We start from the raw sequence: 255,919 nt of genomic DNA, 5'->3' as shown, positions 1-255,919 counted from the left end.
GAAGTTTCGCAATGCTTCCTTATGCTACGTGGAGAACAATGACTATCATGATCGCATGAGCGACATCGGGCAGAAAGTGCACGACCACATCAAGGACGCTCGGCAACCGCCCATCCGGCAGTCCACCTACCTCTCCTTCACGTCCTTCGAAAAGCTATGGACCCGCCTCAAGCTGTGGTCGGTCGCATCTGCCCGGCCCTCACGCCTGCGTGCGCTCTTCGGCTACCCGTCCGTGCCCGTTCCGCACCCGCCCGCGTCTTGGGGCTGGCGGAAGGCGCCCAAGAGCATGGATGATGAGACGCCCGTGGGAGTCGACTTCTCCAGTCACGACTACGCCATCGAGCGGAAGATCTTGGAGGCACCGCTTTTAGAGCTGTTGTACTATGCAGATGCCGTCGGCGTGGTGCCGTGTGATCTGCCGCGTCCAACCAACGAAGGTACTGAGGACATGGATCCCTTCGATATCGGCAACGGTGACCTGCCTCCGGAGTGGGGCATGGATTTCGTGGTTAGAGGGGGCTTCTTACGTTATGGGCCCTGGGCAGATCGTCAACGGTAAGTGATTTTATGTGGTGTATTTTACGGAGCGACTCATCTCTGTATTACTAGGGTCATTCTTCAGCAGTGTTTCTTTCCGCAGGTATTTCACGACATGGTGCCCACCACCCGCCTGAAGTCTGGTGACGACCGTATGTGGACGGCACTCAAGGTGTTCATAGAACTTCAGGATGGCGTTACATTGCACATACCGTTTCGCGAGGCTTCAAAGGTCAGTACATAGTACCAGGTAGTACATGCAATGGTTGTAGGTCATTCCGGTCGCTCACGAACGTTGACTTTGACGTCCTGCATGTAGGATTGGCAATGGGACGGCAAAGTTAATGTACTAAATCGACCGCGCAAGCGAGAGGCGGCTTCGATTCATGTCAAGGCTGGGGACAACTCGACAATCAGCTATGTTTTGCCCATGGTCGTTCAGCCTACGGGATACCAGCCCAGTCTGGAGGTACATCTGGACACTGTTACCGTCACTTCAAGTCTGAATGATATTCGGCTGGTTACGGCCGAGTCCTGTAGGGTGAGCGCCGCTCGCAATACCTCTTTCATTGTGCAAATCGGTCTGATGGTTCACTGCGTAGCTTCGCGGTCAACTCCCTGCCCCGCTGAAGTGGAATGGCGAACGACAGTGGACGTTTACCGTCTCTCTGCGACAGGCTGCTCTTTTCCTTCTCAGGGACCACATCACCATGCTCACTGACGTGGGGAAGGACTGGAGCTCCGGGCCTCCAACTGACTATCATCGTCACGTCCCCATGCTGTACGCGGTCGATTTGGATATGCAGTATTACGAAATCAACATGTACGTGAACGACCATAATATTATCGACAAGCCGCTCATCAAGGAGGACAACGGTAGGTTCATATGCTATGTCGATGTCGACGCGCTTTCGTGCGATAAATTGACTCACTGTGTCATCAGCGTTGGTGACCTTGCGTGGCATGTATTTGAAGCATGGTGTTCGCATACCACTCCTGCAGTACCGACCTGAGGCCTCAGCAGTCTCGTTCTGGATCGACGCGCCGGATGTTGCGGTGAACCTAACGTTACCCCGCTGGAATACTCACAGCCTGTATCCGAAGCCGGACCGAAATAACATCGGACGTATAGGTTTCCTTGGACTTAATGGCTCTTATCGGTACCATTCAGACGTACACGAACACAACATCGATCTGCTTAAGATGGATTTCACTGTAAGTCCTCATCCTAGTATCCCACATAAATACTGATACAAATTCTCGATCAGGCCCGCGACGTCATTTACAAGGCGTTTGGCTGGACCGTCCGGCATTTCATGGTTCTGCGAGACAACTACTTCGGATCGTTTACTCATTTCTGCACATTATTTGAATATTTGGAGAAGCGGCGGAAGGGCCAACAGGTCGGCGATCCGATCGAGTTGCAGTACAGACCTGGAAAGGTCGGTACCTTCGATGAGGCGTGTTATCTCGCGGTCTCACATCGGTCTGTCTCAGTCAAACCCGATGGAAGTTGAAGTTGGCGTTGATGTCACGCGCGGGATGCTCGTGCTACCCGCAGGACTCCCGGGCTACGAGGTGTACAGCGCAGGAGGGACAACAGCCAACCAAGCCGAGGATCTCGGCTCTTCTCTTCTTCTGACTATACCTGGCTTGCAACTACAGCTGCGTACCAACGATTACTACATGGGTAGGGCATTCATACTTGTGTTCAGTCTTGTTCTCTGACATCAAGGCAGAAATGACTCTCAACATCGACAACATCTTCGGCCGATTCGAGGAACATTGCTATGATGACGTCCTTAAATCCCGCAGGATTTCCCCTCACACTGATAGCGTCATCATTCTAGATGGTTTGTGTTGAAGTTATGGACTCTATGACTTATCGTTGACTGAGGAGCCAGGACTCGATATCACTGCGAATAGGTTATTTGGTCCTCAGCCTCGCAATTCAACCTACGTGTGCATTTGGGAAATCCATTTTGGCGGCCTGAAAGCTAGTTTGTCGCCTTATCAAACGAAGCTCCTCTCGGCTGTCAGTACTGCGTTTGGCTTCAATTTCTCTGACCCCTTGAATGCTCCTGCCAAGGACTTTGCCGTCCCATCGGATCCAGATGGTGCGCGTGTTCTAGCATTGATGAAATAGCGATTAATCCCTCATTGGACTCAGTGACTTTCCTCAAGTTGACATTGGACAGGGTGGAGTTGGTCTGGCTAGCTGGAAACTCTGCTGTAGAGATATCGTTGCCGAAGGGTCTGAGGATCGATAGCAACGATCTCGCTGGTGACTTTCATCGCAAAGTCACGAGTATTCGATTGCCGTCTGCCTTGCTCAGACTGCTGCTTACGTCGGAACAGTGCCCCGGCTCCTGGTATGAAGCTTCAAGAGTGACTATGGATGCCGATGTAGACATATATTCAGCACCGCCTGGATGGCAAGAGAGCGCACATGCACAGACAGAGTTTATATGTTCGCAGGACAAGCACACGGGTCGGGCTCAAGCCCTATATTCCACCAAAGTACCCCATGACCAAGGTCTATGTTTAGGCAAGCACCCTTGTTGTTGTTGTCCAAGAGCGACACCTCTTGCTAACAGTTATATGTAAGGTCGTGGGCTGCTCGACAGTGATGTCTACACCCCTCAGCTCAAAGTGCCATCCCGAACAACGCCGCCACCTGCTAAACACAACCCTTCTAGCAGAACCAAAATCGCACAGTTACATGCGCAAATGTTCTCTTCTGCAGTAACACTGCAATCGGAATCAGAAGGAGACGAAGGTATATCCGAAGCAGACCGGGATGCACGCTTGGCGTAAGAGTTAAGGTCTCGTCACGCAACCAAGTTGATATTGACTACACGATTCAGCAATTCGCGACCAAATGGCATGCCAAAAGACACCTTGAACAATCAGGATATCGACAACGACAGCGTAATCAGTAGTGATGAATCTGACGATGACGATCTCACGGATCCTCACGATTGGGAGAGTGAGGCTTCTGAATTTGGATCTGAAGATGGTAAACCTGATGTAGACTGGCTGTGGCTTCATACTGATTTAATCTGCAGGCACGACATCAAATTCTGCATGGTCTTTGATCTCACAGCATCGAAATCTGACTGAACACTTGAAACCAGTGTTTTTGACGCGACCTTTCATGTGGAATGAGTCACCGTTCGTCATGGTACGGCGAAATCCCAATGCTTTGTGAGCTAGGAAGTTCTCTCTTTCGTCCATGCACTTAGAGTGGGTCGTTAGTCAGGAGCAGGAGGATCAAAGTCAGAAACGGATCAACAAAGAGGGCGAAAAACATGAGCAGTCGATTGCTGACGACATCAAGTCACTCTTCCCTATGGATTATGACTTGACTGTGATACGTTTGGTCTCTGAACACGGAGTTGTAGTACAGTGTACACCCCTCGTGCTGCCGGTTGTCACTGAGTTGCTGGAGGCTCTGTCCTATACTGTAGGCTCAGCCTTCTCCTTTGATAGTTGACGCAGCTGATGTTGTTGCAGCGATTGACCCCGGAACTTCGAGTTGATGCACTTCTCGCCGAACTACCGCCGTCTTCGACTTCTGCACAATCCCAACTGCAGCAGCGAGTAACGATTGTTGACGGTGCTTTATCCTCTGTCTTCGTCAGCTCGACGCAAACTGTGTCCATTGGTCGAGGCGTCGCTTCGAGATTAGGAAACGCTCCTACAGACGACCTTCCTCCTAGCAGGACGAGCCCCACTACCATGCACTTTCGTCTCGACACCTTGCGGCTCCGCGTCAACTATTCTGAGTCGCATCAAGATGCTGATTCGTGCTCTGGAACCCTCATGGTGGAGCGAATGCTGCTCGAGTCGAAGCCTGCACGAGCCAGCCTCGCTTCCGGCCTAAACGGTAGCGAGTCTACCTCCTGTCGTCTCCGAATAGATGGTGTTGTCGCTAGTTACGTTCATCGCGAAGTCAAACTCTCTGTTGGCAGTTTCAAGATCGACCTCTGCCACACGTCACTGGATCCTCTTTTTTCGACATCACTAGTTATTCGTGATTGCGTTGAAGAGGTCATGAATGTCTGGAATGTCTCGGATCTAGAGACATCTACATTGGATCAAAAGGTCATTTTTAACGTACTGAAGTACTCACAACAAAGGACCATCATTGATCCCCTTTCGACAATTCAACCTTCCTACCTAGTGCAAAAAGGGGAGCCAGACCAGATTCGTCGAAATAGCTGCTTCAAATTTCTCATATATCTTCGTGCTTGCCTGCGCTACCTCGAGGCATCCGAGCGCCGTGCCGTTCTTGAGCTCACACCGGCGCCCGCTTCGGACACTACCTTGCAAGACATCATACCACTCTTGGAACACCAGTATCTCAGCCAGGGACTTGACGATGACATTTCAAATCTACCGCAGCAGCCTCTCCTGCGAAAACTCTTCCGCGATCACTTTGTCCCTCCTGAGCCCAGTGTACAACAAGGACCATCCGTCGATGCGGCGAGAATAGAGCTGCAGGAGCTGCAGCTCGTCATCCACCACCCGTCAGACGGGGCGCGAAGTGAGATTTCCCTTGGATCAGTCGCGCTACTTGGTCACATGCATCCCACGACGCTTCAGCCAAATTCGCTACCGACGATGGGAAAGAGCCACCACAGTTTATCCCTACGCGATCGCAGCCTTCCTGCTCTGCGCCGTGTTGCATTATCCGTTCACTTGGGCAACGTCGGCGTAGTCATTGTGCCGCAACTCATGGATTTCCTACACATCGCACTTCGTGTCACGAGGTCCCATGTCTCATCGCTATCTGGTACCAAGGTGAAGAATTCTAGACCACTTGTCCCGCCGATGTCGCAGTCAGAGACGAGACATGGCATCTACTTGGACACTGTAATATCAATTGGTTCCCTGCACTTCACGGCGGCGGCGGACAAACTGGTGGTTGCATTCGGTCTAACCAACTGTGTTTCCATTACTACCCTCCTCGCGAAAGAGTCCATGGAACCGCGAGGCTCGATCTATTCGATAAACCAATCTCTTTTACTCGAGGAAGTAGCAATTCGCCTGTCTTCCACTGTGGCTTCCAATAAGTCCGCGTCGCCCCGATTACTTGCGTCTCTGGTCGCAAGCAAGAACAAGGTGAACTGCGTGTCCTTGCAAGAGCCGGGATCACCTTCCACCATTCGCGGGACCCTGTATACGGCCGGCATTCGATTCGATGTTCCGCGCAGTGCTTTGCGCCTATATCGCTTCCTTGAAGACTGGAGGAAGGACTACCTTCCCGGACTTGAGGCAGCATTGCAAACCCTCCTATCCGAGATCCATCCTGCACGGTCCATCGCTTCAGAATCTGCAGCGTCTACGAACGCATCCTCTCTGCCAATTGTTGAACTAAATGTGTCGCTGTTGTCACTCTCCATAAACCTACAGGTCATGCTGGGGACTTGGCTTTCGTGGGATATCCGACAGATCCTCCTCTACCTGTCGTCAGATCGTGATCCACGCAGGCTTGGCGCCCATGCATTTGGACTGCAGGTTGGGCCACATACCGTGCAGATCTCCACACTGTCGCAGGAGGATGACTCGGCGATCCCTTCCAACGCCAACATCGTTTTGAGACTACCGGTCCTCACGTTCAAGGGCCATTATCAGGGCGAGTCATTGCAGTGTATCGCAATGGTGGAATTCCTTGATATTCTGGTCAAACCGTCTGATTGGGATATTTTACTCTCCGTCCGTCAGAAGTCGGGTCAGGATTACAACGACTTGCTTCATTTGATACAAGAGACACGCTCTGGCAAGACCATGCCCTCGGGGCCCGAAGCAATTTCTGGCGGGATGCCACTCAAGATCAGCGGGACCGTCAGAATGAAGGGCTTCCGTATAGGCGTTGGGGGTCGAAATTCCACTGTATATCTTGAATGCGACGATATCAGCGGCAGCATCGAGAACAACGTCGACTTAGCATGGCAAATCCAACTGTCAGACCTCGGATTATCTCTTGCGTCAGCGTCTCCAACACATGTTGCCCATGACGTGGGACATCGGTCTGCGTTCGTGATCATTGACTTCCAGGCTGACATGAAACGTCACGCAGCTGCGTCTCGAGGACATTTACTGCGCGTCTCGGTCACTCAAGTTCATGCAGTGATGAAGCCAACATCCGTCGGTGAACTGGGCGACTTTGTTGACCATTTACGGGTAAGATCTTGTCACCATGAGGTGGTCTTCGATATCTCACAAATCTCCACAGGCGGTCGTGCTGGTGCGGCAAGGTGCTCGTGAAGACGAACTTGCCCAATTCAAAGAGAAGACAAGGAGCATCATGCGTTCGTTTGACGTCAAGATTGGGGAGTCTCAGGATGTAGAAACCTCGTGGATGGACGAGTACTCTATTACCGTGTCAATCCTCAACATCGGCGTTGCATTTCCCCTGGCAGGCCACTCTGACTTGCAGATGTCTCGGTCGAGTACTCAAAACGAGACGATAGCTGTCCGCGCGTTCTTGTTTTCCATCAAGTCTCTGGTGTTTGGTACCGAGCATGGAGAAAGTGGACAGGCCGCAATGAAGGGATTTTCTTTTCAGTTTGTCCAGAGGTACATTTGACGCAGCATTGCCGTATGACGTTCACTAACGTTTGGTTTACAGGTTCAGACAATCCGTGCCCTCGGATTTTTCAGGAGACAACCATCGCACAAAGAACCGGCTCTTGTACCCAGAGATGACGGCAAACGTGCGCGTGGAGCGTATCTCCGGTTTCCGTCGCGTATGCGTTAGCGCGGACGTCAGCGGTTTCATACTGGATCTCGATTCCTCCATCCCAGACTATGTCTTCGCTCTCATGGATGTCTACCGACAAGGCAAAGAACGTATCGATCGCTTTGCTATCAATATATCGCGGCCTTCAACTCATACGGACCCGGGCACACAGAGTCCGAGAACTGTTACCGAGATGCCGCACAATGCTCTACCGACGTCGAACATTGTGCTATCGTCTACGTTTGCTAGCGGTAGGGTCCGCATGTACAGCATCCGCAGAAGAGAGAACTCCTCCAGACACCGCTCCAATCCTTCACACTACGAATTTCCCTCGACGACATATGTCGACTCTGAAGTTGAAATCTTCGACTTGCCAGTCGTAACTGTTTGGGGAGAATACCGAGCTTCACCTTCACCTAGAAGATTATCGGGACCAGCGCGTCCTCTTGAGCCGTCGATACTTATGTTCAAGAGCACAATACATTCGAGCGAGAACATCCTCAGGCCTACTCTGTTGCCCTTCATAACGGATCTCGTAGCTCGCGTTGAAGAACGCATGCGGCAGACGAGCCGTCCGAGCTCTCAAGTTTCTCCAATGCAGGCTCATGATCGCCTTCCCGTCTTACCCACAGAACAACTGTTGGAGCAGACTGCGGATCCCGTCTCTGGATTGAAGATCAGTCTGAGCCTGCGAATTGACCAATCTAAGCTTGAATTGACTTGTCAACCAGATGTCAATGTTATCGCCGGCTTGCACTGGGATAGTGGCGGGTTCATGCTGAACATTGCCCCTGGCGCTCGTCGTGTAACATTCACTGGCGCCGTAGGTGGACTTACGGTCGGACTCAGACATGGTTTTCTGAGCGATGATTGCGTGAGACTCGACGCACGCAATCTTGCTTTGAACATCACTTTCTCAAAGATGGAGTCTGACCTGGAGAAATCTATCAGCTCCATCTCCGTGGTCGTTGACACCGAATTCTCCGGCGGTGTCCGGTTCTCGCGCTTGCAAGATGTTCTGTGCTTCAAAGCCGTATGGTTGGACCGCATTCCTATATTCAGTGGCCAGCATGCCGAAGCCGCTACGCCATCGTCGCGCTCCGCCGATAAGATAGCCACTCGATCTTCTTCACAGGAACTGGCAACCGCAATCCTCTTACGATTCCGCGCTATCAAATTGAATGCAGATCTCGGGCAAAGTATTAGCATTGTAACGGTCGACATGCGTGACGTATTATTACGCTCAAGGCTAGATGACTTCGTATCAGAGCTAGCTTTCTCTATTTCCCAGCTCGCTGTCCTGGCTACTGGGAACATATCCGGTCACCTCACCCTCCCTGATTTCCTGTTCCGAACGACACGAAACCACAATGACCATGGTCATTACGTATCAGGCAGCAAGATGCTAGATGTTACATTCACCGTCGGTGTTTTCAGTTTGGAGCTGGATTCAGAATACCAAAAACTCCTACAATATCGGTGAGATCCAAGTTATTGTTGCTTGAGTGCGTCCAATGTTGAGCGAATTGAAGGGCCGAACCTGTAGAGGTGAAGATATTCGACGATTGGTCCAACATTACATCTGGCATTGCCTCAGACGAACGACAGGTAGACGTGGCGTTTACTGTGTCAGGGACAGAGGTCGTTGTCATCATGAACGTTGGCACGATTCCCAAGCTGGTTTCTTATGTGGACAAATTCAAGCTCACTCTGGACAACCAAAGGGAAGGTGCCAGTCGTGAATCGAAGGCTTTCCGGATAGCCAGCTCCCCCAAACCAGACAACCCGTTATCTGCCGTCGCTAACGCCATGATCAAGTCGACGCGTAGTCGATTGAACAGTGAAGGCAGCATAGCGTATATCATCGGCCAGCGTATGAGCCTGAAGCTCGATTGTCTTCAACTTGTCGTCTTCCCTCGCTCAATGCGGGACCCAGAGATCGCCCGATTCATTGGACGCGGTGTTCACGCTCGTCTGGATCGGCTGGTGGGGACCGACAACTCGCGTTCCACGCGCGATTTACAGCTCTTCTTCTCATCCATTACAACATCCCGACTCAGCCAGCTTAATCATACCGGTCTTGCCAAAGAGCAGGTCGAGGGCACCAAAGAATGGCTTACGCTATTGGTCAAGGATGCGCATGAGGCGATCATTTTCGGGCTTCCATCTATGGATATCCGTATGCGCAGCGAAGAGCTGGAGAACGAGGGCCGTAGACTCCTCCGATATGACTTCAGCAGTAAGTTTGCGGTCAAGCAAGGTGCAGCGAACTCGGAAGACATCTACATCACGCTGAACATGTCCTTATACTCCTGGCTCACGGCCCTGCGCAAGACGTTCGCTAGAGAAATGGAGCAGGTTCAAGCTACGGGCGACGTACGGGGGGCAATCGGGAGTTTGGTGCAGCAGACAGCCGCGGCGAAGAAGCGTTCTAACGACCCCGTTGCCAACCGCCCGGAGAGAGAGTCAGAAGACAACGTAAGAACTCGATCGGGACCTGCACATGCTAGCCGCGAGTCGGTGGTGGACGTGATGGGCGGGGAACGCGTAGCATCGCCAACCTCTCCTATATTCCCACTCAAGTCGCCGATCAGCCCAACCTCTCCATCTAGACTGTCCTTGCCTCCGCCTCTCAGTGTGGCTGTCGACAGTCAGACTGCTGCCCCTACAAGCAAACCAGTGGCCTTAACATACGAACCTCACGAACGGCACATCGAGCGTCTCACTATGCGGCAGCTGGGAGAGGCAACCCCAGATGTCATGCATCCTTTTTTCATGAAGAAGGCTGGTTTTAGCCTCGAGGACTCGTTGCCACAATATGTGCACGAGTACGCGACGATGCCCACAGAGGAGATCATGAAGGCATTGTTGGAGATATACAGCAAACAGCTTGGCGCAAAGCATCGGACAACCGAAGGTTCTATATAGTTTATATGGTTTCGCTCTTGATTTTGGCGAGGACTGGACATTCTTCTGAATTACTTAACGAGGCTCACAACATACCTTAGACATGCCCCTAGTCTAGCAACGTCTTGTCACCGGGATATATAATGCGTATGATATAGCTCACCCGAATATTTAAACTTACACCGTCAGAAAATGACATGCTGGAATTGATCACCTGGAGCCAGATCCTCCAGCGTTAAATACACTGAGCAATGCGAAACATCCGTACAACAAACCAACAGGGTATGCTACGAGGAATCGTTGATCGGACATACGAAGCACGGCAACGAAAATGCCGGAAGCGGCGTATGTGCACCACAGGATTGACAGCATAGATAGGACGTAACCCAGCGACCCACTTGCATTGCAATAGACATCAGCTCTCGGACCACGGGGATATGACTACAAACTTACTCGAGAGTGACCATGACGCTCAGCGCACCCACCACAACCATGGGTAATAGACAGTAACCAAGCACGGATACGACGCGGTATGCATCTATGCCTTTCTCAGACATCAGGTTGAGTAGCGTGTAGATGGATGCCGAGCCTAGCAGGCCGACGCCGTAGATATATCCAAATTGCGGCTTTCCGGACTATAGACCGACGTTAGAGACATTAGAAATGTACAGAGCAAGCATCTGCTCACTAGTAGAAGAAATGTGCCGAAACATAAGATGAACAGCAGGGGTCCCGCCAAGTCCGCATCGTCCATGATGCGCTCGTCCACTTTGCGGAGGGGATTAAGCACGGCAAGTGACTTGGTCCGTATGTGCCAGAAGTTAATCCCCAGCTCTGGTTCACATTTTAGCTTACATTGCTGATCCCATGCATTTAGTCACCGACCTTCTAGCAGTGGTGGCTCGCCTTCAAAGCCACCTGTTCCGAAGGCCGTCCACCAACCACCCGCGGGTTGTATGTTGCCACCATAGCCTGGTGGTACAGCCTGCTGGGATATTGCTCCTTGCGCGCCAACGTTTCCGTCGAGACTCGTTCGCGAGCCGTAGAAACTGCTGCTCACTGGACTCGGTGCGTAGAACTGGAGGGGAACGCCGTGCGGGGCAGGTGGTGCTCCGGCGTAGTACTGATTTTGCGATGAGGACGCGCCGTACGCGTTTCCACTATCTTGCCACATGCTGCAGAGACGAGCGTAAGCAGAAGAGATGCGGTGAGAGGGTGAGCAGTGAGTGTAACGTGGAAGGTCAGGCTGTACCACAACCTGCTGCGTTGCTCAACAAGCGCGCGCTTAACCTATGCCCATTATGTTCCCAATCGGGCAAGTCGTCTTTTAGCTTCTTCCACTCACCATGGTAAGTCCTCGGTCCCCTGTCTTTGCTATTCGGATGCTGATATTCAGATCTGTATCATAGCCTCAGGTACGCTTTATATCTTGCTCTTCTTGACCGGAGCTTTCTAAAAGACTGGCACAGAACGAGTACATTGAGGAGCACATCAAGAGACATGGTCGGCGGTTAGACTACTATGAGCGGAAGTACGTCTTCTTCAGCCCCGTCCTCCCTCCATTTGCTGACAGCATGCTTTCCAAAGGCGGAAACGCGAGGCTCGCTCTGCTCACCGCGACTCTGCTACCGCTCAAAAAGCCTTCGGATTGAAGGCGAAACTGCTGCATGCCAAGCGCCATGCTGAGAAGGTGCAGATGAAGAAGACCCTCAAGGCACACGACGAGCGCAACATAAAGCAGAAGGACTCTGGATCTGTACCAGACGGTGCCCTGCCGACATACCTGCTCGATCGTGAGAGCGAGAAGAATGCAAAAGCGCTTTCGACCGCAATCAAGGAGAAGCGGAAAGACAAGGCAGCGAAGTATGCCGTGCCATTGCCGAAGGTCAGGGGTATTGCGGAGGACGAGATGTTCAAGGTCATGCGAACGGGCAAGAGCAAAAAGAAGGCATGGAAGCGCATGGTGACGAAGGCGACGTTCGTTGGAGAGGGGTTCACGAGGAAACCGGTCAAGATGGAGAGATTTATCCGGCCGATGGCATTGCGATACAAGAAAGCGAATGTTACACATCGTACGTTGACCGAGCGCCGTTGTTCTCTGCAGTGTACTCACAGCCTGCAACAGCCGACCTCAAGGCGACGTTCCAGCTCCAGATTCTCGGTGTCAAGAAAAACCCTCAGTCGCCAATGTATACCCAGCTCGGTGTACTCACCAAAGGAACAGTCGTTGAGGTGAACGTTTCAGAGTTGGGTATGGTCACCGCCGGCGGAAAGGTCGTATTCGGAAAATACGCTCAGATCACCAACAACCCAGAAAACGACGGTTGCATCAACGCTGTACTCCGTATGTGTGCTCTCTCTTCGGTTTTGTGTAACTCGCTAATTATTGTATTTCAGTTGTGTAATATTTGCTCATCTGCTTATTCCACCTGTATCTTAGACGCATCTTCGGTCTTACTGCTTTTGTCATGCATTGACCGAATATTCATGTTGCATGTAGTTACTGTCATAGAATATATGCTTTCCGGATCTCTGGCTTATGCTAGCCTTGAGTAAGCTCCTCGAGAGTGCTCGTCGTATTCCTTGGGTGCAACTGGCTGCAATGGCAGTCTCAAACGTATGTAGTCCACATGAAGTCGGCCACTTGTATTGTGTCTTACTATAGTACTACTTATGAGTTCGAACGCCAAGTAATCAATCTTTTTTCGATAGCGGTATCGATTCGTGTTTACACAAGGATTATTTTGCAAGTATGATCGCCGATCGTGTCGAAGCAGTCATCGAGGGCGGTGAATGATGAGTGTTGTGGCTTGTTTGATTCCATATTCCCTACCGCCATGTCCGCTTCACCTGCCCCTGCTTCCCAGCCAGTCACAGCCCCTGCTAGCCGCCATGCCGCCGAACCCATCGACCGCCAGCGCATGCAGCTGGAGAAGCTGCTCAAGGATCCCGCCAAACCCGCCTATATTCCGCCGCCACCGAAGGAGAAGACCATTCGGCCGGCGCGAGAGATGATGAAGAATGTGCAGGGCTCGAGTGCAGGAGCTGGCAGCGGAGAGTTCCACGTCTATAAGGCTAGCAGGCGGAGAGAATACGAGCGACTCAAGTTGATGGAGGAGGAGGCGCAGCAGGTGAGTATCGATTGACCTTGCTCGACTCCCTGCGTCTTACGCCGCAATGTCATAAAGGAAGCCGTCATGGGCGAATTTGAGCGCAAAAGAAAAGAACGGGAAGAACAGGCGGAAGCCAAGACCGCGAAGAACCGCGCGAAAAGACAGAAGAAGAAGGTACGGGGAAAGGGCAAGGGCCCGGAGAAAGATGGCGGGCAGGGTGATGGCTCGTCGGCAGGGGCACCGGACGTCCCATTAAAGAAGCGTCGCTTGGTGAACGGCAAGGAGCTTGTCTTTAAGCGGCCAGGCGAGGACAGTGACGACGACGAAGACGATGAGGACGTTGGTCCTGGTCCTGCAGAGTCTGATGGTAGAAACGACACCTCTGCTCTAGATCCGACACCTGTCCGGATTATAGACACACCCAGGATCATTATCCATGAGGAGGATAATATGTGACGACGAAAATGTCACCGCGTCTGTTCTGCTGTATCGCGCCCTCTAGTATATATTGACTTCTCTTTTACTGTTGCTATCCCACTGATTCCTGACATAGCTGGATATTTTCTGTCTTCCATGGACTGATACGCCTGGACTGTATCCTATGGTCAGCTTATGGGTTCGATGCCCCGTTCCCTGTTTGGTTATGCCACTGGACGAGCAAAACCTTTACCAATAATGAACCCCAGAAGGTAAGTTCACCATTTACGGGACATGTCGCAGCTCCATAGTTGTAGCATAAGTGCAACTTCGTTTGTTCGGATGCCTATATGACGCAGTGCTCTAACAGTTTGGGAGAGCGACATTTTGGTGTATTGTTATTGACTTGAATAGGCGCGACACAGACAGGATGGGGACATTGTCACTGCAGTTTCATATGACTGCTGTACAATGAGCTGAACAGCCACATCCAACGCACAATACTTGCCTTTCGCGGACTCGAGTTTGCAACATGCCAACCACAGGCCTCCGAAATATTGGCACAGACTCTTTGTCTAGATCAAACTACCTTGGTTCCGCTTTCACGCGGAATTCATTATTTAATCATCGTAAAGCAATTAATCATCCTGCATGGGTTGCGCGCGCACTTACCTGAGTGTTGCGCATGATGTAGCCTAGACGAAGCTCAGAAGGCACAGGTGAGAGTTGTTTGAACGTTATGGCCAACGGCGCCATAATCGACTCCCCATCGGGGAAAAAATGCACAAAGGGAATACTGTCGTTCCAAGTTGCTTGTGCAAGGAGGCCCCCGGTGAGGTGGCCCATATGTTGGTGTGATGTGGATTTATCATTGCACGAACGAGCTTTGGTTTACGACGCATGTTCTGTGGGGCTCGCAATTTCCGCAGCTTTTAACACTAAAAAGAGTCAAGGAATTTCGCCAAACAGGTCCGGAATTTCAAGTTCACAACCAAAGAGATGTTGTACCAGCTGCAGAAAGACATAGCAGGCCTGGTAGATGTGGTTGTCAAATATATTGTTTAATAACATATATAAGGCTCACAGCCAAGATCCAAAATCAACGCTGTCTGGCTCCGGGTTAAAGGAGTCGGCAACTCCAAAGTACATCGTGTCGACCTGGTTTTTTTATTGCGTTTCTGCAATGACACTGACCGAGTTGCAGGCTGGGAGCCGGCAGACCTGTGGTACGGAACCGCCTGTATCTTCTCTTGACGGTTTATCTGCGAAGTAGTGCAAGTTGCTTGCAATTGCCAGCTCGACACCTGGGCTCGCTGCTCAGCCGGAAGTTTGACCCGCCTCTCGTGCTAGCGTCCTCCACAATACCTCCACCTCGATATCTTGGACGCCGGCCGATGTTTACGAGCCCAGTACATACCATATATATGGGAAGTAAAATGTAGTTAGTGTCTTAAAATCCAGACATTCCGTCCGTAAGGTACTGCGAAAAGATGCAATCAGCGTCTCTCTGTCCGTCAGGACTCCATTCTTGTGGCGAAGGGAAACCACAATACGGCCATCGGCCCTGTTGTCATGTCGATCCGTCTTGTCCGGCCCCCATCTTCAACACGATTGCTTGAAGCAATTGCTCCATTCGCGAAAGCCGCTCGTCGACCTGCCGAAGCCTCGTGTCCACCTCCTCGAACTGACCGTCGACCTTTGCAAATTTGCTCGTGACCATCGACTCCAACTTCTCCTCCGCGGGAACCTCCGCCTCCTCGACGATCTCCTCTTGACACCTCACAAGCCCATGTGTTTTCGCGTGCTTGCCCTCCGACACGCCCCCTCCGGCATCGCACTTCATGCACACGAAGACAGCATCTGTACCACTCAGATCAGCCCAATGTTTACGCCCAGAAACACGTCACGAGACACGCCGTACCTTCGCAGACGATGCAGTACCAGCATGGCTGAGTGACGCGTTCCTTGCACTTTATGCACGTCAAGTCCTCCTCAACAATCTTGGTCAAGCGATCCTCCGCCTCTCCCGTACCATCCTCCTCAGTCCGGTCATGCGCCACGTCCTGCGCGTCCTTGAAGGCCGTCCGCGCCCTCTCCAGCGCGTTGCGCGCCATGAGTACAATCGAGCGAAACTCACGCTGATGTACCAACGAGCGCAGCTTGTACAAGTCGTGTGTCGGGAGATGCGGCGCGGCCAGATCGGGCCGCTTCGTACGGTCCACCTCTGTGACGATGCAGTCCTCGCACAGGTCGATCGACTCACCGCCATCCCTGTCGCAGGTGAGGCAGACGATGCGCCCGCCCGTTATCTCCTGATCGTGCGCATCGCACGAGTCGCAGAATATCCCTCTGGATGGACAGTCAGAAATACAACGACGATGCACGAGCCGGGCCACTTTACTTGTGGATGCATATCGTGCGCTTGCGCAGTTCCATAACGTGGTGACAGATGAGTGCGTCTAGCGGGGTCAGGGCGCGCATGCATTTCCGCCCTTCTTCGTCTTCTGCTTCGTTGAGCGGGCGCCCGAGCTGTGTCCGTAACGCCAGATCCATGTAGCGATGACGGACATCTCGGCGTGTCGCCAGGAACTTCCATGTGAACCGACGCCGCGCAACCTGCTCCTGCACTGCCGTCAGCGCAAAACGCCAAAGCGCTCGAATCCTGTCGGTTTGCAGTTCCATTGGCGAGGGCCGACAAATTAACACTTCCGCAGGCATTCTCGAGAGGAAGAACGATGCATCACGAACAGCGTTAGAGCCCCATTTTCCGGACAGCATGCTACCGTCTTCGTTGAGTGTTCCATCATACTCTACCAACATTCCATGGATGGGTATGATGAGGCGGAATTGATATGTCACTTTGCCGTCTGCCTCTGGGACGATGTCCCCGGCCAGCTTGAACTCGACTTTGGAGTCTGGGACATGGACGAGGGCTTCGTATTGAGTGCTCTCCGCATTCAGCGTGTGAATGAATACGGTGAACATGACTGAGAACGGATATTCGGTGTTCGTGTAGTTGTAACCGGTCCAGCGGCCAAGACTGCTGGCGTTATGAGTATTTATCAAGCGGTATCGGGCAGATGCACAAACATATTCTTAAGATTTCCGGTGGCTTTCCGATCCTCGTCAGTCGCAGTATCTTCCATTGCGTTTGCCCCTGCGTTCAACTGAGATTGGTCATATGCATAGAAGAGCACGGTCTCCGCTGTCGGAACGTCCTTGTCCTCCTCAGTATCGTCATAGGTAACGGCTTTGTAAGGAAATGCTTGAATCGCCTTGAGCGGCACAGGAGAATCCGAGTCTTCCATCGACAAGTATATTAAATGATACTGTTGGACAGTAAAGATCCTGATTCGGGAGCTGTGGGAGCCCCCGCGACGTACCAAATCACTGTAAGCATGCTCGAAGTGATGTGCGAGGTCCAGCCTCTGGTGCTTGAGAGACGCTAAAGAACTCATCAGCGATTTGTCGCATCTGGCCAATTTCCGCCCATCACCTTTCAGGTCGTCAATACGATTACGGACAGCCTGGTTAATGGTCCATTGACTATCGAAGGCATCTATACTGTGACGATCATTGACAATTTCCTTTCGCCCTATGCAGAAGACCGCGTAGTCGTGCTTCAGTAGGAGATAAATGAGCGGGAACAAGTACTATATACGGTCTCAGTCGTCGGCAAGGGCGAGGGTATATAAGATGACGCACTTTTTCGATCCGCCCAGGACCCGTGACAAGCGCAAGAGTGGTCGAGTCGTCGATATGATATTTGATGGCCTCGAGATTCTTCTTGAGACGTTCTTCCTCCGCGTCAATGTAGCTCTGGAATCGTTCCAGCAGCTGCGGAGTTGCATAAAAGGGTTCAAGAGAGGTGGTTATGCCGCAGATGTCCGTCCAGACAGCGCTGAGATAACTGTCGACCATCAACACATTAGCTTCGTGGAGGTGTTGCCGCATCGCAAACATCTTCTCGAAGATTTCGTGTATCTTGTCCCGGTAGATTGTTGCTGAGATCTGCCAGCCTTTGAACTATCATGAGACCACGGAGGAAGCCGTCTACGACCTGTCCGTACCTATTGCCCAGTATGCCAGCCATTGAGGCAGGCTTCAGCATGATGTGAGCAACCTTCACGAGGATTGTGATAGATCTTACCTCCAATCCGCAGGTCTCGAGCTGGTAAAGTTGTTGGCCTCTGTCACGGTAATGAAGCCTGAGGCATCGTCATCTAGAGCCTCCGTAATCGCCTGCAGCCGTTTCACCGTGATCCAATCGAAAGCCCAAGCGTCAGGATCGAAAGTAGGTGCAACTTGAAATGTAGCTTCTTTCCTCATCTTCTCTTCTCTTCTCTCCTGCTCATAGTCCCTCAACGCCAACACAAAATGCCGCGCTTTGACACTTCCGCGCCACCCCTGCAGGTGCCCCATGAGATGGGTGGTACCCAAGCGAAGTACTAATGGCATACCATATCTTTCCATATCTGATGCAAATCCTGGGATGTGTGTCAGATGTTAGTGGCCATTTTACCACATGCAATCATGATCACCGTACTTTGTCCAAAATTCTGTCATGTGGGCCTGAAGTGACTGTTTCGATGACACGATCGCTCTCGCGGTGTACAATCTCGCCCACGCCTTCGAGGATCTGTCTCTGCTGCATCTCGAACTTCCTGTTGAAGAACTGGGTATTCTTCTGAATTTGGAACGCAGGATCGATCAACTGGCTCTCCAGTTCATGTTTCGCATTCCGTGCAAGCGCGGTGGCTTGATTGCTGGATCTGCTTGAGTTGGTTTCTAACCGAGTGGATACGAGTTCCTGCAACGCATCGTCGTTCTTGAGGACAGCTTCGCGACCCCCTCTGCGATCGATTTGCTTGCACACGTCCATGTGTTCTGGGGGAGTATAGTTCTTCAAGAACTCCATGATCATGTCTGTCCTGAACAAAGTTCAAAGTCAGCATATTCCGCCCCGCGCATTCGAGATACCAGAGCGCACTTTCGCTCGACGATCTGTGCTAGATCGTCCACCTTGTCATGCAGCCCGTCAACTTTACCAGCGATATGGATGGACAACGCAAATTCAATGTCATCCCGCCGCTGCGAGAACTTGGAGACGAAGCTTGCAAATGTTCCCTCCCAGAGAGGTCCTTTGAGCACTTTCGCAAGCAGCGACATCTTCGAGTACGCATCACACACGTTCCCGCAGGACCGGATATCGCTCGCTGTCTGTTTCATGAGCCCTTGCAACCTGGCCTCAATGGTAACGCCTTTAGGCCCAGTGATCGCTTCATCTTTGATGTTTTTGAGCCTAGCACAGCTAGCAATTAGAGATACTTGACGGAAGAAGCAAGGACGCCATACTGAAGTAGCACCCCGATCATGTCCCGCATCTCCACAAACAGAGCGATGACCTTCGCGTCATTGTTCCGTCGTTTCGTTTCGAGAGTGTAGACAGCCTTAAAGGCAAGTACAGCAACTGACCATACAGTCAGCGCACCCACCCGATGCTTCATGGGCGAGAATCGAACCTTGAATAACAGGATGAATTTTGCCAATATCGTCCAAGGCTTTCATGAGCACAGGAAGAGTCTCGGCAAACCCGCTAACAGCATTCTTTATCGCCGTGGTCGCGCCACTCTCATCCATGATTGCCTTCGTAGGAGCAGTGAGGGTTGTGATTAGGCTCTCCTGACTTGCCACGGCGGAACCCATATCCTCTGGTACATGCTCAATCAGGGCTTACGATCTCGGAACTTATGGCAATGGCACTCGCCTAACTTGCTCAATCGTTTCGGTAACTTGTGATCCGGCACTCGTTGCTGCAGCTCAACAAAAGCTGCCCCTAGGGCCACCGAGATTTCCCTGTCATCGTTATCTTCAGAGCTTGACACAGTAGGCTTTGCAACTATGTGCGGATTTGGAGGCGTATCTTGCGGGCCAGAGGCGTCAGGCCCATGCAGATCTTTGACATCACGAGTAGGCGGTGAAGAGTCAGACTCGAACGTCGCGCTCGAGTTAGCTCGCTGAAGAGGGAGTGGTGGCACAGATTCCGTATGGGTAGAGTTCGACATTTTTAAGCTCTTGTGACTGTGCCTTCTGAATATGCGTGGCAAAGTGGGCATCGTAGAGCACAAGACCGACAGCGGCGAGAGTAGCTCGAGGGAGGGCGTAAGTATTTGGAGGACACTTGTCCATTCATCTCATACATATTATATGGCCTGAGACTGGACCCTCGAAGCGTTCTCGGGATTTCAGCAGCCTGGCGACACCAGTTCATCGCCATCAATATGAACGCCCGTTGTCAGATCTGCCTGTGAACTAACACAATATGACAGCGCCAAACAGCGTCAATCAAACCACAATGTCGATGGCAATCCATGAAAAAGCAAAGGCGCATCAGAACAGTGCAAAGAATGACGCCAAACGACCGCAAGGGACAAACGTTTTACGTGGTGTCGTGATGGTCTCCTTATACAGCAATACAGTACACGTCAGTTGCCCACGACACTGCCACCAGTACACATCAAAAACCTTGCAAGAGGTTTCACTCGTGAGTATACGTTGCAGAGCCTGTTGAGCAAAAGTTGCGGCTGACCATGACTCCGGTGAGCACGACGCCCGCGGTCCAGTGTCATATTATTGAAGGGATCATAGACATGAATGCGATTTATTGTCTGAGAAGGCAGCAATACATGCAGGTCTGGTGGCTGTCCTAGAGAGGGACGAGTTGATAACTTTGTACATATGATCCGAGCAACTGGCGCTCTCTGTCCGCAGATGTCATGTCGATCGCGTCATCCACGTGATCGTGATGTATCTGAACCGACTTTGTTTTTTGATCTTCCAAGTCCGTGATCCGTCTCCTACTAAGCACCGTCTGTGTTCTTCTGTTCCGTGCTGAGGATGGTGTTTTCGCCGGCCCCCGATGTCTTAGACGAAGACGTAGAAGTGGAGGCGCTGGTGGGCCTCGGAGAAGCCTTGATCAGTGCCATCCTAGAGCGCGCCCCGCTCGAGGCAATCAAGAGCATGATCGCGGACGGCGCACCGCTCTGGTACCAGGACGAGGAGGGCACCTCGCCTCTGCATGCGGCGGCGTATGTCGAAAACGAGGAGCTGATCAGGCTACTGATCGAGGGTGGTGCGGTGTGGAATGCAGGTAGGCAGTCAAAGACTACCCTTTCTGCATCGTATTCACGCGCCATCCGTTTCGCAGTGGACAACACGCATAACACCGCGGGGGATATAGCACTGTCGTTCAACAACGAGGCGTGCTATAATCTCGTCCGCGATGCCGGCATCCGCTCAGGTAGGCTAGCGGGATCCTGCCTCGGCGTCCGATTCTGACGTAGTGAACGTGATGTTCAGAGCTGCTCCTGGCTCTGCTTTCGTCGCGGTCCCTGCCTGCAGACTCTCCACTCTCTCTTGTTTTCAAGGCGACAGATACAACCGCCGCCGGCTCCACTGACGCGTTCATGTCCTCGCGTCTGCGCTTCACGACGGACGAGCACGGACAAGAGGTCTGCCTCGTCAAAGTGAACGAAAAAGAGGAAGTCGGGGTCATGATGGGCTGGGAGCGCGGCATAAGTGAGTGGTGGGCGTTTCCTGTTACGCAGAATCCCAAACCAAGTACGCTAGTCTGAAGTGCAGGCAACGGTCGAGAAGCTGTGCGCTGGTCACGAACAGCTGCAGGAGGGATTGAAGGTGCTGAACATCGGCTTCGGACTTGGCATCGTGAGGCGTTCTGCGTCCGCTTCTCGTCCGGGCTTCCGATGTTCACAAGGATCTTTAGATTGACAGCATGTTCCAGGCGCTTTCGACGCCGCCAGCGCTGCACGTCATCGTTGAGCCGCATCCGGACGTACGACAGCACATGCGAGAACGCGGCTGGTACGACAAGCCAGGTGTGAGGATTCTGGAAGGGAAGTGGCAAGACTTTGTCGAGAACGAGCTCCTGGCCGTGGGGGGATTCGACGCGATATACACAGACACGTTCTCTGAGGAGTACAAAGGTTGGTCTCCGGACGTCTATTCTGTCAGGCATCCCAAACTCATATGTGCGCCTGGCAGATCTGCAGCAGTTCTTCGAACATTTACCTGACTTGCTTGCTGGCCCGGAATCCCGGTTTGGGTTTTTCAACGGTCTGGGCGCAACCAGTGCGAAGTTTCCGGTCCTATATGATTGCCGTTACTCATTTTACCTACAGACGCGCTATTTTACGACGTGTACACCCGCGTCTCGGACCTGCATCTATCTGAGGTCGGCATAGATGTTGAGTGGAGTGATGTGGATGTCTTCGCGGAAGACGATGCACGGTGGGGTCGAACACGGCAGTACTTCACGCAGAGGCTGTATCGGTTGCCAGTGGGACGGATGAGAGCCATTGGATAGCCTTCCACGCCATGATTGGCCGAAATTGAATTTGATGTGGGCTGTATTGACGACCGTGCGTGCGGTCTTCCTTTGATGTATCAATCTGTTGTGTTGTGTGCCATACGACTATAGCACTTGTAAAATGCGAACGACTGCCTTGCAGCTGAGCTGCGGCACTGACTGGAGGCGGTCGACTGTGCCCAGACCGCCGTGTGCGCTTGATCGAGGACGTTCCTAGAGACCTTCCTAAAAGAGCGCGGGGGAAGAACCCGATCACAATAAGGTAATTGATCAGATCTCCGTCGCGACGATGTCAAGACGACCGAGACGGGCAGTGCTCCTCTTACGCTCTCTCCCTCCCTCCTCCATATAACGCCTTTCTCTTCTCCCCTTACCGACATCAGGCAGGACCGTTGTCAATTCTTTCCAAAGCGTCGACCGGTTCGACCTATTTCTCTTATTTCTTCACTACTGTCCAACTCAGTCACCACACTTCGGCTCGCGAGACGAGATTCATTTTGCTTCGGACACGATGGCCGCTGACTTGCTCGAACTGGTGAGTCGACCATGTGGTTACGAGGGGCCGAGACTCGATATTGAGGACATGTGCAGCGTCTTCCCGTCGACCTTGCTCCGCCAGAGCAGGTTCCGCACCAGCTGCAGAACTACGTGAGTACCCCGTCTGTCCATGCCCTGGCTGGGTCTCAACCAGTCCACACCGTCAGATTTCTCCCGAAGCATGGCAGGCCCGCGTACGAGCTGTGATACGCAAAGGCGGTCGCTACATCAAGCCAGGCTTCGATATGGTCTGGGGGATCATTGCCTTCATGTACGTCCCCCCATGGTGCTACTGCTACTCGACATGACCCGCTCAACGCGCGCACTAGAATGGTCCTAGCTTTGCCTATCGCGATGTACTTCGTTGCCCTCCGCGTCCTGCCCCACGAGGCCGACGACAACGTCACGTTCGAAGTTGGGCCAAACTTCGTCGTGACAGACGACGCGAACAGAATCTGGAAGGCGCGCGGTATCAGCATAGGCACGTTCTTCGGTGTCATCCTCCTCATGTGGGGTCCCCTCTTCCTGTGGAAGCTCCATGTCAGTCAACTCATAATGCCCCCCCCCCCCCCCCCCCCCTGAGCAATACTCATACTTGAGCTGCAGGGGAAATCGCAAGTCAACAAGATGCTCGAGCGGTTCGAAAACGAGGACCGCGCTGTCAGGCCTGGTGCCCCCGTCCCCATTTATAGGATATCCAGGCCCACGATCGGTGCCACCGCGCTTGTACGTATTCCCTGCACTGCATGTGTCATGGAGCATCTACTCATTCCCTGTCTGCAGCAACTGAACATCAGCGTTCCCGGGACGTCCGCGCCTACCTCATTCCAAACTGGCTCGCAGCCGCCCTCTGTAAGCAGTGCTCCCTTCTCCTTCTTCCTCCCGCTCACAACATGCTGAAATGACCACAGTACATCGTCAACGCCCCGCCTGACCCCGCCACCGCCTATGGGACTAGGTTCGGCCAGGCACCCCTTGTTTCAGGCCAGGGGGTGCCGCTCTACAACCAGTACGATGAAAAGGTCCCTGACTACAGCGGCCCGCCGCCGGGTGTCTACATGCCTTACGACGAGAAGCGCGAGTTCGAAAGCTTGCCCGTTTGAGTGCCATTGCCGTTATATGCCTGCCTGCCTGCCGTCGTGCTTTGTGTCCAAGAGACTTTTGCGTCGTCCGCTCTGTATCCTAGCTGGACTGCTTTCTGCTGGCGACTTGTGGTGCCCAAGCTCGAGATGGACAGCATTCATTTTTCTTTTGCTTCCCTTTTCTTCGACTTGTACTGTACCCCGTTGTAGAATCGCACACAAACTAGCTTTGGCTTGTTCCTCCTCTGGCAGAGGCATGTCATCCTGTATTCTAGCAATGCAGTCAGTCTCAACGGACCCGCCCTCGACATTCTTGATGCGTGCCGGTTGTGATCGAGCGATTGGTGAGATCTGATCACCAAGTCCATCAAGCGAGCATGTATTATATAGATCCTGCTCACAGCGTCCCCGCGCCTGGTGATTGCCCTTGCGTTCAGACCAGGCCAGAGTCAATACAGTTTGCCGGAACGACGACTTTATCCTGGTGATCTCAGCATCTGTGCCAGACCTCAGCCTGCACCATGACGATCTTCAGCCTGTACATATACGACCGGTACGACCGCATCCCTCACATAGCGCGCCCCCCGCATTCTTAACAGACCGCCTGCCCCAGACACTGCAACTGCGTGTACTACCAGGACTGGCACCGCACCAAACGGCCCCGCATCGCGGTCGAGGGCGGGCTGCTCCCCGCCGTGTCCGCCGCCGTGTACCCCCGCCCCGAGGAGGACACCACCGACGGCACCCTCAGCATCAGCACCCCGCGGAACACGCTCTCGTCCGCCTCTGGCGTGCTGATCGCCGTGAACGACGATGCGCCGCGCACGCCGCTGCCCCCCGCGCGCTCGCAGTCGCCGACCCCGCAGCACCCGCAGCAGCTCGCCAGCGCGGCCCTGACGTTCGACGAGGAGGCGAAGCTGGTGTACGGCGTCGTGCTGTCGCTGCGCAACCTGGTCAAGAAGCTGTCTGGACGGTGAGTCACCCGGGGACGCTGCTGCCGCACTTCAGCCTTGAAGACTTGACCTTGACTTGACCCATGATGGGTTCCTCCCGCGTTTGCAGGGACGAGCAGTTCGTGAACTACAAGACGTCGACGTACAAGCTCCACTTCTACGAGACGCCCTCGGGCTACAAGTTCGTGATGCTGAGCGACCCAAGCGTCGATTCGTTACGATTCGTTCTGCGCCAGATATATTCGGGCCCGTTCGTAGAGTACGTCGTACGGAATCCCTTGGCCCAAATGGACTCGAGGGAGCGTGGCATAGACAACGAGTACTTCCGCACCAGCACAGACAGAATGGTTCGAGGTCTCACTGTATTCGAATGACAACACGGCAGATGATGGCTTCGTGTTTGCTACTACAACTGGACAAGACGACAGCAAATGCAAGCGAGAAAACAAATACTCCATCCGGGGCACTGTGGTAATAAGATAGCGATTATAGATACAGCGGCTTGCGTTAGTGAATAAGTGTATGCTCGGATGTCCACCTCGTGCTGTACTCCGTTAGTTATCGTCCAAATCGCTCAAAGGACTGCCGGGATCGATTGCAGCTCCCGCATCGGCGGCAGGGACCGCATCCTCCGGCTTTTCCTCCAGCTTCTTGCGCACAACATTCATCAAGGATGTCTTGATCTCTCTCTCTACTCTCTCATCCCCTTCCTCACCCGCGACGGCTTCGTCTAGTGCCAATTTCGTCTGGCCCAGCGCGAGCATATCTTCCTCGATAGATCCTTTCGTGATGAGCTTGACAACATCAACGTCTTGTTTTTGACCTATCCGATAGGCCCGGTCCTGCGCCTGCTTGTCATTATGAGGGTTGAAATCCTGGTCGAACCTGACAACATATGTGTTAGAGGAACCAAGGCATAGTAGGACAAAGACATACATGATGACGACACTGGCTGCCGTGAGATTGATGCCCATACCGCCTGCCTTGGTAGAGAGGAGGAAGACAGAAATGCTCTCGTCATCAGTAAACTCGTCGACTAGAGATTGCCTTGCATCGACAGGAGTGGCCCCAGTGAGTAGTGAAAACCGGATACCCTCCTTCTCTAGCACCTTCTGCAGGATATCCAGGATTTGGGTGAACTGTGGTATGGCGATGACATTAGTTGAGAAAACACGTCACGAGCTTAGTAGTAGTACATACCTGCGAGAAGATGAGGACTCGTCGGCCCTCCGCATGATAGCGTTCTAGCAACTGCAAGAGTACTTTGACCTTGCCGGCTTGAAGGTAGCAATCGTCGGGTTGCAAGTACTTCCTAGTAGACTGTAGCCGAATGAGAGCGGATCTGAGAGCGTTGAAATGACTGTCACATACCTTGTACGTCGCACAGAACAATTGCAACTCCGCGTCCGTCATAACTTCCATGTCTTCTTTGACGAAGCGGAACACGGCACCTCTCCTCTTGAAGTCCGGTTCCTTCAGCAGCAACTTCGTGATCGAGGCGAGCGTGTCGTCGGTGAAGCGTCGCCTGAAGAGCATAGGATGTGAAGCCGCCTTACGGAGGTCCATCAGAACATTGGAACTATTCTCAAGGTACACCTTGTCCTTCTGTTTTCCGTTAGCACGGCCTTTCTTCGGGGCCTTGCCATTGGCGATCGTCTCTCCTGTTGCTTGAGCTTCTGCCTCGGCGTCAAAGATGGTTTTGCGAGACCGCTGCAGTGTCTCATTGTAGATAGTTTTCTGCAGTGGTGTCATTTCACACCATTCGATACGTTCACTCTTCTTTGGCAAGTCTTTGAGGACCTGGAAATTATGTAAGGCCAATGTGAAGGATTGTATGCTATAGTCTCACCTGATCCTTCCGCCTTCGAAGGACGAACGGTGTCATCATCTTTTTCGCTCGCGAGACACGTTCTTGAGCCAGTAAGGTGACCTTGGAATCACCCTTGGTCTTGAAGACCGCACGCAATGAGTCAAGGTCGTCTTGAAATTTCTCCGGAAGGATAAAGTTCATTAGGGACTGCGAACAAAATGACATTAGCGGTGGAACGGAAACTGTCATGATAACTAGACCCATACCACTAATTCCTGCAGGTTGTTCTGCAGAGGCGTTCCTGTCAACAGAAGGCGCCATTTCGACTCATAGCGCAGCAACGTTTGGTAACGCTGAGATTGGAAGTTCTTCAGGACGTGTCCTTCGTCAAACACAGAGACCTGTCGGTCGACCATTAGCGGCTGCTCGGTATAATGATGACCTGTGCTCACATCCCACTGAATGCGTCTGAAGAATTTACGATCCTTATCGTCGCCTTGTGCAAGATTGTAGGTCGTGATGAGGACCTCCCACCCGTCCTCTTGCCGACTTCGCTGAGTGTCCAACAGAGTCTGTCGGAGTTCCACTCGCTCCTCCTTGCCAGCGTAATAGCTCGTGACAGAAATGCTCGGTGCAAAGCGGTCGAATTCACGGAGCCAATTCTCTAAGGTCGATGATCTAGTAGTTGCTGTGAGCGCGAGACCAAATGTCCTGCAGAATTGAGCTCGCTTACGGTACGACGATGAGATGGGGGCCCTGGCTGCCCTGCTCCTTGAGATGCGCCAAGAAGCTGATGACCTGGCAAGTCTTTCCAAGACCTACCTCGCCAGTGAGCAGAACCCTACCGGCAGAAGTTCAAGTCGCCACTCACCCATCTCGTCGGCGAGGATACAACTCAGCCCCTTGTTGTACAAGAGATTCAGCCAGTTGATCCCCACCATCTGGTACTCTTTCAGCTGAACCTCAGGCGATACCAACGCTGGCTGTGACGTGAAGTAATAGCTTGGCCTGTTGTCCACTACAAGTGCCTGTGACCGCAAGGTCAACGCCCCGTCGGCGGCGAATTCATCGTCGGACGGTGTGCCTCGAGGCGACACGACACTGCCTCTGCTGTTCGACTTGTGACGTGCACTCTCCGTCCAACTCGCTATTTCGGCCTTGAGTTCTGCTCCGGTCTGCTCACAATCTTCAAGGATGCTATCGACCCTACCGTACCCCTCGAAGATGGTGGCACAATCATCGAACATGCGGGAACTTATACCTGCGGGTCCTGCCTTCTTCTTGCCTTGACCGAGCTTGGTCCGCAACTCGTCGACGTCCGAGAAGGGCCGCAATTCAATTATTTTCCGCGCCTGCGGTGCCGTGCAACCTGCAGAAGCCATGGTCAATGATTGACAGTATACTACTTAAGACACCCATGACTCACCAGTAAGTTCTTGGAGAGCCTCTGCCGCAGCCGAATTCATGTATTTCAAGGCACGAGTTTCATGGTTGGACTCTTCTTTCAGTCTTTTAGCTAGAGATGCATCATCTCGCCCACCCACAAACTCGTCCTCCGAATCAGAATCAATGATCTTCCTCTTGACACGCTTCGTGCGAGGCTGTGTTACCACAGGACTAGCTGGAGTGTGCGCGAATGGTGGCAATGCTGCTTTCTGTGTGACAGAAGCAGGCTTCGACGGAGGCTTGCCCTCCCCTGCCGGTCGCGCCATGTAGATCATAGACTTCTTACCCTTCTCACGAATTGCCATCCGCTCCGCTTGCTTCGCATCGTCAATCTCCTTGACACGACCAACCTCCTGGGACCGCGACTTCTGCGCCGCATGGCTCGATGGGCTCGACGAAGGTGGCTTCCAGTTGGGATCGTTCAGCAAGTCGGAGGCCTTGCGAACATCCCCACCCGCCTGGGTCCATGCAGCACGCACTTCTTCCGTAGTGAACTGTGGCTGTGTGAACCTGAAATGTGTATACTTCGCGTCATCCGTTTCAGATTGAGATTGCTCGGGAGTCGTCTGCGGCGGTGGCGGCGAGCGCGTGCCGCGGAGGATGCGCGGCTTCGAGGGACCAGCGATCCCGTTCTTCAGGTCCGAGGCCGAGTCATCAGAAGGAACGGGCGAGCCTGCGGCGGCACCGTTAAACATCCGCCGCTGGCCGGGCCGTTGGACGTCTGGGGAGTCGGGAACGGAGAAGAGATCGAGTGGGTCCTTGGAGGACTCTCCACGATTGATCCGCTTCCGGGGAGGTTCACCGTCCCGCTCTTCACTCTCTGACCTCCTTCTACTACTGGAACCGGAAGGACGCGTAATTGACGCGTGAGGAACGCCATTATTCGTCATGAACCCGCTCGGAGCGGTGAGAGGGTCGTATCGTGTTGGTGCAGTGTTGAGACGAGGGTTGGAATGGATGAGTCCCGGGATGCCATCACCAACGGTGTCGTTCTCCCAAGGGGTGGTTTGTAAACGGATTGCTTGATCTTGCCTTGGAGGGCTTGAGCTGGGAACCAGGATGTTGCCCGGTGAGGTCGGGGTGGCTGGAAAGAACCGCGATGGCATTGTCGCGTCGCGCGACTGTGTTGGTGGCGACGCAACGTACTGAGGCACTGAGGTACTCGACGCTAAGGTTTCTGTCGTAGTCGTGGGCTTAGGAGACATTTTATCCCGGTTCTTCTTGAATTTAAGTTGTTCTAAGGCTGCCTTCTGGAGTGAGGAAGATGCGTGCGGCGCAACCACAATGAGGACGCGCCCGAACAAAATACAGATATATGAAAATACTAACTCTATTGGCAGCAGGATCCTGTCCTGGGGACATAATGCAAAATGCAGGTATAGGTTGTGCAGAATTGCCGATTGAGGGGGGCAGGATCGACGACCGACCTGGGGGTGTGATACGACACGGACAAGCCAGGAGAAACTCTAATCGGTGGCCGTGGGCGGAGAATCAAACAACTGTGGCTGCTAAGGCTGGGTAGCCTTGTTTTACATATATAACAGTGAATATGCGCCTCTACATGGCGATGGAGATGAAGGTATATACTATAATACAGGTCGAGGAGCAGGGAAGTAGTGTATCGTTGTCTCGTCAGACTGCTGGTGGCATAACAGACTCAGACACGCAGGACATAGAGTGCAAGATGACATATTTATTATTTGAAGAACGGTGAGTAAAATACATAGCATCAATGTATAGTAGCAAGTACTGCACAACGCATGAGCTAATGTTTGACCAGCCCACCACCAGCACAAATTGTATGAGCCTTCTTCGTCAGACGGAGTACGGACATATGCAGACACGAGCATCAAGTCTGCCGGAAACAACTAGGATCACACTCTTCAGTCGAATAGACAAGGTGCGATACACAGTGAAGACTTACGTATTCGATGACCTCTCCGGTGAACTTCTATGCTAATGGTCGGCGTCCAAATGGAAACGTACAACGCCGTACGATGAACTAGACATATGGACTGCACTATGACAACACTCACCGACAGCGCCAGCGGGTAGCCAAAAACAAATAGACCAGCGTGTGTAAGGCCTTGCCTGCGTTTGGCTTCTTGCACTCCATGTCTAGTGACTTGGTAGTAATCTCAGCCGACGGCATAGCATGACGGTCGTTTCTTGCAGACTTGCGACACGAAAACTGTACACAACAATCCTTTCAAAGTGGAATGTGGACAACCCCAAGCGATTGGTGGACTAACATACTTCCTGCTTTGAGCGAGAGATAGGCTTGCGCATCCAAGATACACTGAGTGGATTCCCATGGTGCACTGGGGAAGCGCAAGCCGCAGTTCGTTTTGATACTGTGTCTCCACCACACGATGAAGCTCGCAAAGGCAATGACAATGATAATGGACCACGGAGGACATGATTGTGAATCCTCATTGTAGCGCGTGATTGAGGTCTGAGAGCTGTAATCGCACGGGTTGTCCGCAGGAGCAGGTATTGTTGGTTCGTGCTAACCTTAAAAGCGCTCTGCATATTATTCTATGCAGCGTGCATACAAGCTCTGATACGCACTGAGACCTGCGAAAGAGTCAGTTGCCATTCGGTTGGAGATGAAATAATCGCGCACCCATTTTACAGTTTGCGTTACTAACTGAGGATCAATCGATAACAATTTTCTCGTACATTTAGTTCTCGAGAACATCGAAAAACCGTTGCCGTACTTTCAAGCACCGTAAGGCCTCACCTATTGCGGGAGACATCGCTGCCAAAAGAAAAAGGAGGACTAAAACGGAGGAACCAGATTGCGGATGGATGTGCCAACACGTCCAGGGGACGTCGCGAGCGCCACGACATATCCCGATGGCCTCGTCGAAGTATTGCGATAGCTATTCGTCATCTCATAACGACTGAAAGGAATCGCAAACGACGACACGAGGAGGGAGGAGGTGATTGAGGAGAGGGAACGAGGAAAGGAGGGGGACGGAGAGACGAGGGACGATAAGGGGAGATGGTGGTTGAGAAGAGAACTGTTGAGCGCTCGCATTGTGCCGACGGCGCAGCCTCACGCATAGTCACGCACCGCCGCAGCTGTGGCGCTGCTCCGCTTAGGGAGGCTCTCAGCTCGTCCTTGCTCTCCACCTCCCATTCCATCCTACTCAGCAGTTCGCTCGACGACATCATGGGTGACCTTAATGTCTTCGCGTTGTTTGCAATCGTAGGCTTTTCTATGGCCGTTTCTATTCTCATCACGGTTCCGTTGACTGGGGCCCTTGTGCGATTGCGCGGTGAGTGCGTCTCCGCCGACCGGTGGTATTGCACGACTAACAAGCACTCATATTCAGCGAATTACAACCCGCGTGGCTTACGCCTGGACCCGGAGGGCAACTTTGAGCCGCACACTGGGCCTGTGGTCACTTCGTTCTTTGGCATGTTGAAGCGAGTAAAGCGCATCGAGGTGAGAAGACGTTCTAGGCCATTCCTTGGTGATTCAATAGCTCACACAGCCTTGAAAGGGTTGGGGCGGATTGTACAAGGGGCTCAGTACGTGCAGGGTTGCCATGTTGATCCACAGAGTTATCCATACAACGCGTTTCAGTGCCCACGTTGTTGTTCAGTCTTGTATTGTCCGTGTTCGCGGTCACTGTTCTTGACGCAGACAGAGCCAGCACGCCAGGCAGGATCGACCCTCCGATTGCCGGGCCGTTCGGCACCTTGGCGTATGGTCTCCTCTCGATGCTCTTATCCCTGCCCGCTGCGGTCATCACCTATCGGTGAGTGTCCCGATTGGTTAGCACAATCTGCGCAGCAGTACTGACTGTTCCCAGTTCGATCACCACTCCATACAAGCTCCCTTACCTCCGTCCAATGTACTCTATTCGTATCCTCCTGACGCCCACGGAGCGCAAGAAGCCATGGATGTTGTACATGACGCCGGGTCTCCTTGCGGCACAGGTGCTCAACGTCGCGTATACTGCATTCTTCCTCACTGCAATCCGAGCTTTCCTGTTGCCCCGCCCTAGTGCTGATGAGCTCAGCTTGAATACCGTCAAGTTCGGCATCTATCTATTTATAGAACTGCTGAGTACAGTGGTGCTGTGCCCTCTGGAAGTTATCAGTACGAAGCTGGCGATCCAGCGTAACCACGCTGCGCCGGAATACAATTCAGTGGAGCAAGAAGCCGAAGATGACACTCTGGACGGCGAAGAATACACGGAGTATTCCGGCGCTGAAGAGGATGTCATTGGGTTAGTAGCTTGTCCCTTAGTCCGATTGTCGAATGGACGCTCATTTCCTGCTGATTCATCAATCTTGTAGGTTGCGTCATGAAAAGGACCCGTACCTGGGCCTTGTCGACTGCGCGAAGAAGATTGTTGACGAAGAGGGCTGGAAGGCTTTGTATCGTGCATGGTGGATCACGCTGCTGGCGGCCGTTGCCAGTGCGTTTGCATGGGTCGCGCCGTACTTTGCGCCGTGAGCGATGAGGAGCATGTCATCTTGGTTGTATGTGGTTGTGCGTGAAATTGTACCTATACATTGCGTCTACTCACGTATGCCATGATATATTCCTTTCAAAGGTTGATTTTTGTCAGAAATATTCGAGCATCTCAAAGTCCAATGAAAAACGTGTTTTCTTGCATAGCTCTTATCTGCTACCCCCAGCAAAGCGTCGACTTTGACGCAACTGACGGATTCATGGGTACCCATGGTGAGATAAGTCTGATTTATGTGCCACAATACCTTCTGCTTCGATAAACTCGCCAAGCAAATGATACAAAAATTCCCTGGAAGCGACAACAACCCTACATACGTAAGCAGCAATAGCGTTTCAATTAGCTCTCGCTTTGCGTTAGCTCTCACTTTGACATGACAGCACGCAGATTATTCGACTGCAACACATAACGAAAATATTGGAGGTGCATCCATAACATTCCGTCATATTTTGACATGCACGCCTGTGGATCACCGTTTGCATCGTGCTGTCATTTCTTTCTTTTCCGTGCGTCCTTTGTTCAATATCATCGTTAGTATCACGGAGTCTCTCAGCGAGGTGCAGAAGCGTATCACGCATGAAGCTTGACTTAGAGTTCGTGAAACCGGGGCGACCAGGGCATATCAGGGGTCGTATCCTTCCGCGATCCACGCACGATGCAGTCAGCTAGATTTTGTGATCGCGGCCCCTTGCCATCCCCAGACCATCCCCGAGCTCCAACAACCCTTCGCGGCCAAAACGTCCACGGCATTCGCCTGTTGTGTGCGACTGCAACCGAGTACATGCATGCCACCCGCTGCATTCGAAGGACTTTCCCCGCAACGTCTGCGCCCCAGGTGACATAATGCCAAGACATTTCGCGCACATCAGCTATATTTATCGACACTGGCGCTTTTGCAGATACGAGAGTCGGCGCCTACGTGTGACCGCACTACTTTGACCGGAACCGATGCTCTTGCCTCTTTGAGGGGGTGGGGTAGCCGTAAGATCAGCCGCGCCGCCCCTCATGATCCAATCATCGATTCCTATCAGGCGTCCGCGACGCTAACGACCTGCGCGCACTTTGTCGTTAATGTTGTGGGAAGGCAGACGCGCCGGCGTGTGGCGTCCGGGGGTCTTCACTGAATGGCGACGGGCAGTACGACACATCTGTCAATTCTCCGTGGTAGATTAATACTGTGAGAATCTAAGGTGAGGCATAACGGTCACGGTCGTCGAGTGCATCGCAGCAGCCGGAGACGTTGTCAAATTCAGGACACTGGTAGGAGTAAGACAATCCCGTTCAATGAGCTCACGCGACATTGCCAGGTCGCAGACTCCATGAACATAGCTGCGTAAAACCAACGGGGATCTAGCTTCTAGATCCTGTTAGATCCACGGTGGGTTTACCGTTGCCCTCGGATGGCAGCTTGCGAAGGACGAAAGTGCCGCACTCCTATCGCTCGTGTGGTCTATATTTAACACTAACGGCCGCCTACAACAGAATAGGTCCAATGTTTCTCTCGAGAACAAGGAGAGGCTTCGAGTAACGCCGGACGTGTCCGCCACTGACGCCATTAACCCATTAAGCATCGTGCTACTTCGGAACATACTCGTTTCTCCCAGGTGAGTAACGTTCTGACCTATATTTGCCCTAACAGCTAACGACGAGCGCGGGTCATGAGTCGGGGCGTTGGGCTGTAATGAAATGGGCGGGACGGCAAATTCCATGCGTACACGCAATATTCCGGAGGGCAGTATCACAGATCAGTCCGGAAACGAGCGTTTGCAAGCTTCGGGGACTTGAAACACATAACCGCGCCTGCAAACCCAAGCAACACACAACTTATCGAGTCTGAAATGAATGACTGTTCAGTCGCGGTGCGCTACAAATTCACTTCGGTGTTTACCTCCTGTATGTGCTGGTATGGTCGTCAGAACGGTGTTACCTCCTTATAGCAATGGCTCTGATGTGGCCCATGGAGAACGATGCGGGGCTGGCGTCACCGTCGCAGGTATTCTCGTCGGATCCAACCCTTCAAATGTATGCGGCACCCCAATTCTGCTATTCGGAACAATCTATCGTCCGATAACTATTTCGACAGTGTCCAGAGCGATGCATCGCTCGTTCTCTGCCCTACGGTCGAGATCCGCCCTATAAGGTGCGCGCGCCTCAGCTATTCGAACTGACGCTGAGAACCCGCGTCTACAATGTGCAGCAGTCGTCATGGACTGATCGAACATGGTGCGTGTCGTTTCCTTATTTGGACATTGGCCATGTTGTGGCACCATATGCGGCCGATCTCACTCATAGTCCCGCGGCCAAAGAGGCGCACTCTGTGAACGGCGGGTCGATACGGCGGAGATTCTCTTGGTATCCCGATGCCCCTCAAATGTTATACTGACCGGTGAGATCCATCTATCGCCGGCAGTCCCTCAGCTGACAGACCGATAGGACAACGCTCGCAGACGCTCGCAGTTGGCCGACGAAGTCAGCATCGCCGCTTGGACAGACTCCCCATCAAAAGCAACCTTACTTTGCGTGCCAAGACCCCGATCGCCCTTGGGCAGACATCCTTGCCAAGCCGCAGAATTTTGTGGAGCGTTGGCGACTGCCATTGGCGTGTGTCGCGGTGGCTGCTCACGCGCAGGCCTGATTACACGTTTGAGAACCGCATAGGTTGTTGGACAGGTTCATCACGCATCCATGTCGTGCAGCGTATCACAGTACAGGCCTGGGGCGGTTGCCAGCGTCACCTGTGCCAGTGATCAATATCATGTCAAGCGTGACAATGAAATCTGCGACCATGCTGTTATCCCGCCCCCACCAATCACGAGCATGGGTGCAATGCAGTTCCGGCACATCGATACCATCGGACTGGACGGTCGCTAAGATCACGAGAAGAGTCACCGAGAATGGGCTACCGGGACCGGCGGCTACGACAGTATGCACTATTTTCGGTGAATGCCTCGTTAAAAGTGCGTGCACCGTGCGCATGTGTCATTGCTGAGGAGGCGCCTCATTGTATCTAGGCGCGCACACGCACTACAGGATCGCAAAAGGAGCAAGGGTCTCACCAACGAAGATCTATTCCATGAAGGTCCAGACGGTGATTTGCCCCACGTCCTGGCGCCGCTTGTGGCTATTTATGGCGCACCCAACGTGAACGGACAAGACCCTATCAACATTGCTCTATGGCGCGCCACTCCAGCACAATAGTTGATTTGCGCTGGTACATCTCGTCCCGCGAAGAACCAACGCCTAGCCCCTGGCAGCGTTGTTTTGACACCAATGGACGGCCTTGTAAGGCAAGACGCCCGTCTGTGATTGGTTCACACTGTCAAGTAGAGACGCGTTCCATAGGATCGCGACATCCAGTCACCAACAGGCTCCCCGGTAGGTCATAGATCGCAATCGCAACGAGCATCCCCATTTGTGCAGTGGCCCTGGCTCCCAATCACCAGTAAAGCATTTTCGAACGTCCTATCTCTTCGATACCCTCCTGCACAAAGTATCTGTTCCCCAAAGGCCTGAACACAAGAGGCCAGTCAGGGTCTACCAGAGATCCGCATGCTGCCATTGCCTTCAAATCTTCCGAGCGCGTGCAGGGCCAAGCGTGGGTGACCCGGCATGCCTTCTCTCCGACTCCGTTTTCCGTTTTAAGGTCGCTCAATAGCTCATGCTTAAGTGGCGCTTGTACTGCTACCGACGTCGGTCGCATACCGTATCGATAGCAGCCCGCGCGTCCGTGTGGGCTCGGATACACGGTTCGTACGACTAGGGACAACAGCTAGTCTGTCAGGGCAGCCGCCCGGCCCAACACCATCCGCGGCACCAGGAGCACTAGGGCGCGCATTGACAGAACCTAGGGGTGAGGGGCCGAAGAGCGCAGAGGCGTCAAGGCGCGACAGCGCCGCTAGCGACGATCTCCTATTTTTGTAACTCACTTGGCTGCGAACCTTAGCATCCCTATGCTACCCCGATGCGCCGGGACGAGCTTGACGCGGCGATCTTCGCGTGAACACCACGAGAGTAAGAGAACTGGCGAACATGTCGAGCGGGCTGCGTCGAGACCGCCCGTGACCCGATGGGCGTCGGTACGCCGCTCGCTAAGACCCGAGTCGAGTGTGCGGCAATCGGCGGGGGAGTCGTGTAGAGGACCAAATCGAGGAGAGCCATTGTGCAGTTCTACTTCTGTGCCTCGAGGGCTTACGAGCGTCCGCTGTGACGGGCCGCCCAGCACTTGCCAAGGGCCAAGTGCCAAGCGGATTCATTTGATAAGGTTCGGCATCAGACCGGATATTGAAAGCCCAACTCGGGGGCAGCTCGATCGGGCGATTGGAGTCTATGTCTGGTGGACGGGCGGTCGCAGCGACGTCGCAGAGCCCCACGGGCGCACGGTGTGCGGTGGGCGAGGGAGACCCTTTGGCGTCGGTTGCGGTTTCTCCATATGTTGGGGGCTATGCGCAGGAAGACAGACGGGCTTGTGCATGTGGGGGGGGAGGATTGCCCGGCGGAGAGTGTCCTGGGTCCGGGGAAGAATGCGGAGGAGCCTCGACCGCAGCGCGAACCGACTTTCGGGCATGCCGTGAGCACGCCGAGCAGGCTCGGCTCGTGTCTTGGCGTCTAGTCTTGGCGCTCTGCGCTTCCCGTGGCATGGAGGAGGAAGTCTCCGGGCTTCTGCACGCCCATCAATTCTCGGTTTCCAGCGGCGCACCAGAACATTGGCAGCGGCCACACTGATTGTCGAGCTCTAGCGCGCGCGATCCATCACGCTCTCACGTACTGATCCTGTTCTATTCTCTGTCTTCCCACATCGCATTCATTTGTTTGGGCGCCCACTCCATCTACTGTCATAGATGACCCCGTTCCTGCAACCATCGTAATTTCCAAGATCCTCCTTCCATATTCCGCACATCCATGCTTCTTTCGACATTGCGCATGCATGCCAAGATATAAGCGGCCGTGCACATCAGCGCTCCCCGCCCTCCCGTCGCACTATATCTCTTGGCCATCCGCCCCGCACCACCACACTATACCATGTCTGACCACTCCGCCGCCGCAGTCGCCGCCTCTCCAGCGTCTGCCACTGTCACTAAGAAGAGGCGCAACACTACCGAGTCCAAGCGCGTCACCCCCGAGGACGACCACCGACGTAAGCACTACTCACATTCCATGCCCGCCATGCCCGTTACTGACGTTCCACCCTAGGCAAGCGTCGTAACCGTACAACTCAGTCATGTCTGAACTGCCATACATCTAAGCGAATGGTGGGTGCAATATTGGAGAATTCGAACCGTAACTCACCGAGCTGTTATAGTGCGACCGCAAACGTCCATGCGGCAGATGCACCCAGCTCGGTCTGGTGGGTCCCGTCCACTGTTGACTGTGCCATATAATGCTGACTGTGCCCTGCAGACCGGCCTCTGTGTCTACGAAGTAGACGACCCCAGCAGAAAGTGAGTACAATCGCAACAAATGCCTATCGCTCTACTCACCTAACTTCAGGGGCCCTAGCAATGATACCCAAGACGAGAAAGATCGTCTCCAGAAACGCGTCGCAGAGCTCGAGAGCGTCATTCGCGAGCTGAAAAACAAGCCGCACCCCCGTTGGGTCTCTGGCGCGGGCAGCACTGATGCTGTTCAACGAGCCGACCATCGCAACGCAGCGCTGACAGCTTCAATGGATATGCGCTCGGCACCACCTTCACCCCGAAACTCGCAACAAGCTAGCACACTTGCCGATTGCATCTCACCTATATCCCCAATGAGCACTACATTCAGTCTCCCGACGGCATCCTCACACACCTCCTCCCGCAACTCGCCCTTCATCGGCGCAATGTCGTCTCGTGTCCCCTCCAGTCCCTCTATCGCAGATAGCTCTCCCATGGATACACCTTCTCCAATGACGCTCTCGCCCACAGAGAGCCAGATGGCCGGGGGTTCATCCCTGCCATCGGAATACGACATCGCAGCACTACTATCTTCATATCCGCCAGAGAAGGCGGGGCTCGAAGACAATCTCTTTAACGAAATCTGGGATCGCCTTATCCGCCCAGACGGCACGTGCGAAGTCAATCGCTTAGGGGAACACTGCGGCTGTCTGCACGATCCCGCAAATTACAACGTCGTCCTTGAGCTATCTCTCCGCCTGCGCAAGGCAGCGGACGCACTCAGCCGCTCCTCACAACACGCCTCGGGCTCCTGCGCTATCAGCCAGAACATCGCCGAGCTAGATAGGTTTACATCGTGAGTCGCTGTGCCTTTCTCGGTCGATGGTGGCTTAACATTACGAATCCCCCAGAAATGCCTTGGGAAACATCAGCGCCCCTCCGGAGCTTTTTGGTGGCTACCGCGATAGGGCGACGGTGCCTGCTGTCCCGCCAACCAATCCGCCTCTGCCGTACAGCGCATATGGCGTCGCTCGTCCGAATCCGCCCGCATCAGGTCCCACGGTATCTCCGCCGTCACTGCAGACCCTCCAGCCTTGGGACGGCAAGCCCGCGGGCTCATATCCCAGCCCGCCATGGGATGACTCGTTCATGTCCTGGGTGCCGCAGCGGCGGTGAGGGGACGCTGGGGCTGACAGTAGACGCGGATGCGATTTCATCGAACTTTGGGCTAGACGCCGTATATTGGGCATTTAGAGGGGATCTTCGGACGGACACATGCCGCGATGTACACTAACGCTGTATATACCAAGAGAAGCAGCCAATTCATGCTGCCGTGCCATGATAGGGACCCGCGCGAGAGGTGGCGACGGCGCGCCCTGCCATCGAATTGCCGGCTCAGAGTTGCGAATGGACTGGCGCGATGCTGGGATTGGGATTGGGATTGTAAGATGGCGTCAGCGATGATATGAGATAAGATGGAAGCGCATCAAGATCCGTGGCCAGATGCCTCCGCTGATCTCGATAACGGACTCGACCTCAATGGTCGATCCCAGACTGTATGTTTCGTTCATCCGTCAGACACCCTGCCTAATTGCGCACGTCCGTCGTCTGCATCCTTGCAGCGCGTGCGCACCCTACTGCTGCGGCGACTGCGCATTCGAAATTGTGGTTTGTCAAGCTCAAGCCGGTGCGTGACGCGTCAGAAAGACCATCATTTCCACGCCGGATTGCTCGGGCTCGATGGGGATTTCGCTGTGCGCAAGAAATGCAATTCTGATATACATGTTCTGTGTCGAGGGATGATGAAATCTACGCGAGCAGCGCCACATCAAATTTTCGGTATTATCGTCTTCATTCAACATGTCTCAGCCAAGAAAGGGACACAGAAGGACACAGTGGTCAGCAAGAAAGGAGTGCATGCATGCGACCGGCCCGCCCCGCTGTTCAGCTGAATCCGCGGCGAACAGCATTGAATATTGCACGTGTAGAGAGGACACAAGGAGGAAATGGGACTAGCGCGTGCGGCTGCGGGGCTCACTCGGTGTGCACACGAGGTCATTACACGGCGGACCGGCGGGACGGGTACTCAGTGCCAGGGCACAGCACAAAGGCTTGTGGGCATTATGGGTCCCTCAGCAGATCGCCAAGCGCACTTGAGTTAATCAAGATCGAATGCCGGATCTGAGCTATGTATGCAATGCCCAGCGACCGCATTCATTTCACAATCAGCCAAGGCAATGCAGTATTTCTACGCGCGTCGCGACCCCGAAGCAGCATTGTGTCCAGTGTCCTGCCTTGCACGGAGGATGTGGCTTTCTAAACTCAAAAGGGGGCATTTGTAACTATAAGAAGGAGCCCTTACCAAGCTTACCGCGGCAGGAACGTGACCGGGGCGGCAAACAGAAGCTCGAGATCGGGCAGATCGAGTCCCTGTTCGCCAAGACCTGCCAAGACCTCTCGGCCCTCTGGGCATTCCTGAACAAGATCGGGCGCAAAGCTTGACTATCATATGCCGGAACTCTCTCGGCTCCGCAGACGCCTTCCTCCTGCACTCTCCGTTCTCATGAACGGAGCATTTACTCAAACCTTGACCAAATTGCTCTGACACGAGACACATTGGGTATTAATAACAATGTGTCCTAAAATACGGTGGTCGCCCACTAAGATAGCAGTGTCGACCATTCATCGAGTCGCATTAGCGAGCCGAGCAAACAGCAAGCGGTGCTTTTAGATGCGGTGAAATGCTCGACGGTGATCCGTCGTCGGCATACTCATATGTTACACACGGGTGTCTGGTTTACTGTATGAATGGAATGGAACGGGCATCCTCAGGTGCGCCACTGCACAGCCAACGGCGGCCAGTATGCTCGGCGTACTTGGCAAGAATGTCGTGAACGTTCGCCACAGAAGGACGAATTTTCGGGGAAGGACCACGGTGGCCGCTTTGCACAGGATTACGGGAACAAGCACACTAGTAAAGCCGACAGGGGCCACGGAAGATGACGCACAAGACCAAAGGGCTCAGTGCGTCCCAGCCCAAGGATGTCGCTCAATGAATTAATCACGCAGGGTCCGATTATCAAATTGTATATTCTCTAAATGCGAAGGAATGTCAGCAAGAGGACCACGGTAGCAGAGGGGGAACACCTTCGCACTGCCCAGCCTTCTCACTTACAAAGCCGGTAAGGATATAGTAGGGCGGGAGAAGCTTGGCCTTGACCTGCTGGCTGACCGAGAGAAGTAGGATGCCGCTCGGCTTAGGCAACTTCTGTTGTAGATAGCAGAGGGCGCCCAAAGCAAACTAGGCAGGATGGTAGTCTATCCCGTCCATTGATTACTATTCAGCACTGTCTCCGTGGTCATTGAAGTAGAGCGGTCTTCTCTATACTGCTGGTATGGCTGACCTGAGGTCGGCTACCACCGATAGGACGGGCAAATGATCGTCTTCTTCAGACCCTGAAGGGGCCGTCAAGCTGGGCAGCGATGCCCCATAGCTGGAGTAAATCGCGGTGACGAATGAGCACAGGCACAATATTTGAAGCAAGAATAAGCACCCTTAGGTGCCTTCTTTGTGAAGGTACAATTATTTCCAAAGAGCACATGCCAAGATTTGTAAACACAGCAGGGGATTCGAGAATCTATCCTGTGTTCTGCTTACCTGCGCTACACATTAGCCGGAGGGCCATATGGAACAGATTACTGACCCTGCATTCCCCGTGAAGATGGACTGTACCGGTGCCAACTTCATGGATGTTGTACAGCTCGCAAAGCAGTCCTAAAACATATAGGTATGAGCGCTATCACCGCGTCCATGCATGGAGCCAAGATTTACCTATCGCTAGTAAGTTGGTCAATATCTATGTCAATCTATCCGCTATAGGTCTTTTGTGAGAGTTGTCTTGCCTGACCGACACAATGGCTCTCTTCAGGGGGCTGGTTTTGTGTCGATAGCGCACTAATGTGGCTAGCACGCGTTGACTCAGCTTGCGCATCGCCCTGTGTACCCACGACATTAATTGCAATAGTGAATTTTCGCATACAGAACCGCAGACGAATGAACATTTCCAACGCTTATTCAATATGAGTCTCTTGCCAAGTCCGATCAGAATATTCCTGCTTGCTCTCATGAGGCCGGTCAGCAATTAGCTGCGATGGGTTCTTTGCTTGGCTAATGAGCACCTTACGCTTACCCATTTTTTCTCATAGGCATGTCGGCGAACGTTGGCTTGTTGCCCGGCTACTATGTTCTTGAATGCGCCGCCTCCGTGGGGGAACTGGAAGACGCGAGAATATTCCACGGAAAGTAAGTTACTAAATGCGGTGAACATCCGCACGCGTGCACATCGCTCCGACACATTAGTCAGCATTTTCAGCCACCTATATAAGCGCCGCGCGCTTCGCCCGACGACTCCCAAGTCTATCGATTTACTCGCGACCAAAACATGGCCTCTCATTTGGTGAGCCGCTCAGTGTTCTACAATGCTTACCGCAAAGGTGCTGACATGCTGTGTGTAGGCGAATATCTTCGGTACTGAGCAGGATCGTGTCAACTGCTCGTTTTATTACAAGGTATGTTGTTCGGATTCCCACTTCGCTAAAGACTTTGGACTAACGCTCTACAGATCGGTGCGTGCAGGCACGGTGACCGTTGCTCGCGAAAGCATATCAAGCCCGCCTTCTCGCAGACAATCCTCCTGCCGAATGTCTATCACAACCCCGCGCACGACCCTGTTTGCAAGCTAACCGAGAAGGAGCTGCAGGAGGGCTTTGACGCAGTCTACGAGGACTTGTATTGCGAGCTGGCGAAGTTCGGGCATCTTCTCGAGCTGCACGTAAGTGGCACACGTTCATTTGTGGCCGAGCTCTCGATTTGACCGGTATTACGTTCGACAGGTCTGCGACAATGTCGGAGATCACCTTATCGGCAACGTGTACGCGCGGTATGAGTGGGAAACTGAGGCACAGACGGCGGTGGATAATCTGAACGATCGCTGGTATGCAGGTAAGCTTGACAGGTCTCCTTATCCTTTAGCTGTTCACCCTTGACATTTTCTCAGGCCGCCCGCTCTATGCCGAGCTATCCCCCGTCACTGACTTCCGGGAGGCATGTTGCCGTCAAAACGAGAACGGTGAATGCAACCGTGGTGGCTTCTGCAACTTTATGCATCTCCGATTAGCATCAAAGGATCTTGTTTCGTCCCTCCGTCATGGTCAACGGCTAGAGAGGCGAATGCACCCTCCAAAGGTTGAAGGTGGAGGAGGATGGGAACCATCGAGAAAAGAGAGTGTCAAGGGTCGCAGCGCTAGTCCCTCGAAGCGAGGAGGACGTAACGAGGGAGAAGATCGGTGGACCCGCAAGTGAGACCGATAATCATGCTGCTTTCTTGCTGTCAGATTGTGGCTGTAGGCGATGGCGCTGTGGCGTTTTGTCATGATATGGAACCGCGATTCTGACATATACCCGATGCGTGCGATGTGTCATGGATAACAGTGTACAAAATCACGCATAGGTGTGTCGTAAGTGCACGTCCCATGTCATTTATTAAACCGAGCTATGAGGTGTGCATGCCAAACCGCCGCCAATCGCGATGGAAGCCAACTCAGCTTCTATGATGTGAGCCGGCGGCGATGAGGATACCTGTCAGCGTAACCAGGCCTTACTGAATATTAGCAATGTGCTGTGCTGGACGCCAATCTGCATCAGGTATTATTGTGATAGTGTGTGGAGCCCGTCGACAGTGATCGTACATCGCAAAGTAACATCAGACCAGCCATCCTCGATAATCGCCTCTCTTGTCCCTTTGCAGGAGAGTCTCCCACTGTACGACAAACCTAGCGAAAAGGTCCCGGATCAATGAGCTGACAGGAAGAAATCACGCGGCTCACCTATCGACAAAGGGTCTGAGAAGCTTGCCTGAGAGCGATAGCGAGCGGACACGTGCAAACGATTCAATGTAAATTAACCTAGGCGACGGAAGACCCAGTAACTGCATGGTATTATCAGGAGGGGATCATCAGCTCCAGAGGCCCGCCGATTACTAGATGACATGGAAGATGGAAGCTCACTCGGTTGAAGTACGTTGCGACACAGAGCACAAAGCAGGTACCTGGACCATTAAGGAGCAAGACCTCCGCCAAAGGCGCACTAGTCCAGATCGGACATAAGGTAACATGATAGAGGCACGCGAGGAGCGAGCAGGCGGCGGTCAGAGGAGTTGTGAGGAGTGTCTGGTGCACCCTACGCGCCCGTGGGATTGTCAAGATTCTATATGGTGCATCTGATACACGCTTCTTTCAAGAATCAGTGGAATTTCATGCAATTCAGACGGAAGATGCCATGTGAGTCAGAAGAGAAAATGTACGGACAGAATATGGAGGAGAAACCGCGGCTTTCACCCGCTCGAGCGCGGCTGCTTTGCGAGCGCTGAGTATGTCACCTTCACTAACAATATATGTCCGGGGAAAGTAGCGGGTAAAATCAAGCGACGACACCAGCGTCAAGGCCTCGCTGGTATGTCCCCCTTTGTCGCCCTGTTCAAAACGCTATCGGCGCATCAGTCTGTGATATGTGCTTACCTGACCCCAGAAATACGGCTAGACTGCATGACTGCGTCCCTGGCCGGATCCGAGCCTTATGAATTGTCCCTTTGGGCAGGAGGGAATAGAGGCGCAGAACGACACAAGCGATCAGCGCCGCGGCGCACAGCAGCCATGCAACCATTTTCGTAGAGTTCCGTTTCGTGGCTGAGCAGGGTCAGCGGCGTCACAATTGGATCCGAACAGTCGCGGGATGGAGCCGCTGGTCTGTACGCTGTGCACGAGGGTCGCAGGTATGGAAAGCAAACAATTCAAGAGCTGGTCCGGGTGGAGGGCGCTAGGGCAAGCCGTGTGAGCGGCCAAGATAATTGTCGCTCGAGCGGACATTGCTCTCGGAGCGCCTATTGTACCGCGTCATGAAGTTCAGAATTTGCCAGATTTGGATAGGCGCTGGACCGGCGGTCCAGTGGGTCGCGTCGCGCGCGTCCGTGGTCCGCCACAACGCGTCTTGTTCTTCTCCTGCTCCTTGAGACTGCCTGACTGCCCATTCGCGCCTGGGTGTTACGTTTCTTCCCCCTTGGCATCACATTCCAGCTGCACCGTGAGACTGCTCGCCAACATGGCGCTCTCGACTGTTGATGCCGAGACCGCGACCGCCCTGAGAAACGCCGTGCGCGATTGTAGCGAGAGGGGGTTGCTTTCCGCGTCCAAATGGTCAGTTTTAGGCTGCTATGATCAAAACTTGATTATGACTCGTTGTCTCGCTGGTCAGGGCATCCGAGCTACTTCTTTCCTTGCCAGCCTCCAAAAGACAGCCATCGGCCTCAACGCAGACTTCAGTACCGCATGCGGGTTCTCCTCCTCGGCCACCACCAGTCACGCATGCTGGCGCCTCTACAGTATCAGCTTCACATCCCCCAGCTCCGGTCATTCAGCCGAGACACCCCCATGCACCTCCATTGAGCCCACTTCCGGACAAGACTCGCCTGCAGGAGCTCGAGTGGGAGGCGCAGGATGCTGACCACATTGCTGCAGCCAGGGCCATGATTGATGCTAAGGATTTGGTCAGAGCTGTGCACTGGCTAAAGCCATGTAAGAGTTCCAAAGGCCGCTTTCTCAGTGTTTACAGTCAATATCTGGTAATTATCTATCGCTGTACTTCCCTCCAACTCTGTTGTGATTTTCAACTCCAAGGCTGGCGAGAAGCAAGCACTGAAGGACTGGTACAAGCTCGACAGTGAGTGATGGGTCTTCAGTCATGTAAGCTTCAGCCTTCTTGAGTCTATGTCTGCAGAGACACGATTTCAATCACCAGTACCTATCAACACGTCACTACTGGACCTCTTGGAGATGGTGAAGAATGCGACGGACCCGTTCTTGCTATTCTTGTAGGGTTCAACAACTACTCTGCTACACCCGCCGACATATAATGAAGTTGAGCATTCTACAGAAAGGCTTTATTCCTACGTCGACTATCACGGCGCGAGGAAGCCATTGAGAGCGCCCTCCTATCAATCGCCGCATATCCTTGGAACTGGTCAGCTTGGACTGTCCTTGGAGAATGCCTCGGAGACGGAGAAGAGGTAATCGCCAGCACCTTATCAGGGCATGCGCTGACATGACCTGTAGCTGTCTTCCATCTTGCCGTTGCTTCCAATCCCACCAACACATCCTTTGGTGCAGATGTTCCAAGTCAAGACTCTGAACACACTGCATAGTCCCACTGACAATGAGCTGGGTCTTTGTGACCGCTTACTGAGCGAAGACTTCTTCCCCCGAAGTCTATGGGTCATGTCACTTCGCGCCTGTGTTCTGTACCACATGCATGGTCCGTGTGGTCCGTACATACATCAGTATGTGCGGCAACTAACAATTGCATTCCAGATTTCCAGGAGGCAGCAGATCAGTTCACAAAAGTTTTAGCCATCGATCCGTACAGGATAGATGATATTGACATTTATTCTAATATCCTATATGTGACTGAGGACCATCGCGCGTTGTCAAGGATTGCCCACGAGTTCACCGTTATCGACAAGGATCGACCAGAGGTGTGCTGTCTCATCGGTACGATCTATGGCGGTGATCTCCTGCAACCAATCGCATCATAATGATGGCTCTCCCTTTGCAGGCAACTACTACTCGTTGCGCAACGAGCATGAAAAGGCCATCAAGTACTTCAAACGTGCCACTCAGCTAGATCGGACATATCTTTCCGCATGGACGCTCATGGGCCATGAATATGTGGAGACGAAAAATTCACATGCAGCTATCGAAGCCTATAGAAAAGCTGTTGGTAAGTTCAGGCACCCTATCACAAGCTCCACCCAAATTATACAGTCGCTGTCCACGTTCGTTGATTTCTGATACTTCAGACGTAAGCCGGAAGGATTACAGAGCTTGGTATGGTCTGGGTCAGGCCTATGAGCTGCTGAGTATGCATCAATACGCCCTGCACTACTATCAGCACGCCACAGCGTTACGGTATGTCCGATCATGTTCTGTGCTCCCTTATCACTTCCTCCGCTCCGTTATCGACCCTGCATGCTCATTGTTTGCATCCGACCGCTGTATTCATAGCCCTTATGATGTCCGCATTTGGCAAGCACAGGGCATATGCTACGAAGAGATGGGGCGGTAAGTGCGACCGCTCCTGGCTCGATTGTCGGACCCTGAGGCGTTAAGCCACACAAAACCTTGACAGACCTCGAGAAGCCATCGAATGTCTCAAGCGCGCGCTCATCGGCGCCGATCCACAGGAGACGGTAATCCACCTCAAGCTAGCCAAACTGCATAACGATCTCGACGAGTTCGCCGAGGCTGCGGCATACCATCACCGTGTGGCAGAGGTCTGCCGAGCTGCCAGTACGTCTCTCTTCTTACTTCACCCGCCTTGATGCCTTCTCTTTTGGCCGCATTGTACCTTTACGATTGCCGCCCGCCGCTTCTTGTGTTTTGCTGCTCCAATCTACCTTCGTATGCTGACCTGATCACTCTCGTGACTTCCGCTCCTGGATTCCCGTGTCAGATAAAGCTGTCGCCGAGTATGCCAAGTCAGGAGTCTACGTCGCGCGCTACCATCTAATCCACGGAGGAGGGGATATTGCCTTGGCGAAGGAGTACCTGGAAGCGATTGCCTCAAGCAATGCGGAGGAAGTGGGTCAGGCGACAGAGATGCTGAGGAGAGCAAAACTGTTGCAGGTCAAGTTGTTGGAGGCAGGCCTGGCCCAGGGGCAAACTCAAGCTCATACTAATGCTGCTGCGGGTTCTAGTCAGGCGGGAGGAGCATTGCCGTGACCCGGACAGCTGCTTCTGACGTACAAGCCAAATACCTTGCGGTGATTACTGGGTGTACTGTATCTTTTGCTGGAGAAAGTTCAGTTGCGGTCGTACAATACTGCTGGCGCTGCAATTTCGATACATGAACCCGACCGGGACCGTAGTCTCGTAACCAGACGTTAAGGGGGAGAAGGGATCACGTGGAGTGTTACTATATCTGGATACGGAGTTCTAAAAAACCCTGCACGACTCCCCCCCTTAACGTCTGGTGCATTTTGCAGGGAGGGAGGGGGGTATCCGTCACGCCCTGGCGCTTAACGCGCCTGTCTTGCGACGCATAGTATGGCTCCCGCTATGTCCACTCTTGCCGAGTTCTCGTAGGGTCTTTCGACGCTCTCGGCATCCATCCTCAAGAAAGCCTGTGAGGAAGCAGCAAAAACGCACCAGTACTCATCTGCAGAGACAGAAGCCCCGAGTGGTCGTCAAAGATATCGCTGCCCAAGTCCGAAGCTGGCGGGGAGTCCAGGTCGGAGTCAGAATCGTCAACGACACTGCGTAGCGAGCTCAGCCAAAGGCTCAGATGAATAGACGACATTATGATTATGTAGGTTGGCTACCGTAGCATACATGCGCATACATTGTCTAGCGACTGAGTTTTGGGGTGCGCGGCGCGTCGGACGCAGTCACGTACGCAAGCAGACGCGAGAGGTAACGGCGTCGTCACCAGTGACTTTGGTGACGCGTGATGGATACCCCCCTCCCTCCCTGCAAAATTCACCAGACCTTATAGGCGAGAGTGTGCAGGGGTTTTTAGATCTCCGCCACCCAATTGGGTAATAGCACACGTGATCCGCCTATAAGGTCTGGAAACGAGACTACCGGGACCGGTGGCGGGGCTTCATAAGCGCCTGTCCTTAAGGCGATCAAATCTGGATATGATGGGCCACCATTCACACGGTCACGCGGTCACGGGTGCACGTACAGCGGTAAACGCAACAAAACAAACAAATCCGCCACGCCTGAGATGTCGAAAATTCAGGCCACTTCACGCTCTTCATCGCCTTCAACCGCGTCTGCGCCGCTTTCGGCGACGACTAACGATATACGATCTGGCTCGTACATCAATGGGACCCAATCCGCCGTTACTACCCCGGCACCAGAGCCACAAATCCCTACGGTCGCGTCCACTTCGAATCTGGACGCAGAACACATAGTTGTAGATGACGATCCGCCCGCCGCTGCCGTCAATGGGTCGAAGAAACGAGATTCTCGTGCTCTGGACGACGATTACGGTGCCCTGAGGCGGAGATTCAAGAGGAAATTCGAAGCACACACCCCTGCAACATACGCAACACACGACGAGAAAGAGATAGGGAGAGCGACAAGGTGAGATATCCACACTCAAGCATGTCGTTTGGTACTCTTCAAGTGACCATCCGTCCTCGTAGCTTTGCGCAGTGGTTGGCGTATCACCAATACGCTGCTCTTTACCCCGATACAGAGACACCGTTCGCCGATGCACCGGACGCCGTTAACCGTCTGCTTCCCTACCACATCTTTCAGCATCCGCGAGAAGACTTGGATGGCCTGGTGACACGCCCAGTGTTCTCCAAGAAAGGCAAAGGCAAGGCCTCAAAGGCCGATCTTTTACGAGAAGAGGTTGCTGGTGGGTTTTCCCCACCATCATGTACACACTCCCACTCAGGTGGGATCATGGCACAGAGACGCGATTCGCGCTAGACTGCTGGCGCCGCAAAACGGCTCTCGAGAAGCGTTTCAGGCGCGCCCTGATACACTCTGGAGAGGTTTGTCCTCAATGTGGCTGTAAGGAAGAACAGCACCAACTGATTCTTCTGGCACGTAGCGGTCGTCTCCAGATGATCAGTCGTATTTCCTGGAGCAATCGCTCCTGGAAGATGAGCGGCAAGAAACAGTCGCTACGCAGGCGGAGCTTCGAACTGCCCGCACCGAGCTGGAGAAATTGGAACGCGAGCGCCGCGCAGCTGCTCCTCCTACTCCTGCCCCCCGACAGACCCGGCCATACTATTCAGTTTCTACAACAACGCCTTCATCTGGGTATTCTGCACAGTATCGGTACTCATATCCTTATGCACAAGGATATGGCACCTCACAGTACACATTCTCCCCTGCTTTTCAAACCGCCCCTGCATACCCGACGACACCTGTGGCTAGCGCCGGCGCTTATCGCAGCTACACCCCGGCAACGCCGACGTCGTCTGCACCATACGCATCCCCTTACTCAACTACTACTACATCCACTGCGCCACCTGCGACACCAACACCGAGTCATTATCGCACAACGACATCCGCCATCCCTGTGCAGTTGCCAGAGAGTTCGCTTGCCGCGCTCAGGGCAATTGGATTGGAACCCCTTGCCCCAGCCCCGGCAGGGCAGCCTCAGCCGGCAGCGGTCCTGAAGAGCCGGTCGGGCACGACGATGCAGTTGGAGATCAACGTCGGATCTCTGCAGCCGGCACAGATGAGCGGACTTGCGCTAATTCTAAACGCGCTGACGTCAAAGGGCGTCACTGTGGACGGCAATGCCAGCGCCAACTCGAGCGCCACCTCTGGAATGTTGTCGACCTCGACGTCGGCGTCGTCGCAGAGCGCGACGTCCTGAGCTCTGGCGTTGTTATTCAGCGTATCATTATTGGCGTATGGGTAATTTGTCGAGCATAGCACGGTCTCTGGAGCTGTAATTCGAAGGCAGAAGTAATGGAACTCTATAAAGTTTATATTGAGTTTGCACACCAGATCAAGGCACGTGTGAGCTTGGCTCACGGGCGGCGATGTGGGAGGTTTCCTTTCTCGTCTAACCGCCTCAAAGGACGGAAGTAAACCGCCAGGAAAGGCAATTGTCGGCGTTCGAGAGCCTTTCCCTCCACCGTCCAGAACGGCGAGCAGACCTCTCATCTCTGCCTCCTCGTTGCCATGCTCATCCTTGCTCGACGCGGCTCGGGTGCCCGCCCGCCTTCACATTCAAGTAAGGCCTTTCTGTCCCCCCTCTCGTCGCGCTGCCGCCCAATGCAGACTGCTCTCCGCGCCACCAGGATGGGGTGAAGATTGTCTCTGATTTTCTCGTGCCGAAGCACCCCAAAACCGTTGCGCGTTGGAGCGCGACCCGAAGGCAACGGTGGATCCGGGCCACCCCCCTCTATATAAGAGTCCACCGCATACATGGGTGAGCATCCTACACGCCCCGCGCTGCTCATTATAGCATCGACACGACTTCACACGAGCGTACAACCCTATACCACCCAAGGAGAGCACATATACCCTCACAGCAATCATACCCTTGTATATCCACAAATGGCGTCCACCGACATTGCTCCTCTCGTCTTCTCTAATCTCCCGACTGAGCTCGTTCGGGACATTTTCGAACACGCCGCCGTCTCGGACAAAGCCACGGCGCGCGCTCTGACTCTTGTCTCGTCCGCCGTGCGCCACTGGACTGAGCCCATCCTGTACCACACCGTTGTCCTTTCGACGTCTCGGGGCTTGCGCTCATTCCTCGCCTCGATATCGAACAAGCCCGCAGGATTCGTCAGCACGCGCGTCGAACACCTGGGTATATTCGCGCTTGGCCCCGTGCAGAGCATCGACCGCGTGCTCAACGCGTGTCGCGGTGTACGCAGCCTCGCCTGCGGCTTCCATATGCCCGGCTATAAACAAATGCTGGGCTGCGACGCGCTGCAGGCAATGAAGGGCTCGCGCGAGCAACATCTTCTCGGCCTCTCGTGTCGTGATGGGTGGGACACTGGTCTTGTCGCCCCGTCCGTCACCCACCTCCGCATACACCTTACCTCGTTCGATACCGGTGCCCCAAACGCGCCATTCGGGTTCGCATTCGGGACCGGCAATCCCACCGAGTCTGACTGGGAGCGACTCGCCACCCTGTCGTCGCTCACGCACCTTGCCATCGTGTACCGCTCTTCTGCCACCCCTCCGGCAGCTGTCCTCCCTGCACTGCAACGGCTGTTGTCATTAAAAGACAATGCTCCCCCCGCTATCAACCCGCCGCAACTGAAGCTCATTCTCGTTCAAGTGTTGGGCGGCGCCACAGGGGACAAACAGCCAGAAGCGCCTGTCGATGTTATCAACAGTGCGGCTGTAGAAGAGGGCGGCTCTGCACTTCGTATCGTCGCCGAGAATGCACCGTCCTCCGTCGTGCGCCAGTGGGAAAGTGCGGTGAGGGGCGGGCCAGGAATATGGGATGGCGCCGAGGATGTGGTGAGGAAGAGGCTGGCTTCTATCAAGCAGTCATTATGATACATATGATCTTCTGTGGTTACAGCGACTAGTGATTGTGATACATACGATCTTCTGTGGTCAAAGCGACTATTCTATACTATCTACGTCTCCCGCGCTATAATGTTATTTCGTTTGTTGAGCTTGTTTTTTGGGGGGGTTCAGACACACATACGGAGCCGGCGGAGATTTGAAAAGGGTCTGCTCTGCTCTTAGGAGACGCGCTATGGATTGTACTTCGGTGGTCAGCTGCTTTACCTGTATATCGAAGCATTTTCAAAGTGATAGTCTTCGTCTCTCACGTCAGCGGGTTGGTGGAAGTCGCAGTACCACAAACACATCAAGGATGTCGAAGCTGTTACGACCATCCTTATAATTACGTGCCCACTTAGATAGTCTCACTGACCCTGAGTTCCAACAAACTGAATCTGAACAGGAGCATACACTCACCAGAGATGGTCAAGATTGTGTCCTCGTGTGTGCCGTAAATTGTGGCGTCAATATAATTAGGTTCAAAGCTGAGTTGGGCGATATAATGACCACACATCAGATACGATGCGGAGAACTCCAAGTCGCGTAAGACACGCCCAAGATGCGCCGACGTTACGAAGCAGCGCTCGCGGGCACGAGGGGTAGCGGGTGCTGTGCTTGTAGCGGACGATGTCAGACCAGTGAGGAAAACGCAAAGTGACGCACTCAGCGCACGCTTGCCGAGTATCATGATGGCGCTCTTGGGATGAGCGCCGCCGCCTCAAGTGCTTCCATTCGGAAGATTGAACGTGCAGCCTCAAGAGCGCGACGCCCATAGGTCTTCGTATCTGCGGCTCAATCGTTACGGCGACACAAGTAGCGCACGCAATAAGGTAATGCGTCAATTGGAGGAACTGATGTATTGCACACAAGGTGAGTTGTAAGTAAGTCTCACAGGACGAGTGCTAACAAGGATTTACAGGTCGTCAGCTGGACCTCCCGAGTAGTCGCATACTTCGAGGCATCATCGATACGATTGCTGAGACTATCAACATAGTGTCCCTCTTTGAGCCTGAGTGTCCTAACTTGGAGCCTGAGTGTCCTAACTTCGTGGCAGACGCGTCCAATCCTGGTTCATGGTGTCCATCCGGATAGCACGGGGCTTTGGCAGCAGAGGATGTACATGTATGCTGACTTCGCTTGCATTCAAGAGCAACACGTCCGGTTCGTGACACAGCCCAGGCCCACTGTAAATCGGAGCAATTCACCATCTGCAAGCATTGAACAATCAACATCATACCACGTGCTCCCGACGCCCGCCCTGTTTCCAAACTTGGCAAACTACTTGAACATCGGTTGGCGCGGTTTCGAAAGTCACCTAGGTCACCGCGAAGAAATACGCTGAGATGTTCCCAATGCGCGCGGTCAGGCGAAGGTTATTATCACTTTTCAAGCTCAACGTGAACACTGCCGGTTTCCTCTTGAGGCTGCCTCGGCTTTCCATTTCGCCGAAAACTAGAGGTGAGCATAACACCAGTCTATAAGTGACCATTGGCCGCCTTCTTGAAGACGCTACTCTGCTTATGGTCTATCCAATCTCTGTTCACAGCGATTCAGCGACCACTTTGTCTGCTTTGTAGGAAGGTCGCCGGGAAGTCAACTTGAAGCTTGATGATACAGGATATCAATGTTGGAAGGTACCCACTTCATCTCAGACATTCCCGGGGGTATCTTCTCTAAATATAGCCACCTGGAAGCAACTCGGGTTCAAGTTGAATAGACACATGGAGAACCTTATCCAGCAAGCTGAGATGAACCCCAAGTTACGGTCCAAGGTCGGCCTGGCAATGGCCGTGGACTCTTCGGGATGTTTCCATGGTTAATACCAATAGAGATGGTCCCTGAACGCAAACCTCCGTGAGATCTTGCTCTAGTAGGCTTAGTGCGTGAGTTGATTCTGAACTCAACAGCATATCTAGAATCCAAGATTTTATCACCGAACCTCGTGCTAGCCTCGCTGGGGCCGTTATGCATTTGGAGCTACTCAGCGGCCCCTTCCTCGCCGATGCTTCTGCCTCGTATAAGGTTGATATCTGACTTTTTACTCTCAGGAACGTCTCATGCGCTCGCAAGCGCAAACCACCAACACCGAAGCGCTACGATATGATATCGCACCCGTGCCTCACATCAGAAGAGCACGGACAAGGTGATAAATTACTACGAAGAGCCTCTCATGGAGGTCTCGGCATGCGCCACATTCTTCCCCGGAAGTTGCCACCTTGGGGATCTTTCAGGTGTGTCCGCCGACGTTATGCGATGCAGACTGTATGTTGCTTCCAAATGCACGTAACGTTGTTGGCCTACCAGATCATCATGTCAGAATCCGATAGCGGTCTCTATAACGTCATTCACGCGGGTCCATGTACGCGCGGTTTGACGTACTGAACGATCTCGCGGGAGAATGAGCACAATGGGCGGCAAGCTGCCAGGTATGTCACGCAATCTCCTTCCAGTAAATTCCCCTAACGCTCAAGATGACAGCGCGTCGAGAAGGACACCTCGCGTATCTGTCGTTTGCTGGTGCGTGGCCTTCGGATGTCCTCGCATATCCGGACGTGGGTCTCGGGGCTAGATAGCCGGCCTTCTAATCTCGTGTTGGCTGTAAGATATGTATCAATGGGTGACACGCAGCGTCTTCGTCTGGTGATTGTTCTTTGACAAGATAACCGACCTTTGTTAAGTTAAACAATTAGACCTCACCGCCAGTTTCGGTTGAGTGCATGTCCGACTCGGTATAGTTCCCTCGTACCGGATCCTACATTTGCTGATAGGAGAGCGCAAACTTCTTGCCACTCACATGTCCATCGTTGCAGAAAGGACATTGGCTTGGCATTTACGGCGCCAATAGCATGTGATAGTATGGTAAGCAGTTACAGTACGTTATACAATGTGACGACACTACGATACATACTATGGCAGTATACCCGAAGGATAATATGACTGAGCAACAATGATGTCGGTGACAAACAGTATGAGTTCTATGAGAAGAGCTAAAACGTTACGAGAAGAGCTAAAGAGTGGTGTTGACGATGTAGGGAGGCTTGGACATGCCAGCCTGGATGCCCCGGAATCCTAGAGCATCCGCTTCTCAGGCAACATGGTCGCGGTTGCTAAGACCCGATAGGAACTCAAGAGCTACAAGGGCGTATCAATTATGCCAATGACCGTACCTAGGGAACATTCCCCAGGAAGGATCAGTATTCATGAGTGACCGAGGAGAACATAAGTAACACACCGGTACGTATTCACCGCATGGAGTCCTAGATCGTCCTCCTCGGTCTGGACGTTGGGTGCTGTTACAGCTGAACGATCCTCGTGAGGTATGTATGAGAATGGAGTCCCGAAATAATAACTGAGCGAGCCTTCGTCTACCCCCTCATGTTTGATGTGAGGTTGCGGTCCGGATGTGTTGGCCTTCCCAGAGCCAAGACCATCCAATGCCGAAGGCAAAGTTGGACCATTGTAGTGGGCCTGCAGTCCGTACGATTGGCTCGCAATAGGTGTATCATATGGCACGACGGCCCGCCGTCGGCGCATGGGCACTTGTGGTTCAGTGAACCATGGTTCATTGTAGAATAGAGGGTCAGCACGACTGGTAGAAAGCTCATGCTGCGCGGCCCAAGACGTTGACGGTTGAACGTATGTTTGTTCGCGACGAGCGTGGTAGTTCGATGCTGAGGACCGGGAATGGGATGATGGGGTATCAACAGGATACAGTAGATCAGGCTGACGACTCGGACCAGATGACGGGTAGTAGAACCGCGGAGCGGGAGCCGGTACATTAACGTGTGTCCTTTGTCGCTCCGCCTCATGCAGGGTTTCTTCCCTTGCGTTTAGACGATGAGATGCCGCTGGTCTTTGTTCCTCTGACAGGATAAAGGTTGGAAAGGCATCCAAAACACAGTCGCTGAGGCAATGCATGTAGTCAGATATCGTTCCCCAACGTAAGCCCAAACTCTACCTACCAAGCTTCCCTAGCCAATTCCCATCTAGGTCTCATGCTGTCAAGCATGGCTACAACCTTCAGGAGTTCGTCTATCTGTTTTCCATGTGGTTTTGGCTTATCGTCCTCATCCTCCTGGACCGATCGCTTCCAATGCGCAGCCTCTTTAGCGATCTGCGTCCAAAGACTGACGAGCATGACACCGGCATACAGGAATGCGTAATGGACTAGCACAGTATGCCGTGAGTGCCCGCGTTGAAGCAGGACCTCCAGGATTAGTGTACCCGCTTTGGCAGCGCTCGCGCATATTGACAGTGCCGTAGTGGAGATGTCAGGCTTGTCCCCTAGAGGAAGGCAAGGTGGTTGTGTGTGAGGGGCATTCGGCCCTCGCACAATGGGGATGAACGGTCGATAGACAGTGATCTGTACAATGTAGTACGACAGATGCAACATTGCTGATTGAGAGGCGAAGACATCATCAGCCATATTGGGCTTCCACCTGACTAGTAATGCTATATTCAGCCTTTCGCAAGCAAGGAGCTGTATACAACATACGATGCTGCGGCAAGCTCTCAATCCAGTGGAGCATTGCGGAATTGAGTTGTGCAACCGTGTCCTCTCGCCAACGGGGGCCAACTAGTCCTAAAGGTTGCTTTGATCTACCTATAGCGTACTGTGCAAACATTAGTGTTACGATGCAGTATTGATCTTCACCTACTCACCAAAGTCCTCAAGGCAAACGCTGCGATCCGGCTCAACTTGGCCCAGCACACGAACGCCGAAATTACGGCAGGCTTGCCAGGAGGTTGTTGAAAAGCGAGCTGTTCGTCCTCGTTCTCCCAATACTCGTCGTCGACCTCTAGGGGCAGATCAAGGTCAAAACTGTCGGCGGAATGTTATCGACGCGTCATTAGTGATTGGACAAAACAGAAGCGTACTCCTCGTCTCGAGAGCAACACGGTCGGCCGATGAGCATACTTCCGAGCCGGTCTATGGCAATCAAATGCCATATTGTCCGCTTCCACAGTTCCTCTTCTACTGTCGGCTTCCGTCCATAGACTTTCCGGCGATGTGCGCCGACATCTTGCGCTTTGCGGAGCCCGATGCTTATAAGAGTCCACGACTCGGCATGAGCGACTGTGCCGCGAAAGTACATGGCCATGAGCTACGTGCACGATGATATAAACAAATGGATGTAGGCATCGGGGTGAGACGGACTTGCCACAAGAGTCTGTACTTCAAAAAGGTTTGGCGGGAGGAACAAGCTGCGACGTCGACGATGACAATCTAATTGCGGCAAAGGTAAGTCTTACCATTCAATAGATGGAGCACATTCGAGACATACCCAACGCCACGTCTACGTATTTCCACCCCGCTAGTGCCCACACCCCATCATCTGACTCTTCTAGGGAATGATGCATCACTTCGTCAGGGAGTACCCTCGGGTCGGCGCACCATCGGCTCGCGACAGCGAACATGGCCATACAGACGCAGGCAAACCACAGGTCGCTTTCGTACAACTTATCCCGCCATTGTGTGTCGAAGGTGGGCCTATGAAGAAGCGGGAACAAGCTGTTATTGCGCTTGAAGTAGAGGTCAATCAAACTATCCGCCAGGTCCAGTGGTGGGAATTTCGCCATCACAAAAGAAGGCGTGGTCGTGGATCGATCCAGGCCCTCGAACGAAATCTCCCACTATATGCGTCATATTAGCGACCCACGGCGAATTCCACACAGAGCCAGACACACCGGAAGCGAGGACCAATACGGTTGTCTCCTAGGCGCATGCGCGACATACGATGTACTAGTAGAGGAAGAATCGGGAGAGTCGGCTCCTGTTGCCGCATCAATATGCCGCTGTTTGAGTTCTCGTGCTGTGTTGATAAGCTTGAATGAGCTGCTTTTGCCGTGGAACCTCCACTGCCCGTCGGTGGCGTGCTTGGTGGGCAGGTGAGCAGGACGTAGACCGCGCAAAGTCAGATGCGTCATCCCCTGTACCAGGCTGAGCTCAACAGCGGAGTCCTCGTTGTCAGAGCCAGACACCGAAGAGTCAGAAGAAGACTGGTCGGCGTTGTGTAAAGATTCCGTCGATGTGGTGGCTGGTATAGGGGTATCCTTTTGTCGCCGAGAGCGTTTAGGTTTCGAAATAGATGGGGAACCAACTCCAAACGTGCCGTGACGTAACGATTTGAATGCAGAGCCGGGAGGAGGGACAGTGGTAGCAAAGGGAAGCAAGGATCGACCTGTGGACGTCGAGGGGACATTGCTGTCGTTTGCAGAAGTAACAGATGGTTGTGTGATTGCATGTCCTGCAGGGGGCTCACTCTTCCAAGAGTCACGGACCACTGGCGGCCCAAGTTCGACGGTGAAGTCTGCCTCGGGTCGAAGCTATGTTGGATATTGGTCAACGACGATCAATGACCGCGATATAGGACAGCGACGAATGGGTCCCCCAATGCTCCATAATCATCTACAGCAGCACTTGGCAGTCTGCCTGCAAATGCTTGCAACGTTTGGCACGTCCTCGGAGGTAATCCCACTCTAGTGAACTCACAAAACTAAATAACAAGACTCACCCTTTTCAACAACGCCTCCATCTTCTCCACGCGATCCTCTAGTGCTGTTACATACCTACGTGCGCAGACAGGTACTCAGCCCTTCTGTCAGCTAGCGAACAAGCGCACTCACGCCTTGGGCGGGCCTCTGGGCTTCGAACTCTCACTACATCACGTAAACCCATTTGAATAACCAGTCTAGCACATCGAGCCGGATAGCTGGTCTGAACGTACATGTAAGTGCACTGACGACCCGTCTGCAAACAGTTGGTGCAGACGTTGTCGAGCATTTTGGGACCATCGCATTTTGTCTTCCTCCTGCGACAAAAGTCACAGGCGCGCTCGATCTTACGTCTCTTGGACTGGTGTTCGTCCGAGGAGACGTCGATCGCGTAAGAACCTTGCGATGAATGCAAGGCGGCCGCCGGAGGACGATGCGGATCTGAAGGTGAGCGTTCCTCTAGGTCAATGATAGTCGCGGCTCTGTCGTCAGAACGTGCTTCCTGCATGAAATGGGCGAGAGCGAGTGCAGAAGAGGTCCTTGAGGCCTTGGAAGATGGAGATGGTAATGAGACGGCGATTCCAAGATGGCAGCGGCACACAGACAGCGACGAGGAGCGGTTCTACATACGTCGCCAGCTTATTTACTCCGAGACCCCATCCAAACTGCGGTACTCCCGCCGATCTCTCACCCTCGCATCTCTGGCGTGATGGCTGGTCATGAATTGACCGTCCACGAAATATAGGGGCATTCTATCTAGGCTCTTCGTTCTGCTCGGTGCAACTCATATTTGGTGAGGCTGAGAGTGCATCGAAATGTGCTTTGTACAACATGTGCAGTGCCCTCCAATGTCACCTGGCGGGGGCAATATATGACACTTTCCTCCAGATGTTTCGCTTTATGGAATGCCCAAATGAGGACTAAGAAGCAACTCTGCCCCTCAGAACATTCATGTTCCTCCGTAGTCTTGCCGAAGACATCGTATGACCATTGCGAGGTCAACGAATGGGCGAGGATACGCGCAACATCGATACAGACAAATAAGGGAGGGCGGTGTTCCGCCGGCAGTTGGCCCGCCAGGGGCCATCCCTCCGGTGAATAAGGCTGCCAAGCCAATCCACGTGCTCGAGACATTCAGCAGACCGGCATTACGTCAGCGCAGCACGTGCTGATTGAACTCCGAGGATGGCGGCTATCGCCATATTAGCAAGTCGCGGCTTTGCACTCGACCAGTGCGTCCCCGTGTTGCCCTTTTCTGGAGTGCAAACACTCACCAGTACCGAAGCCATTTCAGAATTATTTAACAGTTTCTCAAATGTCTGCCCCGATAATCTTCCGTTCTTGTCGACTGGGTATGCGCGCGACCATGCAAGTACGCCACTACTCTTCGCGCAACCCACTAGAACGACCGTCTCCCCCACCTCTTCCACGTGCCGACCAGCGCGAGTTTGAAGAGATGGTCCGGGCCGCTCAAGCTCCTTTAAGCCAGCGCAGCGCAGTTGCAGATGCAGAGGCCGAGTTGGCGCTTCATCCTGATGCTCGCGAGCCTCTGGCGCCGGAATTCGAGGGTGATACGAACCCTGCAACAGGAGAGAAGGACGGGCCGAAGAGAGAACCTGTAAGGAAGTGGGTGGAAAGCGAAGGCGACTGGAGCTTCAAGGGAAGGGTCTCTGATTTCTGACGATGTTTTACAAGCGTCAAGGTTTGTCATACGCTCACTGCTACGGCACTCCTGTCCCAACTTGCTCATCTTCCGTTTCTCATAGTCAATACCATTTCGATATTATCGGGTCTCCGTCTGCGCTCTATGCAGCTCGTCATGCTCTGTCAGCATAGGCGCTTCTTTATTCCCGTAAGGTACAACGCAATCTAGACAACATTGGACATGTTGACTGAATATAGTACGGGTGTTTTGCATCACAACTCAGCGTCAAATCCTCATCACTGCCGTCGGATCGTGGTGAGTTATTTTTGTGGTCTGGAATATTTCATCACATATGTCAACCGCAATTTCATGTCAGTATGTCCGGTCTTGTTCTGATATCGTCAGGGTCCGACCCTATAATTCTATAATCTGACGCCTGGAAGGCAGGGACAGCGGTCCTTGTTTTCAGACGCCCACGCTTGAGAGAGAGAGTCGGCCACCCTGGAGGAATGACCTGAATGACGTCATTTGCCTTGGTACCCTCGAATTTGGTGAATTTGACGAGTCCAGGCAGCTTCATATGACGACAGACCTCGATTTGTTGTTAACGGACATGATTTAGCGCCAGGGCTTAAGCCATGCATTGGTCATCGCTTCTACGCATGGACAGATATTGACCTCATTGTACATGCCGGATCAGATTCTGAGACGACGATCGACCAGCGGTGAATCGCATATCGAGAATGTACCAGAATGCTTCTACCTGTCGAACACCAGCGTGCAGGTTGGCTGTTGGTCTCTAGGTGTGTACATGCAGCGCTCTACGCAGGATTCCGCAGAAGCTCGCGTAGCGAGCGCCCCACAGGACCTGGGGCCCATGGGCAGGCCAGCACGGTCCCGTCATGCAGCTGGTAAGTCTTCTACAGCATCCCAGCATTTGCGGGCGCATCGTATGCAATATGCTGGGGAGCCAAAATAGCTCACTGGGCGTCCAGTGTACGGGGAAGCAGAAGCAGCACATTGTCCCTTCTGTGAACGCGCCAAGAGCGTTGCCCCGGATGGGCACGGAGTAGACCAGCAGGACCTGGGGCACCGCGACACAAATTACAACCCGTTGCTGTCGGTCGCAATCCTTGCCATAGACCAACTCCGTCGGATCTATCCTGTGAGCGTCTCCTCCCAGCTTACCGGTCATTAAACGCCCCGTGTGCACATACAATGTCTTCTTGTGCTATTAATGTCTCAGTAGGGCTTCGTTCGCTTAAGCTGGCATTCTCCGTATGTATGTTCGTGGGCGCTCTCAGAAGATCGTCAGGAGTGCACGACTGTCCTCATGTAGATCAGGCATCAGGACAAGATACGCCACAAACCCATCATCGCACAGGCCGAGCGCCGATGACCGACGTGCTGTTCGTTGTTCGGTATGTGTTCGGAGTTTTTTGTGCATGTCCAGAGCGCAGCTGAAATCACACAATGCGTGATAGCTGTCACGTTGATACTCCTCTTCTCATAGTGCTTGTGCGTCTATGAGTTCCTGAGTCGGGATCATGGTAAGTATGTCACAGGCAGCCGTAACTCGCTCACAAGACCCGATTGCGACTTGACTTCAGAGGCGGTCTGTGGAGTACTGCTATGTTGGACAAGCCATATTCTCTGCCGCGATTGTGTGATAGGATCCTGGTCAATCAGCTTTCTCGCTGACCGATGCCAGAAACACTGGTCATCACAATAGCTAGTCTACGTGAGTCTCTACGGAAAGTCGCGGGCTTGCTTATACATTGTAACGCAAACATGGTGTACGATGATTCAGACTACTCTTGAAGTCGTTAGCAGTTATGGATGACGCGTTGATGAGTCGTGCTGGACGGCGCAGCCGCACGACTTAGTGAGTGGTATGCATAGGCGATGACTGAGTAGCGTAATGAGGCATGCGTATTGATTTGCGCGCCTAATCCGCTCTTGAGCGCTTGAGCTCCTGAACGGCATCATGAACTTGAGTGGCAAAAGCATACTCTACTGAGCCAAGTTGCCCACTCGTTACAGATCTGGCATAGCGGCAATTGCACTGGTAAAGAATGAACCGGGCAATGTCTGTTGCACGCCAAGCTGCAAAATGGAACAGCGTAAGGCGATGCGACCAAGTCTCTGTTGTTAACTTTACTGCATGTTGATTGACGTCCTGGCTTGGTAGGTTGCCGATAATATGCGCCAATTCCACGACCATTTTAAGCTCGAGTGTACGTGTTCGTCGCACACTCTCGATTATTCTGCAGGCTCGTCATCATAGGGTTGCTCTTCAAGTCCACAATGTGTATAAGGTTAGTGACACCAGGACGCCCGAATTCGGCCCTAGAAGCAGCGTTTTGACAATCTATAGCTAGCAGATGGCTCCTTCGACAGGTCTGGGATGTCCCTTCGGATGTATCTACGAGTGGCGAATGACCTAGTAAGACGTCAGTAAGCCCTGCTGACCATAAACCCTTGTCGGTGGACTCATCACTCCTACGCCTCTTGTAGATCTGAACACACACCATACCATCGAGGAACGTTACATTTTCCCCGTGCTTGGTCGCCGGATGCCTTCCTTCCAAGAGCACGATATGCACGTGAAATCGCATGAGGCTATTCATGAAGGTCGGTCATGCGCCTTTTTCAGTAGCACGAGCTGCGTTCAGTGCAAGGGAAGGAGTGCCATTCTAAACACATCATTATCCCAGGTCTTGACAGGCTGAGTGCGCTCATCAAGAAGTGGATCGCGGAGCCATCGACATACAGTCCGACAGAGATGAGAGGGTGTCTTGACAGCTGGAGAGAGGTGCTGTTTACCCACCTCGACCAAGAGGTGATTATTTCCTTATTCGTGGATTTCGACAGGCCCGCTGAAGCCAGTGCAATGGTCAATTAGGTAGAAGATCTCTCTGGAGAGAACATGAAGAAATACTGGAAGCTGGAAGAATTGGATACGATCCCCATGTAGCTAGCGCGTATAGTAGAATATAGAAAATTATCTAGTGACGATAGAAACAGGCGTCAGATTTAAAATAAGTAGGAGTGAATTAACTCAAAGTTCAAATAGCTTGCCGCGCGAGTTGAAGTCAGCCCGGCGATGGATCGGGCATGTGTTCGATCGTGATCGACGGCCCAAGATTTTGAGGCGTCTATAGATGCGCTTGCTCAGTCGCTGCAAGCAGCAAGACCAACACCACCCTTCCTTGCACTATAGCATGGTCTCCAGCAAAAGAAAACACGTCTCGCTCTCTGATAGCGAGGAGGCAAGCGATTGGGCTGTGAACGAGCCCAACGGACAGTCCTCCGAAGATGACGACGTCGACATTTCCTCTGCATTACTTGGTCGCAGAGAGAAAGCACACCGGCCGGAAGTCGACATGGACGACGACGATGATCAACTTCAAGAGTTGATTCGAAATTCAATTGCCAAGCGGAATGTCAAAGGAGGTACTGAATTGTTGAAGAAGACAAAAGGAAAGGCGAAAATCATGAAAGGAGAAGTCGGTGGGGGCAGTTTTCAGAGCATGGGTACGTTGCGACCTCGACGCTGCATAACTATATGCCTCAGGCTTTTTGTTTTCAAGGTCTTCATCCGTGGATTCTGCGCTCCCTGACTCTTCAGGGCTTCCGCATCCCGACACCAATCCAACGTCTGGCTATACCTGCCCTGCTCAGCAACCCTCCGCGCGACCTTGTCGGTATGGCCCGGACAGGTTCAGGAAAATCACTTGCATATATGGTCCCTCTTGTACAGCGTCTCGGAGGACGGCACTCTTCTACATTCGGTGCCCGAGCACTAATCCTCCTCCCGTCGCGAGAGCTTGCCTTGCAAATCCTCAAGGTAGGGAAGGAGCTGGCTCGTGGTTGGCACGCAGGTGAAGGGGACCATGCTGGGGACGGAAGGGATGTCGACGACGGTAAGAAAGGACAGAGTCTCCGATGGAGCTTGATCGTCGGAGGTGAAGGCTTGGACGAGCAGTTCGAGATGATCACCCAAAACCCGGACATGTGCGTATTCCATACTTCATTTCTGTTGCATTGCTCACGTCTATACAGTATCATTGCCACACCTGGTCGGCTGCTGCATCTTATTGTCGAGATGAATCTCGACCTCAAGTCAATACAGTATGTCGTCTTCGACGAGGCTGATCGCCTCTTCGAGATGGGCTTCGAGACAGCCCTGACTGAAATCCTTCATCGACTCCCTGCTACCCGCCAGACTCTCCTATTTTCTGCTACTCTACCCAAGAGCCTTGTCGAGTTCGCAAAAGCTGGCCTCCAAAATCCGAAGCTCGTGCGACTAGATGCGGAGTCCAAAATCAGCCCAGATCTTAAGATGGCCTTCTTCTCTGTAAAACAAGCTGATAAGGATGCCGCTCTTCTGGTCCTTCTCCGCGACGTCATTGGTGTCCCGCTTGGCCCAAACAAGCCCAAGGAGGAGCAAGACGAAGCACAGGACAAGAAGGGCAAGGGCAAAGCGAAGGCCAAGTATCACGAGCAGATTACCGCCCCTCACCAGACTCTCGTTTTTGCAGCGACAAAACATCACGTCGAATACCTTACTAACTTGCTGGCAGGTGCCGGTTATGCCGTCTCGCACATCTACGGCTCGCTGGACCAAACCGCGCGCTCGCAGCAGATGGAGCAGTTCCGTCGCGGGCACACCAACATCCTGGTCGTGACAGACGTGGCCGCGCGGGGTATCGATATTCCAGTTCTGGAAAATGTCGTAAACTACGATTTTCCCCAGGGCGCGCGCGTTTTTGTCCACCGTGTCGGGCGTACGGCGCGTGCGGGGCGTCAAGGCTGGGCGTGGTCGTTCGTCCCGAACTCGGAACTTCCATACCTGCTCGACCTGCAGCTCTTCCTGGGGCGGCCGATTCGTAGCGACGTGTCAGAGGGCGGCGACCGAGTGTACACCGAGGCGCTTGTACTTGGCCCGTTCGACCGCGACACGCTCGACGCGGAGGTCGAGTATGTCAGGAGGCTCGATACAGAGAATCACAACCTGCCGACGATGCGCGACACCATGCGTAAAGGTCATGGTATGTATGAGCGCAGCAAGGGAAAGGCGAGCCAGGCAAGTTACAAGCGCGCAAAGGAGATGACGAAAGAGGGAAAATGGGGTCTCGTTAGTACCGATGCTGGCATACACCCGGTCTTCTTCCGGAACAAGGATGGCAGCAGCGCGGTGGCGAAGCTGGCGGAAGAGGGGAAACGCAAAGCGCTCCTTAAGGCGGTGAATTCCTTCCGGCCGGCGGAGACGGTGCTCGAGATCGGCTCAAGAGGCAACACGGAGACCGCTGCGCTGATGAATAAGAGGCGGAAGGCGCTGAGTAAAGCTGCGCAGAGGATTGCACTGGCTTCTACGTCTGCCGCCGCAGCGACGTCAGATCATTCAGATGACGAAGATGGTGCAGTATCCGAGGTTGATCATGAGGGAATGGAAATGGCAGATGAAACAGAGATTGCGGTATGTCCACCGGCGACGATGTGGTTGCTCGTGCTGACGTCTCTCACAGGCGGTCTTTGATTCGTATGACAAGAAAGGTTCAGGCGACGGCAAGAACCAATACCGAGACTCCGAATTCTACATGTCCCATTATCAGAAGGATGCCGATACGGAAAAGGGGTTAGTAAGCCCTGGTCGCAACAAGCTCGTCTGACTAACTTGCGACATAGATACTCTCTTCGCGATGGCGCTACCTTCGCCGAGCAAGCCCAGAATGTTGCGTTTGATCTGGCAGGCGATGAGGGCGTGCTGGACAAAAGACGCCGTGAGATGCATTGGGATAAGAAGAAAAAGAAATTCGTCAAGGGCATGGGCGAGGGCGCAGACAACGTTAAGATGGTGCGCACGGAGAGCGGTGTGAAGCTCCCTGCGACGTATCGCAGTGGCCGCTTCGACGAGTGGAAGGCGAAGACGCGCACCAGCCTACCCAGGGTTGGCGAGGCCGAGACTGAGGGTCCACGGCGCGCCAGAATGTCTGCTGGTGGACGAAATTTCAAGCACAAGCAAGTTGTCGAGGCAAAGCCTCTTGACAAATTCAGCACGGACTACGAGCGGAAGATGCGGCAGAAAAAGAAGAAAGTTGAGCATGGAGGGGACAGTCAAGATGCTGGGACTTCTTCCAGGCCTTCTTCCAGGCCCCCACCTGGGAAGAAAGGCAAAACCCTCGGTCGACGAGGCAAGCCTGCTGGGAAGGTCAAGAACGAACTCAAGACCGTGGACCAGATCCGGAAGCAGAGGAAGGTCACGGAGAACCGGAGGGCGAAGAATGCGCGTCCGAGCAACAGGAAGGGCAGGCGATGAGAAGATCTATCATACACTAGCGATGCCATGTAACCTGTGTAGCCTGACCCATGTCTTCATCCCGTAGTCTCATTGTGTTTCCCGTGCTCATGACACTGTTCATTTCTTTGTTTGGAATACAGTCCAAGAGCTGTGGCCTGCACACTCAGCAGCTCGAAACTTCCGTTAGGCTCTGTCTGAATACTCCCACACGGTGCCATCGCCAGAAATCACCTTTGTGTCCGGCCTGTCTTCCAGGAGGTCGACACCGACGCTTCTCAACGCATTCACACACCACTCCGGGTACCCCGCATCCCCAAAGTAGTTCGCGAAGAACGTCTTCAGGTAGTCCGGGAAATTGCCGTTCATGATCGCCTCCCGCGCACCGCCCATCACGCGCGCCTCGAAAACGATGTTGTGCTGTGTGAGCGCTGCAGGCGGCGATGCAGATCAGTCAATATTAATTTCATTGATGTGCATGTGTGCGGCACCGCATGCATACCGTGTGCGCCCGCCGTCTCCAGCGTGATGATGTGATGGAGCATCGCGCGAGAGGTGCCATCCGAGCAGGTCGGGCACGGGCATGTCCCGTCTATCGGCTGCAAATCCGCAGCGTGCTTGCCTAAGCCTGTGCGAGCGACATGTCAGAGATGTTGACCGGAATGTGAGACGTCTTACGCAGATTGATAGGTCCGCTGAACGTCAGCGCGACGCCGAAACGCGCTGTCCGGGTGGGAAACACACAGTCGGCCTGTGACAAGGACCCGTTTGGTCATACTGCGATGCGTGCTGATGGATACATACCATGTCAACGCCGAGGGCGACGCAAACAAGTAGGTCTGTAGTCAGGCATGAACTTGATTCATGCTGTCATGGTAGCTATGACGCCAACCTTCAGCAAAACCAATACCCATAGAATACCGGGGGCCTGTCGCATCCGGTCAGATGTATACATTGAGACACACAAGCCACCCATCAAAGACACTGACGGTCTGCAGGCAGTCTGTCTGCACATTGTTTGATTCTACGTGAAATGTCCTCAACAACGGATGACGCTCGGGATCTGAAAAGCCGTACATCCTCCAGAAAACATCTACCATTGGTAGGATGGTCAGACGGCGCAAAAGTGATGCTTACAGGGCACTGACCTTTCTCTTCGCCCCCGCTGAGACCGCCGATGGCATACCCGGCGACACGATCTTTCCTTTTGATCATCTCATTCAGGCACTGATCTCGCAGTACGGAGTCAATGCCTCCTTGGACGATTGCGAATAGGTTTTGGTGCGATCTGCCGGATTTCTCGTGGAACTCAATGCATCTGTCAAGCCACCTGATTGTGCGCCACATTGCTTCGCCCACTCGTGGGCCCGTCGTTAGAGTGTGTACTGCAGGTCAAAGCCGTGAGCCGACTTCGCACATAAAGAATGGGAGAACTTGCCCACGTCGTCCAACTGCATCATGATGTCAGAGCCTATAGCATGTTGGATAGAGATACTTTCCTCTGGCTGCAAAGGTCACGATTGCACGGTAAATAGCGGGACCAAACCAAGGACGAGTGTTCCAACCGTCAGCATTGTTGGCTCTCCGGTGAAGGGACTTTCAAACAGAGCGCCTTCCTCTGTGATTTTTGTGAACTTGTTGAGAGACACTAGCTGGAAGCCTCCACTGTCCTGTATCACTTACTTGATCAGATGGGATGCATACGGAAGGGGTTTTCACTCGTACAGTGAGTAGATTGCGTCTCCATCCCTGGAATTGATGGGCGCCGCCAGCTTCCTTCAGTACCTCTGTACCAGGCCGAAGATTGAGATGATATGTGTTATTCAATATGAGGGTAATGCCTAAGGCTTCGACTTGCTGCGCGGTCAATCCCTTGATTGCAGCCTGAGTAGCGACAGGCATGAATGTCGGCAACATGGTCACGCCGTCTGCATCAACATGTAAGGGAATTTTGAAATCAAAGCTAGAGTCGCTTACGGGCCAACTTCATTCTTGATACCCGTGCTCGTGTGGTATGACATCGTGCAAGCACTTCGAATTCCATTCCCAGATAGTGGGGTTGCGTTTGAAGCAGCCTGCGCGGAAGTGTGGTATTGTTATGGGGGATAGAACAATGAAATCCTGTGATAGAATGTACGCAGAACGCCCGGCACCCACTCTTGTGAAGCTGGGGAGGAAGAAAGCTTGAAGTAAGTTCGAAGAGGCTATTGGCCTCCCGATGCGGTCTTGCTCGATCCCAAACTGGTCGCCGAGTCATTCGGCGAACGATCCTTGCCACGGAATCCAGTCTCCTTCGTCTCCGTACGCCCACTCAGCGAGGCATGCTGTCTTGTCGACATGCCACTCGCCACCTCACTCATCTGAAACAAAGGCCTTTGCGCCGGCAAAAGTGTCGCCACTTTTACTTCAATGCCGAGTTGTTGGAGGACCTGCAGTCGCGAGGACTGGTCTCCGACATCACCAGGTGAGTCGTCTTCCACGTCACATTTTAACATAATACTAATTTTGCTACTTGTTTGAGACCTGATCAGTTAAAGTCAGAGCTCAGTAAAGATCGGCAGGTTGCATATGCAGGGGTCGACCCAACCGCGAAGTACCTCCACGTCGGCCATTTACTGCCGCTCCTCTGTCTCCTCCACTTCCAGTTGCGCGGTCACCAAATCATACCGCTGGTACGTGTTTTATCTTCCATACATTCGCTTGGTTATGTATGGCAGCCAGATAGGAGGCGCAACCGGTCTTATAGGAGACCCGTCGGGGCGTTCGACAGAGAGACCGCTCTCCGAGCAATCCATCGTCGAGGGCAATGTCAAGGCTCTCACCGCTGGGATACAGCAGTTCTTCTCTCGAGCCATGGAGTATGCAAAAGGTAGACTGCAGCCTTCAGACACGCCGATCACAGAGCCAGATGTCCGCAACAACTTGCATTGGCTCAAGGGCTTAGGTCTCCTTGAGTTCCTCAGGGCAGTTGGTATTCACGCGCGAATCAATACCATGATGGCAAGGGACAGGTGCGTCTTAAGGTACACATGTCATTCCATTCTCTGAATTGCATATAGTGTCCGCACACGCCTGGAAACACAGCAGGGTATCTCCTTCACAGAATTCACCTATCAACTCCTGCAGTCGTACGACTTCCTCACCCTGTACCGAACCGCAAACTGTAATATCCAAATTGGCGGCTCTGACCAGTGGGGGAACATCGTTGCCGGCATTGACCTCATCAACCGCGTGAACGCGCTTTCTAGTGGCGAGAAGTCGGAGAAGGGGTTCGGCATCGTTACTCCTTTACTCACCACGGCTTCAGGAGAGAAGTTCGGCAAGAGTACCGGAAATGCCGTTTCCCTCGACGAGAGCGTAACAAACGTCTTCGACTTCTACCAGGTGCGCACAGCAACGTACATAACTAGATACCTCGCTTATCATACAGCGCAACAGTTCTTCCTCAGGACCGCCGATACTGATGTCGGAAGATACATGAAGATGTTCACTTTGTTGCCACTCCCTGAGATTGACGCTGTATTAGAGAAGCACATTGTAAGTTTTCATCGTGCCATACGCTGCCACAGCCATCCAAATGCGTATTCTGCAGCAAAATCCAGAGAGAAGGCACGCGCAGCGGCTTCTAGCAGCAGAGGTTACCGAACTTGTCCACGGCAGTGCGTCCCAGCGCGCTGTATCTAGATATGTCAGACTAATCTCACGCTAGAAATCGGTGTCCGCCGAGCTCGCACCGCAACTTCAGTGCTGTATGACAACGACATCGCATCCGTGAAAGCCGACGAGCTCATTGACGCGGTACGCGGGCTCCCGCTTTTCCACACATGCACTGCGGACGACCTCTTCGGCGTCTCGGTCGCCAAGCTGGCTGTACGCTTCCATGTGGCATCTTCAAACAGTGAGTCTTAGTCCAGTGCTTCACACAGCTTGCAGTTACTGAGCATTGGGCATCCACTCAGGCGCTGCTCGGCAGCTTATCTCTGCGAAGGGACTATATGCCAACAATCAACCAGTCACTGAGCCGCAGCATAAACTTGTGCCGAGTGATCTCATTGAGGGCAGGGTGGCTATCATCCGTGCAGGGAAGCAGAAGAATGCTGTAGTATCACTGCAGATCCCCTGACCATCGGAACCCGTGGTCGACACGAGACTGCCGTAAAAGGAGATACGTCGATAACCTATCATGTCCCAGAAAAATGCTCTAGTCCTAGTACTTTTGGCAATGCATGAGGAAGGGAAGGAACCCACTAGTCGATTCTAATAGCGCTGTACAGCCTTCGGACAGCCCAATACGCCGCAAGAAAGCCGATGGTTCCTTCAAGTGCGCGTAATCAGCGTTTCGAACAGTGTTGATCCGCCGAGTGGTACATACCGGTAACAAGGAAATCCAGGAGGGCCAGAAGGAGCAGGTATCCCATGTATAGCACGACACTAGAGAAAGAATCCAGGGACAGGCGAGACACCCAATAGAAAATACCGTATCCCAAAAGCCAGAAGGCGCTTCCGCCTCCTGTAAGGAACGCTCGCCAGTGCCACCTGTCAAAAAAAGGGAGATAAGCGGGTGTACGGGTGTACGGCTTGCACAGAATGGAAGCTGACGTACCGGTATTCCTCTGCACAGAGGAGGAAATACGTGAATAGGATGGTCACGGTGGCCGTGGTCAGCGCGACCACCCCTGCGGTCAGCGCAAGGAAGCCGAAGGCGTAATATGCCCTAGATGCGAACAGGCTGGACAGCACGAAGTACAACTCCACAAACGCAGCACCTAGGGACCCGAATAAGCACAAATCGTGCTACGCGAGATATCATTACACGGACCAAACGGAAGAATGCCAGCGAGCAGTGTTGCAGCCTGTCCGCCTCGTCAGCACAGCCGCTATAAAGCTTTGGCACTGACGTACCCATGGCTGCAGATATCTAGGCACCTGTGGGATTTGTCGTGGGATTTGGTTCACCCTGACAGGGTTGGAGACGCCCTGTCGGTGCCGTCAGCTCACTCAAGTAGGCGTGGATCCATATAGTACAACAGCGTACCCCATGTCTGGCCCCAATGTATGATCCAATCAACGACAAAGGCGCCGAGATGCCGAACCAGAGCACAATGATGAGCAGCATAGTCCCTGTAGTCGCACGTCAGCTGCGGTGCGGTAGTGACATCTGCCTTGACATACCGAATGGCACGGCACCAGAAGAGCCGGCTGATAGCAGGAAGATGTTCAGCAGGAACACGATTGCAAACACGAGCCTAGATACACAATGATGAGCGCGTGAGTGGGTCCTCGGTGATACACTTACGCAGGGAGGGCCGTGGCTGTCAAGAAAGAGTTGCGTCTATTGTTAGTGCCGTTGAGCGACGCATATACTCGACTCGAAACATATCCGCCGATGCTACAAAATGACAGCAGCAATTAGCCGACGAGCTCGGGGAGCAAAGATGTACTGACCCCCCAAACAACGTCCAGCACACCATCATGACCGTCGCGAGCGAGCCCCGATTTGACGGAGAAAGAAACCCTAGAAGTGCAAAGACTGCGATTGACCAGGTAAGCTGCATCTAAGTGTGACATAGTGAATTCGATTTTCACCTAGAGTCACGCCAGCCATTGCGCACAACTGAGAACCGTTTCCTGAGAGGATCGACAAGATCATAGGGTTTCGTGGGGTTCGGAATACCTCGCCATGAACCAACTTCCATCCCCAATCTTCTTGGACGTCTTCCTGTGCAGACCTCGAATATAGTTACGTCAGACCCATATATAGAAGACTGGCTTACGCTGAGGTCCATTGCGTTATAGCGTGAGATCTAGACATAGGCATGATCCATGCCGGCTCGGAAGCGGACAGAAATGCATTGCTTACATCTCGAGAAACCGTGCGCAGCAAGATCATGGCTACCATGACGCAAAGGAACACACTGATGACAAGCGAGTTAATAAGACTGAACCAGTGTATGCGCTGTTGTATGTCCCATACTTAGTCAGAGTCATGCCCGACAACAATAGCACCACATACGGGATCAAAGATGTGTAGGTAGTTGTCCCAGCGTGTCGCCCAGGGGGTGTCGGATTCCTGTCAATGCTGTGTCAGGGTATAGCGATACGGCAGCGCTCTCGGAACTTGCATTCCACATCACTCGATATGTATATCGAACTAGATTCGGCTGGTCCTCTCGTAAAATGAGCGGCGTATCACTAGTCGAGCAATCTGTAGAAGGGTCCTGAGATCCACCCCGACTTCACATGGAATGTGTCAATGATCCGAAAGAGAGCAGTCTACGCTCGACATCACCTTGTGGGCCACACGAGCACTCCAACTATGCGGTGCACCCCGGGTTTGGGTGTGTGGTACCTAGAGCGTCCAGCCATTTAAGCATTCAGTCAGTGTCACCGAGTACCGTGCCGCTGACCTGAGCACGATTTCGTAGTGATTGTTGAGCGCGGGAGTCTCTGTGTACTCCGCCTCGTCGTTCCCGAGGTTGAATCCCATGTCAAAGAACAGATCTCCGGTCTTAATGTCCACTTTCATTTCAGCTGCGGGAAGTCCGTCAACCAGCCAATTAAGGGCATAGTCTTCCTTTATGCGCTCGTTGATGAATTTTGCATCTTCCGGTGGGATTGTTGTTGTGCATAGCGTTTTACAGGTTGCGTTGTCCTCGAGCATTCTGACCTGCTACACGTGAGGTTTCGGTGCGCGAGATGACAGCGCTGGCTTACATCGTACGGCGAATTGAAGATTCGGTCGCCGAAGAGGATTGATCCTAACGACTCCGGTTCTTTGTGGGGGCCCCCTTCTGGCTCACAGAAATGAAATCTCGAGTCATAGTAGTCGTCTAGCTCCGTGTGAATCAGCCAATACAAATGGCCTCGATGGGTGGAGACCCACAGTTTATGAGCGACTTCTGGACTCAGGAAGGCGCATTAAGGTGAGCGGAGCTACGTATACGGCTCGAGAACGTACGAGTTTCGCGTTGTCGCTCCCTGCGAGCATGGGCGTGAGCGCGTTGACATAGAGGTCGACGGCTTCGCCTTCGGTGTAGTCGTGAGGGGCAGCGCCAGGGAGATAGAAAGCAGATGCGGTTGACAGCAAGGAGATGGCCACAGTGCCGAGGACCCACGGCGGACGTCGGCTGTAATACATGGCGGGCGAGGGGACAACGCCGGACGAGGATGGCCGTCACCAGGGAGTTGAGGACTTTGCACGCGGTGTGTAGCAGGCGGGCGGCAGACGGTGAATGATAGAGCAAGGAGGCGGCAGACACTGTCCGAGGCGCGGTGACAGGCTGGCGCTGCGAGACACAGCAGACGACAGCCACCGCGAGTTGCGACTACCACGGCCCACAGGCGCCTCCCCGCAGCCGAGATCGGTGAACGAGCTTCCTGCCTATTCCGGCACCCGGCGTCTGTCCCGTCTCTCCTGACGGCCCACAGAGGTGCTGTGAAACATTTCGGAATCTGACTGTTTCAAGCTGTGCACTGACATATGCTGCCCCAGTGATATCCCATCGCCTGCCCGCGGCTCGTAGTCACGCACCAGAACAACCCATGTCCACCCGAACGCCCGTCTCCCGACACCCCTCACCAAGTACGTTGCTCAGAAGTCTGCATTTCTGAACTCTCCGGACTGTCGGCTGGATGTACATCTGCTGCGGCCCCGTACCGGGACATCACCCCTGTCTACTGCTACCGCGCGCGTCCGCCCATCCTTGTGCTTGCAGCGGCGCTTCGTGCTACTTGTGGCGTATTTAAGAGATGGATTGCGGTCGTATGTCGTCTTCAGCCTCTCTCTGACATATCACCCATGGCGGCCCTCGGTCCAGCTCTCCCACCCCTTCCCGTCGATATTTTGCGCAATGTTCTCAGTTATCTGGACAAACGAAAATATATCAACGCCGCAATGCTCGTACACCCCACATGGTACTCCCTCGCAGAGGCGATGCAATATCATGATCTTGTCCTTTCCGCCAGGGCGCTGAGTGGAGAGTTCAGCCCACCGTCTCTCCGGTGCTTACAGACAATACAAAGCTGCAATCCGGCCGCGAGAGCCGTACACCATCTCACAGTTGCCGGAGTTACCAGCGGTTCCGACCGCGTGACACTCCTTGAGGCATTGGCCGGCACCACCGATCTACTGTCCCTCGATCTGCGGGAAAGTGCTCTCCAGGATGACCCGCTCCTACCAGGAGATCCTGTGTTTTCCCCATCGGGTGGATTCCTTCCGAATTTGACCGCCCTATGCACGAACGACGCCAGGCTTGTCAGCAGCCTAGCAGCAGGGCGGCCCTTGTTCTCGGTCGCCATTCTGCGGCGTCTAGATATGCAGAATTACACATCGATTGTAAACTCGCTGCAACACTCTACCTCGAGAATATCGCAGCTGAGACTTCACCTCAACGTAGACAGCATGGTGTCTTCTATTGGCATCATCAAGTCGCTAGCTGAGATGTTCCCAGCCCTAGCAGTTCTTGCCCTTCAATTCGAGCTGCCCACTAACATCCCCCGCCCAGTGGCGTGGACCGATGTGGCGGTAAGGCATCATGTACGATTAACTTGGCGCATCTCATCACCTTCTGCAGGACGTCATAGGCGAAATGAGCCCATCGCTCTGCAACCTGTATTCCTTGGACATACTCAGTCTTGTGTGGGTGCCTGAGCCTCTCACCGAGGGCGGGAATCTTGAGTACGAGAGGAAAACGAGGGAGCTTAGGGATATTTTAGCATTCAATGTCCCTCATCTTCGCCACATCGAGATTCGCTGGCATGGCTGGACGAAGACGAGAGGGGCTTGGTCGCCCGTGGAGCGGCACGATCTGCTTCGGAACCCCGCGGTCTGGTACTACACAAGAACACGCCGCAAGTGCGAATTCTCGCGGTGAGTGCTGTTCCGCATAGTGTCATTGGCTGCTGAACGCGAAAGCAGGAATGCTATCAGCTGAAGAACTAGACGAGCTAGACGATAGCAAAGTGTATGGGTCTACGTAGCTGTGGACCGGTCCTTTTGGCAATGCTTCTAAATACCGTACACACAAGGCGGCATATAGTATTTGAATTCCGCGTTCAGTGTCTCCTGAGATTTGAAGTGGATACTATGTATAGCGCGAGCGACTATCGACTGAGCAGTACATATGAATGTCATATGTATGTACTCTTGCTAGATACAAGCTACCCTTATATACCTGCTAAAATGCACAGCCGCTTTGACCAAAGGCTGTAAGTAATGCTCGACGTTCTAACTTGTTATTGCACTTCTATCCAATCGATCGCGCTTGGTGATGGCGGCCATCGCCGAAGGGCGAGACACTGCGCATATATACCCGCCACCGACGGTATTTTCTGGCCCGGCTCCTTTCAAGATCGCCCCCTTCGCGCAAACCCAAAGTCCGAGACAAAATCGCAGGAGCATCGTAGCCAGTAATTTCAATCGGCAAGACTTGACTTCACACCGCCAGTAACCAGTGAGTCCTGGGATCATCACACCGGCAGTCTGTGATTGGACGTTGATCCCGCCCCTCGAGACCCAGCTTCATTTCGGACCGTATACACAATTCCCCAGACGAAGCGCAGCTCGATCTGCGCCATTCACCACGATGCTACTGAACGCTCAGAAGCAGCCTGGGACACCTTTGCACGTCCAGCCAGCGGCGGCTTCGCCGTCGCCAACAAGCCCCTTGTCTAATTTTATGTTCAACACTATAGGTCAAGAACCCGCTCTGCTCAAACGTATGAGCTCTGTGGAGGAGAGCTTACAGTATCCTCCGTCACCGTCATCCACGACTTCCGATCATCCCATACCAGATGCGGCATCCCTATCTAGACCGACACTGTACGAGCTTCTTGTGGGGAAGAATGCAGGAGGATCACTTCCCGTTGCAGCTGAAGCGACCACCGATTCCTCATCTAACTTTTTACCAACCGCTACCGAGACCATCACGCGGGTTAATCCTCTCGATGAGTCAGGATTCGTTTCCAATTTTGCGGCGAAGAATGGCCTTGGTGCTGGACCATCCGCTTCTTCGAGTAATCCTTCCGGCAGATCTATATACCCCTCAAGCTCCTCCATCGCTGGCGGCAATGCACCTGCGCCTTATGCGGCGTCGTCATCTCGGCATTCATCAATAGGGGCGTCTGTGACTCGCGCCGATTCCGTTCTTTCCTACATCGAGTCCCCCGTTTCACTTGATACCTCACACGCCGCAGTGTCTGCTCGCCCCGAGTCCAACGGAGACCGCCCCCGCGTTCCTTCGCAGCCCCACTCCAGCGCCACCCCATCTGCGTCTCCTTCAGATCTGGTCTTGATCATATCGCAAGTCGCCATCGAGCGCGCTGATTGGAATGAACTCAAAGCGATGACAGAACGCTTCCAGGAAGAACACGCTGAGTATATGCGCCGCAACGAGGAAGCTGTGCTTGCGCTTCAGCGCGAGAAGGAGCAGCTGACGAAGGTTCTTGCCACCGTTACGAGCGCCTTCGCGAAGCTGGACCCCCTGCGCGTCAAGCAGGAGAAGCGATTTGACGCAGAGCAGCAGAAGGCCGAACGCGCGTTCGCTCATCGCTTGAGCGAGGAGAAGAGGCGCGAGGAAGCTGCCGAGCTAGATCGTAGGGAAGTGGAGGCTGCAGAGTCTCGCAAACTCGCTGCTGAGAGGGCTCGCCAGCTTGAGCTGGAAGAAGCCGCGCGTCTCGCTCGTGAAGAGGAGGATAAACGTCGGGCCGCCGACGTAGAGAACAGGCGCAAGGCTGCTGAAGAGGCAAATCGCAAAGCTGATGCCGAAGAGGAGAGGCTTCAAGCTGCTGCTGCAGCCGCCGCCAAACGCGCGGAAGATGATCGCAGATCAGCTCAAGAAGCCGCAAAACGCGCTCAAGTCGAAGAGGCAGAGAGACGTCAACTTCTTGACGAGCAGCGCAAAACCGACAAACTCAAGCAGGAGCTTGCCATTGCCAAGGCCAAAGAGGAGTCACTAGCCGCTAGCGAGAAGGCTGCTAAAGATGCAGCTGACGCACGCCGTCTGGCTGAGTATGAAGCGCAGAAAGCTGCTGTGCAAGAGATGAAGCGCAAGGCCACCGAAGCCAACGCGTTCGCGGCACAAGAAGAGAAGAAGGCACGGCTGGCGAAGGAGGAGCTTCAAGCGAGACTAGAGAAGGAGCGGAAGGAGGCGCAGTCTCGCACCTTGGACGTGCCTGCTCCTAATGCGTTGAACGAAAGTCCTGCCGCCCAACCGACGACGCGTGGATCTACCTCGACCGTTCCGGCGATTCATCAGCCGTTCTCTAGTGGTGTTCGAGTACCTAGTGGTCTGCCGTCCATTCCCACTCCGCCGCCATCAATATCTCCTGAGACTCCTGAGAATGCGCGAGAGAACGCGCCTTTGATTTTCCAACCCATGCCCCCTCAGAAACCGACAGGTTCCTCTGGATCGATCCAGGCAGTCCCAGGAGTCGACAAGGCTAAAGCACAGCGGTCCAAATCCCAAGCCCAGAAGAATCGTAGTGCGCACGCCTCGGATATTCAGAAGGCGCCGATTCAAGCCGCGCTGAGTCAGATCAAGCCTGAGCCGCAGACTCCCAGATGTGTTTCTGACATCTCCGTGAAGCCCGAGAGTTTCACGCCGATTCTTCCTAAGACCCTGAAGATGGCAGATAAGCTAGGGTGGTCTAATGGACAGACTGATGACGCCGAGCCACTCATGATCAAACGGGAGGAATCTGTTGAACTCCCGATGTCTCAGAGTAGCGCATTTCCTGTGCCTTCGCAACGGAGCACAATCGGCGGCGATGACGCCCGTGTGCCTGCACAGGGCCAGTCAGTACCCCCACCCCCTGCCACAAGGAAGGGGAGGAAGCAAGCGGCGCTCCAGTCCGCAGTCGTACCTCGGCCTGGCTCCAATATCGCTTTAGCTGCAAGCCCGTCTTATGAGCAGGCAGACGCTTCGCGCATCGGCCCTTCCGACGGTCCTCAACTACTTCAGCGTGTGCCTAGGGATCAAGCTGAGAGTCACACAACCCATATTGATCCAATGACAAATGTGGGTCCTTGGACAAGTGCCCCGAGGACGTCAGAGGAGGATGAGCTGCGGGACTATGCACGAACTCCTCCTATCGATGATCTTCCGGGGCGGCCTGCTTACGATCATTATTCTCCTACTCCGCCTCCATATGCAGCGCCGGCGAGGCGGGAGTATGATTATTATTCGCCCACCCCTAACAGGCCAATGCGCAGTCGGGAGAAATCCCCGGCGCCTGGTCGCAAGCGGGTGCGAGACTACGATTCGGCCTTAGGATCAAACGAGGAGCCCTTGGTGCGTCGAGCTAGATTTTCACCACCGCGCGACTACCCGGAGTACGGTGGGACAACCCCACCGCGTGGGCGCTCGCCCATACCTCCGTACCAGCGGACATACAACGTCAGGACGCCATCGCCTGATGTGGACCAGTATCGAAACGACCCGTACCGCCGTGGGTACGCTGAGCCCATACCCCAGGTCCATTCCCATTATCAAGACCGACGCACCGCTCATGCCTATCCAAATGCTTACGACCGACACCAGGAGTCTTTTCCTCCAGTAGATTATCCCGACGATCGCCGCCGCGTTGTATCCGGCCCACCGGCGACTACCGAAGCCGCACGTCATCCTGTCCACCGGAATCGCGAACAAGCGACCCAGAATACCCCAGGTACCCAACGTACCGCAGATGATGGGCAGCAATCAACGTTGTTGTGGCGAATCAGCGACGCCCCCCAATCGCGCGGTGGTGCACCCGCTCGGGGTAACCGAAATGCCAACGCTAGCAAGGGTACGACGCAACGTGGTCGTGGTGCTGCATCCTCGGGAAGGGCGCGAGGTGGCAATGCGTCTTCCCGGGGTGGATCCAGGCAACAGCGGTCTTTAGTAGACCGCCTTGGCAACGGACTCGATCTTGGAGCCCGTTTGTCGTAGAAAGAACAAATCTGTACATCATTTCGACGTACACCTACTCAGTTTGCCGACCTCCGCTTTCGTCGGCTTGTTCAGCATTGCTCTTGCAAGCTGCAACCATTCAGCCTATGTCGTCGTTCATGCTTCGCTTGTGAGTCCATCAGCATGCTTTCGAGAAAGCCGCTGCTTATATACCATCAATCAATGTCGTAAACTATCCGTCGAATTCCAAATGGCGCATTCCGCATATCGTACGTCCTGAGAGAAAGCTGAGAACTCCACGAAAGAGTAGAACTACACAGCTTGTTATACAAGCATCTAGACTCGTTTAACTGGCTCCGCAGATTGTTAGCTCCCTCATCTCTTGGAGAACGCCCTCGACCTGATGAAATAATTTGTAAACAGCGCTCGCGATGCGCCAGTAAAGGGTACGTACTTGTGCATCCAGCTGGCCGGCTGCGTAGTCGTCTCGTACATTGTCCGCAAAGTACCTATTCGAACGGTTATCAGAGCACCATGAGCCAAGCCACAAGGCATCGAACCTCTGAACACCACTAAGTTTCTCGTATCCTTCCTCCGCGAATTTGCATTGCATGCGGATCATCGCTTCGAAACTCGGGTCAAAAAAGGGCACTCGGAGGTCGAGCAGCTGGGGAAGTTCCGCAATGAGCTGCTCGTTCAGCATGTCGAACACCTCCTTTGTGTCGTCAAATTCCTGCTGAGCCTGTCCAGGTGATGGCGGTCAGCGAGGGCTGACTACTGACTTAGATAGCCATTTTGTGCGTACCCTTGGCAGCTTTGTCGGGTCCTCGCTGGGCTTCGCAATGAGTTTGTTCATCTTGCTCCTGGCAGAGTCGTAGTCCAGTAGCTACGAAATTGCAATGGGTCCAATGTCCCACGATACAGCAGTGATGTCATACCTTCTTGTTCCGCTTGGAAATATGCTCGTTGACAACGGGGAAGTATGCACACATCTTGCCCAAGGGTTCCATGACAGTTGTACGGTAGGGCGCGTCCTACACCACCCGGGATGAGCCAAACCAAATTAGGGCCAAAGGCGCAGTTCAATTACCATTTCTCGTCCGAGACCAGAATCAAGGTCGTCTACCGCACGCTTGTATGCATGGGCTGCCATCGCACCTTCAGACGTCTTGTCGGCCGCGTCGTAGAAGACACCGATTGTGTCCGCGAGGCGGCCCTGCGCCGAAGTCATCGCTGCGCAGTCATACGTCAAGTCGACAGCCACATCGTACGAGGGACACCGCACGTACCCCGCATGGCATCCAGATATCCCTTCGCATCCTTCTGCAGCTGCTGGCACTCCTTCTCATACCTGAGAACAAGGCTTAGAAAGGGGTACTAGGAATAGGGTGATCTCATGGGCTACGACGCACGTCTTGTATTTCGCCTCCTCTTCGGCGAAGTCTCTGTCGACTGTTCGTTCAATCTGGCCCGTCTTCTGCAGGAGCTGTGGGTGAGAGTAGTATAAGAATTATGCAGAATAGAAGAGGCGATATAGTCGGGTCCGATGCGAAGATGTGAACGCACAGTGGTTCCCGCTCGGTTCACGGACTTCTTGAATCTGTATGGAGCATAGAGTTGAAAGGGGAATGTATGCACGGATGAGGGGAATCGTACCCTGCCCAGCTCATGTTGCGCTTCAGAAAAGCAATACAAGTAGTGTGTGTCAGAACAGGTAATGTAAAGAGACCGTCACAATGTGGCCAGTAGCAAGGAGCCTCTCAGAGTCAATGCGGCTTATACCCTAACGTCACGTGACTGTACATTCCGGAGTCGAGTACACAACAAACACAAGTAATTTCATTACAATGCTATCAATTAAGGTCACGTAACGCTGGCTATAGAGACCATAGCTATAGCGAAAGATCGCATCACGAGAGTGCTCTCTACGCTGACGATGGCAAAAAGGTCAGACATGATACCCAGATCCGATCTCTCAGCCGGAGTCGAAGACAAAGGTCTGCGGTCAGTATTCGTGGGCATCGACATGTCGACCGAAATTAATTCGAACTCCTACGCTCCTACGTTGATACATAGGCTCAAATCACGACCGTTTGAATATATCGTACAGCTTAGAGGTCACAGCAGCCGCTAGGCGCTAAGTGGCAAGCATGACTGGAACGAACGAAACGAGCTATTGTGAGATACACCCAAGGACATTTGTGGATTTCTACGGTATATGCCCTGGTGAGATCAGCAACATATATCGAATAGTGCATGCTTTGGAAGAGCTAACAGATCATGGGCACGCAGAGAGTGGTTCTCGCCACCGCGATCAACTGTGAAACCGATATACGATCCGCTGGCAACTGCATAGAGCGTACTGTGCCACATACAGCAACTGGCACGCGACGCGCGGCGGATTCTCGGCTGCAACATTGTAAATGACTGCTCCTGCCTTTACTGGATGCAGGTTCTTTTGTGCGGATGCCACAATAATCAAAATGCGTCTCCAGACCGATACTATGCACGGAAAAGGATCGTTCTTTGTCGGCAAGCGTGTCTTTCCGTGAGGCGCTTTAACGGGCCGGTTTGCAGCGGTGCATGCTGGTGATCGTTACACAGCAGTGGGCATGACAGCGCCTGCGGGCTGTTGCGCAGACACGCGAGCGGGACGATGACACAGTCGGTGACGGGCTGGTTGTGATTTTGGCTGATGCGGCGAAGGGGAAGCAGAGGGAAACGCAGAGGAACATGCGGAGACGCCTGCGAGATAGGCGTTTGAGATTGGCGACAGCCACCCAGCCGGGAACTTGCCAACTGCCATATCGGGCACAAGGGCGGGCCCACGTGCCTGCCGTCGCTCATACGCCTGCAGCCATTGTTCTCTTCTCATGTTTTCTTTCGCCCTCTGCGTCCCACCTCCACATCCTCCATCTGTCGCCGCCGCCCTCCATGTTTCATTTTGAACGCGACTCTCAGCCGTCCACGTCCATCTCGTCCCAGAAACCCTTCGCATCTATCGCCTACCGCCGCGACAGCGTACCCCAGATCAGCACCTACCCCGAGCCCTCCGCGTCGCTCATACTCAATTTTTCAAATATGCACCGGGCACCCCTCGCACCTCTAGACCCACAGGCAACCCACAATCTACCTAATGCCGTTGACAATCAAATGTCTATTCCCTCGTCATCACCACTCCATGGTTACGCTCCATTTGACACAGCACAGGGTCGCGACCGCCAGCACTCTGGTGATCTCCTGCGCTATAACCTAGGTCGTCCAACTATACCGGTGCGTGCAGCCTCTGATAGCACCGAGGGAGGCCTTGGCTCGGCTAGACGGAGATCAATCCCAAACCAGTGCGTGGTTGATTGCCCTCTTCTCATAGTCGTACTTGCCAATCTTTCCTCCGGCATATATCAGCGTTACGAGCACCGCGCGTTCCTCGCTCTTAAACGGTCGCCCTTTATCCCGGCGCCCTAGTCATACCGCCTCGTCCTCCGTATACTCTAGTAGGCGACCCTCTCTTCCGACGATCCTCTTACAGCCGTCCTCGTCCACGACATCTCCCTCTACAGCTGGTGGGTACCCCGCCGCTGACTCCCATGCTGACACAAATACCGGCATTGGTGCCGAAGACCTTTATTCCAACCTCTCTTCCTATACATTCGGTTCTGCACGCCCTAGTCGCACGGAATTTCTGGAAATGATCAGCCCCTTTTCGGCTCCTGGTCCTAGTAGCTCGGACCCCACTCCCCGTCCTTCAGTCTCGGGTCCGAGCTCAGATGGCAGTGCCCCACCCACGCGGCATACCAACCGATCACGAACGCCCCGTACCCGTCCTAGAGATATCGAGGATGACGGCTCGACAGCAGATCGAGAAGACGACGGCGACGAAGAGGGCCATATGCGCACCAAAATGCGCGCTATGAATGATGGCACACGCAGACCATCACTGCCGATGATCTCTTACCCTTCAGAGAGGTCTCAGTCGCCTCCAATTTCTCCTACGACTTCTCGTTCACGACCACATCCTCAGCGCAAATCCGACAGTCCAGGTGAGCGACATTCGTCCTCAGAGGCAGAGTCAGAATCCGGCACGAGCTACGTCGACGGCGATGAAGGAGACGCAGATATTGGAGATTTCGACACTGACATTGAGCTTGATTTTCATCATAACTCCGTCGCTCCTGCTACGCATGATGTTGATATGTCCGACGCGGTGTTGCAACATACATTTAGGGGAGGCTATGGTCAGTACGTGTACAAGTCCGGCTCACATTCAAACGATGGAGGTCAGGGCGATGACCACGGCGATGACGGTCATGATGGCCGAAAAGTCGCGTCGCGTATCCTCGTTACAGATGCAGATCTAGCGGCGCATGCGATCGAAAGCTCGCAAGTACGAAGAGGTAGCCTCCCTTGGAATATTACCGAGGATCCTGCTGCTGGTAGTTCTGGCATAGGGAGAGGTCGCGAAGACAGCTTGGCGACCGTGACCGCTATGCAGGTGAGCTATGATGTGCAGAGCCAGTCTGCTGGCCTCGCAGACATGTCAAACGTGCCGGCGATCAACCCTTCCGAGAACGGAACGGGTGGCACGAGCGTCCAGCCTCCTCCACGCGACCTGTTCTCTACGGCAGCTGTCGACCTTGGTGCGGGGGTGCCAGCGCAGAGCGATTCGAATGCACTTGCGGACTTCGATCTCGGCTACATTTTGGGGGGCACAGCCGAACGTGACCGCCGCAAGTCGTGGCAATCTACCGCTCCGTCATGGATGCAGGTGCCGCCGCACACCTCATCCGATCCGCAAGCAGCCGGTTTCGAGAACTTTGAGTTCCCTGGCTGGGGCGCTCCGGTCACAGGTCCTGGCGGGCGGAGACCGAGCACCATCACCGTCGGCAGTTTTGAGGATGCCTTCACGCGCCATGTTCAGCGGTTCGATCCAGTATCCAATGAGCGAGCAGTGGAGTGGAGCTTCAAGCGCGAGACTGTGGATGGGCTAGGCCCGGACATCCCAATCAACGCTCGGTGGGTGTTGACAGCGAGTTCGCGCGCCTTGGCACCTGGCCAGCAGGAACTATGGCGACATGCACACGTCGGTCGCTTCAAGATAGAAAAACTGCTCTTACGACGTGAGTGCGACATGGTATTTCCTGTTTGTCGTGCGGAAGCTCATTTGTCTGGAATGATGCAGTGGATGACCCCAATAAGCCGCCTTCACAACGTATTAACGTCCGGCACATTCCAGATCCGTACTCGAGAGGCAACACTCTTGGTGGGCCAGTGTCAGTAGTGCACAAGCACTCGCGCGCCATTGCGTTCTCGCTCTTCCGAAAGCACAACCTCTTCAACCGCTCGCGATCTGGAGCAACGTCCATGCCGACAAGCGGCAGTATCCTGCTTGCCACGCGGAGGATCCAGGAGCAATACACGAGCACACGATCGACCAACCAGCTGAAGTCACATGGCCTGCTGAAGGATGGCAAACCACGCAGTCGTGAAACCAGCGGCCAGAGCACCACTCTGAACGGCAGTGGGTTATCATCCCGTGAACGTAGTCATTCAAGGGACGCGCGGGACAAGCAAAAGGCAAAGGGCAAAGGCAAGGAATACACCACAGGCACATCCAGCCAAACAGCGAGCGCTGGCAGCGTCACCAGCCGGACCGCTGGCAGCGAGGATGAGTCTGTCGTCTTTGCTAGGCCGCATAGTACTTCGACTGCTTCCGGAGGCCGCTCAGTTCCTGTCTCGCCGACCGTCGTCGAGTCTCAGTTTGCCTATTCAACGGCATCGGCGTCAGAAAGAGCGCTCACACTTCGATCGGCGGGCGATGGTCCGTCAACGTCGAAATACGGCTCCCCTCCTTCTACCGCCTCATCAGATCGTGCATCAGCTCGTGCGGATTCTATGATCATCGACGAAGATGACGAGCAGGTTTTGCCGCGTACCTCGCATGCAGAGGCCTTCGCGACGCTCGATCAGAACAGCATCGAGTATCTCCGCGGGAGGTCAGAGCTGATCGTTCCCGACCATGACGGGACACATGCGCGGAGTATTACGGAACGGTTGCGGCGGAGGCTACTTGGGCAGAATCCTGTCAAGGCCATCTCCCGACCTCCAGCGGGCCCGCCAGTGGCTGCATTGGAGGGGCATTACACGCCGCCATGGATGACAATGGCGCCCCGGTCTCGCGTTGAGGAGCGCGATCGTGTCATTCAAAATCTAAACGAGTCCTTTAAGGATGTCGGCTTGCTACCCTCGTTCCGGACGAAAGGCAGTGGGAAGCCCAGACGCCGCAATACCGACACGGTCAACATCTTCTCGCACGTCCCCGACGACTCGCTGTACATGCTCCTCCCGCTGTGGCCCGGTGACACTAACGCGCAGTCTAAGAACGCTGTTGATGACACCAACGTGTATTCTGTACCTCTCGAGGAGCGACAGTACCTCCTCGTGTACTACGTACCCCTGGCCGAGCGCCGCGACAACAAGAAGGACGGGAACAAAAAGCGTTCGCGGTCGAACTCACGCGCGGGTTCGTCCGTATCTACCGACAAATCCAAGCTGATCCAGCTCTCGTCCTTCTCCGTCTGCGCGCGGCTGATCTCCTACCACGACCTGCTCGGCACCGGCGTCCGGCTCCCACTGGACGGGCTGTCTATCACCGGTCCCATGGCGGAGGCTATGGACACGCTCCCGTCGGCCGCTGTGCGCGAGTCACGTTTGGAAACGCCATGCGCTATCATTGGCATCTGTTACGGCCTCGAGAAAGGGATCGAATTCCTCCCGGACGGTCTAGCGAAAGTCGGGCTCGCTGTCGTGCTGCCCTCCGAAAACCCTGTTGTCTCGAAATCTGTTGAGGCGGAGGCAGAAGAGCTTAACTATGAAATGACACCAATCGGGCGCGCGGCCGTTGAAATGGCGTGGCTGGGCTGCCTGGCGATGACCAAGTTCGGACCCGAGCCGCAGTTGTCGAAGTGAATGACTCCACCACGCCTCGGCTAGTCACGATTACGACAGGGTGAAGACTTATGAATGTATTATGACCCAATATCTCTTCGTGTTTCTATAGTCCAATTACCTTTACCTAGCGTCGCACGTCTCCGTCCCATACAACTTGAGCTGTCTCATCACTCAATACCCTTGACATCTGTATTCATTGTTTACCGTCTCAACTATTGCCCTAGTGCCATGGCTTGGATAGAACCTGTATATGTATTTACTTTAAAATGATATATCTCGCTTGCGCATACCTAGCAGACCTGGACGGGGTCATTCTTGGAACGATCGAGTGCCACATAGATATGCATGCGTGATGTACTAATCCATTACAACCGGGGAGGGAAGATCTAATACATAACACAACGAGCGTATGATTTACTAATACAGTGGGCACAGATGTCTATATGAGATCCTACAATAGCAGCCATAGATCATGCGAGCATGCCCACGCAACATTGTGAATGGCACAAGGAAACGATATACACTCATCCACAGAAGCCGTCGTCCATCACCGCGCCGCAGCGTTCGCATGTCGTCCTGCGGTCCAAGAGACAGCAGCCGATACCCCAGGGAAACCAAAAGACAGCCGCGAGTATACCTGAAGCAGCAGTCAGCGCATGAATTAGCTGCGGCTGCGGATTGCCTACTCACCAAGTACACCGTAATGTGTGCGAGGTACGTGTCCTCCTTGTTGCAGACAAATCATCTGTGGGTGGTCTGGGGGCAGCAGAGACACAATCTGCTCTTGCGTGATCGGGTTGACATAATTATACACTGTGGTGGCAGGCATAGAGGGGACCTGCGGTGAGGGACCCTGTGCGGGCGTACCCTCGGGTAGTGGGACCTTGACGCTGTCGGCGGTGCTGGTGCCATTGGTGACAAAGGGGCCCGACGCTGCACATCCGGTTGAGTCAGCACGAGTATCTTTCTGAGATGGACTTTGAGGCTCACAGGTAATGTCCTTCATAGCCGCGTCGTAAGAGGGCGGTGCCTGCATGTCTTGGTTCGGAGTCTGCGTTGAAAATGAGTTCATGAGTGCAGTCCAGCGGTACTTTGCGACTTTGAGCTCACCATCTTTGTGGTGTTGGGGTCAATGATCATGGTGGACGTGTCAAGCGGTGTGGGGTGTATAAGTAGTGGCGGGTGGAGAGGGCGGTTCCCGTGTGTCGGATACTGCGGGCTCGGACTCGGAGCTGCGGGCACAGCACACTATTTGGGCGGAAGCGCCCAGCATGCTCCTGCGAGGTACACGTGATATTCAAATTCGTATCTGATCGGGCCACGTGCTCGGAGATTTTCTTTTTCGTCAAGTTGGCCTTCTGCGCCGTCCCTGCAGTCCAGGCGCCATTCCTTGCTTTCCCCTACCCTCCCTCTCACTTTTCAAAAACTAGTTCTGCTTGCACGATGGATAGCGCAGGACCATCCTCCTCTACTCCGATGCCTGATGTCTCGGCGGATAACATGACATCTAGAGACTAGTGCGTTCACTCTTCACCATTGTAGCCACTCGGCCGTAGCATATTGATCGTTTCGCTTCACCAGCTATGCCGACTCTTATGCTCACTTTGGTGTGTTTCGGCTTCCCTACGCCGCACAAGGGTTGCAGCGTGCTAACCCTACCTCAATTCCTCTCCATTCATCAGGTATTCACGAGGAGATGTTGAAAGACACTGTACGAACCGGCTCGTACCGCAACGCGATCATCAACAACCCCCACCTATTCAAGGGCAAGACAGTGCTCGATGTCGGCTGCGGAACAGGCATTCTGAGCATGTTTGCCGCGAAGGCTGGTGCTCAGCACGTCGTCGGCGTATGCACTTCTTCTATGAGCCGAGTGGCATCGTCTAAATTCGTATTGCATAGATTGACATGTCCAACATCATTGATCAAGCGGAAAAAATCGTCGAAGCCAACGGCTTCAAGGACAGTACGTATTTGCGTTCCACGCCTTGCGGCATACACGCAAACGACGCATTCCGCAGCCATCACCCTTGTCAAGGGGAAACTTGAAGACGTACCGCTCCCGATTGAACAGTTTGACATCATCATCTCTGAGTGGATGGGCTACTTCCTTCTATACGAGTCCATGCTGGACACCGTGCTGCTCGCACGCGACCGCTACTTGAAGCCCGGAGGTCTGATCTTCCCAGACAATGCGACCCTCTACCTTGCTGCAATCGAGGACTCCGAGTACAAGGAGGAAAAAATCAACTGTGCGCTCTTTCATGTCCTTTGGAACGCGTAAACTGACAGTTGCACCAGTCTGGGACAACGTGTACGGGTTTGACTATTCGTGCATCAAGGATATTGCTCTCCGCGAGCCACTGGTTGATACTGTCGACTTGAAGGCCGTCGTGACAGACCCTTGTATGATCAAGGTATGCCTATCGTCCCTGAAATCTGGTTTAGACTCAACTCACACGACTGCGCAGCATATTGATCTTCGCACCGCCAAGAAGGAGGATCTGACCTTCACTGCGCCATTCGCTCTTAAGGGCACCCGAAATGACTGTATGTGGGCCCGAGTCCTTCGCCTTTATTCATCTTGATAAATATCAACAGACGTCCATGCATTCCTTGCATGGTTCGACATTGCATTCGAGTGCACTCACACAAAAGTCAAATTCTCGACAGGTCCTCATGCCAAGTATACCCATTGGAAGTGAGTTTTGCGTGTCTCGCTTGTAGTTGTTCACCGTTCTCATCGATCTCCTAGACAAACTGTTTTCTACACACCTGATACCATCACAGTGTCTGAAGAACAGCAGATCAAGGGGCGGCTGTCCTGTGCACCCAACGCAAGAAACCCCCGCGACCTCGACATCATAATCGCTTACCAGTCGGAAGGCGAGCCTGAGGCTGAGATACACTACAAAATGTGCGTCTTTCCTTCCATTCGTCCACTTTTTTAGCCCAGATTCTGCATCAATGGAACGCTGACCGGTTGTCAGGTCCTAATTCATATACAATACCCAATCTGTATCGATTCTGCATTAATTTTGCTGTCTCTATCCACGCAATGCAGGTATTAGAATGATGTATTACGACACTGGGCCGCGGTCGGCTGTACCGCATTGCTCTACTCATATCTGTGCGCGATATGCAATAGATATGGATGTATGCTATGCTTTGGTGGACTTCAAGAGATTGATGTTGTATAACCCTTGCTGTGGTTGCGCGCATCTAGGGGTATATTCGGCGATGCTATCTGAGTTGTGCATAAGATACCGTGAGGACGCGTAGGCTACATTGCTTAACCTTGCGCTAGTGGGAAGCGACGTTACTTGATAGAGACGGCAGTTGTCGTCGATGCTTCGGATGATGATCCCGCAAGCCATTGGGCGCACCTGAACCTTGAACTCGTACCACTATGCACCATGCCCTCACTCTCCTGAACCCAGCTCACCGACTCCTCAGCTGGACGCAGCGCCCCGGAACCTCATGCCTCCATACGTTGCCGGCGGATGTGCTGCTAGAGATCGCGTCCTATCTGAACACGTTGTCTGATATCCTGCATCTAGGCTTGACAGTGAGATCCCTTTGCGGTTAGTCCGGAGCCGCTGTATTAATGCGCTGCCACAATAGTCCTATAAGGTCTATCTCAAGGTCATTCCCGCTGTCTATGCATTCGTCGAGCTCCAGGGTCCTTCACAATGCGAGGCGACACTGGCAATGCTGCAGCGACGCCCGGATGTCGCGCGGCATGTCCGCAAGCTCGTGCTTCGCCCGGAAGATCAACTCACCGGCCGCAAGCAGCAGGTGCGAGCCTGGGACAACGCGGGCATGATCTCGCGGATGGTCAGCGATGCGGCGAAGTATCTGGATGCATTACAGGAGTTTGAATGGGATGGCGAGGACATGTTGCCCGACGACCGCATGTGGTCCGGTCTGCGATCGTGGTGAGTAGTATGTCGTGCAAGTACTGTGTAACAGCAACTTCATGCGATTTCCTCTGGAGCTGTCCATACTTGCAGCGCGTTGGGATGACGTTTGGGTGCTTCCTACCGCACCCAGGCAGCAATGTAAGTGCCTATATGCGCGTATTTGATGTCCCTTTCTCAACCGCAGTGCTTCAAATTTCAGCTTTTCAAGTTCAGCGACCTTGCAGGCTTCTCCCTGACCTTCAAAGACGGTTTCTACGCCCAGCAGCTCCATGTACCTTCGCGAGGTGAGTGCGCTCCGCTTCTGGGCGGCACGTCGGCTCACATCGAACTTCAGAGAGTGAACCAGTGTTTGCGCGTCTATGGGACATGCTCGTTCGTCGCTGCCCCAATCTCGAGACCCTGTCCATCGCGGGGACCTCTACGGAGCCATCGGATGCGGCGCGTCTTGGGACCGCGTATTGGCCCAAGTTACGTGTGCTGACCATTGGTGATGTGGTATTCGGACTCTCTGTGCCGCTGGATGCGCCGCCCGCACACCCTTTCCTCGGTTTCCTCGAACGCCATCCGACTCTGACGGGTTTGCACATACTGGGTCATCCACATGTCAACCCATTGGACTTAGCTGAACTCAGCGAAGACGCTCTCCCCCAGCTCACAGAGTTCAGCGGATCGTTGGACCACCTCCGTGCATTAATGACCCGGGGCCAGCCTAATGCTGGCAACGGAAACCCGAATCTCCAATGGAACGTGCCACAGGGACAAGATGAACCATCGTCTCCGCTCTCGAAGACGTTGCGACATATATGCCTACCGGATCCCATGCAGCTTCGGGAGCTGACTCCCCTGGCGATCTCGCGCGTGCTCCTAGATCTCCACGCGTTGACTTCCCTGAAAATGACGTTCACTCTACATAGCGGATATGACTGCAATGGTGTGTTTCGCACCGTCATTGCTTCCTGTCCCCAACTCTTGCATCTTGACTTGACGTGCACTTCGAGGCCGTCTTTCTACCTTGTAAGTTTTTCCGCACGGCACGCGTCTCGTAGTGGTATCTGATTCATCCCATGATCTGTAGGAGTCGTTTTCTCGATCCCTCAAGAAACTGGTCCGACTTCGCACATTGCGGCTGTCCATAGTTCAGTTTCCAGGCGAAGAGCCAATGCATGCGGGCGCCGCTCGCATTGCACTGGCCAATCCCCGGCTTACTCAATTCTTCCTCTCGTACATACCCCCGCATACCCCCGCTCTTCCTATCCCTCGCCCGTTGGAGACCGGCTCCTTCGAACTCATCTGTGACATCCACGGTATCCCCATTAACCTCTTCGTGTCGGAATGGCGCGTGACGCTCGCTGGTGGAGGCGGCGGCGGCATGATCTGGCGCGGCATGGTCAGTCTCGCCATGATCCTCGGCATCGGCGTCGGTACGGGGTGGCGCGCTGGTCCTACCGGTTGGACGCGGCGCTGGAAGTGCGAGTTGCGCCCTAGTGGCCACCCTGACGTACCGAGGAGCGGACTTGATCAGCTGATTGTCGAACGCAGCCCGGCCGGAGAAGAGGCACGGCTACTGCTCCTCTGCATGTGCCTACTCATCTTGGCAGCGTGGGGCGTTGTCTGGAGGGCGTCGTAAAGTTCTGGGAGTTGTACGTTATACCGAGAATACCCAGATCATAGACTGTAGCTCATTGCATGGTAATCATTCGTACCAGCCGATTGTAATAGATTGCATGTATACCAGCCACTTTTCACGGCCTGTAATAAGTGTATAGTGTTTATGACTGGATAGTGTTATAATACTTTCAGAGCATGGGGAGACGCGGTCTCGTCCGGGATGGAGAAGACAAACTGTTGATGAGCCCGAATAGCCGTCGCATAACCTCCCTGACTGACCACCCCATCGGAGTACTCGCCATTCTGTCGCAAATATCAGCCATATAGAATACAGTAGTCATAGAGAAGCAACATACGTGAGTTGGGATGCCGTTGACACAATAGTTTTCGTAGGCGCTCTTACACACACTGCAACTCATGCAGCTGCCGATGTGCGCGCCGACACCGACGGGGTCTCCTACTTTAATGTCTTTGACGTTGTCCCCGACGCGCGTTACCTTCCCTACAATCTCGTGGCCTAAGATGAGGGGGAGCTTGCTCTCTCCCCACCCCTGAGTGAGTGTATGCATGTCGGCGCCACATACACCACAGTGTGTGATGGTGATCTCAACGTCATCTGACTTGAAGGCCTTCGGTTTGAGCGATATGACCTCGAGGTTGCCCCACCTCTTAGAATCTGTGCGCATCGTTCCCAGAACGCGATTCGGTTCTACAGTTGAGAAGCGTACCTGTGAGAGCGTAGCCCTTGAATTCAACTAGAGTCGACATGGCGTGGCCTGAAGTGGTGGTAGTGGAAGAGAGAATGCGCTCGTTCCGATGCCTTCAACATCTTACACCGTCTACGCTGGCAGGACGACTTCGAGGATGACGTCGATGAATGTCGGACGTCGACGAAGATGACGCGCTGCCAGCCGCCAACCGAATCAGGAAGTATCCCTTCTTTCGGACATCAGCCACAACGCCACACTTGTGAAATCTAGATTGACTCAGCTCTTCTCGGCCTGGCTGACGCACGCTATGGATGAGCACACGTGTTGAGAACAATAGCTGCTCTTGCGGGGCCTTGTGCCTCTGCAGTGGCAAGTGGCTCATTCGATCAAAGCGATCTGCTCGCCACTTGCCGGAAAGGGATTCTGCCGCCGCTTGTTTACAGAAAAGGGTGTATTGTTCAAAGCGTCAGTGCCACTTGTGTGTAAAGCCACCTTCAAAGCGCGGGCCCATCGCCTGGATACAGTGGCCCATCAGGCGTCCGGACCAAGCACTCGTACACAGCCGCAGAGGTATAAAGGCAGGTCCCCAGGCTCTGCAGTCCTTCAGCACCCTCTTCTCCCATCTCCTCTCCTCTCCGCCTTCTTCTCTCTGTAAGGGTCGCAGACTCATCAGTGGCCTCGAGTTTGCTCCGCGCACTCTCACAGGATCTCCTCGCCACCTCTACCTGACGATTGAATCAGGAAGGGACCTTCCTGATTACGTCGTCCGGAGAAGTGTGCGATGACGTCTGAGACACCAGCTCAATATATGCCAGTGAGCCGCACCGCCAGCCTTCCCTGACGATTGAATCAGGAAGGGACCTTCCTGATTACATCGTGCGGGAAAGCTATTCGGTAACGGAACATTAGTGCATGGCAAACTTGGTACCACACGCCTTTCAAAGTTACCTTGTTGTGTACAAATGGTTAGTACGCCTTATCACCGTGTTATATGCTGAAAATATCTTCGCCGGTAGTGTTCCATAAACCCGAATCGGTGGCACTTAAATCGCAATCTTGGTGAACGAGATAGAAGACATGTCGTTTGTAATTTCCGAAGATATCACACGCGTGGCCTGTCCTGACGATTGAATCAGGAAGGGAGCCTTCCTGATCAAATCGTCAGGTGAGTTCGCGCTTTTGTGGTGTATCGGAGATTCGTCCTGCGTTTAAAGACACGCAAGGTAAGTTCTTGGTGCTAGGATGACTGTATGCGCTAAGAACACACCGACTCCGTCGTATCTATGACGTGGTCGGCACCCATCTCTTTGATATCATCGATCTTGCTCTTGTCGTGAGTGAACGCGTACACCTCCGCGCCCATGGCCTTGGCGAACAAGACAGCATAGTGACCGAGGCCACCGATGCCGATAACGCCAACCTTCTTGCCTGGACCAGCCCCATGCGTCCTCAATGGCGAGTAGACTGTCAGGCCTGCACATAGCATAGATGAGGCGTGCGCGGACTCGATCCCCTTAGGAATTGGGAATACAAAACGCTCATGCGCACGGATTGCAGTTGAGTACCCGCCTTGGGTGACAACGCCATCATCATACTCGCCATTCTGTGGAATATACACGACGATCAGCTCTTGATTTGTAGCATATAGCATGGGTTGCCTACGTAGGTTTCGATGCTCTTCGGGCAGTAATTCTCATAGTCGGTCTTGCAAGCGCGGCATTGAAGGCAGGAGCCAATTTGCGCGCCAACTCCAACACGGTCTCCAGGCTTGAATTCAGTCACTTTGTCACCCACGCGGGTAACGTGGCCGACAATTTCGTGACCAGCAACGAGGGGAAACTTGGACTCGCCCCAGCCTTGAGTCAAAGTGTGCACGTCCGAGCCGCATACACCGCAGTGAGTGATAGCGATCTCAACGTCCTCTGGTTGGAATGTTTTGGGCTGGAATGATATGAGCTTCAGATCGTTCCATTCACACCGTTCTAAGGCATGGCGAATAGGTTAGAGACCCTCAAAGCGATATACTGCCACGAAGACATACCGGTGAGAGCGTAACCTTTGAATTCGATTTCGGGCGACATGGTTCAGCTGGAGGGTGTCGAAATTCGAGAGAGGGTGAAAGCTCGTAGCTGTGGGTTGGATGTCTTATATAAACGCTTTCTGTGACAGCGATGACAAGCAGGAGAGATGACCTATGACGAGGGGATTCCTGACACTCATCCAGCGAGAAGCATCCCGCTCGGTGGCCGGCACACCGTATCAAGTGGAGCAGCTCTGGGAGACAGCTCGGCCGGCATCTGGGTCTGGATATCCAGTGTCCTGGTTTGCGGGAGCAAAGAGCAATAGTGATCACGCGTCGCGCATTCCTAACGAAAGCGCATGCAAAGGGGACACTGATGATATGCGATTTGAGAGCCCTGACAATTTGGCTGTGAGTATGCCAGAGGATACGGTGTTTGGCCGAGGACGTGCAGTCAAGCCACGGTGGTAGAATGATGGGTGACGCGCTGCAAACCTGGAATAGTGGGTTTGACCACAATGGCGGGTGTACACGTGTACGAACAGCGCGCGTATGACCACAGCCCTCCCAGCTCTCCGGAAAAACGGAGATCGAGGTGTGAGCGCGAGATTGAATCGCGCCGATCGAGACGCGAAACATCACGTGCTCTCTATTCAGCACCGCGACTGTGGCACCTTGGAACTTCGGCCCTTTACCTTTCGATACTAAGTGTTTACTTGGATTCACGCTACTCTGCCTTCTCTCTCTTGCGCTTGCGCTGTTTTCTATGCCACCGCGACGAATCGAGAACATTGATGGAGACTCAGACTCAGACGTTTCCATCTTTGATGACTTTGACGATGGAGGCCGTCGCAAGGGCAAGGGAAAAGGAAAGGCCATTGACAGGCGGACAAAAGACAAAGCAAAGGCAAAGTTGAACGAGGTAGGTGAACAAGCCTTGTACTTTACGAGTCAAACAATCACAAAACATCGTAAATAGCAACCATATGCATGGGAGGCTTCGTACACGAGATCATGGGATACAGTTCAAGAGGACGAGGGGGGAAGTATACAGGGCGCAGTAGAAGAGCTCATAGCCCGCGGGCGGCGTAGACGGTGAGATATACCTGTGGCTGCTACATCCACAGCATCCTCACATATGATGACGCTTGTCAAGGCTGCTCGCCCCTGCTTCTGCAATCCGAAGAACGATCATCCGCCACCTTATATTGCTCCTGGATCTGTCATCGGCTATGATGGACCGCGACATGCGACCCACACGCTTTGACCTAATGCTGCAGTATGCGCGAGAGTTCGTTACGGAATGGTTTGACCAGAATCCACTGGGCCAGATCGGCGTCGTAGGCATGCGCGGCGGCATTGGGGAGAGAGTCGGAGAAATGACTGGTATGATGCCTTTAGTGAGAAGTGATGATTATTGATGCATCCACCGTGACAGGTAACCCTCAGGAGGTTCTCAAGGCCATATCTGAACGCCATAAATTGGAGCCAAATGGAGAACCAAGCCTACAAAATGCTATTGAGATGGCGCGAGCTAGCATGAGGTAAGAAAGAGCATGAGTTGCAAGGGACGCCCGTCTCATCTTTCCAGTCATCTTCCTACCCACTCCTCCCGCGAGATCATCATCGTATTCGGGTCACTAACGACATGCGACCCGGGCAACATCCATGACACGCTCAATGACTGCGTCAAAGACCGCATCCGCATTTCCGTTGTCGCGCTTGCCGCCGAGATGAAGATCTGCCGTGAGCTCTGTGATAAAACCGGCGGTGCGTCCTGTGTGCCCCTACCCGCACCTGTCTCACTTTGCCCCAAGACAGGTCAGTTCGGCGTAGCACTAAATGAAGGGCACTTCAAGGATTTGCTCTTCGAGCTCATCCCGCCGCCTGCGCAACGCGCCGTCGCACACACCGCAGGCGGGGCGCCTGCAAATCCGGCCGCTGACCTGATGTTGATGGGCTTCCCGACGCGCCTGCCAGATACTTCACCGCCAAGCCTGTGTGTGTGCCATTCGCAGCTAAAGAGCGAAGGCTTCCTGTGCCCGCGGTGCCTCGCGAAGGTGTGCGACGTGCCGACGGACTGCGACATCTGTGGGCTTATGATCGTGAGCTCGCCACACCTCGCGCGGAGCTACCACCATCTGTTCCCGGTCAAACCGTACCAGGCTGTGTGCGTGGTGGCCCTTCGTCCCTTGGCATACTGACTCTGACACTCTAGGCCTGTGTAGGATGTCACTCGATGATGCTGCAAGCGCAGCTCCGAGCTGCCATGGCTGTGCGACCCTTTTCAAGGAGACTCCATCGGCTACGGCTAGTGAGGGTATGAGCCCCTTAGGTCGTTATCGTTGTCCGGAGTGCCAGCATGACTTCTGTGCAGACTGCGATGTTTTCGTCCACGACGTCGTGCATTGTTGTCCTGGCTGTGGGAAGTGAATAGGACCGACCACGGGCCGCATGAATCGCCTCGAGGTTCGTCTCGTGAGAGAGCACAAGTGTGACTTCATATCTATGAAGCACGGAAGTGTCCACCACGGCGCATCGTGCACAAGACCATCAGTTTCCGAGCCCGATCATATCGCGGAGGTGTTGACGCCGGTCAAGGGAATCCCTCATGCTGCGTGTGTGTACGCCTCGAGGCCGACGATAAATCCGCTGAGATTACGCGTATCCGCTGTATCTGGTATATGGATGGTGTCCCTGGTATGGTGCATAGATACTACGTAGAGCAGAACACAGATTCGTCACACAATATCGCGAGCTGCGTCCGAGAACATGCTACACTGTAACGCTCCGATTAGCGATGTGAAAACATAATTGAAGGAGTGTCGAAAGCGTGATGTCCGATACGATGCAGATCATTCGAGCGGGTTTGTACGAGCCGCCTGCCAGGGATGCAGTCAGTACTTACAACACCGCACGAGAAACCAACGAGCGCACCTGGTGGTCGCCTCCCCGGTCTGGGCCCTCACTGCAGCCGCACAACCACTCCGTCCACCATCGCGTTTGTGCCGGCGGCTCCTCCTCTTGCTGCGGTGGAGCCACGGTGGGTGGCGGTATTGGCTCCGGGGGCCGGTTCGCGTGGGGAGTCTCAGTGCGGGGCGGAGGGGTACGCGGCCTGGGTAGGTCTAATGGCTCGGGTGGAGGCGGATGTTTCGAGGAAGAAGACGACGCCTCGAGCGTCGACCGTTTCGCCGTGGGAGTGGTTGGCGATGCATCGTCGCCATTGCCGTGGGGCTCAAAAGGGTTCATAGAGGAGGAGGCAGTCATGATGGCGGGTCGAAGATTATTGTTGAGGGAGAGGGTGGAGGCGGCAGGAGTGGCGAACGGGTTATCACCAGGTTCGGGGGATGGAGCGGGGGTAATGGCGGGGCTGCCCTCAATGTCATCTAGGGGAACGCCGTCCTCTGCTGTCCGCACTCTGTGGTGTGCACCGACGCCGCCCATGGATGCTTGTTTGGCCCGACCGGATGGCCACAAGAGGCTCGCTCTACGTGTGATATCACTGACGAGTGTGCTCCCACCGCTGGAAGTCATAGTAGACTGACGGGCTGCCTTCCGCCGTTCTCTCTCTGCGGTTTCCCATTTTTGTAGATTCTGTTAATGCAGAGGACGCCGTAGGAGAGCGGGAAGTGGGGTTAGAACAGAAGCTCAATACGGCGGGCTAAAATCAAAAGCCACTCACCTCTTCAATCCTCCGTGATTCAGCTTCCTCCTCTTTTGTTGGGGGATATCCGTCGGCCCCAGAGAACTCCTCTCCCTCCGCCTCGTCGCCCTCCTCTTCACTGTGCAATGTCTCCTGGTCGCTATCCTTCTCCTTGCCCTTTCTCAGGCCACTGCTACTCTCGCCGGACGAGCTCGCTTCGATCCATGCCCCAGTGCGAGAGAGATCTTCCTCATGCGGTGAAGAGGGTAAAGGAGGCAGAGTTGCCGTCGACCCCATAGCCCGGTAATGCGACAGACACAGTGGTTGCGGGGTTGTTGAGGCCAAGCGTGTAGATCAGACACAACTGAACAGGGCCGCGGGATCAATTCCTTGTTATAGAAATATGCTATATCTCCGATCGTATCTCGAACATGCACTTGAGATTTCGAAAGGCCCCCTTTGTATCTGCCGCCGCCTCACGGATGTGTCTCCTCGCAGCGGCCGGCCGCTGAGTGATAGTCACTTCATTATACTTTTCATTCAACGTAGCGGTAATCTATGATAACTACTTACAACGCGACAGTATTACAGGATAGGGAAAAGTTGAACCGACAAGATAATGCTGTGTGATTGGCAAGAGAAGAAAGCCAAACCTGCGCTAGTGAACACAGAGATTATCCAGAGTAGCGCTTCCCACCCCGTTGCATGACGGGAATGTCGCTACTGCCTCCCGACACATCCTCCGAGTCTATTGCGTTGAATCGCAGGGCACTAGACCTTGTCATACCGCCCCCAAGCATGGACGTTTGCGAATCGGCATACGAGGAGTACCTGAACGGCGATTGACCCGGCTGGCTTCTTGACGACCCGATTGCGAACGATGGGAGAGAATCCTGCGCAGTCTTCTGCATATCTATGAAATTTTGTCGCAGTGCGTGCTGTAGAGCAATAGTCAGGACATGGATGCCATACACGAAGACACGTAAGACAGACCTGCTCCTGCCAGTACAACATGCGCCTCTCGCGCTCTGCCTCGCGCTCCTTTTTATGGAACAAGAATAAAGCTATTAGTGTCGCGAGTATCCCTGCCACAATGTCAGCAGTTTCATCTCGGCAGAGGTGAACGCACGCACCGCCGCAGGAGCCCGCACCGACGAGAGCGTATACCCAAGTTGCAACATGAGTCGGGGTGTCTGTCCTTGGGCCACACATACCGGAAGCGAGACAATTGTACGTCGAACACCTTGTGTCATACTATTGGCTTCATATTACTAACCGTGCACTGCTTGACTTACTCTTTGTCCGCATTACAAGTCACACCAATGACCTTGGTTTGCAAGCAATGCAATTTCTGCGAGTCGCAATACAGCCCCACTTGACAATTATCACTGGACCCAGTTCTCAGTTTCCTCCTCACGCAGCCTTTACAACCTACAGACTCACCGTGACACTATATCCGCAAATTCCTTGCCATTGTGCCCAAACGCAGCGAAGGCGGTATTCTGCACAACGCATGTGTCACCTAAGGAAGCATTGGCCCACCTGAGGTTATTGTGGATTTAGTGACCCCAGCTGGCATACTGCTCAGGCATACATGCATGAGTTATTCAGGCACACGGAGCCGTTCACGTTTAGACCAAACCCGGTATGATCAGCGAGTTCTTTGTGATTCGGCGGCCCTTCGCATTGATCTGTAGGCGTTGCGTTCCCCGTCTTTCAGGTGCCGTACAGCGATAACCTAAAGATTATCTCACCATCTCTATTGAATTGACATGGGCTTCCAACAGGCGCCACAGACAGACACATGCTGCCCTCATCAGGACAGAATCTGCCAGACCCACAGAGCGGAGGGAGCGAGCTGCCAGACGCATATCCGAAAGGAAAGACGTCCTTTCTGCAGCCTTTCAGTTCGCAGATGCTGGCAGGAGAACAGTAGGTCACAGCGTCGCACTCCGAGTAGAACTGATAGGTTCCAGAGTCTAGACGTTGGTTGCTGACGGAGCAATTCCCCCCATGCTTGACTGTTCCAGCAGAAGCGGTGCTGAGACCGTACGAGAAAGCGAAGAAGAGACACGTTATCGGAAGCATCTTCGTACCACGTCTGCCGCAGGACCACAAGCCACACAACGCGGAACTCCAGAGATATGGTTCCTCAAAGTGGGGGATACCAACACAAGACTTCTGAGACGCTAGATATCTAGAACTGTGGCGAGGGTGTCGTCCATCCATGAACCAACATTGGGTGTAACAACCACGTGCGGGGGCGGCACAGTGACAAACCCTGTCAATAGGCACCCCGGCCAACGAAAGCAAGGCCCAAGTCAAGGGCTACTACATTCGACAGGAACTGCGCTACGATCGTCCGTCGATCGACACGTTGTGGTGACTTGCCGGAGCGTTCTTTGACCAGGCTGGACTTACACAGACTCAAGGAAGCTGTAGCATTTCGACGCGATGCGCGAAGAATATCTTTAATACGAGTGTATGCACGTATCATATTGTGTCTGACAGGGGCCACTGCAGGGACGTACCTCGCTCGGAAAGTTTGAAGGAAAGTGGGCATAAGGGTGAGCAGATTGCATCATATCATGAGCACAAGAGGACATGCGTAGACGGGCATGTAACAGCATCTTGGCTTGAGCATCCACGAAGCGCTATGATGAAGGCCGTGAAACCATGCGCAGTATTAGCGACGTAGGCATCTGCACTCGATGGCAAGGCAACACTTCTCTTGCAGACCTGGGAGCTACAAGAACTGCCACATGAGATCAGACCTTCCGTGGTATACCACGAGCGCTGCCAACTGATCGAGTGGAGGCCGATGATGTTGATCTTGCAGTCGTTCCTCGTACTCCTCGTGTGCCGATGGTACTCCCACTCGCAGCTGGAGCTTATGATACAGAAGGTCGACCGGGTCACATGCAACCGCGTCATTGTATAGCGAGACTCACCAGCACGAGGCACTCCCCGCATTCCGCGCATGAATGCCCTGGTACCTCTCACTCCTCTGACACCACTGCCTCTTCCCGCCTGCTTAACCGCTTCATTCCGTTCTCGCTCGAGTCGTTCGCGCTCTTCGCGCTCCTCGTGCTCTTTGCGTTCTTGCTCCTTCCGCTCTCGTTCTCGTTGCTCGGATAGTCTGCGCTCCTCCTCTTCGCGACGCGCACGCTCGATTGCCTCTTGACGTTCTTGCTCGATGATCTCCTCGTCCTTGCACTCGAATTAGCGAGACAAAAATGCCGTGCAGTATGGTGGCTCACCGCTTCTGCCCCTTGCCAACGCTCGTCCATGATCAGCCGAGTGACATCTTCCGACTTCGATAGAATCCTGACATATTTGTCCAAGAGTGAATACGTATGATCCAATTGTATCGCCACGCGCTGTGGGGTTATCTCAATCCACTCTCCGTTGTAGGGCATGCAGATCGAAACTAACCTCTGTACTGGACTTGGTCTCCCTCAAGGCTTCTTTGTACACATCAAACGCTGAATTGAGCTTCTTGAGAATAAACAGATCGTGCTGCAGTTTCTCCTCGCGCGTCCTGGATGCCAGTTTCCTCGCTTTCTCTACGTCCTCCTGAGTCATTGTCTCATCAAGCTGTTCTGTTGCATCTGGATCGTAGTCCCCATCGGCAACAGCGCTGTCGTCTGAAAGGTCGTCTTGGTGAAGCGGTTGTGCGAGGAGACTAAATTTCGGCTTGCGCGATGGGCCGGGCTGCGGTCGGTCGGAAAGCGATAGTTCGGAGAGCGAGAGGTCGTTCCCGCCTGGACCAGTACCTGATAGGCCAGAGCTGGAATCGTGAGATAAGGAGGGTTCTGATAGCAGGCGGGAGCCGCTGTGGAAGTCGTTGAGCTCGGAGATGTTAGGCGAGTCCATGCTGCAGTGATCGACGGAATACAAGTTCTGTGGTGAGGGCGAATCCGCCCCCGCGCCGCGGAGTTTGACGCGTGACCACGTGCATTCCTTCTTGAGCAATCGGAGCTTCAACAATTCGACTCCCTTGCTGACCACGCTCTGGTCTGATTCTTTCAAGTTCACCTTCACCATTGCCACATTATAAGCTGTGCAGTCCTTTGGTCTCTTATCATGTCGGAAACGAAGAAGCGACCTCATGCTGCTGACGACGACGAACAATTACGGCCGAAGAAGCGGGCTGCCAGTGATGACCACCGTTCATCCAGTCGGCCAAATGGTGTCGCTGCGCATGGTGATGAACCAACTGACAGCGACAATCTTGAGGTATGGTCGCTCGCATTTGATGGCGTGGACCGGCCAATCTGAGCGCTCGACTTTAGACATTCAGGAAAGATGCCATATTCAGGAGGATGAAGCATTATGCACGAGAATACGAGAGAAGTGAAGCGAGAGTTGCTGAGCTGGAGCGAAGACGAACTACATGCGAAGCTGGTTTGGCAGCACTTGAGGCCTCCTGGACACAGGTACATATACTAGTTTTGCTTCTATCACTATCCTGATGTCCGCAAGTTTCTTGGTACAATTCGTCTCCTGATGAAGCCGGACGACCTCAAGCCTCCTGATGTCGATACTGAAGGTTTGTACTGTCATTTCAAGCAGGCCAATCCTCCCTAACTTCACATACCTATAGATTTGATCGACTTGGTATCGCACGTCTCGGCAGACCCAGACCAACGATATGTGGACGCCCTACGAAAGAAGATGCAGGAAACTTCAGAGCTTGTAGCCGGCTTTGTACGGTTGGCTAGCGAAGTGCATATAGCGGCAGTCGATAAGGAGGCGTACAAGGGATGTCAAAAGGCGCAGACAGAGGTACGTTCTTTGATGTCTATCATGTTGCTTTCGCTCATCACCATAACATGAAGAGCGCAGCCTTGCGGTCTGAATTGTCTTTCACGCGGACCAGGCTGCGGGACGTGCAACAGGAACGCGACGAATTTCATGAAGACCTTGTTGTGGCGGAGAAGAGGTTGGATCGGTTGCAGAGCAAAATCGTAGCGGTTGTGGAACGCAAGGAGACACAAGCAGAGACGGAGGCGGAACCATCCGTCGAGTCGCCGCCCTCCCCAGCAGTGAGTGGTCCGGTCAACTGGTGGGAGTTTGAGCACTTCTGATTTCAATGCTTTCCCTGACATTGAAACGGCAACAGCCACAGCCGCAACAACCGGCTTTGAACGGTCACGCCGACGATACTGGTGAATGGCGCGCGATCGCCGAGGTTCGCGAGAAGCATATCGGGGCATTGACGAAAGAGGTGTCAGACCTCAAACGTCAAGTTCTGGACCTGAGAGCAGACGTCAGTCACCTGCCTTTGCCACATCTAGAGTAGAGTACTGAGTATTGCTTTCAGTTGCAATACCCGTCAGAGGAGGTGATCGCATCAACTGCCTACTGCAAGACCTTGCTTGTCGAGGCTGAGGTTTTGAGGAAGCGGCATCAAGCTGACGAGGGCGAACTGCAAGTCCTTCAAAAGGAATGCGATTCGTTACAGAAGAGTCGACAGGAACTGCAAGATTCTGCTGCAGTAAGTCATGTTGTTCATGCGTGCTCGTGTCGATCCGACACCGTTATAGGCAGCCTCACATCAAGGTTTGCAAGAGCTCAGGTCAATGCTATCAAAGAGGAACGACGAGAACGCACGACTACGTGAACAGCGAGATCAACAACAAGCTGAGCTCAGCGAGCGCAAGCACAGGGACCAGGTCAAGTTGAACTCGCTTCACGAGTACAAGCACCTTGCAGAATCACGCGCAGTATGTGCATAGCCTAGCTTCCGAGTTTTACATCAACATTTCATGGCATAGCGTAGGAGCGTATCAAAAGCCTCCTGTCAGAGAATACAAGGCTGAAAACGCGTCTTGCCGCAAACTCTGGCGACGAAGACGTGTTCTCATTCTTCCTGCAGCTGGATTCTCAGATTCTGTCGGTGGACGACGAACACATACCCTCATATTTCGCCGAACTGAAGCAGAGGGCTGCGTGAGTTGTCTATTCCATCACTTTACACCAAGCTAATACACAAATCATCATCTCCAGCGTCGCTGAAAGTCGAGTGGCTGCCCTGGAAGCTTCCCTGGCCCAGTTGGATCAGAAGCATCCCGATGTCGGTCGACATCTGAAGCTTGAGGCAGAAGTGCGAGAGCAGCTTGCGCAAACTCAGCAACAACTGCAAAGGTACCAAAGAGTGTACGGCGTGACATCATCAGGCCTCCCTCCTGACGCGCAAGATCTGGCTGAGCGTTTACGGACGAAGGAAGATGAGTTGAGGAGATTACAGCTATCAGAACAACAGCGCGAGAAGGTTAGTGTCAATCTGGCTAAGTCATAGTTTTTTGTTAATTCGTAGACATATAGGCCGAGTCGGCGCTATATAACGAGTTGGCACAGCTTTCTGCTGCTTGGGAAGGCCTAGATCGACAGGTCAAGAGTAAACTTCTCGACCTTAGTGGTATGGAGGAGCGATTGACAAAGAGCAACCTCGAAGTTTGTACCTCTTCTCATGCAGTCGAGTTTGCTGTGCTCATCAAGTTGCAGAAAGTGAAGTCCGACAACAAATTCTACTCGGCTATGCGGGACAAGGAGTCGGTGGAGACGGAACGCAAAAACTTGTCGCGTACCATGGAAAAACAAGCGAAGGTCATTGAACGCTCTGTTGAGATCGAGAAGGCTCTGAAAAAACAACTTGTGAGCATCCAGCGAGTGTCATCATGGCTGTGACCTGATCCCGTGTGCAGCACGCCATGACTTCGGAACGGGACAATTGGCAGAAGAGAGCCTTGCTGGAGTACAGGGAGAGTCATGCAGGAACCCGCACCATCGATGACTTGCAAAAGCAAGTGAGCACTATGCAGCAACGCTTGGAAGCTGTGAGTGATTGCCAGCCATTGTTAGTCTGCCGCACGAGTTCTGAACCAAACGATAGCTGAAGGACAATGCATGGGCCAAGGACAAGACTGTGGAGGACAGGGCTGCCGCACTACGCAAAATGGAGGAGGACGTAGCACGTTCCAAGGCAGAAACAGAGCGTTTGCAGGCGAAGTTAAAAGCGCAAGTATCATATCAGAGCGCTAGTTCGGGCACGAGAGAAGCGCAACTGCAGAGTGAGATCGATAAATGCATGGTCAGTCATTTTCTCGATTCATTCCTTACAACAACACGCGTTAACGGTCTCATGACAGAGCATTCTGAAGTGCTCTACGTGCAAGCAGAACATGCGGAATACTGTGATCACGAAGTGTATGCACTGTGCGTCCAATTTATCGAGTTTCCTTCGAGTTACTTCTAACCGGTACATCACAGCGTTCTGCAAGTCATGTGTGGAGTCGCGGATAGCCACGCGTCAACGCAAGTGTCCTGCTTGCAACTTAGCATTCTCTCAAGGAGAGGTCCAGCAACTTTATTTCCAATGATTGACTCTTGTAGATGTCCTTTTGCATATGTTATTAACTTCGTGTTTCGCTTTGGCCGATCCAGTGTACATGGATTTTGCATACATTCACTTCTCCTTCCTTCGCTGCTGAGTACTCTTCCTCCTCTGGGTTCCTTACGCTATGAGCACACTACTGTTAAGTGTACATTCAGTGATTTTGCTGGTTGTGATCTATGTGGCATTAATGTGTGGCAAGTCCTTTGGTCTTGTGGCGAGCTGGACTTGTTGATTGACCAATCACTACGCGTGAGAGACATGTTAGGCGCTCCCATCGGTCCGTATAAATTTCCGCTGAAATTCTTTCTCTTCACCATCTCCTGTTCGTCGCGTTCATTGTGTTCCTTACCTTGCTTCCCTGTAGTCTAGTCCGTTGGGGTCGTTCTACACAAGTTCCCGACCATTCATTTAGGTGAGTATCAAGCTCTTACCCATGGATTTTCGTTCTCTTCGTTCTCGCGTACCATGATGAACATCTATCACATTATCAAGCTCAACAGTCTAATGGCTTCTATAGCCAGTTGATGACCCAACTACTTCTGCAATGCTGACTTTCATATTCCACTTCACTTCCGTTTGTTAGTCCTATGTTACTGACATGTCGATTTCTGCCCAGTTCCGCCAAACTATGCAAGTCACCCGTATGGATATCAACTTACCAATGTTGCGATATTTAGTCTTTATCTTTTGTATTTTTTATGGCGTGCAGAGTATAATATCAATGTCCAACGTTCTCTTCTGTCCTACGAATATGCATCGGAGGTGTCGCTATCTCATGTGTGATCAGGGTAACACGCGTCGTAAGAGACCCGACGCGTCGTAAGGGATTCAACATGTTGTAGGAGATCCAGCGTCGGGCACTATAAATCACTGTTACTGCTGGGAACAGTCTTAACCTCAAGGTCAATGCAGAATACAGGCACTGTAGACAACATGTACACGATGGCTCCGAAGGGATCAACGCTTGACCCAAGTGTACTGTCGCGGGTGATGAATGGGTATTTCGAAAAGACGATGCGAAATACCGGACGTACCGCTTTCCGAGCCTTGGGTCTTCCAGTCTTTTTTCTCTCGACCATGCGCGGGTCGCGCCGCATGAGCTTCGCTGTGAACGGAGTTTATGGAGTAAGAAGAGACCCCACTGCGAGATTCGGTGCATTCACCTCTGCGGAGGAGAGGTTCTACCTCTGGTGCGTGTGCCGAGAGAGCCTTCGCTATGCCCAGGCTGACAGCGCCGCTCTGGCCCGAGGTACCCCCTCCGCGCACCAATGCGAAGACATTGTAAGCACCAACCAACCCAGCGATTTTGAACGGCCGTACGACACGCTCGCGGTCGGCGGGGATGGGGCTATGTGAATTGAAGGTTATTGCCGCACAGCTTGAGGAGTGAAGCATGCTTACAAGTATTGAGAGAGCGGTGTATTATTAATGAGGATATTCGTAGTTGTAACTGTTATGGGCTTGAGCGGGCTGTCACTCATTGCCGATGTAATGGTTGGCGTCAACTGTGGCAAAACATCCTCTGCTGCTGCCTTCTGCGACGTCGTGCTAGAAGTCGACACGTCCGTGGACGTCTCGGGCTTCTGCACAGGGATAACCCATACACGAGCCGCACTCTCCTTTCTCCGACCTACGGTGTAGCTGCGGCCATGTTCGTCGAACTCTACAGGCTTTCTCTTCCCGCGAGCGAGCACGGCCTCCTTGTTCTCTCGCTCGAAGACTTCGAGCACGCCGGCAACTCGATCGGCCAGCATTCCCACCCCGGCAACGTCCGCTATGCGTCGATAGCTGTCCAGTTGATTCAGAAGACCCAGTAAGCGGCGGTAGCGAGACGTGGTCAGAGGAGCGTTCAGCATCTCGGTCAGCCCGTCCTTCGTGATCCATACATGATGACCAGGCGGGATCGAGTGGCGAGCAAATGAAGGGAGAGGCAGGAGCTGAAGTTTCTGGAGCGCAGAGCGAGTGTGCTGAATAGCAGTCTCAAGACCATTGATCTGGTCGTAGTACGCAGCACGGCCGGTGTAGAAATTGGGTGACTCCGGGATAGGCTTCAGCTGTACACGGCGCCGTGGAAGGACATTTTCGAGGGAGGCGGGAGGGACATACGTAGTCGCGGTCGAGTAGGTACGAGTACGAAGAGCAGTCCTGGCGACGCTCCTGGCGACGTTCATGGCGACGAGGACAGGAGGGGCGGAATAGCGGTGGTGTCACCGCAAGGCCAGCGAGCTCTTCCAGAGGGTCGGCGACAAACTCGGTCAATTGGCGGTCGAGCACAATGGGAAACACCTTCCTATTATGGTCGGCACTGTATTGCACGCCGTCATACACGCAGCTATTCGCACTTTACAGTAACGCTCGCATTCTCGCTGGTCGACCTGTCTCCTTCCTAAGGATCCTCGAGCTTCTATTTGTAGGAGTTCCAAGAGCTTTACATACTATCTGCGTCTGCAGCACTCTTGTCGCGCTCTCTGAGCCAATAGCAAGCCGTATACCACTGCTAGCATGGCTGGAGCTGAACAGAACTTCTCTGGTGCGCTAGCGACATGGAGGGGTGAGTATTGCAGAGACACTACTGTTACACCTAGAGCTCAGCAGGTTTATTGTTATTAAGACATTAACTTGTCCGAACTTCAAAAGACGCTGGATGACCAAGGCATCGAGCTAGTTGAGAACCAGAAGGAGAGCGTGGTTGGCCGCAAGGCTCTCGCAGACCGTACGAAGGGTAAGATTATCAGCGCGAGCCTTCTCAGCGGGACTTAACCACCCTGTTTGAAGAGTTCAAGAAGACACCGGATGAGGAGAAACTCACGGTATTCAAGGGTCTGTTGAAAGGTGCGCATAATCATTACCTCGTTCCCTACTAGACATATCCATGCAGGCTTGCTTCTTGAATCCAGCCTATCAGACCGAGATTGATAGTCTCACGAAACGATCTAAATCCGCCGAGAACGCGTTCTTGAATGTCTACAAAGTCCTTGCAGAGGCCCCGGATCCATACCCCCTTCTCGAAGTGGCCGTTGTATGTTTATCAAATTGCTGTGCAGATATATATGAGCCCACGCTAAACATCGTGATCGTTCTCAACTAGGACCAAACCGTGAAGGTGGCCGAGGCTCGCGAGCTTGAGGTGGAGCTCCAGAAAACGCGGGATGAGAATGCTGAGTTGCGCAGGCGCGTTAACGAAGCCGCGTCACTGGAAACGGCCAAGAGGAAGGCTGATGCGCGGATTGAACAGCTCGAACAGAAGGTTGGCTCTACTGATGGCACTAGATGTACATACTCACGCACCCCACCGGTAGATGGAGGAGATGATTCAGGAGAAGGTCACCCAAAAAGAGAACGAGTTGAATGCCACGTACGACGAGAAAATGCGGAACTACGAGGAACGGTGGGTCATGTCGGTTGTGCACACCCGAGCAAGTCTCAGGCTGCCTTAATGGGGTCATAGGGAGCAGGACCTCCAACGACAGCTGGTTTTGACGAAGAGCCAACTTCGGGATCTCCGTATGTCTAACGAATCCAACCAAGCCAAGCTGTTTGATCACTCGCAACGACAAGGTAGGGAGCGTCGCCACGATATTGCAATTTACTTACACGTTTGCTGATCCTTTACGTAGACCAAGAGGTCGTCTCTAAACTTGCTGAGCTTGACATGATGGTTGCCGACCTCGAGCAAGCCAACAGCCGTGTTGCTACTGTTGAACGCCGGAACGTGCGTACACCCCCCCGGGCAGCGCCACCGCTAACCTGACGTCACGGATATGCAGGAGCTTCTACGAGCTGAGATTGAGGCGATCAAGAGCGGCAATGACCATGCTGATCGGTGAGTTTGTGTGGTTCTCACGTTTGTGTCTACCTGCCGACCGCCCTGTGTCGTACAGAGTCAAGGGCCTTGAGTCAAAGATCACGGACCTTGAATCAGAGACAGACCGATTATCGCGTGCATTGGAAGTGCAGAAGTCAGCCACATTGGACGCCCAGGCCGCGGCTACTCGCAAGGTCGAAGAGTCTGCACGAGAATTACAGAAGAAGGTTGGTCTTTAAATTGTATGGATCCGGCGTGAATAGCACAGCTCATGCGCATTCCCAGTCTGGCGAGATTGATCAGCTCAGACAGAAACTCAAGCAGTACAACGACTATGACGAGATCAAGCGAGAGCTCGAGATCATGAAAGTATGGAACCCTCTTATAATTAGCATCATGGTATACCGATGCTCGCTTCGTAGTATGTCGAGTTCGCCGGATTGGAGGAGGAAGATGACACTGAGGGTGCCAGCTTGAACGGCAACGGTGATGCTTTGGGCCTACAGCTCCATCTTCCAAATCCAAATGCAGACAAGGCTAATGCACAACGCGGGAAGTCTCTTGAAGTCCTCCTGGCCACGAAGAACAAGCGCATTCTGGAGGAATTGGCGAAGTTCAGGGTATGTTTCCATCTAACGGATGGGACCATATCCGCTGAGCAAAGTGTGATTAGATCTTGCATGGAGAGCTGGAAGCATCCCTCCAGGCAACACGAGCAGAGCTTGAGGCGACTCATTCAGAGCTTCAGAAGCAGAAGGCGCTCAATGATAAACTCGAGAACGATCTCCTCCAGATGGACCATCGCAAGTCCAATGGAGAACCGAACGGTATCCCAAGTACCTCCGAGTCCACGACTGCCGGCTCCGCCGATCCTCTATCTGGTCTCGAGTTGGGGAAGAAAGGCAGCGTGCGTAACATTCCGACCCTCACAGATCCCGACTGACGTATAGATTATATAGGAGACATCTGCGAGAACGACGCCAATACCTTTCGGATCCTCTGCTGATACCTCAATATTGCCCATTGTCACCAGCCAACGCGATCGATTCCGGCAACGAAATGCTGAATTGGAGGAGGTAAGACTTCCTGCGCATTGGGGTCGATGCATATACTGATGAAAGTAGGAGCTGCGCAAGCAATTTAATATCATATCCGAACTTCGTTCTGAGGTAGTGCCCGTTCTTCCGCGGTGCTATGAGCAATCTGACATGGAAGGCAAATTTGTAGATCAAGAGTCTGCAGGCAGACAATCTTAAGCTATACGAGAAAGTTCGGTATATGCAGAGCTATCGCGAAGATGCCGCTGTCAGACCGTCGACTTTGGACCCACTGCCGTCCAGTGCGACACGCCCAGACGACATGAGCAGATATCGTGCTCGATAGTCAGTGATATTTATCGACATCGTTGGTCCTTCTGATGACTAATGGACTGTCCTGCTACCAGCGAGGAAGCCATGAACCCTTTCCAAGCCTTCCGTGGAAGAGTAAGTAACACATCCGTGTACAATGATTTACGAGGAGCTCCACATAACTTACGCATGCTACAACGAGCAGGAAGCAACGCGAGCTTATGAGTCCCTCAATCCATTGGAAAGAGGTGTGCTGGTCTTGACTCGGGCCATCCTTGGCAACCGACGAACACGGACTGTCTTCATTTGCTATGCTATTGCCCTTCATGTGCTTGTAATGATCACTACCTATGAGTGCACCATGTCGTCTGGGTCACAAGCACAACGACAGCCCAGTCCATACAGTTCATGATGTGCTTCCCTGACCCATATACATCTGCCTTTATTTCGGATTCCGGACTTGTATGGCATGCTATTAGCTTGTGGGACTCCTAAATAGTGTACCGATATATGCGGTAGTCTTGGAATAGCAGCATCCGACTTCACATGTTATAGTCGTATACACTGCGTCATAGCGACTGAAAAGTACAGTAAGTCCCAAAATATCCGCAATAGAACCATCATGTATGCGTGGCCAATCCCACACGATCCGTCAAGGAATGCAACAGCAATCACTATATACCACCGTGGGACGCCGCCCAGTGGGATCGTCGTTCGCGTAGCACCGCGAGGAGTCGAGGCTTGAAGGAGGGAGGTGTTGTATTACACAGAGGAAGAGGGAAGCTTGAAGGCCATGGATTCTTGTCGATGAACGGAGGGGGTGGTTGCCATTGGCTTCCCTCCATGCATCTTCCGCATGATGTTTTCCCATCGAGGCCTGTTCTTCTCGGGGTCGCGTCTGAAGAGGAAGATGGCGGACAATAGAACCGACTGCAACGGAGACTGCGTGAGCGATGACCCACGCGTTCGGATGCATATGGGGAGCTCACGGAGAACGTCAGGAGTGCCAAGCAAGGGAGGATGCCGACAAAGTCTATGATCCGGCGTGAGCACAGCTTGTACGGAAGGCAGAACGTCTCTGGAACGTACCTATGTCTGCGCCTGGGAATGATGGAATCAAATCATCGTCAGCAGGCTGTGCGCGATCAGGCGCGGCAGGAACGCACCAAATCCAGATGGTGCTCCGGGCATTGTGCCGCGCAAGGACGTGAAAGCGAACAGAGTGGCGACCGGCACGACGAGGATGTCTGGCTTGATACCCTTTCCAAAGAAAATGACGACGATGCACGTCATGATAAATGCAAGGGTGACCATCCCTATGGGACGTTCAGTGGCGGAGTGACCCTCGGCAAAGAGTGCACACGTACAGATGGCTACAACGATGAGCACCGCATACATGCGTATCACTTGCCCTCGCGTCACTTCCAGATTCTTGATGAGCACGCCGTTGGATGCTAGACCAGAAATCGAGGTCTCAAGCGCAGCGTTGAAACCACTGCAACACGGTCAACCTAAGTTGACCCGGACGGAGAGCACAGCAGACTTACACGGCGATACCCTCGGTAAGGTCAATGCCTATGGCCACAGTGCTGTTATCCAGTGCCTCTGCGAAAAATACTAGCGTCGCCGAATATCTTCGGCGTGTCAGCACGGTGCTCATGTAAGGTGATATATATAGACGTACTTGTCGAATGGATATGACTGCGCGGAACGTCCGCCGTAGAAATTGGTAATGGCTACCTGGGTCCTGAACTCGGGGGAGCTGGTCCGAAAGTCGGAGTTGTTCCAGGTAATGTAGTCGGTGCCATTGAGGAAAAAAATAGGCGGGGGCTTCGCGTTGTTCGCGACAGAACTTAGGCTCTGAGCACGCAATAAGTTCCTGTAGCACGGGTTCAGAAGTTTTATGGCGCACGAGCTATCAGACAGTACGTACTGGTCGAAGTAGATGTTGACGTCCGGGCAGTTTTGCGGATTACAATTATATCCAATGAACCAGTCCAAAGTCATCGACTGGGAGTCTGAGTCGATAGAAATCAGGTTTGCTTGTAATATGACCTGCAACACGTCTCAGCACCCACATGGCTGCAAATTCATCAGGTATACTCACTGAGGTGCTCGCTTCAGCTATGTTCTCATCGAGGACTTGCGCGGCGTCAAAGCTACCGAGCCTCAGTGCGAAACCGACCGCGAAGCTAGTCGCCACGATGGACAGGATAAATAAGGTTGAACAAATGATCCAGTGGCTCTCGATGAACCCAAGAGTCTTCTGGCCGGCGTCGCCCAGCCAACTGCGTGCCTTCGACAGCTCCAGGTGCATGAACACGGATCTCCGGGCAGTAGCTTCCACCTGCGGCGGACCCTCGTAATCTGAGTGCTGTGCTTTGAGTAGAGATTCTCCCGGAGTAGGCAACGGGGTATCGCTTGGTAGGTAAGCAGCTAGGGAGGGCAGCTCGGCTGGTAGCGTCCTGGATCGGTTCGCGGAAACCGCCTGGAGAATCTCCTTCTCCCGGAATACATCCGGGGAGGTGGCTGCTCTGTGAGGCGGGTTGTCTGTCTTGCGAGCAGCTTGGTAGTCCAGTGTCGTCATCTGCTCCAGATTGTTCTCCGCCGGTGCCGGATTGCTGGACATCTTCGGCCGCTAGTATCGCAAAGAGGATCCTGGGGCTAGTAAGGAGAAGAACCGTCGCAGACGGCAGACGAAAACGAACGAATGTGTAGAAATGCTATCCCTTCCACTCTTTATGTATGGCGCTCATGGCATACAAAAGAGGATAGTTCTGGGTCAACAACAACGCACAGCTTTGTGCCTACGTTTGAGCACGTTTGAGGTGCGATGACAGCGGCTCCGTAGTATCGACCACACATCTGATCCCGCGTAGTACTGTTGTAGGTAGGCACGCTATCTTTGGGTTCCACAAGCGCAACATTGAGGACCAACTGATAACCAATCGTGGGCGTTTCCTTGATGGCATATAGTGCCTCTGCTGCCGTGCCACACCTACGTCAAGAAACGGGCTACGTGAAGTCCTCTGGCTACAGCGGCCTAGCCCTCCTTGGCACGGTGATCTGACATCAAGGTCCGAAGGGACATTCAGAGAATCTGGACGCGCTCGTTCGGCTTGGAGGCTTGCTTGGACACGGGACAATGCATGATGGCCAGCCGCAGAAGGGTCTCCTCGGATTGACGTGGGCGCTGATGGTTGTACGTTGAAGAGCGGTAAGACGTAAGCGCATTCAATTGACAGGGGCAGGCGATATCAATACGAGCAGCGCACATTGCGGCGGCGGGCGGGAGGCTGCAGTTACAGCAAGTTGTATGATCGCCGAGGCAAACAGACGATCATGCAAATACCGATTAGCGCCAACACGGCACGATCTCGCTTGGCAATAGTCATGCTGGATCCATCATGACATAATACCGCAACATCTTAGTATATCGCAGTGTTAACAGCGAAATTGGCCGACCTTGAGCTCGCGGAATACTGCACGGTGGATCATGACATTGTAAGTATCATATATCCCCGCTGATGTCTGGTGCTCAAAACATATTAAATCGAAGGGAACCACATGGTTCACAGCTACCGAAGTGGAGGCTGGTAAATGGCGTTACATCGGGAATCGCGATCCTTTTAAACCTCCTGACTCACAGGTACTTCTGGATCGTCCTCACAAGCAGTCGCGAAGGGAGGAACGAATGGTCTGATACAATACTCGTCACGACTTGAATCCATCTGGTGGTTGCTTATCACGTATACTGTGGCATACTGGGTAGTCGGCAGACCCCCTCCCCAAGTCGGCAGGCGTGACCTACCGCCAATCAGAGAGCAGGATTCCCCGGAATCTCTCGGGATGTTCGCAATCCGATCAATGAATTTGGCTCCTGGGCCAATCAGGCAAGAGGTGCTGACTTGGGGGGTCTGCCGACTACCCAGTATGCTACAGTACAGGAGGATCGTACAATCGGCTATCTGGGATCGTTGACGGCGGAGGACCATGGACGATCCCGCAACTCGAACACACTACGACGAAACCTATCATTAGTAACATTGGACAACGACAACTGCGATTATAAGCCAAGCATAGGATAGTAGGAAAGTAAAGTAGAATATGAGCTTGGAGTACGCTCCCGGTACAGGGCTTCATTCCCAATATGAGATGTTCACTATGTCAAACTCCTGCGGTATCCAACTCTGTTGCCTAATATTGTTGGTGATGTCGTCCGACCGCATCTCGTGATCAGCAGGTGGAGGACCAAGGTCGCCAGGAGGTCTGGATGGAGGGCCGTAGTGTGAATTGTACTCGCCGTCTTCTATAAACTGAGACGTTGACTGAAGAGACTCGTCGAAGAAGTCCCTCAACATGCTCATGGGTATATTGCCCGAATTAAGGAAGAGAGAGCTGAGCGGAAGCTGCGTAGTTAGTTACTCTCGTTACAGGAACGGGGGAGAGGCTTACGGTGTGATCTCCACATTCGTTGTGAACTGTCCGTTACGTTTGCCCGTAGAACTCATGTCGGTCAGCTCTTGACGTTCCTCCTGCCTCTCGCTGAGATCACCAGCAAGCGAGGCATCGACATCAACTAACCCTTACTTACAACAGCCAAGACCATAATGTACGTACCCGAAGTTGTCTTCCTTCAGGCTCATGAGAGATATAAAGGCTGCAGACGATACTATGACACTAAACTTTCTTAGGCTTGGCATGCATCGATAGGTCAGACAAACCGACCTGATCGTCGTGGCTGAATAGGTAGAAAGTCAGATCCGATAGGAAGAAGCTGGATGTTGCACACCTGGGATTGTAAAGAACACATCCATGATAGCTATCTCAATTGTTTAGTACCACGCGTGATGGCGAACACATTGGATACGCGGTGCACATACGATTTAGCGCAGCATGGGCAAACACCTATTCGAGGATCAGATGAACTAAGCTGTGACCGAGACTGATAGACGTACTAAGGAGGGAACGTTGACGACGACAGTCATGACTAAATACAAAATGCCCTGCCTGTGTATGATGGCCCATAATCGTTTGTTACCCAGGCGGGGTTTTGATCTTAAGCCAAAGAGCGTTGAACATAGGATGACGAAGTCAAAGAAGATAGCTGCGGTCAATGGCTTAGCTCCCAAGATATGAAAAGCGGGGGCGACACGACATACTATAGGCCACGAATATGGCAACTTCATGATGGCTATTCGAAGTCACTGCACCGCACAACGTGTCATTATCTACAGTCGGCTTGACATTCATAACACCGACTATACAGATATCTCAATTTTCATCGTACCACTGGAGCTTAAGTTTCCACTCACCGATGAAACAAATGATGATGTGGGCAATGCAGAGCACCAAGAGAGTATATTGAACCCAGTGTTTGTGCGTCCACAGTGCCCATCTTGAGTTCTTGCAAGTTAGCATCGTGAGATAAGTAAAGTGAATATAGCGTACGACCGCATCAACAAGTTGGCACTGGCGCAGGCATCCGCTATATTGCCTATCGTCTGTGCATGCGTTTCATGATGGTCAAATAACACAGTTTCCATTGTCAGTCACCTACAGAAAGGCATTTCATTCCAACTGCCAGTAGAATCAGCTGCGAGCTACTAGTCATACGAGAAGATATGCCCACTGACTGCCGCAGTCAACTTTAAAAGGCTCTGGGACTTGAGTGATGATAACTCTGATAGGAGTTGAGTTATACAATACGCATGTATGATAGGCACAGAATAACTCACAGAGCCAATAATACGGATAGCAGACAATAGCGACCTAACAGATAAGGTACCTGCCAGTCGTGGAGCGGAAATCATCATAATGCCCTAGATGCGTGATTCGCCACTTACATATACTAGCTTGAAATTCATTTTACGCGTAAGTAGCGGCCATTCGACGTAGTGGAAGGTTCGGAGAAGCTGCCAGCTAAATAGGACAAGTCAAAGCTCTGATATTGATCTATTGATCTACTGCAGTACCGCGGAATACGCACCCGTAGAGACCGAGCGTATATACCAGCATTTGGCTGAAAATGAAGGCGACAAGTAGTACAACATCGGGGTCTTGCCAATGGATCATAGCGGAAATATGCGCCAATGTCTTATGCGGGACACTCGCAGGGATGAGAAGTTAGTTGGTCTCTGTAACACGTCGCAGTGCCTACGGTCGTGTTAGCGCAGAGTTAATGAATGTCACTGAAGCCCATAGCTTGAGCGAAGGCACGGAATGTATTCATATTTCATAGTGACATCGCAATATAACCAAAAGGCCGACAGGCTGCGGGACGCGTCGCACCATCACGGAGATCAGAAGTCGCTAGTCTCGGGCGTGAGCCGAGCCCCTTTCTTGAGCGGGTCTGATACTCAGGATTCGTGAGCGTCTCAATAACCAAAACGTGCATAAGATGAATCCGATTCAGTCGAGCTTGACCAGAATCATGGAACGCGAAACCTTACATGACCACAGAGATCCTTGAAAGATTGGAAGGGCGGCATCATAACATACTCTCTCGCCGTTTCTTGCAAAGGAATGGGCTAGCCGAGACTTGCCTTATGTGGCATAAACCTGCCGGCGATGCTGCGTATTAGGGAAGGCTCTTCTCAGCAATTCCAATAATAATAGATGTCCCTTCACAGATTTCATCTTGGTTATCTCGACTAGACAAAATGCCAACATCGCTGCAAATAACCATCAGCGTACAGTGTCTAAACCGTATAGGTTGTTTTCACAGCGGCGACTGGCGGAATGGCTGTCATGTTATTCCAATCGTTCCAGTGCCATCAATGCTCGTATTCGTCAATCTTCACTTAACCGTCGTCAACTACGGAGGTGATGGTCTCACCAAGCATTCGGCCTACGAATGGAGTCCTACCATAAATACTAGCGACCGCGTGCGACAGGTGCGTTAACAGTCTTTGCGTTGCGATCCCGCCAGAACGTAAGCGCCTTGTCAACAGCGTCTAGAATGGGTTTCATCGCCTGCGAAACCAGGTCTCAGGAGCTAACGACCGCAGAATAGGTGTGGCCTTACCACCTGTACGCGTGCAGGGTCCACACCCTCTTCACGGGCAGCATGGATCAGAGCAGCTACCTTTTCGGGCGTCTTGCCTAGATATCCCACCATCTTTGCTGCCTTCGCCGCTTTCTGTGCAGACGTCGCGGAGGCCAATGTCTGCACCTCGGTCAATGGTGGGTATATCGACAGCCAGAACTGTCGCAGAAACTCGTTTGCGGCGGTCTGGCACGTAGTCATCTGTCGGAACAGCGCGTCGGGTATATCATCTACGCAGAGATCTTGAGACTAACGATCAAGAGGTTTGAGAGAAGAACCGCACTTTTTTGGGTCTTTACCTCAAGTCGCCCGGAAACGTTCCTTGTCATCTCTTGGAGAGCAGCTTCTCCGGCTTTCCGCTCGATTCTCAGCTACAGGATAACCTATCGGTGTGCTGTACTTTGCTGATCTTGTCTCAGGATACGCACCGACTTCAAATTGCCAAACCAGCCTTGCAGACTGTGCTTGACTTCATTTAACACGGCGTTCGCGTCGACAGTCTGTATTACATCGTATCAGAGCCACCTCGGGTATCATGTAGAGCCTTACTTCGCCCACTGGTGCTTGCGCTGTCGAACTCGAGGTCCCACTCTCAAAGTAGCGCTGTCGGTCTTGCATATCTAGAAGGATACCAGCCGTGGCCTGGTTGTCACGGAGGTCTTCAAGATCCAATTGTAACAGATGCTACAACACAGGTCGTGAGATCATCGAAACAACGAGGGTCAGACGTCACCGACATCTGAAGCTTCTCCATTATCTGTTCGTCTTCGTTTTGCTGCGGGTTCGCCACTAACGGCATGCCAACATGAGTACAGAGAAGCTGGTAAGATCCTTGTACGCTTACAGAGAACTCTGGAGCAGCCGTCCAGAGTGCTCGTTGAATTTCCGGATCAGTGGCAGCACCGCTCTCTGCTTTCCTGGCTGCATGGTGACATCTCTGATATTACCGGTCTGATCAAGTGACGCGTTGAGAATGTAATAGTAAGGAAGTGATGTTGAGTGTACCTCTTCGTGGTCTTCTTGAGTGGCGCCAAGGTCAATAAAAATATCAACCCCTTCCTCTCTCAGTCGTTGTGGCTCCAGCTCTTGAACCAAATTATCAAAGCACAAACCCCGCTCAATCAGCAGGACCTACCGTCGTCTTCTCTCTCTAAATATTTGTCAAGAATTGGGTCATCTTTCACGACATGTTGAGCTGCTGAGGATCGAATGGATGCACGATGGGCATTAAACAGTCTTGACTGAAAATATCGCTTCCAAAATTCGGCTTCAGAGAGCTGAGCGTTCCACATGAGTTACGATGGATCGTCGTGAAAGGCACAAGCAGGTTCGTTACCTTCCTTGGAACATTATCGCTATATGCTTTTGCGACGACAGGAAATTCCTCGAAGATGTCATGAACCAATTGAGGAGTGATGACAATTTTCACTTCCCCGTCTACGGTTTGAGGGCGAGGGTCCACGAGCTGACCAGGCTTGCCACGTCTCTGGATCTCCGCAGCAGCTTGCGCGAGGATTAAATGCTGTCACTACATGTGTGAGCAAATGACACCACGTGCAATAAAAAGCGACTACTTCACGGCCCTCCCAGAATTCATTCTCCGTGATGTGACCTCCCATGACAAGCTCGCGATGCAATGCCGCAAGCTCTGGATTGCCTAATAGCACCTTCTTACGAAGGCGGAACTCGCTCGTCGGGTCACTGACGGGCGTCGCGGACGCCCGACCGTCACCTGCAACGGAAGCAGCCCTTGAATGCGGCGTTCTCGCAGCTGTGACAGGTATCTTTGAAGAGGCTGCATTGATAGAAGTTGGCACAGTTGGTGTCCCGGGCGCGTGTAGAGTAGGTGTAGATACACCACTTCGATTCCGGCTTATGATATTGGTCAACTCAGCTTTGAACTTCTCGCGTTCTACCAGGGCGACTGGCTGCGGTGACGTGAAGGTGAAGTTGTGACCTGCGTCGTCACCAACTAATCCGAGCTTAAGTCGCACTTGGCTAGCGCCTTCTTTGCTACAGAACAACGCTGAAAACATAGTATCGCAAGTTCAAACGTCGGCATTGCAGCATGTAGAACTCTGACAGACTGACATGCAGCTTCTGCATGAGGCACTCTGACAGTAGGTGCTTTCTTTCCGTCTTGTGTCCATTGGAGATGTGTGCTGGTGAGTTCAAGAAGACCAAGAGCTTTCTTGTAAGAGACTTTGGCAGTACAGAGAGGAGGCATCTGTGGCGGACAGTCGCGTCGCGCGGAGGGGTTAGGTAAGCAATCCCTTGTCCCGACCCACGTGCCTCGCGTCAAATCTCGCGTCGCGATCACCTTGAGCGCGTCTCGAGTCAGTCTGCCATTTTGCACAACGCGTTTCTGGGGCTCTGGCTTTCCCGCTTTCTCGTGTGTTGGAATCTCACAGGTGTATATCCATGTCTGCGCCCATATCGCGACAGCTCGTCGTCTTCGACTTTGACTGGTGAGCCCTATTGATGTACCACCGATCCCTGTCATTCATACTGTGTGCAGGTCTTTAGCAGATCAGGACTCAGACCGATGGATATTCGAAGTGCTCGCTCCTGAATTGCGCAGAAAAATGAAGATTCTGAAGAAAGATGTGCAATGGACCGATCTCGTGTAGGAGGATGTTCTACGTCTGCAGTCACACGTGTGCCCAATCAGCAAATTCCAGTGCATCTACTCTGCGGGAACTCCATAAGAAGGGCGGTACACGAGAAGACATTGAAGGGGCACTGCGAAAGATGCCATTCGTCGGTATCTCCTCGCTCGTGCATTGGATTCGGCTAATCTCTCCGTTCAGCACCCGGCCATGGCCCGTGGGGTGACAGACCTCAAAGCTAGGTCTAGCCCGCAAACGACGTTTCTCTGTCTATCAAACGCGAACGTTGTTTTTATTACTACCATTCTCAAGGTGTGGCATCGTCGGATATGCCGTGAAGACATATCTCATTCCCTCGTTTCCATAGGCCCAGGGCTTGGATTCTCTCTTCGAAGAAATCATAACAAACCCCGCTGAGTGGGACCCGTCCGGTTTGCTCAAGCTACGGAGAAGGATTGATCCAGACGGTCCTCAGCACCAGTGCAAAGTGGGTTGCAGCCCTAACATGTGCAAAGGTACCGTGTGCTTTGTTTTCTGCACGGAATTCCAATCTGATATCTATCCAGGGGATGAGCTGGAAGCCTTTTTGGAAAGACATAAGCCCGCATTTGATCGCGTCATATACGTCGGAGATGGATCCAACGACTTCTGTCCGGTGTTACGTTTGAGAAGGTGCGTGCTGTCAATGTCACCCCCTTCTCACCCATTCATTAACTCAATTTTGTCCAGCCAAGACATAGTACTTTGCAGGCGGCACCGGGGCTTGGAGAAGCTCATAACCCCCTTTGAACAAGAGGGTCGGCTCAACTGCCAAGTCCGATATTGGGCCGGTGCTTGGGAAGTGGAGGAGATCTTCAAGCAATTTTGACCGACTATAGGAACGTCTCCATCTCGACCGCACACCGCTCAGTCATGCTGCTCACGGGACTTTGCGTTATCAGTCGCGCTGAGAGATGCATTGTCTGTCTGTTGCTAGGTACAGCCGATTGGAGTATACATCATGAAGGCAGAAAGTTACATGGCGAGTCGAGTCCGCAGACGACCGACGCACGAGAACACCGATAGGTGACGCGTACGGTCATGAGCAATAGTGACAACACGCCCGGTGTGGTCAGTTATAGTGCGGGACGAAATTGGATGCAAGTGGGAACAGACGTCAGTGATATCGGGGGCCCTTTTGGCTGAACGGAAAGCAAAGAACAAGGATACGAGTCAAGAACAAGATATATGCAGCGTACGCGAAGTCGCTTATTGTGGCCACAAGTCCATGCCACTCTTCCTACGACTGTCCTTTACGCTCGCTTGTCCCTGAGAGTTGGGTAGCGAGTCTGTCGCGAACGGATTGCGCTGCTGACTGTTGTTGTTGTTGGGCGGCACGGCGCCGTAGAACGACGGTGGAACGGCGTGCGCCGGAGGCGCCGGCTGACGAGTTGCGTTTCCGTGTTGTGTGGGGGCTGCTGTCTGGTTGTATGGGCCGAACTGGTCAGGTTGCATGGGGACGTAGAGGGTACCGATGTCTGTCCGCCGATCGAGTGAGTCAAATGGCGACGTAGGGGTTTGTTGCTGCTGTTGCTGCTGAGAGTACGTTGCGGCGAAGCGGTTACCCGTCGTTGTGGAGTTACTCGCGTAGGTTTGCGGTGGACTCGGAATGACGTTTGACGTCGCACTAAACAGGTTGTTTGAGGGATCTGCTCGCGCCGCGGACCGTACGTTGGACAAGATGGCCTCTCGCCTGTCCTCGTCGACAACCATGGAGTTCGACGGATAGTGTGAGTGCGCAAGGCTGGACGTTGGCTGCTGTTGCTGATAGCGCGCCGACGGACCCGAGTGTCCCCAGCTGGTATAGCCCTGCGCAGCCGCCAGCTCCGCCTGCTGTTGCAAAAATTCCAACTGAGGATAGGGTTGCGCGGCCGCCGGCTTACCCGCTTGTCGGCGCTCCCACTCTCGCATCGCGTCATCCCGCTTGAGGACAGGTGTCAGTGCCTTCCGCCCGCCGATAACGTCCTGATTCATGTGCTGCAGTCGCGCCAACGCCGGAGGTATATTGTCCATCATAGGGTTGATCGTGTTGGAACGGTTGCGGGTGCCAGAGTAGTACGAGTTAGCCGGAGCGGTGGGGCTCATGTGCGCTTGGCTGCCAAAGCCCCCGCCGCCGGCCACCGCGTACGCGACGTTGGTGTTGACATTCAGCTGCCCGTGCGAGCTTTGGTGAGTAAGGCTCCGGTGGGATGTCTGCTGCGAAGACGACGGGGCGAGCTGCTGCTGGGAGGGGAAGCTCGCATGTGCGGTCGCATTCGCGCTGGCATTCTCCGGCGGACTCGTGTAAGTCGAGTTTGTTTGCGAATTCGTGGGCGTGATGTAGGGATTACGGTACACATTCTGTGCCGCCTGTGAAGCGGCCTGGGCCTGCGCGGTATATGCCTGATGCTGTGCGAGATGCTGATTGTACGAGGCCGCATCCTGATACGCTCTGGTGCCTTTCGGCTGGGACGGTACCAGACCCCCGTACGGTCGCTTCGGATCTGGGCCTGTACTCGCCGGCGGGCTCATTTGCTGCGAGGGCTGCCCGGCAGGCTGCAGAAGATAGTGCACTGCTCAGAGCATTGGCGCGGATAATCCGAGAATCACCCACCGTCCACGGCTTTGACCATTTTTCTCCGGTGATGAACGGATGCATTCTTGCCTGCTGCGGCGACCACCTTTCGATTGGGTTCATATTGAGAAGCCCTTGGCAGAAGTCTATGAAGGAAGCTCGGTTGTTCATTTCTATCCAGCGACACTTCAGCGACCCAACCAGATGTGGTATAAATGACCGGGCTGCCCACCTTTCTCAATTTCGTGGGCTTGCCGCGGTGAAGATTTGAACGAAGGCATCGGGGCTTGCTGGATGATCTCCGGCAACGAGTTCGCCTTGAAGTATTGCTTACCCGGTTGCTCGTTCGTACTGTGCTCCCTCGAGTACTGCTCAAGACTCTTCAGCTTGTACTGCTTTTGCCCATAAACATCCACAGTGCAGTTGAAGAATTGACTCGTCTGTTTGCCCATGTCCAACATGTACTGCGGTGGATTGCTGGATAATTGTTCAGCGGGAGAAGACAAAGAAGTGAAAGCGGCGGTGATCGCACTCACCCAAGCATCTCTACTATTCGTGTGATTTGATTGTATTCGCTCGTTCCAGGGAATAGCGGCAGACCCAAGAATAACTCGACAGCGATGCAACCTAACGACCACATGTCGATGGAGGCGTTATACGGGATCCCAAGCAGAACCTCCGGTGACCGGTAGAACCGCGATTGAATGTACGTGTAGACAGTTTGCCGTTCGTGACACGCCGAGCCAAAGTCAATGACTTTGATTTGCGGAGACTGAAGCCTGTCCACGCGGCGTTAAGTGCCCGGGGGAAAGAAAATATAGATCGAAAATCCACTGACGATTTTAGGAGAATATTCTCCGGCTTCAGATCGCAATGAATAAGACGTGCATCTTTCAGGACAGTCATGGCGTCCAGCAACTGTGCGGTGAACACCTTTACCAGCTGAGTGCTGAGACCTTGGAATTGATTCTGCTTGATGAGCTCGTAGAGGTTGGAGGACAGCAGCTCGAACACCAGACATAGGTGGTTCTTGTGTATAAAAGAATCTCGCAATCGTAGGATATGGTGCTCATCGTGAGGGTCGCATTGGTTGTTGAGCTATACGGTATTTTTATATAATGCATATGGCATGCATGAAGAGGCAAATGAGAGGGATTGGTGCTCACCAGCTCAAGAATTGTAACCTCCATCATACTCTGATTGAAGTATGCTGGCTTGTTTTTGACAACCTTAACCGCAACAATTTCATGCGTTTTCATGTTCTGACACTTGACTACTTGACCGAACGTCCCTTGCCCTAGAATGTCCAGAATGAGATACCTACTACAAAGGACATTAGCTGACGACCTTCAGAAGGACGTTGTTTATGCTCACTTGTGACTATCATCCGTGCCCAGCCAGTCATTGACATAGAGGATATAGTCGTAGTCCTCATTATCGAACCCTTCATTGTGCACAGGCTTGCTCGGTTTTGTCAGGACACGCCGCGGGTTGTGGGTCGACTCGTATCTGAATTGCGGGTTGCATATGCGATACGTTTCGATAATGTTCGTCGTGAGCTGCCTGATTGGCTGTGGGAATGATACGCCACGGCCGACGACGATTAGCAATCGCACAAGCAGATGCCACGGAACTCACAGAAAGATACACGCCAGTGGCGTCCATGCGTCGCCCGGCCGGCTGCGGATCGACGTGTGGTCGCAACTCACGGTGGTCCTTGATGCGCCGGAGGCCGGAGGCACGACGCTTGGGAGGGGGCGCCTCGACCACCATCGGCTGGTGTTCCTGCGCGAAGAATTGGGGGCTCTGCGAGGTATGGCCATAAGACAATGGTGTTGCCGGCTGTGACACCGACGTTTGGCGCGCAGAGCGATGCGCCAAGAGATTCTGGGACGAGGATGGAGCAGGGCTCGTCGTGTCCATGGGGTACGGATGCGAGTACGACGACTGGGTGTTCGGCGAGTACGTCAACGGCGGGGGGGTCAACGCCTCGCTCTTCACTTGTGAATGCGAGCGCGAGTGTGTCTGGGACTGAGATTGGTAACCACCGGGGACGTATGTTCGCTGCTGCTCAGATGAGGGCGAGTACGGATAGGGCGTGCTGTTCGTGGACGAGGGGTACTGGTTCTGCTGAGGCGCGTACGGATCAAGCAGAGAATTGTTCCCTGCGGCGCCCCGGTGCGGGGACCGCTGCGCACGGGAAGACGTACTTGCATCGTGCTGAGTGTGAGCCCGTTTGGGTGTGCCGCCGGCGTTCTGGTAGTAGGAACCGCTGTACTGCTGGCCAGTCCCGGGGGAGGCGCTGTCGTCAACAGGGGTGTAAGAGCCCTGCACTGCGTGTCTAGGATTAGAGTCTCCGTCAACATGGAATGCGCCTTCCAAGTCGTCCTGGAGATGGCGCCGTCCCCGTGAAGCCGGTGTGCTGCCGCCAAGCGAGAGACTACGACCAAGCTGGCTATTGGAGGAGTACGGAAGAGAACTCATTGCGTACTGCTGCTCCTCGCCCACCAACTGTGAGATGCGTGGCTGTCTGGACGACCCGCTAGATGAATGCTGGATGGGCGGTAAACGGTTCGCGCCGGCTTGAGGTGGTCCCTGCGCATACAAATACGATGCCTGGGCAGCAGTTTGAGCGGCCTGGGCAGAAGAAGAGAGGCCGTCGTGGAGAGTCTGGGTGCTCCAGCGAGGGAGATCGAAATCGTCGTTCGTGCCGGTCATGTATGCTAGCGTCTCGGGCTCCGACATATGATATGACAAAAGCGGTGTTGCAGCGAGCTCTGGAGGGCAGAGAGCGCGAGAGACGGCGACGACGATGAGGACGAGAGGGTCGAGGGGCGTGTGGACGGAGACGTAGAAGACGTAGAGGACGAAGACGGCTGTGCGGGAGGGCCTGGTGGATGTGGCCCCCGATCATGGAAGGGGCGAACGCCGAGCTCACGCCGCGCACGAGCGCACAGTCGATTTGAGGGCAGTGGCTCCGCTATCGATATCCTACATCCATCATTTCGTTTCTGCTACCACTACTTATCGTACTCAAATCGTAGCACAGCTTGGCGACCAGCTACAACATCTACTCTGCATTGTCACTGCAAGATTATATCGCTTCCAAGCCCGTTCATCTGCGGAATGACAGACAAGCGCCGCCGTCGCGGTCATTGGGTTTGGGGTTGCTCCATCTCCTTCAGTGTTTCAAGCAGCGCCTTCTCTACCGCGAGAAGCAGCCGAGCACCCTGGCCTATAGAATCGAAAGCTGGTGGAAGGTCGAGGGACAGGTATATCTGCTTTCCAAAGCGCCTGGCTGCATGGCACGCGCGTAGCGGTGGATCAGCAGACCGGATGCATGGTTGACCAGCAGCATGGCGACAAGTTCAACAACCGCAGTCAGCGTACATCACTGACAGACGACCAAGCGAATGCATCACCCAGACGCTGCGCCATTGGCAGTGCGGCGTCAGAACTTGATGACCGGAAGAGCGACGTCGCAGCAGGTGGTATACCACTGTTCGACTTGTTTGATGAGTTAGTGCCACTGTCCGGCTAATACAAGACATGGAACAGCGGCCGAGTGCGTGTTCGACTGTGTGCACGGTGTACTCACATCTTTAGTGGGCATGGCGCAAGCCCAGTCCTTCGCAAGACGGCCCTGCAACGGTGCCTTCCGCACATCCTCGGCAGCTACGTCGGTGGTGCCTACCCAGAGCATGTAAGAGCCGACAAGGCGCGTGACCTGGACAGAAATAGCAGGCAACGAGAGATCCGATGGTGGAATATATTTCGTCTCGACTTGAATATGAGGGGCGGAAGACATGACTGGCAGAGATGTGTGATCGCTGCACCGAGCAAGGAGACCACTGCGGATCCTGCCGGGCCGCGCCTGGTTTGCCATATCAGGGCATCCCCCGACGCTTCATGCCGAAACATTAATTTATTTCACGACCACCATCCTCCGTCCCAATGCATCAACAATCCTATACGCATAACATAGACCCACGAGATCCAGATGGGAATGTGAGATGCTATGCCCACGACGTCATCGTTCCCAAGCTTGTGAGCCACACAATTTTGAATCCGAATCGGTGAGCCCAATTCTTTCTGTATAGCAGGCCATGAGCACGTACTTACCACGTTATGAGAAGAGAATTCTACCGCTGTAAAGCGCCTGGCTGCAGATTCTTCAGTTGAGTCGCAATCTCTGCTACACGCGGGCCTTCTCCTAATCGAATCGCAGAATGGGCGGACGACCCTATTTTCAGGCAACCATTGCCTCCTGCCGCTGGGTCGTCAGGCACACCATATGCCCATGTCGTGCAACCTGCGCCGGAAACGCCCAAGCGACCCTCGCAGAAGGAGCGTGCTGCTTTAGCTCGAAAACCTTCTACCCAAGCTTCGCCTGCCAAACGCCCTCGAACGATCACCCCTCCACCCACAGACGGACCTCATACATCATCCGCTCAGGGTTACTCATCCCGCACTCCGATTGGACAGCTCCGAGAGCGACTTCCGATGACACTTTCCAGCGCGTTCACTCCCTCGCAGAAGCAGCGGCGTAATGACGCCATTACAGCTGCTCTTGAGGGGCCCACTGGCAATGGTCATTGTTCCTGTCTCGCGGACAAAGACATCGCCCAAGGCACGCCGCAGAGGATCTTTCAGTCTAGCTCACAGGAACATAGCTACGTTCCTCGCGAGCGATGTCCGGGTGCTGAAACTAACACCGGCCAGGCACATCACGGAGACTTCAATTTCGCGGCAGCACACCCTCCTTTACGAAATTGCACTCGAGCGGATGACTACGATTTCAGCCCAGAGCCTGAGTCGCCACAGCCGTCCTTATACAGCACGGGCATACAGACGTCTCCCGTTGCGAGCACCTGCGACATTGCGTCACAGTATTCACAATACGATCCCGACTATCCTCCGCAGGAAGTGCTTGACGACGAGCATGAAGTTGCGCACGAGTTGCTATCCTCGCGGGCCGACGCGAGTGTTTATGGGACCCCTTCTTCCACCCCTGTTGTTCTCGAGGAAGACTTCTCACTGTCGCCGACTCCACGGACACCAGTCTTGGGCGTCGGTCGTCAGGCACATCCGCACGGCACGCAGAGTACACACAGCCACGGTCTGCCGACACCGCCGCAGAGTAGCCCGCTAGGTCTCGACATACTCCAGGCACCGTCCAATCAGCCCAGCGAATGGATGCCTATGTCGCCGGCCCGTGACAAAGGTAAGGGCAGGGATAACGGCATACCCTCGAACCAGTGGCGAATGGTCGTCGATGATCCAGTATGTGTATCTCATCGCACCTTGTAACGACGATATGAATAGGCGTGCAACAGGAGAACCCTTTTCAGGAGCATGCTCCTAATCTCCAGCCTTCACGTTGGGATTCGCAGTCCTCATCACTATCACAACAGTCTGAGAGGCCGACGGCCACTACAGCCGCCGGGTCTCCTTCGGCTGATACGGTTGCGTTGCATCTAAGGGACCTTGCAGGCGTGCCAAATGTCATGCGTAAATATGAACGGAAGCAAGCAGCTATGCAGAACAGTCTCGATATTAAGGATAAAACGATCGACGACTTGCGAACACAAGTAGCCCAGTGCGTCATCATTCCGCAAGGTTCGGCATTGTCTACTGACCTCATTCGTCCGACAGGTTGCAGGAAAAGAACAGGCGGCTGGAACTTGACCTGGAGACCTTGAGAACGAGGCGATAACATCCCCATCCCATCCCCTGTCTGAACATCGTGCTTCATTGTATGCGTTTCTTGCACCGTGTGCGCCAGTTGTTTCAAATGTTAGCATTTGTATCTTGGATCCCATGCCGTACTTCACGAGCCTGTTGCCTGTTGTTTGTATTATCTTGTACGACCCACTACCCCACTACCACCTCATGCTCGATCCTACGCCATTTCCCTAGCGAGTCACTACCGTTGCGAGTTCACGGTTCATGGTCCGTGTTATCGTCGCGCCCCCCACGCGTTCCCTCCCAATAGATGCTTCCCCCTGCTGGTCATATCACTGCATCAAGAATGCAATGAATGCCTCCCTACAACAGCCGCAAGGACAGGGAAGCAGGCCTGCCAACCAGATTGAGTAGCGGCGTCCCCTTCTGTATGCTATCGCAGAAGCATGGTTGCAGCTTCGGAGAACACATAAGCATCACAAGACGTGCTGACAGAATACTGCAGAATCGTACGGTAAACGTGGCAGATGGCCTCATTGCCGCAACAGAGAATACCTTACGTGATTGATAGAGGCAGCACTCCGACTGCCATTTGTCCTAAGTATAAAATGAGAGCGTACTAGGAGGTGTCCAGGCCTCCAGCTGCCATCCGAATTTGAACGATGGACGTCCGATGGAATGCGGTATTCGCCGTACCCTGAGGGCGTTTGTATAAGCGACTGACGTGAACCTGTACCACAAGGCCGGTCATCATCTGTGAAATGATGAGGATCAATGTACCGCTCGGCGGCACTGCGATCAAACGGGGAGTCGGACGAGCTATTTCCAGGTACGAAAAATCCCGCAAGTCAATTAGCATATGCACACAATGATGGGCAAGACCCGGATGACGATCAAACCGCATGTAGTACATGTAACAGGCAACCTCCCGCGCCACATCTGCCTTGGTCAGCGGCCACTTAACAGACAGTGCCTCGAAGTGGGACGACTCAACGAACTCTCTAGATCGAAGACAGGTCTACATTTCAACTTGCCTGTGGACGCCGTTGTGGTCCGTGCCGCATGTTGTCGCGGGTAACAGTAGTCAAGCACAGTTCGGCTACAATATGTATTTGGCACCAAGTCAGACAAATAGCGGACAATTCCAGTAAACAGGCTACATGCCGCGTGAAGTGTTTGTGCCCGACACGAGCGGTGAGCACGTATGACGTATGACTGTAGGTGAGATGGGTCAAGAAGCATTCTGCTGACGCTGCGAGAGCGGCCCTCGATACTGCCCCCCCCTCAATTATCTGTTGCACAGCAATTAGCCAGGCTCATTGTGTGCCCTTCTCGTTGCTTTCCATTTCACTACGTCGCAAACGTCATTTACGAGATGAACACCGATGTCAAATAATGGCGACGTCTGGTGGGCAGGTATGTCTGATATGGGTTGAAATTCAGGGTACAAGAACGAGCCACAACATTTACGCCACCGGAGTAAAGACATACTCTAGTCCTTTTGGCAAATTCTTCCTGGAACCAGTAGATTAGAGACCCGTGCTATGTACTGAAAATTATTTTGCACGCCGTTGAATACAAATTGTTCGGCTATCTGAAAGTTTGTTGTCTAATGGGTCAATGTCTTCCTGCGGTAGTGACGCGATGATAGAGGCTAACGGCGAACGAAACACCGATCAGTAAGCGGGCCGAGCAAGTCGGCTGGCAAGACATACCAGGGAAATGGTTCGTGCTTACTGAGCGCTCCCGCAGTGTCAATCCTAGCAACTGGTCACTGTGACGCAGTGGTGCCAAAACTGCCACAGTTGCTAAGTGCTGAATAGCGCATGTTGACGGGTTTGTCGAACTCAGCTACAAAGCTACCAATGTTGGTAGACAATCGGGCCTCATGGCATAATATAGCCACAATCAGTGCGTCATCAGACCCTGGAAGGCGCACCTCGGCGCAGTACTTGTGTTGATTTGAGTCCGCTCTCTGCCTTGCAAATGCAGACAATGCGTTGGCGGATCTGTGAATGGGCAGACCGTTACTGCCGGGAAGTACTTCTACAGTACCCAGGTATCACAGCCTTGAGTTTAGCGATTTCACGAAGCCAAGTTGGCAGCTACAGGAAAATGAGTCAGAGTGAATCGGTACTTAGTATGTTAACATATGGGATGATCACGGAAATAAGTTGCGATCTGAAAGCGAGTAATTGCATGATTGCAGTGAAGATGCCTCACATCTGGGCGGGGTTTGTAGGCATCGAACACGAAATTCGCATGTCTTTGGGCATGATTCTAGGGATGGCAAATAAAATTCTGTGGTGACTGCCTCTTACAAACGCGACAGAGTATCATTAGCACCAATACAAGGGTATGTGCCGTGTGAACGGGTGACGTTGTGCATTTGCATCACAGATATGAGTACATCGCTGTGGATTGGTGGTCAGAAGGAAGCGGCGGCGGCGCGGAGCTGTCCGTAAATTGTCCGAGCCAATGTCCGAAATAGTTCAAAATGAGCCAATTGACGGGCAAGTCGGAGTAGGACAGGAGATGCAGTGGATAGCTTCGACGTCCGACGCGCGCACCAGGGAAAGGGCGTGCTGTAGATAAGAGAGAGATGCCGTTACCAATGAGATTAAACAGCAGGCTGATCGGGTAACGCCGAACCATGAACTAGCAGAAGATTCTCTGCAGCCAGAGCTTGAGGCGTGTCCACCAGCCACCTTGCCAACCGTCCTTGCGACGCTTGGAGCTAATCCACATTGTCCCTGTACCGACCTTGATCCGTCTGTCCTCCTCTGGCAGTCCCCCTTCCTCGAGGTCGTCGGTTCGCCTGGAAGCTTCCTTCGCGGTGAATCGCGGTAGTGTGCTACGCGTAATGAATGGAGGGAAGACGGATAGCAAGGAGATGAGCTCCTGATTGGGCAGATCCGGCGCTGTCCATGTACGCATGTATTCGTCTGAGTCGGAAAATTCCATGCCGGAAGACGACAGGGCATTGAAGCGCTCACTGTTCAGCCTTGGTGTGACGGGTGTGACGGGCTCATCAGCAAGGGTGGAACCGGAAGTCGATGATTGAGCCGTGGTGTTGACGGAGGAGTATGATTTCGACAAGACCGGCGTGTCCACGAAAGGATCGCTTGGAGCTCGTGGTCGCTGCTTCTGTGTCGTGGACGTGATTGGCGGGAGTTTCTGTGAAAGTCCTGTGGATATGTCCGTAGGAAGGGGTTGGGATTGCGATCGAGAGTGGATTGTGGCGAGCGGTGAAAACGGCGCATAAGGAGCGGGGCTTGAAAGCGAGGACGATCGTTTGCTGGAGGAGACTTCCTCGAACGCAAGCACCTGCCAGATGCGACATTAGGTTAAGGCGAGCTACGCGAGAAAATATATTTCCGTACTCCTTTGAGAACGTCGATTGCTTCGAGCATGAAATCTTTCCCGCTGCGTGACGGGGAAAGCCGAGAGAGCATAAGTGTGGCTGATACGAAAGTGAATCTGTGCACTCACGCGGCTTCCTTGTACACCGCGTCATCAATTTCCCATTCGATTCTATTCCCTCCAGCTCCTCCAAGGTGTTCTGGGATCGCTTGAAGTCGCAATACCGCCCAGAGGCCTTGGAAGAAAGGCGTCGTGCCAGGCATGCCCATGGTGCACCATGTTCTGATAAAGCGCTCCAGCCTATCATAGCGCTCCTTCTTGGCCAGGTTGCCACCAGGATCGGATCGAGAATGTGGCATCAATGAGCCCCCGGGTTGCGTGGCACTGAGGTGCGCCTGGAACTCAGCGTTTCGACGCGCATTGACGCTGGCGTGATAAGCGGAGCGGATCGACGCCTGAAGTCTCGCAAATGGTGCCCTTTGCGACGGCGGAAGAGTGGCCAGCGTATGCGTCATTGCACGGCCGGCGTGATCATTCTGTTCAAAATACCTGGGGGCCAACATTAGGTCCGTACAGGACTGGTATAAGATGCACCTTACCATGCTCTGCAATGCTCCGCAAACGCCTCTAGCTCGCCTTGGACAGGGTGCGAAGGCGTCGCCGAGCGAGCGTGGCCAGAGGGGGGAGGGGTTATGCCCCTGCTTCTCGCCCTCGAGCGGCCATTGAGGGTGGGTGATTTAGGTGATGTGATTATGGATGGGGATACAGCTCGAGCCGTAGAGACCACATATGCCGAAGATCCATTGTCAAAGAGTGACTCAGTGGTTTCATTCTTACTCGAAGGAGATGAGGATCTGAGATTGTGAGTGCGGATTGGGAGAGGGGGTGGGCGCGAACGCGGCGTTTCCAGTCGGTAAGAGGGCGCTGACATAGTTTAACGGGGCTTCAGAGCATGGAGTCGCTATGCAAGAAGTACGGAATACCCAGCGATATCGTGTGGTCGTGCTCGAGGTTCACCGAAGTGGCGTATAATTTCTGCCTCTTGTGTTCGCACGTACAGCACACTTAGCAGGATGTACGCAATTCGAGTCTGCACAAACAACGTCCAGCGTTGTGAGTGTAGCGAATTTCCGGGTGTAACGAGAGCAGGTGGCGGGGAGGCAGAGGTTCTGGCTGCAGCACTCGGCAGTGTGCAGCTGAGAGGCGTCGCCAAACCACAAGCTCAATTGATGTTCACGTGATCCGTACTCCAAAAATGGTCACCGGTGGCAACTTCGTCAAGTCTCGCACTCGACGCCCGGTAGACCATCGACCTGGAGTACCTCGAGTCTACTTCAGTATACGAAATGACGACGGAAAGGCGTCCAGCACTTCTGCTCACGACTTCCCTGAGCCCTCCACTGGCCATGTGAGTTTTGTTGTCACGGTACTTGCTGACTGTAGGAGCACTTCTTGCTCCAATCGGGCCAGAGATGGGGGTGGCACCGCGGCCGCCATTCAGCTCGAGTGGGATGAACCTGCGAGCGAAATATCGAGGTAGAGCTGATCTTGGTATGCGCAAGTTCTGCCGAAGATGTCTACTCAGCCTCGGCAATTTGCGCGAGTGCTCGGTTCAGAGAATGCAGGTCAAGCATGTCAGCTGGAGCATGGCAGTAAGCGTCCCGTCTATCCCTTTTTCGAACCGAATGGGGATCTACGGCGTGAACGCTACGATGGTATGTTGCACGTTCTTTTGATATCGCCGATGACTTCCGTACACCTGGCCCTTCTGCCCGGGGAAACATGACCTCAGATTCAGCACCTATGACCTTCAATAATACTATGTGGTGTCCAAATCATGGCGAGTTTCTGTCAGACTCCCGAATTTGGTCCGTCTGAGGAATCACTTACCGCCATTCTCCCCGCCCTATTGCATACAGAAGAGCCTTCTCGGCGCTGCGGTGGAATGCAACTCTCCTCCAGTGGGACTCGTCGGCAATTTTTCGAGGCAGAGGATTTGTCTTCTAGCACCGGCATCCGCCTGCCCGAATTTTGTCCGACACCGCCTTGGGCCGTGACAGAACGCCGATAGTGTCGGCCAATGGAACCCACCTTGCCGTGGGCATACATTTACGCGCGCCTGCAAGATAGACTCCGTGTTGATATACCATATTTACGGACACCTGTAAGTATCGTACACCACTTCGGTGGATGACTTTGCGGTTTCAAGGTATCCTCTCGCGTTTGGGGGTTGCGTCGCATTAGCTGCTGCTGCTCGAACCTACATTTGGTTGGTAATGCCCCTCGTACAGCCGTAACTTTCATCAGTTTATTGTCATTATTTCTAGGTTTGCTTGTACGCTTCTACGGGTGTACGAAACTCAGCACTGTTCCCGCACATGGCAATTGTACATTCGTCCAGGGGCTCACCAACATCAGCTTATGTGACAACCGTTCAGCCGCAAGATCTCTTATATCCGACGGTAACTCTCTTTGGTAATGATTTTCTTCGAGCTGAGGGTTTCCTGTCATCACTTCGAGATTCGAATCGACCCGTGATGCGTGAGGTACGACTTTGTCATGTGCCACGCCGTTATGGTGCGGTGAAACCTAGATCACCCCTGGTCAGCCAGACCACGCCTCAAACTCTCTCGACAGCGGTGGAATCGAAGGCCATGATCACATTCTTCTATTTGATACGCAGTGGTCACCAAAACGTTCGGACGTTTTGCCGTCGCATCCCCCGTTATTGAACGCTGGTTTGCCTGCCCCATGCCTTGCAACACTATTGTGCAGAGCTCAGGAGGGAGTCGAGCCTACCACGGAAAGGTAGTTCCTCCAGTCGCGTCCGAGGTGACACGTCTAGGTAGGCCCTGTCAGCATCGTGGTGGATGCAGAGCCTATCGTACGTCTGGCTCGCCCGTCCGCACCAATCAATCTAATGCAGTGCTATCAATTGTAGATATTCGACATGTCCATTCCGGCCACTCCGTGTATGTCTACCCCTGATTTAGCGGAGCGCTAGCTGCGAATTCGCTGGACACATGAACCGCCATGATGTTACTCTCCTTTGCGCAAACCAACTGTGCCAGCCATCACTTACATTACAGCCTTTCTACAGCCAATCTGGTATACCGGCGGCACTGTCTTCCATGTCTTCACAGACGTTTCATTTCTGGTTGACAAAAATAAGTTTTCGATTTATTAATGTGTGTGGCTATATCGGGACGGTCAAACACCATATCCATGCAAGTGATTGGGTTTGGACTGTGGGTAGTCCGCCGCTAACTTTGGCAGTATGAAAACAGAACAACCATCAATCCCCTATGCGACGAGGTTGGTCAACATTATATGAGGTGGTTGGCAGGTACACCGTTGAGCTTTCTGCTCTCATCCCCGTCCACCCGACGGGCCTAGTTCTCGGAAACTCTTAATGTTCTGTGACAGCCGCCTGGTGCAGATAGTAAGCTCCTTTTGATATAAGGTTATAAAGTGCACATTTGTCCACGGTGCACGGAAGAGGATGGCGTCTTGTCTATACGAATTGTCTCTGACGGTTATACACGGAGGATGCATGGGCAGTCTTGGATGGACGGGTCACAACGGCTGTTCCTGGGCGCCTGGGCAGGCCGCATGGAGTTTGTCGTGAATCCTGTTGGAGATCTCAGGAATCCCAGCCACTGACGCCAATTGGCTCCACTATGTCCAACTCCGGATTGTCCCCCCCATGTCTTCCGTTTTTCATTTCACGTTGATCAAGCTCTAGGTTACTGCATGTTATGGTACCGTCACCCGCCGACGTCTAGATCCGACTCATCGTATGTGTTCTTCAGACGACATGCAGCCCGGCCGCAGACCTGAAGCACCCGCCTGACCAATGAGGACAAAGAAGGAAAAACGTTTCTTCCACTTTGCAGCTTCTTATGGCGGTACTTATATGGAAAATCTGATGGAACCCCGCACCCCATACCGGGAAAGATTCGCGGAAGCAAATGTGTGTGTGTAACCGCGGCGAGCACCAATCACGCTGAGTTTGAATTATACTTGCGGAATCCGGTAACCACGATTATCGTGCCTTGACTTACTCGACTAAGCGGCGCAGTACCCCATGCTGTGAGCTCATCGAGGCAAGTGTTCCTGCATCGATAGAACCACAATGGCACAAAACCGCGACAACCCTCCAAGCGCGCACGCCATACGCCACGATATGTATTGCGAAGCCCGCCTAGTGACAAGAATGGGAAGAAATCCTACCGGCACCGGCGAACCAGACGAGGACCGTGTCGACACTCGAATGTGCTCGAGGATGAGTATGGACTAGCGCGTTCGTCGGCGAGGACGAGGGTCCTAATCAGCACGCTAGCAGACAGGATCTACAGCACCTCGACTGTTCCAACGGGGCACTGACACACGCATGACCATATGTACGACATCGCACTACCTCTGTCGTCCCTCGAGCACACACTACAGCGCATGGTGTTTCGATGGAGCATAGCGGCGGCAGTAGGTCGATAGAGATTGCAGCGAGAACATTGCTGCATGCGGTCTGCTGCAGAGATAGCGACGTGAACGCTGTCCGGGGCCATATGCACGATGCCGTACCTACGATGATTTTCCTCACCTCTCGATTCCGGCAGCCTCTACTGCCCCAGGGGGCTGTCAAATAACCGCGATTGTCAAGAGCCGTGTGGACCTATCGGGCGCAGCTTCTCCAGGCACAACACTAGAAGTGTGGCGTGGTGAGTTTGCGATATGGCCTGACTGAGGTCGAGGTCGAGGTCGGACTCGGACTCGGACTCGGACTCAGACTCGAGCTCGAGCTCGAGAGGTATATGCTCGAGCTTAACTCCGACTGAGCAGCGCCAAGATCGTGGACGCTGATCTGAGTGCCGAGTCGGGGTAATAAGGTCTCGAGGACAGATTGGATGACGAAGCTGAAAGGCCGCGCACGCTCAGATTGGCCGGCTAGATCATCTCATGGGAAGGGGGCTCGGGGACTTACTGGCAACTTATTGAGCTGTCGATTTCATATATCAGGTGCCACTGAGCAATTTCATGGCTGTGAACATCTCGAACTGCACGGGTAGCGACGGGTCGTTAGACAACCACCACCCCAGGACCAGCTTATTCATCTCAAGCACCTACTGCGCAAGGCAGGAAGTGATACGCAAAATCACCGGCGAAGGACAGGGCCATATGGGTCATAGACACCGATGCCGTACGTCTTCTCGGGCGGCCACCCGGCGCCCTCCGTGGCACTCCCTGCCCTGCGAAGTATCGGTCGCTTCTGTGGGGAATATCAGGAGGAAACCCGAGCTTCGAGTTCGGAAAAACACAGGTCGCAAGAAGCTTCAGCGACCAGACCTTCGTCCGGTGGTGAGGGCCACATGTGACGACAGGGAATTCTGTAGGTTTCCAACAGGCGGACGGATCGGTCGGGCGACTGAATAGGTTGGGAAGTCGTCGATCAGGCAGAGGGCACTGACGGCCTCCTGCCGCGCGCCTGAACGGATGAAGCGGAGGCATGGCAGCGGCTGCAGTTGGCCACAATTGGTTGTGTCTACACTACAGCATAGCAGCCCACCGCATATGTCGATGTGGTTGCCTCTATTTTGGGGCCGTACTAGCCATCGGCAGGTGCCGCGCAATACGGCCGTGCAGGTGTACGCGCAAGTGGCTGTTGCAGAGCGACTGTCGGACACAGCTTGAGTTTGATTTGGTGATGCGGCACGAGATTGTAACGAGTGTGCCCCGGGGTGAATTGGAGATTCGTGGAGCGCTCCAGATGCAGCCGGTCAAATAGAAGGAGAAAGGCCGCGGATACGATAACGTCAATACGGGGGATTCTAACCAGGCGTGAGCGACCAATCGGGTCAGGCAGCTGAAAGCTCGGAGCGGAGCCAGTGAAGAGCAGAGAGAAGCAGGAATCGTGCCCAGTGGTGGAGGCGGGAAGAATCGTACCGAACGAATCTGTCAAGGGGGGCCGTGAGTAGACAGCCCGGTGATTGAGCTGCTGATGGAAAGACGCTGAGATTGAGTACGAGAAGGGACAGATGGAATCGTCGCGGGACGACAGACCTGATTGATATGTTGGCAGCACGTTCCGGGAAGCACGGCTCACATAGAGAGGTGTTGTCGGAAGTTGAAGTGAATAACCAACAAAGTCACGGCCCCATCTGTGTGATTACAGATCTGGGCAACCGAAGGGCGCCATATAAGAGGGGTATGATGAGGGTGGTCCGGGATCTAGACACTCACTCTGCCCGGCCGCTGCTTTACATTGCCCGAGACCTTGTCGGATAACCACCGACATATTTTTACATTTACATTGCACGCGACGTGATCCTCGACGGGCGCTGACTAGCTGGATCTGTCAAGTAGTGCTGTCACCGACGGTAAGCACACTGCGCCAACCGCGCGAGGTGAGCCGCAAGGATTGAATAGCACGACGCTGGCTGAGCACAAGGACGCACAGGCAGCCGACGTTTGATCTCGGCCAGTTCTTGATTGGACCCCGCGCTTCGATGGCCTCCACTGCCTGGCTGGCGATGCACTCGGCAACCCCCGACCGCCGATCAGAATTTGGTATGTAATGGAAAAATAACACAAAACCATGATCGCGTCAAGAGCGCGTCTGCTGCCCGCGACGCCGCTCTCCCTCCCCTCCTCTCCCCTCTCATCCCCGCCCACGCTGACCCCGCCGTCCTGCAGACCTACTCAAGAACCCCCCCGCCCACCACTACGCCCGCGAGCGTAAGATGTCCATGGACTTCTCGCCGTCGGGCACACCCCAGGGCATCTACGCCCAACCCGACCTCGACCATTCCTTCGGCTCTCTCCAGTCCCCCGCCGACATGTCCGCCCCGCAGCAGAATGCACACAACGGCGGGCACATGCACATGAGCGCGCACTCGCTCGATCGCGTAGATGCCCTCGACGTCCCCGACCAGTCTGCGTACGATATATTCGCCGGCTCTCCATCCGGCTCTCTGGCTAGCCAGCGGTTCCGGTCAGGTGCCTCGTCGTCCTCGTACGGCCTGCCCACAGACAATATGTACTCGCAAGGGGGCTTCCCTGACGGGCTCCCTTCATTCCAGGGCTCTAGCTCGAGTCCATACGACATGATGAATGGCATATCGTCCTCCTACAGCAGCGGTAAGCCATCCCCCCTCACCCCCAATGACGGCATGGGCGGCTTCCAGGCCCCTTCTGGTTTCTCCTTCTCCAACGGCCAGGCCAAGGACTTCCATCCTCATGCTCCGTTCCAAGACGTCGACCGTCGCCCAGGCAGCTATCAGTCGGAATTCAGCGACGACTATGGAGGCATGACTGGCATGCCAATTGGATTCTCCCCATCTCAGTTGCAATCATTCCAGGACCCCATAAGCCGCATGCAAGCTAGTGGGCGATATCCTTCCATTGTCTCCCCTCTATCTGTGCCGCCTCATGTGCACCAGAGTTCTGGTCCGGATATGCTGCGAGGAGTAAATCCTCATGCGACACACGGGTTCAGGTCGGAGGGTGGGGTGCCGTCATATGATGACATGCCGCAATTTCTGGCGCCCAACCCTCAGGTAGACTTTCCGCTTCGAATTCCGGGAATGCGCATGCCACAAACGTCCGCCTCCGCGACGGATCTACAAACTTTCATACGGTAGGCAAATGTGATCTTTCGTCCTGTCACATTGATATGGACGCGCCGTCGGTAGTCCATATTTGGATCAGTACGTGCGGTCTGGAAACCGCCTAGCGTTCGGCGAGAGAACGGTCATCGTTATGTCCAGCAAGGTTGCGCAGAAATCTTACGGTACAGAGAAGCGGTGAGCACGTCGGGCTGTTGTCTCGCCGAAATGTACCTGAACTCTAATATTAGGTTCCTCTGTCCGCCGCCAACCGCCATTATGATTGGTAACTCGTGGTGGTCAGATGTCGTGCGTCGCGGAGAAGAACCGAAACTATGTCCCCCTCGCGTCGTTGTTTCCATCTCCGGCGAGCCCGCACCACAAGAAAGTTCGATCGAATGGACTGGCGCTACGGGTAAAGCATTTGATGTCTCCGACCCGCCCACAGGCACGACCTATCTTGGCCGCTGTGTCGGTAAGCAGCTGTACATCTCCGACGTCGACGAAAAGAAGAAAAAGGTGGAGGCCCTCGTCAAGATTATGGCTCCGGCCGCAGAGGACGAGCCAGAGCGGGTGATCGGGACGTTCCCCAGCCGCCCGATCAAGGTCATCAGCAAGCCCAGTAAAAAGCGACAGAGCGCCAAGAACCTCGAACGTACGTGGGCGTTCCATGCCGCCTGGTCCGTCACGTAAGCTGGAATTTGTTCTGACGAGCGGCGTTTTACAGTGTGCATCAATCATGGTTCTACCATCTCGTTGTTCCACCGGCTGCGGTCGCAGACGGTCTCAACAAAATACCTTTGTGTATCAGGATCAGGCTCGTCATTCAAGGGTTCCGACGGGATGCCGCTCATGGGGTTGGATCAGCGCGTTCGCACCCAGACCCCATCCTTCATCGCGAGGACGGCTAGCTGGGGTACGTACGGTGTGATATGATGTGGTAATTTGAAAACCTGATTTTTGGACATTTAGATCCGTTCATCATGTACATTGTCGACGTCAACAAGCCGGCCGGCGGCGTCGATTCGCCTCCGCCTCCGCCAATCCAGCCCGACTACCCCTCTCCCCCTCCCAACGCGATCCCGTTCACAAATAACGGGTCGCAAATACCCATATATTACAACCAAACAGTTGTCCTGCAATGTTTGGTTTCTGGGGTCGTCAGCCCGGTCCTAATCATCCGTAAGGTCGATCATCAGACCATCGTAGTCGGCGGCGGTCTGCAGGAAGGTGCCAAGGGCATCGCAGACCACTACTGTGCGCCAGGAGAGGTGTGCGGGGACCCTGTATCGCAATTGCACAAAATTGCGTTCGAGGTGTACGACCCGAGCCGTGGAGTCCCAGAGCCGGGCACTCCTGGCCCAAGTGGCGCCTTTCTCTCTTGTATGGGCGAGAAGGTCAATACGTACCGCCCCGTCGACGGCCGTGTCTGGAATGCAGTGCCTGGCGCGCAATCCCGCGAGAGCAATTCGCCCATTGCGACTCCTGCTTCGCCCACGGATGATGGTACTCCGACTTCGACAACGGGCTCGGTGGACTACTTCGGCTCGGGGAGCATGAGCAGCACGCCGACATCTCCTGCTGCGGATTTCCCTTCTAACGACGGTGGCCGCGTGAAGAAGGCCAAGCGGGGCTCGTCGAGTGCGGGCACCGCGTCGAAGTCGACGTCAGCGAAGGGGCGGCGCAGGCCGACCTCCGCAGGGTCAGCTGGCTCTGGTCGCCGCGCTTCTGCGAGCGACTCGTCTGCATCGTCAGGCGCTCTATGGCAGGTGGACATCGGCGAGACGAGCGTGTGGACCATTGTCGGGACCGGTGAGCATCGATCTTCGTCCTTCTCTTCGCTTCCCTTCCGGCGCGCCGTGCTGATCCCATTCATAGATCAAGTCCGGTACAACTTCTACGTCCCGCCGGTGCTCTTCGACAATCAGAATGCACCGCAGACAGGGTCCTTCCCCATCACTTCGAAGCCTGTCACCCCCTTCCCGGGCGTGGTGAAGTACCTGCCCCCCGATCGGGCTGCTGAGGTGCCCAAACATCACGCGTCCGCACGTGCGGCCCTCACGAAGCCCAACCCGCACACGTCCAAGATGCTCACCATCTACGGCGAGAACTTCTCCAAGACGGACCCGGTCACGGTGTTCTTTGGCTCGGAGCCCTCCCCGTACGTCGAGGTGCGCTGCGCGGAGGTGCTCGGGTGCCTGCCGCCGGAGAGCCAGAGCGCGAAGCGTCGGCCAGTCGTCCTGGTGCGGTACGACGGCGTTGTGTTTCCCTCGAACGTGTACTATCCTTGATCATCGTCGTTGTCATTGTCCGCTCTATGCCTTTGCTTTCTTTTTGTGTTTGGCGTTGGATTATCTGTGCGCATCTCCTTTGCATCTCGCTATCCCATATCTATACTTTGTCTGCAGTAGAGCTTTTCTGTTACGCACTCGTTAGTTACTACCAGGAATATGGAGCCGCGGACTGGCCTGTACTTGTATTGTAGACAAACTATGGAAGCATGGCTACTTTTACTAGGCAACTTGAAGATCCTGCTTCGTCGTCTATCTACAACGAGCGTGCCTGAGCCACTGACACGGGCGACCCTTCTGTTCGGTACAGTAATATTGGCGGGTGACGGATTAAGCAGCGCTAGCATCCGCAGGGTTCCCTATTCAACGCCTTGCCTCTGAATCCCAGCACACATGCCGCCATGACCTTATTGTCTGTTCCAAGCTTTCTGTGGAACCTCTACGTTCAAAATCTCTGGTACTACCAGCGAGGATCTTGGATAGACAGCGCTGCTTATACCTTTCGGTTCCTGGCATTTGTCGTCATAGCGCCGTTTGTTCTGCTGACACTCCTAGTATGTATCTCACACGATCTACGCCGCCCTTCGCAGCTGATCCCGGTGAGCCAGGACGTAACATCCTATGTGATAGCCCGCACATTGGGTGTCATCGATGATACCAAGGCCTCCACCAGCGAGACGGGGCCGCCCACCGATGGACCGGGCACGCCATCCATAGTGATACAGAGCGAGTCTACATCAGGTTCGTCTCAGCCGGCAACGACACCCCCGTCGACATTCTTCCGCAACCCGCTCGAGGAAGAGGGCAACCTGCGGCTGTCCGGCGTGGGCATGTTCTCGCCTGCCCCTTCCCAGCCGCCCTCGCCAACCATGTCGCGTCGCGAACTCGATTCTCATATGCACAACGTGCCGGAAGAATACCGCGACGAGATGAAAAGCGGATTTGACAGTGGACGGGATCTATCGCGGGAACCTAGAAGTGGAGACTCGAGCAGTGGGGAGTCGTCGTATGCGATGTTGGAGCAGGAGTCGGGCACGGAGGATGCTCAAGTGACCTTGCGAAGGAGAATTACGAACCTCGGAAGCGAGCACAAATCATAGCGCAGACACGCTGTACTACGATGCTTGTATTTATAATGGACGACTGCTAGAACTACATCATACACAAGAGGTTATACAACAAGATATAATGTCCGGTCCAAACTCGAAGCACCCTACCACCCAAACCTGAGCTGATCCCTAGTGAATGTCGGCGGCTTCCACTGCAGACATTCCGGGTGTATGCGCCGCTTGCGCTTCTCAAGTGCCTTGCGGTACCGCTCCTGATGGGCTTCGGGAATGCAGATGACGTGCTGTCCCTTATAGTGCTTGAACAACTGCAGGGTCTGACAGCTAGGGAGATAGAGCGGAGAGATCAGTAGAGAAGTCAACACAACCCCTGACAATCAGCTAGACGTACGTGTTCATCACATCCGCGTGTGTGATGGAGGTCTTCTGTGCGATGTCGTCAATGCTGATATCGTCGGTCATGCGGAGCAAGAGGTCTATAATTGTCTCTGCCCAATACGCGCGATACCCAAGGAGTCCCAAGTCACTGAGTGGTTTCTCCGGACTACCAAGCTTCCCCTCCTTTTTGCTCAATTCGTACGAGAATTCAATCAGGAGCTTCCCGTATCCGTGCCTCTGGTGCTGGGGCAGCGTGAGAATACAGGCAACGTTGTAGTTGTCTGCAGACTCCTTCTCCTTCGAGAAGTAGCCAATAAGATGGCACCCAGAGTCATCCCGGTGACACTGAACGGAGGGAACATTTCAAAGAATAGAAGACAATAGACCCTGAGACACGTACCATGACATAGTATAGGAACGGTGTTACATCGTAGTAAAGGGTTTTACTGAAGGCGAAGCATTAGCGCGACTGCGGTGATAATGACATGCAGGGATGCGGGAACTAGACTTACTGGTCGAGGAAACATTTAGACAAGAGACTAAGATTACGACACCAGGTCAACTGTCGCTTCCCGTCTAGTTCAAAGACAGAAATATCTTCATGTCGGTATATTTCGTTCCCAGGGGGATGTAACAGGTTGCACCGCTTGCGGTGCCGCGACAACATGAAAGAAGAACCGAAGTAGCACAGACAAAATTCGCAGAGGTAGAGCACTGGGAGATGCGCGTACTCTTTGGGATACGGGCTGAAGTACCACGCATCGACTTCATGCCGTCCCATCTGCAGCCGGTTCAGATTCTTCACGCGAGCAATCTCGGAGATAGACTGGGTCATGGACCCCGATGTGCGCAGCTTTTCGATCTCCTGCTCTTTGCTGAACGCAGTGACGGGCGGGGGTTGGGGTGGTGACTCTGTTGCATCGAGGTCGAGCATTTCACCCTCTGCGTCCACATCCATCTCCCCGTCTGCATCGGCGTCGAGGTCTTCATCCTCCTCTTCCTCCTCATCATGCGGGGCCTTCCGTTTGAACGGAAAACTGGGCGCTGGGGAGGGACTGGGAGCACCAGACGGAGTAGGAGTAGTAGGCACTGGGGTCCCAACCTCAGATTTAATAGACACAGTGGCCTGGAGTGCATTTGTGGTCGCCGCCCTCTTCAAGAGAGACTGCGAACGGCCCTTGGCAGGTACCTTCTTCCCAAAAGATTTCTTGCTTGCTGGGGTTGGCTTTGGCCGGGGCCACTCGAGGTCCCGGCTGAGGACGAGACGCGAGCCGGGCACCCAATCATCTAGGCGCTTGTTGAACTGATCCCAGTGGACAAAAAATTCAAGTCTGTCTGCAGGATTTTGCGGTTCCTCCTGTTTGACGATACTCGCCCTCCCGTACTGATTTGTGGGCTTGTCACGGATAGAAAGGACCTCGGCGAGTCGTTCTTCGGTTTCGCCATCTGGATTTTGGCGGCGGATGTAGATTTTGCACCCCACGGAAACCGTCTGCGGGGACGCGTCAGCAAATGTGGCGGTGAAAACCGGCAACGTGTCGCCTCGCAATTTCGAAACATACTCACCTGGATACTGTACGTTCCTCCTGGAGAGACTGGAGCCGGCTCTTGAATGCCTTCCTCCTTCACATTCGTGTGGGGTGCCATGAAAAGTAGAGAAAGATGCTCAGAGTGCACAGGGGCGATTCCCTTTGTAGTATGTTCGAGATTTATGACACATGACTAAGCGGTCTCCGCTTGTGAGAGAAAAGGAAAGGAAATAATCCAACTACACTACAAAGCGATAGCTACATTGTGATTGCGTATGACAAAAAGCCTCATGTCCGAGCAGTTTGTACGAGCTTCTCCAAATCGTATCCTCCAGCGATTTGGAACTCGGATGCGCCAGAGCTGACCATTTTGCCGCCCTTTTTGGTCAGTCTGCCTTGTGCACGCACGACCTTCTCCATTCGCCTTTCAGCGTCGATAACACCGAGGTCATCGTCGGAATCCATGGCCTTGTTGCCTTTGCCATTGCCATTCCCTTTAGACTTTGTCCTTGTCGGCGGCGTCCTATATGACGGCGCCTTGCCTCTTTTCGAGCTGTTACCGGCGTTCCTTACAGCGGTCGGCGCGTCCCGAAGTGCGAATGCCTTCGCAAGATGTCCGAGATGGAGATGACGGATATGGAATATGTGCTTCTCATCCGAGGGATGCGTGGCGTACGCCCTCATGTGTGAGAGGTAGGCCTTGCGTGCCAACTCGGCATTCTGAGGGAACGGATGTGAGATATAGATCATCCCAGAGAATGGCCAGGCACGTACATGCTTGTCCTTGAGGACCCATCGCTCGAACGAAAGCTGCACGTCGGTTGCGCGCTCCTCATATTCACCGCCCTTGCCTCCAAAGCCCTCCCTCAACACGTCCTCCATCGATACACCCACAAGTGTGATATTCTTGCCCTTCGCTGCGCCGTCGCCCTGCATCTTTTCCGAGACCCACTTCACCCAGTTGGCTTCACTTGGCGCGAGGATACTCCATGCCTCGCCTCCCTTTCCGACACGCGCGGTACGCCCGACTCGATGCACATACTCGGTCGCGCCTCCTTCGGTCGGCAAGTCGTACTGAATGACAGCACGAACGAGGGGGAGATCCAGACCACGCGATGCAACTGACGTGCACAGCAAGACAGACGAGGATGCGGCTGCATCTTGCGACTTGCCCTTCGGAACAGCGGAGAACCCGCGCAGAGATGCTAGACGAGTCCGCAATGGGAGGGAACCATGGAGTCGGAAGATGGACGTGTCCGGGAGTAAGGCGGACTTTGCCCCTACCTTGTCAGCAGCTGACGGGATACCTGCTTTGGGTGAGTCGGACTTCTTCTCTGATTCAGACTCTTCGTCCACCGGCTCTTCATCAGTGTCTGCGGTAGGCGTGTCCTGATCTTCCCCCATGGACGTACCACCGAGAAGATGCCAATGGAAGTCTACAGAGTCTGTACAGCTGAGGAAGACGATGACTTTAGTCCCCCGCCTATTCCGAGACTGTGCCAACAAAGACCGGAGCGTGGCAACGAGCGTCACCAAGCGCAACTTGAGCGGTACAATCACGTACTTCTGCGAGAGCTGTGACGGTGGCGTGAAGTTCTGATCGCCGACTGTGCGGAGCGATGCGTCTCCCTTGGACAGTGTCGCATCGCTGTCTGTGGACGGCGTATCAATCTCCACAGCCTTGATCACAACGGGATCTTCGAGCGTGGTTCCGGCCAACTTTTGCACGTCTTCTCGGATTGTTGCAGAACAGAGCACAGTCCGCCTTCGTCGTTCCCAGTCCCATCCGCCCACCTCCATGCTCTTGCCTTCCTGTACCGCCTGCGCAGCAAGTTTCCGACGGCCATCCAGACCCTTTAGGATTCCTTGAATGGTCTCCTCAAAGCCTAGCTCCATGAGCCTATCCGCCTCGTCGAGCACGAGCCAACGGCACTTCCCAACATTGAATGAGGCAGTGTTCTGCAGGTGGTCGAGTAGACGGCCAGGCGTGGAGACAAGTATGGGCACACCCTTGCGCAGACGGGCCTTCTCGTGGGTGCGAGTAGCCCCACCTGTGAGAAGACCAGAAACGAGCCAGCGGGTCAGGCGTGGTGCTGAGTCCATAGATTCCTCGTCCGAAGGTCGCAGGCGGAGCTGGAGGAGTGCCTCTAAGACATCAGAGATCTGCTTCGCCAGTTCCCTCGTAGGTGCAATGATGATAGCCAATGTGCCAATAGTCCGATCAATGTATGATAGGGAGCTCATGGGTAGGAGGTCTTCAATGATCGGGAGGAGGAATGAAAGGGTCTTGCCTGAACCCGTCTGAGACTGGATGAATACATCCCGCAAAGACGTGTCTTCGGACGGTTTCGCGAGCAATATCGGCAGTGCTGCTTGTTGAATCGAAGTGGGCTTGGAAATGCTCATTTTTGTCGTTAGATGAGTTACAATGAGCGGGTCGAGCCCGAGGCCCAAGAATGTAGACGAGTCGACCAAGGGCGCATTGCTCGGCAATGATAGTGTCTTCAGGTGTATGGACTGCGCAGGCTGTTGCACCTTCGGGTTGGAGGTAAACAAGGAGGAAATAACGTGTGTAGGGGGACGAGCGGCGGTCGCAGTACGCTCTTCAGTATGTCTCCCTGCAGGCTGATTCGACGAAGGCTTCTCCTTACGTGGTCGCTTTGCAGGCCGTTGTTCTTCTGCACCATGCGCCTGACCCGGTGTATGATCTACTGGTCGGACTTTGCGTTTTGTGACCCGTTTTGCTTTCAATCTATGTTCCAAATGAGATAATGCGAAAATGCGAGCAAAAGGCACGCACCTGTCCGTCCATCTTCCACCCTTCTTTGCTGCCCCTGCGCTCCTGAGCGCTGTAGGCTGGTCGTCAACAGCGAGATTGAGTACGAGGCCGTCGTCCATCTCGGTGAGCACAAACCTCGAAATTTCACGGACGTGATCAGAGTCCTCTCGATCATTTCGATCACGTTGGCCGGCAAGTTCCCCGCAAGAGCCACGTCGCGTCGCTCACAGGAGCGCGTCTCACAATTCGTTACCACTCTCATTCCCTACTACCATGTTCCGCCGGCTTGTACTCGGGGTTGTCTTCGTCACGATTGCGGCATTCTTTTGCGCGCAGTCGGTCGAGGCCGCCAAGGGCCCCAAGATCACTAACAAAGTCTATTTCGACATCAAGCATGGTGACAAGGACATGGGTCGGGGTACGTGTCATATCCCCCTTCTTCTAGCGTGCCGAATCTCATGTGTGCCCGCAGTCGTAATAGGTCTCTACGGTGGTGTGAGTGCCGCTCAGCCGTGTGGTCCTGGATACGACTAAGCTTCTCTCTCCAGTCTGTCCCCAAAACCGTTGAGAACTTCCGTGCACTGTCCACCGGCGTAAGGAAGGATGGCACACCCCTCGAGCCTGGATTCGGATACAAAAGCTCTAAGTTCCACCGTGTCATCAAGAACTTCATGATCCAGGGTGGTGATTTTAGTGCGTATTCGTTATGCCGTCCGTCATCAAGGGACGCCTTCATATGAGTCCACTCCTAGCCAAGGGTGACGGCACTGGCGGCAAGGTGTGTACGCCAATTGTATTTCATCGGGTAAATTCTGATGCATGAAACTCTTCCAGTCTATCTACGGTGACAAATTCCCTGATGAGAACTTGTAAGTAATGTCATTTTACATGCATGGATGCCGTACCACCCTTCATATCAGCAAACTTCGCCACACCCGCCCCGGCATTGTCTCTATGGCCAATGCAGGGAAGAACACAAACGGTAATAATTCCCTGTCATGTGGCTGCCTGTTTATCGCTAATTCGCCGAATTGTATCCTTTCAGGCTCTCAATTTGTATGTCTTCCTGCTTCCGGTGTTCAGAACGTATGATATAACAAATGTGTGACAGTTCATCACAACTGTCAAGACGCAATGGCTTGATGGCAAGCATGTGCGTATTTGCTTGAGTTTGAGAAGCGAGTCGCGTACTTACCGATGGTCGCATCAGGTAGTCTTTGGTGAGGTATTGGAGGGTATGGACATCGTAATGGCTATCCGTGGGTTACGATTGGTTGCAATATGCCGGTATATTTTGACTGATACGCTGTTTAACAGAGGAAGTTCCGAAGGGCAAAAGCGACCGCCCTTTGGAAGATGTCGTCATCGTCGATTGTGGCGAGGTATGGCTTCCTCCTACCCGTCTTACTCATTTATCACTAACTCGAGCATGTGACTATGAACAGTTGCCAGTCGAAGCGGATGTGGACTCAGACGGGAATGAGGTGCCTCTTCGTGCTGAGCTCTAAGCCTCGGCATTATCTGTGCAGTAAAATGTGATATGAATCCATTGTGTTTGTTACCAACAGGACCTTGCAACTATCATCACGGCTGTGCAGCCGTCTCCCTTGGGTATTGCGGCTACCGGCCTTACAACCGCAGCCCCTGTCACTGTGTCTGAGCAACCCGCGAGCAAGGCATCCGCTGTCACTGGTGTCAAGCCTGTAGAGGAGGTCACTGAGCCAACGGGCTCCGCATCTACCCCCGCTACGGGCGAAGACGAGCACGGTTGGGGCTTGGCCTCGTACTTGCTCGCCCTTTTGTTCCTTGCGGTCATTGCCGGAGGCTTCTGGTGGATGGGCGGTCTTCGCTTCGCCAAGCGGCTGTTTAACAAACGAGAATGGGCGTACTACCGCAAGATGGATGTTGACCGCGATCTGGAGAAGTAGACCGGTTCATTTTCATTTCTAGGGGACATCCTTTAATTGTTGTTTGCGTTTTGGTATTTGCGATGTACAAATTCTATACGCTCGTTTCTCATAGATTCCTGTCGTTCAGATCTGATGCTTGAGGGCGCAAGACCGCCGTCTAAATCTCGTTCTTCAGTGCGGAAGCCCTCGATGTCTACTCATTCGATCACGTTCTGTGCAACTGCCCTGATCTTCCGGCACATACCTTGCTTCTGGTGTGCTCCTGCCGTGCCCCGGGCTTCTACGACTTTATGTCGGGACAGTGTGCCTATCGTTTAGTTCCTGGGGGCGTATGCATCTATCGACCCATGTGCAGATCAAATCGAGCATGCGTAAATCGTGGGCATTTTTGGACTGTGTGAATGCGCAGATACAACAAATCATGAATATGACGGCTTGTGAATTGGTTGTCAAATTCCTCCTCGTGGACCTGGGATGATCTCAACCGTGATCCTGAGGTCGATGTGATGTCCGGCTGACGGCTTCATACGATCCCTACAGGCGTATTTTACTGAATAATCCAGCATAGCATGAAGCACATAATCGTGTTGAATGATTAGCGGGCCGCAGTGTCAGACTGTTGTATTACTGGCGTGCAATCTAAAATCATGATGTCCTTTCCGCGTGCAGCTCAATAAATCAGCCAATCCTTGGTCTTTCCGATAACGTCGTCCCAGCTCTCGCCCTCGTTCCTAGCCCATGTCCCGACGCTCTCCACCTCCCCGCTTCCCAGCTTGAGGTCGTTATAGAGATGCGGGAAGAGCCCCTCGCCGCCGCGCGGTCCGCACACCTCTGCCTTGGGGTCCTCCCACCGTATCTTGGCGTCGAGCGGGTCGTAGGGGATGCGCAAGACGTACACCTGTGTTTCGTCGGTGAAGAAGAACTTGAGCGTGTTTGGGATCTGCGCCGCGGTCGAGAGATGGATGAAGCCTGATGATCGATCGAGCTCGCTTACGGGGAGGATGGGCGGGAGCGGATTGGGGGGCGGGGCGCTGGATGGGATGAGTTTGTAGATGTAGCTCGGCTTCAGTGATTCTGAGGTGGCCATTATATTGGAGCTTCCGAGAACAAGGTGCACAAGTGCGGTATGTCAGTATGTTGGCTCAAAGCTGAATGAGGGTTAGGCTGGTGGTGGGTTTGAGGTAGGGCATTGGGACATCTCGATTCAATCTACCAGATGCGGCAGCACGTCCGTGATTATCTCACCGATTCACACCTGAGTAACTTCGTGAGTAGTGTTACAATCGCATTGAGGAGCTCCAGAAACAATGCAGAACAATCTCTGAGGACCAGCCACGAGAGGTCTGTCAATAGCCGAGCCTACGTAAGAGACGATACACCTCTACCCATACAGACAACCCAGAATACTAGATAATAAATATAGCCAGTGCACAACAGCGTTCACAAAATCCAAGACAGTAGAGATCCAGCAAGTACACATGTCATAAATAGATAGGAACAGGGTATTGATAGAGCGAGCTCTGCGCCTGTATTGGTAGTATCCGGTGGAATACCGTTCGCATCAGAATACGAGGGGCAAGTCTCGTTGCCCTGGAACAACGGTGTCAGGAGTGGATACATCCGGCGCTCCTCGAAGCTTTTGACATGACTCACAAATGGGGTGGGATTGGCTGGACAGCACACGCTTCCGATATCTGCAGCGCTCCCGAGCGCATCGGATGCCTGTCCGCCCTCCCAATCTTGTAGACAGTTGACACTCTCGTAGCTCACATTCCACACGCCGAAGTCCTGTATTATGGTGAATTTTGCCGTTCACTGTAAAGCCATAATAGCTTCCGATGCTGACTTACAGTATACCCTTCAGAATCCTCAGTAAATTATTTCCTAGGTCAAGAGACACCACTTACCATATAGTGTGATGTTGGAAGGGAAGAAATCCGAAGGTATGGAGCTCGAGGGCCATGCTAGGTCAAAGTTCAAGTATGCCCCGCCTCTTCATCCTTTGTCAATAGGTCCATCTGGTGCACATAAAATGCACGACATACGCGTTTGGCTTGTTCGCCGTCGCTGAACACCAACCATTCCCGCCCAGCGGGCACAGGTCTGTGACTTTGATTATAACACTATTCTTGACTTGGGGATAGAACGGCGGATCGGACGTAAAAGTGTTGAGCAAAGTGAGATTGAAGCAGCGTCCGCAAGAAGGGCCATACGCTGTACTACTCCCATATGCCATTTGGCTCATAGCAGCTGTTGGATAGTGGGTGCTATCTGGAGTGCAGCCGCATGCTGCAACAAAGTCCTCTGGAAGAGTATAGTGTGTCATCGTCGCAAAACCATTGGTAGGATAGTCTATCCAGTCTGTAGCCAGTGCCGTATAGGCTAGGAGGAATACCAAGGAGCACAGTGTGATCATGGCTGGTATCATCAGTACAACGCAGGGTATAGCATGAGACTGTTCTCGAAGATCTATGCGCGAGGCGATAGCATAGGGTAGACAGAGGAACAACGGGAGCAAAGTGATCACAAAGAAAGGCCCGCAGGGCGCCTGAAGTTTTCGACCATGCTTCTCATGCGCGCAAACTTGGAGAACCGTTATTTATATGCCGCGTAAAGATACGTGGACCGTCAGAGAATTCACAGAGCACGCCGATTAACGCTGCTGAAGGAGCAATGCAGTAGTCATTCATGTAGAGTTTGACGATGAGACGCAGCCGGGACCAACAACGTATGTGGTCTGCAGATCATCCAAGTCAAACCATACTGCAGTGTCCGGGGGCCCTGTGCATACGCCTCATCCGCTGTGCTCTACGACGTCGAAGACATCGCGCCAGCCCGATTCTTGCTTCAACTGTGCTTTAAGATGACGAAAGTCCTATACCCTGCTTCCCATGATATACCAAGTCTGTCTGACGAGCTCTTGGCCGTCAAAATTGCGCGTTACTCGAGCTGTTCCGTGTGCTCCTCGTGTCGCGGACTCCGACCACCACCTAGCGTAGAAGTCGTACTTGACTCACAACAAGACGCGCTAGAAGACATTACCGGCGGCCCTTCAGAGTACCTTCAGGAATGCTCTTGTGGTCACTCCACTGTCGAGCATGGTGCCGATGCGGCCGCAATTGGTGCGGGGGAATTCGCGCGCAGGGGCCGTGTTGCTGTCCGGCTTGATGAATTCCTCGAGGTGAGTACTTAACTCAAATAAATCACGAGCAAATTATATTCAGTTTCACGGAACATTATAGGTACGCCACGCCACACTTCTCGTCGCTTCCTGAATCAATTGTGTTTCAAGGATGTTGACAAGCTACTTGATTTCGACTACACTGACGAGGACGTAGAAGGCCTACGCCCGCAAATGCAGCTACGGGCTTCCCCAGCAAGCTCGATATCGGACGCGTTGGGCTCATTAGGCAAGTACAACGGTTGATTGCGGAAACGCGCGATAAACAATGCGTCTTGCATAGTCCCCTCCTCGCCTGAAAAGCAACCATACTCCCCTGCTTCATCCTTCCTTAGTGACGCCGCCGACGCGACAGAGCCTCCGACAAAGAAGCGAAGAGTCTCATTCTCGTCGCTTAGTGAGAATGAGAATGATGATGATGACGATGATGAAGAGGACGAAGACCGGCCTCTTGCCGCGCGGAAGACGGGGCCTGGTGGCCCATCCACTAGTATAAAAACGCGTGACCCCGCCACAGCTATAAAGGGCCAGCAGCGTAGTGGCAAGCAGCCTGTCAACAAGAAGTCAAAAACTCAAGCGCGTACGGCTCCGACATCAGTCGCACCTCTTAACGACGCACAGTTAGCGGAGATGAACCGACCTACAGACAGTGCTCAGGATGAGCCAAAAGTCAAAGTGGAGGAGAAGATGGATGAGGGACAGCTGATGCGTCTGGCCACTGGCGTTACTGTCGATGCCGGAAGGGCAGCGCTCTCTGCAGTAAGTTGTCCACGCACCACGCCACATACTTATTAGACGAATGATTGGAATATCAGCCTCCAGGGAAACCAGAGAAAGTCGCACAAATCGAGTTGCGAAAGGGAGTCATCAGAATTGTGGCGGTTGCGAATGACCATGATCCGCGCTCGTTGGTCATTCTGACGGGCTTGAAGACGTTGTTCCAAAAGCAACTACCCAAGATGCCTCGAGAATATATCGCGCGGCTAGTATACGATTCTAATTCCAAGTGTCTCGCTATCATCAAGAGAGGCTTCAAGGTTGTTGGTGGAATTTGCTACCGGCCATTCCCTCACCGCGGCTTTGCAGAGATCGTGTTCTTTGCAACAACGTCCGTTGATCAAGTCAAGGTCGGCCGAGTGCTCAATTTCATCTGATTGTTGACTTACCACATGTTGGCGATAGGGGTATGGATCAATGTTGATGGACCATTTCAAGACGCACATTCGCGATACATACCCTGATATGTGGCACTTCCTCACATACGCCGACAATTACGCTGTTGGGTATTTTCGGAAACAGGGGTTTTCCAAGGAGATCACCCTGGATAGGTCGGTATGGGCTGGCTACATCAAGGACTACGAGGGCGGTACGATCATGCAGTGCACGATGCTCCCCAACGTCGACTATCTGAGGACTAGGGAGATCGTTGCACAGCAACGCGAGGCGATCCTCAGCAAGATTCGGGAGATGTCGAGAAGTCACATTGTGTATGAAGGATTACCACAATTCCAAGAAGGCGCGCCCGGAGGGGTTACCGTAGATCCCAAGGATGTCCCTGGCTTACGTAGGTCGTTTGTGCGATCATGATACGCACCAATTCACGTCGTTCCGCCCATGTAGGAGAGAGCGGGTGGACCCCTTCAATGGCTACCAGGCAGGTCCTTTGATTTATACATCTACTGCACTCAACTCACTCAGTCCGGATCAGCGCACCACGCCTTACAGGCAAGGGAGCGGAGCATGCCTTAATGACAAAGCTGCTATCAGACCTGCAAGGACACACGCTCGCCTGGCCGTTCCAGCAGCCAGTGAATGCTGAAGAGGTCGCGGACTATTATGAGGTCATCAAGCAGCCAATGGGTGCGTCGTAACAGTTTTGCATGAGGACAGACCGTCAACCTTTTGTGATCTTCAGACTTCAGTACGATGGAGCATAAGCTCGACACGAATCAGTATCCGAATCTCGATGCATTCCTTGCGGATGCTCAGTTGGTGTTTGACAACTGTCGAACATATAATCCTGAGGGGACGATATATTACAAGAACTCAGGGAAGCTTGAACGATTCCTGAAGGAGCAGCTAGCAATGTATCAGGTGAAAAGGGAGGAGTACTGATTCAAAGGACCTACTTGTGTCTTGTATACCTACCTGTCACCCTAGCATCTCGTACTGTAGCTCAGCGCGTCGCACTATCCCCCATCACTGTGTCACTGTATATTTATAAGCCGACATTATGAACAGGAAGCAAGACTACTCGTAGTACGCATTGCATGAGACATGGGCGTCAGTGTTTGGGTCCCAAGTACTGACACGCATCACGAGATGCGACGCGGGCGCGTCCTGCGGCGCAACTGAAACGTGCCTGCACATTAACGACTTGTACAGCTTCGACCTCAACGGCCACGTCGACAACATCATTGACGAAACTCTGGCAGGGGAAATTAGTCGACTCGTCGTCTGCTCCAGTCCCCCTCTTCTCTGGGCTTGGTAGTCGTGTCTTCTGACTGTTACAAGTGATACCAGGCCCGCCCGAGATGGCAGACATCCCCGTTGAGCTACTCTTCTCAGCAACCTTCCCTCTCCCTTACCGCGTTCTCAGTCTCGTCAGCCTGGGCATCATTGGTTGGGCGACAAACGTACATGGGCTTCATGCTGCGGGCCACGACGCTCGCGCAGCACTCGACCTTGATCATTACGACCCACGTCTTGGTCGACGCGCCATCTCCCCACTACCTCTCAATGACCGTACGGGGTCGGGCTGGAGATACCACCAGGGCCCTGCTGCTGTATACAAACCCATATACTGGCTATTCCTAGCGTACGCAGTATGGACTCTTACAAATTGGCTTGTATTCAAGCATGCAACCTACGGGGACTTGTATCGCGTGGATGTGCTCAAGTTTGTGCCCGCTGTCGCCATGCTCGTCGCCGTCATGCTCCTCATAGCACCCTTCAATGTTTTTGCAAAAACAGAGCGAGATCGCTTTCTCCAGTGCGTTGTATCTCTGTCTGCTATGAAGACCCACCAGCCGCTCACATTCTGCTTCGCGTCCTCGGGACATAGTGCGCTGCATAGATGTCTGTTTCCGCCACATCGGCGTGTTTACTTCGCGGATGTCGTATTTGCGGATGTATTCACGTCGTTCGCCAAGGTGCTCGGCGACGTATGGCTCTCTTTCTGCATGCTCATGCCTGGTGGTAGTCTCCTGACACAGCCAGCACAAGTAGGCTTAGCGCGATGGATATTGCCTACGTTGATGAGGTGCGAGACATGTCTGCAGTTTTGCAACGAATGTCAATTGAAGTCGACTTAATCCTTTAGCCTGCCATATGCCGTTCGCTTCAGGCAGTGTCTCCTAGAGTACAGAGCGACGAATGAAAGCCGGCGGCAACTATACAACGCCCTGAAATACGCGACCTCGTTCCCGGTGATCTATCTCTCGGCTGCCATCAAACCTGCCGGCACGTCCCCGTCCGGAGGATTGATAGGAGAGCGGTCACTCTTCCGGCTATGGTGAGCTCATTTTTTGAGTATATTTTTGTACTGGGCTTTGACCTTTTGTATCTATGGTGTAGGCTATTTGCCGCCGCTGTGAATTCATTGTACTCATTCTGGTGGGACGTCACTCATGATTGGGGATTTGATCTCCTCGTTCGTCGTTCGGCTGCGAACAAGCCTGTTCCCCCCGACTTACACCGCTTAACGTCGCCTCCCCGCCCGCTCGTTTTGCCGCGCTTACACTCCCGCTCCACTCTCCTTGCGGATCAATCTGGGACCAAGGAAAGTACAGATGCCTCGAAAGACGCACGGTCAGATATCGAAAATAAACCTTCGACACCCACGAATACTGCGTATCCAATATGGTATCCATTCGGCCTACGGCCAATCTTGCTCTTTCCGCTGCCTATATACCCATTTATAATCGTCGCAGACCTCGTACTGCGTCTTACGTGGAGCGCGAAGCTGTCAAGCCATTTGCATTCGTATGCAGACGGCGACATGTTGATTTTCTGCTTCGAGCTGGCGGAGGTGGTCCGTCGCTGGATGTGGGTCTTCATCCGCGTGGAATGGGAGCTAGTGAAGGAGAACGGAGAGGTCTATAAACGCAATCCGCGATCAAACAACCAGACAGTCGATTCAGGAGAGGATGAGTACGAGATGGTACCTTCAAATCATAGTGGTCGTGCGTCGCCAGGCGGGTAATCTTCATTAGGTTCTTCTTGAATCGCTTACAGAATTAGTCGTGGAGGTGAGTAACCACATGTTCAGCCTTCGCGAAGTGTTAGCTTCATCTCATACGAAAAACCAAGGTGTCCTTACTCATATCGAAGGCAACGAAGTGCAATAATAGCTCAGATTTTCCGTGGTGCCTCGCGAGTTAGCGAGTCCGGTGAAAGTACTTGTACCGCTCCGTGTGATCACGGGCCACCACTAGCCAGATGTTGTTGGAGTTGTCGGGCGCCGACGCGGATGTCCTCGGATGCGCACACTTACGAGGATAGAGCCAAGACGGAGCAACTGCTTGGTATGTGGCACATAACTCAGCTCCATGTCAACGTCCACCGAGGAGATGGTACGTGGTAATGATAAAGACCCTGAACTCATGTTAGTGTGTCAGGTGTGCGTGTTATGCAAGGCTTAGGAGGGCAGACATAACAGAGGCGTATGCGGATCCTGGCGCTCTGTGTGTGCCGTTTGATAGACTCGGGAGATATCGTGACTCTCTGCTCGGCGTGAATGCCGTCTGACAGAGCACGCGGGACGCTTGCGCGAGACGTTCTCAGAAAACCATTCAGCCGGGTCGCTCACAGTCAGCCGCTACATCGAATGTAGCAGGTGAGAGGTGCGTGTGCCTCAGCGTTCTGTTGTGAATGACAAGGCTCTGGGAGATTATCGCAATCAGATGACCAGACCAACTTGAAATGGGAGGTGAATAACGTTCATCACGAGCTGATGGGCGGGCCTCACCGATACCCACCCGGCGAGCCCGACGATAGCATCGACATTGCACGTCGTTGCGCGCGCAAGGCTTGTAAGGGACCGGAATTGAACGGGCAATTCAGCCGTCCTTGTCGGTCGTCGCTGTTAGCGCCGGGCGCAGGAAGGAGCAACTCGGCGCCGTCCTCACGTGCTATCACCATTTCAGGCCGCTGTGGCTGGGAGTTCCACATGCCCCTCGTTAGTACGCTCATGAGTTCCCTCACGAAGAATACCGTAGCGTCGCAGGATCATCAGACCGGGTACCAATTAGGCGCAGCTGACATCCCTAAATCGTCCTGAATTGTTTACTCCCACCCGCTCCAATATATAAGCTATGTGCTCGCCCCCCATGTTTCTCCATCTGGTCTCGGCCCAATCCTGCTCCTCCGCCCTCATCCCCCTCATCCGCTACCGCTCAATTCAAAATGAAGGTTAGGGCTACGTCTTGCTCACAGCACAAGCTGGATCCTGATAGTTGATTGCGTCTCAGATTTTAGCTATCCTCTACAAGGGCGGTGACGCCGCTCAAGAAGAGCCTCGTCTCTTGGGTACGATTGAGAACCAGGTAGGAAGACCATCGCTGCCTGATGCTACCAGTGCTCACACTTAGGCAGCTTGGCATACGCCCGTGGCTTGAGTCTCTCGGTCACGAGCTAGTCGTAAGTGGCCGTTTGGATTGACTTGGAGCCAAGTCTGAGGTCATGTGTCAGGTCAGTGACGATAAGGAGGGCCCCGACAGCGTTTTCCAGAAGAACATTGTCGATGTAAGCACGTCAAATTCGAGGTCCCTTTCAGCAATAGCTGACTGTTGTCTCTCAGGCTGAGGTTCTGATCACCACTCCTTTCCACCCTGGCTACTTGACCCGTGACCTGGTCGACAAGGCTAGTGTTCAGCAGTCCGTCATTGAGCCTTTAGGTCTTGATATTGACTGTGTAATCCTCTTCTTAGGCCAAGAACCTCAAGATCTGTATCACCGCTGGTGTCGGATCTGACCATGTCGACCTCAACGCTTGCGTCGAGCGCAAGATTCAGGTGCTCGAGGTATCCGGCTCAAATGTTGTCTCCGTCGCAGAGCACGTCGTCATGAGCATCCTCCTGCTCGTCCGTAACTTTGTCCCCGCCCACGAGATGATCGAGCGCGGCGACTGGGCCGTGTCTGACATCGCCCGCAATGCATTCGATCTCGAGGGCAAGGTCGTCGGCACCATTGGCTGTGGTCGCATCGGCTACCGTGTGCTCCAGCGTCTCATGCCCTTCGACTGTAAGGAGCTTTTGTACTTTGACTACGCTGATCTCCCTGAGCGTGCGTCCTACCACTTCTATTATTTGCAACATGCATTGATTATAATACTATTGAACAGAAGCTGCCAAGGCGATCAAGGCTCGCCGTGTTGCGGACCTGAAAGAGATGGTGGCGCAATGCGACATTGTCACTGTCAACGCCCCTCTTCACGAGGGTACCCGTGGACTCGTCAACGCTGAACTACTCAAGCACTTCAAGAAGGTATGCCTTAAATGATCAGAAGGAGTTGAGACAGGTGTCTGACAATGCTTCTCCCAGGGTGCTTGGCTCGTCAACACCGCCCGTGGTGCGATTTGCGACAAGGATGCCGTGGCTGCAGCGCTCGCGAGCGGTCAGCTTACCGGCTATGCTGGTGATGTATGGAATGTCCAGCCCGCACCCCGCGACCACGCCTGGCGCACAATGAAGAATCCCCTTGGTGGCGGAAACGGCATGGTTCCGCACTACTCCGGCACCACACTTGACGCGCAGGCTCGCTACGCGAACGGCACTCGCCAGATCCTCGAGAACTATCTCACTGGCAAGCCACAGGAGCCGCAGAACGTTATCGTCGGCATCGGGAAGTACGAATCGAAAGCATACGGCCAGCGCTAGGTGCCGCGTAGTGGGTTTGAGGCAAGGGATGTACAATACTGTATGTAGAATATGTTTGATATCGACATGAAGGATCACCCGTCTGTATTTATACCATTTTCGCAAATCATTGAGCCTTCTGAGGTTCAATGGGTGCCATCTGCATGGCCCCCAGTTCAACAATCTATCTGATGAATATAAGCACAAAGTCACGAACAATCGACCTGCCATATCCGGCGCAGCATTTCAATCATGATCCCGCCTTCAAGCCTTCACGTTGGTGCACTCGTCTCGCGCTCACTGGCACTCCGCGCGGAGGCCTCGACTGCGTTGGATTCCTATGGTGTCCATCGCGGAGAATAGCATTGGTAGCATATTCAATATGCATTCGTCGACGCGGGGGCCACACACACCGCAAGCAAGCGATAGATGGTAGCCATGGTATGCAGGTGTGACGAGTGGGTGCAATGCAGATCGATTCTAAGCATGTAGGTTGGGAAATGTGAATGGCGGACGTGCGTGCAGCATTCTTTGCGATGTTATGACATTGCTTTATTCACATATGTGATTAGTGCCATAAGTGGAGCGACCCATGCCATTTACGGTTACAGCCGGTTACAATATTGTGGTACGCCGTAGTTTGGGTCCGCGGCGCGACCACGTCTCAGGGCGATCTGGATTTCTTGGGATGCTGCCGCCACTAGCACCACCCACAATCACCCACCGTCAGTAGGACTCCCTGTGTCTTACCGTATCGTACTTGATGCTGTGAGCTTTTACCTTGAGATATCATGAAGGCATAGGTCGTCGCATTCTCACGGCCCTATAGAAGAACGTGCGCGGCAGCGCTATCTCAGTCAATTAATGGTAGCGAGGTCAGATGAGTGTGATCTCAGTGTCGTGGGAGGCTTCCAGCTGATTCTATCCACAGTGACCAGCGGATGACGACTTACAGAGCCAGTCCGCCAGTCAATCTATATGTCCTACCTCTTGCCGATTATCTGCGTGTCAACTTCAACCGTTTGCCGAATTGCGCGGGACCCCTTTCTGACGACTGACGACAGAGTAGCTGAGGCTTCTAGTTCTCATCTAGTTCGGACGGCCGATGTCCACTTTCCCCAAACTCGAACAATATCTTAGCTGAGCGGACAAGTTCGTGACCAGGACATGTTTTTGGGGGGCTTCTGCGCCGTTCTTGGCACAGCTACGATGGCGCAACTGACTTGAAGTAGATCGCAAATGCCTCCGTATTCTCTTCTCTCCTTCGCTTGCAAGTAGGGCCGATGAGTAGATCACGGCAAAGGCATGATAGCTATGCGTCTTTTCGGTGGAACCGGGGCCCAGCCGAGGTGCCGATTCGCGATATATACCGCGTCCTGCATGACTGGACATACCGCGTAATCCTCCCACCCGCATCCACATCTCGTCAATCCTGCAACTATCCCCAAATATGTCTGTTGCAGAGAAGGCGGCACAGCTTCGCGCTCTTGTTCGCATGATCTCCGATTCAGCGGAAGCTGTAATTCAGGAATGGGAGGCTGAAGGTCGCACACCTCACGACGTTACTTCCGTACCTCGGCTTCCGTCAAGGGAATTATTTGAGGCTCGCCGACTCTTCGTTGGCGCGTGCGGTATGGGAGTGGACCTTGTCCATGATCCTTTCACCCGCATGACGGAATTGGCTACATCGTTCTTCAACTCGGTATCGCTGCGCATTGCTGCCGACACTCGAATTGCTGACGTCCTCAGGGACGCGGATCGAGAGAAAGGTATATCGATCCAAGAGATCAGTCGGCAAGTTCGTATCGCGCCGGAAGATCTGTGTACGTGCAAATTTGCTGACCGAGACAGACCTCCTGATGTAATTGATTTTATAGCAAGGGTGCTTCGTACTCTGACGAGCCTGCACATCTTCAAAGAGGTTAAGGATGACTTCTATGCCAACACGGATACTAGCAGGCTTCTCGTCGACAACGAGCCATTAAGATGCTGGCTCCTATCTCAGTGAGTACCCACCCAGGAACGCTACATAATAGAAGTGTACTCACTAAGATCCCAGGTCTACAGAAGTCTTCACTGCTTCTAATAAGCTGCCCGATATTCTCTATGGCTCACTTGACAAGCCGAGCTCTGAACGCAAAAGCGGGTTCCAGACAGCATACGGGAACACGGGAAGCTTCTGGGAATGGATCGAAGAAACCGTAGTCAGATCGGACGGCACACTTGGTCCGAGACCGGAACTGGACATCTGGCTCAATGGGATGTGGAAATTCGGGCTGGAGCACGTCCAAGCTCCAGCTGTATGCTTCGGTATGTCTTGTCAGCATTCTCGATAAAGTCTGGCGTGCCGACTAACGCGAGACGAACAGATTTTCCTTGGGAAGCGGTGGGCTCAAAGACGATCGTTGATGTAGGGGCTGGAGTTGGTATGTCGGCTGTTGGATGTGGAATATCTGTTTCTGACTCTATGCAGGTGGGATGAGTTTCGAACTAGCAACGAGGTATCCCAAACTGCAATTTATTGTTGAAGACCGCCCTGTCATCTTGCAGCAAGCCGAGGCATTCTGGTCCTCATCACTGCCTGACGCGGTGCAGAACAATCGAGTAAGATTCGTGCCTCACGACTTCTTCTCGGAACAGCCAATTAAGGGCGCAGACATGTACATATTGCGGCACATCATGTAAGTACCCTCCCTGAGGCTCTGGTAACCACACTGCATCTTATAAAAATATTTCCACGCGTATAGGCACGATTGGGCGGACGATGAATGTGTTACCATTCTCAAGAGCCTTCGCGGAGCCATGGCGTCCGAGTCTCTGGTGCTCATCGCGGATAATGTCATGCAGACTACGGCGGGTTCGCCGCATCTCAAGGCAGCACCCCCGCCACTACCTGCCAACTACGGTCTTGCTCATTCATTCGCTAACTTGCATGATCTCTTCATGTTCGTCATGTTCAAGGGCGGCGAGCGGACTGCCGGAGAGTTCGTGGCTCTCGCAGCGCGTGCTGGATTGAAACTGACCAGGGTGTGGGAATGTCGCGGTCTCACATCGCTCACGGAGCTGAGACGAGACGACTATGTTGCGTAGTTGCGCAGGGATTACTGTAATAATTTCTCGCGAGATCACGGCTGGGAGTTCACTTGATAGAATTAATCAGCGATGACAGCTTGTCCCCTCAAGCAATGTTTCGTAGAGTTGTTATCTCATCTCTGAAGTACAACCCCGCAACGCTACAGTCAATAAATCTGTCAAAGGTTTGTGATTGAAGATCCGATTGCGTCGTGCGCGACAAGTTAAAGTGCTAGTCTAACCAGCTCAGGCTAGTCTGCATCGTGGGGCGCACAATTGATTCTGTGGCCGCATCGAACTCACATCTGCCGCACGCAAAGCAAGATCAAAACGCGCGTCTGCAGCCCAGATTAATCATCATAAGGTTCAGCCATTCCAGAAGAAGACTGCTAAAACGTCTGGCAGAGAGAGATCCGCCGTGCCGGAGCCCAGCGGCTACATGTCGCGGAATTTGTAGATGCAATGGGAGATCACTGAAATACGCGACTGTTCGTCGTCCAGCTGAGCCGCACAAACTTGAATTGAGTTTGGTGGTTGATACGCCCCCGCATCTTGACTGAAATGTCATATTCTGTGAGCGAGTTTAACTATTTCCAAATGAGGTAGGAACTGGCACCCAGATCAGCGAATGCAGATCAGTGGTGATTCCAAGGCGCTTTACCTATGCCCGTCCGAGCTCTGCGTTCCATTAACACCAAGCCGCGTACCTCGGGCTGGACCCTTGACTGCGGAAGTATAATCGGCGGCTGCACACGTCTAAACAGAACAGGAAGATACACCTTTTGATTAAGAGAGACCTCCAAATGATGTCGTTCGAGGCCATGAGGCATCTGCGGCGACACAGCAATGCGACCTGCCGGGAAGTCAGGCACACAGGAGCATAGATGGCGCTGTATCGCCGCAATTCACCGTGTATCAGATCGGCCCTCAATTTTCGTTCGTGAAACCTGCCAGGAGCAGGCGTCAGGCTGCATGTGCGTCAAATACGCATCAAGGATGTGTGTGAGCCCCACCCCACACTGGTAAGCCGGAGATTGCGCAAAGAAAGAAGGCTTGGCTGCTGAGTCATTGCCCATGCACGATGGACCACCGGTCAATGAAAGAGAAGGAGAGGATACTCCTTCCACCGGGAGATAGCCACTGAGCAACAGCAAAGATTTCTCGAGGTCGCGCGATCGAACGTATACCGAGCAGAGTAGCCCAGATACAGAAAAGTGTTCAGATACCCTAGTCTAAGCAGACATCGACGCCTCCGTTGCCAGCACAGTTTGGATTGGAGAGCCACCCAGCGCGGGAACGGAGTCACTCGCTGATGATCCTGACGTCTCGCTACCAACATTCAACGTGACACAGATGAAGCCTATGCACAGCGCGCGGTTGTTCGTCCCCCGCTGCCGTAGTGCTGCTGTTGCCAGCGGGGCTGCCGTCGGCACTGGCAACTGAGTTGGCGGTACTAGAGACAATGCCTGCGACGCCGCTGCTTGAGACCGGACTTGCGCTGGCATCATTGCCGCCGTCCGAATCGGCAGCGCCATTTTCCAGAAGCACCGTTGTCCGCGCTTGAGTGGCCAACGTCGGATGGTTGCACGAGCAAGCGCGCTGTTCCACCTCTGCGGGCGCCACGGACACAGGGGTGTCGCCAGCACCCACATCAACTGAACCGTGCTACCACCGTTGCCTTGCCTGCATCGTCGCTAGAGCCCGTTCCGTCGGCGGCAGCGTCAGAAGCATTCTGGCGACCGCTAGTCGCGGAGACGGGCCCGCTATCCGCTGTGCACGCTTGCGGTAAGTTCGCCGGTCGAACCGCCAGAAGAGTCGTTCTGAGACACTTCCTGCGCTGTTAGAACTAGCTACATCGTTGCTGTGGATAGTCCTGTCATTCGAGCCGCTCGGATATGCACTGAAGGCGACGAAAGAACCGCTTGAATATGCATTGACGGCGACAATAGAGCCACTGCACACCCCCGACGCCGCCGGAATTAGCAGACGCGGTCTCGTCGCTCGAAACGTTGCCGGCAGCAGCATGAGTATACGTGGAGAGAGCCAGACTCGTTGGCGGACCCGTCGGGAGTATTACCAGAGGTGTCGTCGTCTTCCGACGCGTTTGGCACGTCGACGCTCGCTGCGCTGCCGTCAGAGGCGTCCGTTGGAACCGCCAGAGCTTAGTACAGCAGCATAGCCGCTGTCTCCCGCATACCCGATGGAACCGCTAGGAGCTGCGTCGTTGCGCAGAGCACCGTCCGCCGCGGCCGCAGGGCTCGTATTCACCTCCACACCAGAGTGGCACCCGGACGCAGACGCATCATCGGATCCGTCGGTGCCAGGGCCGGACGCATCACAGCGGGTAGGAGAGGCGTTCCGCGCATTGACCGATATGCCCAGACAGTGTTGTCGCCATTCCCCGAAGTACCCGTGTCGTCGTTGTCCGGAAAGCCGTTTGTGTCAGGTTCAGGTTCAAGCGCAGCGGTGACCGCAATACTGAGACCAAGAGTCATAACAGGAAGGACTATCTGCCCGCACCGGCTGGATGGATTGGACGCATTATTGCCGTCGCAGCCCGCAGCCACACCGACAGGGGACGCGGATGCCGAGCGGGCCCGGGGTGTCGTACGGACGTGTGTCGCCGAGGGTGCTGCCTGAAACAGCGTTTCGCGTTGCCAGAGCCGCTGACTGCCCCGACAGCGGGTCCCGAGACAGTCCCAGCGCCAGAAGAGGGAGGGGACGGAGCCGCTACAGTCAGTCATTGCGCGGACGGTGACCGCAGAGCCGGAGCCGGAGCCAAAGTCTGCAGGAGGGGAGCCGATAGACGGAGACGCAGCCAGGATCATCGTCGACAGCAGAGCCAGAGCCAGAGCCAGAACCAGAGCCAGGAGACCCGCCCAGGCTGGCGACATTGCCCGCACCGGAAGCTCGCGCCCAAGGACGCTCCCAGAGCCCGCAGCAAGCCCTGGGTTACCTCCATAATTAATACCAGTGCCCCAGAGCCTGGGGCCACATCGGAGCCGGCAGCACCGATTACCAGGGAGGACGAGCTACCTACGTCGGCGCTCGCTACCTGAAACATCATCTGTGCTGCCGCCGTTGGCGACAGCAACACCATTCGTTCGACGGACCAACTTGTTCCTCGCTGCTGTTGCCGTTTGGAGCGACGGTGTCCGCAGTGGAGGCGGCAGTGGTGCCAACGCTCAGCGCCCGCGGGGGGACACTGCGTCGGCAGGGTAACCGCTGCAGCCCCCATAGCCGGGCCCGCTGTCGGCGGCGGTGTCCCCAGCACACGCACCAGGCTCGCCGCCCGCTACGCGACCATCGCCGCCATCGCCACCGCCCCCTGCTGCCGGCCTGCGCATTATCGGCGTCTATGGCAGCCGCGCGAGCGGGATCGGCGCGATCCAGGACGCCTGCAGTGTTGTTCAAAGTTGCTGGGTCGCCGGGGTACTTCTGGCGCAGCTGCCTCGCGCGCAGGCGGCTTATCTGCGCGGCGACCGCCCGCTGGGCGTTGTGTGGTGGCGAGCGTCGCGTCGGGGCTCGCCATCTTCCGCATGGCCGTGTCGGAGGTGATTTAGACGACGGGCTGAGACGCGCGGATGTTCGGCGAGTGCTGGCGAGGCAGTATAGAGTTGCGACTGCATATCGCTGCCGGGTAGGCCGCGCACGACGACCGCGGAGATGTCATGAGAGCCGAGGACCGCATTGTGGACGCGTCTGCGAGCTGCGTGCCGTGAAGGTGTCGTGGGCCGACAAGGACGGCGGCGGCATGCTGTGCACAGGCGAGCGGACAAACAAGGAGCGCATCAAGCAGGAGCGTGATAGAGTTAATGAGCGTATGAACGGTGTGGCGAGGGCGGCTTGGCGAGGGCGAGAGCAGGTCATATACAACGACGAGGCCGGACTAGACACGAATGCGCTCGGTACTGGCCGCATCCCGACGCGGGGGGGGGAGGCGTTGGGCCGACGCCGACGCCCGCCCGCGCTGTGAAGGGCCAATGATGACGCGAGCGCGCCAAAGACAAAAACGAAATAAAGCGGACAAATTGGCGTGGTCGGCACGATCAGGGGGCGAGATCAGGGAACAAAGCAACATCCGTTAGTCCGGCCCCAGCTGTCGACCGCGGAAGCAAAGTGTTTGAAGGTGATCAAGATGCAACAGGATCACCGCCATCAGCCAATTTGCCACCCTTCAGGCTCTGGCTGATGGGCAGCGCGAGCCCTGTGCCCTTGGCGGCAGGTGCACAGCGCTGGGCGTAGTGTAGTATGCGGAGCCGCGTGCGGCCATCCGAGCCCGAAATGAAAGCCCAGGGCGGGGCGGTGCACGGCAGGGGAAATCGCGGGTGAGGGGGGGAATTTGTCTGGAATGAAAATGAAACTGTTGTCGATTGATGGGGCGTCCGATGTCGGATCCGGGCGAGTCAACGCGGCCGGCGCAGCGCACGCGTCTGTCTGTTGTCTCTCCGCCTCCTTGTAGCGCCGCGCTTTCTCGACCCCGCCTTTATATCCCCGGCCCTCCCTGGCCCCCACAGCCACCCGCCCTCTCTCTCTCTCTCAACGCATCCACCCTGCCGTACCTCCACGCCCCCCACCACACCATGACCCGCGGCCGCAGAAAAGACCTCTCCATCCCGCCCTCCCGCGCCCTCCTCCAGCAGCGCGACTACCGCGCACGCAAGGCACGCTACGTGGCAGACCTCGAGGACCGCGCCCGCGCCGCAGAGGAGGAGAACGCCCGCCTCAAGGACGAGGTCGACGCCCTCCGCGCACGCCTCAACACCCCCGGCCATCCGGGGTACAGGCCCAGCCCGGGTCCCGAAGTAGTGCGTCCACCCCGCCTCTGCCGCGCAGCACGCGTCCTGCTCCTGCTCCCGCTTACTGACCCGCCCGCGCCGCGCGCACAGGCCGCAGCGACGAACGAGCTCATGCAGAGCCTCTCCGTCGCCGCCAGCTCCATCGCGCGCTTCCAGCGCGTCGCCTTCGACCCCGCCCCGGAGCCCGCGTCCAGCTCCATGCTCCAGCTCCCGCCGATCCACTCCCACACCCCCAGCTCGCTCGCCACGCCCGCGTTCACGCCGTCCCCGATCCCCCAGCCCCCGCGCCGCCTCCCGTCCCCGCGCGCCCGCATCGAGCTCCCCCCGCTGCACTCCCTGCACCGCGACCTCTTCCGCGGCGAGCCCGCGCCTCAGCAACCGCACTACGCGCACGCGCCGCCACACGCCCAGGGCCCGCCGCCGCCGCACGGCAAGGGCGTCGACCGCGGCCCGCCCTCGGGCTCGTACACTTCGGAGGGGGAGTGCTGTGGGGGGTACGTGGACTGCGACGGGCTGGCGGAGGACGAGGACGACGATTACGACGAGTCGATAGCGGACGAGGGCGCACACGACCCGCGCACACACCTCGCGCAGCGCATGTCGGACATGCGCTCGACGACCTCGTCCACGTCGACAGGACCGGATGAAAATCATATGCCGAGTAACAGGATACCCCGTTAACCACGTCTGCTCCGTGCTCATGCCCACATCCTATCCGATGCGCGCGACTTATTCCACAGCGTATCTCCGGATCGTCCATCGTACCGCTACCTATCCTTATATTGTCGTGTCACCTTACTTGCTATGTTGTACAGCGTCGGTGTAATGGTGTGTACTCTACCCTAATGAATAATCACGTACGTGATGACTGCACGCATTCCTCTCGCGCGGATCCCGATGCCACCGCTGAATTCCCTTTTCTTCCGCCCAACGCGGAACGCACGAATCCCAGGGAGACGCCCATGTCCGTCAAGCTTCCGGCGCAGAAGCGGTTTCAGGATGCGCCGTGGTGGCGCCGGACAATGCACAGCCCTGGGCAGCCAATCTGTTTGTCATCTTGGCAGCACCGGAGCGACATCGCAAGGGGCAAGCCGTCAGTTCGCCGGCCGCATGGCCTCCTCCATGTTCCGCACTCGCTCCTCGTAGTCCCACCGGTCCAGCCCTCCAAAATCGATGGTCATCGCCCCAGTGGCAAGGTTCACCTGCAGCTCGCAGACGTGGCTGACGCGCGCGCGCCAGCTGTCCGCCCTGGCGCAGAAGCCCGGTTAGCCACGGTAGGGACTATAAACGGCAGGCACACATGGCCCGGGATTAAAACGCCAGATGAAGGGGCACTCACGTCGCGGTGCCGTATGGGCCGCTCTGCTGGCCCACAAGCCGCACGCACTGGTCTGCGTTCGACCGGGCGTCGTATATCCAGACCGTCTTCCCCGCGTACACCTCCTGCCAGCCGTCGTGGTCCACCAGCCGGTTCGGCGGCCTAATGCGCTTCGCGCCTGGGTCCGGCCGCGGCGCGCGGCGCACGTCCACGTCGTTCAGCAGCCGCAGCGCCGCGAGGTTCGAGAGCCCCGTCCACCGGGGCCTGTCTGCGGGCGAGGGGTCGATGACGGAGAAGATAGCGGGGGGCCCTTCGTCCTCTTCGTCGTCGTCATCGTCCGCATTCATCGCGTCGTCATCGGCCGTGGGAGCGGGGGTATTCCCGCTGGCGGAGCCTGCTGCGTCTTCTTCCATGGCGTCCCCCGCGGGTGCCCGCGCGGGGGCGAACTCCGCCTCGCCCTCCTGGAGCCTGCTGCGAAACGCGTGCCACGCCTGGTCGTTCGAGAAGTCGGTGCGGACGAGGATCCCGAGACCCGGCGCGTCTGTGGAGGCGGCGTCGAGCGGGTCGTCGTCACAGACGAACTCTGCGTCCTCGTCCGCGTCGGCGGCGCCTGCCTGCTGCAGTAGAGAAATAGTGGGAATGGTGCGTTGTCAGTCGGAGCGCAGACAGCGGAGGCATCAGGGGATCCGCGCGCACCGAGAGGGAGGCGGTCTTCGCGTCAGGGGGGAGGGCCCAGAATGCGTCCGCGGCTCGCAGCCGCCACTTCCGCCTGCCCTCGCCTGGGTGTTGTGCCTTCACGGCAGGATATCTGTCCTGGACGAACCTCGGTCATCGAAGTCGAAGTATGCGGACTGAATGGCGCGGCGCGACTGACCCGAAGAAACGGAGCGAGGCCGGCGTGTTGCGCCTGTTGTGCAGGGGACGGCTCAGCCTGCATGCCTGCGCGCGACTAGACCGTTCTGCGTAAAATTTGCGAATGGCACGCAGGTTCCGAGCAGGACCTGGGTGTGTTGTGGGCTGACTTTGTCCTCGTCGGTGCGGGGAAAGTCAAATTGAGCGAGCATCACGAGATCAGTTGCGATCAAAGCACCTCCGTCCAAATCAGGCATAGATCTAAGTAGGTTCACCCCGTGAGTGCACAACCGCGCGTCTTTGGCAACACACAAACAACGTCTGGTGGTGGTCCTGCCGCCCTCTCACCACCAGGCTGTATTGGAGGCATCACAGGATCTATTCGTTATCGTTCACCCGTAATGCGGGGTCGCAGATGCGGGCTTCGCTTGAGCCCGCGGACCGTCGAGGGCATCACGCGGGGCCGTCGAGCTGTTCTCTCTTGGCCGCATCCTGCTCCGCAATAATATGGGGCCCCACACGTAACTATATATATGACGGATCGTTTGTGCGTGGGAGCTCTGCTGCCTCGCTGCCATGCCTGCCTCGACGACTGGTAAGCTCTCACAACGACAACTCGAACAGGATATTCTCTGACTGGCTTGTCGCCGCTCTGCAGGAGCCGATCTCACGCGGAGAGAATGGGTGTTCGCCTTCTCTCTGGTGACGTCGCTCTTCTTCACATGGGGTTTTGCCTACGGTGTACGCACACACGTCGATCAGCATGTCCGACTAGCGCGCAACTGACCGGCAATCTTTTGTGTAGCTCCTCGATGTCCTCAATTCCCATTTCCAGACCGTATTTGGTATCTCTAAGCTGCAGAGTACAATGCTTCAATTGGCATATTTTGTGGGTCGCTTGGGCACACTGGCGTCTGTTATGAGCTGACTTGTGTAGGGAGCGTACTTGGTCTATGCACCCATAGCGGGCATGTTCGTGAGTGACGTCTGCGCTGAACATCAAGTCTTCGTGTTGACACAATGATGTTTATAGATGCGGAAGTATGGGTACAAGGTCTGTAGCCGCTTCTGACCTGGATGAGGTATACAGGCGCTCAATCTACATTCCATGGGCAGAAAGGTATCCATATGGGCTTAACATATTACTCGCTGGGTATGGTCTTGCCTCGATCACTGGATTGTCAAAACGCACGCTGATGCATTGCCGCTAGGTGCCATATTCTTCTGGCCCTCAGCGAGATACGAAAAATACGGCGGGTTTGTAGGAAGCACGTTTGTTATTGGTACGTAGGCTCCGACCATCTCTCCATAACACACTCATCAGGCTGTGTTCAGGATGTGGACTCTCGTGCCTTGAGGTCGCCGCAAATTCTTACATTTCCGTACTTGGCTCGCCCAAGTATGCAGCCGCGCGACTGAACTTCAGTCAAGGATTCCAGGGTGTCGCTTCCTTTGCGGGGCCCATGATTGCGTCAAAGTGGTTCTTCACAGGGAAGAACGCAACATCTCTGTATACGGTTCAGTGGTGAGTCTCACGATACGTTTTCATACATCTGCTACTAGAATTCCAACGATTTTGTTACACAGGGTGTACGTCGCTGTCGCAGGGCTTGGCGTCGTCCTCAACATCCTGTTTTAGTGAGTAGAACTCATCTGCAATACGTTCATTACATAATCCGACTCTATTGCACAGCTTCTGCCCCCTACCAGAGATCTCGGAGGACGCGATATCAGAAGAAATGGAAAACTCAGGACTTACGGTCGATCAAGAACCATTCTGGAAGCAATATCATTGCATATTTGGCTGGTACGTCAGAGTTCGGTCGACTCGGGGGATCTTGAACTCATCTCGGCTATCAGGGTGGCGCAGACGACATACGTGTAGGTAGCTTCGAATTGACGCTGTCAGTTTCCACGTTGATGGCTGATTTGGTATAGCGGTGCACAAGTGGGCGTCGCCGCTATGGCGGTGAACTTTTTCGTGGGTCAGAATGTCGGAATCAGCAAACCCGAGGCCAGCCAGTTGTTTTCCTATTGTCAGATCACGTTCACCGTAGGAAGGTACGTGCATAGGCACCGTTCAGGTGGCTGAGGTGCTGAATGAATTGGATCTCTAGATTCGTCGGTGTCGCGATCCTCAACTTCATAGATCCTGCGCTGATGTTGAGCATATACGGAGTGGCGTGTGCAGCCTTCGCTCTTGCAACAGCCTACGCACCCGGTAAGGGAGGCGTAGGCTGTCTGTTCGGGCTCTTTTTCTTCGAGTCTATATGCTATCCCGTAAGCATTGTGGCCAATGCTCACCTCCTACAACGTGCTGACACTCGATCTGACAGGTGATCTTCACGTTGGCCACGAAGAATCTGGGCCGTCATACCAAGAAAGGATCCGGGTTGGTCGTCATGGTGAGTCCCTTGAGACCCGCCTCGTGGCAGAAGTATTGACAGCAAACTAGGGTGTCGGAGGCGGTGCGTGGTACCCGCCTGCCCAAGGAGCCATAGCAGATTACAACACTGCGCACTCCTACGTCGTTCCTTTCACGGGCTACGTGGCGATGACTGTCTACGCTGTGTACGTGCTTTGACCGTTCATTTCCATTGGCTGCATACTCACTCTCCTGATTTCATGCGCAGTGGTATGATGATATCCCAGGCGAAGACCGGTGGCTTCCGCTTCCGCACGGTCGACGAGATCCAGGCCACGACAAAGCCCAAGGTGACAGACTCGGAATCCTTCTGTGACAATGATCGCAAGTCGACGACACCGATTGAAGACAAGAAGGTCGTGGAGGAGTTTGTAGAGAGTATATGATGGGTGCCCGTGCTTAGCACATGTTGTGTGCTCTTGCGCCTAGACTCATATCATGAGATACATGTTTCTGGTGGCCGATGATCCTATTGTGTATTGTATCTTGTATATCAAATTCTAGTCTCTGCAGTCGATGACTCTACTTGGGCGCGTGGCGTCAGTCTCAAGCGATGGTCATCACAGCTTACCTGGCAGGTAGATTGCACGCTTAAGCTCTACATCAAGCTTCTGAATCAATACCCCATATTCTCTCCAACATGAGCTTCACTAAAGCCGCGGGACCTGGTGTCTCGTAGACACACGCTACTCCTGTAGCCTGGTCCGGGAGCGCCCGCGCCTGGCTCTGTCCTTCAACTTCAACTTGCGCGGGCAGAGCAGTGGACTCGAAGTTGCCCGCATGTGCGAACTTGTGTTTCTCGAGTTCTGCTTGGACTTCCGCGCGGTTTGATCCTGGAGCGTAGGCTCCTTCATCGTCGCGCCGATCCACCACAAGCATACCTCGCGTCAGTTCGCCAATGCTGTTCGAGATACGAATTTCAGAAAATATGCTCTAACGTTTCCGCACATGAATAATATGCCTACCGTTCAATTTGAAATACACGCTTGACGGCCTTCCATCCTCGCTGTAAAGTGGGAACTGCCACCTCCGGTTCTCCATGCACTGGCGGATTTTCGATGGCGCACCATACCGCTACAATGTCATGTAGCTCCATGGCGTCCTTCCCAAACTCGATCATGATCTCGCGGGTGCGCTCCAGGAAAGAACTCGTGAAGTGAACGAGAGGTGACTTGCCTTCCGCCTGTGATGGCTTTGCCGCTGACTCGAAGACGGGGTCAACCTTGGCCTTGTAGAGTGGAAAGGGAAGTTCGTGAGGCGTCGTGATGTCTAGGGGAAGGAGGAGGAACCTGTTCAGAGGGATGCCGAGTTGTGGAGTGCCCGGCGTGAGCAACTCTCTGACTGCAAATGGATCGGCAAAGAAGTTGACTGTGGCTGAGTCAGCAAGCAATCTGAAAACCCGAGAGGCAACTTTGGCCTACATTCTGAGACGGGGTTCGTGTTTCCGGGTACATCAAGGGCACCACCCATACAGACTACGCGGCCAATGCGAGTCCGCACGACTTCGCCATCAAGACGCATCAGCTGTGCAAGGTTCGTGAGGGGACCCAATGCCAGGTAAGTAACTGCTCGTTCAGGCTGGGAACGTATAACGTCTAGTGCGACCTCTATTCCTGGTCGGTCGGTAAGTTGTAATTGGGGATGCTCCGATCCAGGTTTGACATTCAGGTCGGGGTGTCGATGTGTTATATCCCCAAGGCCGTCTCTAAAGGTGGCACAGCGTGATCAGATAGGATTACATACCTCTGTAGGGATATATTACCGGCCGTGAAAGTATTCAGCGCTGTGCAGATCGCCTTCAAGGGGCCCATTAGCACCTTGAGCAAGTATTACTTTTGCCTCAAGACCAGGATACCGAGTTCTTGCCCCCGAAGCTGAGGTAATTTCTCGGGATAATGCATTATACAATTTGAGAATGTTCCCACTGCGTGAATGGTGAATGTGCTGCATAACAATTATATTACAGCGAACCCACTGTGAGGACTCCGCGTCCGTGTTTCCTGCGATGTGCATGAGCATCGCGCTGCGTTAGATAATGCGTAGATTACCGTAAGAGATGACGATGGCAAGGACCTCCAACTCTGGTGAGGCAAGTGCGAGCAAGCTGATATAGACTTCTAATCATCTTTGAGCATCAACGCTGATAGACATAACACGCACATTGCGAGAGTATCATCGACGCCCGGATCTGTGTCGACTGAACAAAACGAAGGAACATCGGTGGCTTATCGGAGCTTCATCATTCAACGGATTCTCACTTATGACAGGAGTCTTCGCCATCTGGATATTGTGGCAGATGCGGGACTACGCAAGCAGATACACAAGACAGATGAGAAGGAGCGATAAGGCAGGGGATTAATATTGTTGAGACGCGCGATTCCGATTGCTCGTCAGACTCGGAGACTCAGCGGATGCCCGTAACACTCAACACGTGACCGCGTCATGCGCGTTGTACGTTATCCAGTGTCGCGTCGCGCGCGGATAGCACAAATTTCGCCAAGCTTGCAAACTATGGCATGCAGAAAGTCCAGACCGACAAGACAAAGTCAAGACGCGCACGGTGGAACGCAATACGACACGCTTTAGGTCCGTGCAGGTTGATATACTCGGAGGCATCGGAAATAATTTTACTGGAATTCATGGCATTGATTGAAGCCAGATGGTATAAGGCGCAGCTAATGACTGCTATCGAAATGTCCATTCGGATATACTTATGGAGCAAGCTGGCTCACTACGCGTTCTCATCTATGTCCTATACCTGCCGTATCCCGCTTGAACGAACCGCTGAATACAAGAGTGAGGTTAGCAAGCGTCAACGATAGCGGATGGTTGAAGTCAGAGATCTTGGTGGAAATGTTGTCTCATAGGGTGTCATCCCTCTGAAGTAGCAAATATATAGTAGAAACATCACACGAACACGATCCAGGTCAGGAAGACTCAACTCACCTGACATAATCCGTACACTGTCAGAAGTAGATGTTCACCAACCGCAAGTTGACCGCTCCTGCAAAATTGAGCAAAGCTTGACACACATAGTCGTGAAAATAGTAACGTGTATAATGGACAGTCAGATAGGAGCCACCCAGTGATATAGCGCGCGCCTTACAGGCCTCATATAGCTCGGCAGATACCGCGGCTATACAGTACCAGTCACTGTGGCTGTCACGGGCGCCTCGCGTCGACCACCGAAATTCGCGACAGTGACGAGCTGCTCGAGACCGACGCCGCCATCCTTCACGAGCCTCCTCGCCCATCCTCCATCATGGAATCACTTCGTTACCTCGGCTCTATGCCCGGACACAAGGGCTGGATCACTGCCATTGCAACATCGTCGGAGAACCCGGACATGATCTTGACCGCATCTCGCGGTATGTCTACCCCCATGCATGCACCAGCACCGTCTGACCAGGTGTTGCACAGACAAGACCATCATTGTCTGGCAGCTGACCCGCGAGGAGGACCAGTACGGTTACCCCAAGCGCATCCTTCACGGGCACAACCACTTCGTCTCGGACGTTGTTATTTCTTCTGACGGCCAGTTCGCGCTCTCGTCGTCCTGGGACCACACCTTGCGGTTGTGGGATCTGAACACTGGCGTCACTACCCGCCGCTTCGTCGGCCACACCTCGGACGTCCTGTCTGTCAGCTTCAGTGCTGACAACAGGCAGATTGTCTCCGGCTCGCGCGATCGAACAATCAAGCTCTGGAACACGCTCGGAGAGTGCAAATACGACATCAAGGAGGACGGCCACACTGAGTGGTGAGTCAGGAACGTCTTTTGAGGGAGAGATGAACTCAACGAGTCGACGGAATGCAGGGTGTCATGCGTGCGTTTCAGCCCGAACGTCCTTAACCCTGTGATTGTCTCGTGCGGTTGGGACAAGGTTGTCAAGGTGAGTCTCGTCTGCTTTCTTTTAGCACTTTTCCTTGTTCGGTATGATGTCACAAAATATTTGCTACTTCAGAGGGGTGTATCACCTCAGTGAGACTACTTTAATCACCAAGATCTCTGACCATTCTTCTTTGATCCCATGTACCTCTTGACTACATGCTCATTCCATTATCCCCTAGGTTTGGGAGCTCTCGAAGTTCAAGCTGAAGACCAACCACTATGGCCACACCGGTTACATTAACACCATCTCCGTTTCGCCCGACGGCTCGCTGGCGGCCTCCGGCGGCAAAGACGGCATCACCATGTTGTGGGACCTCAACGAGGGCAAGCACCTATACTCATTGGAGGCGGGTGACATCATCAACGCACTTGTCTTCTCTCCCAACCGGTACTGGCTGTGCGCGGCGACCGCAACATGCATCAAGATCTTCGACTTGGAGAGCAAGTGCGTCCCCCCGTTATTATTCATTTGGTGTCGTTGTTCAGACACGTTTGTAGACAGATCGTGGACGAGCTCAAGCCTGACTTCGCGCAGAGCGCGAACTCGCGGGAACCCGAGTGTGTCTCCATCGCATGGTCTGCGGATGGCCAGACGTTGTTCGGTGGCTTCACGGATGACCTCGTCCGTGTCTGGTCCGTCGTCTCGTAAGAGCCTGTATCGTCACACAAAAGTGGTGTCCAGGTTTGCGGGTCCTCAGCGGGAGGAGTGTGGGCAGTTGTGTTACCTATGTCGATTATTGCTTGTAGCTTACAAAATGCATTTCTTTGCACTCAGCTCTTCCGTTCCACTAGCCCTGGCCATGATGCAAGGCGAGCGGAATAATTGTTTTCTCTTTGTACAGATGAATGATGTTGGAATCTATTTGCATGTAGGTGCTAGTTTCTACGATATGTTATACTATGTCCATGCTCTGTGTCCTATCATCTCGGTGTTGCTATCTCGGTGTGCGAAGACCTACTGCTCTGTCTCTATTACGGCTTGCTTTGGTCCCAAGGCAGCAGAGAATCTTCGCCCAACTTCTCTTTCACAATTTGCTCGCTCAGCCTCCACAAGTTTGCCCCTAGTTCTGGATCGCGAGCCATATCGCTCTCCTTGCTTGCTTCCCCGGGGTCCGTGATGTAGCGGCCGTTCCACTTGGGGCTATGTTCCTCTACCTCCGGGCATGTCGCCGCCCACAGGGCGCTCAAGCTGCCTTGGTCGGGCGAACGCATGAACGGAGTGACGACATGCTTCATGATGGTTCCTGGAACTTCGCCGTACGCCTCCTTGAATTGGTCCTGTTGTCCGGTGTGGACAGCGCCCGGGTGCGTCGCAAGCGCGAGGATTCGATCGTTTGCCGGGTCCAATACACGCTCGATGAGGCCGTATTTGACATACAGTATGTTCGCGAGCTTGCTCCGAGCGTACAGCTGCATAGACCCCAGGTCCGTGTTGATCTCGTCCACGGACTCGAAGCGCACGGAAGACGGCGCGGACGTGTGCAGCGACGACGACATGCAGATGACACGCGGTGCTGGCGCCCCCGGCAAAGTAGAGGTGTGCCGCATGAGCGGCAGGAGACGATTGGTGAGAAGAAAGTGCCCGAGATGGTTCACTGCGAAATGGCGGTCGATGCCGTCCGAGGAGACGTCGTACTTGTTGACACCAACGCCGGCGATGCAGAAAAGCTGCGAGGTATATCAGCGTGATCTATGCGCATATAGCCAGCGCTATGATCTGGCTGGCAACGTACAAGGTCGAGGCGCTCCTCCTGTTTCCGGAGCTGGTCCCCAATTTTCCGCACTTGCGTTAGGCTGCCGAGATCGCACGAGACCCAGGTGACGTCTACTAATCCTCCACTCGCGCTCTGCGACGCCTTGATATTGGAGATAGCTTCTTCTGCATTGTCTTGTCCGCGGGAGAGAAGGATGACGCGCGCTTTGGCAAAAGCAAGGGCTTTGGCAACTTCAAATCCAATACCAACGGTACCCCCAGTAACCACAGCGACCTGTTCATACGTTTCGTTTCATTTCAGGTCAGGGCTGTTCCGATTTACCGCGAACAGACTCACTCTGCCTTGCATGTCAGGCACGTCCGACTGGCTGTACTCGGACTTCCCGGCGAGCTTGTTGTAGATCGATTGCATGGCGAAAGTACGTGCTGTGACTCCGTATTGCGTTGTGCGGTAGAGAATAGAGAGATTTAAGGCCGTCCTGAAGACGAAGAACATGAACCAACAGGAAGACCCATCGACGTCATACCTGGTTGCCTTATATAGCGTCACACCGATCTACAGATTTACCTCCGTTGGGTTGCGTAAACTAGCTCAAGTACCTCCCTTGCTAGTCCCGAACTTGCAACATCGTCGAATATCTCTGTACAATATCTCGTACAGCCACAGATTTTATGGACAACATCACCGGCACTAAGGCTACATATCGTTACAAGTCCCGTGAGGGTCACAAACTCAGCAGCTGTGTTCGTGCTTCAGTCCGCTTTACTCTTCCCAGACCTCCGCATCGACAATTCCGGGAAAATGCTGCCATCATAGACGCGCCTAACATCCTCTTTTCTGACGGCGCCATCATCAGGCCAAAGTAGGATGTACAACGAAAGCCCTTCAAAGATTTGGTGAGTCGCTCTCGCAGTCGCCTCGTAACCAGGCCCTAACGCTCACATTCGAAGAATGCACCGAACCAGCCAATGGGATCGAGGAGGACACGCTGCCCCTTGAGTATGTTCCAGATTTCCCACTTGTTCAAACTTTTTCCATCAGCGGCATACTTGGAGAAGATGTCTTCAAACCTGCGTCGAACCTATTGATTAGGAACAGTCTTAAATGGAAGAGGTGCACATACTTCTGCGGGAGAAAGCGACCCTCGTTGTCGTAGGCGCCCGTGTCGCTGCCGTGCTTCGCCTTATGAATGTCAGCCACCCGCACGCGGAAGAATGGGTCTGGTAATAGACTTGGAGATGTTGGGTAGGAGAAGTTAGCGTGGATGATGAATACGGCAAGTAGGCTGAGAATGATGTTGAACCCGAGGTTGTGGAAGCCGCGGTATGTGTCAAGCGGCCAGACTACCCCGTCTCCGTCCGGATCGAAGTAATTGACATGCTGTTGCAGAACTGTTTCGCGACGATGCTTTGCGGCCCATCCGCCAGACTGAGTCCTTTGGGGCGCTTCAACTGTAGGTGCAAAATTGGCACGCGCGGTGCCTGTCACAGGACATGTTCAACATGTCAACTCCGATCGTCGGTGAAGGTATGCATACCAGGATTGACGAGCTCTTTCTCCTCGGACGAGATATATGGGATTCTTTCGCAAGTCACGGGGACTTCGCGGACGTATGTCTGGAGTGGCTTGTTGCTATCGGTCTGCAACATCTTCCTGTATTGACGCGACGCGGCTTGCGCTAGTGCAGATTATAGTGGTATCGATAGAACGCGGGTTGAGAATATGAACATCGCAACGACGACAAGAGGGTTTCTTCTAGCATTCGTCACATGACCGATGGTGATCAGGCAAAAGGTGTATCAGTGGTGTCATGGACGGCGTCATCTCCACTCCTTCACGAGCGAGCAGATCGCTTTGAACGAATAAGCCACCTTCCATTGCAATTGCAGAGGCGGAAGGCCCCGCAGAGCGACTATCGTTCTCAACACGTGTATTCATCCGCGGCATACATTATCCAGGCCTAGGAGAGCTTGGTCAATGTGGATTTCACCGCTGTGGCGTTGTGGCTGATATCCAAACGAGGAAGGAGTATTTCCTGATTCGGATAGTGGCGGCGATCGCGTTATGGCAGCGCGTCGTCTTCGTCGACGTCATCCTCGAAATCGTCCTGCCAGCGCAGACGGTATAAGATGCTTGAAGGCGTCGAAACAAGCACCTCCTCTCTTCCACTACCTCCATCTCACGCCACGCAATGTCGACTCAAGTTGAATTCAAGGGCTACGCTCTCACAGGTAGGCTACTCTACTATAGAACCGAATCGCGTCCTGTAACGATGCGCACAGACCCTAAAAGGTGGAGTGATCTCGAGGTTGTATCGTTCAAACCGAAGACCTTCAAATCAGATGACGTTGAGATCGCCATCACACACTGTGGTGTATGTGGCTCCGACGTGCATACACTCACTCAGGGATGGGGAGAGAGCAAGCTCCCCCTCGTCGTAGGCCACGAGATTGTAGGGAAGGCAACCCGCGTTGGGGACAACGTCAAAGACATCAAAGTAGGAGACCGCGTGGGTGTCGGCGCGCAAATTGGCAGCTGCATGAGCTGCAGAGAGTGTAAAAGCGACTACGAGAACTATTGTGCCAACGGCATCCCGACTTACGTATATTGCTTTTTCCTGACTACTGGATTCTATATGGCTGACATTTGCGACAGAATGGCGAGTACCCCGACGGAGTGGTCAGTCAGGGAGGCTATGCGACGGCTATTCGGGCTCATCAACAGTTTGTCTTCCCCATTCCGGACGAGATCGAATCTCGTCATGCTGCGTCGATGCTGTGTGCTGGCCTTACGGTATATTCTCCCCTGAGGACGCACGGCGCTGGACCAGGCAAGAGGGTTGGTGTTATTGGCATCGGCGGTCTCGGGCATTATGCAATCTTATGGGCCAAAGCGATGGGTGCTGAGGTCTATGCTTTCACGCATGACCACGGCAAAATGGAAGATATCAAGAAGATGGGTGCAGACCATGTCGTGAACACCGAAGACAAAGCGAGTGCGCATCGAACGTCCAGGTTTGTGCCTGCTGACGCCATTTTGGCAGGACTACCACAAGCCTCTGGCACGTACGCTGGACTTGCTCGTCTCCACCCGAGATGTTTTCAATCCCGAGATGTCTCTCGATGCCTACCTGTCGATGCTCTACGTGCATGGCAAGTTCATCACCGTCGGAATACCAGATGCCAACAATCCGCTGCCAGCTATTCACCCATTCAGCTTGGCACCCAATGGTTGCATGATCGGAGGCAGTGCCATTGGCAGTAAGAAGGAATGTCTCGAGATGTTGGAGCTTGCGAGGTCGAAGGGGGTGCAACCCTGGATTGAGGAGATACCAATGCACGACGTCAAGAAGGCGTTGGAAGGGCTGAAGCAGAACAAGGTTCGCTACCGTTACGTCCTGACGCAGGACATCAACAAGGTGTAGCCTTAGCATCGCATTATGTCTCAATTCGGCCACAAATGTGAGCCCAACTCGTACTTGGCGGCTGTTAACGTGAAATCTGCGGATGCGTGTTTTGTTCGAAATAGGAGCTCAGAATATTCGGCATAGGACTCGCTGTTTGGTGAGGGTCCAGGAAATCAGCGTTCCTTGGGGCAGAAGGAACTATACACGTAACAATGACAGGGAACGATCCCTCTGGCTAAATATAGTCGCCTGTTCAGAACGTATTGATGTGAGACCGCATACACTCATCCTTCCAATGTTCACAGCCATGAATTGTTCGATCAGTGAACTGTATCAGTCATATTCCTACAAACCTACAGCCAACTATTCAGTCTTACTTCGCGCCAATAGCCTTCATACCAATGACCCAAGACGCTCACGCCAGAGCACCCTGAATTGACCAATTTCAGAATGAATGATGTTATAATGATACAACGTGAGCCGTACCATAGGGTCCCAGAGGGGCAGAAGTGTCTTCTCGCCGCCTTCGAACACCTTGACGAGCTCCTTTGGCGCAAGACCCTTGGGCACGACCACCTGGTAGACAAACCTACAAGCGCAACATATTCAACACCATGCAAGCGGCAGACACAGAAACTGAAGTACGCACTGCTCGAACCATTCGTCGGTCATGAGGTAGTAACCCTTGTCGCCAGTCGAGTCGCCCCACGAGTTTTCGATCTTGTAGCGCAGAGGCTTGCCCGCGGGGTCGAGGTGCACGCCGGAGATGACCATCGCGTGCGTCATCGCGGACTCGCTCGTGCGCAGACGGTCTGCCTTGGAGAGGCCGAACTTGATGTCGAACGCATTCTACGGCACAGACCGAGGGTAAGAATGGTGGGCAAGCAAGACAGACGGGCCGGGCAGCGCACCTCGAAGTCAAAGAGCTTCGTGTCCATGATGCCGGCCTCGCGCTCAAGGAACTGGCCGACGTCGCAGCCGAAGAAGACGGGCTGGCCTGCCTTGATCATCTTCACGACGGCGTTCTTCAGGTTGTCGATCTCGGTGTTCACGTCTGGTAAACAAATGTGAGAATTGGACGTCAGGAGCGAGTCACACGACAGAACTGACAAAGCACGTCGCGGCCGCCCCATACGTTCCCGAGCTTCTCGACCGAGTACAGCTTGCCGTACTCGTTGCGCGGGTCGTTGATGAGCGAGAAGGACTCGGATGGCTGGAGGCCCCATAAGTCGGACGGCCCAGCGCACAATGCGGGCCTGAAGACGCACCGAATACTTGTCACTCGCGAATGTCTTGTAGAACTCGCGCGCCGTGCCCTCCCAGTGGCCCGCCTTGCCGTCCTTGTCGTAGTAGTCCCACGTGAACTTCTCGTTCGCCATCGGCGGCACGCCGAGAGTCGCGGTCATGATCGTGTACACCTCCTTCATGAGCTCCTCCTTCTTTGCGCGGAGCGCTGAGAGCACCTCCGCCTCTGTGTGCACCTGCGAGGCGCGCAGCGAGGAGGCGAGGCTGCGGAGGATGAGCGCGTGCTCGCGCAGCTTACGCTTGAGGACGGTGTTGAGAGGGCTGGAGAGGGACGAGTGGAGCGACTCGGGGTAGACGGGCTGGGGAACAATGCCGTAGTGCTCGAGGATGTTCACAACCATGTCCCATTGCCCGCCGTCGCTGATGAGATCCTGCGAGGTGTGGAAGACAATGCGGTCATCGATTGGGAGGTCGGCGTGCTGGATGGAGAGCTCGAGGTAGTAGTTGGACTTGTTCAGCTTGTCCCAGAAGAACAGATATGACTGGATGTGATCGTCAGAAGACGGGTCCTACCGATCTGTTGCCATGATGTGCACTCGCCTGGGACAGCTGGAAGTCATCGAGATTGAGCTTCTTCATGATGTTGTATCGGAGGACATTGGTTGTCGCGAACAGCCAGCAGCGGCCAGACGACTTCTGGTTCGTGACGGGGCCGGTCTTGAAGTCCAGCTGCGTGTTGAAGATGTGCGCATCTGCGATCTTCGCTGAACGCGAGAGGAAGGCGGTCTGGATGTTGTTGTGGTGCAGGACGGTGCGGGTCAGCTGCAGCTTCGAGCTGGAGGAGACCTCTTCCTCCCACGACTCGATGTTTGTCATGGGCAGAGAGCCATCCTCAGACGCTGCCGGGCGCAGGTGCAGCGAGGACAGGGACGCGGCGACCTGGTCAACGGCGGCGCGCTTCTCGTCGAGTGCGCAGACCGCAGGGCGGGCAGAGGAGGAGGCAGGCTTGGAAGGAACAGCACCCATGTCGACGAGGAGGACGGAAGTATGTCGGTGGGATTTCGCAGTGAATGCTTACATGTTATAAGAGGTCCCAGGTGATAGAGCCTGGGAAGGAACGAGATAAAGGATCGTTGCCCCATTGGCCTCTTCCATCAGCCGCAGGCCCGCAGGCGCAGAGATGTGCGAGTCAATGAGTAGTCAATGACTTGCCATAGTCATTGACTATTGATGGGAAATGACTTGCATGACCGTGACTCTACCCACGGTCCGTTGACTTTACCCACGGTCTCGTGCCTTCGCCACTTTGGGTAACGGGCAGTGACCTCAGTGTCTGTACACCGCCAATTGGCGCTCGAGTGGTGTCCCGTCGTCGGGCTGTGTTTGACCACAATACGCGATATATAGATACATTTTAGTAATTCTGCACAATCATAAGCCATAAACATGCCTGTATATGATGTTAAAGCATGTGTAAGAGGGCCTGATAGCGGCACACATTATGGACGAGATTAAGCGCTGTTAGATACTATAGTGCAGAGTGCGCGGGATATAGTTATGTATCAAGTATTGTTTCTAAAGTCTCGTCTATACTACTGAAATTAGTGTCGTCCTCCTCGCCTTCGGCATCCAGGTCTATCAGCTCATAGAACTCAAGCTCATCTTCGAGACTATGGTGTGCATTCCTCTCATACCTTTCCACCCAGCTACTCATCGTGAAGTCGAAAAGCTCTATGATACTGATTGAGATTTTACTTGGAAATCGCACCGGCTCTGCATCCTCGTCGTTACTGACCATTTGCGCGAAAGAGTTGTTGAAATGCGCTGACCCGCGTGGTCAGAAACGAGCTCGAAAGCTCGGGCGCGCGAGTAGCCGGGGGCTGGAGGCCCCTATCGTAGTATATAACGACCGCGCGCGATGTATGTACCGCACGCGATTGTCCCTTACGGGCATCGCTACGCCCATGGACAAACGCGCCCCGCGCCGTTCGCACCGTTGTTCCAACAAACCTGCTGTGCGTCGAGCCTTTTCTCTTCTTCTACTCGAATAGCATAGCATAGCACAGTTTGCACCATACCTTCGCCTTGTCAGCGACATTGTTGTTATTATATGCAGTGGGGTCTTTCTGCTATAGTGATGGGTGGTCATAAAAGAATGCGCGATACCATTTGCAATTTGCTGAGGAGCGCAACATTGGGGCAGCAAGGGGGGATTAAGGCAAATGTGGTGTATAGATTCATTGAAACAACTATAAATACACAAGGTAGCTAGGCTAGGGGCAACATTTCTTGGCACATGAGCATTGTGCGAGGCAGACAGAATATGAGATCCATGAGCTCACTGCCTGTACTAAATGAAAGCTTAAGTATCATGAGGCATGGGCACCGGGCATGCAGCATAACGATCTTCCGACAATACCACAAAAGGAAGTGTGACCTCGACCACCACTATGCCCGAGGACCCCGGGCTTACCTCGGAGTCATGACTGTCCCAGGGTCATTGACGGTCAATGGCAAGTCAACGATCAATGACTATGACCATTGACCACGGTCATTGACCGCACACCACTGCGCAGGCGTGCGCAGGAGGACAGCGGGTACCATTCGACGACCGTGCTGAGCGATCTCAGTCGTCGTGACATGTGCTGCCAACCCTATGGCGGTTTAAATCAACCATTCTTAGCACAGCTTCTTATCTTGTCCCTCAATCGCAGCCAGGTCGCAGCGCTTCACCCCGGCGCCTTTTGCACGCCTTCAATGAAACCAACGATGTTGCTTATATCATCATTTGAAACGCAGGTCCTGGAACATGTTATACTGCCCTCAAGCTAGAACTCGCCAGCAATGGATGTCACCATCTATACTTTAATTGAAAGGTCCTCTCATGCACATATTATGTGCCTTTTGTTGCGCAGAAGTGAACCTGATTTTGCATGGGGAATCTTATGAAGGACTACAAGGTTCATGTTATTACGGAGGGGCATGAGCGATTGACAGCTGTACCCAATTCTTTTTCATTTTTCGATTTTGTGCATGATAAAGTCTGTAATGCAAACACGGTTGTACTCGATCAAGCTACGGATACGCTCCGAATCCCGATGGATCGGGTCTTTATCATCGCAGCCACTTCGCTTGCTATCTGTATCATATCCCTCAGTGACGCTCGTCTCGCCGTTCACAAAACATAAGAATCGCTGGCTACTCCGCAACGACCACAGGCTGTATCCGTTAACTTAATTCAGAGCTCTCGAGGTTCACGATACTGCTGCTGTTTCCCGATACACACTTCGCTTTATCTTTACTTCCGCCGGCTCTCAGGCCGAACCACAGTAGTCCGCCGATATGTCTGAGCACCTCCATACCTATCACGAGGACGAGGAGGACGCAGCCCGCACACCAACACCCTTCACCGGTGCAGGCGCGACCTCGCCAACTCTGGACGCGCTGCTCTCACCCAAAAACCCTGAAGCCCATTTCCCCGCGCGCGCATCGGTCGCGGCGTCAGACGTGACTGATGACGAGACGCGCTTTTCGACCGTCGCGCTCAGCAGTGCCCGCCAGAGCTGGGACTCCGCGCGACTCTCCTTGGGTTCGGCGGACTCGAACTTTACCAAGGACGACCGCCGGAATACCGTCGCGTTGGATACGGCGGGGGTATCTACGCCAGTGAAGGCTCTCGGGCACAAGAAGACGCCGTCGACGTCAACCATACTCTCGGCTTCAAATGTCCCTTTCATGCTGTCTCAAATGGAGGGTGACGAGAGTTCGCGTCGGAACAGCGCGGCGAGCCAGCACAAAATTCAGGAGGAATTTGCTCGCAAGCACGTTGATTTGCAAGATTCTGGTTCTGAAAATGACGAAGAGGACTCGGTTGATTGGGGTGCATCATTTATCACTGTACACTTTGCCCAGCGGAACTGATGCTCTGCCGAATCGTTAAGACTTCTGGGGACAAGTCGTGTCTGGTGCGCTGCCTCCCCACCGGGATTATGTACTGCCATTCAAACACGTCAAAGTCGCTAGATTACCAGAAATTCGCCGCTGATCATCCTCAGGAGCTCGCGTCTGCAATTGGACGCGGCATCCCGAAGACGATACGGGGCATGATTTGGCAACTAATGTAGTGCGCCTTTCTCATCACTGCCATCGGGCTACAAGCGTTGTGGCTGATCCATGATCAGGACTGCGTCGAAAGACCCTGAGTTGGAGAGCACGTATTTACGTCTGTTGAAGGAGACAAGTCCACACGAGAAAGCTATTACCAGAGATCTCGGACGGTAAGGCCCTACATTACGCGCCGTATGTCGCCCTGACGGATAGTGTCGCATTAGGACATTCCCCCATCATGCTTTCTTCACAGACGGGCGTGGAATAGGCCAAGAGAACTTGTTTAATGTCTTGAAAGCGTATTCATTGTTCGTCGAGAATGTCTGATGTATTTACCCTCCTCCACTGACGCTTACCGCAAGGTACGACCCACAGGTTGGGTACTGTCAAGGGCTGCCATTCGTAGCCGCCGTGTTATTGCTGCATGTAAGCGCGCGGACTAAGTACATAGCAGCATGCTGATGGACTTGCAGATGCCCGACGAAGAAGCGTTTTGTCTCCTTGTCCGGCTCATGTACTCGTATGACTTGCGAGGTCATTTCTTGCCTGAGATGCCGAAGCTACAGCTACGATTAGTGAGTGTATCCTCCAAGATTTCCTTGTCCTAGCTGACCTAGATATACTTTGGCCCAGTTCCAGGTCAGAATACCAGTCAATAACCCGAATACATCCTAAGTGCCTCTTGCAGTTTGAACGCCTGATAGAGGAGCTTGCGCCTGTCATGCACGTCCACTTTCTCCGACAAGGCATCAAGTCGAGCATGTACTGCTCGCAATGGTTTCTGACAATGTTCAGCTATCGGTAAGCCGTCTCGCGTCCTCATATCAGCGTTTGATAACGTAGGGCAGATTCCCCATGGATGTAGTCTTCCGCATATTTGATAACTGCCTGGCGAGCGGCATCGAGGCGCTATTCTCATTCAGCCTTGTGCTACTTCTCAAGAACGAGCAGACGCTCCTCTCACTGAAGTTTGACCAGCTCGTATCGTTCCTCAACGTGCGAATATTCGATCTCTATCAGGTAACGACGTGCGTGCTTGCTCGCACATCATCCAATTTTGATCTTGGCCCCTTCAGGTGGACCCGCCATCAGGCGACTCGTCTTCTCAAGCGGAAGAGGGTGAGGCGCGAATAGGAGATATCAAATACAACGTCGACCAGTTTGTGCAAGACGCGTTTGCACTGGATGTCACGTCCTTCATGCTGGACTCATACGTACAGGAGTATGAGGAGATGGTCCGCACGCGGAACGCGCATGCGATCGAGATGGACGCCCTGCGTAATAGCAATCGCCAGCTATCGGCGCAGGTGTGCGTATAATTGCGACTAAGGTTTTGATGTCCATTTAGTATCTGACATTCATGCCCTCGCTTGCAGGAACAGGATGGAGTCTAGCTTATCTCAGCTGAATGTAGAACACTGCGAGCTACTAGTGCGTGTCCTGGCTTGGCTATATTTTGCCTGTCATGTGAGCTCATCTGGCGGTTGTACGACAGAACGAACTCGTGAAAGCCCGTCTCAAGCACGAAGAACTCGAGTCGGAGCTCGTGCGGTACAAACTACTGTATGAAATACCGTCCCTTTTCACTATTCGCCCTCCGCTCACTATGAACATCAGGTACGCCGAGGCGATGCATCAGAGCGAGGATGCCATGTCATCACACCGGATATCCATGGGAATGGCCAAGAGGGGCAGCTCTAGTACAGGGTGATCAAGTCATCAGCTCACTCCTGGTCGTTGTCGGAGGTTGCACTGTTCTGGCCGCTTTGATCTCGCATTGCTTCGTTCTGTCTCGCACATCGTGTAGCATCAATCAGACTTTGTATTCAGAGCGTCTTCTGTACAGGATGGAAGGATTCGTGGCAGCATACACAATTCAGTGATCGCTCAAGACATGTTTGTATAGTACTTGGACAATCCGTTTAGATACTATTTCGAAAGCTCAATGGTGGATAAATTCGTGATACGACCTATAAGGCACACAAGAGTGAGAAACGGCCTGAGATTGCAGCTGAAACCTACCTCAAGAAGAAGCTTGCACAGTGAGATTCCATGCCTCTACTATGCCTCGCACCTCATCATCGTGATTTTTTATGCGGTCTGGTGCTTGCGAAGTGAAGAACGCCTGCGTTCCTCGCATAAGTCCGACGCTTGTTGCTCCCCACCAACGCAGCACTGGGTTTGGGATGCTGAGCTCTGTGGCGCAGGTCACGGCGTCGCTCTGTCCCGCTGTGTATCTTCTTAGCGCCTCTTGACGAATATCACCGGCAAGCCAATGTTGGGCAAACTTGCGTGCGGTAGAGAATAAGACATTCTCCGTGTGCCACATGCAGTTTCGCGAGAAGACGTCGTAGCGGGGAGTTTTTGCGTACACTATTTCGAGCAGGGACGCGAATGAATCGAGGGATGGGCCCGCATGCGTGGGCTGACTTTCAGCACTCAATCTCCCCAGCCCTTTCGCACCACTGCGGAGAGTCTCGAAGTCGTCGTTGAGGAATGTGTACTGCCCTACGCCTGCGGGGGTATCACCTGCGAAGTCCATCCGGACATAGGTCCAGAATCCATTGGGATGCTGTTTGTTTTTGACGCGCACTGACGCGATCAGGAACTGGTGGCCGAAGAGCTGTAGCGTGCCTCGGACAAGCTCATTGTTAGGATCGATTATCTGGAAGCTCTCTAGGGCGACAAGGGGGGCAGAGCGGATGACGTCGTTGGCCTGGTGGACAGCGCGGGCGAAATCGGTTACGAAGCATGCGACCTCGGGGAGGCCTAGCTCTTCACGCAGTACTCAAGACATGCTCCTGGGGTGCAACCTGGGAAAATAGAAATTAGGGTATGTACTACCCTCTTATATGGAGGGAAAACTGAGATAAGGAACTTCTTTGTATTTGTCGCTGTGGGCGCATCTAAGTAGGGCTCGGTGATCAGATGCCAAATCCATCCCGATGTCAAGGGAAAATACCCAATCTGCCTCATAAGGAAGTGCCGCGTGTCAAGTCTTGCCTGTTATGAGTAATAGGTTCGTCGCGCCGAAAGTACCTCTAGGCGGACAACGGGAACGTTAAGTGATGCGCGTTTGCGAGGAGGCCGGACATCGAGCTGTCAAGAACGAGCGAACAAGAGCAAGGAGGCTGGCGAGAGTCACGAACAGAAAATGCTGATACTGGCGTTGATTCGACGAGGCCATAGGACGAGCATTGGACAGGCTTTGTACGCGAATAAGAACCGAGTATCTCCGAAATGCGGCTGTACATGTGCGAGATAGCGAACTTGGCAGGGACATCGAGCGATAAAGGGATGGTACCGTAGCGGGAAAGCCGGTGCGGCGAAACTGTCCGTTCATACCTACAATGGCCGGGTAGTGGTGTTAACCACTGCGACAGTCCAACCAATGGAAGATGCAGTCGTATCATCATCGTACGGAATGTTCGTACTAAGTTAGCAGGAAGTTGACGTAAAAAGGGCTCGTACACATAATGTAGTCCTCGTTCTCACATTTGGGGCCAGGGGCGCGAGTGTCGGATGTCCTGCAGTGCCAACCCCGGTGGCAGTTCTTAGTTGCGGTTGGAGATTGTACCACTTATGAGAAGTTGAGAATGAGGATCTGGGGTTATGCTATGCCAGCTGTGTGTAGTCTCTTGAGAACAGATGTCGACGCTTCCTTCACAATTCCACAGGCTAGCTGTGGGTTCATATGGGCGCGGAATGAGCTCACGAGCGCCTACCTCGCATGGGCGTCAGGATGTCACCGACTCCTTGCCACCGCCGCGCTCGACGTACGCCGTTTCTCTCGATGTCTGCTCATCTCGCTGCCAGTACCTGCTGGGAACTCTAATAAGCTAGATGTTTGGCCCTGGGAAACGCTTTCTGCACCGTCATGCACAACAGGTCTTTGGGTGGGAGAGAATGTATTTGAACGCCCGGGCACAAACGCGAAGTAGTCGCCTGCATACAACTCCTCCTCACGATGCGTCCTCAAAGACAGCCGTCAGGCGAAAGACATGGCTCATCCTTCCCACGACGCTAGTCCTACTGTGCGGTACTGGATATTTGACGTACCAGTATAACCAGCCTTTCCGCCATACCATGCTTGCGATCGTTCGGTGTTCTAGGGTCGCCGGTACGCTTCTATGAAGGCTAATGATGGTATTGTGGTTTTGACTGGCATTACAGAGGCGGCGATACTGGGCGCCATAGACTATAAAGTCACATTTGCAAAAAGCTACGAGTCAGACGAAGCCTTGCAGGACGCACATTCGAGATGTCATAAACGAAGTGCGGAGAGGGTTTTGACAGCTCTCTTGGCCAACGGAGGTACTGACGACTACATATCTGAGTTGTTCAGTGCTTTATCTATCTGCTCCCAGGAATATTCATCAAGATGGGCCAACATATAGCGTCTCTGTGAGTGCACATGTTCATGACATATTACAGATATTGTGACGAATGCATAGCGTAGTGCTTCCCATAGAATGGACGAGCACGATGCGTCCGTTGCAAGATAAATGCGAACCAACACTTTATGAAGATGTGGAAGATCTATTCGTGACGGACATGGCTAGACCACTCTCAGACTACTTCGACGATTTTGATCCTGTGCCCATCGGCGTAGCTAGTCTGGCGCAGGTACATGTCGCACGGTGGAAGGAAACGGGCGAAAAAGTAGCAGTGAAGGTATATAGTTTCGTTCACGTTAATACCAGAGTGACGAGTGCAGTCTGCAGCTTCAACACCCTCATCTTGCCGAGTTTTGCGAGATTGACATGGAGATGGTCGAAGTATCCCTTGGTGAGCCATCTATCACATCCTGAGCACAGCTGAATTGATCCATACTTGCAGGTTGGATAAAGCACTGGTTTCCTGAGTTTGAGTTCACTTGGCTAGGGGAAGAAATGCGGGAAAATCTGCCTAAGGAGATGGACTTCACCCATGAAGCCCGCAATGGGCAACGAGCAGCTGATGAATTCGACAATTTCCGGACTTCACTATACATCCGTGAGTTTTGCAGACTGAGATGGTATACTTATGTTCAAGCGTGATCTATAGCCAAGGTTTTGCACGCTGACAAGCGCGTGTTGGTCATGGAGTTTATACAAGGAGGCAGAGTCGACGATCGCGAGTACTTGTCGGAGCACAATATTGACAGGAACAAGGTCGCGATAGAGCTGGCACGGATCTTTGGACAAATGGTTCACTTGAATGGCTGGTTCCATGCAGTAAGGGTCTCACTTCCTCCGGATTCGGTTCCTCCAGCTCATTCATGCGTAGGACCCGCATCCAGGTATACCTAGTGTTCCACTCTGATGCTCACCTCTTGATCACTATCTGCAGGTAATTTACTGATTAGGCCCGCACCGGGGACCTCGAAGTCGCCATACAACTTTGAGATCGTCCTTCTGGACCATGGTCTTTACTTTGACCTTGACCAAGAACTGCGGATAAACTACAGCAAATTCTGGCTTGCCTTGATCGCTCCTGCAACTCCTGCGACTCTAGCCGACCGCAAGAAGTACGCGCGACTTGTGGGGAACATAGACGACGAACTCGTAAGATGCCATGTCCATTTTACTCCTCTGTGCCCCTAATATACAATTTTATACAGTACCCCGTCTTCGAGGCAGCTTTGACAGGAAGAGCTGTTCTAAAAGACTCACCAGTCGACCCTGATAAGGCGGAGAATACCACGTTCAGACGCGCTTCCAGCATGATAGACATCACTGCGCAGACAGAGCAAGAGATGGAGGCGATCCGAAAAGCTGTCGTCGAACAGGAGGGCCTTCTACTGTCCGTGTTTGATGTGTTGCGGAGAGTGCCACGGCGTGTCCTCATGGTACTAAAGCTGAATGACTTAACCAGGTTTGTGATTCCGCTGTGAACTCATGAATGTATTTGCTAACATACTACGTAAAGGAGTCTCGACCGTGCGCTTGCAACAACCCACTCAAACGTGAGTACGGTGGAGCTTTCTCGCAGACACAGGCTTAATCACATGCTGCATCTGGAAGGTCCGAGTATTCCTCGTTACAGCCAAGTACTGTACGCTAGCAGTCTGGGAAGATACACGACGACAGCTTATATCACAGATGCGCGAAAGAGGTCTCGTGTCTCTGGGTCTGCTATTCGATTACTTCTCAGCGTGGTGGTAGGTCTACACTGATGAATAATATGGCTGATACTCATGGTCGTACTTTCTCAGGCATTATCAGAAGATGTATAGATCTTTGGCTGCTGCAGAAACATGGATGGATCTGGAGGCGTATTTGGTCAAGACCAAGGCATGGGTCTGGGGGTTGTATGCAGTAGGTGGACTGCAGGGAGCTCACAAGGCTGCGGCTGGGCTGGCTTGATCGTCCAGTCGAACACAGATAGTTGTCTTCCTGCTAATATTACAATACAACATGAACATGATAGCTGGATATTCACATACTGTCCGAGAAGACGAAAGCAACGTTAACGCATGCAGATACCTTAAATCCATGCTCTTTACTTCTTCGTCTTCTTGAAGAGCGCATCAATTGCATCTTGGCCTTCTTTGAGTTTCTCCCACTACGCTATGTCAATTCGGCTGCAAAGAGGTCAACCGCGGGGAGGACTAACCTGTTCCTGATTAAGCGTGACACCCTTTTTGCCCGGCTTTTCATCCCCTTCTTGTCCGTAATACTCCCGGATATCGAGAAAGACGGTACCTGACGTCGCAAGCAGAAATATGTACCGGTACAAGACAGTTACAGTAAATACTCACCTTTGAAGGCCCGAACCGTTGCTCGACGCTTCTTGCCCAAGTCAATGTATTTGTCCCCTTCGTCGTTCGCTTTGACGGATATAATTTGTTGGTCTGCATCGTCAGCTGCGCCCTTTGACGTTGACTGGGCCCGCACCTGCATCATTATCGACCGCCCTCCAGTGGATGAACGTATCTGTGACATACCTTTGGCCTACTGACCCGTTTCTTTTTCGCACTTGGCTCCTCGCTTTCGCCCTCCTCATCGTCGTGTGCGGGTCGCTTGTTCTGTGAGCGTCGCGAAAGCATAAGTGGTGCATATTGAACAAGATTGTGTATTGCAACAGACCGACCTTCATTGACTTCACCGAGTTGGTCCGTTTAAGTGGTTGCTCGGACTGTTCGGAATCGGATTGCGCATGGTGTTCATCGGATTCTTCACTAGAGATCACTTTGGCTTTGGCTCTTGTGCCCATACTCGCAAGACGAAATGGCAGCGAAACGCGTTGTGGCGAGACGCGTCGCGCACGCGTTGGATTAAATATGATCGCGTATTCGGCGTGGGAACTTTCATCAGCTTACGCGGAGGGGGCGTAGGGCTGTCCCGATCTCACCTTGCCACTGCAGTTCGTTGCGCTCTTTCCAGTCACTCCATTCTTGCTGCCGACTGTGGTAGAGCAACCATTACGACATTGCGGACAAATATCATATTCTTCCCCGACGTTGTTGTCGCGGACCATGAGAATTTTACACAAGTCAAAGAAGCCTTTGGCTCCCGTGCGTAATCCTTCACCTCGAACCGCGTCGCTGAGATCGAGTGTGGACGCGCAGCTCCCACAGGTCACTGAGCTCATTGAAAAGCTCCTGGAGACTCCCGATGAAGACTTAGCCGAAGTATTAGGCCAGATTGATTCCTGGAAGTGGCCCAGGTCCGATCTCAATGCTTGGATCAAAATGTTGAACAAATTCGACGCCATCCTAGAGGAGGTCATCCGTGACTATGACATCGACAAGCTGCAGGTCAATGCGCTTACACCCACCACGAAAAAGACTGTCTGCGAGATTTTGCGCTTCGAGCGGCTGCTACTCGAGAACTCGACGAACAGAAAAACCTTCAATTCTTACGATGTCAGTGTTTTGTCGCTTTATACCGGACTTATGGATTGACCATCTTGCCTACTGCAGCGATTGAACAGCCTTATGTTCACGTCAGACCTGGATGTCCTGATTCTCGCCCTGAACCTGCTGTTGCGTCCAGCTCAACAATATTCTTCTCAACCCGCCGTGTTGCATGCGCTGAGTATCTCAACGCCACGTTTGACTTCTCTGGCGAAACGATGGCCCAATCTTCGCGATTACGACGTGAATCTCGCTGATCTTGTGTCGGAGAAGGGAAAGGCCCAGGTTGAGGCACTTCCGAACGAGGCGCGCGAAGTCAACTTTATCTTTTACAGACAGCCGACATCTGGCGCTTCAACTGTCAAAGCAGCTACAGCAACAGATGCTCATACACCTGATGCCGCGCCACAGACACCTGTTCGAGGACGGGTCATCTCATCATCCAATGTTGCGGCAACTCCAGGTACCTCGACCGGAGCCGTGACGATACACATCGACAGCAAGATTATCGAGTCTAGAGAACCTATGGACATACTTGCTGATACCATTGAGGCATACTCCGTGCCAGACAGCGAAAAGTTCGAGCTGCTAACCCGCATCCGCGCAGCGCGTGCTCTAACTTCTACCCATGCTGCTGATCGCGAAAAGCTGGTAACAGTCCGTCTCCTCGCCACTGCCATCTTTGGCCATACACACCAGGAGTCGCAGGCTCAGTCCCTGCTACTTCTCTATGAGCCAGACCTCATCACGCATGTTGCTGAGCTTCTGCAACTGGATCGCGGCGTGGATGTCCAGATCCAAACTGCGGCCATTGCTGCCCTGGATGCGCTTGGGCGATATCGGACCAAGATCCAGGACGTCTTGACCGCTGTCAACGCGGGAGTGAACCACGGTATTTTGATGGCTTTGCTACGCAAGACGGTGGCAGAGGTTGCACAGCCATCTTCGACGCTTCCACAATCCTTCGTGGAGGCGCTACTCTCATTTGTGACGTTCATCGCTACTCATGCATCGGGGGGCAACATGGTCGTTGGCGCAGGCCTGCTCCCCCTGCTCATTCAGGTGACCGAGAACAGGTTGTCCAATAGGCTGTACGTCGTCTCGAAGACGATGCAGCTGCTGGACAACGTGTTGTACGGCTTCAACAATGCATTTCAATTGTTCTGCAATGCCCGTGGCGTTGAGATTCTAGTAGAACGAATCAAGGTAGAGTCTTGTCGTTTACGCGATTGGTCGACTACATGCTCAATATAATGCTCCAGTATGAAGTCGATCTAGACCTCTTGGAGCATAGTGGAGATGAACCATCCCAAGAGATCATAGCGTCGTTCGGTAGGCCATAGACATTCACGGACTTAGACAGCGTGCTGACTGGTTGCTTCTGCATCAGGAAAGCTGCCGGTTGCTCGCACAGCAGTTTTGAAGCATACGCTTCGCTCGATACATAGGATGATGCAGTCTTCAGGGACGGCGGAGGGCCTCCGTGGTTTGCTTGACTCGTCACTGTTGAAATCTGTCAAGAAGATCATGGAGAATCGCAGCGTGTTCGGGCCCAGTATTCTCCCTATTGGTAAGACCGGTTGCACAACTGTAAGCATAATGTGGATCTAACCGAGCTCACGCAGCAATCAACATCATGGCAACATTCGTACACAACGAGCCGACATGTCTACCCGTTTTGCAAGAGGCGGGCCTTTCCGAGGTCTTCTACACGCTTGTTGAGTCGGGCCTGGAGCCTGTGATCGAGGTTTGAGTTTATTAATTCCGTTCGGATGCCACCGGAAATAACATATAACGACAGGTTATCCAAGCAGTTCCCAATGCCATTGGTGCGCTGTGCTTGAACCAAGCTGGTCAAGACCAGCTCACTGCTCGACCTAACATAATCCCGGGTCTATTCTCTATCTTCACGTCCGAGCGCCACCAGAGGGTCTTGCAGGAGAAAGAGAATTCGGTTCTGATTGGCACAGCTATCGAGGAACTCATTAGGCATCATCCAGCTCTGAAGCAATCTGTGTTTGACGCCATCAAGTCTACCATGGACAAGATAATCGAGCTGGGCAATAATTATATCCCTCCTAGTGATATCAAGCACTGGTACATGCTCGTTCCGTCCCATCCATCAGCCTCGTCATCTGGGGTACGTCCCGCTGATACAGACGTTTTGATGGCGCCTGCCGATATTGAAGGGGCTCAGCCTACTGCGACGAACGGCCCTGATATCGTTATCGAATCTACAACGTCTCAGCGTGACGACACTTTACATAGAGCCCACGATAACGTCATTGTTTCCTATATCGACGTTCTGGGGAAGGTGAGCTGGTATGCGACTTAGTCGAAATCTGGACTAACGATCTAGTAGTTCCTCGAAGGGTTCTTCCAGTGCATCCCTCATTGTAAGGACTTCATCGCTGACCAGGAGGCACTTTATCGCTTGGGACGCCTCACTGCTCTTCCCTGTCTGCCCTATGATTTCGCGAATAGCGTGGCGTCCGACTCTTTGGTACAAGTCATTCGCACTATGGCGGAGGCGTCGACGTTGGAGACGATAGCTTTCCTCGTCTCGCTCGTGCATCAGTCTCTCGAGGATACCAAGCAGTTCTGGGCCGAGATGGAAGAGCGCTCGCGACTGCTTCCCTTTGCAGATATAGCAGGCTCAGGTAGCGTGGATCAGCTGCACTATCTCGATTAATGTCTGACTAGTAACCACAGAAGCGGAGAATGAGCAGGCTAATGCGCAGGTTCGGCAGCTAGTGATCCTACACATCAGGACCTCCCTGCTTTCCGACATTTACGCAACGGCCGGGTATTCGCATGGTCGAGCGACTACCTCTCTGTTGCAGTCGCTGACTGGCTCGTCATCACATGATGTTCTTCCGAGATTAGGGGCCTTACATCGCGCTTGTGTATGGGAAAATATAGTCCTCAAAGCCGGTCTTGGGTCTCCAGGTACGGAATTGACTGCAGCCCGCGACATGATGTCTCCGGAATTGCAAACACCACCTACTGTCACGGCCTCCGGCACCCCCAACATGGGCCAGGCCGACACCAGCGCGGGTCCAAGTGGCGCTACCAATGGTATCCCAGGAGACTCATCTTCCATCAGCGCTCCGAAGCAAGAAGCGACGAGGAAGGAAGTCCCGAAAGAGCAGAATGTGAAGATACTCAAGCACTTGGCCAGTCAAATCCCTAGCGCTTTAGCACCTTTTTTCCAAGGTATGTGGAGAATCTGTCAATGACCCAGCTGAAGTCTGATTGATACCCTATCCATCTTAGCGGTTGTGCGGCTCTTCCAGAGTCGTCGGAACGCTGATCCCGGCCACAAGCAGAAAATTCGCGAGACATCATCCATTGTGGCTGACGTCATGGTGAAGCATCTTGCGCAGCTCTCATTCTGTAAGCGATATGTTTCTGCAAATTCTCACTCCAGTATTCATCGGACGGACAGCCGACAAGTTGTCTGTTTTTGCTTATTATACTGTAATGCTTGGCCTGACAACAATATTACTTGTGGACGGTGTGTTCCTCTCCAATCCTGTAATGTCATCTCATGGCAACTCATCCGTCGAATTCGCAGAACGCACTAGCCAGAAGACTGTATACACCGCGCTGTTGGTCGCCTTCAACCAGGCAAAGGGACTGGACACGATCCACCATGTCTCTCGCTCCTTCATTGTCACTATTCAGGCTGTCACTCTACTCGACGAAGAGGCTCGCTCGGCCGCAGCCAAGCAAGAACTGCTCCATGCTTACGGCGGCCTGAAGGTTGCTTTGCACCTGCTCCACCCTCTCATCTCCTCCAAACCTCTATTTGAGTCCGCACAGACCGCGCTTATCACGACGTCGGACAAGAAGGAGACCGAACCAGATTACTTCGAGCCCCACAATTTTTTCGTGAAGATGAGGGTAGCGGTCATACCATTGCTTCGTGACCTCTGGGAGGCTTCCTGGTTGGTAACGGCTCCTCTTGGTCTCATCAAGTCAATCGTCCTCGCAGCCATGGAGATTCTGAACGTTGAGGGCGAGGAAATAAAAGACGCGTCTCATGGAAGTTCATCTACCCTCATCTCAGGAGGTTTCACCATCAGTCGTGCGACTGGCCCAGACGAAACACGTATACGCCAATTAACAGATATGGGTTTCCCAAGGTCTGCAGCAGAGAGAGCCCTCGCTCGTACTCGCAACAACATCAATGCTGCGACAGAGTTGTTGCTGGCCCATCCGTTCCCGTATCCGCCTGACCCTGGACCTAACGAGCCTGCAGCACAAGATCCTCCGGCAGAAGACAGCGGAAACTCAGAGGTCTCGACAGGCGATTCGTCCACGCAAGCCAGTGATGATAACTCAGCGGCGTCTCCGTCCGAGGATGCGACCGACACTGTCAAGTCTGTTGAGGAGTGGCTGAAGGAACTGAACACGAGCCGGGAAGGTCTGAAGGTCGGTCTGGGCAAGCAAGCATTAAGACTAGTGGACGAACATCCTTCTCTTGTCTTCGACGTTCAGAAGATTTTCGTCGGATTCGCTGATGGGTACAGAGAGCAGGCAGTACATCAGCTCATCGACGATATCAAGGCCTTCTCGCCGTCTGCATATGATGTGCAGGAGCAACCTATGGGTGTCAGGTGTCGCCTTCTTGCCCTCGTGCTCAGTGATTCCTCGTCACCCCTATCACAAATGCCCGATGCTGAGGCTAAATCTCTCATGGACATCCTGCTTTCGTTGCTGCTCTCTAATCCGGCGGGCGCAGACGGCCATCCCAATATCCCAAAGTGGCTGGCTGCGCATCTCTTGGTTGCGGAAGCCCTTCTCGTTCTCGGAAATGATCCTCGGAGTATCAGCCTACCTAAAGAAACTGAAGCCATCCCCGATGAGCCTCTTACGACCGGTCGTCGATACCCTGAAGGCAGAGCCATTCTGTTCGATTTCTGTTTGCGACTGCTGGCATTGCCGAGCCTTCCCAAAGATGAACTGCTCTCTTCACTGAGATTGTTTGTCTTATTGACGGAGGACCACCAGATGGCCCAAGACTTCCTTCGTCGAGAGGGTGTCACCCTCTTGTTCCAATATCTGAAGATCTCTGCCGGGACCCCCAGTGCAGCAGGCATCCAGTCTCATATCGCAATCATCCTGCGGCATGTCGTAGAGGATGGTCCTACTATCCGGCATATCATGCATCAAGAGATCAGACGGTTCTTTGCCCACCCCCGTAACCGAGCAGTAGACGTTGGCAGCTACGTCGCTGGTTGTAACGCTTTAGCCCTTCGTGATCCTGCAGCCTTTGTTGAAACTACCCGCGAGATATGCCAGCTGTCGCAACCATTCTCCAGTGTCAAGAGTATCAGCCTCAGAGCGGTTTCGAAGCAAGAGGTCGCCGTGAAGCAAGACACTGATCGCTCTGGCGAAGTGGCGGGGAAAAACAATGACATGCAGATTGATGTCGACCCAATAGCTGCTCCTCGACAACTCTCCGTGGAGACAGCAGAATCTCTAATTCACTTCCTTATTGGCGAGTTGGTCAAATCCGTCAAGGAGAATGAGTTGTCTACGGCGCCATCGCCAGAAGTCTCCAAGGCGGCACCGTCAGGAGCCGCTGAACTAAGTCCTATCACATCGCTATCGGCTCCTGAGACGAGCACCCAGGGGACTGGTGCCTCAAATGATCGCGGCGAGAATATTTACGCTTGCTTCCTTATGCAGTGCTTGACCGAATTGCTGTTCTCCTATGACTCTTGCAAGTTGGCATTCCTTTCCTATTCCCCGAAAAAGCGTACACAGACGCCGTCGAAGGACACTAGCTTGAAGCATCGAACGGCTGCGATCAACTTTTTTCTCTCTGACGTTATGTCATTCGGCACAATCAACCCGCAAGCACCAGCAGAAGCCAAGAGACGCATCAGCCTGTGCAATTGGGCCATGTCGATCATTGTGGCACTCTGCGTGGATACTGCTTTTTCACAGGATATCAAGGATGTCGCACCCGAGCTTGTCTCCGTCCGCAAGTTCGTGCTCGAAGCAGTCAGCCGAGCTCTGAAGGATCTGCCGACGTCAGAGGATCCCGAAGCAAGATACAGTCGCTTACTCGCGCTGGCGGATCTTTGTCACCGCTTGCTGACGGTGCGGTTTAACACCACGGCTCGAAAACCGAGTGAGGATATGCCAACCCACATCGCGAAGGTGATGTTGGAGAAGAACTTCGTGGCTACGCTGACGAACGCTCTGGCCGATGTTGACCTCAACTATCCACACATCCGCGGTGTTGTTTCGGCAATCTTACGTCCTCTGGAGTATCTGTGCGTTCCTTTTATCTCATGTAGAGAAACGTCTACTGATTGAGGCATCTTAGGTCAAAGATCGCTATCAAGATGAGCCGCGTGTCCGACAAGGTCAAAGACTCATTTGATGAGAAAATCGAAGACAATGAAAGCATTCCGACAGACGAAGATGATACTGAGGAAGCCGAGAATGATGACACCCCTGATCTATATCGTAATTCTTCGCTTGGCCTGTGCGTACCATTTTGCGTTCTCATGTTCAATGATTGCATTGACACTTCGCATCGAATAGATTTGGCGGAGTAAGTTTTCCATCCCGTTTGATTACACGATGTTTCTGACGTACCATGAAGGAAATGGAGGATGTCAACTACGGGGCTGAAGATGGCATGGATGAGGACGAAGAGGATGAAGAAGACGATGTCGAGATGGACTTCGGTGATGAGACCGGGAGTGAAGACACCTCTGCAACCGAAGAGGATGTTGAAGATGACCTCGAAGATGACCTCGAAGATGACGGCACAGGAGAATCTGAAGAGGGGTGGCAAGATGAAGAGGAGGAAGATGAGGAAGACCTTGTAGAGAATCACGAAGTCAATGCTAATGAGGAAGGCGAAGAACAGGAAGGAGACGAAGATGAAGGAGAGGAAGTAATATGGCAGGTTTGTAGTTCCCGCATACTCTTTCGCACCTCACCACCTCACTGATGTCTTCAGGATATTGCTGCTGGCGAGGATATTGCTGAAGATGCAGCAGATGATGTGGACGAGGATGAGGAAGTTGGTGGTGAGTGTGCTCCCCTCTACGTGATGAATATATCTAAGTCGGTCATAGATTCTGTCCCTATCCTACACATGGATATGGACGAGGAAGCGGAAGTGGCGTCAGAGGAGGACGAGTGCGTATTAAATATTTCCTTGCCTGCAGATTCACTCATAATCTATATGTCTAGGTATGGGGATTCTATCGGCGTCGATGGTCAAGGTCCACCTGGTGGCAATATTTTCGACTTAGCATCTGGGTTCGCTAATGCAATAAGTGAAGGTTTCGTCAACACTGTTGGTCGGGGTGGTCATCCTATGCTGTGGGGTACGGTGCGCTCGGGCCGCCGCCGGGGTGTTGGTAAGTAGTATTGCTGTTAATGGCATAACACATCTCACGCGACGTTTCGTAGCCGACGATGACTTGGAAATATTTGGACGACCGCGTCATTCTAATGGGACATCTGGCGAAGCTGCTATCCACCCGCTCCTCATCGATCCTGCTTCTGCAACTACACGGGGATCGGCCAACACGCGAAATGTACGACGCTACCAGAGGGGCTTGACAGCACCCCGAGACCCACATGACTTGATTCAGACGATTGAGGATGCAATTGGCGAGAGTGCGATGCAATTTTTCCACCACATCATTTCTCATGGCCGCGAAGGTGGTGGGGAAACGATCCATATCGATGTCCCTTCAGGTGCTCTCGCCCCCCTCCAACGGAACGGTCGTGCGATTTCCGCCTCCATCCGACTTGAACGAGCCCCTCGATCAGGCGACGGTCGCACTGATGTGCGTGGCCTCGACCCTCTGTTGACTGTTCAACGTTGGCTTGAGGAAGTCAAGATGCTGCATGGTCGATTCGAGCAAGGTCGCCTGACCAAGCTGAGCAATCATGTCATACTCGCCCTGTTACCCGCCGCTGTAGAAGCCATCAAGCAAGCCAGGATAGCTCAGGAGCAGGAAGCGGCCCATAAACGAGAAGAAGAGGCGAAAGCAGAGGCAGAGAAGGCCGCAAAGGAGGAGGCGGACAAAGTCGCAAAGGAGAAGGAAGAGGCGGAGAGGCTCAAAATGGAAGCGGAAGAATCCCAGCAAGCCTCCAGCCTCACCGAGGGGTCTATGTCGGATGTACAGGTGACACAACCAGTATCAACCTCACCTGACGTCGACACGGAGATGGCAGACGTCTCCGAGGAAGGACCATCAGGGGAAATATCTGGTAGTGACGCAGAGCCTGCAACCGCGACGACCGCAGATGGCGAACAGCAGATGGCCTCTGGGAGCTCTGATGAGGCCGTCGAACGTGTCACCGTCATGATTCATGGAAGCCAAGTTGATATTACGGATACTGGAATCGACCCTACCTTTTTGGAGGCCCTGCCGGACGATATGCGAGAAGAGGTTTTGAATCAACATGTTCGCGACCAGCGCGCTGCGCGGGTGGAACGCCCAGCAGACTCACATATCAGCCCCGAGTTCCTTGACGCTCTTCCCCCAGAAATCCGCGCAGAAATTATTCAGCAAGAGAGTCTCGAGCGCACTCGGCAGCAAGTTGAGGCCAACCAAGGACAGGGCGGAGCCCCTGCAGAAATTGATCCCGCTAGCTTCATTGCCAGTCTCGATCCTCAGCTTCGTCAAGTTGTGCTCATGGATTCCGATGATGTTTTCATACAGAGCCTACCCTCCCACATGCTAGCGGAAGCCGGCATTCATCGCCGCGATGTACGACCACCCCGTGTTCCCCCGACAAGACCAGCTGATATTCGATCACCCTCTTCTGCGCCTCAACAAACACAGAAACCACCGACTCAGCGCGATGCTATTCAGCTTCTCGACAAGTCATCCATGGCTATCCTAGTCCGTCTACTTTTCTTCCCCCAGACGCTCAAGAAGACCCTGTTGTATAAGGTCCTTGTGAATCTTTGCGAGAACTCAAAGACACGCACGGACTTGTTCAATCTCCTTCTCAATATCTTGCAAGACGGATCCGGCGACCTTGCATCCATTGACAAGAGTTTCGCTCAGATGTCCGTCCGTCCGTCCAAGCAACCTAACCCGCAGACCCCTAAGTCTGTTGGAAAGCAACGAGCGACATCAGATTATTTCGGCTCGCTCGCACTTGCGCAGGGGCACACCGAAATTGTTCCCGAGTTGATCGTACAGCGGTGCTTGGAGGCACTGACATATATCGTCAGTTCAAACGAGCTCTCATCTCTGTTCTTCCTCACCGAGCACGAATTACCCGCTGGTCTCCGCCGACATGCCTCAAAGAAGGGTAAAGGGAAAGAGAAGCAGATACCGCAGACTCACTACCCTGTTGTCCTATTGCTGAGCTTGTTGGACCGGCCGTCTATTCTCAAGACACCCTCCATCGTCGAATCTGTGGTTACGCTACTCGCTACAGTGACTCGGCCTCTCGCAAGTCTCAAGGATTCTAGCAAATTCAAGGGCGAACAGCCTGTACCGACGTCTGCATCCACCTCCGCGGAAGTTGCTCCTCTAACGCCCGCAACACAGCCGGCACCAAGTGAGTAACGTAAACGCCGATTGATGGCCTTCGATGTCTGACTCTACATTATAGCTTCAAGCCGCACAGAGGAGTCAGATTCTAAGCCGGAGCCGTTGACGACTACAGCAAATGCCGAAGAGAAGGTCCTGCTGACTCGGCCGCCCGTGGTACCACACACTGTCATGCGCTTCATTGTGAACGTCTTGACGGCAGGCGAATGTTCAGGACGAACATTCTCACAGAGTTTGTCCCTCATCCAGCATCTGTCATTTGTCCCCGATGCTCGTGACATTATCGCAAACGAATTACGGTCTCGGGCACAAGATTTTGGCCATGCTTTGTACACTGCCCTAGACGAGCTGGCCGCCGCCCTTCGCGAATCACAAGGAGACGTCTTGACTAGCTCTATCGCCGCGAAATTCTCATCACCCTCGTCTGATCAAGCCAAGCTCCTCCGAGTCCTCAAGACTATTGACTACATGTATTCCCCCCGTTCAGCGACTTCATCTCCTGCCTCTCTTAGCGATGCCGAAGTCGAAAAGGTGCAGAGCATATATGAATCCTTCAAGTTTGCACCACTTTGGCAGCGTCTAGGCGACTGCTTGTCTATCATCGAAGAGAAACCAGAGCTGGAGCATGTAGCAACGGTCCTGCTACCTATGATCGAATCCCTCATGGTAGTCTGCAAATACGTTGGTGCCAAATCTGCCGCAGGGAACAGCACACGTCTCCTCCGTGCATCCGCCTCGCCACGGTCTCCCACAACAACCCGCGAGACAATGGAAGATCTATTCGTCACTTTCACCGATGCGCATCGCAAGGTTCTCAATTTGATGGTTCGCAACAATCCGTCATTGATGAGCGGCTCCTTCGCATTGCTAGTCCACAATGCTCGTGTGCTGGACTTCGACAATAAGAGGAACTACTTCAGTCAGCAACTGCATCGACGACCACATTCGCGAGAGCACCATACCACGTTACAGCTCAATGTCCGACGACCGCGCGTCTTCGAGGATAGTTTCCAGTATCTACAAAGGAAGACAGGAGAGCAGATCAAGTATGGGAAGCTCAGCGTCCGCTTCTACGACGAGGAAGGCGTTGATGCGGGTGGTGTCACTCGGGAATGGTTCCAGATCCTCGCTCGCCAGATGTTTGATCCCAATTACGCCCTATTCCAGCCCTGCGCTGCAGATCGACTCACATACCAGCCAAACAAGGCATCCTGGGTCAACCCGGAGCACCTGTCCTTCTTCAAGTTCGTTGGTCGCATCATCGGAAAAGCTATCTACGACGGCCGCCTCCTGGATGCATATTTCGCTCGCAGCCTGTACAGGCTGATCCTGGGCAAGCCAGTGGATTATCGAGATGTGGAATGGGTTGACCCGGAATACTACAACTCGCTTTGTTGGATTCTGGACAATGATCCTAGCGCACTTGAGCTTACCTTCAATGTGGAAGCTGACGAGGTGCGTACGACCTGTGACGTGACGGGCTCCTGCTGACCATACTCCGTTGTTTTAGTTTGGGGTGACCAAGATCGTTGATCTCAAGGAGAATGGTCGATCTATACCGGTAACGCAGGAGAGTAAGCGCGAATTCGTGCAGCTGTCCGCCCAATACCGCCTCTACTCTTCGATCAAGGATCAGATCGAGGCTCTACTGGCGGGTTTCTATGAGATCATACCTAAGGATCTCATCTCCATCGTAAGTCAATTGAACCTAACATGTTACACCGACGCTAATGGCTGTCAATAGTTCAACGAACAAGAGCTAGAACTATTGATTTCTGGCACCCCTGATATCGACGTTGATGAATGGCGTGCAGCAACTGAGTACAACGGTTACACGAGCTCAGATCCCGTCATTGTCTGGTTCTGGCGTGCCCTGAAGTCGTTCAACCGTGAGGAGCGAGCGAAGGTGTTGAGTTTTGCGACTGGCACCTCTCGAGTACCGCTTGGCGGGTTCACCGAACTCCAAGGCGTACAGGGCGTACAGAGGTTCTCTATTCATCGAGCATATGGGGACACGGACCGACTACCACAGGCGCATACATGTGAGTGATACATGAGTGCTTTTGCTTGACCGCATCTGAAAATGATTGTCATGCAGGCTTCAACCAGATCGATTTACCACAATACTCATCGTATGAAATGCTTCGGCAGCAACTCTTGCTCGCAATCAACGAGGGAGGAGAAGGGTTTGGCTTCGCGTAATGATATTTGCATACAAAGTAATCACAGTGGACACTTGTAGAAGCAACACATCTTGTACTCTATACATCTCGTTGTGCAGTTCGTCGTGCAATGCATCATTTATCAATTGTCAGATTTCTTGCAAGGGCCATAGTTATTATATCGCGGAGTTTTATATGTGGCTGGTGTCAGTTGACCAGTTGCATGACGAAGTCGCCGGTAACGCCGAGGGTTTGCTCAGCCTGTGATTCATAAATCATGTTCTTTGCACTACCTTAGGCAAATGCTCTACGGGCCGTAGTATCACAGTACGTATATGTACATGCTAGGACGCATGCGTGATGCTGACCCATCTGCCTGTTCTTCGGCTCTCAAGTCCTCGTCTAAGCTATGCGTGCTTTCCTTGTGAATGAGTATGCGCACCCAGCGCAGGTTTCACTGACCATCAACGCGCCTGAGCCTACACCAGCCAAGGACCAAGTACTGGTAGATGTATTCAGCGCTGGCCTAAACTTCTTTGACGTACGTAACGTTCCGACATTCTCAGTTCCCCTCAGTTCCCCAGGATTGAGATGTTTGCCTAGATTCTCCAATGCCAAGGAAAGTATCAAAACCAGCCACCATTTCCCTTCGTCCTAGGCACAGAGTTCGCTGGTAGGATCGCGAAAGACTCGCCTATTCCGGAGGGCTGTCCATTCAAACCAGGAGACAGAGTCTTTGGTGCTGCTCAAGGAGCGTTCGCCGAGAAGGTCCCCGCGCCATGGTCACAATTACTTCCGCTTCCGAACAACATGACATATGACCAAGGGGCAGGTATGCATCTCAGACAACTCGGCTATCAGCATCTGCTTTTGAGTTGCACCTCGCTGAACGCTGCACCTAGGGTTGTTCGTAACTTGGCCGACCAGCTACGAAGCCCTCGTTGGACGCGCAGAGCTCAAACCAGGTCTGATTCCTGCTGTTCTGGCACGTGCCTTGTTGTATTCATCATACCGAGCCATCTAGGTGAATGGGTCCTCGTAACTGCCGCTGCAGGTGGTGTAGGCATTGCCGCGGTGCAATTGGCGAAAGGTAGACATCACTTCAGTGCCGTGGTCACGCATAGCGCTCACGAGAAACTCAGCACTGGGTGCAACAGTTATAGCAGCGGCAGGCTCTCAGGAGAAGCTCGACGTAGCTACTCGTTATGGTGGAGCTGACCATGCTGTCAACTATACCAAACCCAACTGGCAGCAGGATGTCCTCAAGATTACTAACGGAAAGGGCGTCGACGTCGTGTACGACCCGGTGGGTCTCATAAGGGGTTAGAAGTTGCCTGCGTGGGGCGTCATACCGTCGCTCACGACTACATCGCTAGACTGCCTGAAGTGCATTGCTTGGAAGGGCCGTGCTCTTGTTGTTGGTTTCGCTGCGGGTCAGATCGAGAAGGTGCGCTGCCAGCTACACCACTACGTTAACGCTGAGACCGTTACCAAATAGCTACCTCTTAACCTGGTGCTGCTCAAGAACATATCTATCGTTGGTATCCATTGGGGAGCCTACTCGAGTACGTGTGGTATATACATTCCCAACTCAAATCGCTCATGCACTGCGCAGAGCTTGAACCGCAGCATCTTCCAGTAGTGCACACAGCGCTGCTCGAGTAAGAACTGATTCCGCATCTTTCAGCACGACGCCTTCTGACTGTTCCGATCCAGCCTGCTTGCGTCCGGTCGCGTAAAGCCTGTAGTGTATACTGACGTCTTCCCCCTCGAGCGGCTGGTCGACGGGCTCTTGGCTTTGGAGAAACGGAGGACATGGGGCAAAGCAATAGTGCGCATACGGGATGAACATGAGACTGAGAAGTCGAGGTTGTGATCTTAGGGTTGACCTTTTGTTCAGTCATGTTTCCCCATCAATTATTTGTTGGATGTAAGGGCTGATCGCGTGACCTGATCACCCATCATTTCCCATTTTATGGTACTCGTGATGATAACCTAGCTGTGAGCAACATGGCGCAGCTGGAAGCGCGCGGGGCTCATAACCCCGAGGTCACTCGATCGAAACGAGTTGTTGCTATGTATGCGTACTACCATTTCTTTTGCTCCCAGTAGCTCGGAACCTATGAGTAACTAGCTAATCAGGCCCACAAAACTACGTGCTACAGTAACGAAGCTTTTTGCAAATGCACACAGGAGCCTGATAAAGCCATTCGATTAAACAAGTAAATACAGAAGACACTCCGCATCAAAACCGCGGAATACCCTCGCGTAGCAGTCCCACACAAATGTTGACCCACCCGTCAGCGCCTGCCAGGCATGCACCTAACCACGCCATCTCTGCTTCTGGGGGCGCAAGGACACCTTGGATTAAGGCATATGCTAGGGGTGCCCTGTCTGCAGGGAAAAGGAGTGGCAGATGCGTGTCAAGGAAGCGGGAGAGCGTGTTGATGGAGCCTAAAATACACAGGTCAGTCGTTTGACCGCGAAGACGCCGGGAGTAGTAGTCCACAGCTTCAATACGAAACAAAGGAGAGGATACGCACCGTCCTCGAGGAGGGGCGGTACCAAATCCTGCATGACTGGTCCGTCAGGGAGGTATATCCGGACGGGCACACTGCGGACGCTATAGGCTCCGTCTCTGTCAGGCGCGCCGTTCGACCCAGGGTCGGCGGATGGCGGTCGTGTGTGCATAGACACTGAGGACGGCGGCGGCGGCGATTGCGACCGCGCCGGTGACGTGGTAGGGGTCACCTTGGACGCCACGCGCCAATATTCGTCGAAGTTGTCTGCAGGAGTACATAGGCGTTGCGTTACATTAGCGTACGTTGGGTGGACATGAGGGCCTCATTCCACTCACGTTCCTTGATGCCTTCCCATAGGCCGTCCTGCTCTGCCTTCCTGAGCCCGGTTATGCGTTTGGTGTTACCCCATCGGATGAAGTCTGCCTCCTTCAGCTGGCCCATGAATGCCTGCTTGCAGGCTTCAGAACCTGGAGAGAGCAGCAGCTTCTCGCTCGGTGGTGAGGCGAGGTGCAGGATGAGGCGCAGGGGGCCTGATGGTGCCGCTGATGTATTTGGGCGCGTCGACATTGTGATCGTGTGGTTGTCGTAAATGAGGCCTATGGGCCAGTGCCTGCAGGACGCACCAGTCAATTGACGGACGTGGCGCACAGGGAAGGGTTCCAGCACTCACCATCTGAACACGGCCCCGTCCTCGCTCTCGAACCACCAGTCTTCCTCCTTGATCCCCTGCGCCGCGGCCTCGTCAAAGACGACATCGCTCAGAAAGCGCTTGATCTCGGGCACGAGAAGAGGCAGGTAGCTAACACGCGCTGCTTGGATGTAGTAGCACTCTAGGCCGCGGTCACTGTTGGCAGGGAGCTCCGCAGAGGCGACGCGGATCTCGAGAGGCACGGTGCCCTCCCAGGTCAGACGGCGGAAGAGGGTCGTCGACGCGGGGGTAGAGAAGGCGGACGGGGCATGGCGGGGCGCGTAGGTGGACATTGTCGCGGGCAGCGAGCGGGCCTGCGCGCACTTGGGCTCCCACGTGAGCTGTGCGCTATGCCCCGCGTCGGCGGCAACTGGGAGCACGTCTGGGCGACGGATACTCCGCTTTTGGAAGTGCTGGGGCCGAATTTGAAACCTCCGCAATGACGAGCAGATCCTGTCACGCGATCCGCCTTTGACGTCACGCAGACTGCGCGCAGGCCCTGTCGCATGGCTCCCGGTACAAAAACTGGCCAGCACCGGGTGCCCCTCGTTCGCAGCTTTTTCTCCTGCACCCCCTCAACGTTGCCGCTATGCCCTCCAACAGCTCTTGGTCTGATGGTCTCTTCCTGAAGGTGAGCACTGTCGCAGTGAGATGCCGAAGACGTGTGCTTACAATGGAAGCAGATCACCAACGTCATCGTCTACTTCCTTTTCTTAGGCTCAAACATCTATACTATCGCCAGCCCTAGTGCCATATACTACGGTGGAAAGCTCACGTACATTACTCCCGCGCCATGGGCATTCCTCATCTGGTATGTGTGCGCGTGACTCGGTGACGTTATGCGCGTGCTCACAATCAGAAATTTGAAGGTCCCTCGTCCATCTCCTGCTTCTCGGAACCATCATCTATCAGTTCCTCGATGGAGGGAAGCAAGTGATCGTTGACGGCATCTCTTGGAGGCTCCCGCTCCTTGCTGTGTTGAACGCGGCATATGTCACGCTCTGGGCTCATCACTACTACATCGTCGGTATGTGGTATCACATGCTTCAATTAAATACTAGATGCTGATTATTCACTGACAGCCTTCGCCTTTGCGCTATTCGTGAGCTCTGCGGTTACGGTATGCACATCTCTAACGCTTGTATGATGCAAATTGGGTGTTGACGATCGTCCCCAGCACGTCTACTACGTCGTGAAGAAATATCACGAGCCCGCGAGCATCTCAGATGAGATCTTCGTTCATCTTCCGTTCTCACTCTGGCACGGTTGGACGACCGTCCTCGTCGTTCTGACCGCTTTTGAGGCGTTTGGTGTGGATGCTATTACCGAGCGCGCGGGCATCTGGACTGACGTCTTCGCATTCCTTGGAATGTAAGTAATGGATCGTGATGGTCTATCACCATATGTACTCAACGCCACTCGCACATAGGTTCTTCCTCGAGGCTACTGCCACAGCGTACGCATTCTCGAGCACGGAGGGTGACTTGCCGGCCGGCATAGCAATTGCCTGGTCTCTCTGGGCCATCTTCACACAACAACGCCACCCCGCATTCATTCACTGGAGTGCACTTGCGTTCTCCATCATCTCCAGTATCTGGGTTGTGAAGGCCATTGCCGGCGTATTCATCAAGCTCCGCCGGGGCCACCACGGGATTTCCCTTGACGAAGAGAGGGCGCCTTTGATTCAATAAATGGAGGCGGATTGAACGGTACCGGATCGACGTCTGTCATGAACTATCACGCGAAGGAAATCAATCCATTATTAACGGATTGAACAAAAACGACTTGTTTCGAGTAATAGTGTTACGTCGTACAATGATGATATAGGTCAATGCAATTCCACCATGTGTCCTCTCAATACACCATTTGTGCGCTTAATTTGCCACGAACCTATTGGTGTTTGATCACATCCCGCGAGCAGCTGCGAGCCTGAATGACAAGTCAATTGCGCTTCCACTTGTTTAATCGTTCGTACTAATTGCAGACCGACCTTGCTTCTATTGATGCATTTACTGCATCTATGTGGCTGTACGTCGTTCAATAGATACCCCTCGTGACACGGGATTGACAGGCTCATCAATCCTCATTCATGCAGATCCCACGCTCTCGCTGCAGCAGTCGCATCATGTCAGTATAGACATCCTCGACATCGGCTCGTCCACAATTGTGACGCCTGTCATCCCCATTCTGCTCGACTGAGGCCGGCAAGTACATCGGATAGTCAATCAAGACGTCGCCTTGCATGTTCAAAATAGTGTCACGGACTGGTCGACGGGGAGAAATGGCAAAGAAGGCCTATTCCCTCCCCCTCTCCCTACCTTTGCTTTCATTTATCATTATAGGCTGTCACGTATCCAAGTAAGACGGGTGTCATCTGCGACGTCGCTTGTTGATCGTGCCATGTTCTTGCGATGGCCATATCACAGATGAGTATCACACCCTACAGGCAATTGATCCTTGGTCTGGTTATGGGTCGCTGCCAGATCCAAGATGTCCGTTCAGTGCGCTTCGCGATGTCCGTGGTGGACATCGGTCGCCATAGGAATACACTGTGATGCCCGTGTTCCACATCCACAGGTCTTGTATGTCCTCAAATATGCCGTGATACGCTGGCTCAGCATCTTTTCGCTGTCACTTTCTCCTCACCAGTATTCGCACTGGCGGGTAATTTCCTCCTTTGTATTTGTCTGTTATGGATGCCTCGGACCTATGGGATGCAAACGCGACCCGATATCTCGAAGGTATGCCCCAAACACAACACCTTGGAATCAGGAGGTGACAAAGATATGTATGTTCACGCATTGCAGCGATCGGCCTGACCATCCTGCTCTATGACCATGTGCTGACGTTTGCAGGCGAAGTCCGTTTGATATGGTTTGCCCCAACATCTTTCGTCAAATACACCTTCCTGTTCAACCGATACCTCGTTCTGGCGACACTCATTACGGTTGCTGTCGGTAAGTTTCGCGAGTACAATTGTGTGCCATACCCATGCAAACGCACTTTATGGGTCAGAGATGTGTGGTTTTCTTGGCAAAATCTTCACTGACGATGTGAGTGCGGTTTCATGGATGAGAGCAATGTTTCGGCAATTAACACGATCACAATCAATCAACAATAGGGGTATGCCGCTTCCTGTTATCTCTGTACACCTGGTAGCATTCGTTCACCACGACAACAGCTGTAGAGCATTCTTGTTCACATGTTCCATGATCGCGGTGCTCTCGGTGGGCATCGCCAACATGCTGGTTCTATTACGTGTGGTGATTCTATGGGACCATCGAGCAGTCAGTCGTGTCTTCTCTGTCCTGCTTCGTTGGCTCACGCTTGAGACAGTTGATACTCAAGCTAATGACTTTTGCTTTCATCACGAGCCTGGCTGCTCAATTGGCCGCCATGATTTATGCGCTTGTTCATATAATACGTGAGTGTTGTCCCGTTCCCTGCAGCCCGCCTATCCGATGTTCAATTAAATATTTTCTTACAGCGAGCATAGCTTGGTCCCCGCATGCCGGCATGTGTATCGTAACTGAGAGGACGCGACTGTTGATAGCGGTGTGGGCGTCACCAGTATGTCACCTACCAAGTGTTACACAGGCTACGGACGGGTTAGCTTACATTTGGCAGATGCTCTTCGAGATATTCGTGCTGGGTTCAATTGCGCTGAATGCATTGGACAGGCCAACTGCAGCAAACACGCCATTAGTAAAGGCTTTAAACAGCGATGGCTTGGGATACTTCGTGGTACGTATCATGGTCAGACGTCGCCATTGCATGAGTACTGAAACATATGCGATTAGGCTGTGACCTGTCTTCGGATTTTGAACATCGCTCTTGCTTCTGTGGGTCGCCCGACATTCACAATCCTTGGCGTCTTGTGAGTGGCATTTATACGGTTATACGGTTTCGGCGCTTGTGCAGGTACTGATGCACATGCAGTTTCATTTGGGCGATGACGACGACAATACTCAGTCGGTCCCTACTACGCCTGCGTGCCGTGGAGATACAAGCACCAGCAGACGCGCCGTCGGCGGTGCGTTCTGCGTCTCCCTTCATGCTAGGCACCTCCCGCCAGCCGAACATGGGTATAAGAGAGAGCATGTATGACATGGAGGGCGCTGTAGAAGAGCTCGGTGAGTTCTGGGGCTCAGAGCAGAAATATGACTGTGATGATTTAGAGGCAAACATCGATGAGATTTGAGTCTAAATTCAATTACTTTCGGGAACCACAGCTACAGACGCGCGGATTGGTTCCCTCACCTTGGTATAACTACGCTGCAGTATATGTAACCGCAGTTCTTGTCAAAATCGGGTCCAATGATGACTTCGACAACGACACGGGAGCCTGAGAACCGGCTGCATGGGTATGGTTCAGCCGCTGCGGTCGGAATGATGAGTGTTTGAGTCTCCACACTCGGCATGGGCATGCATCGCCACAGGCGTTTAGCAGTCTCCGGATGGACGTTTAATATTCCACATAAGGGTGATAATATACTATATAAGGGAAGTCTCGTCACTGCCACGGAGGCGCTGCCGAATGCCGTAGCGACCAGGGACCGCCGCGAAGGCTGAAACTGCTTGAAGCTCCAACCGCTTGTCCGGATCAGCCCTGTCTGATGGTACATTTCTGTACAAAAGCAAGCTCATAGCAATATGTAGACCTTTCTTGGCGTCCTCGTCCCAGGTCTCCCATTTCGTTCTCCTTCACCTTTTCTTTTCTTTTCCTCTTTATAAGGGGCTGGCCCTCCTCTGCGTTCTTTCAGGTTTCAGGTTCACCTGAATTTACGGCTCTTCTTTTTCTGACTTTACTAAGCTCGTAATTCGCGTCGCCTTGAATTTTGATCGAACGTCATCAGGATGGCTGAAATTCAGGCGATTGCTGGTGGAATTGACTTCATGTTAGAGAAGGTTGACTATACGGGAGCAGATGCGACTGGCGTAACAGTGCGTGCCAGTGGTCTTGACTGTGAATGTGTACCTCACGTCATATACAGGTGTCGATCGTTGTGTCCTGGTTCTCAGGCACCGCGGTCTTCGGATTGTTGCTGGCTCTCGGTGTAAGCCTATTCAGTTCGGTGGGCCAACTTCCATTCATCCTTCGCAGATCTCCGCATGGAACACACGGAAATCGGTCAACCCTCACCTCTTCGTCCGGAGTCATGTCGCGGCTTATTTCATCTCACTCCTATGGTGTGACCTCATGCAAGGTGTGTTTGCACCATCAATACCTTGCGGGAAACTCCTCACCTCTTACCTAGCATTCGGTTCAATTTTGAACGTGCGATGGGTCACAATGAAGGCTGTTGAGTATGGTCACTATTGCACTTTCCAGGGTATGTGATATCGCGCTCGCACAGGGCAAATGGCTCACAGCTGCTGTAGCATTCATCAAACACAGCTCCGATGTGTCTATGGGCATCTGGTGAGCGCAAATGCATTGGACGGAGAAACAGCGTATCTGACAGGCATAATCTAGGTCATTGGTTTGTGACGTACTCTGAGTACCCACAAGTCATTATCTCACGTGTGTGAATATTAGCTCATAGCATTGCACACTTTTCTTGTCGTGTTCCTGCGCTGGAACATGCCAAAGCGCTCTCTTTATGCTTTCTTTGCGGCTGGATGGGGATTTGTACTCTTGATTATCATCATCGGTAACGCAGGTGCTCAGAAGGCTGAGGGGCCCTTCTGTAAGTATCCTCCCTCATTATTCAAGAGCTCAAATCTAAATCTGTTCCAGATGGCATTTCGGGGTATTATTGCTGGATCTCGCCCAATTACGGAGATCAACGCATAACGTGCGTTCCAGATGATTGTAGTGATGCAATCATACTGACAGTTTTGCCGTCCACAGCTTGGACTATCTTTGGGTAAGTGCGTCGTAATGGTTTTGCAACCAGCTTCCTAAACGTGTTACAGCTCTTTCTGTCTGCTGGCCTCAGTTTTGTCCTCTATACGCTCATATTCCTCAACTTGCGTGGCAACGTAACAACCAAGGGCATCCATCTGCATCGGGATTCCTCGATTAAGAAAGAAGTAGATAGCCAAAGTGTGGCAATTGCCAAACAGATGCTCATGTAAGTCTGAAACTATGCGCGTGTGACTTGATGTTGACCAAGTGCTGCAGCTATCCTGTAAGTAGTGCACTTCGCTCGTTGTTGTGGGCCGAGGCTCAAGCTTTGGTTGCAAGGTTGCATTCACTGTCCTTATTTTCCCGATGGCTGTCGTGCGATTCATTGAATGGTCTGGTCACGCCGTCCCTGAGGCTGCAAGTTCTTTCAGGTAAGTCATGTCGATGACTAAGAATTGACAATGCCTGATGTCTTGTGCTAGTGATGCTGTTTACGTATTTGCAGGTATGTATGAGATTTGGCTGCCAGGTTTACATACTAAGATGAATATTTGCAGGGCTAGTCGATGTCACGCTGTTTCTGCTGACACGTCGTGTTCTACCAGAGCACAGCGTGATTCCTAGGTCTATCAACCTAAAGATGTGCCTCCGCCGGAAGACTCCACCAAATGGTGCTGTTGTTGTCACGACAACCACAGCCTCCAGTGAGGGTGGGGATGACCTCGAGAAAGCTGACACGGAAAAGTTCGATCTAGAGGGCAACTCAATGCACGCTGAACTTGGCGAGGGTGTCTTCCAACGTGCCAGCAGCCCGGACTCGGAGCACGAGTCCGACAACCAGGTCACAATCCGCGTACAGTCCGTCGTCGTGGACCGTATCTACATGCAGCCCGATCATGCACAACAGTACCCCGCTTCCCCGCCTGGCTTGACTCCAAGCCGGCTGGACGATGTCTCGCTCAGTAGCACGAAAGGCATACGGGAGCCAGCCAGGGACAGCGATTACTACGCTCCTAAGGATCTGCCACCGGCTCCCATGTCCGCACGCAGCGCTACTGGAATTGGTCGCGGTCGCGGCAGCCCTCTGGACAGCAGCGGGAGCGGGAAAGGCTTCTATCCCCCGGAATCGGCACCACTCCCCAGCCCCAGTGCTGTCCGCAGTCCGCGCATGGACTACCAGGAGAATGTCGCTTCGGCACGAAGCGCTCGCAATGACTACTACCCTGCCAGTCCCGCACGGTCGGCGCGCGATGACTACGCTCCCGGATCCGGTGCCGTGCGCAGTGCTCGCGAAGACTCCTACCGTCCTGCTAGCCCCGCACGCAGCGCGCGTGACGACTACTACCGCACCGCCAGCCCCGCACGCAGTGTTCGTGAGGAGTACGTCCCCAGCCCAGCACGGAGCGCTCGCGAGGAGTATCGTGCACCTAGCCCAGCCCGCAGCGCACGCGACAACTACTATGCTCAGGAGGCTACGAGTCCCTTGCGCAGCGCTCGCGTAAACGACGTCATCCGCAGTCCGCGCAGGGACATGACGGAGCCTTCGTACAGAAACAGCTACTTCGAGGATGCTGACGAGGAGCCCCATGCCAGCGCTCTGCACGCCCTGCACATGGCCAACCGCGCGAGCCCTACGGAGAGCAGCCATTATACCGATGAGGGCGAGGAGCGTATCCCGAGCCCTGTGCATACGCCCCGCACGGCTCCCGTATCGACCTACCCGACCTATCTCAACACTCCCCAGAGTGCATCTTTCCCGTTCAACAGGCGTGTGCCTGCTACGGCACGCGATGCGACCTTCCCTCCCATGAGTGCCAGGCTGCCACAGGACCGCGGCCGTTGGAACTAAGCCTTTAGCTAGCATTAACTCCACGTGTTATGAGTTTCACGAATTTGACGAGCCGCATTTTGCCACCTTGATGGTGCACCACACTTTCGTTACGTTGTATCCTAAGGTCGACATGATTGTCGATGCACCTATAATAATGTTGTAATTACGCCTCATTTAATCTGAGATAATGAATGGGATATACCATGGGATGTTATCATGCCTCTATGCCTATTCCAATTGTTCAGGCTCTGTGCGCGTGCATTTTGAGGCAAACATGAGATAATATATGAACTGGAGACGGCGCATCAGTGAGGGGGCGCAACAATTGACGCGACTTGCCAAGCGGGGACAAACAATCCCAAATTGGTATGTTCGCGCTCACAAGACTGATTTGAAGGCCCTCTCAGAGAGCTGCAACTTCGCAACATATCACCCTCGGAAGATGTAAAACAATTCGAATAAAATTGAAACAATTCACACAAAAACAAGACGACGCCAGCAGGATTCGAACCTGCGCCCTCAAAGAGGAACAGATAGCGGCAGGCAAACACGCTTCAATTCTAATCTGTCGCCGTAACCACTTGGCTATAGCGCCTTCTCAAGAGCTAAGTTCACCATACTCCTGGAGTCCCTCAGAATCCAGAAGCCAACTGGCCAGCTCGCTACGTTCCAAGGAACATCCTTTTGTGTTTACCATCGGCTCAATATTGTAAATGAAAGCATCACAGGACCTTTGCTCGGGACAAATATTCCGCCGAGTCGCTGCCATATTGAATTTATCGCATGACTTCGTGAGCGTTATATATCCCGGGTTTTTTCTACCTAGCTGCTTTACATGATGTCTTCCAAGGAAAACGACACAATGAGGTAAATATTGGGTGTAGCGGGGAATGTAAAAGCACTGCAGCCCGCCTAGGATATGTTTTGATCAGATCGGGATCTCGATGATCGGAAGGAGAAGTCGACAGATTGTGGCTGTGCGTTGTACCTTCCTCTCCACGCGTGTCCTATGCTGCCCTTGCCCGTGTCTCTGTCAGGACGCCGTTCCATCTCCAGACATAGCCTACGACCATCACATAGGAGCACCAAGGATGTCCTTCTCAGTCGCGCGCGGGTCACCAACCTTGGGTTCTTGCTCCTCGCAGCTGTGACCGCACTCTCCTTACTAGCCAACTTGAGCCACTACTTTACGTCCTCCAGCAGCATTTCTCGATTCCTTGACTCTGAACAACCCTCAAGCATTCTAGCAACACTTCAGCGTGATCCGTCGCTCGCTGCAGTCAACCATCTCATCATCGTTCCTGGACATGCCGTATGGAAAGGAACAGACCCCAAACTTAGACTCTATGATGAGGAGTGGATTCTCGAACCATATCAAAGAGGTGGTGGTCGGACGTCTGCATTCTACAAGCACATAGCAACGGGGTACGCTCATTCTTTCTCAGTCAATGCAGAGTAACTTGACCGCGGTACTGCAGAGCAGATCTCGCTGAAGAAGATACGAAATCTCTCCTGGTATTCAGCGGGTAAGCCTTCTGCGCCCAAAAACGTAAGCTCTTTCCTTAGAAGTCTACGTCAGCGGGCAAACTCGCCAGACCTCCTCTACGACCGAGGCGGAGTCCTACATGCGATTAGCGCTCTCATCCGGTATTCTACCACCTGCGGCTCCGCCTGGAACACCACCCAGCCCTCCCCTTCGCGCGACGACAGAAGACCACGCGCTAGACTCATTCCAAAACCTTCTCTTCTCCATTGCCCGCTTCCATGAATACACGGGGCACTACCCAGAGCGCATCACTGTCGTCGGGTACGAGATGAAGCGACAGAGGTTCACTGAGCTACATCGAGCGGCCTTGCGCTGGCCACGCGACCGCTTCCACTATATCGGAATTGACGCAGCAGGGGAAGAATTGGCAAAGGCACAGGAAGGCGAGGTAAGCACGAAGTTACAATGTCCATTGGCCATAGCCTCATAGGCCCCAACAGAGGCTGAACGGCTACCTTCCGTACACCCTTGACGTCTACGGGTGCCATGACCTCCTTCTCTCAAAACGCCGTGCGCGGAATCCTTTCACCCGATACCATTCGTACTACACATCCGCACCAGAGCTTGTCCCGCTTTTTGAATGGTGTCCTGGCTCTGCTGACGGTGGGCAGACGATGATGTTCAAGGGTCCTCTCCCATGGGACCATTTACGGTGATCCGTTGCTATACGTACCCTATCGGACAAATGACATCACTACTACGTTGTATGAATGTCTTTCATACTCGCAGCATGAATACGTGTTGGTGGCCCTCGTGTTATATCCTATAAAGGGAGATACGTCTATCATCGCGACTTCCTCTTGAGCAAGGGGATCAAGTCCTCCAAGCCGTGGTGCAAAATGTGGCCACGCTCCCTTCGAACGTAGGCCAGATACGTCAGTGCGCCCGCAACAACGCTCACGAAAGACGCCAATGCAGCGATCTTGAACTGCGAGGGCCGCGACAAGATCATAGTCAGGACGTACTGTTGAAAGGTTCTAATTGAGTATAGGCATTCTTGCTTACGATAAACGTACTTTGAGCAGATCTGCAACGTTCTGCAGAGAATACTGGAGCGCCGAGCTAGTGCCACGGTCAGAACGGGGGGTCACCTGTCAAGGAGCTCGCCTTACATAGCGTTTCGGCGAGGATGAGTGGACAGGGCCAGTTGCAACTCCTTGAGCTGGCACAGGTCAAACGCCCAAAGACCTATTCTTGACAGCATCATTCCTAATGAAATGAGACAGACATTAGCAGCAGGGAAAAGGGTGACACGGCGATGGGAAGCACCTCCGAAGAGCAGAGCAGCATTCCAGGCAGGCGCCCGCTCGTTGATAGGAGGGGTACCAACGTAAAAAGAAATCACAACTGGAACCAGAAATATTGCCTCCCACCTGTAGCTGTATCAATCATGGTTTGATTAACGAAGAACGAAGGCTTCACACCAGATGCTCCAGTGGCCTGCGCGAATAAGACCCAGCTTGCGCTCCAAGACCGGCATGGTCAGCGTCCCAAGAAGCCCCGCGACAACATTCAGGCCACGCATGCCGGCGATGAAGGGGTCACTGTACGTTTCCGCCTTGAGGTAGCTGAGCATCGTACCGTCGAAGCTCAGGACAGTGAAGTAAAGACACGAGATAGCGAGCGACGAGAGGAAGATGGGATGGTGGAAAAATTCCTTCCAGTCTGAAAGGCTGTTCTTCATGTGGAGTTCGATTGTATTCATCAAAGCGGGTATTCTGTCTCCGCGACGAGGGGGACGATTCTCCTGTCTCGCTGCTGTCTTCGCGGCCTGCGCGGCCTTGAGCATTGGGAAGCGGCTATAGACGATGGAAATCCCTATGTCAACACATAAACGTCGACCTTAGCGTACTGAACGAAGTGTGAACCTACAGACTAGCTCAAATATCATACATACTATCTCTACTCCGCAAAGGAAGTATGCAGCGAACGTATAAGATGCAGCAGTTGTCAGAAGAGACACGAAGAGCGGTGCGAGTAGCTTGCACAGCAGATCGATACGTCGCATGTAGGTATTGATGGTCGTTAGGTGAGCAGACGAACCATCGGCAATGACAGTGACCCAGTCCCGCTCAATGGCCACGGAGATGGTCACCCCAGCCAGATTTTGTATGCAGCCACAGATAATCACGACAGCAAACATACCTGCTGCAAGCGGCGTGCGCAGATCATTCTCGAGCCCCCACCTCGGGTGATACAGCAAGACAAGCGACCCTGCGTACGCTCCACAAGCAGAGAGCTTAATGACAACGATGCATGTGCGCACTAGCTTCAAATTGTTCCTTGTGTCAACTTGGTGCCCTGCCCATCCCGAGAGAACGATAGCGGTCCCGGTCGTGAGGAATCCGAAGATGGAGGCGGGTAGCAATGTGTCGGGGAACAGGGTGACGAGGAAGAGATACAAGGCAAATTCAGCTGTCCGGGAGCCCCAGGAGCTTTGCAATTCGCACAAGGGGCGTCAACATAGGGTCTAGGAGACTGTCAAGGAGACTGATTACTTAGAGAAGTGCTGTACCAAAAGCAAATATAGCGCCTTTCTGTCAAGTGCCCCGACGACAGTGTTCGGCGCCGTGACATCCATTATTTCGGGAGGAGCGGACTGTCCGGAAAGTATCAAATGTTCTGTGACAACGGCCGCAGTTTCAGTTGCGGGCGTTGTGTCATTAGACATTTGAATATCCTGGGTGACGCTGTCCGGCACTAGGCTGGCGAACGGGGGCTCCTCCGTCTTGCATGATCCCGGATTCATCTACGCCTGCAAAAGAGCTCAGATATACGCAGACCGCGAAGCTATCTGGAAGATATCCGTCCGATGTGTGAGCAAGGCACAGGGAGAGAAGCATTCAAATGCTAGAACGGCACTGCGGGTCCCCGATCGTGATCGGGGGTGCGCATCAAACGATTCACGTACGATCCTCGATCACAGTGCAGGTCTCGGCTGAGTTTACAGACACATAGTACAGTGCATTAACAGTGCATCACCTCCAGCGGATACAAAACTGGATTTAAAAAACAAAATAAAAAACAGTGCATCAGGATTCTCAAGGGGGTGAACCTCAAGATACAATTTGTAGTTTTATATCTTAAGACGTGCAAGATATCGCAAGAGATATACAAGGCTAGTGGGATCGCGAAAATCGTACGATGAAGGCGGACCACACATAATGCAGTATATCGGCGGTTCATGAAGACGGTCAATATCTTTTGGACAATTCGCGCTCAATAGCCCACTTCACAGCTTCTTCAACGTCCCGAGCCTGGTGAGTAGGTTCATGAGCAGGAGGACCCTGTTGCGGGTCATAGACCCCGGTGTGAACTAGCACTGAGGACCATCCCGCTGCATTTGCTCCGGCTATATCTGTGGTGAGTGTCAGCAAAGAGTTGTACACTCAAGCATAAAGCCCCTCACCCGACTCAGGGTTATCTATGCTCGCGGTCATCAGCACACAAGGGACGACAAAAAGTCTTACAGAACTCCTACTTACCTCCCACCATGTATCTGAGGTAGACTCGTCAACCACCAGCCTTTACTACGCATATACCCACTCACATATTTGGCAGACGAACTGCGGCATCACCATAGAGATCCTTGAAACGGTCCTTTAACACTTGCTTCACAAATCGGTAAGTCGCTTCCGTCGGCTTGCCATATTGGACATCATAGTATTCGCTGCCCGTCAAGGTCTGGCCAACCCAGCGGTCAGATCTACCGTCAGCAGCTCAGGTTGAACATGGTCATCACGCCACGTCTACGAACCTTGTAAACGGCCTGGAAAGCAATGCGAAAGGCGCCCTGACCAAGCCTTGGTCGCGGGAAATCTGAACCCCATAGTACGTCTGGGTTGCAGAAGATCAAGTCCGGAGGTCGCCGACCGTAGTTAGATAGACGCGTCCCCTGAGGTGCTCCAATGATGCCTCGGGACAGAATCACATCGCAGATAATTTGAATATCGAGCGCCCAGTTACGAGGATCATGGAACACAAAGATGGCCGAGATCGGAGTTTTCGAGAAGTCTACCGTCTGTGGGAAAGCAGTGAACCTGTGCCAGCAGCAGCAACATAGGAGAGACGAGTACTTTCGTTGACTCGCGCTCTGAGGGCGTGAGATCGTGGAATGGCCAGACCCTGTGGTAAATCAGTGCCTGTCTATGATTTTTCTCAGTGGACGATAAGAAAACTCACGCCGGATTCCATGCCAGGACGTCGAGGGTAGTGTAAGCCTGTTTGAAGCCATATCTACGCATGGAATCAGGACCCCACAGCCCGTCAACTATGGAAGCAGCCACTACCCTTCCGCTACCTTGCGTACGTCGTCGTTCCTACCTCCTAGCACGAGCACCGGGGAGTCTGTGTACCTATGGACCACGGACTTCAGGATAGTGTGAGACTGCACGAATTGATGCAAGTCAATCTGACCGAAAAACATGACTTCTGGATCATCGGAACGAACGAGGTATACAGCGGCAAACCTTGAATCCTAGTTGGTCAGTGAGCTTCTGGCACCGAGCCTGTTCACTGGTGCCGCCGCCGTTGGTAAGCTGATGCACGAGCCATGTTTTGTATTATCATGAGTAATTGCGGGGGCGGACGCAGAACCTACCAGTATGTAAGGTATCTTTCTGCAACAGTGTGCTCTATCAGCATACCAAACGCTAGATAACTCCCATGGACCAGAGGCACACCTTCCTGTCGGATTAGCTCCTTCGAGCATTGCCAGCGCGCGCCTCGCCGCTGGTATCGTGTTCGGACCCCGAAGCAGGACTCCATCCTGTGATACGTGGCGGATGCTCCATCAACCTATAGTATAAGCAACTCCTGTGCGAGCTAGGGCGTACTATATCGAATGCGAACGCGAGAGGCGGTACATCTGCCCGTCCGTGTGTGCTTTCTGTTAATCTTTAATCAGAGACCCAGATGCCTGAGGGATCGATAGAGCTTGCTTTGGTAGCCTCGAGCTCGGAGTTCCAAGGGCGTGAAGTCTCGAGGAGAAAGTCTCGGCCCTGGGTACGCGTGGTACCGCACGGCAAATTGCCAGTTGCTCCAACTCCGAGTCGTGACTGCACGAAACATACGCTGAAAGCTTTCTGATTATTGCGAGAGAAGCGTCCAGCAGGATTTCCACTAGTTGGTACAATTAACGACCGATGTCCAGTGATAGACGCAAATGGGTCGAGACATCACGGTACGCGTCGCGCGAAGACGCGATCACGTGGAGAAATGTCACCCACTCAAATTCGAGCCTGGCGACTCCGCTTCTGTGAGTCGTGACAATAATAGATGGGCAATTGTCTCCCGAGCAAAGCGCATTTCGCCGGCCGAGCGGTACATACATTGGGCGCAACTATCTAGATATCTAGGTTATCATCAGAACCCCTTGCGGTTGGCCACGTTTGAGTGGACAGGATGAATGCACATGAACAACCGTGGGGCATGCGGAGCCATACCCGCTATGAATGGAAGGCTGTATTGGAATATCGCAGATAGCGCGGCCTGGCCAAGGCGGATTGCGGGCTACATGAGTGACTTCTTGACCATCAACGGCCAGGCTCTAAGCTAGGTATATACAGTACGTAAGTCGAGATGTCCTGTACTGCCTAGAGGGTTTACAGAGTTCACGAGACTCAAAGAGAGATCAAGATATGTGCTTTGAATAGGAGAGTTTGAACAATGTGCTCATCGTGAGAGAATATCAATGAAGAGCACAGCTTCTACTTCGGAAATACCTACTTTGATTCTTCGCATGCCGTCTGCATGCGTAGAAGAATCGCTAGGAGCAGCTATGAACCTTACGTGGTTGGACGGCGCTCGCGGAATAGGCTAGTTCCTCTTCCGTAAACGACGCCAAACTACTAACGACCTATAGTGGATCCAACGCCGAGAACACCGCCCGAGTGCACGATACGTATGGGTTTTATTGGACGCATCTTGATGCCAAGGTTGCAATCAGTCAGTGTATGTTTACCAGGGCCCTGCGCCGCGATCCAGGGGCGGGAACATGTTGCGTGGTCAACAACGTGCAGCAGCCCGGGCAGATGCGGGGCGAACGCAACGCCTTGCTGCATACTGATCGATTGTGAACTTACAGGAGGGTTGTGGATAAAAGGCCAAGGCGGTGCAAGGTGTGTGAACAGCATGTAGGCCATCGTCTGATGGTAGCTTCGCAACAAAAAGCGATGTATAGATGGAATCCGGAAAGGGGCATAGAGCGATGGCGTAGGATGCCCGCAGCAATAGCTCTGGTACAGTGTTGCGGACAAGAAATAGAACCCGGAGATGAGGCCCCTTTGCGAACATTGCTGTCGCGGTAATCCGAGGAATGGCGTGGTTGCGGAGGCAATGAATCTGATATATCTGCTATTTCTTAGCTGTTGCATGATGAGGGAGAAGAGTGACCAAAGACGCCAGCAGGCAGGGTCCGAGTCGGATTGGGGGACGAGCGCGAGAAGCTGGACTGTCTTTACAGACGGAAGCTTATGTCACCCGACAGCCGCCCGTCCTCCTCTGCCCGAGTGCCCCTCATCTCTTTCTCTCTCCCCAACCCCTGCGGCTCTCCCCGCCCCCGTCGTCCCGCACGACCCCCTTGCCCCTCTCCTGGCGGTGATCCCGCTCCTTCGCTCAGGAGTTCCTCACGTACCTCGCCCGATTGCCCTCAGCACCCGTTCCGCGCGCCTGGCATCCCGTTCCTCAAACGAGACAAATCATCCGACCCCGGTCTCATCGCATCTCCATCCTGGCGCTTGCCGGTTCAACACAATCGGTACATGTATCTGGCCCTCCACTGTGTCCCTCGTTGCCTCTCGATCCTTTGAACTATCATGCCCGTCACGACCAAGCGAGCAGAGGCCATCCAGGCCAAGTTCAATGTCACCGTTGATTGTAAGTCGAACCGGTCACATTACCAGCGTGAGACGAGACTGACCTCTCTTAGTCCCTCACCTCGGGCTGCACTCTGCCGCAGCTACAGGCAACCTGGGTCTCGTGAAGTACGCGCTTGAACACGGCCAACCTATCAACTCTGTTCTCGATGGCGTCCTACCATTACATGCGGCCTGTTCGGGCGGGAACGACCTTGTCGTGAAGTTGCTTATTGAGAAGGGAGCGGACGTGAATGCGCCGCGGTAAAGCATTCTGATTTTCCGCAAGTCAAACTTTCCCTAATTCTCATAATAGATTACCTCGGCGATACTTCAATGACAAGAATCGCGATACATCCTATCCTGTTGTTGGAAGTTCGGGATCAACGCCACTCCACTTCGCATGTGCCAATGGGCACACCGCGGTTGTTCTCACCCTACTCATGCATGGGGCGCATCCAGACCGTAGCGACAAGCATGGCACAACCCCTGAGATGCTCGCACGTCAGAACGGGTGGACGTCATGCGCAGATCTCATTCAGCAATGGTCTTTGAACAAGGACCGGGATCTGCGCGAAAAGGAGGAGCTGAGCTCTTCAGTATACACAGATGGTATTTCTGTCAAAGATGATCGACATGCGCCCTGTTCTGCTGTCGAATGTAAAATCTGCAACTTCGGCAAGAGAGTACGCGTCAAGCGGTCTATTGATCAGGCAATCAATATGCTGAGGCCCTCGCTATCCCAATCTCACATGTCATCGGCGCACTTCGACTTCTCCACATCTGGCTTGGAGACGATTGCCGCCTCGCCGTTACTGCCCTCAGACTCTATAGGTGGCGCAGTGCTACGATCCAGCCCGGATTCGACCGCAGATGGGAGTGGCCGTCGTCCCTCCCTTCCCGACATCTTCGATCAGCAGCAGACTATGCCAATACTGCGGCGATCACATGGTTCCACACATCGTTCTCGCAGACCTCGGTCAGCAGGCACAGATGCCGAACAGTCCCCTGGGATGCACAAGGTCAAAGCGAAGGTCTCATTGCTTAACATATTCAAGAAGGGCGACTCAACTGGGACGCTAGAGAGCCAGTCAGGCCATGCATCTCCAAAGTCTGTTGTCCCCTCACCAGCTCCGCATCATCGCACAGTCTCATCTGCTACGCTTCCTCCGAGTATCCCTTCCTCTCCATTGTTTACTCCTCTCGAATCCGCATCACACAGATTCCGTGGACGGTTGTTCAGCGAGAGCGAATCACGCGCCGTCCTGCATCGACCATCCGTCACGGATCTGCACCGTGCACAATCGGAGGAACGCGTCGTGTCACATCCCAAGCCTCATCATCATCTGCCTTTACCTACTGAAGGCAGTGGTGAGTCATCTCATGATGATAAGAGTATCAGACCAGGCATCCTCCGTCCTCATAATCGGTCCATCTCCTCAGGACAATCCCAATTGGATAGCTCCCCTGCAGACGGAGAAGGATCTGCGTCCCCGCGCGCCCTGCGTTTTGACTCTTCGTCTAGCTTTACGGCTCGGCGATCATCTAGTACGCACCGGAATGCAAACAACAGTCCGGCTAGGGGCGTCCCGCTCACAAAAAGTATGAGCTCACTCAGAAGTGCGGTCCTTCCCGAAGGCGCGCGATCGCCCCTGGGCAAGGCATTGGAGCTCGAACCAGAGGACGATATTCCGGTTACCGACGAGCCGGAGGACATCGCTGGCGACGAAGAGGAGGAGGAGTATGGCGAGCCGATCGCGCCGCGGTTAGGCGTGACGGAGCTGGACACGAGGTTGAGTACCCTGAAAGTGGAAGATGCTACGAAAAGACATTCGATGGTGTCATCACACACGTCCCTTTCACCCCTCCCATCTCCTGGTGTGGCCGTCGAGACGAGTGGTTTTGATTGCCCCTTCAGCATCAATGACCCGCCGTTAGATGATAGTGATTCTGCGACACGTACCGATCTCCTCGACGCACATGGCGTCGAGAACAGATTACGAGGCGATTCCATGAGCAGCATGAGCACTTCTGGGACGAGTGGGTATGTTGCTACGCCTGGCTTCACATCGTTGCAGTTGCCTTCCCCCCATATCACGTCGGCTGTGTCGACACCACCCGAATTCCCATCCATGGGCCACGGTCGGAGAACAGGGATTCAGCGCGCTCACTCGACATCTGCGGTGCCTGGAAACGAGGTTGAGATACCGATGGTTTCGAAAGCGCCTCGATCTGCTCTCGACATCGACATCCGCTCGATCTCGTCGCATGCGCAAGCCGAAGCGCTCGTACAGCGCGCGCAGCAGAGCATCCTCGATATGCAAGACCTAGAGATGGACAGGCAAGGGTCGAGCGACAGCAATGCATTTGGTCGGACACCGCTAAGTGCAAAGCTAGCCGCCTACGGGGAGAGCCTTGCGATCGAGCGGAAGTTCAAGCAGGAAGAACAGCGGCGGAATAGCTCGTCGACCACGCGGCAGTCCAGTCGGCGCACTACACCCAAGGGCTCACTAGACGAAACCGTAGGTCGCAATCCGAGTGCAAGCGCGCGAGCATTGGATAGGAAGTATAGCTTGGAAGAGAGGCCGTATCGCAACCGCACGGTGAGGCAGTCGAAGGCGCATAGACCCAATACCAGTAGTTCTTGTAAGTCCGCCTTATTTCATACGGTGGACACTCGCTTACGCTTCATCACGGAAAGCTTCGTCGGACATGTTTCAATCACCGCGACAGGACGACGGCTCCTCGTCCATCAGTCTCCATCACCATAGTGCGGCACCATCGCAGGTGATCGTGACATCTGCCTCCGCGGATGCAGAATTTCAGCACGAGCACCTGGAAATGTCGTTGACGCCGCCCCGCAACGCGCATCTGAAGGTCGGTTCGGAGACGTACGCGACAAAGCCGAGGCTACACCGATCGCGCACACCTGATCCCGAGTCGGACGCCATGTTATCCGGCAGCCCTTCCTTTGGCGTCCCGCTCTCGAGAGTTTCTACAGCACCCGCGCAGGAGTCGTACATCAAACGAAACCGAACCCTCGACCAGGAGCGGCAGGCTGCGCGGGCGACCAAACTTGTGAAGATGGGCTTCGCAGCGTCGCCCGAGCCATGGGCCAACAACACGCTACCCCCGTCGCGCAGTCAGCCAGGCGGGAAGCATCGCTTCGGTGGGTTCAAGGGGTTCGTGCAGAGCTTGCAGCTCAAGGGGAAGACGTGAGGAGTCGAACACAGGCACAGAGATGCCACATCTTGGTTTGGTTTGTATATGTGGCCGTGGATTGTGACTACCACTGTCACGCAAGTTGAGTGGGCATATCTGTTATCGTTCATTATTTTGCATCGCTTGTTTTTCGTTCTCTCTCCTTGTTGTTGTCCGACTACCACGAGTGTATGTACGACGATCGTCCGGCGCATTGTATGACTACCCACATTTGCTGTCTGTATGTTTCCATTATCGAGATTATTTGCACACATTTCCGATGTACATGCGTGTAGCAGGCTGCGCTCTACAGCCGTGTATATAAAATAACGCTTCTTGCGCCGTACACAACGCTTCGCCGATATATTGTGTAGGTCTCGATCACGTGACCATTGTGCATCCACTGGCATGACGCGTCGCGACCACCACCGTATGTCTACTGCAGCTTGATCACGAATCTACACAGTGTCTTCTTCGCCGAGGGCAATACATGCCGTTAAAGTGATAAATATTTCGCTACGAATATTCCACCGCTAACATGGCGGGTTGACGCCCTCTTTGGCGCGATTACTGCGGTGATCCTAAACGTCGAGTCCTCGGGTTGACAGCCCTTACGACATAAGGACTAGCATGCTAGTAGTCATCTCCTGGTGAGACTGTAACTGCGGCTCCGTTCTCAAGGGCTGCGCCTAAGAATCATGTTATATGGACTGCGCGCATGGAGACCCCCTGACCGACTGTGCGCAGTGGTAAGTCGCTGGGACTATGGAATTCAAATCGGAAGACATAAATATTCTCTTCGATACAGGTACCACAAAGACGCTAGTGTGGTATATAAAGGGTTTCAAGCTCAAAGGACTGCGGAATTCTGCGACTCCATTCTCACTGACACTCGGGCTGTAGAAATCAGTTACAACATGACATCTGTGATGCACTCCGCGGCCCAAGATCAACATCGTCTTCCCACGAACGTGAAGCCTGTGCACTATGACTTGACTGTGAAGACGGACTTGCTCAAGTGGTCATTCGAAGGGCTTGTCAGAGTACAGTATGTATTTGACGATCTGACCGCACATTCCAACAACTGATACTAATTCGTGTTCGATTGCAAGACTACAGGTCATACAGGAAACCTCACAAATTGTCCTGAACTCGCGTGAAATCCAGCTGGAGAATATAACCATAGTCTCAAGCACATCGGATACGGATACGGAGCAGAGACCGTCGTCAGTTGTTCTCGATGCAGCGTTGGAACGGGCTACCTTCGAGTTCCCCGTTCCCCTTCCTGCGAATTCAACCGCGGTACTATCTATCCACTTCTCAGCGCCACTAACCGATTCTTTGGCCGGTTATTACCGCTCGGCTGGTGATGAAAATACAGAGGTCTACGCCGTTACACAGTTTGAGGTGCATGCCACTCTTGTTGCATAATGTACCATTCACCCATATTTGACCCATCAGCCAACGGCAGCACGCAGAGCGTTCCCGTGCTGGGATGAGCCGCGGTTCAAGGCTACCTTTGCGGTAACGCTCATCTCGCGCATCGATACAATCAACATAAGCAATATGCCGGCTATATCGGAGACGGTCCTTGATCCTGACACCATCTCCGACACAAGTAGCATTTATTCATGGTTAACCAGTAAATTGGCGCATTTCTTCTCGCGGGACGCCGTGCGTACGGATCGGTGGAAGATCACTCGGTTTGAAACTAGTCCTCCCGTGAGTACAGGCCGTGCCAGACCTTCCTCTAGAGTCTCAAGTCTCTTTCTAGATGTCTACCTACGTTCTCGCTTACGCAAATGGGAATTTCCAATACTTGGAGAGCTCTTACACAAGCTCCCTGAGCGGCAAGACCCGTCCTCTTCGTGTTTATGGTATCAGCGAATTTCTTATGAACAGCTACCAGATTGCTCATATGAATGACCAGCTACATCTGATATTATACATCTGACGCAGTATGTACTTGACTGTACGCGATTGATGGTACCAAAGCTCGAAGAAGCATTTGGTGTCGAATTCCCCCTCCCTAAGATAGACACGCTTGTCGTGTACGACTTCGATGCCGGTGAGAAGTTTTCATGACTGTTGTATGCTCTCGGTCACGCTAAAGACGGTCTCCTCCGAGTGTAGGCGCAATGGAGAATTGGGCATGTACCAGCTGAGATATCATCTTCTCATGGATATTGATGACGTGTTACAGGGCCTTATTATTGGACGTACTTCAGCGTACCTGTGTGATCCAAAGTCGCCCGACATGCGACTCAAGAAGGACATCGCTAGCATGCAGTGCCATGAGCTAACACACCAATGGTCCTATATAAGACATCTCTCTTGCACCGCCATCCTGATACAAATTGCGCAGGTTCGGCGACATCACGACAATGGCCTGGTGGGATAACTTATACCTGAACGAAGGTCAGGCCGAGACAAGATCTTGTTGATTGCTGATTAATTCATGCATATTTACTAGGATTTGCCACCTTTGTGCGTTCCCATGCTCATCCTACGAATGCGTATCAGTTACTGAAGGTTTCCAGGTTGGAAGCATTATCTTGGGTCAGTCCTCATCCTCGTCAAGTTTCCTACTGACATTCATCGCTGTGTTCCGCAGACAAGTACGTGCTCATCACAACATGGCATGTGTCACTTACCCTCGTCTGGAATAGATTATACCCAGACTGGAACTGTGATGCACTCTTCTTGTCTAATTCCTTCGCTCGAGCTCTAGATTTAGATGCGATGCGGGCTTCTCACCCCATTGAAGTCGAGTGTCTGGATGCGAGTATGGCCTATCAGGTGCGTGAGGCTTGCACCCTAATCTTGGCGATTCACAAAGTTTCCTCAGGTTTTCGACGCACTCGCATACGAGAAAGCGGCCACAGGTAGGCTGTCGTACGCACGGACACAGATAGTGGGAAACTGAATAGACTAGTCCTACGCATGCTCTGCAGATTTGTAGGAGAAGAGGTGTTCTTCAAGGGTGTTTCTGTGTATCTCAAAAGACACTTGTATGGGAACACGGTGACGCGGGACCTCTGGGAAGGCCTAGAGTCTGCGAGTGGTATGTGTGTAGTAGCGTTAGACTCTGATGCTGAGAATATCCTCAGGCCTCAACATACCTTCAATGATGGACAACTGGGTAAAGAAGGTATTAATCACAACGTTCTTACTCGTAGATTTCAAATTGACAACTGATACGTATCGAGGTTGGATATCCGGTGCTCACGGTCACTGAGACTCAGGGGGCTATCCATATTCGTCAAGATCGGTTTCTGCAGACAGGGAAATTAGAGCCTGAGGACAACGAGACTATATGGTACGATGTATTGACCCCGCTCACACTGATATGATTGACTGGGAATAAAAGGACGGTTCCTCTCAAACTCCTTACCGTATCACAGCAAGGCGACGTGAATGTCAACGGGTCTATCCTCCTGACTGAGCGCGAAATAACCATTCCACTTGATGGTGCAATACAGTACAAGTTGAACGCAGGTAGTGCCAGCCTTTGTAAGTCACTTTAACTGGCGTTTATACGGTGCCAAATGACTAATGCCTCTAGGCCGAGTATCATATCCCCCAGAAAGACTAGCAAAATTAGCCGATGACGCAGCGAAGGCGCAATCTATCTTTTCTCTGCAAGACCGCATGGGTCTGGTGGACGATACGCTGGCATTGGCGAAAGCTGGGTATTGCACAGTCGGAGATGCTTTGTCCTTAATTGACGTGCTGAGAGACGAGAAGGACTGTAAGTCGTGTCTTGGACGCAACGCTTATTCTTCGACATATCTACTCCTTGTAGACGTTGTATGGCAAGCCATCGGCAACAATCTCTCTACCCTGCTTTCTGTCTGGTATGAAGATCCAGAAATTGTTAGCTCAGTATCACAGTTTTCTCGGGTCAGTCAGTCGTCTACTACATGCTCATGGAGACTTGCTTAATAATTACTTTTCACACAGGGTTTGTTCGTGCCCCTTGTCAAACGTCTCGGTTACGAGAATCAAAGTGATGATCCGGTCGATATTTGCGACTTGCGAACATTGGCCATTGAACAGACGGCTGTCTGCCAGGATCCGGAGTACGCTGGCTTTATGCCTCAGCACTGTTCGTATAGCTGATCGCGGTGTGCTAAGTGTGGTAAATGTACTGACCGGCCGATTCGCTCGCTACATGGAGACGGGTGACGAGTCCACAATACCTCCCGATCTGCGCTGGATTATCTACCACACCGTGCGTTCGCCATGTTCTGCCTGCGAATCGCGCTCAACTACATTTATAGGCTGTATATCATGGTGGGATTAATGAATGGGAAGCGGTCAAGAAAATAGCAGAAATATCGAAGGACCCTTCAGCCGGCCAAGCAGCCATAAGAGCCATGGGTGCTACGCAGGACCCAACGCTCATCGAAGCAACATTAAATTACGCGTTCACGGGGGCTCGTGATCCGGATGTACCTTGGTATATGGTGGGTTTGTCGCAGAATAGCAAGGCGAGGAAGCTTTTGGCGTCGGCGTTCAAAGACAATTTCGCCGCGGTACGTTTGCCATCTCGATAGGTGCCAACACACGTTTTCACAACTATTCAGCTGTACGAACGTTTTACAGACAACTTCACTTTGCAACGTATGATCAAGGTCAGTCATCCTGCGTGGACAAGCTACATGAGCAACCCTGATTGGCGATGATCCCAGCTTCCCTTTGAGCGATTGAGCAGCGAAGACGATTACGAGAAGACTACTCGGTTCTTCGAGGTCAGTATAATGTCCAATCAGGTCTTGAACCTCATGGATCAGATACCTCTGCAGGATAAGGACACTTCATCGTATGACCTCACCTTGAAACAAGTCTTGGAAGGTATAGCCTCCAGGGTCTCTTGGATTAAGGTATCCAACAGCTTCTTCCGATATGGCCCGGGAGTCTCTGACGCATTTACAGCGATCCACAGATGACATCAAGCTCTGGTTTGAAGACCGTAAGGGGGACTATTGTGCGTGATGTGACGTGTTTCTAAGGCCCCAGATATTCCCCTTTCTGGGCGCTGAGCAGTTGAAAAGAATTTGTACTACCGGGCTGCACTGCCTCCTGCTTCGCATAGTATATGCAGTTCTACAGCGCTCATAAGACTGTTCTGAGTCACGGTCAAATGTTTACCACCGACCGCCGTCCAGCTTGGATTATGAGGCCCGATGCTAATCCTGCTTTCGTCATCTCGCGCTGATATAAGAATTGGCTTGTGCACCAACGCATATCGCTCGTTGTCTACGACGCCGGCGATAATAATATCTCAGTACCAGTGTAAGCAACACCGCCGGGGACGGAGCGAAACTAAGTAGTAGCAACGGAAGCGCGGGATCAGCGCATCTTGGCAAGATCTCGGGCCGTCACCGAGGGATTCGTGCCGCTGCCGATGGCGACGCGCAAGCCGGAGCCGTGATCTGGCTTTCTGACGGTTCGCCCCGCAAACTGCAACATCAGCCCTATCTATATAACAGACACCTCACCTCATTCTATCATTGGTAGAACAGATCATGTCCAGTAGTTTCGCTCCTTCTCTCATTTCTGCCGGCGAGTCCTCGAGCAGCGTGAATCATTCCCAGGAGCCCCCCCTTGAGGTCAAGAAAGATGGAACAGCCTCGAAGATGCGCCTGCACAAGGGGAACATTCCCTCAGTCCCGCAAACAAAGCCTTGCCCTCTGTGCCCTGCCAAGTTCACCCGCACTACCCACCTCAGTCGACATTTGAGGACACGTAGGTGCAAATACCTTGGAGAGCTCCTTGTATGATAACACGATGTTGCAGATACCAGGGAAAAGCTACACGAGTGCGATGTGCGTCGAATGATCTATGAAGCGCATCGAGTCGATGCTGACGGATGGGCAACAGAAATGCCATTCGCAGTTTACTCGGAGCGATCTCCTGACCAGGCACAAACGCAGTTGCGGCGATCAGTGAGTCTTCTGTTTCTGTGCACGTCGATATGCTGTCCATTTCGAACTTTGCCGTCGATGACGGGGTACGGAAGTGGTACCTATCTCGAGACGGTGTTTAGGGGTGCATGGCAAAGCGACATGGTCACCATATTAGGGGCTGCCTTGTGGTGGGCGTCCGGTGTATGCATCGTTTCTGTTGTGCTATGCATAGATATGAGAAGCACATATTCCACAGCCATCGATTTTGTAGATTGTGTCCAGGTAGACTTTGTACTAATATGCGTACCGTATAGAGGAATGAGTCGTTCCCGACGCAAATCATGTCAAGCGTGCGCCGAGTCAAAAGTGAAATGCGATCTGCAGCATCCTTGCTCAAAGTGCCGGACACGTGGACGTGATTGCGTGTACATTGGCGGCCATAATGTCGCCTCCAGTTCAGCATCTGGCGACAACTCCTCAGCACGTCGATCGGAGGATCTAGAGGCAGAGCTGCTTGCTATGCTGGATACTGCTACAATCCCTGCAGAGGCACATGGCCCTATGGGGCCCGTTTCACTACCAGATAGCTACCTAGACATGATGCGCACCTCTGCCGTGCGCAGCGGCAGCCCCCACGTCACGGCTACATCGATATCATCGTTCTCGCCTTTTACGCCTGCCTCCGAAACGCCCGTGGCCTTCTCTATCGACAGCCTCGCAACGTTTGCCCGGATTGATCAGACCGCGCCGCCACCTGAAAGCCAGTTCGACGAAGTAATGCAGAACGGAATGTTTGGTGATTTCTTCGGCAGCATATTCACACCAGGCCGGCAGGCGCTCCCACCGACGTACAACTCCGCAGCTGCCTCCAGTAAAAAGTCGCCGATGGACGGTGGGGTGTTTGACAACGACGGCAGCATCTGGGATCCGGGCTTCCCCTTCAGTATCACGGCCCCCATGGACCTCCACAGAGACGCGCCCCTCCTGTCTCAGGATTCGCCGAGCCTGTCCTCTGCCACGAGTTTCAGCAGCCCTGCAGCTACCGATGCGGCTACAAGCACATCATCAGCGCCCGTGTCGCAAAACGCACCTTCGTCCCCTTCTCCTGCTGAACTTCAGACTTATGGTACGTCTTTGTCTTTTGAAGTACTAGTTTTGTCTGCTGACGTGACCTTTACGGAATTTATTAGTATCATTATTCTACTCTGCATTTTCGCCTAATATGCCTATTGTCCACGCTGCGACATTCGACCTGGAGGGCAAGTCTCCCCTCCTCGCTGCTGCCATGCAAGCATGCGGAGCGCTCTATGTCAAAACACGTACTGCTATGAACTTTATTGACAGCGTCCTCGCTCGTGCAAGGGACGAGCTGGTGGTTGAGCTAGTTAGTTTATCAGACACTCATCCTGGCTTCCGGTAATGCTAACAATTTTCAATAGGCGAAAGAATCAGTCAATTGGGAGCATCAAATTAACTTGGCGCTCGCTGTGTGTCTTTTCCAGACACTTGGTCTCTTTCATAGAAATCCTGAGCAGCGTGCGTTCTCAAACGTATATCATGGAATGCTTGCGATGGTATGTCATCATGTTCAAAAGCAGCCTGCATTCTTTCTCATGAGCCATGCAGATGTTTCGTCTGAACGGATTTTCACGGGCAACATTCGATTGGGTGCCTCCCACAGATATTGATCATGCATCTGCACCACGGCTCTGGCGCGAGTGGGCGCAACATGAGACTGCCAAACGGTACGAACAGCCATGTGTATCCAAGCAACGTGGTTGCTGACCATGACCCCCAGAGCACTTGCAGTGTCATATCTGCATGACTGTTGCCATTGTATTTACTTCAATCTCCGCCCCACATACGACACGACGGACTTCGATATGCGTTTGCCTTGTGAAGATGCGCTTTGGACGGCATCCACCGCGGATGAGTGGTTGCAATTACTACGGCAGCCCTCGCGTTACGGATCCATCCAAGAGCGGCTACGTGGTCCGATGTTGCGGGCAACCTACGACAAACTAGCCGAGCCCGAGAGTGTATCTGCGACACCTCTCGTGCTCAACCCATGGTCTCATAACATCTTAATCCACGTGGCCCTGCGGCAGTTCTTTGAAGAATTCCTGGAGGCCCGCCTACCTGAGATTGGGACCCCCCGCGCGTCCTCACCGAGCCGCCGCGATACCCAGTACATCAGCGACGAGCGAATCGCCGAGCTGCAGCTCATAATGCACAACTGGCTGCAGAGCTGGCTGCACTCACCGGAGTCGCCAACGTACAATGCGCGAGAGCCGCGATTCATGAACCAGGCGCTGCCGTACTACTGGTTCTCGCAGGTCGCCATCCTCGCATACCAGGAGCGCCTCCCGCCGTTCTGCACGAGCACGACGTTCGTGGTCTCCGGCGAGGCAAAGTTCCGCCTGATGAAGAAGTGGGAGCGGCACATCCGCAAATTCCTGCGTCGCGGTGGCACGGAGCCGACCGTGTTCCTCGACGACCTCATCAAGACGCGCATGCGCAAATGGGACAGCAGCGGGCTTGTGGAGGACGCGGAGGAGGATCCGGTGCATCTACTCGGGTTCTTCCCCGGCACTTGAGCTTGGGACGGCACAGTAGACCCGCTCCCTGTTGTTTGCGCCTTGTGTGCGCTGTTGGCCTGTCCCAGCACGTGGATGGTCACAGATACAGATACTTTGGCAGTGCCAGTGGCCTGCATCACAGCGCTACAGGACGGCAGGATGCGTCAGGCGGCTAGCACGATGCGACGAGTAGCATGTACACGGGCCATGGGGGGATCTGGAGACTTGTTACTCGGTGAATGACAGAAGAGGTGTGGATGTAATTGTAGACGAGCGTGGCGAACATGTGCTGATGCTGATACCAGCAATATCTTGACGTTATTCTTGCGACTGCGATCATGAACTAGAGGGATCAGTATCAAAGCACAAAGTTTTTCCATCCTTGTTCTCACGCACGTCCTTCGTCCTGGCGTCCACAGTGGGCTCTGAAGCAGGTGTGTTGCGTCTGTTATAAGTAGATCTGACCACTACTAGTCGAAGTCTAAGATGACATACAGTGTGGCAATGAAAACCACAAGCCGAACGTTGACACTTCCTCGCGGGATGCAACCCCCTGGGAATCTCATTATCTGCCAGGGCCACAGAACACGCTCAAGGCTCATCAGGTTTCCCGACTGCCCCGCAAGCTCTGGAATGAGATGCTGAGCTACCTCGAGAACGACCAGTCTGTACAGCACTTACTACATGCAGTCTGTATACAGTCTTCCGCCCTCGCGTCTTCCGACATCTCTGTCTCACCGGGCGTAACCTACCGCACATGCGACAACTCGTGCGATGTGGGTTTGACCGCCGAGGTGGCCAAGGTCTTGTCACAGCTAAGTGATGTGGCCGGTCCCCTCGGTCTGCAAGCGGTGGTCGTCGTGCCCTCCCTGTTATCTGCACTTTCTGTGCCGTCGCCGGACGTGCGCGATCTCACGCTGGGCACCGTGATAGCGGCGACATTCAGGGCATACGTCCGTCTCAGTCGCAACTTGTCTGGTCTGCGTAAAATGGTCACCGATGGACTATCGTGCATGTTTCCAGCACTCTGGGACATGTCCTTGACGCCTCTTGCCCAGCTGGTGTGCCGCCTCAGCTAGAGATGCTCTTGCAAGCAGACGTCATTTTACCGACTATGATAAAACGCTGCATGCTATCGTCCAGAAGGCCCCTGAGTCCCTGGAATGGATGTGCCTGGAATCGCGCCGCTCGTCTCTCTTTGACTCAGGCGGTCAGTAACACGGCCAGGATCAGCCGACACATTCGTCTTCTAACGACTTGTCATCAATAACCATCTTTGGGGTTCAGAGCCTCACATATAGGGGTCGAGGAGCAGCTACCTATGTTCCTTTCATTGGTATTAGGACTGCCTGGTGTGCGTGAGATCAGCTTCTCGACATTGAGGCTCGCGCGGCTACTGTCGCTTTCAGGATTTCCGCAGGTGCAAATAAGTATGTCTGTGATCGAGGCGACATCCTCAGAAGTGGTAGACCACATGGTGTACTTCGAGCTCGTCCGGGGCATCTTGCCCGCTCCTGATGTCCGGGGAGCTCTAAGAGTGTGTACATGACGCAGACTACAATTCCTACTGGGGAGGCGTATTCTTTTGCGGGAGGCGTATTTTTTGCAAGTAATCTGCAAGTAACGGCGAGATGGATGAGTGATACGATGGAAGCATGAGGAGGATTGTTGGCGGATGAATGTAAGTAGCGACTGTAATATAGAACCTGACCGCCTGCGCGCCTGTACTCAGCCACAATGCCGGATGTTTTGAGCTGTGCATGTACAGGGATCTTGCAACCGCGAGCGCATCCAGAAAACGCTTGCAATTGGAGAGTATTGCTATTACGATGGCTGAATGCGGTGGTTCAGATATCGCTTCCACGTGCAGCACCTAGAAGCTTGATAGACACGTCGGACAACACGGTGAAACACAGGTGCTTTGACTGGGCACTAGTCTGATTATGACAGATAGCATTACGACAATCGATGATGCGCCCGCAAGCAATGCGTTGTAACTTGTCAACAGCTTGCCACACGAAGGTCAATAATTGCCGTGGATGATTTGGACGGCACTGGTGTTAAATACAGTATCTCGATTTCTGTGAACTTATATGTCATAGCATGGTGGGGTTCTGATCCTGATATGGGAAGGGTGCATCCTACTTCTTGATTTCGGCCGCGAGCGGGGAAGTAGGTTATGTAGGGCAGATATACACCCTGGCCTACCTGAGACCGTCAGCGCTGTGCGAAGTCTGAAGAAATCTGGCGTCAGGTGTGCGGCCCCGATGATGACTGGATTGCCATCAAAACCGATGCCACGGTCATAGCCGTCAGAGAGCGCGCCTTGTTGCTCGAGAGCAGAGACCTAGGACAGATGTGGCGTTCGTATTCATTCCCAGACGCACGCCGTGCTCATCTGACCACGCCTGAGAAGTTCTAGTTCTAGACAAGTGCGCGATAGGAGGCAAACTCGGAGGATCCTGTGCGTTGAGGAGAGCGGGATTAGGAGCTGCGGACATGTTTGCGCGCGTCGGCAAACGAGGACCTCGTTACGGCGAGGAGAGCGAAGTGGAGCAGAGGAGGCGTCGCGGGCCAATGGCTGCCACAGACATCGAGACTCCGCCCGAAAACGGTGGCTGTCGTGCAAGGCCAAGAGATCGCATCTGCCAGACTAGCCGGCGCTCCGATCTCTAAACCTCGCGTCCTGTCGTACTTTAATGACCCCTTCCTGCACGCATTTTCTCCGTCTCCCATGCCATCCCCCTCGTCCCCCTCAGCCCTCTAGTCCTCGCCCATGGTAGCCATGCCGCGCCCCCGCGCTTTGCGCGATGCCGTCCTCATCCTCATCGGTGCGACCACCATGCACCTCGCGTCCGTATTCCTCCAGGAACCCGCCGGCTCCATCGTAGTCAACACCCAGGTCAGCTCTCATTTTATCGAGGACTACAACAACTCTGCGCCTGCCCCCCTTGATGTGGAGGAGGCTGTAAAGCCCAAAGAGCGAGAGGTGCAGCACCTGCTACAATCCGAGGTCTCATCCACCGTCGATCTCGCGTACGACTTTCCAGAAACGACCATCGTCGCCCATGCGCCTGGCTGGACCGTCTTCCGAAACCTCTACATGTCGAACGGCACTCTATACATCATCTCATCGCAGCACGCATCTTCCTTCCCCGACATACAGTACATCACCTCCACCGGCCTGTTCGCAGAGAACACGCCGGAGAACATCGCGGCACGCATGCCCACCTCCAAGGACATGGACTTCCTGACTCCCGCACAAGCCCGGCAACGGTGGGGCGGGAGCCCCGATAAGCGGGAGCGTAATCGCGTCTGGTCCGTCGCAGGGAACACCTTCCTCGTAAACGAGCCATCACAGTTCCTCGATCACTACTACCACTTCTGCGCGGAGCTCATGTTCGGTGCCTGGTCATTCTGGTCTGGCACATTCAACTCCATCGTGGATTCAAGGACAGCCGCGCTCACGACTGCGCCGTCAGTCGACCGGATGATCTTCGCACACGCGGACGCGTATGGCTGGCGCGACCGGCCAGGATTCAACTCATACTTCCTGCGTGCTGCCTTCCCCTCACTCACAGTCGAGGTGCAGGCTGACTGGGAGGACCGCATCGCGGCCACTGCATCGCGCAGCGCCCCTGCGCGGGCATGGCACCTCGACACGGTTCTGCTCACGGACCGCTCGGCGGCGTTCCGCGGGGAGGTGTGTGGTGCGCGCACGCAACGCATCGCGGGAGAGGCGCTCGAGCACATGCAGCGCGCCGGCACTCTCGCCCGCTGGTGGTGGGAGCCTCTGCGGCGCGCGACATTGCGCTTCGCGGGTGTTGACGAGCCGACGCTCGACATCGGGATACGCGCACAGGCACAGATACAGGCGCAGTCGATCGTGATCACATACATCAGCCGTCAGGGCGCGCGGCGGCACCTGATCGATGCGGACCACGAGCAGCTCGTCAGAGCCCTGACTGCGATGTGCACTTCGCATGGCTGGGAGCTGAACATCGTGCAGGCTGAGCGTCTGACGAAGGAGGAGCAGCTGGAGCTGGCGGCGCGCACGACGGTAGGGCGCGCATCGTCTGGCATACTACGTCATCCTGACATTGACTACGACTAGGTCATGATCGGCGTGCATGGCAATGGGCTGACGGTATGTGGACCTGCTCGATCCCCTTTGATTTCGACTGACTTCTGTTCGGTAGCACCTCATCATGATGCCCGTGACGCCACTCTCGACGGTCATCGAGATCTTCTATCCGGGCGGCTTCGCGCACGATTACGAGTGGACGACGCAGGCGCTGGGGATGCGCCATTTCGCGGTGTGGAACGATACGTGCGTGATAGAGACACCACTCGTGGCGGTGGTCTGACAGCTTCCATAGGTACCACACATACCCGGAACTCATGTCCCCGAACTACCCCGAGGGTTTCCAGGGCACACAGATTCCTGTGTACGCACCGACGGTCACCCAGATTGTCCAAGACCGCATCGCAGGACGTCTATCATGATTCACGACACGCCCATCAGCCATGTCGAAAACGCACAGGGCCTGCGCACTCCAGACAATTCACGTTCACTACCCTACCCTTTCATTTTCCGCTTCTATTCCTGTGTATACGGACTTGCTTTCTCCCGTACCGTATATGGGCACCCTCTTTTCGTGGGAGGTAACCGGTAATTTATACATTCCCTCCTCTGGCCCGGATTCTTTTCCTCGGTTCCGGTCCCATTCTCGTGGTGTACGATGGGGATTCGCCTTGTACCGATAGCTCGTACTTTCACTTTCTACGATTGCCGTTCCTTACGCACTTCTGGGGAGACATGGAACTCCGTGCCGTACGGTCTATTCGATATTCGATAGCAGAAGACAGAAGATCGGTCGGTGAGCACTGCCGAAATGAAATTAATGAGGCTGATCGATCGAGTTCGAGGTACAGAGAGCTTGTTAGGGTTGCGCTTAGCACTGGTAGCTCGGCCTCCTGTTTCCTCGGTCACCCCTCATCTTACATGCGTGACATAGGAGATAGGACGTGGGGCTTGACACTGTGCGATCAATCTGTATCTGTCTTTTCAGCACTCATTGGAGCGACTGTGGAGCGCGTCTACAACAGGCCCCGGCCTTCTTATGCTTGTGGTGGTACAGTATCCATTTCTTCGCATGTGACACACTAGATGAGAAGCCACCGTATGATATCACTATGAACGACATGGTGACTGAGACGTTGTGGCATTCGTGGATCCCCTCCAAGAGAGGAGTATAAGAGCTCTTGGACCTGGGTCGATCTAGAAAGCATATCTGACGTTCATCCTCTACTCCTGTCTATTTCACCAATTTCCACGACGCTGCACAATACCTATATCACGAACCAGCAAAGATCAACATCATGGTGCGCCTAGACCCCTCCCCTGCACTATGCGGAGCAATTATCTGACTGATACCCATCCCTTTGGCACGTCGTTGCGTTTCTAGGGCGTGCTTATCTCCATTCTCGTCGGCACCGTTAACGCCATTGTCGCCGCCATCGTCGGCATTTTCGAACTCATCTTTGGAGGGATTGCCTGGGTACGCCTGACCTCTCGATTGCTCGACCTGAACCCCGGCACTCAATCAGTTTGATGTGACGCCGTTTGCAGCTGATAACGGGCATCCTCTGCTGTGGCTTCTGCGAGCTCTGCTGCCGCCCGGGCGCGGGCGTGGGGACAGGGCCCGGAGTAGGCGCGGGCACCACGACGCGCACCACGACAGGAAGACGCGGGCTCTTTGGCCGCCGCAGAAGAGGACTGGGCGGCGGAGCCGGAACTGGCCTTGGAACTGGTGCTGGAGCCGGTGGGCTCGGCACTGGAGGCGGGCTTGGTACCGGAGGCGGACTGGGTACTGGCGGCGGGCTCGGCACTGGCGGCGGGCTCGGTACGGGGGGCGGCGGCATGGGCGGAGGTTATGGCACCGGAGGCGCAGGCGTCGGTACGACGGCTGGTGGTCTGGGTAGGGCCTACTGAACGCAGAAAAGGCCCGTTGAGACACTTATACCCTCATGATCTGCACCTGTGATACCTGGATCACTGCTACTTATGTACACTCCTCTACCGTTACCCTAACGAACATCGTAATTGTATACTTTAAACATACAAACATTTGCAGATGATTGTCTCTTGGAATCGCACGATATATATACTATCATGGCGTGTTAGGATTCTGGGTGTATTTACATCTGAGCAGGGAATGCGCGACGATAGGTAGAATGCACGACGGCACTGGGAGAAAGTGATGATTACCAAACTTCAAGCCTCAAGCACGAAACTTTGTACACGAAATAGTAACGACTTAGGCTTTATCTAAAAGTCGTCAGTAGCGGGTGCATCTACTGTAGGATAGGTCAACTGTGTCAGACTCTATCCGGTCACCAGCTCTCTTGAAACCACGTGCAAAGACTATGAAACCACGAGTCCAAGAACACCATATATATTTCACGGGTCAGGACAGGACGTCTGCAAGTCAGATTTCAGTAAGTCTGTGGGCGTACGGAGTGTTCGCTGCTTACCGCCAGATGCACACATTCCCCAAGTCCGATGCGCACCGGTACATTCCAATTTCGGCCGCATGGCTCGTCCAGAAGATTTATAATGGAGCTCCCGATTCGCGGGGACACACGCGCAAAACAAAAGACCCTGCGGCATGTAAATGAGGCGTGATCTCCCGGATGAGCTCGAGATCCGCCGTGTAGTCCTCAACACGGTCCGGCTGCGCAACCCCAATCACGAACACCACGGATTGCAGCTCCCAGAGTTCTGAAAGCGACAGCTTCGAGGACAGGACGCGGACCATCTGGTCGAACACCACCGGGGAGGAGAAGAGAAAGGTGATCTCGCGGATGCGGGTCACATTCAAGGCAAAGAGGAACACGGGCAGCCAGTGCTCGTTCATGAATGTCAGAACTTCGAGCTTTAACCTCTGAGAGACTGCATCCGCAGTGATCGATGACATGGTCAGACAACAAGCGAGTCGCTGATTACAGCAATTTATATTCACCTGGTGGATCCCAGAAAGACCAGGCCCGCGATGCCACGCACAGGGATCTTAAGGATCGAGGAATGTTTTGCAGTACGGCATACAGAGCCACGCGACGACCGCCGGCATTACTGCCACGGAGGCTATCTGTCGCTCTTTGCCAGCTGCGTGTGAGGCGCAGCTGGTGCATAAGCCGAGCGAGTGGTGTCGGAGACATGTACCAGCGGCCTGTGAACAGTGACAGGACCCCCTGGAGGGACAGTTTACGGAGATGAGGAAAGGCGCGAATGAACTGCGCATATGCCTCCAGTGATGGCGCTACTAGGCAACCGACTATTAGCTCCCGTACGCGGTGAGACAAGATAGAAAGTGCAGCGATCAGCGATGGTGTGACGGCCAGTGATAGTAGCTTGAGCCTGGTCACGTTAGGCAGGGTCGACAAGACCTTGGCTAGCACCGTGTGCTGTCGCAGCTGCGAGAGCATGGAAGGATCACCTTCGTAGTCGATGGTGACACGTGTTGTGTACTTCGCGAGATGTGCATTGGAGTGCAAGATCTGTTGAATGTGGGCTAGGCTACAGGCGGTGAGGCGAAGATGGTGGAAGAGGTGAGGGCGGAAGGCGGCAGCCCATGCGCGACAGGTAAGAGTACACGCAGAGAATGCAGCCTGATCATGGTCGATGTAGTCGATTATCTCGTCCCAGAGCTCCTGAGGCAGTCGGAAAATAGGATGTGAATCTGGAGGATCCTGAGCTTCTGCTACACATCGGGACTCCCGGTCAACCGTTTTGCTAGGAAGTGCCGGCGTTCCGGGTGTAGTTGAGGCTACGACTATGGTCATCTTGTATTTCTGCGATGAAACGTTATAATCTAGGCTGTGGATGCGGAAGAAACCGTCGAAGGATCCGTACCAGCAATACGAGAAAGATTGTGAAGGATAGATATGCTGAATGCTCAGGCGCCTCCATGTTCGTTACCATGTTGTACAACGTGATGGTACGAGATTACGTGATCATAATATATACTGTGCTCAGATGAGAAGAGCGGTCAACTTACAGACTTCGTAGGTTTATCCTAGCGAGAAACAGTGAGGTGGCTCCAGCGCGCATAGTATCAGGATATTCAATACTCGTTTGTTTTGTTCAGGAGGTATTCAGCTCAGGTTAAAGAGGTTGATGCATCCCGCCAAAAGGTATTGCGACAGAATGGGTATATTGGATTCTCATGCGCGCGCTGTGATACAAATGAAAGATGGGCTACAAGGGGTATGATACTACAAATCGAGACAATATGAAGCACTGCAGTCGATCGTCGCTGTTCGCCTTTTGCAGGCACCGCGTTCCCAAGCCCGATCGAAGAACTTGAGGCGCAGTTGTCGGTCGTAGCTCTTCGCCCGCACATTGCGGACACCGATTCCCCAAGCCGACCGACCAACTTGAAGAGTGGTTGTGTTCGCGGTCTCGCCTTTCGCCAGTGAAGTTTCCCCCATAGGCCCTCCAGTCCCGAGCGGCCACGAAAACCCGGAGTGAAGGTGTTGGCCGTCGCATAGAACCGCGCACCGAGGCGACCTCCCCGCCGCGCGGTGGTCTCGCTGTTTCGCCAGTGGAGTTTCCGCCATAGGCCCCGCAAGCCCGGACAACCACTCCGGACCGCAGGTGTTGGCCGTCGCATGTGACCACGTACCGAGCCGACCGACCCAGCACGCAGTAGTCTCGCTGTTTCGCCAAAGAGCTTTCGTTCAGAGGCCCCACAGCCCGGGCGACCAGTCCGGGGTGCAGGTGTTGGCCGTCGCATGTGACCGCGCAAAGAGGCGACCTCCCCATCGCGCGGTAGTCTCGCTGGTTTGCCTAGGAGCTTTCGTTCAAAGGCCCCGCGCACCCGGGCGACTNGTCCGAGCTGCAGGTGTTGGCCGTAGTGTTGTTGCCGGTGAGTCTTCTTTTGGCTCTCCAGCGCCGCCACCCTGAGGCGACCTCCAAAGGGCGCAGCTACCGACGGCCCATCTCTTGTCCCGTGGTGCCGTCGGTTTCTTGGGGTACTTGATTTTGCTTTCTACCATGCCCGGGGCTTGCGCGCCGGAGGTCCCCCCGGGGCTTGAAGCTTTGAGTCTTCTCCCCGAGTCCTTCCGCATACCGAAGTAGTCTCTTATCGAGGCATGCAACGGTGCGGGCACAAACGCAGGGCGCGGGTCACCTCGTCAGGATCGTCGCGCCCCCCACCCGTCCCATGCACCGCGAGGGAACAGATGTTGAAGCGCGCGGGATTACTGTCGCTGAAGACTGCGCTCCCGTGTCTTCATGGCTGCACGTCGTCGTCAGTCGGTGCGAGCCATTTTTTGATCGCCTGTCGCTGTTTTGTATCGACGGCGTACCGCTCGTTGAGAGTGTGAACCCGTGGTGCCACGGTCTTCGACGGAGTTGCCAGTTCCATCGGGGGGTTGAGGCGTCGTTCGTCGCGGTGTTGTAGTGGTGCGGCGAAGACGATGTGTCGACGAGTGTTGGATGTCGAACGGGTCGTGGAGTCACCTAATGATGCGGGTATCGGGCGGAGAGAAGGAGTGCATCAGGACCAGGGGAGGGGGTCCAGGTGAGTGAGTCGGAGGTAAAGAGGTAGAAGGGAGGAAAGGGAAGAAAGTTAGTGTTGCGCGGGGGAGACCAGCTAGCCCGCTACCCGGCCGGGGTGAGGAATTAGAGCGAGGAGGGCCCCCTTTTATAGGTTTGCCTTGGTGGCTGACCGCGTCGGGGGGCTTCCTTCTGGGCGCGTCTCGGTCATGTCGTCCTGTCAAGCCCTGTCACTGCATGTCATGTGCAAAAACAGCAGCGGCGGTCGCCCTCCCGCCTTCAGTGAGCGTACGGCGGCAACGCTGAGGACTTTGGCGCCCTCTGTGAATGGCCGCTGTACCATCGTGAGTTGGACAAGCTGTGAGGCGCAGCGCGCGGGGAAGACACACCAAACGACACAGGGACATGCGTCGGCGGAAATGGCACTCTCGATCACCCTTTCCAGAACATGTCTGTCATGCGCAAAAATAGCATCGTCAGCCTCGTCTCGGGACAGCCTACGGTTGAACTTGAACATGGACTCCCATGTTGGATGCGGCATCGAGGCCAAAGGCCGCTGCAGGGGGCATTATGGGTGGGGGGATGGGCGTGTGATCTCGAGCGTGCGCAAGCTTTCGACCGGAGATGGTTATAGAGAAGCACAACATCGCAGTGGCCCAGTTTGCAGCCCTGGTAGGGCCTAGCAGGGGTGCTGAACGGTGTCTGGAGAACAAAGCCCGTGAAGAACATCAGGCACGACCCACTTTCCAACCGCTCGTGATAGAAATTGTACACGAAATATTAAGACGTATGCTTTATCTAACAATCGTCAATGTCGAGTGCGTCTACTGTACCATAACGTCAACCATGTCAGACTCTATCCGGTCATTGAGCTCTTTTGAAACCGCGTGCAAGAGCTGTGTAGAAACACGAGTCCAAAAACACCATGTTGATTCACGAGACGGGACAGGACGTCTGCATCTCATATCTCAGTCAGTCTCTGGGAGTGTGTGATTGTACGAAGTGTTCGCTGCTTACCACCAGATACCGCCGTGCCCCCAAGTTCAATACGCACCGGTACATTCTAACTTCAGCTGCATGACTTTTCCGGAGGATCTAAAACAAAGCTCCCGATTCGTGGGGACACACACGCAAAACTAAAGACCCTGCGGCATGTAAATCAGGCAGGATTTCGCAGATGAGTTCGAGATTCGCCGTGTAGTCTTCAACACGGTCCGTCTGCGCAATCCAGATCACGAATGTCACAGTCTGCAGCTGCGGGAATATCAAAGGCGACAGCATCTGAGACAGGCTGCGGACCATCCCCTCGAAACTGACATCCACTGGGATGTAGAAGTGAAAGCTGATCTCGCGAATGCCGGTCATTGTGGTGTAACAGAAGAATGCGGACGACCAGTACACGCCCACGCGAGTCATAAATTTGAGCTCTAGTGAGCGCACGCTGGTGTGGTCCGTCCTGCGAGGTACTGCATTCGCGGTAATCAATGACATGGTCAGACAACAACGAAGTTGCTGATTGTAGCAATTTATATTCACCTGGTGGAGGGAAGATAGACCAGGTCCGCGATTCCACGCATAGATATTCTAGGGATGGAGGTATGTTTTGTATTATGGCATCCAGCGCCGTAGGATGATCGCCGTCGCCACGCGCACGAAGGCGATCTGTCGCTCTCTGCCAGCCGCATTTGAGGCGCCGCTGAAGCATAAGCCGGATGAGTAGTGTTGGATACACGTCCCAGTAGCCCCATAACACCGACGAGACCCCTTCGAGGGACAATGTACGGAGATGAGGAAAGGCGCGGATGAACTGTGCATACGCCTCAAGTGATGTCGCTACTAGGTGACCGAGTGTGAGCTCCCGTACGCGGGAGGACAACCCAGAGAGTGCAGATATCAGCGATGGTGTGACGGCTAATGATAGTAGCTTGAGCCTGATCACGTTAGGCAGGGTCGACAAGACTTTGGCTAGTACCGTGTGCTGTCGCAGCTGCGAGAGCACGGAAGGATCACCTTCGTAGTCGATGGTGACACGTGTTGTGTACTTCGCGAGATGTGCATTAGAGTGCAAGATCTGTTGAATGTGGGATAGGCTACGGGCGGTGATACGGAGATGGTGGAAGAGGTAAGGGCGGAAGGCAGTAGCCCATGCACGACAGGTAAGACTGCACGCAGAGAACGTGGCCCAGTCATGGTCAATGTAGCCGACTATCTCGTCCCAGAGCTCCTGCGGTAGTCGGAAAATAGGATGTGAATCTGACGGACCCTTAGACAGTGTCTTCCGCGTCCACAGCCTCGGCTTATACCTTTTCAGGATGGACGTAACCATAGCCTCAACTTACTCTGGCTCAACTTGAGGGGTCCCGACAGTAAGATGCGATTTCAGTTACGTAAGCTATTTCATCTCCGAAACGCGTCGTTAAGATCTTGCTCGACGCGACGCATCGCGCGGGCTCGCTACAATACACCTGTCCCGGGCGATATCTAAACTAGCAAATGCCATCGAATATCTTTATTTTCTTCTATATCTGTATCCAATCCCTCTGTCGCTCCTTTTCTCTCTAGCTCACCTGCCGGATACCAGTCATGCCGTGGGGACTTCGAGTTATGTAGTTCCAATTGCCGCGATCCAGATGGGGAGGTGTCACTGCCGGGACATGAAATTGGCATTGCTGTAGCAGATCGGGGTGTCAGAGAATCATGCATTACAGTGAGTGTGGATGAGACATATCAAGCTTCAATGAAAGGTGGTGGTTATCACAGGCAATGCCAGCGTGCCGCAGCTTGCAACCAACAGTATGACAAGCTCAGACGGCCGTCAGACGGCGGGGCTCAGCCATCAGTCAGCAAGTGCTAGCATGCTCGAAATGCTGCCTTGCGGTCCGTGAGGCCCATACTGAAGCAGGCCAAGGTTTAGAGTGACCATCCTCTGACCATCAAAAAGGGCGCTCTATTGTAGACTGCCTAGGGGAGTCTATCATGAGAGGTCGCACAGGCGTCGGCATTATCCATATGGCTCTTTCTGTCAGCCCCAGTCTCTCAGGTTGTTGTTAAATCATCATGTGCAGCACTCCTCTCGACCCCATATCTTTACCAAGCCATGTTCTCATAATCCCGATGCTAGTTCTTCCTGGACAAGCCGCATCAGTGAGCTGGAAAGACAGAGAGCACAGCATATGGCGTATGTGATGTAGGAAAATCGTTTATCATGAACCAAAACAATTAGACCAGCGGGCTGTATAATTGCATATGTACGCACTACAGAATTCCACGTTTGGCAAGCTTCGGTAAGCACACACTCAGGGCGTCCAGTACCCATTCTTTGTCCTGCAGGTAAATGCTGTTCACGGATATGGTGACTTTGGCCAGATTGTCAAAGACCGGCAGGGAGAGCACAGCATCGAGCTGTGGGAGTGATCTCTAGCCTCCACCCCTTGATGGATCTGTGCCAAAATCCACTGCAATTGTAGATATCTGTGTGGTTGTCACATGGGATAGGACCTCGATCACAGGAGTACATAGGCAAGATCTATTTCCGCGAGTGACGTCGACTGTGAGTGCTAGATATTTGAGACGCGTGCACTCCGAAAGATTGAGGTACGGGGCTTTACATGTGAATTGTAAATACTCGATCAGGACCATCGTATGAGACGCACCTGCACTCTTGTCTGCATGTAGCGACATATCCTTGCCATTTAGAGTGAGCCGAAGCATATCTGCATCGACAGACAGATGATGTAACGATCGCATAGCATGTTTCATGAGCCTGCAGAAAGAGTCGTAGCACTCGGTTGAAAGGGACGAGCATAGAGGAATGTCAAGGTGCCGAAGTCAATTGCTAAGGCCAGTAGTAAAGAAGAAGTCGACAAGATCAATCGCAGACCGAAAGTCGAGGTACGGAGGAGGGCCGAATGTCAACTCGACAGCCTCCAATCGTGATGGTAAACTCGAGTGCGCAGGGATGCTTCTGTGGTCGAAGCCGTGTTTCAAAGATGTACGTGACCAATCCAATTCGAGAGTTTCGAGGGAGGGAAGAGCGCACAGAAGGCGAGCCAAGGCCGCAACTGAGGGAAAGCCGTAAGTCCTGAGATTCAGTGCTCGAATGGCACTCCATACCGGACACGTCTGCGTAGGACCACGAGGAGGGACTAAGCATTGGCGGTTACCGATGGCGGCTATGACATCAACCAGTTCAACGTAGGAGGGAGTTGGCACGACAACATCCTCAGACCCGCCCAAGTACAGTCTCTTGAGCTGTGTGCGCGGCAGAAGCCGAGCATCGAAAGGTTGCCGAGTAAACCGTACATCACCAAGAATGATGTCATCGAGACGGGGGAGGGCACACACCAGCTGGCCAAGCGTCAATATTGTCGGGAACTTGACGTTAAAAAGCGTGAATTGAGTGATTGAGGGGAAGCGGGCGAGATCGTGAAACACGGTGTCCGCTTCGAGATCACGAGCCCGCCACACCGCGTCGCAGATATGCAGCGTTTTAACAGAAGTCCATCTCCCGCCAAGCCTCGACGCGAACGTTGCCAGATGTGGAATCGGCTGGTCCTCGCCAGGCGAGTCCTTGATGATCACCGTCGCCGGCCCACCCCAGCGCCGCATCTCTTCACCCGAAGTGTCCACCTTGATGCGCTCCACGTCTTCTGTACTTTCAAACGTCATGCTCTCCAATAGACACTCCTGAGCCATCGGTTGTAACCCTTTGCACACCACTCGGCATCGTTCCAGCGTGTCGTACTCGCCTTCCTTGGCCAGGCCATGGAAGATGTCCAGCCATAATTCCGCGGGGAAGGGTAGTACCATGGTATGCGGGCACTACAACGCGCCGCTCTTATCTGGTAAGAAATCTGTATGCCTAACGAGCGTACTGTCTGGTGAAGCTCGTCGGAAGGCTATCGCACAATGGGAGGCTTTCAGTGTGAGACGGTAGTGGCGGCGGATGGGACGCGCTCGAAATGCGTACATTACCGCCTTTGTACATGTACAGGCTGCTGGTATATATGTGCTGAGAGCCAGAAGCCTGCTTCTCCGAACCATATATGTGTCATCCGCCCTCGCTCACACCACGCCCTCTGTCATATATGAGCGCCTTCCGTTCATTATGAACACCAATCCCCGTTCTAGTCCTCGACCTCTCATCGGTGTCGGTGTCCTCAGCTGCCTCCGACGTCGCTGACGACTCCCAGAGTGGTCTTGGAACAACAATCTCGACCAGACGGCGACGGTCTCATGCGAGACATAAGCCGTCCTGTCTGCACTGGCAGCTCTGCGTGCCTTCCTGACCACCCGCAGTATACAGTATACTGCGGCTACATCATTGGAGCTCATCGACATACAAAGAGACAGCTATCGAGGCGCTCCCGTAACAGGCATTGCATCGATGCGCAATCTGGAACTTCGATGCACGATGCGGGATCATGCGCCTGCTTGCCCGAGGAGCGGCGGTGTATCGCGGCCCACTATTCCTCACCAGCACTCGACGTGTAGACTGCACCCGAGCAACAATTCTATCCTTCGTCCGCATTCCTGCTGAGTGATCATTGCGGACCTGAGTCTCTGAACAGCGTTGGCGGCGTTTGCTGTCTCATACATCTTGCAGCCCCGGTATTGGTATGCATTGAGGACAGTGTACCACATTGGAATAGCTCCGTGTATAGATGATGTGTATCAGGTGTCCTCGATCCTGTGCCCCGTGGCTTCTAGCAGTTTGGAGACAATGTTCATATGTTACGTGACGTCTTGCCCAAAAGATTATTGTACCCTCTTGGAATCATTCATTGGCATAGAAGTAAGGTCTCCGACGTGTAATCACGTCACAGCTAGAGAACTAAGATATGGAGCCACTCCATACCGTGCCAAGTCATCTTCGGAACATTGTTATGGCGGCGATACCACTCACCATCTTTCCTACAGGGTTATGTCAATCTATATCGTGCGCTAAATCCCTTATGAGTGACTCTTGCTACCGCTGTTGAGACGATCCCATGTCCAGCGGGGCCGCCACGGAGACAATCTGCATCGAAATTGTGGCCAAGACTCCGACCATACACGGCCTTGACCATACCACGACAAGTGAATATTCATTCGCTTGAGCCCCGCGCACAGAACACGCTCTTTCCGGCTTCGTATCGCTTGCACTATTATACATAGACATAAACATCCCAAAACGGGGCACAGCGTCCCGCCGTACAGAATCCCCACAAAGCAGCGGCTGCATGGGTACACCGACCCCCACTACTACATCATTTGACCCATTGCAAACTGAGAACCGTAGACACAAGACCTGGAGAAGAACACAAACGACAGCAATACTAGGAAACAACGATAGCACAACATTTGCAAAGAGAGCGAAAGCACAACTCAGACCTTAGTTTATCACGATACAAATACATACTCTCCAGAGGATCGACACACGCGTGCGCACGGCGTCGCACGGTGTGACAATCAAGAGGGGAGGTGGGAGGTGTTCACATGGTGGACCACTGCGTGAAAGGTCCTGCAAGCAATGCTGGATTGAAAGACTCAGCCATCCAGGGTGATGACCAGCCTCCCGGGGTTCCGTTCGTCGGGCCTATAGGCCGTGCCCCGCCTACACACACGCGCATATACTCAGCACGGCAGACGCGGCGCAACATGGGAACCTACGTCTGCAGCCACCCCTCGAGGGCAGGCTTGATCTTCGCCACGCCGTTTTCCGAGTGTTGACCTTGGCCTGCGAACACCAAGCAGACCATCACCCCGGGGATAAACGAAACGAGGGACAGTCCGAGACTCACCGACAATGAGGCTCAGCTTTGCCTGACCACTCTCGCGCGCTGCCCCGATGGCCCGTTGTGCATACTCGAGCGCCTCGGCCACATACAAGCCGTGCAGATCGACCGTGTTGCTCCTGCGCCGCTTGTTGTTCTCTATTCGAGCGCCCGTTAGCCTTCAGGACAACGGACACGGGACGGCCCGCCTCGCAGAAAAAAGAACCATGTTTATACGCACCGGCATACACCCACTTAGCCGCCCGCGCGTTGTAGCGCTTCACCTTGCGCGCGTGTGCCTTCGCAGCCTTGGTGAACTCCCTGGCCAGCCCGCGGTCCCGCCGCGCGCACGCCCGGCTTTGCTTCGCGTACACTCGCTGCTGGTCGCCCGAGGTGCGCGCAAGATCGCGCAGCGCTTGAGGATTCTCGTATTGCAGGCGAAGCTGGGTGACGGACTGCGCGGCAGCGGTGAGCGGTGCATGAGAATAGTATGCGGGAGTCATGAGGGAAAAAGGACGGGCGAGCGTACCTCTATGTCAGAGATGCTGCTGCCATCGCTGTCGTCGTCGTCGTCTTCCGAGTCTGCGTCCGCCGGCGCGCCCATGATGATATTTTGGAGGGCGGGACGTGCGGCGGGGACGCTGAACGAGGGCGGATCGCGGCGCTGGGGCTGCTGGATGACCATCTACATGTTCCGCATAGATGAGTACACACGTCATGGCCGGGCAACGTGAGTATGTATGTGGCAACGGGGTCCTAACCTGCGGTGCGTATGTCCGTTGCGTGGGCGCGTTAGCTGCAGACAACAAGGACGCTGATTCGTTCCGCCGCGGCGCCTGCTCAGCAGGTCTGGTCTGCGGAGTAGCCCATGGGCTCCGGGCAGGCTGAGGAGGCTGGGACGACCGGGGAGGCTGGACGGGGGAATGCGACTGATGTATGTACGTCGACGTCGAGGCAGACTGCGTCGCCTGAGGAGACTGCGTTGTCCGGTATGCCTGGGTCGACGGTGCCGCCTGGGATGGCTGATCTGATGGAGTTGGCGGCGCCGCTTGGCGCGGTGGAGGCGGGACCGTGGCCCGCGCCGCTGCATACGATGGAGTCGGCCGATTTGCCTGGTGCGGTTGAGGGGTTTGGTACGGCTCGCCGACTGGGGACTGGTATGAGGACTGCGATGGCTGAGGAGGGGTGCCTGGCTGCGCCGAGCGCGAAGTCTGCGTGTACTGGAACTGGGTATGCGGGTACTCAGTATGCTGATGGGCATTCGACGTTGCCCCGTACGAGGGGGGCCGGGGTCCGGGCTGCTGGTCCTCGTCAGAGTCATCTTTGCAAGCAGTGAAGAGGGCGTAGGCGACGGCGGCGGCCGCGACAACGCCGAGGGTGAAGAGGCCCATTGTTGCGGGGCCCGCCGAGGCGCAGGCAGAGGGAGAGGGAGGGGACGAGAGGCCAGTCGAGCGATCGCGATGGGCGCAGTAGATATAGAACGCATATCGCCAGGCGTGTATCACAGGCGGGCGTGTCTAGCGCCGTGTGCGCCTGCAAGGGCATGGTAGCGCAGGCCGCTGGGCCGCGGTTCCTGGGACGGGAAAGGCTGTGGCCACACACGAGGACGCGACCTGCCGTAGCATGACATCTCACAACGCAGGGCGACAGCAGAAACAGTCGGATGGAAGCACCGGTCCCGAGGCGACGCGAGATCCACAGCCATGGCGGCCATCTCGCGCCACGGCTGTCGAGGGGGCAGAGGGCGTGCACAAGACACGGCCAGCACAGTCGACGCCTAGTCGGTGTCTTGCCTTCAACATTGAGTCACGCTCGTAATCGTCCTCAGGCGCGCGATCGACTCTCAAGATCTCAACTCCGCGATATTCAAACTCGTAGAACACCGCCCATCTGGTCCCGAGGACTCAGCTTCAAATTTCAAACCAAGCACTGTGCGTGGACGTACGTCCAGTGCACACGGCACGTTTCGTACGCTTCTCGTATTCATGCCGCTCGTTCTAGCTAGTACACATAGACATGACACGCAAGAAACAAACATCCTCCGTGTGTGGAGACAGCCGTATTGCTACACCATCTGGCCGAATACAAAGCAAACGAGCGCAATACACAGGACCTGACAGCACTCGCCATGGGGCGTGATAGCATAAACCCAAACCTTACAATCCCAGACATCTCCCAGTGGGTCGGGATAATGTGTAAATCGACAGGCGGATGGCACTCCGGTAACAGGCAGCCATGCACGGCCCCTCATGACGCCATGCTCTCAAGATTCAGCGACCAGAGTCACAATCAGTAGTCCGGGATTCCCCGGTCCAGGAACATAGGCTATGTCCTGCCTGTGCATGTGCATGCACTCAGCACGACCGACGCGACGCGGGAGCGCGATATGGGAGACCTACTTTTGCAGCCACTCCTCGACGGCAGGCTTGATCCTTGCCACGCCATTCGCCGAGTGTTTGCCTTGGCCTGCAGATACCAGGTATGCCATAGGTCCCACGAGAAACGAGAGCAAGAGGATGTCCAGGACGCACCGACAATGAAGTTCAGTTGCGCCTTGCCGCTCTTACGCGCTGCAGCAATCGCCTGCTCCACGTGGTCGAGCGCCTCACGCACATGCAGTCCGTGCAGGTCGATCTCGTTGTCTGCTCGCCCCTGGTTGTTTTCTGCCCAGCCGCTCGTCAGGG

At 53.7% G+C, this 255,919-nt stretch overlaps 92 protein-coding genes and 2 non-coding genes across 94 annotated transcripts in view; 51 read left to right on the top strand and 43 right to left on the bottom strand.

Moving 5' to 3' along the window:
• POSPLADRAFT_1132901 (hypothetical protein) overlaps window positions 1-10,213 on the top strand; it is a gene marked incomplete at both ends in the record, with an annotated part of 11,250 nt that extends 1,037 nt beyond the window's left edge. The window contains 18 exons of the mRNA XM_024484268.1: window positions 1-555; window positions 610-769; window positions 857-1,078; window positions 1,140-1,413; window positions 1,481-1,752; window positions 1,806-1,979; window positions 2,035-2,227; window positions 2,277-2,390; window positions 2,442-2,654; window positions 2,708-3,079; window positions 3,146-3,350; window positions 3,405-3,556; window positions 3,606-3,744; window positions 3,817-4,003; window positions 4,054-6,726; window positions 6,779-7,122; window positions 7,175-8,764; window positions 8,818-10,213. The exon at window positions 1-555 is cut by the window's left edge and continues 41 nt beyond it. Coding sequence (XP_024343144.1) covers window positions 1-555; window positions 610-769; window positions 857-1,078; window positions 1,140-1,413; window positions 1,481-1,752; window positions 1,806-1,979; window positions 2,035-2,227; window positions 2,277-2,390; window positions 2,442-2,654; window positions 2,708-3,079; window positions 3,146-3,350; window positions 3,405-3,556; window positions 3,606-3,744; window positions 3,817-4,003; window positions 4,054-6,726; window positions 6,779-7,122; window positions 7,175-8,764; window positions 8,818-10,213 — 9,235 coding nt within the window. The remainder of the gene's footprint in view (window positions 556-609; window positions 770-856; window positions 1,079-1,139; window positions 1,414-1,480; window positions 1,753-1,805; window positions 1,980-2,034; window positions 2,228-2,276; window positions 2,391-2,441; window positions 2,655-2,707; window positions 3,080-3,145; window positions 3,351-3,404; window positions 3,557-3,605; window positions 3,745-3,816; window positions 4,004-4,053; window positions 6,727-6,778; window positions 7,123-7,174; window positions 8,765-8,817) is intronic.
• A 189-nt stretch (window positions 10,214-10,402) lies between these two features.
• POSPLADRAFT_1131276 (hypothetical protein) lies at window positions 10,403-11,366 on the bottom strand (the record flags this gene model as incomplete). Its single annotated transcript, XM_024484055.1, has 4 exons — window positions 10,403-10,589; window positions 10,646-10,827; window positions 10,881-11,026; window positions 11,078-11,366. 4 exons carry the CDS (start codon window positions 11,364-11,366, stop codon window positions 10,403-10,405), a joined length of 804 nt encoding a protein of 267 aa, XP_024343143.1.
• Window positions 11,367-11,521: 155 nt separating this feature from the next.
• Window positions 11,522-12,731, top strand: POSPLADRAFT_1166348 (hypothetical protein). The gene is made up of 5 exons (XM_024487916.1): window positions 11,522-11,541; window positions 11,656-11,723; window positions 11,780-12,264; window positions 12,318-12,536; window positions 12,590-12,731. Exons 1-5 carry the CDS (start codon window positions 11,539-11,541, stop codon window positions 12,595-12,597), a joined length of 783 nt encoding a protein of 260 aa, XP_024343142.1. The 5' UTR covers window positions 11,522-11,538; the 3' UTR covers window positions 12,598-12,731.
• Window positions 12,732-13,029: 298 nt separating this feature from the next.
• On the top strand, window positions 13,030-13,761 carry POSPLADRAFT_1131462 (hypothetical protein; the record flags this gene model as incomplete). Its single annotated transcript, XM_024484084.1, has 2 exons — window positions 13,030-13,323; window positions 13,381-13,761. The coding sequence occupies 2 exons, from the start codon at window positions 13,030-13,032 to the stop codon at window positions 13,759-13,761; spliced, it is 675 nt and encodes a 224-aa protein (XP_024343141.1).
• A 1,531-nt stretch (window positions 13,762-15,292) lies between these two features.
• Window positions 15,293-19,362, bottom strand: POSPLADRAFT_1133525 (hypothetical protein; the record flags this gene model as incomplete). Its single annotated transcript, XM_024484360.1, has 13 exons — window positions 15,293-15,582; window positions 15,644-16,071; window positions 16,124-16,762; window positions 16,813-17,051; window positions 17,106-17,167; window positions 17,219-17,375; window positions 17,428-17,741; window positions 17,793-17,824; window positions 17,873-18,129; window positions 18,183-18,209; window positions 18,269-18,653; window positions 18,713-19,024; window positions 19,214-19,362. The coding sequence occupies 13 exons, from the start codon at window positions 19,360-19,362 to the stop codon at window positions 15,293-15,295; spliced, it is 3,291 nt and encodes a 1,096-aa protein (XP_024343140.1).
• A 1,257-nt stretch (window positions 19,363-20,619) lies between these two features.
• POSPLADRAFT_1133090 (hypothetical protein) lies at window positions 20,620-22,105 on the top strand (the record flags this gene model as incomplete). The annotated part of the gene is made up of 7 exons (XM_024484301.1): window positions 20,620-20,872; window positions 20,930-21,022; window positions 21,082-21,320; window positions 21,376-21,447; window positions 21,506-21,725; window positions 21,784-21,870; window positions 21,921-22,105. The coding sequence occupies 7 exons, from the start codon at window positions 20,620-20,622 to the stop codon at window positions 22,103-22,105; spliced, it is 1,149 nt and encodes a 382-aa protein (XP_024343139.1).
• A 337-nt stretch (window positions 22,106-22,442) lies between these two features.
• Window positions 22,443-24,023, top strand: POSPLADRAFT_1064713 (hypothetical protein). The gene is made up of 7 exons (XM_024481840.1): window positions 22,443-22,643; window positions 22,700-22,756; window positions 22,813-22,916; window positions 22,975-23,185; window positions 23,252-23,371; window positions 23,429-23,497; window positions 23,557-24,023. The coding sequence occupies exons 1-7, from the start codon at window positions 22,620-22,622 to the stop codon at window positions 23,746-23,748; spliced, it is 777 nt and encodes a 258-aa protein (XP_024343138.1). The 5' UTR covers window positions 22,443-22,619; the 3' UTR covers window positions 23,749-24,023.
• Window positions 24,024-24,248: 225 nt separating this feature from the next.
• Window positions 24,249-25,054, top strand: POSPLADRAFT_1133513 (hypothetical protein; the record flags this gene model as incomplete). Its single annotated transcript, XM_024484357.1, has 4 exons — window positions 24,249-24,280; window positions 24,341-24,436; window positions 24,485-24,700; window positions 24,790-25,054. 4 exons carry the CDS (start codon window positions 24,249-24,251, stop codon window positions 25,052-25,054), a joined length of 609 nt encoding a protein of 202 aa, XP_024343137.1.
• A 180-nt stretch (window positions 25,055-25,234) lies between these two features.
• Window positions 25,235-28,631, bottom strand: POSPLADRAFT_1133342 (hypothetical protein; the record flags this gene model as incomplete). The annotated part of the gene is made up of 9 exons (XM_024484327.1): window positions 25,235-25,565; window positions 25,617-25,819; window positions 25,881-25,992; window positions 26,059-26,480; window positions 26,757-26,891; window positions 26,943-27,168; window positions 27,224-27,308; window positions 27,362-27,859; window positions 27,917-28,631. The coding sequence occupies 9 exons, from the start codon at window positions 28,629-28,631 to the stop codon at window positions 25,235-25,237; spliced, it is 2,727 nt and encodes a 908-aa protein (XP_024343136.1).
• Window positions 28,632-31,092: 2,461 nt separating this feature from the next.
• Window positions 31,093-32,579, top strand: POSPLADRAFT_1166339 (hypothetical protein). Its single transcript, XM_024487915.1, has 7 exons — window positions 31,093-31,220; window positions 31,278-31,390; window positions 31,449-31,476; window positions 31,532-31,706; window positions 31,761-32,180; window positions 32,251-32,446; window positions 32,511-32,579. The coding sequence occupies exons 1-6, from the start codon at window positions 31,115-31,117 to the stop codon at window positions 32,408-32,410; spliced, it is 1,002 nt and encodes a 333-aa protein (XP_024343135.1). The 5' UTR covers window positions 31,093-31,114; the 3' UTR covers window positions 32,411-32,446; window positions 32,511-32,579.
• Window positions 32,580-36,752: 4,173 nt separating this feature from the next.
• POSPLADRAFT_1043794 (hypothetical protein) lies at window positions 36,753-40,300 on the top strand (the record flags this gene model as incomplete). Its single annotated transcript, XM_024478388.1, has 10 exons — window positions 36,753-36,857; window positions 36,910-36,993; window positions 37,824-37,864; window positions 37,914-38,654; window positions 38,710-38,970; window positions 39,144-39,241; window positions 39,302-39,354; window positions 39,421-39,485; window positions 39,668-39,839; window positions 40,085-40,300. 10 exons carry the CDS (start codon window positions 36,753-36,755, stop codon window positions 40,298-40,300), a joined length of 1,836 nt encoding a protein of 611 aa, XP_024343134.1.
• Window positions 40,301-42,219: 1,919 nt separating this feature from the next.
• Window positions 42,220-43,348, top strand: POSPLADRAFT_1038585 (hypothetical protein). Its single transcript, XM_024477405.1, has 5 exons — window positions 42,220-42,255; window positions 42,314-42,367; window positions 42,421-42,630; window positions 42,692-42,800; window positions 42,856-43,348. The coding sequence occupies exons 1-5, from the start codon at window positions 42,241-42,243 to the stop codon at window positions 43,158-43,160; spliced, it is 693 nt and encodes a 230-aa protein (XP_024343133.1). The 5' UTR covers window positions 42,220-42,240; the 3' UTR covers window positions 43,161-43,348.
• Window positions 43,349-43,560: 212 nt separating this feature from the next.
• POSPLADRAFT_1132950 (glycosyltransferase family 1 protein) lies at window positions 43,561-44,519 on the bottom strand (the record flags this gene model as incomplete). The annotated part of the gene is made up of 5 exons (XM_024484278.1): window positions 43,561-43,630; window positions 43,685-43,785; window positions 43,865-44,076; window positions 44,161-44,319; window positions 44,375-44,519. 5 exons carry the CDS (start codon window positions 44,517-44,519, stop codon window positions 43,561-43,563), a joined length of 687 nt encoding a protein of 228 aa, XP_024343132.1.
• Window positions 44,520-44,527: 8 nt separating this feature from the next.
• Window positions 44,528-50,252, top strand: POSPLADRAFT_1133350 (hypothetical protein; the record flags this gene model as incomplete). The annotated part of the gene is made up of 18 exons (XM_024484331.1): window positions 44,528-44,686; window positions 44,773-44,819; window positions 44,930-45,049; window positions 45,108-45,399; window positions 45,530-45,572; window positions 45,651-45,723; window positions 45,786-45,918; window positions 46,019-46,163; window positions 46,220-46,399; window positions 46,464-46,628; window positions 46,708-46,816; window positions 46,913-46,969; window positions 47,037-47,197; window positions 47,361-47,488; window positions 48,651-48,997; window positions 49,060-49,277; window positions 49,334-49,416; window positions 49,476-50,252. Coding segments are annotated over 18 exons (3,237 nt in total), but the record flags the coding sequence as incomplete, so codon positions are not given.
• A 689-nt stretch (window positions 50,253-50,941) lies between these two features.
• Window positions 50,942-51,901, top strand: POSPLADRAFT_1031393 (hypothetical protein; the record flags this gene model as incomplete). The annotated part of the gene is made up of 1 exon (XM_024476788.1): window positions 50,942-51,901. One exon carries the CDS (start codon window positions 50,942-50,944, stop codon window positions 51,899-51,901), a length of 960 nt encoding a protein of 319 aa, XP_024343130.1.
• A 2,471-nt stretch (window positions 51,902-54,372) lies between these two features.
• POSPLADRAFT_1043784 (hypothetical protein) lies at window positions 54,373-59,159 on the bottom strand (the record flags this gene model as incomplete). Its single annotated transcript, XM_024478387.1, has 14 exons — window positions 54,373-54,509; window positions 54,822-54,850; window positions 55,146-55,817; window positions 55,876-56,197; window positions 56,409-56,526; window positions 56,576-56,712; window positions 56,832-56,990; window positions 57,199-57,547; window positions 57,602-58,095; window positions 58,177-58,240; window positions 58,429-58,483; window positions 58,541-58,573; window positions 58,642-58,910; window positions 59,100-59,159. 14 exons carry the CDS (start codon window positions 59,157-59,159, stop codon window positions 54,373-54,375), a joined length of 2,898 nt encoding a protein of 965 aa, XP_024343129.1.
• Window positions 59,160-59,807: 648 nt separating this feature from the next.
• POSPLADRAFT_1109155 (hypothetical protein) lies at window positions 59,808-60,089 on the top strand (the record flags this gene model as incomplete). Its single annotated transcript, XM_024483345.1, has 1 exon — window positions 59,808-60,089. A coding segment is annotated over one exon (282 nt), but the record flags the coding sequence as incomplete, so codon positions are not given.
• A 1,989-nt stretch (window positions 60,090-62,078) lies between these two features.
• POSPLADRAFT_1166328 (hypothetical protein) lies at window positions 62,079-63,070 on the top strand. The gene is made up of 5 exons (XM_024487914.1): window positions 62,079-62,371; window positions 62,431-62,506; window positions 62,571-62,687; window positions 62,771-62,895; window positions 62,959-63,070. Exons 2-5 carry the CDS (start codon window positions 62,461-62,463, stop codon window positions 63,028-63,030), a joined length of 360 nt encoding a protein of 119 aa, XP_024343127.1. The 5' UTR covers window positions 62,079-62,371; window positions 62,431-62,460; the 3' UTR covers window positions 63,031-63,070.
• Window positions 63,071-63,277: 207 nt separating this feature from the next.
• Window positions 63,278-66,538, top strand: POSPLADRAFT_1177784 (hypothetical protein; the record flags this gene model as incomplete). The annotated part of the gene is made up of 5 exons (XM_024488538.1): window positions 63,278-63,590; window positions 63,647-64,070; window positions 64,119-65,535; window positions 65,585-65,694; window positions 65,745-66,538. The coding sequence occupies 5 exons, from the start codon at window positions 63,278-63,280 to the stop codon at window positions 66,373-66,375; spliced, it is 2,895 nt and encodes a 964-aa protein (XP_024343126.1). The 3' UTR covers window positions 66,376-66,538.
• Window positions 66,539-66,540: 2 nt separating this feature from the next.
• Window positions 66,541-68,398, bottom strand: POSPLADRAFT_1131656 (hypothetical protein; the record flags this gene model as incomplete). Its single annotated transcript, XM_024484116.1, has 12 exons — window positions 66,541-66,785; window positions 66,857-66,982; window positions 67,033-67,105; window positions 67,159-67,193; window positions 67,247-67,282; window positions 67,344-67,378; window positions 67,432-67,447; window positions 67,503-67,739; window positions 67,772-67,859; window positions 67,920-68,024; window positions 68,080-68,282; window positions 68,332-68,398. 12 exons carry the CDS (start codon window positions 68,396-68,398, stop codon window positions 66,541-66,543), a joined length of 1,266 nt encoding a protein of 421 aa, XP_024343125.1.
• Window positions 68,399-68,675: 277 nt separating this feature from the next.
• On the top strand, window positions 68,676-70,615 carry POSPLADRAFT_1177780 (hypothetical protein; the record flags this gene model as incomplete). Its single annotated transcript, XM_024488537.1, has 8 exons — window positions 68,676-68,818; window positions 68,876-69,026; window positions 69,076-69,365; window positions 69,414-69,738; window positions 69,793-69,891; window positions 69,947-70,013; window positions 70,064-70,252; window positions 70,314-70,615. 8 exons carry the CDS (start codon window positions 68,676-68,678, stop codon window positions 70,475-70,477), a joined length of 1,428 nt encoding a protein of 475 aa, XP_024343124.1. The 3' UTR covers window positions 70,478-70,615.
• Window positions 70,602-73,492, bottom strand: POSPLADRAFT_1043780 (hypothetical protein; the record flags this gene model as incomplete). The annotated part of the gene is made up of 19 exons (XM_024478386.1): window positions 70,602-70,669; window positions 70,727-70,890; window positions 70,958-71,120; window positions 71,174-71,207; window positions 71,257-71,331; window positions 71,390-71,475; window positions 71,527-71,600; window positions 71,651-71,743; window positions 71,800-71,884; window positions 71,941-72,073; window positions 72,129-72,158; window positions 72,215-72,310; window positions 72,368-72,424; window positions 72,477-72,588; window positions 72,644-72,703; window positions 72,762-73,021; window positions 73,069-73,184; window positions 73,238-73,253; window positions 73,313-73,492. 19 exons carry the CDS (start codon window positions 73,490-73,492, stop codon window positions 70,602-70,604), a joined length of 1,902 nt encoding a protein of 633 aa, XP_024343123.1.
• Window positions 73,493-74,152: 660 nt separating this feature from the next.
• On the top strand, window positions 74,153-78,912 carry POSPLADRAFT_1043779 (hypothetical protein; the record flags this gene model as incomplete). Its single annotated transcript, XM_024478385.1, has 7 exons — window positions 74,153-74,857; window positions 74,987-74,990; window positions 75,102-75,223; window positions 75,244-75,315; window positions 75,507-75,561; window positions 75,808-78,805; window positions 78,828-78,912. The coding sequence occupies 7 exons, from the start codon at window positions 74,153-74,155 to the stop codon at window positions 78,910-78,912; spliced, it is 4,041 nt and encodes a 1,346-aa protein (XP_024343122.1).
• Window positions 78,913-79,416: 504 nt separating this feature from the next.
• POSPLADRAFT_1072973 (hypothetical protein) lies at window positions 79,417-80,914 on the bottom strand (the record flags this gene model as incomplete). Its single annotated transcript, XM_024482562.1, has 10 exons — window positions 79,417-79,644; window positions 79,699-79,753; window positions 79,805-79,986; window positions 80,050-80,130; window positions 80,183-80,278; window positions 80,335-80,477; window positions 80,534-80,595; window positions 80,657-80,730; window positions 80,811-80,844; window positions 80,901-80,914. The coding sequence occupies 10 exons, from the start codon at window positions 80,912-80,914 to the stop codon at window positions 79,591-79,593; spliced, it is 795 nt and encodes a 264-aa protein (XP_024343121.1). The 3' UTR covers window positions 79,417-79,590.
• A 1,511-nt stretch (window positions 80,915-82,425) lies between these two features.
• On the top strand, window positions 82,426-86,478 carry POSPLADRAFT_1064701 (hypothetical protein; the record flags this gene model as incomplete). The annotated part of the gene is made up of 5 exons (XM_024481839.1): window positions 82,426-82,476; window positions 82,528-82,585; window positions 82,805-83,721; window positions 83,755-84,361; window positions 84,424-86,478. 5 exons carry the CDS (start codon window positions 82,426-82,428, stop codon window positions 86,208-86,210), a joined length of 3,420 nt encoding a protein of 1,139 aa, XP_024343120.1. The 3' UTR covers window positions 86,211-86,478.
• Window positions 86,479-86,532: 54 nt separating this feature from the next.
• POSPLADRAFT_1177769 (hypothetical protein) lies at window positions 86,533-87,360 on the bottom strand. The gene is made up of 4 exons (XM_024488536.1): window positions 87,303-87,360; window positions 87,183-87,243; window positions 86,883-87,125; window positions 86,533-86,829 (listed from the first exon to the last, which is right to left on the bottom strand). The coding sequence occupies exons 1-4, from the start codon at window positions 87,330-87,332 to the stop codon at window positions 86,717-86,719; spliced, it is 447 nt and encodes a 148-aa protein (XP_024343119.1). The 5' UTR covers window positions 87,333-87,360; the 3' UTR covers window positions 86,533-86,716.
• A 237-nt stretch (window positions 87,361-87,597) lies between these two features.
• POSPLADRAFT_1038579 (hypothetical protein) lies at window positions 87,598-89,393 on the top strand. The gene is made up of 10 exons (XM_024477404.1): window positions 87,598-87,709; window positions 87,774-87,799; window positions 87,875-88,041; window positions 88,095-88,158; window positions 88,214-88,444; window positions 88,494-88,609; window positions 88,664-88,742; window positions 88,794-88,893; window positions 88,948-89,109; window positions 89,183-89,393. The coding sequence occupies exons 1-10, from the start codon at window positions 87,636-87,638 to the stop codon at window positions 89,187-89,189; spliced, it is 1,026 nt and encodes a 341-aa protein (XP_024343118.1). The 5' UTR covers window positions 87,598-87,635; the 3' UTR covers window positions 89,190-89,393.
• Window positions 89,394-89,601: 208 nt separating this feature from the next.
• POSPLADRAFT_1131535 (hypothetical protein) lies at window positions 89,602-91,742 on the top strand (the record flags this gene model as incomplete). Its single annotated transcript, XM_024484098.1, has 7 exons — window positions 89,602-89,760; window positions 89,874-90,130; window positions 90,190-90,253; window positions 90,315-90,399; window positions 90,450-90,800; window positions 90,879-91,129; window positions 91,191-91,742. 7 exons carry the CDS (start codon window positions 89,602-89,604, stop codon window positions 91,740-91,742), a joined length of 1,719 nt encoding a protein of 572 aa, XP_024343117.1.
• Window positions 91,743-91,900: 158 nt separating this feature from the next.
• Window positions 91,901-92,491, bottom strand: POSPLADRAFT_1052976 (hypothetical protein; the record flags this gene model as incomplete). The annotated part of the gene is made up of 5 exons (XM_024480329.1): window positions 91,901-91,957; window positions 92,003-92,026; window positions 92,080-92,274; window positions 92,308-92,399; window positions 92,452-92,491. The coding sequence occupies 5 exons, from the start codon at window positions 92,489-92,491 to the stop codon at window positions 91,901-91,903; spliced, it is 408 nt and encodes a 135-aa protein (XP_024343116.1).
• A 1,197-nt stretch (window positions 92,492-93,688) lies between these two features.
• On the bottom strand, window positions 93,689-94,514 carry POSPLADRAFT_1132476 (hypothetical protein; the record flags this gene model as incomplete). The annotated part of the gene is made up of 3 exons (XM_024484220.1): window positions 93,689-94,036; window positions 94,096-94,415; window positions 94,475-94,514. 3 exons carry the CDS (start codon window positions 94,512-94,514, stop codon window positions 93,689-93,691), a joined length of 708 nt encoding a protein of 235 aa, XP_024343115.1.
• A 918-nt stretch (window positions 94,515-95,432) lies between these two features.
• Window positions 95,433-96,886, top strand: POSPLADRAFT_1131423 (hypothetical protein; the record flags this gene model as incomplete). The annotated part of the gene is made up of 6 exons (XM_024484079.1): window positions 95,433-95,548; window positions 95,610-95,839; window positions 95,892-95,997; window positions 96,045-96,223; window positions 96,275-96,623; window positions 96,682-96,886. Coding segments are annotated over 6 exons (1,185 nt in total), but the record flags the coding sequence as incomplete, so codon positions are not given.
• A 422-nt stretch (window positions 96,887-97,308) lies between these two features.
• On the bottom strand, window positions 97,309-98,419 carry POSPLADRAFT_1072969 (hypothetical protein; the record flags this gene model as incomplete). The annotated part of the gene is made up of 3 exons (XM_024482561.1): window positions 98,136-98,419; window positions 97,391-98,047; window positions 97,309-97,335 (listed from the first exon to the last, which is right to left on the bottom strand). The coding sequence occupies exons 1-3, from the start codon at window positions 98,391-98,393 to the stop codon at window positions 97,309-97,311; spliced, it is 942 nt and encodes a 313-aa protein (XP_024343113.1). The 5' UTR covers window positions 98,394-98,419.
• Window positions 98,420-98,617: 198 nt separating this feature from the next.
• POSPLADRAFT_1177763 (hypothetical protein) lies at window positions 98,618-100,184 on the bottom strand (the record flags this gene model as incomplete). The annotated part of the gene is made up of 7 exons (XM_024488535.1): window positions 98,618-99,034; window positions 99,090-99,181; window positions 99,230-99,339; window positions 99,392-99,484; window positions 99,540-99,638; window positions 99,691-99,787; window positions 99,851-100,184. 7 exons carry the CDS (start codon window positions 100,182-100,184, stop codon window positions 98,771-98,773), a joined length of 1,089 nt encoding a protein of 362 aa, XP_024343112.1. The 3' UTR covers window positions 98,618-98,770.
• Window positions 100,185-100,864: 680 nt separating this feature from the next.
• POSPLADRAFT_1043770 (hypothetical protein) lies at window positions 100,865-101,972 on the bottom strand (the record flags this gene model as incomplete). Its single annotated transcript, XM_024478384.1, has 4 exons — window positions 100,865-100,986; window positions 101,048-101,306; window positions 101,357-101,476; window positions 101,532-101,972. The coding sequence occupies 4 exons, from the start codon at window positions 101,970-101,972 to the stop codon at window positions 100,865-100,867; spliced, it is 942 nt and encodes a 313-aa protein (XP_024343111.1).
• A 210-nt stretch (window positions 101,973-102,182) lies between these two features.
• Window positions 102,183-105,481, top strand: POSPLADRAFT_1043769 (hypothetical protein; the record flags this gene model as incomplete). The annotated part of the gene is made up of 15 exons (XM_024478383.1): window positions 102,183-102,335; window positions 102,392-102,535; window positions 102,582-102,648; window positions 102,703-102,884; window positions 102,998-103,144; window positions 103,222-103,368; window positions 103,423-103,596; window positions 103,646-103,825; window positions 103,882-104,051; window positions 104,109-104,373; window positions 104,427-104,756; window positions 104,807-104,938; window positions 104,995-105,192; window positions 105,281-105,317; window positions 105,372-105,481. 15 exons carry the CDS (start codon window positions 102,183-102,185, stop codon window positions 105,479-105,481), a joined length of 2,436 nt encoding a protein of 811 aa, XP_024343110.1.
• A 974-nt stretch (window positions 105,482-106,455) lies between these two features.
• POSPLADRAFT_1177761 (hypothetical protein) lies at window positions 106,456-107,707 on the bottom strand (the record flags this gene model as incomplete). The annotated part of the gene is made up of 4 exons (XM_024488534.1): window positions 106,900-107,707; window positions 106,662-106,846; window positions 106,533-106,603; window positions 106,456-106,476 (listed from the first exon to the last, which is right to left on the bottom strand). Exons 1-4 carry the CDS (start codon window positions 107,667-107,669, stop codon window positions 106,456-106,458), a joined length of 1,047 nt encoding a protein of 348 aa, XP_024343109.1. The 5' UTR covers window positions 107,670-107,707.
• A 290-nt stretch (window positions 107,708-107,997) lies between these two features.
• On the top strand, window positions 107,998-111,202 carry POSPLADRAFT_1177757 (hypothetical protein; the record flags this gene model as incomplete). The annotated part of the gene is made up of 18 exons (XM_024488533.1): window positions 107,998-108,049; window positions 108,110-108,220; window positions 108,274-108,330; window positions 108,396-108,517; window positions 108,587-108,745; window positions 108,798-108,886; window positions 108,947-109,056; window positions 109,116-109,210; window positions 109,266-109,321; window positions 109,380-109,530; window positions 109,589-109,672; window positions 109,726-109,923; window positions 109,977-110,210; window positions 110,263-110,379; window positions 110,428-110,472; window positions 110,531-110,685; window positions 110,748-110,787; window positions 110,858-111,202. The coding sequence occupies 18 exons, from the start codon at window positions 108,001-108,003 to the stop codon at window positions 111,062-111,064; spliced, it is 2,079 nt and encodes a 692-aa protein (XP_024343108.1). The 3' UTR covers window positions 111,065-111,202.
• POSPLADRAFT_1072965 (hypothetical protein) lies at window positions 111,189-113,348 on the bottom strand. Its single transcript, XM_024482560.1, has 9 exons — window positions 112,760-113,348; window positions 112,586-112,707; window positions 112,337-112,531; window positions 112,200-112,286; window positions 112,020-112,147; window positions 111,819-111,968; window positions 111,742-111,753; window positions 111,642-111,685; window positions 111,189-111,582 (listed from the first exon to the last, which is right to left on the bottom strand). Exons 1-9 carry the CDS (start codon window positions 113,279-113,281, stop codon window positions 111,415-111,417), a joined length of 1,428 nt encoding a protein of 475 aa, XP_024343107.1. The 5' UTR covers window positions 113,282-113,348; the 3' UTR covers window positions 111,189-111,414.
• Window positions 113,349-114,791: 1,443 nt separating this feature from the next.
• POSPLADRAFT_1131844 (hypothetical protein) lies at window positions 114,792-116,727 on the bottom strand (the record flags this gene model as incomplete). The annotated part of the gene is made up of 10 exons (XM_024484138.1): window positions 114,792-115,050; window positions 115,108-115,197; window positions 115,273-115,312; window positions 115,445-115,474; window positions 115,536-115,560; window positions 115,611-115,759; window positions 115,815-115,913; window positions 115,968-116,058; window positions 116,499-116,574; window positions 116,642-116,727. 10 exons carry the CDS (start codon window positions 116,725-116,727, stop codon window positions 114,792-114,794), a joined length of 945 nt encoding a protein of 314 aa, XP_024343106.1.
• Window positions 116,728-117,528: 801 nt separating this feature from the next.
• Window positions 117,529-119,927, bottom strand: POSPLADRAFT_1043764 (hypothetical protein; the record flags this gene model as incomplete). Its single annotated transcript, XM_024478382.1, has 12 exons — window positions 117,529-117,627; window positions 117,680-117,930; window positions 117,984-118,071; window positions 118,129-118,200; window positions 118,250-118,384; window positions 118,438-118,489; window positions 118,545-118,651; window positions 118,706-118,785; window positions 118,836-118,977; window positions 119,037-119,222; window positions 119,275-119,726; window positions 119,792-119,927. The coding sequence occupies 12 exons, from the start codon at window positions 119,925-119,927 to the stop codon at window positions 117,529-117,531; spliced, it is 1,800 nt and encodes a 599-aa protein (XP_024343105.1).
• A 194-nt stretch (window positions 119,928-120,121) lies between these two features.
• Window positions 120,122-121,177, top strand: POSPLADRAFT_1132282 (hypothetical protein; the record flags this gene model as incomplete). Its single annotated transcript, XM_024484195.1, has 7 exons — window positions 120,122-120,168; window positions 120,219-120,326; window positions 120,382-120,460; window positions 120,511-120,621; window positions 120,677-120,824; window positions 120,876-120,981; window positions 121,039-121,177. 7 exons carry the CDS (start codon window positions 120,122-120,124, stop codon window positions 121,175-121,177), a joined length of 738 nt encoding a protein of 245 aa, XP_024343104.1.
• A 380-nt stretch (window positions 121,178-121,557) lies between these two features.
• Window positions 121,558-124,675, bottom strand: POSPLADRAFT_1132244 (hypothetical protein; the record flags this gene model as incomplete). Its single annotated transcript, XM_024484190.1, has 8 exons — window positions 121,558-122,883; window positions 122,942-123,075; window positions 123,135-123,379; window positions 123,439-123,681; window positions 123,741-124,000; window positions 124,069-124,225; window positions 124,277-124,473; window positions 124,541-124,675. The coding sequence occupies 8 exons, from the start codon at window positions 124,673-124,675 to the stop codon at window positions 121,558-121,560; spliced, it is 2,697 nt and encodes an 898-aa protein (XP_024343103.1).
• A 1,379-nt stretch (window positions 124,676-126,054) lies between these two features.
• Window positions 126,055-126,710, bottom strand: POSPLADRAFT_1131156 (hypothetical protein; the record flags this gene model as incomplete). Its single annotated transcript, XM_024484034.1, has 3 exons — window positions 126,055-126,200; window positions 126,325-126,401; window positions 126,490-126,710. 3 exons carry the CDS (start codon window positions 126,708-126,710, stop codon window positions 126,055-126,057), a joined length of 444 nt encoding a protein of 147 aa, XP_024343102.1.
• Window positions 126,711-126,856: 146 nt separating this feature from the next.
• Window positions 126,857-128,618, top strand: POSPLADRAFT_1031373 (hypothetical protein; the record flags this gene model as incomplete). The annotated part of the gene is made up of 4 exons (XM_024476787.1): window positions 126,857-126,978; window positions 127,156-128,126; window positions 128,228-128,501; window positions 128,558-128,618. 4 exons carry the CDS (start codon window positions 126,857-126,859, stop codon window positions 128,616-128,618), a joined length of 1,428 nt encoding a protein of 475 aa, XP_024343101.1.
• Window positions 128,619-130,857: 2,239 nt separating this feature from the next.
• POSPLADRAFT_1166287 (hypothetical protein) lies at window positions 130,858-133,128 on the bottom strand. Its single transcript, XM_024487913.1, has 4 exons — window positions 132,550-133,128; window positions 132,080-132,499; window positions 131,971-132,013; window positions 130,858-131,914 (listed from the first exon to the last, which is right to left on the bottom strand). The coding sequence occupies exons 1-4, from the start codon at window positions 132,879-132,881 to the stop codon at window positions 131,246-131,248; spliced, it is 1,464 nt and encodes a 487-aa protein (XP_024343100.1). The 5' UTR covers window positions 132,882-133,128; the 3' UTR covers window positions 130,858-131,245.
• Window positions 133,129-136,116: 2,988 nt separating this feature from the next.
• POSPLADRAFT_1064686 (hypothetical protein) lies at window positions 136,117-137,455 on the bottom strand (the record flags this gene model as incomplete). Its single annotated transcript, XM_024481838.1, has 4 exons — window positions 136,117-136,478; window positions 136,532-136,863; window positions 136,932-136,946; window positions 137,075-137,455. The coding sequence occupies 3 exons, from the start codon at window positions 137,453-137,455 to the stop codon at window positions 136,606-136,608; spliced, it is 654 nt and encodes a 217-aa protein (XP_024343099.1). The 3' UTR covers window positions 136,117-136,478; window positions 136,532-136,605.
• An 841-nt stretch (window positions 137,456-138,296) lies between these two features.
• Window positions 138,297-142,070, top strand: POSPLADRAFT_1177741 (hypothetical protein). Its single transcript, XM_024488532.1, has 8 exons — window positions 138,297-138,351; window positions 138,405-138,514; window positions 138,641-139,583; window positions 139,639-139,749; window positions 139,803-140,206; window positions 140,279-140,467; window positions 140,524-141,363; window positions 141,430-142,070. The coding sequence occupies exons 2-8, from the start codon at window positions 138,454-138,456 to the stop codon at window positions 141,840-141,842; spliced, it is 2,961 nt and encodes a 986-aa protein (XP_024343098.1). The 5' UTR covers window positions 138,297-138,351; window positions 138,405-138,453; the 3' UTR covers window positions 141,843-142,070.
• Window positions 142,071-142,243: 173 nt separating this feature from the next.
• On the top strand, window positions 142,244-142,942 carry POSPLADRAFT_1052960 (hypothetical protein; the record flags this gene model as incomplete). The annotated part of the gene is made up of 2 exons (XM_024480328.1): window positions 142,244-142,396; window positions 142,451-142,942. The coding sequence occupies 2 exons, from the start codon at window positions 142,244-142,246 to the stop codon at window positions 142,940-142,942; spliced, it is 645 nt and encodes a 214-aa protein (XP_024343097.1).
• A 14-nt stretch (window positions 142,943-142,956) lies between these two features.
• On the bottom strand, window positions 142,957-144,934 carry POSPLADRAFT_1064684 (hypothetical protein; the record flags this gene model as incomplete). The annotated part of the gene is made up of 5 exons (XM_024481837.1): window positions 142,957-143,233; window positions 143,301-143,632; window positions 143,688-143,733; window positions 143,800-144,779; window positions 144,854-144,934. 5 exons carry the CDS (start codon window positions 144,932-144,934, stop codon window positions 143,056-143,058), a joined length of 1,617 nt encoding a protein of 538 aa, XP_024343096.1. The 3' UTR covers window positions 142,957-143,055.
• Window positions 144,935-145,027: 93 nt separating this feature from the next.
• Window positions 145,028-147,714, bottom strand: POSPLADRAFT_1177733 (hypothetical protein; the record flags this gene model as incomplete). Its single annotated transcript, XM_024488531.1, has 3 exons — window positions 145,028-145,536; window positions 145,591-147,568; window positions 147,617-147,714. The coding sequence occupies 3 exons, from the start codon at window positions 147,712-147,714 to the stop codon at window positions 145,105-145,107; spliced, it is 2,508 nt and encodes an 835-aa protein (XP_024343095.1). The 3' UTR covers window positions 145,028-145,104.
• A 154-nt stretch (window positions 147,715-147,868) lies between these two features.
• POSPLADRAFT_1133383 (hypothetical protein) lies at window positions 147,869-149,103 on the top strand (the record flags this gene model as incomplete). The annotated part of the gene is made up of 11 exons (XM_024484335.1): window positions 147,869-148,013; window positions 148,068-148,090; window positions 148,144-148,288; window positions 148,348-148,373; window positions 148,430-148,464; window positions 148,516-148,577; window positions 148,641-148,651; window positions 148,707-148,748; window positions 148,806-148,854; window positions 148,913-148,977; window positions 149,041-149,103. 11 exons carry the CDS (start codon window positions 147,869-147,871, stop codon window positions 149,101-149,103), a joined length of 666 nt encoding a protein of 221 aa, XP_024343094.1.
• A 1,072-nt stretch (window positions 149,104-150,175) lies between these two features.
• POSPLADRAFT_1131356 (hypothetical protein) lies at window positions 150,176-150,592 on the bottom strand (the record flags this gene model as incomplete). The annotated part of the gene is made up of 1 exon (XM_024484068.1): window positions 150,176-150,592. One exon carries the CDS (start codon window positions 150,590-150,592, stop codon window positions 150,176-150,178), a length of 417 nt encoding a protein of 138 aa, XP_024343093.1.
• Window positions 150,593-150,945: 353 nt separating this feature from the next.
• Window positions 150,946-151,921, bottom strand: POSPLADRAFT_1130776 (hypothetical protein; the record flags this gene model as incomplete). Its single annotated transcript, XM_024483989.1, has 5 exons — window positions 150,946-151,095; window positions 151,159-151,293; window positions 151,356-151,363; window positions 151,413-151,498; window positions 151,551-151,921. The coding sequence occupies 5 exons, from the start codon at window positions 151,919-151,921 to the stop codon at window positions 150,946-150,948; spliced, it is 750 nt and encodes a 249-aa protein (XP_024343092.1).
• A 447-nt stretch (window positions 151,922-152,368) lies between these two features.
• POSPLADRAFT_1133401 (hypothetical protein) lies at window positions 152,369-152,932 on the top strand (the record flags this gene model as incomplete). The annotated part of the gene is made up of 2 exons (XM_024484339.1): window positions 152,369-152,686; window positions 152,798-152,932. 2 exons carry the CDS (start codon window positions 152,369-152,371, stop codon window positions 152,930-152,932), a joined length of 453 nt encoding a protein of 150 aa, XP_024343091.1.
• A 384-nt stretch (window positions 152,933-153,316) lies between these two features.
• POSPLADRAFT_1177724 (hypothetical protein) lies at window positions 153,317-154,943 on the top strand (the record flags this gene model as incomplete). Its single annotated transcript, XM_024488530.1, has 6 exons — window positions 153,317-153,445; window positions 153,502-153,813; window positions 153,869-154,250; window positions 154,307-154,340; window positions 154,395-154,546; window positions 154,602-154,943. The coding sequence occupies 6 exons, from the start codon at window positions 153,317-153,319 to the stop codon at window positions 154,799-154,801; spliced, it is 1,209 nt and encodes a 402-aa protein (XP_024343090.1). The 3' UTR covers window positions 154,802-154,943.
• Window positions 154,944-155,220: 277 nt separating this feature from the next.
• On the top strand, window positions 155,221-156,890 carry POSPLADRAFT_1133399 (hypothetical protein; the record flags this gene model as incomplete). Its single annotated transcript, XM_024484338.1, has 4 exons — window positions 155,221-155,678; window positions 155,751-155,948; window positions 156,009-156,200; window positions 156,263-156,890. 4 exons carry the CDS (start codon window positions 155,221-155,223, stop codon window positions 156,888-156,890), a joined length of 1,476 nt encoding a protein of 491 aa, XP_024343089.1.
• Window positions 156,891-158,036: 1,146 nt separating this feature from the next.
• On the top strand, window positions 158,037-159,652 carry POSPLADRAFT_1038570 (hypothetical protein). Its single transcript, XM_024477403.1, has 8 exons — window positions 158,037-158,098; window positions 158,158-158,232; window positions 158,282-158,326; window positions 158,378-158,431; window positions 158,487-158,549; window positions 158,617-158,971; window positions 159,030-159,172; window positions 159,230-159,652. Exons 1-8 carry the CDS (start codon window positions 158,093-158,095, stop codon window positions 159,563-159,565), a joined length of 1,077 nt encoding a protein of 358 aa, XP_024343088.1. The 5' UTR covers window positions 158,037-158,092; the 3' UTR covers window positions 159,566-159,652.
• A 1,342-nt stretch (window positions 159,653-160,994) lies between these two features.
• On the top strand, window positions 160,995-162,634 carry POSPLADRAFT_1052954 (hypothetical protein; the record flags this gene model as incomplete). Its single annotated transcript, XM_024480327.1, has 6 exons — window positions 160,995-161,367; window positions 161,422-161,548; window positions 161,604-161,854; window positions 161,914-161,970; window positions 162,018-162,225; window positions 162,292-162,634. 6 exons carry the CDS (start codon window positions 160,995-160,997, stop codon window positions 162,632-162,634), a joined length of 1,359 nt encoding a protein of 452 aa, XP_024343087.1.
• Window positions 162,635-163,340: 706 nt separating this feature from the next.
• Window positions 163,341-164,100, bottom strand: POSPLADRAFT_1038569 (hypothetical protein). The gene has a single exon (XM_024477402.1). The coding sequence runs from the start codon at window positions 163,690-163,692 to the stop codon at window positions 163,522-163,524; it is 171 nt and encodes a 56-aa protein (XP_024343086.1). The 5' UTR covers window positions 163,693-164,100; the 3' UTR covers window positions 163,341-163,521.
• On the bottom strand, window positions 163,849-165,510 carry POSPLADRAFT_1132404 (hypothetical protein; the record flags this gene model as incomplete). Its single annotated transcript, XM_024484208.1, has 4 exons — window positions 163,849-164,226; window positions 164,289-164,386; window positions 164,579-164,777; window positions 164,893-165,510. The coding sequence occupies 4 exons, from the start codon at window positions 165,508-165,510 to the stop codon at window positions 163,849-163,851; spliced, it is 1,293 nt and encodes a 430-aa protein (XP_024343085.1).
• A 2,999-nt stretch (window positions 165,511-168,509) lies between these two features.
• POSPLADRAFT_1132006 (hypothetical protein) lies at window positions 168,510-169,955 on the bottom strand (the record flags this gene model as incomplete). Its single annotated transcript, XM_024484161.1, has 5 exons — window positions 168,510-168,663; window positions 168,755-169,347; window positions 169,430-169,546; window positions 169,608-169,672; window positions 169,898-169,955. The coding sequence occupies 5 exons, from the start codon at window positions 169,953-169,955 to the stop codon at window positions 168,510-168,512; spliced, it is 987 nt and encodes a 328-aa protein (XP_024343084.1).
• Window positions 169,956-170,161: 206 nt separating this feature from the next.
• POSPLADRAFT_1064677 (hypothetical protein) lies at window positions 170,162-172,527 on the top strand (the record flags this gene model as incomplete). Its single annotated transcript, XM_024481836.1, has 16 exons — window positions 170,162-170,180; window positions 170,244-170,326; window positions 170,391-170,474; window positions 170,523-170,561; window positions 170,619-170,639; window positions 170,702-170,738; window positions 170,797-170,868; window positions 170,921-171,110; window positions 171,173-171,223; window positions 171,279-171,392; window positions 171,446-171,466; window positions 171,524-171,646; window positions 171,703-171,865; window positions 171,922-171,990; window positions 172,041-172,156; window positions 172,219-172,527. 16 exons carry the CDS (start codon window positions 170,162-170,164, stop codon window positions 172,394-172,396), a joined length of 1,380 nt encoding a protein of 459 aa, XP_024343083.1. The 3' UTR covers window positions 172,397-172,527.
• Window positions 172,528-172,613: 86 nt separating this feature from the next.
• POSPLADRAFT_1131046 (hypothetical protein) lies at window positions 172,614-174,208 on the bottom strand (the record flags this gene model as incomplete). The annotated part of the gene is made up of 7 exons (XM_024484022.1): window positions 172,614-172,911; window positions 172,976-173,378; window positions 173,432-173,715; window positions 173,773-173,934; window positions 173,986-174,010; window positions 174,059-174,114; window positions 174,171-174,208. Coding segments are annotated over 7 exons (1,266 nt in total), but the record flags the coding sequence as incomplete, so codon positions are not given.
• A 1,033-nt stretch (window positions 174,209-175,241) lies between these two features.
• Window positions 175,242-176,822, top strand: POSPLADRAFT_1177711 (hypothetical protein). Its single transcript, XM_024488529.1, has 5 exons — window positions 175,242-175,378; window positions 175,431-175,770; window positions 175,828-175,903; window positions 176,082-176,347; window positions 176,401-176,822. The coding sequence occupies exons 1-5, from the start codon at window positions 175,273-175,275 to the stop codon at window positions 176,549-176,551; spliced, it is 939 nt and encodes a 312-aa protein (XP_024343081.1). The 5' UTR covers window positions 175,242-175,272; the 3' UTR covers window positions 176,552-176,822.
• A 52-nt stretch (window positions 176,823-176,874) lies between these two features.
• Window positions 176,875-178,028, bottom strand: POSPLADRAFT_1043742 (hypothetical protein; the record flags this gene model as incomplete). Its single annotated transcript, XM_024478381.1, has 3 exons — window positions 176,875-177,570; window positions 177,636-177,890; window positions 177,954-178,028. 3 exons carry the CDS (start codon window positions 178,026-178,028, stop codon window positions 176,875-176,877), a joined length of 1,026 nt encoding a protein of 341 aa, XP_024343080.1.
• Window positions 178,029-178,369: 341 nt separating this feature from the next.
• POSPLADRAFT_1131853 (hypothetical protein) lies at window positions 178,370-179,266 on the bottom strand (the record flags this gene model as incomplete). The annotated part of the gene is made up of 4 exons (XM_024484140.1): window positions 178,370-178,500; window positions 178,560-178,687; window positions 178,741-179,098; window positions 179,155-179,266. 4 exons carry the CDS (start codon window positions 179,264-179,266, stop codon window positions 178,370-178,372), a joined length of 729 nt encoding a protein of 242 aa, XP_024343079.1.
• Window positions 179,267-180,743: 1,477 nt separating this feature from the next.
• POSPLADRAFT_1064675 (hypothetical protein) lies at window positions 180,744-183,465 on the bottom strand (the record flags this gene model as incomplete). Its single annotated transcript, XM_024481835.1, has 7 exons — window positions 182,869-183,465; window positions 182,292-182,810; window positions 182,134-182,236; window positions 181,935-182,077; window positions 181,673-181,872; window positions 181,510-181,612; window positions 180,744-180,758 (listed from the first exon to the last, which is right to left on the bottom strand). Exons 1-7 carry the CDS (start codon window positions 183,292-183,294, stop codon window positions 180,744-180,746), a joined length of 1,509 nt encoding a protein of 502 aa, XP_024343078.1. The 5' UTR covers window positions 183,295-183,465.
• Window positions 183,466-184,001: 536 nt separating this feature from the next.
• POSPLADRAFT_1132973 (hypothetical protein) lies at window positions 184,002-184,319 on the top strand (the record flags this gene model as incomplete). The annotated part of the gene is made up of 1 exon (XM_024484280.1): window positions 184,002-184,319. One exon carries the CDS (start codon window positions 184,002-184,004, stop codon window positions 184,317-184,319), a length of 318 nt encoding a protein of 105 aa, XP_024343077.1.
• A 1,291-nt stretch (window positions 184,320-185,610) lies between these two features.
• On the top strand, window positions 185,611-188,086 carry POSPLADRAFT_1052943 (hypothetical protein; the record flags this gene model as incomplete). Its single annotated transcript, XM_024480326.1, has 14 exons — window positions 185,611-186,148; window positions 186,210-186,233; window positions 186,292-186,388; window positions 186,450-186,545; window positions 186,600-186,683; window positions 186,738-186,801; window positions 186,849-186,950; window positions 187,009-187,014; window positions 187,064-187,176; window positions 187,224-187,395; window positions 187,452-187,684; window positions 187,752-187,806; window positions 187,871-187,938; window positions 187,993-188,086. 14 exons carry the CDS (start codon window positions 185,611-185,613, stop codon window positions 188,084-188,086), a joined length of 1,746 nt encoding a protein of 581 aa, XP_024343076.1.
• Window positions 188,087-188,398: 312 nt separating this feature from the next.
• Window positions 188,399-189,791, bottom strand: POSPLADRAFT_1043737 (hypothetical protein; the record flags this gene model as incomplete). The annotated part of the gene is made up of 2 exons (XM_024478380.1): window positions 188,399-189,162; window positions 189,725-189,791. The coding sequence occupies 2 exons, from the start codon at window positions 189,789-189,791 to the stop codon at window positions 188,399-188,401; spliced, it is 831 nt and encodes a 276-aa protein (XP_024343075.1).
• Window positions 189,792-190,023: 232 nt separating this feature from the next.
• Window positions 190,024-192,722, top strand: POSPLADRAFT_1064673 (hypothetical protein; the record flags this gene model as incomplete). Its single annotated transcript, XM_024481834.1, has 14 exons — window positions 190,024-190,151; window positions 190,368-190,495; window positions 190,549-190,689; window positions 190,743-190,779; window positions 190,830-191,049; window positions 191,100-191,163; window positions 191,215-191,370; window positions 191,422-191,591; window positions 191,644-191,656; window positions 191,707-191,921; window positions 191,978-192,231; window positions 192,286-192,322; window positions 192,381-192,517; window positions 192,572-192,722. The coding sequence occupies 14 exons, from the start codon at window positions 190,024-190,026 to the stop codon at window positions 192,720-192,722; spliced, it is 1,851 nt and encodes a 616-aa protein (XP_024343074.1).
• Window positions 192,723-192,858: 136 nt separating this feature from the next.
• Window positions 192,859-193,572, bottom strand: POSPLADRAFT_1031354 (hypothetical protein; the record flags this gene model as incomplete). Its single annotated transcript, XM_024476786.1, has 5 exons — window positions 192,859-192,921; window positions 192,973-193,061; window positions 193,118-193,253; window positions 193,304-193,384; window positions 193,450-193,572. The coding sequence occupies 5 exons, from the start codon at window positions 193,570-193,572 to the stop codon at window positions 192,859-192,861; spliced, it is 492 nt and encodes a 163-aa protein (XP_024343073.1).
• Window positions 193,573-193,834: 262 nt separating this feature from the next.
• POSPLADRAFT_1177702 (hypothetical protein) lies at window positions 193,835-206,086 on the top strand (the record flags this gene model as incomplete). Its single annotated transcript, XM_024488528.1, has 22 exons — window positions 193,835-193,873; window positions 193,928-194,224; window positions 194,282-195,421; window positions 195,478-195,547; window positions 195,606-195,785; window positions 195,841-195,962; window positions 196,017-196,529; window positions 196,578-196,880; window positions 196,942-197,431; window positions 197,492-197,611; window positions 197,664-197,732; window positions 197,793-200,505; window positions 200,559-200,724; window positions 200,841-201,149; window positions 201,204-201,273; window positions 201,322-201,385; window positions 201,440-201,508; window positions 201,618-203,779; window positions 203,849-205,227; window positions 205,283-205,465; window positions 205,517-205,814; window positions 205,871-206,086. The coding sequence occupies 22 exons, from the start codon at window positions 193,835-193,837 to the stop codon at window positions 205,972-205,974; spliced, it is 10,860 nt and encodes a 3,619-aa protein (XP_024343072.1). The 3' UTR covers window positions 205,975-206,086.
• A 257-nt stretch (window positions 206,087-206,343) lies between these two features.
• POSPLADRAFT_1132996 (hypothetical protein) lies at window positions 206,344-207,810 on the top strand (the record flags this gene model as incomplete). Its single annotated transcript, XM_024484284.1, has 9 exons — window positions 206,344-206,475; window positions 206,538-206,766; window positions 206,837-206,899; window positions 206,959-207,024; window positions 207,077-207,256; window positions 207,311-207,381; window positions 207,433-207,499; window positions 207,550-207,595; window positions 207,651-207,810. 9 exons carry the CDS (start codon window positions 206,344-206,346, stop codon window positions 207,808-207,810), a joined length of 1,014 nt encoding a protein of 337 aa, XP_024343071.1.
• Window positions 207,811-207,938: 128 nt separating this feature from the next.
• Window positions 207,939-208,011, top strand: POSPLADRAFT_t29. Its single transcript has one exon. It is a non-coding gene; the product is annotated as a tRNA-Met (tRNA).
• A 116-nt stretch (window positions 208,012-208,127) lies between these two features.
• POSPLADRAFT_1177697 (hypothetical protein) lies at window positions 208,128-209,437 on the bottom strand (the record flags this gene model as incomplete). Its single annotated transcript, XM_024488527.1, has 4 exons — window positions 208,128-208,388; window positions 208,478-208,720; window positions 208,792-209,066; window positions 209,127-209,437. 4 exons carry the CDS (start codon window positions 209,435-209,437, stop codon window positions 208,180-208,182), a joined length of 1,038 nt encoding a protein of 345 aa, XP_024343070.1. The 3' UTR covers window positions 208,128-208,179.
• Window positions 209,438-209,725: 288 nt separating this feature from the next.
• POSPLADRAFT_1038564 (hypothetical protein) lies at window positions 209,726-211,020 on the top strand. The gene is made up of 6 exons (XM_024477401.1): window positions 209,726-209,775; window positions 209,828-209,955; window positions 210,014-210,171; window positions 210,227-210,264; window positions 210,322-210,515; window positions 210,574-211,020. The coding sequence occupies exons 1-6, from the start codon at window positions 209,734-209,736 to the stop codon at window positions 210,833-210,835; spliced, it is 822 nt and encodes a 273-aa protein (XP_024343069.1). The 5' UTR covers window positions 209,726-209,733; the 3' UTR covers window positions 210,836-211,020.
• Window positions 211,021-211,836: 816 nt separating this feature from the next.
• Window positions 211,837-213,493, top strand: POSPLADRAFT_1043730 (hypothetical protein; the record flags this gene model as incomplete). The annotated part of the gene is made up of 7 exons (XM_024478379.1): window positions 211,837-211,885; window positions 212,000-212,101; window positions 212,160-212,197; window positions 212,772-212,888; window positions 212,945-213,021; window positions 213,117-213,277; window positions 213,441-213,493. The coding sequence occupies 7 exons, from the start codon at window positions 211,837-211,839 to the stop codon at window positions 213,491-213,493; spliced, it is 597 nt and encodes a 198-aa protein (XP_024343068.1).
• A 319-nt stretch (window positions 213,494-213,812) lies between these two features.
• POSPLADRAFT_1072945 (hypothetical protein) lies at window positions 213,813-217,023 on the top strand. The gene is made up of 14 exons (XM_024482559.1): window positions 213,813-214,087; window positions 214,138-214,201; window positions 214,249-214,351; window positions 214,403-214,477; window positions 214,527-214,566; window positions 214,656-214,661; window positions 214,683-214,834; window positions 214,885-214,942; window positions 214,999-215,014; window positions 215,064-215,221; window positions 215,272-215,278; window positions 215,335-215,426; window positions 215,478-215,500; window positions 215,553-217,023. Exons 1-14 carry the CDS (start codon window positions 214,002-214,004, stop codon window positions 216,842-216,844), a joined length of 2,172 nt encoding a protein of 723 aa, XP_024343067.1. The 5' UTR covers window positions 213,813-214,001; the 3' UTR covers window positions 216,845-217,023.
• Window positions 217,024-217,316: 293 nt separating this feature from the next.
• Window positions 217,317-217,421, bottom strand: POSPLADRAFT_t25. The gene has a single exon. It is a non-coding gene; the product is annotated as a tRNA-Ser (tRNA).
• A 414-nt stretch (window positions 217,422-217,835) lies between these two features.
• Window positions 217,836-219,164, top strand: POSPLADRAFT_1177689 (hypothetical protein; the record flags this gene model as incomplete). The annotated part of the gene is made up of 4 exons (XM_024488526.1): window positions 217,836-218,251; window positions 218,305-218,352; window positions 218,406-218,760; window positions 218,813-219,164. The coding sequence occupies 4 exons, from the start codon at window positions 217,836-217,838 to the stop codon at window positions 219,026-219,028; spliced, it is 1,035 nt and encodes a 344-aa protein (XP_024343066.1). The 3' UTR covers window positions 219,029-219,164.
• POSPLADRAFT_1132430 (hypothetical protein) lies at window positions 219,157-220,953 on the bottom strand (the record flags this gene model as incomplete). The annotated part of the gene is made up of 7 exons (XM_024484214.1): window positions 219,157-219,336; window positions 219,389-219,434; window positions 219,485-219,581; window positions 219,642-219,745; window positions 219,797-220,190; window positions 220,245-220,807; window positions 220,871-220,953. 7 exons carry the CDS (start codon window positions 220,951-220,953, stop codon window positions 219,157-219,159), a joined length of 1,467 nt encoding a protein of 488 aa, XP_024343065.1.
• A 462-nt stretch (window positions 220,954-221,415) lies between these two features.
• On the bottom strand, window positions 221,416-223,514 carry POSPLADRAFT_1166228 (hypothetical protein). The gene is made up of 13 exons (XM_024487912.1): window positions 223,313-223,514; window positions 223,208-223,260; window positions 223,055-223,140; window positions 222,973-222,991; window positions 222,842-222,910; window positions 222,662-222,783; window positions 222,555-222,608; window positions 222,449-222,497; window positions 222,130-222,393; window positions 221,923-222,056; window positions 221,858-221,871; window positions 221,782-221,796; window positions 221,416-221,730 (listed from the first exon to the last, which is right to left on the bottom strand). Exons 1-13 carry the CDS (start codon window positions 223,440-223,442, stop codon window positions 221,567-221,569), a joined length of 1,173 nt encoding a protein of 390 aa, XP_024343064.1. The 5' UTR covers window positions 223,443-223,514; the 3' UTR covers window positions 221,416-221,566.
• A 1,779-nt stretch (window positions 223,515-225,293) lies between these two features.
• Window positions 225,294-225,645, top strand: POSPLADRAFT_1091331 (hypothetical protein; the record flags this gene model as incomplete). Its single annotated transcript, XM_024483090.1, has 2 exons — window positions 225,294-225,490; window positions 225,543-225,645. Coding segments are annotated over 2 exons (300 nt in total), but the record flags the coding sequence as incomplete, so codon positions are not given.
• A 1,690-nt stretch (window positions 225,646-227,335) lies between these two features.
• On the top strand, window positions 227,336-228,704 carry POSPLADRAFT_1038561 (hypothetical protein). The gene is made up of 2 exons (XM_024477400.1): window positions 227,336-227,872; window positions 227,928-228,704. Exons 1-2 carry the CDS (start codon window positions 227,359-227,361, stop codon window positions 228,443-228,445), a joined length of 1,032 nt encoding a protein of 343 aa, XP_024343062.1. The 5' UTR covers window positions 227,336-227,358; the 3' UTR covers window positions 228,446-228,704.
• A 640-nt stretch (window positions 228,705-229,344) lies between these two features.
• Window positions 229,345-233,425, top strand: POSPLADRAFT_1043724 (hypothetical protein; the record flags this gene model as incomplete). Its single annotated transcript, XM_024478378.1, has 23 exons — window positions 229,345-229,475; window positions 229,540-229,834; window positions 229,889-230,149; window positions 230,202-230,297; window positions 230,387-230,495; window positions 230,561-230,577; window positions 230,631-230,740; window positions 230,793-230,845; window positions 231,108-231,226; window positions 231,276-231,312; window positions 231,363-231,491; window positions 231,538-231,578; window positions 231,637-231,746; window positions 231,798-231,940; window positions 231,993-232,178; window positions 232,233-232,303; window positions 232,391-232,509; window positions 232,565-232,661; window positions 232,711-232,965; window positions 233,017-233,064; window positions 233,122-233,181; window positions 233,236-233,313; window positions 233,366-233,425. 23 exons carry the CDS (start codon window positions 229,345-229,347, stop codon window positions 233,423-233,425), a joined length of 2,625 nt encoding a protein of 874 aa, XP_024343061.1.
• A 2,223-nt stretch (window positions 233,426-235,648) lies between these two features.
• POSPLADRAFT_1064664 (hypothetical protein) lies at window positions 235,649-237,238 on the top strand. Its single transcript, XM_024481833.1, has 4 exons — window positions 235,649-235,723; window positions 235,779-235,913; window positions 235,966-236,084; window positions 236,138-237,238. The coding sequence occupies exons 1-4, from the start codon at window positions 235,667-235,669 to the stop codon at window positions 236,934-236,936; spliced, it is 1,110 nt and encodes a 369-aa protein (XP_024343060.1). The 5' UTR covers window positions 235,649-235,666; the 3' UTR covers window positions 236,937-237,238.
• A 318-nt stretch (window positions 237,239-237,556) lies between these two features.
• Window positions 237,557-237,997, top strand: POSPLADRAFT_1052928 (hypothetical protein; the record flags this gene model as incomplete). Its single annotated transcript, XM_024480325.1, has 1 exon — window positions 237,557-237,997. The coding sequence occupies one exon, from the start codon at window positions 237,557-237,559 to the stop codon at window positions 237,995-237,997; it is 441 nt and encodes a 146-aa protein (XP_024343059.1).
• Window positions 237,998-239,703: 1,706 nt separating this feature from the next.
• On the top strand, window positions 239,704-241,723 carry POSPLADRAFT_1064663 (hypothetical protein; the record flags this gene model as incomplete). The annotated part of the gene is made up of 4 exons (XM_024481832.1): window positions 239,704-240,978; window positions 241,033-241,065; window positions 241,118-241,248; window positions 241,298-241,723. 4 exons carry the CDS (start codon window positions 239,704-239,706, stop codon window positions 241,422-241,424), a joined length of 1,566 nt encoding a protein of 521 aa, XP_024343058.1. The 3' UTR covers window positions 241,425-241,723.
• Window positions 241,724-242,123: 400 nt separating this feature from the next.
• On the top strand, window positions 242,124-242,913 carry POSPLADRAFT_1043721 (hypothetical protein; the record flags this gene model as incomplete). Its single annotated transcript, XM_024478377.1, has 3 exons — window positions 242,124-242,126; window positions 242,387-242,479; window positions 242,551-242,913. The coding sequence occupies 3 exons, from the start codon at window positions 242,124-242,126 to the stop codon at window positions 242,911-242,913; spliced, it is 459 nt and encodes a 152-aa protein (XP_024343057.1).
• A 172-nt stretch (window positions 242,914-243,085) lies between these two features.
• POSPLADRAFT_1068950 (hypothetical protein) lies at window positions 243,086-244,902 on the bottom strand (the record flags this gene model as incomplete). Its single annotated transcript, XM_024482330.1, has 4 exons — window positions 243,086-243,402; window positions 243,456-243,873; window positions 243,944-244,772; window positions 244,834-244,902. 3 exons carry the CDS (start codon window positions 244,900-244,902, stop codon window positions 243,533-243,535), a joined length of 1,239 nt encoding a protein of 412 aa, XP_024343056.1. The 3' UTR covers window positions 243,086-243,402; window positions 243,456-243,532.
• A 2,402-nt stretch (window positions 244,903-247,304) lies between these two features.
• On the bottom strand, window positions 247,305-248,806 carry POSPLADRAFT_1131508 (hypothetical protein; the record flags this gene model as incomplete). The annotated part of the gene is made up of 4 exons (XM_024484092.1): window positions 247,305-247,376; window positions 247,498-247,575; window positions 247,609-247,946; window positions 248,017-248,806. 4 exons carry the CDS (start codon window positions 248,804-248,806, stop codon window positions 247,305-247,307), a joined length of 1,278 nt encoding a protein of 425 aa, XP_024343055.1.
• Window positions 248,807-249,583: 777 nt separating this feature from the next.
• On the bottom strand, window positions 249,584-251,289 carry POSPLADRAFT_1132640 (hypothetical protein; the record flags this gene model as incomplete). Its single annotated transcript, XM_024484235.1, has 4 exons — window positions 249,584-249,629; window positions 249,737-249,836; window positions 250,134-250,243; window positions 250,361-251,289. 4 exons carry the CDS (start codon window positions 251,287-251,289, stop codon window positions 249,584-249,586), a joined length of 1,185 nt encoding a protein of 394 aa, XP_024343054.1.
• A 1,719-nt stretch (window positions 251,290-253,008) lies between these two features.
• The window catches only part of POSPLADRAFT_1031342 (hypothetical protein), a gene marked incomplete at both ends in the record, with an annotated part of 4,052 nt that continues 1,141 nt past the window's right edge, over window positions 253,009-255,919 (bottom strand). Inside the window, 9 exons of the mRNA XM_024476785.1 lie at window positions 253,009-253,075; window positions 253,132-253,198; window positions 253,263-253,394; window positions 253,477-253,690; window positions 253,765-253,920; window positions 253,997-254,752; window positions 254,909-255,125; window positions 255,635-255,701; window positions 255,767-255,898. Coding sequence (XP_024343053.1) covers window positions 253,009-253,075; window positions 253,132-253,198; window positions 253,263-253,394; window positions 253,477-253,690; window positions 253,765-253,920; window positions 253,997-254,752; window positions 254,909-255,125; window positions 255,635-255,701; window positions 255,767-255,898 — 1,808 coding nt within the window. The remainder of the gene's footprint in view (window positions 253,076-253,131; window positions 253,199-253,262; window positions 253,395-253,476; window positions 253,691-253,764; window positions 253,921-253,996; window positions 254,753-254,908; window positions 255,126-255,634; window positions 255,702-255,766; window positions 255,899-255,919) is intronic.

This window comes from Postia placenta, assembly GCF_002117355.1.
Source record: "Postia placenta MAD-698-R-SB12 unplaced genomic scaffold POSPLAscaffold_2, whole genome shotgun sequence".
NCBI lineage: Eukaryota > Fungi > Basidiomycota > Agaricomycetes > Polyporales > Adustoporiaceae > Rhodonia > Rhodonia placenta.
Note: the sequence above shows the minus strand (reverse complement) of the source record. Positions and strands in the feature narration are given on the sequence as shown.

Bases quoted from the DNA above. Each gene is read 5' to 3' on its own strand.
- POSPLADRAFT_1166348 (XM_024487916.1), top strand. The intron at 11,724-11,779 runs GTACGTCTTCTT...TGCTTTCCAAAG, and splicing joins TTAGACTACTATGAGCGGAA to GCGGAAACGCGAGGCTCGCT. The intron at 12,265-12,317 runs GTACGTTGACCG...AGCCTGCAACAG, and splicing joins GAAAGCGAATGTTACACATC to CCGACCTCAAGGCGACGTTC.
- POSPLADRAFT_1064713 (XM_024481840.1), top strand. From the start codon at position 22,620: ATGGCCGCTGACTTGCTCGAACTG. The intron at 22,917-22,974 runs GTACGTCCCCCC...CGCGCGCACTAG, and splicing joins TGGGGGATCATTGCCTTCAT to AATGGTCCTAGCTTTGCCTA. The intron at 23,372-23,428 runs GTACGTATTCCC...CCCTGTCTGCAG, and splicing joins CGATCGGTGCCACCGCGCTT to CAACTGAACATCAGCGTTCC.
- POSPLADRAFT_1166339 (XM_024487915.1), top strand. From the start codon at position 31,115: ATGGGTGACCTTAATGTCTTCGCGTTGTTTGCAATCGTAGGCTTTTCT. The intron at 31,391-31,448 runs GTGAGAAGACGT...CAGCCTTGAAAG, and splicing joins AGCGAGTAAAGCGCATCGAG to GGTTGGGGCGGATTGTACAA. The intron at 31,477-31,531 runs GTACGTGCAGGG...AACGCGTTTCAG, and splicing joins CGGATTGTACAAGGGGCTCA to TGCCCACGTTGTTGTTCAGT.
- POSPLADRAFT_1038585 (XM_024477405.1), top strand. The intron at 42,631-42,691 runs GTAAGTGGCACA...TACGTTCGACAG, and splicing joins GGCATCTTCTCGAGCTGCAC to GTCTGCGACAATGTCGGAGA. The intron at 42,801-42,855 runs GTAAGCTTGACA...ACATTTTCTCAG, and splicing joins GAACGATCGCTGGTATGCAG to GCCGCCCGCTCTATGCCGAG.
- POSPLADRAFT_1166328 (XM_024487914.1), top strand. From the start codon at position 62,461: ATGTCCCTTCGGATGTATCTACGAGTGGCGAATGACCTAGTAAGAC. The intron at 62,507-62,570 runs GTCAGTAAGCCC...CGCCTCTTGTAG, and splicing joins GGCGAATGACCTAGTAAGAC to ATCTGAACACACACCATACC. The intron at 62,896-62,958 runs GTGATTATTTCC...ATGGTCAATTAG, and splicing joins TTACCCACCTCGACCAAGAG to GTAGAAGATCTCTCTGGAGA.
- POSPLADRAFT_1177769 (XM_024488536.1), bottom strand. From the start codon at position 87,332: ATGATCATTGACCCCAACACCACAAAGATG. The intron at 87,244-87,302 runs GTGAGCTCAAAG...TTTTCAACGCAG, and splicing joins ACCCCAACACCACAAAGATG to ACTCCGAACCAAGACATGCA. The intron at 87,126-87,182 runs GTGAGCCTCAAA...CCGGATGTGCAG, and splicing joins GGCTATGAAGGACATTACCT to CGTCGGGCCCCTTTGTCACC.
- POSPLADRAFT_1038579 (XM_024477404.1), top strand. From the start codon at position 87,636: ATGGATAGCGCAGGACCATCCTCCTCTACTCCGATGCCTGATGTCTCG. The intron at 88,159-88,213 runs GTACGTATTTGC...CGCATTCCGCAG, and splicing joins AGCCAACGGCTTCAAGGACA to CCATCACCCTTGTCAAGGGG. The intron at 88,445-88,493 runs GTGCGCTCTTTC...CAGTTGCACCAG, and splicing joins CAAGGAGGAAAAAATCAACT to TCTGGGACAACGTGTACGGG.
- POSPLADRAFT_1072965 (XM_024482560.1), bottom strand. From the start codon at position 113,281: ATGTCCAGCAATCCGGCACCGGCGGAGAACAATCTGGAGCAGATGACG. The intron at 112,532-112,585 runs GTACGTACTGTC...CCCGTGCTACAG, and splicing joins GTCAACATCTACTTCGACCA to GAACTTATTGCGTGCTCAGA. The intron at 111,583-111,641 runs GTGAGCTCCCCA...TCTCCGTTGCAG, and splicing joins TGGCACTCCTGACGTTCTCC to TCGGTTCTATTGTCCGCCAT.
- POSPLADRAFT_1166287 (XM_024487913.1), bottom strand. From the start codon at position 132,881: ATGTCAGCGCCCTCTTACCGACTGGAAACGCCGCGTTCGCGCCCACCC. The intron at 132,500-132,549 runs GTAAGGTGCATC...GTTGGCCCCCAG, and splicing joins GCGGAGCATTGCAGAGCATG to GTATTTTGAACAGAATGATC. The intron at 132,014-132,079 runs GTGAGTGCACAG...CCCGTCACGCAG, and splicing joins GCGGTGTACAAGGAAGCCGC to CGGGAAAGATTTCATGCTCG.
- POSPLADRAFT_1177741 (XM_024488532.1), top strand. From the start codon at position 138,454: ATGGCCTCCACTGCCTGGCTGGCGATGCACTCGGCAACCCCCGACCGC. The intron at 139,750-139,802 runs GTGAGCACGTCG...CTCTAATATTAG, and splicing joins TCTTACGGTACAGAGAAGCG to GTTCCTCTGTCCGCCGCCAA. The intron at 140,468-140,523 runs GTACGTACGGTG...TTGGACATTTAG, and splicing joins CGCGAGGACGGCTAGCTGGG to ATCCGTTCATCATGTACATT.
- POSPLADRAFT_1038570 (XM_024477403.1), top strand. The intron at 158,550-158,616 runs GCTAGTGTTCAG...TCCTCTTCTTAG, and splicing joins CCCGTGACCTGGTCGACAAG to GCCAAGAACCTCAAGATCTG. The intron at 159,173-159,229 runs GTATGCCTTAAA...TGCTTCTCCCAG, and splicing joins TACTCAAGCACTTCAAGAAG to GGTGCTTGGCTCGTCAACAC.
- POSPLADRAFT_1038569 (XM_024477402.1), bottom strand. From the start codon at position 163,692: ATGGGCAATGACTCAGCAGCCAAGCCTTCTTTCTTTGCGCAATCTCCG.
- POSPLADRAFT_1177711 (XM_024488529.1), top strand. From the start codon at position 175,273: ATGGAATCACTTCGTTACCTCGGCTCTATGCCCGGACACAAGGGCTGG. The intron at 175,379-175,430 runs GTATGTCTACCC...GGTGTTGCACAG, and splicing joins GATCTTGACCGCATCTCGCG to ACAAGACCATCATTGTCTGG. The intron at 176,348-176,400 runs GTGCGTCCCCCC...ACACGTTTGTAG, and splicing joins ATCTTCGACTTGGAGAGCAA to ACAGATCGTGGACGAGCTCA.
- POSPLADRAFT_1038564 (XM_024477401.1), top strand. From the start codon at position 209,734: ATGCCCTCCAACAGCTCTTGGTCTGATGGTCTCTTCCTGAAG. The intron at 209,776-209,827 runs GTGAGCACTGTC...CAATGGAAGCAG, and splicing joins CTGATGGTCTCTTCCTGAAG to ATCACCAACGTCATCGTCTA. The intron at 209,956-210,013 runs GTATGTGTGCGC...AGAAATTTGAAG, and splicing joins CCATGGGCATTCCTCATCTG to GTCCCTCGTCCATCTCCTGC.
- POSPLADRAFT_1072945 (XM_024482559.1), top strand. From the start codon at position 214,002: ATGGCTGAAATTCAGGCGATTGCTGGTGGAATTGACTTCATGTTAGAG. The intron at 214,835-214,884 runs GTAAGTATCCTC...AATCTGTTCCAG, and splicing joins GAAGGCTGAGGGGCCCTTCT to ATGGCATTTCGGGGTATTAT. The intron at 215,501-215,552 runs GTATGTATGAGA...GAATATTTGCAG, and splicing joins TGCTGTTTACGTATTTGCAG to GGCTAGTCGATGTCACGCTG.
- POSPLADRAFT_1166228 (XM_024487912.1), bottom strand. From the start codon at position 223,442: ATGTTTCGTGCAGTCACGACTCGGAGTTGGAGCAACTGGCAATTTGCC. The intron at 222,609-222,661 runs GTAGTGGCTGCT...TTCCATGCGTAG, and splicing joins GTACGCAAGGTAGCGGAAGG to ATATGGCTTCAAACAGGCTT. The intron at 222,057-222,129 runs GTTCGTAGACGT...TGGGTTGGCCAG, and splicing joins CTTTCCAGGCCGTTTACAAG to ACCTTGACGGGCAGCGAATA.
- POSPLADRAFT_1038561 (XM_024477400.1), top strand. From the start codon at position 227,359: ATGGGCCACGGTCGGAGAACAGGGATTCAGCGCGCTCACTCGACATCT. The intron at 227,873-227,927 runs GTAAGTCCGCCT...CATCACGGAAAG, and splicing joins ACCCAATACCAGTAGTTCTT to CTTCGTCGGACATGTTTCAA.
- POSPLADRAFT_1064664 (XM_024481833.1), top strand. From the start codon at position 235,667: ATGAACTTTATTGACAGCGTCCTCGCTCGTGCAAGGGACGAGCTGGTG. The intron at 235,724-235,778 runs GTTAGTTTATCA...AATTTTCAATAG, and splicing joins ACGAGCTGGTGGTTGAGCTA to GCGAAAGAATCAGTCAATTG. The intron at 236,085-236,137 runs GTACGAACAGCC...CATGACCCCCAG, and splicing joins CAACATGAGACTGCCAAACG to AGCACTTGCAGTGTCATATC.